This window comes from Microcaecilia unicolor, chromosome 10, assembly GCF_901765095.1.
Source record: "Microcaecilia unicolor chromosome 10, aMicUni1.1, whole genome shotgun sequence".
In the NCBI taxonomy this organism is placed as follows: Eukaryota; Metazoa; Chordata; class Amphibia; order Gymnophiona; family Siphonopidae; genus Microcaecilia; species Microcaecilia unicolor.
Genome location: NC_044040.1, coordinates 181439108 through 181727465, shown reverse-complemented (window position 1 = coordinate 181727465; position 288358 = coordinate 181439108). Strand labels below are relative to the sequence as shown.

General features: G+C 42.2%; 4 protein-coding genes across 7 annotated transcripts; 2 read left to right on the top strand and 2 right to left on the bottom strand.

The window, feature by feature from the left end:
• The first annotated feature begins 72516 nt into the window (after window positions 1-72516).
• On the top strand, window positions 72517-104473 carry IGSF10 (immunoglobulin superfamily member 10). Its single transcript, XM_030216365.1, has 7 exons — window positions 72517-73159; window positions 75031-75283; window positions 80402-80531; window positions 85219-85609; window positions 88125-92534; window positions 94710-95610; window positions 102158-104473. The coding sequence occupies exons 2-7, from the start codon at window positions 75045-75047 to the stop codon at window positions 104064-104066; spliced, it is 7980 nt and encodes a 2659-aa protein (XP_030072225.1). The 5' UTR covers window positions 72517-73159; window positions 75031-75044; the 3' UTR covers window positions 104067-104473.
• A 12508-nt stretch (window positions 104474-116981) lies between these two features.
• Window positions 116982-191232, bottom strand: LOC115479010 (mediator of RNA polymerase II transcription subunit 12-like protein). 2 transcript variants are annotated; one of them, XM_030216714.1, is made up of 9 exons: window positions 190882-191232; window positions 182395-182551; window positions 181086-181309; window positions 176121-176210; window positions 173361-173581; window positions 166769-166925; window positions 163291-163362; window positions 141748-141829; window positions 116982-117831 (listed from the first exon to the last, which is right to left on the bottom strand). In XM_030216714.1, the coding sequence occupies exons 1-9, from the start codon at window positions 191140-191142 to the stop codon at window positions 117776-117778; spliced, it is 1320 nt and encodes a 439-aa protein (XP_030072574.1). In that variant the 5' UTR covers window positions 191143-191232; the 3' UTR covers window positions 116982-117775. The 2 variants fall into 2 exon arrangements, with proteins under 2 accessions (XP_030072574.1, XP_030072575.1); XM_030216715.1 differs by lacking the exons at window positions 182395-182551; window positions 190882-191232 and adding an exon at window positions 181774-181826.
• Window positions 191233-195436: 4204 nt separating this feature from the next.
• Window positions 195437-268031, bottom strand: LOC115478361 (mediator of RNA polymerase II transcription subunit 12-like protein). The gene is made up of 21 exons (XM_030215663.1): window positions 268014-268031; window positions 266928-267075; window positions 263337-263455; window positions 259103-259246; window positions 257838-258001; window positions 256960-257091; window positions 250775-251002; window positions 241114-241255; window positions 238625-238745; window positions 235280-235381; window positions 227614-227727; window positions 226379-226578; window positions 223172-223360; window positions 222167-222241; window positions 221876-222066; window positions 218478-218639; window positions 213950-214061; window positions 211854-211943; window positions 200085-200194; window positions 196568-196703; window positions 195437-195628 (listed from the first exon to the last, which is right to left on the bottom strand). The coding sequence occupies exons 1-21, from the start codon at window positions 268029-268031 to the stop codon at window positions 195437-195439; spliced, it is 2889 nt and encodes a 962-aa protein (XP_030071523.1).
• On the top strand, window positions 254833-281338 carry P2RY12 (purinergic receptor P2Y12). 3 transcript variants are annotated; one of them, XM_030216722.1, is made up of 4 exons: window positions 254833-255096; window positions 270821-271018; window positions 277500-277783; window positions 280215-281338. In XM_030216722.1, the coding sequence occupies exons 3-4, from the start codon at window positions 277771-277773 to the stop codon at window positions 281258-281260; spliced, it is 1059 nt and encodes a 352-aa protein (XP_030072582.1). In that variant the 5' UTR covers window positions 254833-255096; window positions 270821-271018; window positions 277500-277770; the 3' UTR covers window positions 281261-281338. The 3 variants fall into 3 exon arrangements, with proteins under 3 accessions (XP_030072582.1, XP_030072584.1, XP_030072585.1); XM_030216725.1 differs by lacking the exon at window positions 254833-255096 and adding an exon at window positions 261737-261775; XM_030216724.1 differs by lacking the exon at window positions 270821-271018.
• The last annotated feature ends 7020 nt before the right edge of the window (window positions 281339-288358 follow it).

Below are 288358 nucleotides of genomic sequence, written 5' to 3'. Positions count from 1 at the left end.
TCTGCTGGATTCTCGGACGGCTCGCGCCTATCTCCCAGAGACGAGAGCCAACAACTTGTTGTCCCTCGTCTCGCGGGTGCGAGCGTCCCAGCAGATCACAGCTCGGCAGATGTTGAGATTGCTAGGCCACATGGCCTCCACAGTCCATGTGACTCCCATGGCCCGCCTTCACATGAGATCTGCTCAATGGACCCTAGCTTCACAGTGGTTCCAGGCTGCTGGGGATCTAGAAGACGTAGTCCACCTGTCCACGAGTTTTCTCGAATCCCTGTATTGGTGGACGATTTGGTCCAATTTGACTCTGGGACGTCCTTTCCAAATTCCTCAGCCACAAAAAGTGCTGACCACGGATGCGTCTCTCCTGGGGTGGGGAGCTCATGTCGATGGGCTTCACACCCAAGGAAGCTGGTCCCTCCAGGAACGCGATCTGCAGATCAATCTTCTGGAGTTGCGAGCGATCTGGAACGCTCTGAAGGCTTTCAGAGATCGGCTGTCCCACCAAATTATCCAAATTCAGACAGACAACCAGGTTGCCATGTACTACGTCAACAAGCAGGGGGGCACCGGATCTCGCCCCCTGTGTCAGGAAGCCGTCAGCATGTGGCTATGGGCTCGCCGTCACGGCATGGTGCTCCAAGCCACATATCTGGCAGGCGTAAACAACAGTCTGGCCGACAGGTTGAGCAGGATTATGCAACCTCACGAGTGGTCGCTCAATTCCCGTGTAGTGCAACAGATCTTCCAGGTGTGGGGCACCCCCTTGGTAGACCTCTTCGCATCTCGAGCCAACCACAAAGTCCCTCAGTTCTGTTCCAGGCTTCAGGCCCACGGCAGACTGGCATCGGATGCCTTCCTCCTGGATTGGGGGGAGGGCCTGCTGTATGCTTATCCTCCCATACCTCTGGTGGGGAAGACTTTGTTGAAACTCAAGCAAGTCCGAGGCACCATGATTCTGATTGCTCCCTTTTGGCCGCGTCAGATCTGGTTCCCTCTTCTTCTGGAGTTGTCCTCAGAAGAACCGTGGAGATTGGAGTGTTTTCCGACCCTCATCACGCAGGACGAAGGGGCGCTTCTGCATCCCAGCCTCCGGTCCCTGGCTCTCTCGGCCTGGATGTTGAGAGCGTAGACTTTGCCTCTTTGGGTCTGTCAGAGGGTGTCTCCCGTATCTTGCTTGCTTCCAGGAAAGATTCCACTAAGAGGAGTTACTTCTTTCTATGGAGGAGGTTTGCCGTCTGGTGTGACAGCAAGGCCCTAGATCCTCGCTCTTGTCCTACACAGACCCTGCTTGAATACCTTCTGCACCTGTCTGAGTCTGGTCTCAAGACCAACTCTGTAAGGGTTCACCTTAGTGCAATCAGTGCATACCATTACCGTGTGGAAGGTAAGCCGATCTCAGGACAGCCTTTAGTTGTTCGCTTCATGAGAGGTTTGCTTTTGTCAAAGCCCCCTGTCAAGCCTCCTACAGTGTCATGGGATCTCAATGTCGTTCTCACCCAGCTGATGAAACCTCCTTTTGAGCCACTGAATTCCTGCCATCTGAAGTACTTGACCTGGAAGGTCATTTTCTTGGTGGCAGTTACTTCAGCTCGTAGAGTCAGTGAGCTTCAGGCCCTGGTAGCCCAGGCCCCTTACACCAAATTTCATCATAACAGAGTAGTCCTCCGCACTCACCCTAAGTTCTTGCCAAAGGTCGTGTCGGAGTTCCATCTGAACCAGTCAATTGTCTTGCCAACATTCTTTCCCCGTCCTCATTCCTGCCCTGCTGAACGTCAGCTGCACACATTGGACTGCAAGAGAGCATTGGCCTTCTACCTGGAGCGGACACAGCCCAACAGACAGTCCGCCCAATTGTTTGTTTCTTTTGATCCCAATAGGAGGGGAGTGGCTGTGGGGAAACGCACCATATCCAATTGGCTAGCAGATTGCATTTCCTTCACTTACGCCCAGGCTGGGCTGGCTCTTGAGGGTCATGTCACGGCTCATAATGTTAGAGCCATGGCAGCGTCGGTAGCCCACTTGAAGTCAGCCACCATTGAAGAGATCTGCAAAGCTGCGACGTGGTCATCTGTCCACACATTCACATCTCATTACTGCCTACAGCAGGATACCCGACGCGACAGTCGGTTCGGGCAAACAGTTCTTCAGAACCTGTTTGGGCTTTAGGATCCAACTCCACCCCCCGAGGGCCCCGTTTGTTCTGTTCCAGGCTGCACTCTCAGTTAGTTGGTAAATTTTTTAGGTCAATCTCAGTTATGTCCTCGCCGTTGCGAGGCCCAATTGACCATGGTTGTTGTTTTGAGTGAGCCTGGGGGCTAGGGATACCCCATCAGTGAGAACAAGCAGCCTGCTTGTCCTCGGAGAAAGCGAATGCTAAATACCTGTAGAAGGTATTCTCCGAGGACAGCAGGCTGATTGTTCTCACAAACCCGCCCGCCTCCCCTTTGGAGTTGTGTCTTCCCTTGTCTTTGTTTTGCTACATATAAGACTGGCCGGCACAAGCCGGTTTCGGGCGGGAAGACGGCCGCGCATGCGCGGTGTGCATTGGCGCGCGAGGACTAGCAAAGGCCTTTGCTAGTGAAGATTCCGATTGGAGGGGCTGCCGCGGACGTCACCCCATCAGTGAGAACAATCAGCCTGCTGTCCTCGGAGAATACCTTCTACAGGTATGTAGCATTCGCTCCCCGCCATGCCTTGTAATAAACACAGATATTAAATATAAGAAATGCATTTTAAAAATTAAACTCTTCTTCAATCCTGACCAATTAAGAACTTTTGTAGAATCCAAGAAATTGGTGACTTCTTGACATCAGGATTGAGCTTAATGAAATTAGCTCTGAATTATTCGTGCAAAGCTATATTTGCTAATGAAAATAATCTGGTAGATTATCTCCTGAACAATTGTTAACTCCTCCTCATTTCATTTTGTGGTCTAGAGAGGATTATTATTGTTTGTTTTCTTTCCTTTAAAGTTTTATTCCACTGTTTGTTGTTAAAAGAGATATGTCTGTTTTGCTTTAAGTATTAATCTTTGTATATTAATGATAAAATTCTGCAAAATAAAAAAAAAAATTAAACTCTTCCACATGCATTTTACTAGTTTGAATTATTTGATGATGAATGTGCTCTAAGTTTACCAAAAACAGCAACAAGGAAAAACAGTAGTTTCATTCATTAAGCAGTAATCTTTTCCCACTAGAATGTCCAACTTTCAAATACTACCGAGGGACATTCTTGGACAAGTGATGAAAGATATGTTTTTGGTTCTCCAGTGAACTGCATTGAAATGGATGGATCTTTTCCCCCCCAGAAATGAACAAATACAAATGACCACTTATTGAAAAAGAATCTGACACTATTTCTTCAAATGCAAGGTAGCTGGCCATCTTATATTTTTCTGGTAGTTGAGTTATGCATTGTGGGATTTGTGGAGCTAATGATCACTGTAGAACTCCAGACACTGGTCCTAAGCTGAATACTTGGCATAAACTCAGTTGTGTCTCTGGCCAAGGATGATCCAACAAAGAGCCAAACAAGTGAGGATATTGTGGTATTGCATTTTTTCAGTCACACTGACTCTATAAATCACCTCTCAGTATGCTTTATATTTTATTCACACGAATGTAATTATCTCCAATGGTTTGGCTCTAGCATCTCCTCTCAAAATCAGTCAAGCTAAAGCCCTGATGTACAGCAAGGTCCTCATTTAACTTTATCTCAAATGAGTTTAAAATTAGTTCCATTTAATCTCTAATCCTGATTTACTTTGCTGTCAGGAGTTTGAAAAAGATTTCCCCTTCCAATTCTAAGGCAGTTGAAGAACATTAGAATATGATGTATATTGACCTCATTTTTATTATATTCTGTTTTTGTGTATCACTTTGAACTTTGAGGTTAACAGATAAATTTAAGTTGTGTCATTAATTTAAAATGCATTGGAAATGTAGCTAAAAGAGCATGTTTTACTCATTTGGGAGAATGTTAAACGAATACTGTAGCCTTGGGTCTCGTACATGGTTCATGTTTATCAAGCCTGTTACAAAATAATTGATGCACGATTCTACATCCTGTGTATGTCTAAATCAGAAAAAAAACAGCAATAGAACATGTACAAAATGGAAGAATGGGGTCCTTTTACTAAACTGCAGTAAATACAAAGCCTGTGTGGTAAATGCAGGGGGAAGGGAGGTGCCTTGAAGCTGCCCTGCATTTTCTAAGGGGCCAGAAAATGGACGTGAGCTAAAATTGAAACCAGAGTGTGTCCATTTTCGACCTGAGATCTTACTGCCACCCACTGACCTAGAGGTAACGTCTAACGCGCTGCCTATGCGGTAAGCATGCAGTGCGCGCCAACTGCTGTTTACCGCCAGGTAAGCGGCCCGTGATAGAAAATAGAAAATTATTTTCTGCTGCGGGATTTAGCGCGCACCAAATTTGGAATTACTATGCAGCTCATGCGCTAGCCGGGGGGTAGTGCCATTTTGGCATGCGCTATACGCATGTAGGCCCTCCTGCGCCTTTGCAAAGGGGCCCTTATATGTGGTTTCGTCACTGATGTAGTGCATCTACAACTATCATCCTTTTACATGGACTTATGTGCTTCATGTTCAAGAACTGTATCTTGATGGACTGTGCCCGCAGCTATAAACAGCCAGCAGCCACCATGCCATGGACGTTAATGACCCTTGAAGTGGTGTGATAAGGACTACTTCCATCATTGTTGTTCATTACTCATTTACTATGTAGCTACAGTGCTTTTCCTCCATAAACTTACAAGTCATTGATACAGCAAGTATGTAACTTGCAGAGGCAAAGACATTTGACTTCCATGGACATTCACTTACGCTTTTTAGGTCACTTGGCCACATCTCCAGTAACATTGTTGCATGCAGTTCAATTTGCCTTGCTTCATTACATGATCATGTTTTGAAGTATTACACACTTGTAAGCTTATATACCTGCTGTTGTTTTAAGCTTATTTACACTGTTGTATGCTCAGTCACTTATCAAGCTCATTTGCATTAATGTAGTGTTATCATTACTGACTATATGCTTTGTCAATCCATGAGACATTATCAGTTACGTTTATTAGGCCTGATTATATTACAGAATGTTGTTGCATTGCTGTACATAGACACAATGCTAGCGAATGGTGTGTTAATTGGTTATGTTAGCATTATTATTTTGTATCTTAGTTCTGTGAGTAAACACACACCATTATCTTTTTAGCTAGTATTTCAAGCACTTGTTTGTCCATCATCTTGAAATAAAGGGGGGAAATGTAGGGGCAAAGCCCCTGCCTATGTAACTACAATGAGAGCTTGGTAACAACCTGAGCACCAGATACTGTGAATTGTAAGCCACTTTGAATCACAACCTGTTTTTGGATAACAGTGGGATACATAAATAAATAAATACTTCCAGCCATGCATCAATACAGTGCGAACTGTGCCCCAATTTTACCAAGGTCCTGCTTCATCACAAATGGGATTGCTTATGGACTGGTTGCCTAATGTAATCACCTGACAACAATCTTGCTCACTAACATGCAATCCTAGTCAGGCTGCCTCAGCCACTTTGGAGCCTGGGTATGAAGTCAAGACTACAGAACCCACATCACCAGACTGTTTGGAGCCTGAGACCCAGAAATTGCAATTTTGCTGACACACAGTGGACATTCCAGTAATTTCCCAAGTCAGAAGGTCCAGAACATCAGGAAGAGTTTGCTTATCTTCAAGGGAGTCGATATTCACCTGGCAGTGGGCAGCACAGTTAAAGCCCGCTGCCAGCACTGAACCCAGAAATTCAATGTCGTGCCATATCCGGAAATTTCTGGGTTCCTTTATGGCCACCAGAACTTAACCAGTTAAGCTGATATTCAGTTCTAACCAGTTAAGTTCCCAGTGGTTAAAGAAAGGACTGCTATATATGTCGTCCTATTTAACCATTAAACCACTCCGCAGTAACCAGTTATCTCCTGTTGCATTTGCAGTTATGCGGTTAAACACTATTTAAACGATCAGCAACCACTATTTAGCGATCAAGCTAAATACTGCTGAATATCAGGGAGTTGACCTTCACCTCCACCAAAACTAAAGAAGCGCTGGAAACCAAGTAGGAAAAGCTGTTTTTTCTATTCGGCCTGAATTACCATCATTCAGGTTTTTACCAGCCATCCTCTCTGCAGCATTGCTAGGATCTGCCAGGGATTTTCTGTATCCAGCTGTTCATCTGCTAGCCTGATCTGTAACCAGGTTGTATACCAGCTCTGTTATTATTAAGGGGTAATGATAAGAGGCCTGATTCCAGGCCTGACCAAGGGTTTAATGTGCGTTTACTCTGACCTATTCTCTAATAAGAACTTTTTGTCTTTCATTTTCCTGAGTTATCTTGCATTTGCATATAATTGCATATAATTTTGAGTCACTCATGTTTTCACTTTTGTCAGTTTCACTTGCTTGTAAATAAATAGCCTTTATTTTTTTTTATAATAATTGACTTATCTCCTTGCTTGTCAGTTTCCAAAGCAATAGATACTGTAGCTAGCTCCACCTACAGGTACTAACTGGCAAAGCTACAACACATTCCTTAATTTGGTGTATCAAACAGGGACTTGTTTTCTTATCAAACTGATGAATAAGGGAAATTGGACTTGATATCCACCTTTCTGAGGTTTGTGCTATAGGCGCCGACTCCATGGGTGCTGTGGGTGCTCGAGCACCCCCAATGTTTTCACCTGCCCAGGCAGGGGCGGGGGGCGCCGCTTACCCCTCCGACGTCGCAGCAGCTATGCAGCATCAGTGAAAGCACTGCCCCCTAGCCTTCCCTTCGCTTTGCTCATTCGTTCCCTGTCAGTGTCCCGCCCTCGCGGAAATGATTTCAGAAGAAGGCGGGACACTGAGAGGGAACGAATGAGCAAAGCGAAGGGAAGGCTAGGGGGCAGTGCTTTCACTGATGCTGCGCAGGCTCAGCTGCTGTGACGGAGGTAAATTTAAAATATTTAGAGAAGAGGGGCTGGTAGGGCAGGTGGACATGGGAGTGGGAGGGCAGGGGGGAGCGAAGCATTAATGGATGGATCTGGATGGGAGGGGAGGGCAGGGCCCAGGGAAAGCGGAGAAATTGCTGTACAGGGAGGGAAGGGAGGAGAATTGCTTGAGATGGATGGATGGAGGTGGGCAGGGGACAGAGGAGCATCGATAGACATGGATGGGAGGGCAGGGCCCAGGGAGAGAGGAGAAATTGCTTGATATGGATGGATGGAGGTGAGCAGGGGACAGAGGAGCACGGATGGACATGGATGGGAGGACAGAGCCCAGGGAGAGGAGAAATTGCTTGATATGGATGGATGGAGGTGGGCAGGGGACAGAGGAGCACGGATGGACATGGTTGGGAGGACAGGGCCCTGGGAGAGAGGAGAAATTGCTTGATATGGATGGATGGAGGTGGGCAGGGGACAGAGGAGCACAGATAGACATGGATGGGAGGTCAGAGCCCAGGGAGAGAGGAGAAATTGCTTGATATGGATGGATGGAGGTGGGCAGGGGACAGAGGAGCACGGATGGACATGGATGGGAGGGAGGGCCCAGGGAGAGAGGAGATACTGCTTGACATGGAGAGGAGGGCAGGGGAGAGAGGATAATTGCTAGATAAGGATGGATGGAGCATGGAGGGGAGCAGGAGAGAGAGGAGGACCCAGCTTTTACTTATGGATATAGAGCAAGAAATGAAGAAGAAAGGAGGAAAGTAAAGAAATAAATGGAAAGGAAGCCCTGGAAATTGAGTTAAGAGGACAGATAGCAGCAGAATCAGATACTGTGCCAGCATGATCAGAAAAACAAAGTCACCAGACAACAAAGGTGGAAAAAAATCATTTTATTTTCATTTTAGTGTTTGTAATATGTCCACTTTGAGAATTTACATCTGATACATCTGTTGTCTTATTTTGCAATGTATAGCAATGTGTTTCTTTCTGTTTGTCTGGTATTGTGCTGCATGCAGGGCCTAACTTCTTAGGATTTCTGATTAATTTTTGAAGAATTTGAAGAGGGGCTATCTCTGCTCTGCATGTGTGACTGCAAGGCCAAGTGTCTGAATAGGGATCTGTTTGTTAGATTCTGAGATTTTGCTAACACATTGTTTTTCAGAGTTGGCAAGACTGTCTGTTCTCATATGCTAATTTGGTTTGTGTCATTTAGAGTATAATGGAGCTGTAACAGCTTATAGAAATTATTTATAATGAAGACAAAAAAAACCCCACAAATTATTTTTCTTCTATGCTGGTGTAATATTTTCAATGACGCCATGGCTGGTAAAAGGGGTGTGACTACTGTAGGGGCGGAGCCATAGTGATCCCACCCCTGGATGGGTAGGGGCACCGACTAATAGGTTTACATATATTCAGGTACTTATTTTGTACCATGAGCAATGGAGGTTTAAGTGACTTGCCCAGAGTCACAAGGAGCTGCAGTGGGAAATGAACTCAGCTCCCCAGGATCAAAGTCCACTGCCCTAACCACTAGGCTACTCCTCTTCCACTCCAATTCAAAGTAAAAACAAAACACAGTAAAATATTTCCAGTAGTAAAAACAGTTTACAGGCAAATGATTCATAAACCTTTCCTCAGCTGTAAGCCTAAGCATTTGAACAAAATTAATATTATTTTGTAATTTATTAAGGGTCTTTTTACCAAACTGCAGTAAAAGAGGGCCTGTGTTGGCATCAGCAGTGCATGGGTTTGCCACGCTGTGGCCCCTTTTTTACTGCAGTGGGTAAAAGGGTTGTTTTTCAAAGGGGAAGTAAATGGCCACATGCTGCATCAGCACATTGGCGCATGGCCATTTACTCCTGGAGCCCATATGGAGGTGGTAAGGGCTCTTGAGCTAACCTGGTGGTAAACCGGGCAGCACGCGGTGCTGCCTGATTACCACCAAATAAGCCCCCAGCGTTAGAAAAAAAAATGTTCCTAGCATCAGAAATGGCATGCGGTGGAAGCTGGAGCTACCACTGGACTCCAGAGTGAGCCCGGCGGTAGGGACGATTTGTTGCACACCACCCCCATGGGAGCCCTACCATTGGCTTGATAAAAGGCCCCCTAAAGGATTTATTGCAGAAAGCAGGCAAATTTATTACATCAGAGCATTATATTAAGCACAAGCATTACCAAAATCACTCACAGCTTCCCTTAATATTCTATTTTGTAAAATCAGACAATGAAAAAAAATATTTTAACTGTTAGATCATTTAATAAACTGCCCTTAATTGAAAGATCACAGTAATTGCTTTTTGCTGTCTTTAGAGTATTATTCTTAATTAAGGCCATTGTGTAGTCATCCTCATATGGCTGTAATTTAGCAAAATGTATGTTAATAAAAGTATAGATATTTTTGAGTAAAGTGTGGGGTAGGCGACAATTCTCTTGCATGTGGTTTTTGGCACTGCAGGAGAATTGGTACATTTTTGGTCACAATTCTAAACTACCTCCGGGGACTTTTGAGTCAATCTATTTGTATGTCATTTGAGGGGGTCATTTTTAACAGTTCCACATTTTTTGGGAGTCCAGGGTAAGGGAGCTAGACTGTTTGTAGGCAAGGCATGCATTATTGCCAAGAAAAGCCGTCTTAATCATTGGCTCGATGACCATCCACCGACTTTTTGGTATTGGCGGAATAAGCTTCATACACTGATGCTTTGAAGTCCTATGCTGATCGTCCTCATTGTAAGAGACAAAAATGTTTTCTTTTGATTAGGAGCCTTAACGTTCAATCTGGAGATCTCTGGATCCTGCTTTGGGCTGCAGCCGAACATTTCCAGGCAGGTTGAGTCTTAGCAATAGTCAGATCTGGAGGAGACTTTCAGATCCACCTTTAATGTGAAGAAAAAAAAATGCCAAGAATCTTCAGCAGGATAAAGTAGGGCTCAGCAGGACCTCACCGAAGCAGCAGAGGATCCAGGGATGTGTCTGACTGGATAAAAGCCTGACCCTTTATTGAAGCCTGATTTAAGGTGACATAGACTGAATCTAATGGATCTGAGGTATCCAGATTTTATCTATATCCCCATATTCATGTTTCATTGGTGTTAGTGCTTAGGGAAGGGAGGGGGTAATATTGATCGGCACTATTTGTTATAAGGCAAAGTAGAAGGATATATGTCACTGCAGTAATTATTTTGCACGATATTGTAATGTGTGTTGAGAGGTTGACCAGACTCAAGTTTCCTATAATGGCAAAGTTTAAGTTATAAGATAATGCAACTTTATTTAAAAATGTCAGCATTTCTAAAGTTTCCATAAGTATGTATGTGGTTTATGTTGTAGTAGGACAGGCTGCTTACTTAGAACTCTGCTATCAAGTGCACTCTAAGGCACTATTTAGGAGCATAACAAGCACTACTCACACCTGTATGCCTAGTGCCCCCCCTCCATGTTAACTCCCCCCCCCCCCCCCCCAAAAAAAAAAAAAAAAAATCTGGTCTGATTATGCCCCTGAGATTGAGAGGGCAAGAAAGCACCTATTTTTGGCGTATTTTAAAAAGGACATTCAACTTCAAATATGGACGTCCAGGTCAAAATGTCACAAATGGATGTCTGTCTCACATATATGTCCCAACCAGGACCTATCAACAAAACAAGTATATTCAAGTAAGTGCCCTGTCTTGGGCTTATCTAAGCAGGAAGAGGTTACAGTTGAAAAAGATTGGGAAATCAGAAATATGTTACACATTTACAGGATCCTAGCATATTGCAGTTGATAATTATAGGCACTATTTAGGTATTTTAGTATTCATCACATGTTTTTGGTAAAACTAAAGGGATTTTGCACCTAAGTATGAAATTAAGACTACTGTCTTTATATTTTTTCTAGATCTGAAAATGTTAATTTGACTGAGTGCTACTAATAGAGACATGGGTTTTGGATAGAGACAACATTTTGTCTTGTGTTTTTTTTTTTTTTAATTTAAGATTAACATATTTCCTGATCTCTCCTCTGTCACTCATGCAATCAAGAAGGAACTTCTTGCCTTGAGACCCAGAGATAAGCCCACCTCTTTGCTACTGCTTTCGACTCCTAATCATGACTCTCTTACTCAACACCCTCACTTATCACCCCTACCACTGCAGTTTCCCCACCCCTAGCTGTCTGCTCGTCTGTCCAATTTAGATTGTAAGCTCTGCTGAGCAGGGACTGTCTTTTCATGTTAATTTGTACAGCGCTGCGTAAGTCTAGTAGCGCTATAGAAATGTTTAATAATAGTAGTAGTAGTAGAGTTTTGGCTCTGGGAATGGGTTTCCTTTTTAAAATATCCTAGGAAATATACTATTAAACATGAAGAGAGATATTAGGTCTTCTTTATAACATCTCAGCAGGAGTTTGTGGAAAACAAGTGATTCCTCCCTTGTATAGATTAAGGGCTATTTAGTCATTGCTCTCTGATTATCATAAATTTGATGGCTTGGTTTTTTTCCTATTGTTTTTGTTCTCTCTAAGATTGTCGCCTTTTGAAATATTTCCACGTTGAGATATGATATTGGTAAAGTTTCTTCATGAAGAGCTTTTTTTTCCCCATACATATTTTTTTGATACTGTTGTAACCTTGGAAACATCATAAAAATACAATTTTAAAAAAGTATAGTGCCTTTAGGGGCCTACTTGCTAAGTTGTGTCAGCCGTCTAACATGTGAATTAATGCACATTAAGAAAACAGCTAACACTAAGGGACCCTTTTACTAAGCTGCCATTTTTGCCGCACGCCTGGGACCCTTTTACTGCAGTGGGTGAAAATAACCAAAAATGAAATGGCCGTGCGGTAAGTTCGCACTTGCCGTGTGGCCATTTTAGGGGGGAGCATTTACTGCCACCCATTGAGGTGGGGGTAAGGGCTCTTGCGCTAACCCTGCAGTAATCCACTGCAGAAATATTTTTTCAATATTTCCACTAGCACCAGAAATGGTGCACACTGGGGGTGGAACTACCACTGGCACCCTCGTTGGGCCAACGGTAGTTCCGGGTTGTCACATGGCAACCCTTTAGATAAAATGGCCCCTTAATAAATACAGTTAACATGCATTAATTCCTTCTTTAATGGCTGAAACAGAATTTTACTGAAATGAGGAAAAGGGGTGGTAAAGGGGAAAAGAGGCAAGGAGGCAGTTCAGCAGTTAAGGAACATTATACATTAATAGTTAAGAACATAAGAATTGCAATACTGGGTCACAGGACCGGTACTACACATGATCGGGCCCAGGGCAGATGCTAGGGAGGGACCCCAAAGCTTTCTTGCAGATTGTCCCTCTTTCAAGTTTAGGCAGGTCTGGGACCCCCAGTAATATGGGGTCCCAGGGTAATCACCCTGTTTTCCTACCCCTAACACCGGCCTTGCTGGGTCAGACCAATGGTCCATCTAGCCCAGTATCCTACTTCCAACAGTGGCCAATCCAGGTCACAAGTACCTGGTAGAAACCCAATTAGTCGCAACATTCCATGCTACCAATCCCAGGGCACACAGTGGCTTCCCCATGTCTATCTCAATAACAGACTGTGGACTTTTCCTCCAGGAACTTGTCCAAACCTGCTAATCACTGTTATTACATCCTCCGGCAGTGAATTCCAGAGTTTAACTATTCTAAGAGTGAAAAAATATTCCTCTTATTTGTTTTAAAAGTATTTCCATGTAATTAAATTGAGTGTTCTCTGGTCCTTGTACCTTTTTAGAAGAGTGAAAAATCGATTCACCTTTACCCATTCTACACCACTCAGGATTTTATAGACCTCAATTAGATCCCTGTCTCTTTTCCAAGCTGAAAAGCCCTAACCTCTTTTACCTTTTTTTTTTTGTTACATTTGTACCCTGTGCTTTTCCACTTATGGCAGGCTCAATGTGGCTTACATGGGGCAATGGAGGGTTAAGTGACTTGCCCAGCGTCACAAGGAGCTGCCTGTGCCTGAAGTGGGAATTGAACTCAGTTCCTCAGGACCAAAGTCCACCACCCTAACCACTAGGCCACTCCTCCACTGTTGCTACTATTTAAGATTCTACATGGAATGTTGCTATTCCACTAGAAGTCGGCCCTTGCAGATCACCAATGTGGCTGCGCAGGCTTCTGCTTCTATGAGTCTGACGTCCTGCACATACGTGCAGGACGTCAGACTCACAGAAACAGAAGCCTGCGCAGCCTTCTACATGGAATGTTGCTAGTGGAATAGCAACATTCCATGTAGAATCTCCAATAGTAGCAACATTCCATGTAGAATCTCCAATAGTATCTATTTTATTTTTGTTACATTTGTACCCCGTGCTTTCCCACTCATGGCAGGCTCAATGCGGCTTACATGGGGCAATGGAGGGTTAAGTGACTTGCCCAGAGTCACAAGGAGCTGCCTGTGCCTGAAGTGGGAATCGAACTCAGTTCCCTAGGACCAAAGTCCACCACCCTAACCACTAGGCTACTCCTCCACAGCCTTTCTGCATATGGAAGGAGTTCCATCTTCTTTGAATCTTTTCTTATTCTGCTATATCTTTTTTGAGATACGGCAACCAGAATTCAGCGCAATACTCAAGGTGAGGTCAGACCATGGAGCGATACAGAGGTATTATAATATTCTTAGTCTTATTTTGTATCCCTTTCCTAATATTCCTAGCATACATCTTCCAGTGTTCAATAGTTACATTAGTTTTAAGCTGTTGGTCCATAAAACTAGACATTTAACATAAAGAAGGAAGCTCTTTCCATGAAGTTGGTGTTAGAGATCCTCAGTCAACACCATCTGTCAGGATGTGAGTTTATTCTGATAACAGACCACAAGACCTTGAAGTGGATCTAGGGGAACAAGGAGTTCAATATCCACATCATGAGACTGTTGGTCTCACTCTAACCGTTTTCCATTCAAACACCATATTCACAAGAAGCAGGTCATGTTTTCCCTCAAATCAGATGAAAGCCAACAACAATAACAACAAGAAAAAGCAGAATGACCAGAGAACTGGGACCTACAGCCCTACTGAAAGCATGTGACAGCATTTTCCCTAAAAGACTGAGTTCAGAGATGGTACTGAAGAGCTCTGGAACAAGATAATGATCTGCAGCAACAGTAAACTTCCACCACAGATTTGTTTTTTTCCTGAGCTGCTGTAAACTGATTACTTTATTTCTGTTGTGCTGCCTCACTCAGCCAAGCCATGCTGCCACATTAAACAAAAGAAGACTGTATCTGGTGTCGCTGTTTATTATATAAAGGTCAAAGATTATTTTTTTAAAGCCCCTCCATCTTCTCCCCAATGAGCTTATAGCCAGTACAGAGAGTAGACAAAGGAAAAAAAGAGAGAGAAGCCATGATACCCCAGATCTATATTCAGGTAGCAGAACTTATATGAGCAAAGAGATTAGCATTCAAAAAAATATTTTAAAAAACAAGCACAAGCAGAGCCAGGCAGCCTAAGGGAAGCAGAGAGGTAACTAGCAAAGCAGTGGTCCAAACAGTGGAGAAAATAAAATTGCCCAAATGATAAAAGATAAAATTAAGCAGGTAAAGGACAGTTCTATAATGCATGCAAATTCCAGCACCCAACTTTGGGTGACCTATACAGAATCTGAGGGACAGTGTATAGGTTCTAGGTCAGTTCTTTGCTTGAAGCCCACCTCTTCAATGCTGCGTTCGGCACCTAACCCTTACCGTTCGGTGAATCCAGACTGCCCCAATTTGACTGCCCCTATCGGACCGACCGTTCACTTGTCTATTAGATTGTAAGCTCTTTGAGCAGGGACTGTCTCTCTTTGTTAAATTGTACAGCGCTGCGTAACCCTAGTAGCGCTCTAGAAATGTTAAGTAGTAGTAGTAGTAGTAGTTCTCACCTGGTCAGTTCCCACTGGACAGTTCCCACCCACCAATTCAGATCTGGCAAATTACCATCTACAATTCCCACTGCTCCAAGGAGGATAATTTCAACTCTTTACAAGTACAATGGAATAAGGTCTGGCATCTATCTCTTTCGCTTTCCCCTTCCAGACATGCAGCTTGTTTGGGGGGGGGGGATGCCCCCCCACACCCTCCCAAGTACACCCATGTCACTTCCTCTCCCAGACATAACCTTCAGCATACCACACCACAGCAAACACAAAACCAAAATCCAAATAAAGCATTAAAAAATACCACATTTAGAAAAAAACAGACCAACTACCACCCACTCCTGCCCAATTACTCACCCACTAAATATGTTCCACTCACCAACCCTGCACGTTGATAGACAGCCTGAGATTTGCAGAGTTGCAACATGATCTTCAGTCCCAATATTCACACATTGCACTACTGGGGTCTAGAATACAATTCCCCCATCCCGGGCACTAGGCTTTCCCCCCCTCCAAAAAAAAAAAAAAAAACAATCCCAGAAAATTACCCTTGCCCATCCGATTCACCTACAAAACAAACTTCTCCTTTTTTTGCCCACTCCAGCCGGATTCCACAACTTTTTCAACTCCCCAGCACGCACCAATTCACACCCGAATTTACACAAACCTTCCAGTTTCACCACCACCCAATCTTGCCTGTCAGTGTCTGAAAGAGCTTTACTTCTGCCATGATGCCACATCACACACAACGCAACACCAGTACTTATGGGAATTCAGATGCAAAAAAAAAAATAGACCCAATACAACACGCAAAAAGGAAAAGAAGAAAACACAGTAAAAAAAAAAAGCTATGGAGCTTGAGCGCATCCCATGGTAGTGCCTTTTAACATTTGGTAAGTACGCATTTGTGATTACCACCACGCGGTGGGGCATAATCGAAAGGGATGCCCAAGTTTTGCTGAGGACGTCCTCACAGAATGTCCCGGTGGAGGCGCGGGGAAACCTGTATTATTGAAACAAGATGGACATCCATCTTTCGTTTTGATAATACGGTCAGGAACACCCAAATCTTGAAATTTAGGTCATTCTTATAGATGGTAGTTCCTAAACTTGGTCGTTTCTGATTTTCGCCGATAATGGAAACTAAGGACGCCCATCTCAGAAACGACCAAATGGAAGCCCTTTTGTCATGGGAGGAGCCAGCATTCATAGTGCACTGGTCCCCCTCACATGCCAGGACCCCAACTGGGCACCCTAGGGGGCACTGCAGCAGACTTCAGAAATTGCTCCCAGGAACATAGCTCCCTTACCTTGTGTGCTGAGCCCCTCAAAACCCACTACCCACAACTGCACACCACTACCATAGCCCTTACGGGTGAAGGGGCCACCTAGATGTGGGTATAGTGGGTTTCTGGTGGGTTTTGGAGGGCTCACATTTACCACCACAAGTGTAACAGGTAGGGGGGATGGGCCTGGGTCTGCCTGCCTGAAGTGCACTGCACCCACTAAAACTGCTCCAGGGACCTGTATACTGCTGTGATGGACCTGAGTATGACATTTGAGGCTGCTGGCACAAAATATTTTTAAAGATGTTTCTTTGAGGGTGGGAGGGGTTTAGTGACCACTGGGGGAGTAAGGAGAGGTGATCCCAGATTCTCTCCGGTGGTCATCTGGTCGGTTCGGGCACCTTTTTGTGGCTTGGCCGTAAGAAAAATAGGACCAGGTAAAGTCGTTCATGTGCTCGTCAGGGGCGCCATTTTTTTTTCCATTATGGGTCAAGGACGCCCATGTGTTAGGCATGCCCAAGTCCCGCCTTTGATACGCCTCTGACATGCCCCCATGAACTTTGGTTGTCCTCGCGACGGAAAGCAGTTGGGGACACCCAAAATCAGCTTTCAATTATGCCGATTTGGGTGACCCTGTGAGAAGGACGCCCATCTTCCGATTTGTGTCGAAAGATGGGCGTCCTTCTCTTTTGAAAATAAGCCTGATAGTGAAAGGGCCCCTTCGTTACCTTCAATCTATAATCAGTCATTCTCAATGGCCTTGTCATTCTTTTATTTTGGTTACAGTTTATTCATCTGCAAAAATGTAAAAAGAGAAAATAATATATTATAGCTATGGTTTATGAAAGTTTTGGTTCCTGGCATAAAACAGTAGACCACAAATGTATTCATTTTAAAGGCTTTAATAACCAACTTGCCAAGTCACATAGTTAACATGTGTGGTCCGTGATTTTGAAACCTCTGTTATGCTTATCCTTGTAAATTAGCCAGTCACCCTCTGTGTGAAGCACTCCAGATTTTTATTTTGTGCCTTACAAACCCAGCTTTGAATTACGGAGAAGATATTTGGACATTTGGGGATTTTATTACAAAGCCACGCTAGTGATTCCCCCGCGGCAAATGAGGGGAAGCCCATAGGAATTGAATGGGCTTCCTTTCATTTGCTGCACCGAGAATCGATAACGCGGCTTTGTAAAAGAAGCTCTTGTTGTATTAGCAGAGTCTGTGAAAAAAGCATAGGGAGCATCCTGGATATTCAGTGCATGAGTCCCCAGGATTTAATATTTATTTGTTACATTTGTACCCCACATTTTCCCACCTATTTGCAGGCTCAATGTGGCTTACATAGTACCGTAAAGGCGTTCGCCAGTCGGTTGATAACAAATACAAGGTTGTATTGTGGTCAAATGAGGTAGGTGTGTGTCAGGCACCATGAAGGTCGTATGGAATGAAGATTGTATATTGTCCAGTACGATCATTGGTTGAGCTGTGTTGTTGGATGTGGGGATTTACGTTGGATCGGTGAGGTAAGCCTTTTTGAAGAGGTTGGTTTTTAGTGATTTAGTGGGTTTTAGGTGGTTATGGATTGTTTTTACAGCTTTAGGGAGTCCATTCCATAATTGTGTGCTTACCTAGGAGAAGGTGGATGCGCAAGTTGTTTTGTATTTAAGTCCTTTGCAATTTGGGTAATGTAAGTTTAGGTATGATCGTGATGATCCGATTCTGTTTCTGGTTGGTAGATCTATGAGGCCTGTCATGTATCCTGGGACTACGCCGTAGATAATTTTGTGGACAAAGGTGCAGATTTTGAAGATGATACGTTCTTTGATTGGGAGCCAGTGCAGCTTTTCTCGAAGGGGTTTAGCACTCTCAAATCGTGATTTACCAAATATCAGCCTGGCAGCTGTGTTTTGGGCGGTATGGCGTTTTTTTGCGAGTTGTTCTTTACATCCCGCATAGATTGCGTTGCAGTAATCTGCATGGCTTAGGACCATATGTGCCCTTTACCCCACAAGATGTGTGCCTTCTGTTCCACACCACAAAAGCTATTTGAAGTGCAAATGCAGGTAAAACTGGAAGCTAAAGAAGTAAATTATTTAGGAGTCCTTTTATCAAGGTGTGGTAGAAAGGGCCCTGCGCTAGCGGGGAGGGACATTTTTGCCACATGCTGTGGCCCTTTTTACCACAGCGAGTAAAAAAGTCTGAAACTAGCCATGGCCATGGGGGGGGGGGGGAGCATTTACCACCACCCACTGAGGTGGCAGTAAGGGCCCCCCCCCCCACATTAACCATTGGTGGTAACCAGGTAGAGCGTGACACTGTCTGATTATAGCCATGCTAAAAAATACAGGGTGAATTTTCCTAGCACGGGAAATGACAAGTGCTGGGTTGGAACTACCACCAATACCTGCCTTGGGCCGGCGGTAGCTCCAGATTAGCGTTTGGTAAGCCTGCATTGGCTTAGCACCAATTTGTAAAAGGGCCCCTTAGATAAAGGGCCCCAAAACACAGCAGCGAGACTCATCTTTGGCAAATCATGCCTTGAAAGTGCAACTCCTCTCCGTGCAAAACTACACTGGCTCCCCATCAAAGAACGTATCAACTTTAAAGTCCACACAATAATCCACAAGATAATACATGGCGATTCTCCTGCCTATATGACAAATCTAGTTGACCTCCCAGGAAGAAACATGTCTGTATTCTCGCGAAACTTCCTCACCCTGCACTATCCCAACTGTAAAGGTCTCAAGTACAAAACTTATTATGGATCCAATTTCTCCTTCCTGGGCAACCAACTCTGGAACGCCCTCCCTAGACATATCCGATCAATCTATGACCATCTACCTTTCATGAAAGCATTAAAAACCCATTTATTCAAGCAAGCCTACCCTAAAGACCCTGATTAAACTTATGAACCGATCTACCTAACGAACACCGAAGAAGCAACGACAACGACATTGTCCCAGACTACATCTCCCACATCACCTATCCCTACCAACCCATCCATTCTTCCACTTCTCTATCCAATCACTACCACATATCGCCTATATTTAACGACCCATCCAAGCTATTCCTATGCTACATTTAATTTTCCTACCTATCTAACAAAATTCTGTATAACCTAATACTATGTAAGCCGCATTGAACCTGCTTTTAGTGGGAAAGCGCGAGTTACAAATGTATTAAATAAATAAAGAAAGAAGAAAGGATCTATCAGATTTCTGTGGTGAAGACAGAGTAGCCAGCTATGTGGAAAAAAGAAATAAAAATATTAAGTAAGAGTATGTGGAGAAATGCTGCAGTAACTTTAACACTTTGGAGTCATTTTACTAAAGCATACAAATGGATTTAGCGCACGCTAAGAAGCTCACAGGTATAAAATGGGTTTCCTAGCATTTAGCTTATGCTATTCATTAGCACATGCAAAATTCATTAGCGCAGCTTAGTAAAAGGACCCTTTACTAGACTTTGAGGAAAATGGTGTGGTAGCTGTTTTAGTTCACTTTTAAAGATAACGAATACAAATTTTAAAAAAAAGAAGATAAGATGATACTTTTTTTATTGTTAATTTAGTTTAGTTTACTTGGTATTTGATATACCACCTTTCAAAGTAGAAATAAAATCAAGAAAAAAGGAAAGGAACTACATAATTCCATAGAACAGAGAAAAGAGAGGACAAGAGAGAGAAGAGAAAGAAAGAAAAAGCTAACAATACATTTTAACTAGCTTTCAAAGGCAATACCTTCTTTAGACCAGAAATGAGCAAGTGATGACAAATATCAGAATATATAAGTGAAACATAAAACTATTCCGATGATGGTTTCATGGGGAAAAGTAGTGATGGGGGATGGTGAGATGCAGGGAGAGATAAAAGGATGGATGATCAGAGGGTGACAAAGCAGCATAATTTTCTTTTCTTTTATTAAAGCAGACATTTAGTTGAAGATATAAATAGATAAATGTCAGCACTAATAAACTATCTGTGACTATTTAATATATAATTTCAGAACATAAGAATAGCCATACTGGGTCAGACCAGTGGTCCATCCGGTCCAGTACATCTACCCCAGAACAGAAAGTAACGTTAGAGGGGGCAGGGGACCAGCAAAGCGAACAGCCATACACCTGCTCCATGCACTCCCTTGCTGCCTGCACCTGGGTTGGACAACCCCCACCACTCCACCCTTGGTAGACTACTGGGATGTGGTAACAGCGGTTAGCATATCTGGGTTTAAAAAAGGTTTGGACAAGTTCCTGGAGAAAAAGTCCATAGTCTGCTATTGAGACAGACATGGGAAGCAACTGCATACCCTGGGATTGGTAGCATGAAATGTTGGTACTATTTGGGATTCTGCTAGGTACTTGTGACCTGGATTCACCACTGTTGGAAACAGGATACTGGACTGGATAGAACACTGGTCTGACCCAGTATGGCTTTTCTTATGTTCTGAAAATATGTATTTTATTGAATAGTCACAGATAGTTTATTAGTGCTGACATTTATCTATTTATATCTTCCAATAAATGTCTGTTTTAATATTTACTGTTCCTTACTCATCACAAGTTCTCTTCCAATGGAGACTTGACAAGCTATTAAAATGCAAAGCTATGCTTTTCATTAATTACTGAAAGAATGAGCAACGTGCCTGGCAGAGTCCCTATGGAGTCCCATGTGTTCCTGGAAATCAAAACAGCAACATATCTCTAATAGTCCAAAACAGAAAGAGGCAGAGAAAAACACTCTTTTTTTTTTAAACACAATTGGCGTTTTGATTTGTAATCTTCTCGTATCACATTTCAAAGCACTGGTTGGATAACAAAAAAATTCTAAAAAAGAATTCTACATTTAAAGCAATATGTTCCTTTTATCAACAATTCAGTACTTTAAACCAGGCAGAAGCATAGCCAGGTTTTGACATCAGGGGGAGCAGACTTTTTATCAAATAGGTGCCAATGCGAGGCTGAAGGGCTTAGCCCCATAGGTGCTGTTTCATTCAAAATCTGCTTGGGAGAGCGACTGCTCCCCTTCCACCCCACCTAGATACACCTCTGAAACCAGACTATGAATATAGTGTGTTGGCCACCATTTAGGATAAAATATATCCTGTCAGCAAACTGGTAAAGTATATTTGCAAAGGCTGTTAGGCATTTGATGAATTCCTCTCTTAAATATGCATTAGAAATGTTAATGCATGCATACATCTTGATCACTCAATCAGTGCTGTTAGATTACTTGGTATGAAATATGCTTAAAATTCTTTTAAGTTGCTGGAAAGATAATTCAGTTCTTTCTGCTTTACTCCATGGTGGAACCAGGTTTGTATAATTCATAACTTTGGCATTTGCATTCGCATTCCCCTGCACAATGTAATATAAACACAAATCATTGGCATAAGGCAATAACCGGCCACAGCTTTACGGAACATTATGCACTTCCATATAAAATCATTCCCCAAAATTGAACAATTTCAAATCCCACTTTCATATATTATCATCATAACAAAGATATAACATTGTCGGTTAGACAGTATAGAACTAGTTACATCACAACAGCCCAATTAAGCCGCGTAGGCACGTATGAGTGTTCTACGTGCACCAATTTGGAGTTACTGCACGGCTACCACGTGGTCTGGGTGGTAATTTCATTTTTTACGCACATCCGCTACGCATCCCAGAAAATAATTTCTAGTTTCCTGCAGAAGCTGGGCGGTAATCATTCTCTGCATGAGGACAATTATTGCACGCTTACCGCGTGAGACCTTACTTCTAAGTAAGGAACATATAGAAACAAATAGGAGCAGACTTATCTGGAAATTTCATCATAATTCTGTTGCGCATACTCTGTAAGTTCCCAAACGTCCTGAATTCGAGTAAATGAAGCAATAGAATTTCCCTTCACTCAGTCATCAGGAGTTTGTTTTATTCCTTCTCTAGGTGAATTCTGGTGACACAAGACATTAGTAGAATTTATTATTTGCTTTATTTGGGAGTGTATTTATTCACTAATTTGAAAATTTGGGGCGCTGGTTGAGGAGTGTTTCATCATGTATAGAGCTTTTCAAGTGAGTCGCTCTTGGGGCGGTTTGACTCACTGAAGTCTTGCTCGACTGTACGTACAGCCTATACTGAACTCCCCACTGCACTCTAAAAATTTATTTTAAAAAATTTTACTTAACCCATTTTGTCAATTGGCTGGGTAGTGTTCTACTTCTGTCCTGTCGTTGTGCCGCCAGATCTTCACATAGTTGGGATTGACTTTTCGTTATTTTTTTTATAGTATGCAAGCATAAACCTGAATTGGTACGCCAAAAATTAGGTCTAACTATTTATGCCAGGTCAATGGCAGATGTAACTGGACACATCTAAGTGCACATGTGGAGTGGCATTTTCAATATGATGTCTAAATCGCCCATAAGCTACAGGTCCAGTAGGATTGAGCCAGCCGGGTTTTACTTCCATTGCTTTCAATGGAAGTATTTGAGCCAGCTGGGTTTTACTTCCATTGCTTTCCATTGAAAGCAATGGAAGTAAAACCCGGCTGGCTCAATCCGTCCTCCTTTTTCTGGAGCCATATGGTAACCCTACTCCTTCCAGCTCTACAAAAATAGGTAAAAGCTGAATCCAATGTACTCTATTCCCTTGCCCTGCTTTCTAATTTCTACCCCTTTACCTGGCATTCCTTTTTCTCTGCCCCCGTCCCTTCCCATTACAGGATGCAGACAGCAAAGTGCCAAGTGAAGGGGTGACAAAAACAAATCAGGATCAAGCTGGAGTGAGATTCAATTGCAACTCCAGTAATAGGGTAGTGGGACCGGTGCCAGGCAGACTTCTATAGTCTGTGCCCCAAAACTGGCAGGGAGAGACAGAGATTAAGGTGTTGTTTTTGGAGTGCATGGACTTACAGGGTTGCAGAATAACCTATGTGAAAATTGTGGGTCTGTGTGTTTTGAAGATGAGCCTCTTAGTATAATAGTGTTTAATCATGATGAAGTGGAAACTGTGCAGTGCGCCAGATTCAACTCTAAGCACATTATTGGGCATACTAAATGGGCCGTTTACAATGACCACATTTTTCATGACCAATTCGAGTATTAGTAATTTCTTGCAGAGCATGTAAAGGTAAACTTGATGGACTTAATACTTCAATTAAATTACGTGACCTGGAAAAAGCCACTCCTGCTTTATGATCAAAAAAATAGATCATAGGACCGCATTATAATCCAATTTTTTGTTACAACTAACACAATATTTTATGAATTGAAAATGCAATATTATACAGATAACTGAATTACAATGTTGAAAGATACTTGGAGAAGTCAGAGTGCACAATATACATGTATAAAATAAAAATTATTATTTGGAGGTTTTTTTAGACCGATGAGAAGATTTGAATCCAGGAATCGCTGGCACTAAGACATTCTACTTGCTGCCAAGCTGGGACATTTGAGGCCTTTTTCCTCCATTGTTGATTATATTTAGGGTAATTTGAGCATTATATTAAACATAGTTAATAAACAAGAGATATACGAACACAGTGACATTTTCAGCTTATAAGTTTGTTGGATACACTGATTTTTTGCTGAAATTGTGTCTACATATTGACTGAAAGTAGTCGTAGTTAAGTACATAAGATCCTAAGGAGCTTAGCCGAGATTGGGTGGCAGAGCCGGTGGCGGGAGGCGGGGATAGTGCTGGGCAGACTTATACGGTCTGTGCCAGAGCCGGTGGTTTGAGGAGGGGCTGGTGGTTGGGAGGCGGGGATAGTGCTGGGCAGACTTATATGGTCTGTGCCAGAGCCGGTGGTGGAAGGAGGGGCTGGTGGTTGGGAGGCGGGGATAGTGCTGGGCAGACTTACACGGTCTGTGCCCTGAAAAGGACAGGTACAAATCAAGGTAAGGTATGCACAAAAAGTAGCACATATGAGTTTATCTTGTTGGGCAGACTGGATGGACCATGCCGGTCTTTTTCTGCTGTCATCTACTATGTTACTATTGCCATACTGGGCCAGACCGAAGGTCCATCAAGCCCAGCATCTTGTTTCCAACAGTGGCCAATCCAAGTCACAAGTACCTGGCAGAACCCCAAATAGTAGCCACATTCCATGCTACCCATCCCAGGGCAAACAATGGCTTCCCAATGTCTCTCTCAATAGCAGACTATAGGCTTTTCCTCCAGGAACTTGCCCAAACCTTTTTTTAAACCCCGATGCACTAGCTGCCATTACCACAATGTCGTGGCTGCCAAATTAAAAGAGGTTGCCAACTATCTTTAGATGGAATTTCTATCAGGCATTTGCACTTTTTAAAAGTATTTTTATTTATCCATACTCTCTATATATACTGCCATGGTGTATTCAACGTTTTTGTTGCCATAACATCTCTTTTTTAAGGATCATATGTACATATTTGCTTTTGATAGCATAGTTCATCTTCCAGTGGGTTCTTGTTTTCTGATTGATTCTGGCATATGCAAATTGGTCTTAGCTTTTTTAGTTTCTCTTGATCTTTAGCAGCTCTTTTTTAAAAATATAAATTGACACCATTACACATATTCCACTTTTTAATGCAGTTTTTTTTCACCCTGTGACACTTTGGTTCCTCCTTTTTTTATATATATTTATACACGTAACCCACCCACCCCCCTTTGTTCAATGCAGTTTTCAGCCATCTTGTGCTGCTATTTCTTCAGTCACTGCATTCTTTCTTTTGTTCATCTTTCTGTACACTTGTTTACTTGTTTTTCTCTTTTGAGTTTAAAATACCCAGCTGATGGGTTTAAAGTTACCTGAATAAATCAAAGCATAAATCTTTCCAGAGCTACACTACTTCAGTCCTTTTAACTCAGTTACATTTGGCTGTACCAGTTCCTTCTCTTAAATAATTATATATCTGGTTTTAAGTTTGTGCCTTTTCCAATTTCTCTCTCTCTCTCTCTTTATTTTGCCCCCATTTTCTCTTTCTTGTCCTTTTTCCTCTGTCCTGTCAACTTTATGGAGTTCTTTTTCCCTTTTTAGGATTTTATTATAAACCGCTTTGATTGTTTCTAAAAGTTGGTATATCAAGCACCAAATAAACTAAACTAAAAATCTAATAATCTTTTTCCAGAGCTGTAACTCAAGTTTATCTACTGTCTCTATTTGCTAAATATCTTAGTCTCTCTATCCTTGGAAGCAAGATCAGAGGAGGAATGGAATTTTCTACTTTACTGTAGGCTATTTGACCTTGCCTTCTGTTTACTGAGCAGTGAGTGTCCCAGAGAGGTCTGCTATGAAAGGTTATATTGTTAAAACTCTTGCCAGCTCCATGGATTGATTGATAGAGCTTCACACAGTGGCATGTGTTCAATCATAGGATACTGTGAATTCCTGTAAAAGTACACATAAGTTCTATACCCAGCAGTTTTTTTTCTGCATTATAGTATTGAGCTTCCATACACGCCTACTATTACCAATAGTCATGCGGGTTAATTTATATACCTGTATTTTAATTTTTAAACAATCTTGAAATAGATATTTAATCATAGTAGAGGTAATTTTGTAAGCTCGCTTTCATGTGTTTATGGTTATTGAATTTTGCTATACCTCCCCTCGCTCTTGGCAGCAAAACAGTTTACAATACTATTAAAACAAGAAAGAGAATACAGAACTCCATTAAAACATCAAAGTAAGAAGAAGCATCAGGGATAAAGATCAAAGGAAAGAGAAACAGAAAATACTGTAGTCTGCATATGACCACTACCTATCTCACTTGCACATCAATAGCCTCTTAAAATACCAACCAGTATAAAAGTAGGTACAATGACATCATGGCTCGTACTTTTCCAGTTGGCATTTGCAAATATATGCATAGATTTTAAATGCACTAATTGGATGTCTTATGGTCAAGTGAGCTAATCCATTTTTCACATCTGAGCTGGTTGGCCTAGTTGTCTATGTGGCCAACAAGAATAGCCCATTCAATCATGTGCAAAAATCTGTGAAGTTCAGTGGCTTTCAGTTTATTCCACTTGTCCATAGATATATATTGATGTCTTGATGCACTAAATCCAAAACGCTGCACATCAACAAAATTGAAAGTTAGCTCTCTTGTCCGTAAGACCATCTAATTTATGAGTGCATTTGACTAATCTAGGCATGGACATTTACATCTGCAAGGGTCAATATCTGCCACTTACGATAGTATTTTGTAAAGACACATGGAGGAGCACTTGAAAAAAAAAGTCTATCTCATAGCTGTTTTCAAACAAGAAAAATGTCCAGATTTCCTGTTCAAAAATGGTTGTGAAATGGATGTTAAATGTTACATCAGGGAATGCCAGAGAGAGAAAATTTCTAGATGTAATAAACGACTGATTCTTTTGGTGGCTTTCAGGACATAACGTGAGAGGTGGCAGTGTTGGGTTCCCTGGGGAACAGTGATCATAACATGATCAAGTTTGAACTACTACCTGCAATGAACCCACAAAGGAAATCTACTGTAACTGCATTTAATTTTCAAAAGGGTGACTATGATAAAATGAGGAAAATGGTAAAAAGAAGCTAAAAGGATTGGCTGCTAAGATTAGGAAACTACATCAGGCATGTAATTTCCCAGTGGTTACCTTAACCCTCCCTCTACCTTAAAAGTGAAACTAGTAAGGATTATCAGGCTCTATGACAGCCTCAGGCATTACAGCCATTCTGACCTAAACAGGACAAAAGTGTGAGGAATAGCCTAGTGGTTAGTGCAGTGGACTTCAGACCAAGCGACACTGGTTCAATCTCACTTTAACGCTTTCTTTCTTTTTTTTATTGTAATTCTGAGCTCTCCAGAAACAGAAATATATCTACTGTATCTAAATATATAATCCACCTGCAAGCAGTGGTATGCTGGTAAATGTTTAGCAACAGGCTCTCTCCCCATCCCCCTCTGCGCCCCCCCCCCCCCCCCCAAATTGCAGAGCTGGCTATAGCCGGGGAGAGAGCCTAGGGGAGTGGCAATGTATTCCTCCAGGAAAAAAAAAAATAAATGTTCCCAGGTTCCAATCTAATTCATATTTAATGTGTGATAAAATGCCATAAATAAGTAAATAAATATAAACTTTTAATGTTGAGCACCTGATTCTCAAAGTGAACATATTCCAAACACTATAATGAAAATAAAATGATTTTTTCTACCTTTGTTGTCTGGTGACTGTTTTTCTGATCATGCTGTCCCAGTATCCGATTCTGCTGCTATCTGTCCTCTTAACTCCATTTCTAGGGCTTGCTTTCCATTTATTTTTTTCCTTTCCTCCTTTCTTCTTTATTTCTGGTCCTCAGCTTCTGCCTATTTTCTTCATCCATGTGCAGTTTTTCTCCTCTCTTCCTTGCCCCTCAACTCATCTCCTTCCTCACTCTTCCCTCCCCTCCATCCATGTCCAGCATTTCTTCTCTCTCCCCTCCTCTCCCCTGCCCTCCATCCACCCATGACCCGCAGTGACCCTCCTCTCCCTTGCCCTGCATGCACCCATACCCAGTGACCCTCCTCTCCCCTGCCCTCCATCCACCCATATCCAGCAGTGACCCTCCTCTCCCCTGCCCTGCATGCACCCATACCCAGCACGACCCTTAGTTCTCTCCCCTCCCTCCCTCCACCCATGCCCAGCGACTCCCTTCTCTCCCCTGCCACCCCTTCCCGAGTTGTCAGCGAATTCTCCTCCCTCCCTCCAGATCCGGTCCCTCACCAACTCCTTGTCCTTCTAATTCTTCGGGGCAGGCAATCTTGCCTGCCCGCTGCCAGCGCTGACTCTCCCCCACTGCCGATTCACGTTTCAAAATGGCCGCCGAGACTTCAGTAGAAGTCTCGCGAGGCCACCTCTGGAAGTCTCGGCGGCCATATGTAAAGCGCGAATCGGCAGCGGGGGAGAGTCAGCTGGCAGCGGGCAGGCAAGACTGCCTGCCCCAAAGAATTAAAAGAACAAGGAGTCGGTGAGGGACATGGACCGGATCTGGAGGGAGGGAGGGAGGAGGGAGGGAGGAGAGCCGGCTCGTGATATTTAACAACCGGCTGCAAGTCGGTAGAAAGTAAACAACTGGCTCTTGCGAGCCGGTGCGAGCCGGCTCCAGCACACCACTGCCTGCAAGCCTGAAGGCTACTGAAGTGGTACAGTATGTATTTCTCTGTTCCTGGGGGCTCACAAATACAAAATAAGAGTGCTGAAGAGGGATTTGAAGCAGGGTCCCAAGCGCACAGACATCCAGGCAGAATAGAGGGCTAGCTTAGTGGTTAGTACAGTGGATTTTAATCTTCTTCTTCTTCAGTGCCACCTTCTTCAGCCTTCTTCAGCCGGCAAAGGCTGCGGGTGGTGGAGAGAGAGCTGGCGCTGCTGCTGCTGGGTCCTGTGGTTCCACCCCATGGTCCTGTGTGCTTTCTTGTGCAGGCCCATTGGTTTGCTGCTCTGTGTGCTGGGGCTGGTGGCCACTAGGGCCAGCTTCTTCCTCCGACTGGCTGTCATCACCTGCATAGCAAAAGGGGAGGAAGTGTGTTGGTCAAAATAACCCACTTTTGTTTTTCAGCATTCATATACATAGCCCCACACGCAAAGACCCAGCAAAGAGATGGTGAGGAATGGGATTGGCAGGCAAGCCACAGATGTCATTGTAGATGGTACAGAGCTGGAGATGAGGAGCACAGTGTACTACAGAGACTAATGTGGAAGAGAGCCACACAGGCAGGTGGGTAGACATAGAACTGTGGAAGGAGTGCAGGGGACACAGTGGCTACAGCACAGAGGTGTGGGAAGGAGATTTGCAGAGTTTGGTGATGGGAAAAGAGGAGGGAGTGGAGAAGGCCCCCAAAGCTGTGAAACAGTGGTAACCTACACACACATTACTAGAAATCCTCCCTCTCCCCCCTGCTACTCCCTATGTCATGGTCTGTAATGAATAGTGATTTGTATTGCATGTGGTGTTCTCACCCCTTCCCCTACTGAGGAGCACCACACTGTCCCCTACTTGTGTAAAACAGAGTGTAGTGCAGCAGAACAGATACCCCAGCTTCCTAATGGTGAACCTACCTGAGTCCTCAGGCTGTGCTGATGTGTCAAGGGACCCAATGCCATGGATCCCCTTCTGGGGCAAGAGCCCATGAATGATGCGCTCGATGGGGGTCAAGTTAGCGGTGTCATCTGCTGGGGGGGTTGGCACCAGCCTTCCTCCTTACATCACGCCTCAGCCGGTGCCACTTCCGTTTGCAGTCTTCCACATTCCTGCCACAGTGGAAGCCCACGTTGAGCCGGGCCCTTACTGCCTCCCATTCTCTCTGTTTCATTGTAGCAGCCAGCCTCTGGCCCGTGGGAGCAAAGAGATATGTGTGCCTCCTCTGTATTTCCTGAACCAGTAGTTCAATTTCTGGGTCACTGAAATTACCCTGGGTGGTTGCTTTGGTGCCATTGTACCAATGTGATGCAAAGAATCGAAAATACAGAGAAGGGTGCTTAAATACTCTCTCAGGGATGCCCATGTAAGAACGTGATGGGCGTCTCTGAGATGGGCGTCCTAGTTTCCTTTATTGACAAAATCCCTAAATGTCTGCTCTGTCGATTTGGGCATCCTCATTTCGATTATAGGTAGGGAACTATGGACGTCCCCAGCTGCTTTGTGTTTTGGGCATCCTTATTTCGATTATGGGTGATAATGATAAACGTCCCCAGCTGCTCTTCCCATTTGGAAGTTTGCATTCCCTTTACTGGCGCCTTTTTAAAACGGCTTTCTCTGTGCTTGCACGAGAGGTTTTTCTTTAGATTATGGGGTGGTATTTCAAGGTGTTTTAGCTTCAGTTATAGTAAACCTTGTTTTTGCCACTGTATGCTTTTGTATACCTGTTTGGTTTTGGGGTTTAATTTTTTTTTTTTTTTTTTGGGGGGGGGGGACTTTTTGGCCAATTCTTGAAAGATAACTGGTGTGTGGGCTTTGTTTCAGACTGGGTGTTAGCTGGTAAAGAAGCATATACTCTGCATTTTCTACATCTGACCAGCTCTCCATTCTCTACCCTCCAGTAGCTCCTTGCTGTGTGTGATGTGCTCCCTCACTGCCCCCCCCCCCCCCCCCCCCATTCTTTCTCTCCTTTGTTGAAGAAGGCAACCTCTGGTCCCTTGCAGCCAACAGATTCTTGCACCTCAAGTTCAAGGTAAGCTCATACCTCTCAGCCACCTCTTCCCTTTCTGCTATGTAGGTGCTCAACAAGCACTTCTTGCATCTTGCAGGATAGATGGTCAAGAGGACTGCAAGAGACAGCAGTGGACTGTAATACACTGCACTCTGAGAGCCATGATTGTTTCTACCCAATTCATTGTACAGATGTCTTGTTCTCTATTGGACACACTCAGTTGTGGTTGCCTCTGGGGTGGGGGAGGGAAAGAGGCCCTGAAAATGGATATGTGCATCCCTCATGGTAAAGGGCTCCCCATTCTCTGTATGTTCTCTGCAATCAAATCTTACCTCTATTTTCACCAGGTTTACGGGTATCCACAGCTGGTAGGTTTTCTCCCGCTTTGCACCTCTTGTGTCTCCCCGTTAGGTTCCATCCTTCTTTATGTGGTGAATCCCAGCCCACCCATTCTCAAGGTTGATGGGGAGGGGGGGGGGGAAGCATATATGCACTGAATGTCTTTTCCACATTACTCAACACAGTCCTCCAATCCTACATAGTTATGGAACAACAACATTTCTAAATTCTATCCTGCAAACTATTTTCAAGGTGGCCACAGGTGCATGCCTATCACAGCCTTGAGCCCTTAAGTCATGGTGTGGAAGAGGGGTTCTCTATAACTCTGGTTACAGTTCCTCTTCTAAATTACCTGCAGGTGGCTACAGCCTGGTGCCTATATAATTCCCCTAGCCTGTGCCCTTCTGTACCTGATGTATTATTTTAGTGCAATTGTGAGGAAGTAAACATCCATCTAATGCTTTTACTGTTGTTTTTCCCTTTTCTCTTCAGCACTATATACCATTGCTGATACAGTCAATGTGACAAAGATGACCCAGCTGTTTGTAGCTCCTTCCTCGCCCTCACCAATATGGTTTGGTTGTGGGTAAGGGTGTCTGCTGATCAGAGAGCAAACATAATCTATGCGCTACCTATGGTTATCTGCAAGTTTCTACTTGGCAGATCACTAGTGCTAGACAACATACCTATTATTTACACAACTCTGTGCTGTGGGGCTCTATGGTAAGGGGGAAAGGCTGGAACAGAAATGCCCACCCAGCCTCCCCCCCACCCCCTTATCATACAGCCATGCAGTTTGGAAGAAACAGGTGGCCTTCTATATGGCCACACTTATGACACATATGTACCAAAGTTTCTTTGTCACAGTTGACCTGTCATGCCACCAAGATTGCTGCCTCCTCTCACATCAACCCCAGCATTTGATAATACCACATATATATTGCACAAAGTACAGACACAGACCCTGGTAGTTGACAAAACTGTAAAATTGTATTATCTATTAACAAAAACAACTGTATACAATTCAATGTGGCCTGTGTTGTCCCTCCATGACCCTTCTAATCAGTTCTATCAGCAACAGCAGAAGACGGCTGTGCGGATCTTGACGCAGCTCTACAGAGCGCGGCAGTGCTGCCACCTCCAGCAGCAACTGGTTTACTGCAGCAACCAATTGCTGCTGGAGTTGCAGTACTGTGGCACTGTTGTCCATTGGGGCTGCTGGTGGTGTTGCTGGGGCTGGTGGGTGCTGCTGCTCCTCCTCCTCCTCCTCCTCCTCCCCCTCCAGAGGAGACATATCAGCCCATTGGTTGGGCGCCACCTCCCATTCCCCACCTTCCCCAACCTCCTCCTCCTCCTGCTGCACAGCCTGCTCCTGCTCCTCCTCTGCCTCTGGTGCTGCGGCCGCCACCTCCTCCTCCTCCTGCTGCTGCCGCCCTGTGTATGTAAAAGGATTGTCCTTGAGATCAGCACATCCAACATGGCTTGCATAGTGCAGGAGTTGGCTGGCATGAGGTGGGGGATGGGGAAAAGTGTGGTCAGTGGTGAGCCCTGGGCTGCACGCCCAGGGTGTGAGATGCATGAGATGACATGACAGGGAACCCTGGAAGCTGGTCTGACACAGAATACACAGGATGTGTTGGCAGGGCACACTCATTCCTCAGCAGCATGCTTGCAATTTGAGTTGTAACTATGGTTGGATGACCAGTTTTGGTTTTTTACATTTTTTTTTGGGGGGGGGGGAGCACTATTTCTATTTCTTTACATGACTTTAATATCATTCTATGACATCCACTAAGAGTAGGACCTCAGACAGGAATACCATGAAACAGTATCCACCCCAGAAAGGGGGATACAGAAGTGAGGCATGTCATCTCATTCATCTCAGAGGAGCTTAGTTCGAAGTTGCAGCCACACTCATGGGAGGATAGCTGCAACCTCAGGGCTCAACTTAAGTATTATAAACAGGGCACCTGTACTCATTTGTAAATGTATTTATTTAATAATGCAAATGTTGTATACAATATCATTTTCCATGTGGCTAATAAGCAACTAGTAAGTCATAACACCTCTGGCCCAGATCAAGCCCTGAGGCGCCGTCTCACTGCTCTCCTGCTTTATTCTGCAGAACCTCCACCGGAGGGACTCGAGGTCCCTCTGAATGCCAAATCTTCTGCAAGATATAAGTTTGTACAGCAGGAGTCAGGGGATGGCCCTTCTTGCCTTCAGCACACAAATTCATTTGGAAATCAAATAGAAGAGACACACAAAACTGATTGGGGGGGGGTGGGGGACATTACATTGGTACAGGTGATGTCATTGAGGTGGACATGAGGACAGAGAGTACCGTTTGTGTGCAGTATTGTAGGGATGTGGGAATGGTTTTCCTTTGTAGTACATAGATTCTATTAATGAATGTGCATGTGCACATATCACTGGTTACCCTTGAATACAGACTACAGTTAGTGCTTACATTGCTGAGGGAACTCTTATATGTGTAGCTACAGGAGGGGGACCTGATAGCCTAGGGGGGGGGGGAGAAGCAAACACTTACTTTTCCAACCTGTCCCTTATTTGACACCAGGCTCAAGACAGTCCTGGGGGGCAGGTGGTGGTGCTACATAAAAAGAATTTGCTGGTGTTTCAGGCAGTTGTACACCAGGTACAAGCTTTCAGCATCGCTGAAATTGGGCTCTCTCCGTAAAGACATATTTCTCAGTGAATAATCGTTGTAAAGCATGCATCACCTTATATGGACGCCCATGCGTGATGGACGTCCTCACATGCATAGTTCTATATATGGATGAGTCAGCACGTGGATGACCATGACATGCATGGACCGTCTTCACGCGGGGCCTTATTTGGATGAGTACGTGTTCATACGTGCGGAACCTTCCTTATATAGATCATTATCGTGTGCGAACCTCTTCATATATACACAATAAAATATGTATGTTCCTTATATTTCCCATAGCAGCATGTTCCGCAAGTACAGTGCATGTAGTTGCGGACATCCAGGTACAGGAAATATAAGGAACATTCATAAGAGTACAGTAACAAGGACGTGTTTCTCACAGAACTGCCAAAGAATGTCCCTCTTATAGGCCCGCCATCCTTCGGTGGGCCTAGTAAGATGGACGTCCTTCGGCAGTTCTGTGAGAAACACATCCTTGTTACTGTACTTTACACTTATGAATGCTCTTTATATTTCCCGTACCTGGATGTCCGCAACTACATGCACTGTACTTGAGGAACAACCAGTTACATCAGAGAAGTCCAAAATATAGTAATAAGGACGTTTTTCTCATAGAACCGGTGAAAGATGTTGATATGACAAATTGGCAAGTACAGTGAATGTTTTAGGGACGTCCTTCCACGGTTCTGGAAGATGGGCGTCCTTTTTACTATACTTTGGGCGTCCCTGATTTGGGTGTTTTGCACTGCGATAATGGAATGTCTAAGGCAAACTTCGCAAGAATGCCCTAATTCATACTTGGACAACCTTTCGAAAATGCCCCTCCACGTTTCTTTATAAAATAGCATCTAACTGGTCGCTACTTACCCTCTTAATCAGACACCCTGTTATAAAATTATTCAAGAGGTAATTTTATAATTGTACACCTAGTTAAAGAGCCTTTTAAGGTGCCTATGTGAAGTCTACTTTCTAAAGACAGGTACTGCAGGTGCCTTTTTGTCTTTATATATTCCTGTTATAAGTGGCAAGTGTGGACATTTACAACAGCACTGGAGCTGCTGTAAATATCCACACCAACATTTGCTGCACATGATTGTAAATTATTGCATTTGTGACTGTCTCTGCGAAAAGGTGACTAAAATAGCAAATCCAAAATGTTGAGCATGGCCAATTTTTACATATAAATATCCATAAATTCTATATAAGAGTTGCTTGTAAAATCATCTTAGGCTAGCTTACTGAAAAAGAAAGAAAGAAAGAAAGAAAGATGCAGAACAATTACTATGAAGACTAACAGAATTCTGCTGTGGTGATGTATGTTACAGTTTAGTCTGTCAGAGAGTTCTTGCAAAATATGACAAAACAAAGAGATGACTGTAAGGAGGGAGTCAGGGAGGGCAATGGCCTTTCACACAGCTTTCAATTCTAGTACACAGCTGCTAGGTCTTCCCAAGCATCATTTGAAGAGAAGTGAGAGGTTATGAAAGAAGCCCTTCAAATTCCAGGATAGTAACATCTATTATAACCTTTAGATAAATGAAATGAGCACCTAAGTTCAATACCCTCAGACTAAAACCAGTGATACCATGAGCATACCTAATGCCCTAAGCTATTTAGGGAATCATATTAAGCAATCAGTGGGGGTTTTTTTAAATATCTTTATTAGAGCCACACAATACCAAGAAAGACACCAAAAGAAGAACTATAACAGTACATCATGTTAATTTTCAAGTTTCACCCCCCCCCCCCCCTCCACCACCTTCTACTCACCACCCAAAGAACAGACACAACAATAGACCAGACTGCACATGTTGTTTCTTTATGGCAGTCTTAAAGTCAGTACTTCAAGTTATAAGTTCAACAGGTAGCTATGAGCATTATGTGGCAAATGATCCCACACTGGGGACCAGATTTCTTGAAAAGACTTCCAGGCCCTAGGAGACCATCAACCAGCATCAAAATAAAAAGTTCATTCCTCCAGGCGGTGACTGATGGGGTAGCAGCCTGTCTCCAGCACATCAAAATACTCTTTCTGGCCAGAAATAACGCCTTATGCAGCAAGAGGTTGGGCCCGATTCTCAGGCCCAATGAAACAATTGAATATCCACCCGGAGAAGTAGGCCTCTGCCCAGTATTGCAGAGAAGTGCGTCAACACCCACATCCAGAACGGTTTTATTAAGGGGCATGTGCAGAACATGTGTACCATTGTAGCGGCTCGGCCTTACAATGTGGGCATTCTGCCATTCCCGCCACACAAAAGAACTTATATTGTTGCTCTTAAAAAGACAATGAATGTGAAAGGCCCTTCAGGTGTTTCATTAGCAACTGCAGCTGATCACCTGTAACTCATTCCTCCATCGATAGAGTCCGATTCCAAACCGCAAGCAGAGCATCATAATCAAAAGCAGGAGCCAGACTACATAAGCTGATCTGATAAAGGGATAAACTTCCTTTAGTAGTTTTGGATAAAAGCAAAGTTTCGGAAAGTAAGACCAACAGTGTCTCCAACAGTGGCCAATCCAGGTCACAAGTACCTGGCAAAATCCCAAAACAATACAATACATTTTATGCTGCTTAAAATAAGCAGTGGATTTTTTCCCAAGTCCATTTTAATAATGGATTTTTCCTTTAGGAAGCCATCTAAACCTTTATTAAACCCACTAAGCTAGCTGCTTTTACTACATTCTCTGGCAATGAATTCCAGCATTTAACTACATGTTGAGTGAAGAAATATTTTCTCCTAAATTTACTACTTTCTAGCTTCATTGCGTGCCCCCTAGTACTAGTATGTTTGGAAAGAGTAAACAAGCAATTCACGTCTACCCGTTCCACTCCACTCATTATTTTATAGACCTCTATTGTATCTCCCCTGAGCTGTCTTTTCTCCAAGCTGAAGAGCCCTAGCCGCTTTAGCCTTTCCTCATAGGGAAGTCATCCCATCCCCTTTATCATTTTCGTCATCCTTCTCTATTCCTTTTCTAGTTCCACTATATCTTTTTGGCTAAATCCAGAGGTCAATATTCCATCCTCATTCTTCTTGATCTTTCCGCTGCTTTTGACACTGTCGATCACAACATACTTCTCGATACCCTGTCCTCACTTGGATTCCAGGGCTCTGTCCTTTCCTGGTTCTCTTCCTACCTCTCCCTCCGCACCTTTAGTGTTCACTCTGGTGGATCCTCTTCTACTTCTATCCCTCTGCCAGTCGGCGTACCTCAGGGTTCTGTTCTTGGTCCCCTCCTCTTTTCTATCTACACTTCTTCCCTTGGTTCATTAATCTCATCCCATGGCTTTTCCTACCATCTCTATGCTGATGACTCCCAAATCTACCTTTCTACCCCTGATATCTCACCTTGCATCCAAACCAAAGTTTCAGCGTGCTTGTCTGACATTGCTGCCTGGATGTCTCAACGCCACCTGAAATTAAATATGACCAAAACCGAGCTTCTCATTTTCCCCCCCAAACCCACCTCCCCGCTCCCCCCATTTTCTATTTCTGTTGATGGCTCTTTCATTCTCCCTGTCTCCTCAGCTCGAAACCTTGGGGTCATCTTTGACTCTTCTCTCTCCTTCTCTGCTCATATCCAGCAGACCGCCAAGACCTGTCGTTTCTTTCTTTACAACATCCGTAAAATCCGCCCCTTTCTTTCCGAGCACTCTACCAAAACCCTCATCCACACCCTTGTCACCTCTCGTTTAGACTACTGCAATCTGCTTCTTGCTGGCCTCCCACTTAGTCACCTCTCCCCTCTCCAGTCGGTTCAAAACTCTGCTGCCCGTCTCATCTTCCGCCAGGGTCGCTTTACTCATACTACCCCTCTCCTCAAGACCCTTCACTGGCTCCCTATCCATTTTCGCATCCTGTTCAAACTTCTTCTACTAACCTATAAATGTATTCACTCTGCTGCTCCCCAGTATCTCTCCACACTCGTCCTTCCCTACACCCCTTCCCGTGCACTCCGCTCCATGGATAAATCCTTCTTATCTGTTCCCTTCTCCACTACTGCCAACTCCAGACTTCGCGCCTTCTGTCTCGCTGCACCCTACGCCTGGAATAAACTTCCTGAGCCCCTACGTCTTGCCCCATCCTTGGCCACCTTTAAATCTAGACTGAAAACCCACCTCTTTAACATTGCTTTTGACTCGTAACCACTTGTAACCACTCGCCTCCACCTACCCTCCTCTCTTCCTTCCCGTTCACATTAATTGATTTGATTTGCTTACTTTATTTATTTTTGGGTCTATTAGATTGTAAGCTCTTTGAGCAGGGACTGTCTTTCTTCTATGTTTGTACAGCGCTGCGTATGCCTTGTAGCGCTATAGAAATGCTAAATAGTAGTAATAGTAGTAGTAGATGCGGTGGCCAGAACTGAACACAATATTCGAGATGCAGTTGCACCATGGAGCGATACAGAGGCATTATAATGTACTAATTTTTGTTTTCCATTCCTTTCCTTTTATGGTTTCTTCGTTTAAATACTAATGCAAATAGAGGGGGTCTTTTACTAAGCCACGGTAGCATTCTTAGCTCGCAGTAGAAATCAGCTGGCGGTAAATGCCGAGACATCCATTATATTCCTACGGGCATCTCGGCATTTACCGTCACCTTTCTACTGCAAACTAAAAATACTACCACGCTCAGTAAATGACCCCCTGAGCGACTAATTGTGTTTTCATTTAGATTTATTGAATACTAGCTCCGTGTTTTGATCACTGCACTTTTCCCTTCACTATCAACTCAACAGCATCTTTATTTTAAAAGAAAAGTTCTTTCTGTAGGTCATGGTTATGGAATGTGGTATTTGTGTCTTCTTAAACAGTTTTGGTACAGCATTTGTTTTATATACTGTATGTATATAGAAAGAGTTAATGTTCTGCTACAATAGATGCACTATATTATACTTTTTTAAAGATAATTCTGTTTCCATATGTTTTTTATAAAGACCACATGTAATTACGTCACAATTTTTCTCTCAAACAATAAGTCCTTTTGAATGGACTTGTAAATTTTAGTACAGTCTCAGCACAGTTTGTTTTGACTGAACGTGTGAAAAATGGGGCTTATTTTCATATGTCTCCAATATAATACAGACCTTCTGCGTCAGAATGGCAAAAAATTGAGTGCAAATTAATCAAAAAGTAAAAGTAACAGACACCGGGATTTTCATGATCAGAAAACAGTAGGGAATGTGGCACTCAAAAGCCTTTATTCAAACTGCAATGAGCTATAGGGGAATTCATTAAACTTCAGACCTCCCCCCCCCCCCCCCCCTCCAATAGTCAGCCTATCAGGATTAGCTGTCCATGCACCAGTACTGAACATCTGTGGTGCTTGGATAACCCTGATTCCACCCATGGATCGCCCTAGCTTTAAATGGAAACAGCTGCAGCAGTCAGTTCTAATCCCCCACTTTCTATATACAGTGCCTAAAGTGTCCATTTTGTGCACAGAACTTAATTGGGTAACAAACCAATCAGCGCTGATAATTGGATGTTAAGCAATTAGCAGTAGTAATTGGCACTAATTCGGGTTTACACGCATAGCTCGCTAAGCATATTCCATAAAATGATGCACATACATCGGACTGCATGGATCTCAAACAGGGACGTGGCCATGGGAGGGGTACGGACGAGTCATGGGCATTCCTGAAATTTACACACAGTGTTATAGAATATGCCCGATCTGTGCCTAAATTAGTCATGTGATTTTACCCCAGGTTTTAGTTGGCGTAAATGGCCGCGACTAAATTTAGTCACAGGAATGGGTGCTATGCGCATTCTATGAACTGCGCTTAACTTCAGGCAAGGTTTATAGAATAGTGCTAAGCACGGTTTTTTCAGCGATGATTTTGTAGGTGCTTGTGATACCCCGAGCAGGGGTTGAGGGTTGGCCTGCAAAATAACACAGCAGGACAAAGGTATATAAATGAAAACAAGTGTTTTATTAACTGAATCCTGAGGCCTGTTAGGTCACAGAGTTAGGAACACAAGGTGAAATGCCTCTATAGTTCAGTACATACAGTCTCAAGCAGGCCTCTGGCTGGCAAGGCCAAAACACCGTCTGTGACTGGTGGGGCTACCACACCCCAAACAGAACCTGTAAGTTCTTTTCTGTTCTTCTCCAGGTCTGGCTCCAGCCAGACCCCAGAGCAAGACTTGCAAGTCTCAAATCAGGAAAAGGGAGGCTTACCTCAGCCAGGTCACGGTCATTAAACATAAGTTGTAGGGACATATGCTGGGGCTTCAGTTCTTCCTTCCCTGGGCATAGACACCGAGAGGGGGGGGCAGGAGGGACAAAATTTCATGGGCCTGGGCCTCCAAGGAGGGCCTGGCGTTGCAGTCCCACCCGCCCTCCGTTGTCGACTGTCTGCCTCCTGCATTGAAATCGCAGTCGCACCTCCGTGAAAGCAGTGCTGCAGGCAGCAGAGTGCCTCCCTTCGGGTGTCCTTCCCTCCCTGTGTCCCGCCCCCGTCTGATGTAACTTCCGCGAGGGCAGGACACAAGGAGGGAAGGAGGGCTGAAGGGAAGCGTTCTGCTGCCTGCAGCGCTGCTTTCACGGAGGTGAGACTGCGATTTCAATGCAGGGGGCCTGGCTCAGTGGCGGACGGAGGGGGGAAGCTGCGGTGGCGACCTTGGGGGGGGTGGAGGGAGGGAGCAGTGGCTGCGGCAACCTCGGGAGTGGAGGGAGGGAGCGGCGGCGACGACCTCTGGGGGCGGGGCAGGGCCCAAGGGGCGGCCTTGCACCTGGGCCTCCTTAACCTCAGTCTGCACTTGTCTTTTATACTTCGGGTTCTGATTCCACCCCCTCCTGGCTCACTTCCTCCCAGGATGGGATTAGCAACCTTAAGATGGCTCAGGTGAGGGGCAGTGTTCTGTATACTCCCTCACAGTAAAAATCAAAAAATAACCCCACCAATTCAGTGTGCAAGGTTCTATTAAATCCGCTTCTGCCTTATAAATGATTAATATATTACATAGTAACATAGTAACATAGTAGATGACGGCAGAAAAAAACCTGCACGGTCCATCCAGTCTGCCCAACAAGATAAACTCACATGTGCTACTTTTTGTGTATACCTTACCTTGATTTGTACCTGTCCTTTTCCGGGCACAGACCGTATAAGTCTGCCCAGCACTATCCCCGCCTCCCAACCACCAGTCCCGCCTCCCACCACCGGCTCTGGCACATTTTGAAAAAGGAGGGAAAATGCTTCAGAATTAGACAAGTGCTATTTATATGCCTTCTTCTATTTTTCAATCACTGGCTTTAAAAAAAACCTCCAAAAACTTTAATTCAAATGTTGAAAGTTTTAACTTTTATAGTTTTTGTGAAATGTCACAACTTTTGTGTGACAAAGGTCAGTCGCACAGAAATTAAGTGACACTGCCCGGTTGCCCGTATGGTTAGTCCATTCCTGGGTACCCCCCTGCCCCATCCATATCTCTCTCACAGATATGTGCTACAGAATTTAGGCACTAACATTATAGAATAGCGACTAAATGCAATTGTGTATTGTGATAAATAAGAGGCTGTCCTAGCCGGGGCAGGCCACTAGATGGCGCTGGTCCCCTAAAAATGTCCAGGATGTCCGGGGTAGGCCACTAGAGGGCGCTAGGAGAATAGGTGGAGGACACTAGGACTGGGGAGAGCCCTGGGAGGTCCACAGGTGTAGGAGGTTGTGGGCTGGGTCCTGTGCAGCTAATTAACCACTTTATACCCCACCTGAGATGTGAAAGGAGAGCTGGTAGCTGAAGAAAGAGAATCCCCCTTGAAAGAACTGGCTAAACCCTATGGACTTGTGGTGGACTGTGTGTTCAAGGAAGAAAAACAGGCTGGGGTAAGAAGTCCCTAAAGCATTAGTGTTGGACTGTGTAGCCTCAGTACTTAGAGGAACTGTGTGTTCAAAGGAAGGACTAGGTGTCCAAGGAAGGAAGGACTGGGTGTCCAAAGAAGAAGTAGGGCTGTGTGTCCCAGTACTGAGAAACAGGCTGCAAAGCCTGGGGTTAGAAGTCCCCAAAGTATTGAGGTTAGTGCTGAGCCCAGGAATCTGTGTGGGGAGGCTCAGTGTGAAGATATGTAAATGTATAAAGTATTTAAGCTATAAGAACTGTGCCCAGGGGCTGGAATAAAGAATTTGCCTGAATATGCTGGTGGTAAGACCTGTTTAATTTTGGCCTCTGGAGAACCAGGTCACCCTGAGCGTGAAAGGATAACATGCTAATCTGCATACAATTTGCATATTAAGAACCAGCTCACCCTGAGTGAAAAGGGGGCTCAGGAGCTTGAGGTTGGATTGCTCAGGATGCTGGTAAGAGACTGTTTGGCGTTCAAAGGCCACAGGCCAGTGAGGCCTGCTAGAGAGTGGGAACAGAAGCCTCATCTTCACAGTATGTAACTGCAAATCAGGGCCAATTATTGCCAATTAACTCCAATAATTAACATTTGGTTCCTAGTGTCAATTCACACCTAATTAGGCCATTAACTTTACACATGTAACTGGCTTTAACCTGTGCACACAATTTTCATTACATTATAGAATGATAGGAGGCACAAGTGTGCAGTGTGTCCACTTTGTATACATGGAGACCTGCATTTACTTCTAAGGACTGAACAACCCAATCATCTCTTAAAGTAAACTTTCTGCAGAAAAGCTGTCACATTTTTTTGGACTTGTGAAAAATATGCAGGGTCGTCAAGTCGCAGGAGGAATGTGAACGATTACAGGAGGACCTTGCGAGACTGGGAGAATGGGCGTGCAAGTGGCAGATGAAGTTCAATGTTGACAAGTGCAAAGTGATGCATGTGGGTAAGAGGAACCCGAATTATAGCTACGTCTTGCAAGGTTCCGCATTAGGAGTTACGGATCAAGAAAGGGATCTGGGTGTCGTCGTCGATGATACGCTGAAACCTTCTGCTCAGTGTGCTGCTGCGGCTAGGAAAGCGAATAGAATGTTGGGTGTTATTAGGAAGGGTATGGAGTCCAGGTGTGCGGATGTTATAATGCCGTTGTATCGCTCCATGGTGCGACCGCACCTGGAGTATTGTGTTCAGTACTGGTCTCCGTATCTCAAAAAAGATATAGTAGAATTGGAAAAGGTACAGCGAAGGGCGACGAAAATGATAGTGGGGATGGGACGACTTTCCTATGAAGAGAGGCTGAGAAGGCTAGGGCTTTTCAGCTTGGAGAAGAGACGGCTGAGGGGAGATATGATAGAAGTGTATAAAATAATGAGTGGAATGGATCGGGTGGATGTGAAGCGACTGTTCACGCTATCCAAAAATACTAGGACTAGAGGGCATGAGTTGAAGCTACAGTGTGGTAAATTTAAAACGAATCGGAGAAAATTTTTCTTCACCCAACGTGTAATTAGACTCTGGAATTCGTTGCCGGAGAACGTGGTACGGGCGGTTAGCTTGACGGAGTTTAAAAAGGGGTTAGATAGATTCCTAAAGGACAAGTCCATAGACCGCTATTAAATGGACTTGGAAAAATTCCGCATTTTTAGGTATAACTTGTCTGGAATGTTTTTACGTTTGGGGAGCGTGCCAGGTGCCCTTGACCTGGATTGGCCACTGTTGGTGACAGGATGCTGGGCTAGATGGACCTTTGGTCTTTCCCAGTATGGCACTACTTATGTACTTATGTACTTAACATGCAAATCGCCTGAAAAGCCATCCAGAAAGAAAATGCCAATTAAAAGAGCATACTGGGAGATACTGGAACCAAGCTCAGTAAGCAAGATCTGGACCTTATCACTTCTCTGGAGGAGTCAGAGCCACCAAATGTCTCAGTTCCTGCAAGAAGATTTTAGACCCCTCCCAGTTTGCAATATTCCCTTTGGAAGTATTTTGGCAACTAGTGCTTTCGTTGCAAAGAGAAATGGTCAGATTACAAATAATGCAGTGCAATACGACATAAGCAAAGAATGGCAAAAAGTCTCTCCTTCCACTCATCATTTCTGTAAATGTTCCTGTGCTGAAGATTTGGTGGGCAAAAGCTCAGATTTGGGTCACTGAAGAAACGATGCAGCTGTCTGAGAATTAATGGCAGTCCACTAACCAGAAATAACTGACGGGCTTCCAGCAATCAATGAAATACATCATCTATCTGCTATGAAAAAGATTAGCTGTACACCACAGTACTGGATAACTTTTCTCCACTGCATACAAAACATTTTTTTGCTTCTACATTATTCTCAAGGAAGTGGGTTGTTCTTTGTAGGCTTGGGCACATTTTTAGCGCTAAAATTGTAGGCGTGCTAAACGTTAGAGACACCAATGCATTCCTATGGGCCTCTCTAGCACTTAACGCGCCTACAGTTTTAGTGCACGCTAAAAACGTGAGTGCGCCTTAGTAAAAGAGGGCCTTAACCATTGCCTCAGGCACAAACTTAGATTGCTAGCCTTTCAGGGATGGGAAAATACTTACTGTACCTAAATGTAATTCACCTTGGAAAAAGGCGTGAGCTAAATAAATAATGTGTATTCAATACAATGGCATGATTTTCTGGCCTTTTCAAATGAATCAATGAATAAGAGGAATTTCTGAACTGTAAATCAGTTAATATACAACATGAGTTCTAAAGCCATCAGTGACACGTCTTGCCTACCACTGACGTCTAGTGGTGATTACTCACACATTCATGGGATTTTGCAATGCAGTTGTGCAGTTTAGAAACTATACCCAGATTCTATATTTTGCGCCAAGATTTCCATGTACCAATCAATGTTAATTGCCCATTAACAAGCAATTATTGATTCTGATTGGCATTAATTAGAATTTACATGCAGAACTGTCTAAACATATTCTTTAATGTGCTACGTGTAAATTCTAAGTTGCATAGTTTAAAAAGGGGTGTAGCCATGGGCATTGAATGGGTAGGTCATGGTAATTTCTAACATCTATGCATTTGTTATAGAATACACTCAGTCTGTGCCTAATTTAAGTGTCAACATTTACAGCAGGTTTTACTTGACGTAACTGCCCACAACTAAATTTAGTCACATGGACAGGCACTTGGCGTATTCTATAATCTACATGGAAATTTAGGCTTATTCTATAAAGTACACCTAAATCAAGGCATACTTTATAGAATGTGCTTAGGCAAATTTCATTTTGGCATAATATATAGAATACAGTCCCATGGGGGCAATTCTATAACTTGGTGCATCCATTTAGGAGCAGAAGAAACTGGGGATTGCTCCTTTCCATGCCGGTTCCAATCCCAAAATGGTGGCTGTGACCTCCTACAGCAGTCTCATGAGGCTGCTGTGGGAAGTTGCAGCTGCCATTTTGACTACATTGTAGGCGGGGGCAGGAAGAACTTGAGATTGCTCCTGCTCCAAGGAGGTCACTAGAAGGTAGGCCCGAGGGCCTATGGGTGAGGGCTTGAGGATGGGGGGATGGCAGAGTTGGTGGGTGGCCTGAGAGAATGAGTTTTCTGTCCAGGGGGTGAGGGGCTGGCCCAATCTTGTAGTGGCGGTGGCACCACCACCACTGGCACAGATTGGTCACAGGGGCAGGTAGTTTGGGTTTCATCTGAAAATGCACTGGCATTTTCGTCTGAAACCCAAGCCTGAATTTCAGGCTGGTTTTAGTGCCAAATCTAAAACTGAAACCAAAATTCGGTCAGACTCTAATTTAGGTGCCCCAAGTACAGGCGGTAGAAGCCTATTCTATAACAGAACCTAGGTGTCTACCATAGGCGTAGTTTGACTGTTTCATTTGGGGGGGCAAAGAATGGGCGGAGCATATTAGCATATCATTTGCATATATACATATGCAAATGAATATGCTAATGTGGAGGAAGGAATTGAATTTACAGGCAAAATATCACAGATGCACATTTCAAAAAGCTGACACATTTCAATTAATAAATTATGAATAAAATACTTTTATCTACCTTTGTTGTCTGATCATTTAGTTTTTCTATTCGCTTTGGTCCCAGTGTCTTCTGTTTTATTCAGTGTCTTCTTTCCAGTAGGCTTCCCTCTGCTCCCCACCCCTCGCAGTCCCATCCATCTCTTGCTCCTTCCCTCTGCTCCCCACCCCTCGCAGTCCCATCCATCTCTTGCTCCTTCCTTCTGCTCCCCACCCCTCCCAGTCCCATCCATCTGTTGCTCCTTCCCTCTGCTCCCCACCCCTCCCAGTCCCATCCATCTTCCCTCTGCTCCCCCCCCCCCCCGTGAGGTCCAAGATGGTGACTCCGTTTACCCCCTCTCTTCCTCCCTTCCTCCCTCCCTCCGCCGCAGGCAACAGTCTTCAGCTTTTTCAGCGTTCCTGGCAGCGGTAGCGATGTACACGCTGCCTTCGGTCTGCCCCGGAAGCCTTCTCTTCAAGTTCCTGTTCCCACCTATGCGGGAACAGGAACTTGAAGAGAAGGCTTCGGGGCAGAGCCAAAGGCAGCGTGTACAACGCTACCACTGCCAGGAACGCTGGAAAAGACTGCTGCCTGCGGCGGAGGGAGGAAGAGAGAGGGGTAGACGGACACGCTCCTCTCCGTCCGCTACTCCGCTTGGCTTCCCTGCCCTCTCTGTCTGCGTCCCGCCTTCCTCTGACATCAGAGGAAGGCGGGACGCAGACAGAGAGAGCAGGGAAGCCAAGCGGATGGAGAGGAGCGCGTGCGTGCATGTGTTTTTTTTTTTTAACTAATGGCGCGGCGGCGCCTCATCGTCGTTTGGGGGGGCATTGCCCCCCCTCGCCCCCCCAGTCTACGCCTATGGTATCTACGTCCAATTCATGCTATGCTCCATGTATACCCACTTGCAATTATGCATGGGTAAAGTGGGTATTTCCAGAATAGTGCCTATGCACTTTTGTGGGTATTTGTGATTTCCCTTGAAATTTAGCTGCAATATACATTAACAACAGCATACAAGCATGCTAGATAAATGGCTCACTTCATTTTTTTTTTTATTGTTGTTGCCAAGAAGTCTTATTAGGGCACCACAGAAAAACTGAATACTCTTTTCCACACTCTGGTTTTTAAAATGCTAGCATTATAACATGAAAGCTGAATGTATTATATACTTGTATAAAAGGCCTTGCAAAAAGTGAGCATATGAGAACACAAGTATGTAAATAGGTGGAAAATGTAGCCAAACACTTCCTTCTTTATCCAAACAGACATTTGTAAGTTATCCTACCATGTTATTACATGAATATGCTGCTGTAAGCAAATAACTTTACTTGTTGTTTTTGCGGGAGGGTTGGAGGGTGGTGGTTGGTGTTTTTCACATTCTCTGGCAGATCACTATGACTTTTCATCTATTCTATTATGCTTCAAGAACAAAGATAAAAGGCTCGCAATTAGCTTTATTAGACCTAAAATTGGTTATTTTTACTGATGCAGTGTATGTGGCAATCATCCTATATAATAATTCTCACCTCCAATGTTCTGACGCTGCCTGGGACCGTGGCTCACTCGGATGTGGTCTGTTACCTGCGGTAGATAACACTGACATTATACATCCCTTCCAGTCTGCTGCTTTCCCTTCTCTTCGCTCTGAACTCTGACTCTGGTCCCGCCCTTGCGGAAACAGGAAATGAGGGCGGGACCAGAGCGAAGAGAAGGAAAGGCAGTAGACTCACTGATCCTGCTCGCTCTTCAATGCTGCCAACGGGACCCCGGTAAGAGAGGGGGAGAGGGGGGTTGGCGATTTTAGAGGGGGGGGACTGACACTTGGAGGGAGGACAGAGCGAAGGAGAATGACAGAGGGAGGGAGGGGGGACTGCAACTTGGAGGGAGAACAGAGTGAAGGAGAGTGACAGAGAGAGGGAGGAAGCCATGGAAATCGGAGGGGTGGAAAGGGGGCCGTGGGACTTGGAGGGGACAGAGGGAGAGAACGAGGGAGAGGGGGGAGGAAAAACTTGCTAGCGCACGTTTCCTTTTGTACCGAAACAGGCCTTTTTTACTAGCCATGGATATTCGGAAGGGAGGAAAGGGGGCCATGGGACTTGGAGGGGACAGAGGGAGAGAGCGAGGGAGGGGGGGGGGAGGAAAAACTTGCTAGCGCACGTTTCCTTTCGTACCGAAACGGGCCTTTTTTACTAGTATCCCAGAGTCAGTGCAATTCATGTGCATAAATTCAGAATGCTAACACTAACCTTGATACAGAATTGGAAATTTGGGGCATTAGCAAGTGACTGCTCATGACTGAAGAATAAAAACAAGTAGCAAACATTTATTCTAATAGCAGCACTCAACCAGTGTTGAACATGCTGGGCTTAGAGCAGAAATTTGAAAAGGGGTCCCAAAACCCATCAATAGACTATCTCCTTGAGGGCCCCCTGTAGCATAGACGTCCAGGGCAACTGCTCTGTTTGCACCCTTCCCCCCCCCCCACCCCCCTCCAATGCCAGATAAAACACAGAAGGAACGTTTCGGCTTCTGTTTGCCATTTCACCTTCCCTGCATGTTGGAAATGAGTCCTGACCTCACTTGCTGGAGCCCTTTTACAAAGCCGTGCTAGTAATGGTTCTCAGCCCATCCTAGCTCAGGATTTCCAGCATAGTTATAAATTTGGTCTTTTTCAAGTTTTTCATTTTCTGGCCATAAGCTAATGTTAGCATTACTACTACTGCTACTACTAGCACACAGCCAGAAAATGCTATAATTAGCATTAGTGCATGGCCACTGGGGAAAAAATAATGTGGGAGCCCTTACTGCTTCCTATTTAGGGACTCCTGTCTTAAGTCAGCATTATTCAGTTAACACGCACTGTCAAGCACACTGTCCACGTCTATTCTACACCTCTGAAACACCCCTTCCAAAACAATGTTGAAAACTAAATACCGCAGTTAGCGTGTGCAAGTGACAAAACTAATACAAAATTCTTTATCACATCCTGTGTAAATGTCATTTTTCTGCATTAAGCAAACATTAGCACTTAATGAAATTTAGTAAAAGGGCATCTTTATGCACATATCAGCAGCCCCAGATGTGGCAAATATTTGGCATGAGTAGTGGTCCATCAGGAAGTCACTCTGAGGGTCTTTTACAAAGGCCCGGTAGTGTTTTTAGTGCGCGCTGATTAGCATGCGCTAAATAGGAATATAAGGGCGTCTCTAACGTTTAGCGCATACTTATTTGTAGCACACGCTAAGAACACTAGCGTGCCTTTGTCAAAGGACCCCTCTGTTACCGATTGTCAGCAAAATTCATCCATGGAGAAGGTCACTGCAACATGCATTGTGATGGATAGATAGATACATCCTTGACAATGGGTACTCTTCTTCTAGTGAAATGCATGAAAAAAAAAAACAGCCTTATTATTCGATTCATCAATGCCTCTCAACCCAGCAAGTAAGGCTTTCAGGTTATCCACAATGAATATGCATGAGATAGATTTGCATGTACTGCCTCCTTGGTATGCAAATCTTTCTCATGCATATTTATTGTGGATAACCTGAAAACCCAACAGGCAGGGTGTGCCCCAAGTGCTAGGTTGAGAACTACTGCAGTACATCACTCATAAGAACATCAGAGTAGCCATACTGGGTCAGACCAATAGTTCATCTAGCCCAGTATCCTGCTTCCAACAGTGGTCAAGCCAGGTCACAAGTACCTGGCAGAAACCCAAATCATGGCAACATTCCATGCTACAAATCCCGGGGGAAGCAGTTGCTTCCCCATGTCTGTCTCAATAGCAGACTATGAACTTTTCCTCCAGGAACTTGTCCAAACCTTTTTTAAACCCAGATGTGCTAACCACTGTTACCACATCCTCCGGCAAAGAGTTCCAGAGCTTAATTATGTGTTGAGTGAAAAAATATTTCCTCCTATTTGTTTTAAAAGTATTTCAATGTAACTTCCTTGAGTGTCCACCATCCTTTCCTAATAATTCCTAGCATCTTGTTTGCTTTTCTTGGCCGCCACCGCACACTGAGCAGAAAATTTCAGCATATTATATACAACACCTAGATCTTTTTCTTGAGTGCTGACCCCCAAGGGGACCCTAGCATCAGGTAACTATGATTCGGATTATTCTTTCCAATGTGCATCACCTTGCACTTGTCCACATTAAATTTCATCTGCTATTTGGATGCCTAGTCTTCCAATTTCTTAAGGTCTTCTTGTAATATTTCACAGTCCACACAGTCCACAACCTTGAATAGCTTTGAGGGGAATAATCGAACGTCGCCGGCGAAATAGGTCGCCGGCGATCTATTTTGGCGGCGGCGCAACAGCTGGCTGGAACCGTATTTTCAAAAAAGATGGCCGGCCATCTTTTTTTTCGATAATACGGTGTGGGCCGGCGAAATGCCTTGGATTTCGCTGGGTTTGAGATCGCCAGTTTTGTTTTTCCGCGATAATGGAAAAAACTGCCGGCGATCTCAAACCCGGCGAAATTCAAGGCATTTGGCCATGGGAGGAGCCAACATTTGTAGTGCAATAGTCCCCCTCACATGCCAGGACACCAACCGGGCACCCTAGGGAGCACTTCAAACATCTTTAATAAACAACCAAATTAGCTTCCAGGTGCATAGCACCCTTCCCTTGTGTGCTGAGTCCCCCAAATCCCCCCCAAAACCCACTGCCCACAAGTGTGCACCATTACCCTAGCCCTAAGGGCTGAAGGGGGGCACCTACATGTGGGTACAGTGGGTTTTGGGGAGTTTGGGAGGGCTCAACATTACCCACCACAAGTGGAACAGGTAGGGGGGATGGGCCTGGCTCTGCCTTTCTGCAGTCCACTACAACCAACAACAACTGTTCCAGGGACCTGCATACTGCTGTCAGGGTGCTGGGTATGACATTTGAGGCTGGCATACAGGCTGGCAAAAAAAGGTTTGTATTTTAATAATTTTAGTGTGGGAGGGGGTTGGCGACCACTGGGGGAGTAAGGGGAGGTCATCCCCCATTCCCTCCGGTGGTCATCTGGTCAGTTGGGTCACCTTTTTGAGGCTTGGTCGTGAAAATAAAAGGACCAAGTAAACCCGGCGAAATACTGCTTATCGCCGGGTTTTATTTTTCCATTATCCGGCCATCTGGTAGCCACGCCCAAGCCTGCCCATGTCCCGCCTTCGCTTCGCCGCCAACACGCCCCTTTGAACTTTCACCGGCGAGGCAAAGGGAAAGCGGCGAAGCTATCACAAATGTAGCTTTCGATTATATGCTTTTCGCCGCTTTTGCGAAATCGCCGGCCATATCCCGATTTCTGTCGGGAAATAGCCAGCGATTACTTTCGATTATAAGCTGGTTTGTGTCATCTGCAAAATTTAATCACCTCACTCATCATTCCAAATTCCATATCATTTATAAATATGTTAAATAGCACCAGTCCCAGCACTGATCCCTGCGGCACTCCACTGTTCACCCTCCTCCAATGAGAGAAATGACCTTTTAACCCTACCCTCTGTTTTCTGTCCAATAACCAATTCCTACTCCACACCAGAACACTGCCTCCTATCCCATGACTCTTTAATTTTCTCAGGAGTTTCTCATGAGGAACTTTATCAAAAGCTTTCTGAAAATCTAGATACACTACATCAACCGACACACCTTTATCCACATGTTTATTCACGTCTTCAAAGAAATGAAGCAAATTGGTGAGGCAAGACTTTCCTTGGCTATACCCATGCTGACCCTGTCCCACTAAACCATATTTGTCTATGTTCCGTAATTTTATTCTTTATAATAGTTTCCATATCTTGCCCTGAAAAACATTATAACAGCATGTGACAAAGATTTGGAAATACAGAACTCGGAACCACTCTGACCGGACATTGATTAAGAGAAGACCACTGTTCCATCTAAGCTGAGCAGGAGTCTTCCAACTGCATTGCTGCTGGGGGGGAGGGGTAATGATTCAATATTGTGTTTTCAATTGCTAGGGACAGGCAGGTCCTTGGAGTCTTGCAAAGCTTGCCTGTCCCTTACTATTAAAAATGTGACAGTGAAACAGCATCCCCCTCTGGCAGGACTGCAGGTGGAGAACTCCCACTCAGCTTAGATAGCTTAGAGAGAACAGTGGATAAGACAATGGGCCCTGTTTACTAAGCAGCGTTATAAGCACATTAACATTTTTAATGTGCGTTCACCATGTACATGCCTACAATATCCCTATAGGCGCCTACATGCTTAGTGCACACGCTAAGTGTAGGCACGCTAAAAACACTAATGCACCTTAGTAAACAGGGCTCATTGTGAAGAATACATTATGCTAGAAAAGAACATTCTATGTGTTTTAGGGTGTAGATTATTCATATTTGCTGGTATCCATTTCCGCATTCAATTCAAACTTCTCTTATTGACCTATAAGTGCATTCTCTCTGCCGCTCCCCAGTACCTCTCCACTCTTGTCTCTCCCTACGCCCCCCCCCCCTCGGGTACTCGGGTAAATCTCTCTCATCTGTCCCCTTCTCCTCTACTGCTAATTCCAGACTCCGTTCCTTTTATCTTGCTGCACCTCACGCCTGGAATAAACTTCCCGAGCCTGTACGTCTAGCCCCCCTCTTTGGCCGTTTTCAAGTCCAAACTTAAAGCCCACCTCCTAACCACTGCTCACTTGCCCTATCCTTTATCCTCACCTCTTTATTCCCCTACCCTTAATTGTTCTGTCTGCATCCTGTCTTATCTAAATTGTAAGCTCTTTGAGCAGGGACTATCTTTTTGTGTAAGGTGTACAGCGCTGCATATGCCTTGTAGCACTATAGAAATGATAAGTAGTAGTAGTATCACATATTAGAACATTTCAAAAGTGAGATAAAGTATTCATATAGAAATATAGTAGTTTTCTGTATTTGTTCAAAAGTGCTAATAAACTCTAAAGTATATATATATACTTTCAAAAAAAAAATCATTTCTCTTCTACTATTTGCACATTGAGCAGCATGCAAATCTCTTTTATATAAGTCACTTACTAGGCTAAATGTTTGAACTGAGCCTATAACACGTACCATATTAAATTAGAAAATGCTTAGATTTTCCCCAGCAGTATGCCAGAAACCGGTGGTGTACTGCACACTAAAATGTGCTTGTGATTTATGATGACTTTTTAAGCAGCATAAATTTGATCGATCGTTCTATACCTTTATTAAGAAAGCTTCAATAGTTTTCAGCTTGTGCTCAAGCGGGATTTAAATCTTCCTGTATTATTTTTAAGATATTATATGGTCTTGTTCCAGACCATTTGACTCATCTAAATCTAGTACCCTCAACCCCTTGTAGAAATTGTATGTTGGATTGCCGCTTAAGGGAGTTTGGTTTAAGAAAGCTTAAACCCACCCATCGGCATTGATCTGGAATAATCTCCCTTCTGCCGTAATACAACACTAGTCTTACTTATCTTTTTGTAGGAGTTAAAAAACATACTTACTTCATATGTATCTGTGTGATAGTAGTTCTTAATGTCATAGCTGTGTTATATTCTGTACTTTTGAATCATTGATGTATTTTTATTTAGGTCTCCTTTTACAAAGTGGCGCTACCAATTAGCGTGCCCTGAATGCGAAGAAGTCCATGGGAATTGTTCCATGCAGAGTGGTCTTTACAGAATACTAGCTTAGCACATATCATCCCAGTGCCTAACTTTGGGTGATCTATACAGAAATATGCACTTAAATATCGACATTCTGCCTAAGTGCTATTATGCAAATACCTGCTTACTTTCCATAGCATTTATTTGAAAGGAGCAGGGCATAGGTGGCAAGTGTAATGCATAGCTGACACTTTCATGCCTACTCTCTGCCTATGCTCAAAAAACAATAGATCCCAAAATAACTCCCTGGTAAAAACGTTACTATTAACAAAATATTAACCAGAGGTTCCTAAAGTGGATACACACACGAGGTAGGAGGGTGATTACCCATACAAGAAAAGCTAAGACGTTTGCTTTTATTATTTATTTATGGAGAGTTCTCAGAGTATTAACTCGCCCAAACGAGACTCAATCATAGAACCTCTCCATGGTATTTTTATATTTTATAAACCACACTGTAGTGCTCTAATAACTATTCAAAATTCAAAAATAACTTTAAATGTGAAAAACACTCTCTTCTACCTCTTGTTCCACTTATCCTCTATCACTTTAATATCAAAAAATGACCCAATAAGGGTCTAAGCATCAAAAAGAGGCACTTATCAAATTCTGTCATTTAGCGTCGATTGGCTCTCTGCCTATGCCATGCCCCAGAGGGAAAAAATCTGAAAAATTCAGTAACATGTGGTTTCATGTGTGGTAACAGGCAAACTACTGTTAAACCCATGGTAGCCTGTTTCTAGGCATTTATCGTGAGTTAAATCAACTTAAATGCTTAACGCATTTTAGAAAAAGGACCCCTAAATAAAGTATGGTTTTCTTTCATTTTTTGGGTGTAACAACTGGAAGCCCTGTTTCTTACAAAGTGGTAATGGTTAACTTCCAGACTGTGCACACAAAGCCATTTTAAAATGTAATATAACTGGGAAAACATTTTACAGTGCCCATGAATTGAGTTAAGACCAAAGCATGCAGAAAATCCTCTCCTCACTATCACTTGACTTCTTGTCTTGTTAAAATAAAATTTCATAAAGAAAAAAAATACTGTTCCTTTACATCCTTCAAACAAAGGTTTTCATCTAACTCAATGTTTTCCTATACTCGAACATGACAGAATTTGTAAGCAAAACTGAAGAACAGTCCAGGATGTCTGAAGAGTATATATTCTCATAGGCAGCATTTTCAGACTTTTCCTATATTTCCATTGTTTGGATTCAGGTAAGATTAACTATAAACACACTGAAGCATGGTCTGTGATTCAGCTGGATCCATGTCAAAGTATGCAGTGTGTTACAGAAAATGTGCTATAAATTTAGGTTCCATAAAAATCATCAATCTAGAAGAGCGTCCAGTATGCAGTCATCAACGTTTTTCCCTTTCTCTTCTAATGTGCTTTATGAAGTGCTAAGATAGACTGACAGAGAACTACGTTGAATGCTCCAGCAATATAACATATTGTCTGATCCTTCACTTTAGGGCATACATAGGGTGGTGAATTCATGGGATGACCTCCTAGAAGAGTCAGACTAAAGAAAATAACAGAATTGAAGAAAGCTTGGGCTAAGTAGAAAGGCCAAAGCTGAGAAGTGAAGCAGCACTGTCCTCACAACTAGGGAAATGTGGTTCAAATCCCACTGCTGCTCTGTGTGATTTTGGGCAGATCACTTATCCTTCCATTGCCTCTGGTTACAACTTAGACTGTTCACCCTTGGGGAGCAGGGAATTACCAACTATAGCTGAAAGCAACTCACCTTGAGCTACTACTGAAAACAAATAGAAATAACCAGAGATCAACCGCCATGATGGGAAAGCCAGTGATGCACCATCTCAGTTTGAATTCAAGCAGGAACGTTCTGAAGCATTATAGTCTATGAAGAAGATAATCTGGAGATCAACAACGAAGTAACTGCAAATCCAAAGTTTCCTAGGCTTCGTATGAGTATGGCCAGCAGAGATGAATAAAGATTGAAAAGAACTGTCACAAGAATGGTACCCTGTGGTATTCCACAAGAGAGGGGAATAGAACTTGGAAGTAGTATATTGTCATTAACAATATAGCTGTAGTTACAAATGCCCTATCCTAAATGCCCAGTTTGAACGTATGTGCCAGAAACAGGATATGGTCAATGAGACTGAAGGCTTCACTGAGCTCTAGTGATATTATGAGTGCTGACTGATTAGCCTTAAGTTTACACTTTAATTTATTTATTGCATCTGTAATCCCACATTTTCCCACCTTTTTGCGGGCTCAAAGTGGCTTACAATACATTATGAATAATGGAAATTACATTTTGTTCCAATTCGGTTATGGATTGCATTGTGAAGAGTTATACAAAACAAATCAAATCAAAGTATCGTTAAGGAATATATCCATGGAAAAGAACATAGAAACATTGAATGGAAAACAACGAGAAACTAGAGATTCTGAGGACAATATATAGCATATAAAACGAATAGCCTATGGTATACATTTTCTTTGGTTAAAGGTAAGAGTGTGGTGTGATTTCACGATTGAGAATTCTTAGATGGATGTGTTGATGTATAACGGAGCAGTGAGTGTGGATTTTATATGTTTTGGTTCTTTCTGTAGATTTTATCAAAAAGATGTGTTTTCAGTAATTTGCGGAAGTTGGTTTGTTCGTGAATTGTTTTCAGGTTGCGCGGAAGTGTGTTCCAGTACTGCGTGCTCATGTAGGAAAAGGTTGACGCGTGTAGCGTCTTGTATTTCAGGCCCTTGCAGTTAGGGAAGTGTAGGTTGAGGAAGGTTCATGATGATCTTTTGGCGTTTCTGGGTGGTAAGTCAATTAACTCAGTCATGTATGCTGGGGCTTCGCCGTGGATAATTTTGTGGACTAATGTGCATACTTTAAAAGTAATGCGTTCCTTAAGTGGGAGCCAGTGTAACTTCTCTCGTAAGGGTTTTGCACTTTCATATTTTGGTTTTCCAAAGATGAGTCTGGCTGCTGTATTCTGGGCTGTCTGAAGTTTCCTCAGGATTTGCACTTTGCAGCCTGCGTACAGCGAGTTGCAGTAATCCAGATGACTGAGTACGAGGGATTGCACTAGGCTGCGAAAAATGGATCTTGGGAAGAATGATCTTAATCTTTTCAGTTTCCACATGCAGTAGAACATCTTTTTGGTTGTGTTGTTTGCATGGGTTTTAAGCGTTAGGTGGCGATCGATGGTAACTCCAAGGATTTTTAACGTTTCTGAGATTGGGAGGTTTAGTTTTGGTGTATTTATAGCGGTAAATTCCTTCGTGTTGTATTGGGAAGTGAGTATCAGGCATTGAGTCTTTTCTGCATTCAGTTTCAGACGAAATGCGTCTGCCCAGGTGTTCATGATGTATAGGCTTTGGTTAATTTCGTTGAAGATTTCCTTGATGTCTTGTTTGAAAGGGATGTATATTGTTACATCATCAGCGTATATATGTGGGTTGAGGTTATGGTTTGATAGGATTTTTGCCAAGGGGATCATCATTAGGTTGAAGATGGTTGGTGAGAGAGGTGATCCTTGCAGTACTCCACATTCAGGTGTCCATGCGGCCGACGTGATTGAATTTGATGTGACTTGGTATGAACGCTTGGTTAGGAACCCTTTGAACCAGTTTAGGACATTTCTTCCAATGCCAAAGTATTCAAGTATGTGTAATAGGACTCCGTGGTCAACCATGTCGAAGGCACTCGACATGTCAAATTGTAGGAGGAGTATATTGTTACCGGTTGCAATCAGTTGTTTAAATTTAGTCATGAGGGTAATTAATACTGTTTCTGTGCTGTGGTTTGATCGGAATCCTGATTGGGCATCGTGCAATATTGAGTGTTTGTTTAGATAGTTGGTAAGTTGTTTAGTTACCATTCCTTCCGTTATTTTGGTTGTTAGTGGTATGGATGCTACTGGTCTGTAGTTGGTTATTTCTCTTGCGCTTTTCTTTGTGTCTTTGGGTATAGGCGTGAGTAAACTTTTCCTTTTTCTTTTGGGAACAGTCCATTTTGTAGCATGAAGTTTGTGTGGTTCGTTAGGTCTGTTATGAATTGTTGAGGAGCTGATTTCATGAGGTTGTTTGGGCATATGACTAATTTGCAGTGGGATTTGGCAAATCTTTTAAGTGTTTCAGAGATGAGGTCTTCAGATAGTGGTTCAAATTCAGTCCAGGTTCTGTCTGCTGGGTATATTCCGTCTTTGGGGTCTAGGCATTCTAGGAGTGTGACATATTCGCTATGGCTGGCAGGTATTCTGTGTCGTAATTGTATAATTTTCTCCTTGAAATATTTCGCAAGGTTGTCTACGTCTGGCATATCTTTGCTATTGTTAGTCACTGGTGTAGTGTCTAGCAGTTTGTGCACAAGTTGGAAGAGTTTATGTGTGTCTTTGTAGTTTGGTCCTATTATTGTTTTGTAGTGTAGTCTTTTAGTCTGTTTAATGGTGTATTTGTATTTCCTCCGTAGTAGTTTCCAGGCATTTAGTGTATGTTCATCTCTTTTTATTATCCATGCACGCTCTAGTTTCCTGACTTGTGTTTTAAGCTTTTTCAGCTCTTCGGTGAACCATGGGTTTGATTTTTTTCTGTGTGATGTTCTGGTTTGGATTGGGGCGATTTTGTCTAATGTTGTTGTGCATAGATCGTCCCATTCTTGGAGGAATTGGATGGTATCAGCATTGGTTGACCATTCTTTCTGGTAGATCTGTTGCCAAAATGTTGTGGGGTTGATTTTTCCTCTCGCGGTGTATGTTATTCGCTCATGTTTATTTATTGTGTGCATGTGTGTTTTTTGCCAGTAGAGAGAGACATTTGCTTTATGGTGGTCCAACCATAATGTAGGTGTCCATCTTGTTTCAGTGAGTGTGATAGTTGAATCCTGGTCAAATTTGTATGTTATGATGTCCAGTGTGTGTCCTTTTTTGTGTGTTGGTTGCGTGCTGGGTGCGTGCAGGTCCCAGAGTTTTAGGAATTCTTTGCATTCTCGTGTTCCTGTTGAGGTGTCATCTTCGAGGTGTAGGTTGATGTCTCCTATTATAAGGATGTTTGTGGCAGATACACATGTATTCGAGATGAGGTCCATGAGTTGTGTTTGGGAGTCTTGCCATTTACCTGGTGGTCTGTAGAATAGGATTGCATTAAGGTGTCCTATGAGGTTTGGGTGGTTAATTCTTGTCGATGCGATTTCAAGTTGTGGTGAGGTAGATTCACCCGTGGTTGTGATGGTGAATTCGGGTTTGTAGAGGCCCACCTGAAATCCTGCTTCCCTTGGATGGAGTGCATCTGTATGAGAAAGGAAGGTAGAAAATTGAAAATGTAGTACTATTTTTAGGATTTTGATGCAAAGGAAAGGCTGAAAATTGGCCAAAATCTAGTTGCCATTGATAGTTCAGGAAAGGCTGTTTAAGAAGAGGATGGTGTGTTTCCATGAGGAGGGGAAAAATAGCTACTATTTATTTTATTTATTTTTATTACATTTGTACCCCGCGCTTTCCCACTCATGGCTGGCTCAATGCGGCAGGCAATGGAGGGTTAAGTGACTTGCCCAGAGACACAAGGAGCTGCCTATTGGTGTGTATTTTAAAAAGGGGGGGGGGGAGGAGGAAAAGGCCTGAGAGGTCGTTTTGATGAGAGCTGCTAGAGTGTAAGAACTCTTCAATGAAGTGAGAACTTTAGTCAAGGTGAGCTCATTTACATTGTTAAAAACTAAGAACATATGGGAAAATGTTTGGCTATTAAGCCAATCCATAGCAGAAATGGATACGATAACTTTGTTGTGTGGGGACAGTGAGTTCCTTAGGTTGGTCATTTTCTTACTAAAAAAACTGATGCTAGGGAGTCTGGAGAAAGACTGGAACCCCTGGAGAGTTCCAAGGGAGTAGGATTATTTGCAATTTTTGAAAAAAAAATACTAAAATCTTTTTTGGGCTAGGAGCAATAGGTCAATATCAATTTTGAGCGGTGTTCTACATTAGCCTTGGTTATCACCTTACAATACTGTCACTGTTTATAATATAGGAGGTTCTCCTCATTTCTTGACTTTTGCCATAGTCTCTCTGCATTTCTAATTTATGCCTTTGTGAAGCAGAGCCCTGAGTGGTACCAGCCATTATTATGACAGGGAATAGTGAAGATGTCCTAATAGGAACTAAGGGTAAGTCCATGTTGGGCGTGCGTAGGTGCCTACGCGACTTAGTAAAAGGAGCCCTTAGTTATCTATTTATTTTATTTTGGATTTTGCTCACAGCTTTTCAGTAACAGCTCAAGGTGAGTTATATTCAGGTACACTGGGTATTTCCCTGTCCCTGGAGGGCTTACAATCTAAGGGCCCTGTTTACTAAACTGCATTGTAGGCACGCTGGTGTTTTTAGCTAAAAATTACGCTAAAGACACCCATAGATTCCTATAGGTGTCTCTAGCATTAGCGCATGCTAAAAACACTAGCATACAGTACCTTAGTAAACAGGGCCCTAAGTTTGTAGCTAAGGCAACGGAGGGTTAAGTGACTTACCCAAGGTCATAAGGAGCAGCAGTAGGATTTGAACCTACTACCTCTAGATGTCAAGACCGGTGCTCTAACCACTAGTCCACTCCTCTACTCCAATAGTTGAGTGAAGACCAGTATCCCAGGAAGAGACTTAGGGGCCCTTTTACTAAGCCAAGAAAGTGTCTACGCGCACCCAACACACGCCAAAATGGAGTTACCACCCGGCTACCGCATGGCTCTTACGGTAATTTCATTTTTGGCATGCCTCCGATAAGCACGTCTCAGAAATCATTTTTATTTTCAGACACGCATATTGGGCGCACACGAAGTAGCATTTGACATGCGTAGGTCATTACCACCAGGTTACCGCACGAGACTTTACCGCTAGGTCAATGGCTGGTGGTAAGGTCTCAGATCCAAAATGGACACGTAGCAATTTTCATTTTGCCGCACGTCCATTTTCGGCAAATATTTTATAAAAGGCATTTTTTGCAGGTGCGCTGAAAAATGATTCTGTGCATGCCCAAAACATGCAGGCCATTTTTCAGCGCACCTTAGTAAAAGGACCCCTTATGGATAGAATAATAAAAAATAAACTGTGCTTGTTTGGCAGATATATTGCTTGACATTTTAAGGCTTCTCTGGGTTTCATCTTTCAGGATCCAAGTGATAAAGTGCAGCCTAATAAAATAAGATGGTCCGACCAAACCTGTGGATTTACAGACATTAGCTCTGATACGCATAAGGACCAAGAGAAGCACCTAATCCCAGTTTCCCAGTCAGATTCAGCATGGGGCTGATATGGGCTTTGATCGTCTGATTCATTCTTTCTACCTGCCCTGCCACCTGTGGATGGTAAGAAATGTGCAATTGCTGTTCTATGCCTAGAAAAGGAAACAATTCCTTGATCAGCTGGGAAATAAATGCAGGATCATTATCAGAATCAAGTTCCAATGTGTAAAAAATTGCATAGCTAGAACTTCAGCTGTGGTCCTGGCAGTTTGATCTGGTACTAGAAAAGCTTCTACTCAATGAGAAAAGGAACCCACAACAGTGAGCAAAAATCTATTTTAATTTACTACATTGTGGCATGCAATGAAGCTACAAAGTAGTAAATTTAAAGTGAATCAGAGAAAATATTTCTTCACTCAATGTGTAATTAAACTCTGGAATTTATAGCCAGAGAATGTAGTAAAAGCAGTTAGCTTAGTGGGGTTTAAAAAAGGTTTGGATAGCCTCCTAAAATAAATGTCCATAAGCTATTATTAAAATGGACTTGGGGAAAATCCACTGCTTAATTCTAGGATAAGCAGCTTAAAATTTATTGCACTGTTTTGGGATCTTGACAGGTACTTGTAACCTGGATTGGCCGTTGTTGGAAACAGGATGCTGGGCTTGGTGGACCTTTGGTCTGTTCCAGCATGGCAATGCTTATGTTCTTATGTTCTAGAGCCTACATGATCTATCTGTAATCTCTTAAATGGGCCATGTGAATGACCAGGGAGTTAAAATGCTAGAACAGTCCGGTGCAAGGACTGAGAGTTAATGAGCATGAAGATAAGATCAACAAAGTACTGGACAGCATGGGTGGGAAAGCTGATGAAGTTCTTTATCCTCAAGCTTCAGGGGATCATCTGCATATGTAATGAAATCTCCTAGAATTATTATGGAAGGGGAGCAGTATGTCAGGTCTCGGAGAAGAGATGATAGCTCTTCATTGTGAGAGAATGGGGAACAATATAAAGTAAGTAGAATATCGGGGGACACTGTATGCATAAGAAGGATAAAAGTCTTAATTGTATGCAAGCTAACTTCATGTAGCACAAAACCCCTATCTATTTTCTAGGCATATTTGGCTAACAAGGGCTCAGTGTCATTACTTAATGAGCAAATTTTGTTTGAAAGTCTGCACACAGAAACATTTTTAAAATTAAAAACAGTGTATAACACATGGCCTAGAAAGCAAGTGTTTCTAATTATTTTTCTTAATAAAACAAACCAGAGGTTTCTTATGACAGGCATAGTTTGAAACATTTTAAGCTAACAAAAATAATCAGATGTCGTATTTCTTTTTCTGAAATAACTTCTTAAGTTTTCATCTTAAAATAGTGATAGAGAATGTTCATTTGGAATAACCAGTCCCTTATTGCATGGGCAATGACTTTAGGAGATGCATCTTGGATTTATTTTAGGACATGGAAAAAAAATCATTGTTCCCAGTTGTCTATGATATAAGGTCCACCAAACAACTTTCTCTATTTTCTGACAATCTTCCTACAGAATCTTCATTGTATTCTAGATTTTTCAGTGAGTACATGAAGCCTCTGAGATCTATGTCCTGGTACATACTTAGAAGGACCTTTCTACTAAGCTGAGAGTTGCTTAACAAGGGAATTGCTGCATATTAACAGGGCACATTCATAGGGTTACCATATGTCCGGATTTACCCAGACATGTCCTCTTTTTCAGGACATGTCCTCTTTTTGAGGACATGTCCGGGCAACCGGGCGGGTTTTGCCAATCTGCCCGTTTGTCCAGAAATCCGGACAAATGGGCAGATTGCTAGCCTCCCCTCCCCTTACTTACTAGTGCCCTGGTGGTCTAATGACCTCTTTGGGGCAGGAAAGAGCCCCCTATTTCCTGCCCGGAGCACTGCCCTGCATGCATCCTCCCTGTTCGTGATCTTGGCGCTGATTCAAAATGGCCACCGAGAGTTGAAGTGACCTCGCGAGACTTCAACTCTCAGCGGCCCTTTTGAATCGGCGCTGAGATCATGAACAGTATGCATGCAGAGCAGCGCTCTGGGCAGGAAAGAGGGGGATCTTTCCTGCCCCGAAGAGGTCACTAGACCACCAGGGCAGTAGTAAGGTAAGGGGAGGGGGAGTGATGGGGTGTGTGACAGGGGGGAGGAGAAAATGTGACAGGGGGCGGAGAGAGGGTGTGAAAGGGGGTGGGGCATGTGTCCTCCTTTTTGGGGGACAAAATATGGTAACCCTACACATTCAGTCCTGCATTAAATAGCTAACACAAAAAACACATAGAAAGAGGACTGCATCTTACAGTTAATACAGAGGTAATTACCACACATTAACTCTTAATGCAGCATATAGGGGGAGATTCTATATATGGTGCCTAAAAGAAAATCGGTGCTGAAATCAGTGCCGACTAAGTGTATTCTATAATCGGCACCTAGATTTAGGTGCCGATTATAGAATATGCTTAGTTGATATCTCAGCACCTAAAACTACATGTATCCATTTCCACGAAAATATGGCATAAATCCATATGTGTGTACATTTTAGAACACCCACGAAATGCCCATTTCCCCGCCCATAACCACACCCCTTTTTACCTGCACACATTAGATGTTCAGTGCACTTCATTACAGAATATGCTTAGCGAATTGTGCGCATATATTCTAATCAGTGCCAATTAGTGCTCATTATTGCTTGTTAAATGCTGTTATCAGCGCTCATTAGCTTGTTAAGTTACACACATTGTTTTAGAATCCACTTGGATTTCAGCACGGACCTCTAGGCATGCTATATAGAAACTGGGGGATAATGTAATCAGTTAACACCATCTGAAGAGGTATAGCTAACTGCAATGTGCATTATTCTACTGTGCAGTTAACACAACATTTTTCCTGATGGGCATGCCCCAATAATTAACGCAAAGATTTTGCAATTACCACTTGTTATTTTGGCAAGGGGTAACTGCAAAACTACCAATCATTGAGCAGAAAGGAATTTTCAGCTTATTCCGCAGTTAGCATGCACTACAACTGAAATATCGAATGTGACTGGAGGTCTGTAACAAATTGTAGTGCACAAAACAAGGCAACTACATTTTGGGATTCATAATAATGGAAGCATATAGCAGGCAAGGATCGTGCTGTCACACATTGTTTGCACATAACTGAGGCTGGCAGAGATCATGCTGATATGCTATGAAGAGGAAAGATGCAGTACCGGAGCAAAAAGCTGGGTAGTTCAGACCTGGGTCTCCTTGCTGTTCCCTCATTTCGGGTCATCGGTTTAGAGCAGGGCTACTCATTTCCAGTCCTCAAGGTCCAGGAGCAGGCCAGGTTTTCAGGAAATCCACAATGAATATGCATGAGAGAGATTTGCATACCAAAGAGGCAGTGCATGCAAATCTCTTGCATGCATATTCATTGTGGATATCCTGAAAACCTGGCCTGCCTGTGGACCTCAAGGATTGGAATTGAGTAGCCCTGGCTTAGAGGCAGTGGCGTTCCTAGGGTGGCTGACACCAGGGGCGGATCGCCGATGCGCCCCCCCCCCCCCCGGGCGCCGCGCGACCCCCCCCCCCCCCCCCCCCCCCCCCGGGTGCATTTTTACCTGCTGGGGGGTTGCCGCGTGCCTGTCGGCTTCACTCGTTCCCTGCTCCCTCTGCCCCAGAACAGGAAGTAACCCGTTCCGGAGCAGGGAATGAGCGTTGCCGACAGACGCGCAGCACCCCCCCCCCCCCCAGCGGCGTGCACCCTTGGTACGCCACTGCTTAGAGGAATATGGATCTTCCTTTTTATGGTAACTGGCTCAACTCTATGGAATACTCTACCAGATTATTTGCGAGCAAGTACGCACCTGCTTACATTCAGGAAGCAACTGAAAGCGTATTTTTTTGCAGCAATTCTTCACATGAGCTGGAGTAAAGTGCCTGCAAATGTGATGTGTAGTAAAGATTTATTTTATTGTATGCTTGTATTGATTTTTTTTTTTTTCTTTAATTTATGCATATTTTCAATTGATTATGTATAATCACCATCTAAATGTATAAATATGCAGGATGTAAGAATTTTATATATGAATAAAAATAAACAAATATGGTAATCATTTAACGCTCATTTTGAACACAAATCAGAGCAGATTAGAATAACAATAAAATCTGAAAATGCCATGATATCATTTTTGATCGTTAACTCAACAATGAACTACTTTCAGTATTTTGTTCATGTTAATCTTACTGGTTCCATACTTTGGAATAGAATGTTTAGATTTAGCAGGTGTTAGTCACAGGATATAAGGAAATGGTAGAATAATACTAGAGAGCCATTTTACACAGAACGTATTTGCTAGCACTTCTTGCCACACTGTCCTCATTTGGGTTCCAGGGCTCTGTCCTCTCCTGGTTCTCCTCCTATCTCTCCCACCGCACCTTCAAAGTTCACTCTCATAGATCTTCCTCCACCCCCATCCCGCTATCTGTTGGTGTTCCCCAGAGATCTGTCCTTGGACCCCTTCTCTTCTCAATCTACACCTCTTCCCTGGGCTCCCTGATCTCATCTCATGGTTTCCAGTATCATCTTTATGCTGATGACACCCAGCTGTATCTCTCCACACCAGATATCACCGTGGAGACCCAGGCAAATCGGCCTGCTTATCCGACATTGCTGCCTGGATGTCCAACCGCCACCTGAAACTGAACATGTCCAAGACCGAGCTTATCGTCTTTCCACCAAAACCCACTTCTCCTCTTCCTCCACTTTCTATCTCAGTTGATAACATCCTCATCCTCCCCGTCTCATCTGCCCGCAACCTTGGAGTCATCTTTGCGCATATCCAGCAGATAGCCAAGACCTGTCGCTTCTTCCTCTTTAACATCAGCAAAATTCGTCCTTTCCTCTCTGAGCACACCACCCGAACTCTTGTCCACGCTCTCATTATCTCTCACCTTGACTACTGCAACTTACTCCTCACCGGCCTCCCACTTAGCCATCTATCCCCCCTTCAATCCGTTCAGAACTCTGCTGCACGTCTTATATTCCGCCAGAACCGATATACTCATATCACCCCTCTCCTCAAATCACTTCACTGGCTTCTGATCAGATACCGCATTCAGTTCAAGCTTCTCCTTCTTACCTACAAATGCACTCAGTCTGCTGCCCCTCACTACCTCTCTACCCTCATCTCCCCTTACGTTCCCGCCCGAAACCTCCGTTCACAGGACAAATCCCTCCTCTCAGTACCCTTCTCCACCACCGCCAACTCCAGGCTCCGCTCATTCTGCCTCGCCTCACCCTATGCTTGGAACAAACTTCTTGAGCCCTTACGCCAAGCCCCCTCCCTGCCCATCTTCAAGTCTTTGCTTAAAGCCCACCTCTTCAATGCTGCTTTCGGCACCTAACTCTTACCTTTCAGGTAATCTAGACTGCCCCAATTTGACTGCCCCTATCGGACTGACTGTTCACTTGTCCTTTAGATTGTAAGCTCTTTGAGCAGGGACTGTCCTTCTATGTTAAATTGTACAGCGCTGCGTAACCCTAGTAATGCTTTAGAAATGTTAAGTAGTAGTAGTAGCATGAGCAGTCATTTTACAAATCCACATATAGAAAAAAAAATCAATGGAGGAAACTCAGGGGCCCTTTTACTAAGCGACAGTAAGCCCTATGTGGGCTTACCGCTCACTAAAAGAGAAGTACTGCTTGGCTACCACAGCAGACTGCTGGTAGCTCCCACCCCCAGTGCGCCCCAGTTCCATTGCATTTAAATTTTTGTAGTGCTGGTGTGTACCCAACAGTAATCAGGCAGTGCTGTGCGCTGCCCGGTTACCGCCAGGTTAGCGCGGGAACCCTTACCGCTACCTCAATGGGTGGCGGTAAGGGGTCCCCCCTGAAATGGCCACACGGCAAGTGCTTCAATTGCCACATGGCCATTTCTTGGAAAAAAAAACGAAGTCCTTTTACCCGCTGTGGTAAAAGGGGGCCTCGGTGCACCAAAAACACGTGCCAATGCCAGAGCAGACCCTCTTTTGCCACAGCTTCATAAGAGGACCCCTCAGCAACTTAACCCCATTAGTGCCCACTGCTCCCATATAGGAACAAATCAATTTGTTCCCATATGGCTTATTATGGGAACATTGGACACTAATGGGTTAAATATGTAAGTGCTGACAATTATGTAAGTTTGTATTTCACAACTTAACATGTATATGTGTCAGAACTTACACATATATGTCAGACATTTTGCAAACCTTTAAGTGTGAATTTGGTTAGTTAAACACAGAGGCCACAATCTTTATTTTCAGTTTGGATGGGGAAATAAATAGTGGAAGATTAAGAAAAATACCTCCTTTTGTCCCTCATGTACAAAACGGCCCAAATGAGCACATTTTGAAAACCTATATACATCAGGAAGCAGATTTTTGACCTGCCTAGATCATGCCAACACCACATCTCAATATGCCCCCTTTGCAATTTCTCCATATTACAGACAGCCAAGTGTAAATTGAGCCATTTCTAAAATCCCTATTTAGATGTGAATTTTATTTCCATGTGTAAATGCTGGAATTTCCACACAAAAATTATGAATGAGGTTTCTAAAATACCTCTGTAGTATATTCTGATTTTCATACACACCAGCCTAATATATTCTGAGAATTTCAGTCCTTTGTTTCTGTTGTAAAGACAGTGAAAGGACCAAATTGTATGACAGTGTGAATAGAATTCAGCCCAATGGATCTCTGCATGAAAATATATGCAAAACTGACATAATGGAGGCAATTTCAGAAAACTTTCTACATGCAAAATCCAGGTTTTTCATGTGGAAAGAGCTGTTTCTAAAATAAGGTGCCAGATGCATATGTATAAAAGTAACCTACATATACTTAAAAAATAATTTTAAGAGCACATTCCCAGGTGCACAGTGGAGACGGTTCAAGTCGATTCACAGGGGTTAAAACTATTCCAAGATAGAAATAAACTCATACCACTACCATAATCCATAAAACAAAACGTGGAGTTTATATAACCAACAGCAGAGCCATCTAAACAAGTTTATTACAACAGCATGAATCCTGTTATGTTTGCATTTAAGCGAGGTAAGAATCTTATTTATTTATTTATTTATTTATTTGGTTCACTTGTATCCCACATTTTCCCAGCTTGTGCAGGCTCAATGTGGCTAACAAAGTTACAAAAAAATTACATAGTAAAGCAGGATATAATAGTTTTAAAAAGTAACAAATGCAATAACAAAGCAGCTAAATAAGAGATATGTGTCAGTCTCTTTTCAGAAGTTTATGAATACCTCAAAGGACACTGGGTAACCAGATAGTTATGTTACATGTGGGCATTGCAGCATGTGTCCTGTGGTACCCAATTGGTTCTTTGTGGGAAATCTATCACGCTATATGTCAAACCCAAAATGTGTCCTTTCCTTGGTCTATCTAAGTAAGACCCTAAGACCTTTGAAGACATAACTTATTGAACACTAGTAAAAGAAGCCCGTTTCAGAGCAAATGAAATGGGCCCTAGCAAGGTTTTCGTCTGCAACACCCCCCCCCCCCCTCCCTGGCCAGCCCCTTCGTTGTTCTGGCATTGCTCCGCCCCCAACATCATGACGTTTGACGCAAGGGCGGGGCCCAGAGCGATTTCCCCCCCCCCCCGCCTCCCTGCCTCCCTCCCTGCCAACCCCTTCGTTGTTCTGCCATTGCTCCGCCCCCAACATCATGACGTTTGACGCGAGGGCGGGGCCCGGAGCGATTTCCCACCCCCGCCTCCCTGCCAACCCCTTCGTTGTTGTGCCATTGCTCCGCCCTCGAGGGCAGGGCCCGGAGCGATTTTCCACCCCCGCCTCCCTGCCTCCCTCCCTGCCAACCCCTTCATTGTTCTGCCATTGCTCCGCCCTCGAGGGCGGGGCCCGGAGCGATTTTGGTGGCTTCACCACCACGAACCTTCGAACCTTTTTGAAGGAAGTCAGAGCTTGGCTTCACTGACGTCAGTGTCCTCAGAACGTTGAGGGTGAGTTTTATTATAGTAGATAAAACTTGATTACATCACCAAGATATTATAGTACTGCTGGTGACACATTGCACTGAGCAGGGACAGTGGTTTAAACGTCATTTGGGGGGAGGGGGATTCTGTAAATGACACCAAAAAAATCAGCGCTGAAAAAGAGCAGATAGCGGTATTCTATAAACTACCATATTTTTTGGACTATAAGACGCACTTTTTCCCCCCAAATTTGGGAGGAAAATGGGGGGTGCGTCTTATAGTCTGAAGGTAGAGATTTGGCTGGCTGGCTGGCTGGCTGGTCGCCCGCCCGCCCTCCCTCCCTCCGAGTTCGGGATCGCCCTCCCCCCGGCCCTGTCACCACTTCTCGCTACTCACGCGATCTTCCCTGGTGGTCTAGTGACGTCGGGGCAGGAAAGAGCCCCCTCTTTCCTGCCCAGCGCGCTGCTCTCCATCCTCCTGTATGCAGCCTGATGGTCTTGGCGAGATTCAAAATGGCCGCCGAGACTTCAATTTTCGGCGGCCATTTTGAATCTCGCCGAGACCGTCAGGCAGCAATGCATACAGGAGGATGGAGAGCAGCGCGCTGGGCAGGAAAGAGGGGGCTCTTTCCTGCCCCGACGTCACTAGACCACCAGGGAAGATCGCGTGAGTAAGGGGAGAGGTGGTGACAGGGCCAGGGAGGGGGGAGGAAGTAACCCTGAGGGCGATCCCGAACTTGGAGGGAGGGATTCGGACAAGACGCACCGGAGCACCTAGGTTTTAGAGGAGGGGAAAAAGCACATTTTTTTTTCCTATTTCCCTCCTCTAAAACCTAGGTGCGTCTTATGGTCCGGTGCGTCTTATAGTCCAAAAAATAATGCCTAAAGTTAGGTTCAATTTATAGCATAGCATTTAAGGCCAGGGATTCTGTCTACATTTAGAAGCAAAAACAAAGAGAAAAATAACTGTGGCTCTAAAAATCGAGTTAGACAAAAATATTGAAGAGTCCTTAGTTTAAAACATATATTTATTTTTTGATTATTTGTTTCATTTTCTTACTGCAAATAATTTTCATTTATTATTTATTTCCAAAAATACTTATGCTAATCTTATTTCTAGGAGAAAAAAAAGTCGAGCACTTAGCTAACACCCGACGGTGGCCAGCTCCGTTTCACTTCTATGGCTTCCTCAGGGGCTGTGCTTCGACATTTACTGATTCCCAGGGATTGTGTCATTCATTTCAATGTACACCTATAAATAAGATTAACATAATAATAAAAACGGATTTAAAAATTTGAAAAAATATACTTCGAGTTTTTAAGACCGATGATGACCACCACAACCCCAGTGAAAGATGCTAGAATTTAAGTCAGTGTTTGGGTGTATTGAGGTCTTTTCCTTGTGTTAGCAAGATTAGTAATATAGATCTTGCATCAATACTGGACTCTCCAATATTTTTGTCTACATTTAGAAGCACCCATTAGTATCAGCGGAAATGTGGTTCAAATGTCCATTCCTATGTTTAGGTGCAGAGCCCCCTTATTCTACAATTATTAATTTAAATAAAAGTTATGCCCCCAATCCACCCCAATCTGCCCATGGCTCTCCCACTTCCATGCCCTCGTTTCTAACTTGTGCCTAAATTTACATGCATACATGTTAACTGAATCTAATTAGTGCCAATAATTGCTTGTTAAAAAGCCAAGTATTGGTGCTAATCAGCTCATTATTCAATTAAAATACACATTCAAATTAGCAGCTAATTTAACAATTAAGTTACATGCATAACTGGATCTAGTCTAGAATGTTCAAGCACTAATTTGCACACTAAGAAAGGAATTCAATAAATGGCGCCGCAAATTCAGCTCAGAAAAACTTGAGTGCTAGGCACTATTCTATAAAGGGAGTGTGCCCTTTATTAAATACCATTTGGCACAGATCCAGCACCTAACGTTTGGGTGCCGTACTTATGCCTGCTAAAAGCAGGTGTAAATGCCAGCACCCAACTTAGGCGTGCTGCAAGCAAATTCTGTAAATCTGCATGCAATTTTGCAGAACGCCCTGACAAACTCCTGGCCATGCCTCCTTTTCAGATATTCACAATTGAAATTAGGCGCCATGCTTTATAGAATACTGCGCAGAGATATGCATATGCAAATACGTAAGACTACCAACAATTGTGTTGCTAGCACCTAATTATGGATGTTCCTGAGCTCATTAGTCAATTTAATTTCGTGCGGAAATTTGTGTAGGATACATAGAATCCAGGGGCAAGCATCAAATTGGTTATAGAATTAGGAGGAAGTACATATGTAAACCCTGACAAAGACATACAAGTAATTTTACACCTATTGCTTCTAGATTCACATGTAAGTGACAATTATAGAAGGGAAAGAAAAAGTTATGCCGTGCCAGTGCCCACATGGGTAGCCGGCCAATTAGGACCATAAAAATGGCAGTCATGCTTTTACTCAGATAGCTACACACTTCTTTAGATCTCTAGTCAGCTAATATGAAAAGAAAAAACTGTTTTAATAATTGTATTCTTGCATTAATATTAATTGTCTTGCAATGTTTCTTCATTTGTTATGTAAGCCACATTGAACTTGAGCTTTCGTGGGACTATGAGGGGTAGAAATGTCATAATAAATATCTGACTCGAAAACTCAGTGCCGGTGCCCAGATATGACACAGTCCTGAATATCTGAGTCTAATTCAGCCCGCAGTGGTCAGTGTTTAAAGAAATGCTAACTGCCCACCGTCCACTTAGTTTTATATCATTAAATACTATTTATTTATTTTTTTATTAGGATTTATTTACCACCTTTTTGACGGTGTTTTTTTAAGGCAGTGTACAGCAAGAATAAGTCAAACATAAACAAGACAATTACAGCAGTAAAAATATTCAAACAATAATACATACAGGCTTATTTTCGAAAGAAGGATGCCCATCTTCCAACACAAATTGGGAAATGGGCGTCCTTCGCTCAGGGTCGCCCAAATCAGCATAATTGAAAGCCAGTTTTGGGTGTCCTCAACTGCTTCCCATCACGGGGACAACCAAAGTTCCCTGGAGCATGTCAGCACCGTAGCGAAGGCAGGACTGGGGCGTGATTAAGAGATGAGCATCCTCGGCCGATATTGGAAAAAAGAACGGCGTCCCTGACGAACACTTGGCCGACTTTACTTGGTCGATTTTTTTCTTGCGACCAAGCCGTGAAAAGGTGCCTGAACTGACCAGATGACCACCAGAGGGTATCGGGGATGACCTCCCCTTACTCCCCCAGTGGTCCCCAACCCCCTCCCACCCTAAATGTTATTTTGCCAGCCTCTATGCCAGCCTCAAATGTCATACCCAGCTCCATGACAGCAGTATGCAGGTCCATGGAGTAGTTTTAGTGGATGCAGTGCACTTCAGGCAGGTGGGCCCAGGCTCATCCCCCCCTACCTTTTACACTTGTGGTGGTAAATATGAGCCCTCCAAAACCCACTGTACCCACATGTAGGTGCCCCCTTCACCCCTTAAGGCTATGGTAGTGGTGTACAGTTGTGGGGAGTGGGTTTTGGGGGCTCAGCACCCAAGGTAAGGGAGCTATGCACCTGGGAGCAATTTGTGAAGTCCACTGCAGTGCCCCTTAGGGTGCCCAGTTGATGTCCTGGCATGTCAGGGGGGACCAGTGCACTACGAATTCTGGCTCCTCCCACGACCAAAGGGCTTGGATTTGGTCATTTTTGAGATGGGCGTCCTCGGTTTCCATTATGGCTGAAAACTGGGGATGGCCATCTCTAAGGCCAACCATCTCACCATTTAGGTCGACCATCTCTAAGATCGACCTAAATGTTGAGATTTGGGCATCCCCGACCGTATTATCGAAACGAAAGATGGACGCCCATCTTGTTTCGATAATACGGGTTTCCCCGCCCCTTCGCTGGGCCGCCCTCATGAAAACTTGGGCGCCTCATTCGATTATGCCCCTCATAGTGTGCTACATTACAGTGTCAACACAATACACAATAAAACATTTTAATAGACAGCATAGGGTGTAAGCAAAGATGGAACAGGTAGATAGATAAGATAGAGTAACATGAGTAAGAAAATAAGGGACTAATTTAAAGAAAGTTACCATAGATAGAATTCTGCTGGGAAAGTACATGCAAAGGTTTGAAAAGGCCGTCTCCACATATATGGCTTCAAGTCTGCATATTGTGGAATTACATATACAAACAAGCTAACCAATATATTAATGCTGGGGGTTCAGCACTGAAAATTCAATCGTAGGCCAGTTTTGCTTACCATTCACATTATGGTTAATGTTGAAAAAGAAACCCAGAGAATATGTTTCCTGATCTGCAGAACTACTGCTACAAAAACCTGAGACAAACAGGCATGGAAAAAAGCGCAGTGAGATGCAAAATGAAATTGTCCTATCGGGACAGAGCCTCAAACAACCAATCAGGATTTTAATAAATAGCAACCAATCAGTAAATGCTTAGCATCTCTCGTTTTGACATGGAAAAAAGTCCTTCAAGGAACTCCTAATACCTTTCTGTTTGCTGTAGGCTGGATATTAACCATTAAGCCAAAGGGGGAAAGGCTGAATGCAGGAGGTAGGGGAGAATCACGAAGCAACACTGAAGAACGGTTCTCTTGAGAGTGGAACTCCAAAAAAGGAAAGACAAAATGGGAAAGAACTTCTGATCTCCTGAAGGGAAAAAAAAAAAAAAAGCCACAGAGAAGGAATCCTGAGGGGGAACAGCAAGCTTTTGACCCGCACGTTTGAGAGAAAGCCTCAGAACAAACAGAAGAATGTCCTTGAAAAAAATGTGCCTAGTTTGCTATAAAATGAAAAAGCCCTCTCGCTCCAGTTCTGTAGGAGGTAAGAATCATTTTTAGTCTCCAGAAAGAGAGCAGCCTATGTTTATAGACTGTTTTGTCTGAAGCAAAATGGAATAAAAAAAAAAAAAAGTCTAATCAGCTTTGAAGCGTTACATATGTCTTACTAAAACATCTGCACATCTTTAAGATTCAGTGGAGTTCAATGCAGCCATCAGAAAATTGTTGCATTTCCTGTGGCAGCAAGAGGTGGATTTTCTCAAGATTTTTTTATTTGGAGGATTTGTGACCTCTAGTAAAGCACAAAAGAATCTCTTATCGGGAGAAAGGAAATTCCCAGGAACACCCCAGATCTCAGGTACAGTAGCTGCTTTTCTGTGAATGCTGTTATTTTTCCTGTGTGTTCATTGGTCTCTGTTTCTTACCCGAGATCAAGATTCTCAAGTTTCACTTAAAATGTGTTATGTTTGTATCGTGTACTGTAGACATTTGCCACCTGTACCTGAAATACTGCCTGACCTTAAGCTCAGATTTAGAAAAGCAACTAATTCTGTCCAATTATTTTAAAAAAATCTGATTTAAACATGAAAATATTTTAAAATGCATGATTATAATTTTTTTATGAAAACAGAAACAATTCTATGTTTGTGCTTCTAGTGACCTTGCATTAACGTAAGAGGAAATGTTTAGATGGGGAACTTTGTCTCAAACTTTTAACTTTACAATTTTGATAAGGATCTCACCGCCCTGACAGTTGTATTAACATATACTAAAGCCTGCATGTGAAGGCATGCTTAGATTCTGCCCATTACAAGATGAATGTGGGCAGCCTGTAGTATGTGGCACTGTGCCACCCTTGCCATCTATTCAGCTGCAGCAGCTAGGGGCATTGGTACAAATTGCTCAGGGCTTGCACCACATCCAGAGAGAGGGAAAAGAAATATAATCAAGTGATATCAGTCATGCTTCTGCATGGAAAACAAAACCTGCCAAGGATTTCACATCCTCTCCAATCAGTTCATTTTATTTGGAGTAATTATCTGGCAGAGAAGCTGCTTGCGTGTTCTCTGGCACAGAAAATAATGTGAAGATTTATAACTGCAGTAAATGGCTGAAGCCTATTTTAGGTTTCTTTTTCGGATCTCAAGTTTTCTTTTGCACCTCAGCTTTGGTACTGGGTATACTGTACCTGAGAACAATAACTATCCTGCATGGGTTTTCTTCAGTGCATTTTTTTCTAGTGAAAAAGGTGCCGGTACTCAAATGCCGGGCCACCCTTCAGGGGTGGGGTGATCACTGAGGGACCCACCCCACAATAGCCAGCCCCCACTGCAACCAGTCACAGAATCTATGACAAGGCAGAATTGGTGTGTAGAGCCCGAGCTCTTTCATTAACACTTGGGGACCACGGGTCAATTTTAGCAGACAATGGAAAAGGTACCGGTACTCAGTACCCCCAAGTACTCCTTCAGAAAAAGCCCTGGTTTTCTTCCACATTCAGAAGTCCTGAAAAATGTGAAACTCTGCTACAATGCTCTCCACTACAGCCCTGTTTCTTTCCAATGCATTTCAACAGAACAAGTCTGCAATCTTTACGTGTTTATACTAAAATGATCAGTTATGCTCAGAGACATGGAAACTGAACTTTGAGTTTAAATGTTTTCAGTTATCCAGTATAATTATGTTTGCAAAACAAAAGCATGGAAATCAACATGCACATGTGTTATTGAAACTTTCTTTAATTAAGCAACACAAACGAACAAAATATCACAAGCAACAAACCATCAAAAAACAGTGTGAGGGTTCCACTAGTCACTCAAGGAAAAAGTGGAAAGAAAATGGCAGGAGACAGGAGAGGGGTCATTTGGAATTCATGGTTGGGAAATTATGAAAATAAGCCACCTTGGTAATTGGTAAGCAGAGCTGCAAGTGTTATTTCAGGGGAAGCTGGAGGATTGCTGCTATCAGGCAATGATGCTGTGTAATATGTTTCTGTTTTACTTCACTCCTGAGATTCTGTAGTAAATGTAAGTCTAAATTGAGACGTTGAAACTAAGGAGTTCAATGCAAGAATTTCACTAGGTCACACCATGCCCTGCACTCTAGTAAATCTTGATAACCTGACCTACCTTTTATGCAGTGAATCATTTTGCTATGGTTCTCAGCAGAGGAAAAGAGATGATTTTGGTTGAAATATCCAAATGATCCATTCACGGTTATATTTTTCAGAGCTGTGTCGGTTTATGGTTCCTTGGAGAGATGCGTTTTTAGAACTGTCACACAGAATGGAAGCAGTGAGCAGAAGAAGACCATGTTTGTTTTGGGTTTTTTTACAGTTTTGTCTTGCAGCTCTTCCTAGTTTTTGTAGAGCTTGTCCCAAGCCATGTGCCTGCTATTTTCCCACTGAAGTCCATTGTACATTCAGGTACCTCAAAGCCATCCCAGGGCAAATCCCATCAGATGTGGAACGCATCAATTTAGGGTATGTCTTCACATAACTATGTTGCAAATATCTTTGTATCTTCTAGTTTTATAAAAGTACAACTCAAGTTATAATGCAGGATCTGGAGAGAATTTGAGAATTTTTTAATTTCACAATACCGTTGGGGGCAATTCTATATCTAGGCGCCACAATTTGTGTGTGCCAATGCTGTGCGCTGCACTCTAATTCTACAATGGCGTCTATGAGCGCAGATTGCATTGAATATTAGCATAAATCGGTATTGGTGTGCCTACTGTAGGCATGAACAGTTATGCCATGTCTATGGCAGGCATAACTGTTGGCACATAACTACTACTACTCAGTGGCGTAGCAAGGGGGGTGGGAGGGGCGGTCCGCCCCGGGTGTCAGCTCAGGGGGGGTGCTCCCTGCCAGCTCCCCCCCCCCCGGCACATCGACACCCCCCGACCAGCTCCCGCACCCTACCTTTAAAAAGAATATCGGAATCCAAGGCGAGGCGCAGCGCCTCGTGCCTGCCCTGCATGTAAAAGAAATGTGGACCATCGGGCCTTCCCTCGCTCTGTCTGTCCCACCCTCCGCTGACGCAACTTCCTATGTCCGCAAGGGCAGGACAGACAGAGCGAGAGAAGGCCCGACGGTCCACATTTCTTTTACGTGCAGGGCAGGCGCAAGGGGCTGCGCCTCGCCTCGGATTCTGACATTTTTTTTAAAGGTATGGTGCGGGAGCTGGTCGGAGGGGAGGGGGTGTCGATGCGCTGAGGGGGGATGTCATTGTGCTGCACCCGGGGGGGTGCAACGGTGAACCGCCCCGCCCTGGGTGGCAGCCCCCCCTGCTACGCCACTGCTACTACTACTTATCATTTCTATAGCGCTACTAGACATACGCAGCGCTGTACACTTGAACATGAAGAGACAGTCCCTGCTCGACAGAGCTTACAATCTAATTAGGACCGACAAACAGGACAAATGCCCCCTCACAATTATGTGTGTAAGTTATAGAATAGCGCTTACCATTTACACACATAAGTGCCAGCATTCTATAATGTGCATGTACAATCAGTGCGTACACACCATTCTATACTTGACATGCATTTCTTAAAATCTTTAAATCTAAAGATCTAAGGAACATTTATGAATTAGCAGTGGCCAGAGTGCTCCCAACCCAAAAGCCCCTGTAGCTTCCTCCCAAATCAAGGCCCCTCCCCTCATAGTGCCCCCCCCCAAAAAGGCTTCCCCTAACCAGAAGGGTCCATGTAGTGGTAAACCCCCCGTCCAGAAGAAGCCTTAAGGCTCCCTCCGCCCTCACTATGGGGTCCTTTTACTAAGCTGCATTAGGGCAACCTTGCAGGTAGCAACACAGCTCCACTGCGGGGTGCACCCAGGTGCCCTGCAATAGTTTTGTTTTTGCCTCGTGGCATTTCCCATGCCAGAAAATATTTTTCTATTTTCTAGCGTGGGGGCGTGGTGTAGACAAGCCCAGCAGTAATTGGCCATCACTGCGAGCTGTCCGATTGCCGCTGGGTTCGCACATGAGCCCTTACTGTCTCCTAAATAGGTGGCAGTAAGGGTTCAGGCAGTAAATTGCTTCTCACCCATACTTTTATTAGCGCATGGTCATTTATGACTTCCATTTAAAATAATGGAAATTCCATGTACAGTAACAAATGGCCTTGACATGCAGCAATTTCATGGGCTCACACTATCGCAGGCCGCTTTTTACCGCAGCTTTGTAAAAGGATCCCTCAAGACTACTGCTAAGGGTTGCCAACACCATTTTGGATGACGGTGCTGTCAAGGGCAGGAGCAACTGGGGATCAGTCCTGCCCGGACTACTAGACATCAATGATTTGTCAAAGGTAGGGCAGGGGAGGGGAAGGTCTTCAGGAAGGTGGGGGTGGTCTTGGTGGAGGAGGGGACTCTTCTGGATGGGGATTTATCACTACAAGGGCCCTTCATGTTGGGTGGTCTGGTTAGGTGTACTACATGGGGGGGCCATGATTTGGGGGGTGCAATAGAGGGTTTTGGCTTGAGGTGCTCTTTGACCACTACTATTTCTTAAGGGTGCTAGCCCCTTAAGTGGAGTGGAGGAGTAGCCTAGTGGTTAGTGCAGTGGACTTTGATCCTGGGGAACTGAGTTTGATTCCCACTGCAGCTCCTTAAGTGACTCTGGGCAAGTCACTTAACCCTCCATTGCCCCTGGTACAAAATAAGTACCTGAATATATGTGAACTGCTATGAATGTAGTTGCAAAAACCTCAGAAAGGCGGTATATCAAGTCCCCTTTCCCCTTTTTCCTTTAATATGCAACCCAGAAGCATCAGGCCACAGCTTGGCAGCTCAATGCTCCCAGGACAATGGAATAACACTGTTTGCATGTGGCGTACTCTGCAGTGGCGTACCGAGGGTGAGGTGGTGGGTGTGGTCTGCCCCGGGTGCACGCAGCAGGAGGGGTGCAGGGAGCATTCCCTGCTCCCTCTGCTATTACTTCCTGTTCTGGGGCAGAGAGAGCAGGGAAACAGCGAAATTGACAGTCGCGTGTCTGCTTCCAGCAAGTAGGAAGAATGCATTGGGGGGGGGGGGGCTTGGAGGTGATGTGCCGGGGGGATGCTACCCCCCCCTGGGTGCAGCATGACACCCCTCTGGCAGCTGACCAAGGAACGTCACTGGGGCTCTGCAGTAAACGCAGGCAGCTTAGAGACGCTTATTATGCTATCTGCCAATGCATTCACCATGCAGTAAAGATCTTCCATGTACAATAACTTCTGCTTTGCAGAGAGCCAAACATGGATTTCATGCAGTTCCACAGTAATTTGATAGACTCTGCTGTATGATACATCTATAAGACATGACTTACCAACATCAAATTGGTTAGATAACAACCTGTTGCATACTGTGGATTTTTAATGGGTTGCTAGTGCTACCACTAGATGTAGTGTATTCACAAATTGCAAAATTGTGAAATTACACTCAATTGTAGTACCATTTACTATAGGTATAGCATAAACTTTCTTCAAAGCTAGTGAAAGGAAGAAAACTGAGGTGCCAATGATCAAAAGTAAACACAGGTACTAGAGGCCATTAGCACCATACTAGCACCTGCATTTAACAGTGCAGAATGATCAGAGTGGTCTAGTCAGCAATGACTGTGCCACGTCTTAGCACAGATAACATGCAAATGTAGTCAAGTGCATTTAAATGAGGTCATTTTGTATTCCTCCCCAATGATCAGAGAAGAGTGCCTGAAACACACTTTTACTGCTGTAAAAAATAATGGCAGGTCAGAGCAGCGTTACAGTGTTAGAAGAGAGGATTGTCCATGATTCTCATGCTTCTCTCGCGAGTCTTTCTGCAAAATCTACCAGTTTTGATTGCTTTTGGAAGCAGAAGGAAGCCCGTGCAAACTCTTGAGCACTGGTTGTGAGAAACAGCAGGCTCGAACATGAAGTACACATTGGCGTTTTTGTCCTGCGTCTAAATTTAAAGCAGCCATGCTTTTTTAAAAAATCCAAAACACACATTGGTGTCTGTTACTTGCATCTAAATATAAGAAACCAGAAAAATAAATTGTGCTTCACCGGGTTTTACCAGTCGATACGCACAGGAGCTGAGCTTACCACTAAACTCTTCTGCACATCCGCCAAGCTCAATCCTCCCACCGAACTCCCTAATGCTCAAAGCTATCTATGAGTGCGCCTATATTTGCATCTCATTAGCTTTGAGCATTAGGGCATTGTTTTTTTCTGTGCTGTTCCGGTGGTATTTTTATGGCACTATTCAGAATAGCGCCAGAGTTTTGATCATCAGCCTGTAAGTGAAAGTAAATCTAGCCTGAAACATAATGAACCAATGTGCACCACTGCATTAACACGTGCTAATTCCAATAACACAGATTATCAATAAACTAGTAAAAAAGGCCCGTTTCTGACACAAATGAAACGGGCGCCAGCAAGGTTTTCCTCGGAGTGTGTATGTTTGAGAGAGTGTATGTGAGAGTGACTGTGTGTGAGACTACTACTACTACTACTTAACATTTCTAGAGTGCTACTAGGGTTACGGAGCGCTGTACAAAATAAACCAAGAAGGACGGTCCCTGCTCAAAGGAGCTTACAATCTAAAGAGAGAGTGAATGTGCGAGTGTGTGTGTGTGTGTGAGAGAGAGAGAGAGAGTGAGTCTGGGTGCGAGTGTGTCTGTGAGAGAGAGAGTGTGTATGTGAGAATGAGAGTGTGTGGAAGTGCGTATGTGAGACACAGTGTGAGAGAGAGAGAGTGTGTTTCACAAAGATACAGTGTGTGAGAGAGTGTGTGTGAGACACAGACTCTCTGTGAGACTGAGTGTATGAGAACAAGAGAGTGTGTGAGTGACTGTGTGTCACATAGAGAGTGAATGTGATATAGTGTGAGACAGAGTGTGTGAGAGACAGTGTGTGAGAGTGAGAGAGAAAGACATTGACTGTGAGAAAGAGAGAGTGTGTGTGTGACAGAGATACCCCCCCCCCCCTCCCTCTCTCTCTGGTGTCTGAGCGTTACTGGGCAGAATGCTGAGCTCTGGCTGTGCTTCAAGGAACTGACCAATCCTATTTAATAGAATGCACCTCCAACATTCTGAAGCCAAGAAACCTCGTGTGGTTGGTCACTTCTGCTTGTGACGAACCCGGAAGTACGTGATGTCAATTCAGGAGATGGATACAGAGAGCAGGAATGCCTCAGCCATGCAGTCAGCTTCAGAATGTTGGAGGTGCGTTTTATTATATAGGATAAGTCCCAATGCATAAGATGGAACCTGGAGTAAATAACACACATTAATGCAAGGTAGCCCACATGGTAGCCCATATTAGTGAATCTACAGGGGCACAACTAATTATTTTGAGATGGATCCATCTACAAATGTTTGAATCTCCCTTCTTTGAAACGGAAGTTCGTAAATCTGTTAGTTACTTGAATTTGATACCCAACGTGACTCCTGCAGTTCAGCCTGGCAAGGATTTATTTTACTTTGCAAACCAATAATTTTACATTGCTAAAAAAAAAAAACACAACTGTGATTATTATCCAAAAAAGCTTGTCCCAATGAAGCACCCTGTTAAATCTATTTCTGGGATGGTATTGCTTAATTTTGTTCTTATTATTATTGTTTGGCAGTTACAACAGTTTGGTTAAGCTTACTGAATCTGATTTTTCTGGCCTAACGAAGCTAGAACTGCTGATGCTGCATAGTAATGAGATTCGTACAATCCACGAAAAATCATTCAATGATTTACATTCATTACAGGTAAGACTTAGTTATGCATTTAAATATTTCTCAGGGGCCAGTGGATGGCAATATGGAATGCATCATGGATAAGGAAAGCTATGAAAAGCAGCAAAAGTGACTTGAGTGCACATTATGTAATTTTTATATGCTATGACCAAAAAACACCCCACATATTCCACAATTTGGCACTGTTCTGCACATTTATTGGCAGTCTCAATCAGAAGGCCAAAAATCTGAATTATTCTCTTGGCAGAGCCAGGTTGGAGACACATTGGCAAGACAGTATTGGGAATGTTGACCTTCCAAAGCCCCCATGTCTGTTTTATTGATATGTGGATCACTTCGGGTTTTGTGATCTCAGTTCCTCATGTTTCTTGAGTATTCATTTTATTAACAAACAAAAAATAAAGGATCTTTTTACTAAGGTGCTCTAAGGTTTTGCACCTAACACATGTTAACAGCCAAAGTTAACGTACATTAAGTACAAACCAACTGCTGGGAGGATTCCCAGCATTTCTTGGAAGGCTGCCGGGCAATTAAAGCAAAGCTCCATAGTGAGTTTTAACACCACAGCAGATAACACAGTACAGTCAGCTACACCACATGAGGTATAGTTAATAGACGATGCAGAGCAATGAACAGTTAACGTACAGTAACAACTTCTGCATTGACTTTAAAGCACAGTCCACACCCATTACACACCCCAAAATGACAGACATTGTTAATGTGATACTGCCCTGTTAAACATGAGGGTTACTGTGCACTATTAACTAACATAGGGGCTCAGTTTCTCTCATATCACCCCTCTCCTCAAGTCGCTTCACTGGCTCCCGATTCGCTATCGTATACAGTTCAAGCTTCTCCTATTGACCTTCAAGTGCACTCAGTCTGCAGCCCCCCATTACCTCTCTACCCTCCTCTCCCCGTATGTTCCCACCCGTAACCTCCGCTCTCAGAACAAATCACTCCTATCTGTACCCTTCTCCACCACCGCTAACTCCAGACTCCGCCCCCTCTGCCTCGCATCACCTTATGCCTGGAACAGACTTCCCGAGCCCATATGCCATGCGCCCTCCCTGACCATTTTCAAGTCCTTACTCAAAGCCCATCTCTTCTCCCTTGCTTTTGGCGCATAACCACCTTCTCCATTCATGATACCTACACTTACTACATAGTTTGTTACCTTTAGATTGTAAGCTCTCTTGAGCAGGGACTGTCCTTCCCCATCTTTAAACTTGTAAAGCGCTGCGTAACCCTGGCAGCGCTATAGAAATGCTAAGTAGTAGTAGTAGTAGTAGTTTCAAAACAGAAAACTATCCAAAAAGCGGCACAAAGTGGCAGATAGACTTTTTTTGCCAAAATGTCCAAAATCACTATTTTTGAAACCATTTTTAAGATGGTATTCTATGTAGTTCGTATGCAGTGATTCCAAATCACAAGGAGGCGTGTTGGGGGTGGGATGTGGGCATTCCCAGAACTTGGACGTTTTTCTGCTATAATGGAACAAAGCAAAAACGTCAGGGGCTAAAATTTAGATGTTTTGGTCTAGACTTGTTTCAATCATGACTAAGTCACAAAAAGTTGCCCTAAATGATCACTGGAGGGATTAAGGCATGACCCCTCCCCCTTAGTCATCCAATGGTCACTGACCCCCCTCTCCCAGAAACAGTACATATCAGCCTCTATGACAGCTTCAGATGTTATGGTCAGACCTGTTGGCGCAGCAAGCAGGTCCCTGGAGTAGCCTAATGATCGGTGCAGTGCACTATAGAGAAAGGGACCCAGGCCCATATACCACTCTATCTGGTACACTTGTGGTGGAAAGTGTTAGCTCTCCAAGAAACCTACTGTACCCACATATAGGTGACGCCTGCAGAAATAAGTGCTATTGTAGTGGTGTACAGTTGGGTACAGTAGGTTTTTGGTGGGTTTTAGAGGGCTCAGCATACAATATAAGGGGGTAATGGTGAGATGTGTTCCTGGGACCTTTTATGTGAAGTCCATTGCAATGCCTCTAGGGAGGTCCACTGTTCTGCTAGGATGTCTATGTGGCCAGTCTATTAAGAATGCTGGTCCTCCCATATACCCTAATGGTTAGTTTTTGTGCATATTTTCCCCTTGGATGTTTTTTTTTCCCAAAAATGGTCCAAAAAGATAGATGTATTGAAAAGGCTCTTATAAACCTCTGTGGCTCCATACGCATGTAAATAGAGGTAGACAGGAAGAGTGTGATCTGCATGTAGGCATTCCTGGGGACGCAGTATGGGAGAAGCTGTGATGGACATGTTTATTTTATAAAATGCATGGACATAATGCATGCAAATGTTTATACCCTTTTGGAGCCAGTGTAAATGATGGGCATTTGTGCACTACACTCCGGATTCTATAATGGTGACTAAAGTTGTGAGCATAAATCAGCGCACATAGCCAGTTTACACATGGAACTTAATTGCTTAACAAGCTAGTGCCGATAGCTAGCCACTAACAAGCAATTATCAGCACTAATGGGCACTAATTAGTATTTATGCATGCAACTTTCTAAACATATTCTGTAAAGTGGTGCATGTAAATTCTAATGCGTAGATCGCAAGAGGGGGTGTGACCATGGGAGGAGCATGGGCATTCCTAACAATTATGTGCACTGTTATAGAATATGCCTGACCTGCGCCCAAGTTAGGCGTGGGCATTTCCACCAGGTTTTAGTTACTACTACTACTACTACTACTACTACTACTAAGCATTTCTATAGCGCTACAAGGTGTACGCAGCGCTGCACAAACATAGAAGAAAGACAGTCCCTGCTCAAAGAGCTTACAATCTAATAGACAAAAAATAAAGTAAGCAAATCAAATCAATTATTGTGTACAGGAAGGAGGAGAGGAGGGTAGGTGGAGGTGAGTGGTTACAAGTGGTTACGAGTCAAAAGCAATGTTAAAGAGGTGGGCTTTCAGTCTAGATTTAAAGGTGGCCAAGGATGGGGCAAGACATAGGGGCTCAGGAAGTTTATTCCAGGCGTAGGGTGCAGTGAGACAGAAGGTGCGAAGTCTGGAGTTGGCAGTAGTGGAGAAGGGAACAGATAAGAAGGATTTATCCATGGAGCAGAGTGCACGGGAAGGGGTGTAGGGAAGGACGAGTGTGGAGAGATACTGGGGAGCAGCAGAGTGAGTACATTTATAGGTTAGTAGAAGAAGTTTGAACAGGATGCAAAAACGGATAGGGAGCCAGTGAAGTTGGTGTAAATGGTCATGCCTAAATCTTAGTCATGGGACAGGGACTACATGTATTCAATAAACCGCGCCTAACTTTAGGTGAGGTTTATAGAATAGTGTTAAGTGTGGTTTTTTCAGTGCAGATTTATTTTAGGCACCATTTATAGAATCCAATCCTATTTGGGCTGGTGCTGGGAACACGTGGAGGAGCATAATCAAAAGGAACGTCCAAGTTTTGCTGACGACGTTCTCGCAAAACGTCCCAGCAAAGGGGCAGGGAAACCCATATTATCGAAACAAGATGGACGTCCATCTTTCGTTTCGATAATATGGTCGGGGATGCCCAAATCTCAACATTTAGGTCGTCCTTAGAGATGGTCGTCCCCGTTTTTCGGCGATAATGGAAACCGAGGACGCCCATCTCAGAAATGACCAAATGCAAGCACTTAGGTCATGGGAGGAGCCAGCATTCATAGTGCACTGGTCCCCCTCACATGCCAGGACACCAACCGGGCACCCTAGGAGGCACTACAGTGGACTTTAGAAATTGCTCCAAGGTACATAGCTCCCTTACCTTGTGTGCTGAGCCCCCCAACCCCCCCAAAACCCACTCCCCACAACTGTACACCACTACCATAGCCCTAAGGGGTAAAGGGGGGCACCTACATGTGGGTACAGTGGGTTTCTGGTGGGTTTTGAAGGGCTCACATTTACCAGCACAAGTGTAACAGGTAGGGGGGCTGGGCCTGGGTCCGCCTGTTGAACTGTACTGCACCCACTAAAACAGCTCCAGGGACCTGCATACTGCTGTCATGGAGCTGTGTATGACATTTGAGGCTGGCAAAAAAAAAAATGTTTTAATTTTTTTTAGGGTGGGAGGGGGCTGGTGACCACTGGGGGAGTAAGGGGAGGTCATCCCCAATTTCCTACGGTGGTTATCTGGTCAGTTTGGGCATCATTTTGAGGCTTGGTTGTGAAAAAAAATGGACCAAGTAAAGTTGACCAAATGTTCATCAGGGACGCCCTTCTGTTTTCCATTATCGGCCGAGGACGCGCATCTCTTAATCACGCCCCAGTCCCGTCTTTGCTATGCCTCCGACACGCCCCCTTGAACTTTGGTCGTCCCTGCAACGGACTGCAGATGAGGATGCCCAAAATTGGCTTTCGATTTATGCCGATTTGGGCGACCCTGAAAGAAGGGTGCCCATCTCCCGATTTGTGTTGAAAGATGGGCGCCCTTCTCTTTTGAAAATAAGCCTGATAGGCACCTATATTCACTTTCAAATAGCTGCCTTTCTGGACTTCTCACTTAGGTGCCCTGTTATAGAATTACTCCCCAGTCCCCAATAAACATAACAATTACCTCTACTTTATGCAATTTCTTTGTTTAACAAAAGTGAAATTAGAACAATGATTCAGTAGTTAGCTTGATGACAAAGTACTTATTTGATAGTTGAACAGAGTTTCTGCTTGAATTTTCTTTTTAACCTCTACAGGTTTTAAAAATGAGTTACAACAAAGTGAAAACCCTTCATAAGAACACCTTTCATGGTCTGAAGAACTTGATTAGATTGCACATGGATCACAATGAAATTGAATTTTTAAACCCCGACGTATTATACGGACTCTCCTCCCTGAAACTGGTTCACCTAGAGGGAAATATGCTTAGCCAGCTTCATCCAGACACTTTTGTCACCCTGAGATATATGCAGATATTTAAAATGTCTTCTATTAAGCACATATATCTGTCAGACAACTTCCTAACTTCGCTCCCAAAAGAAATGTTTTCCTACCTGCCAGATCTAGAGAGCGTTTACCTGCATGGGAACCCCTGGTCCTGTGACTGCAATCTCAACTGGTTTGCAGAATGGGCAGAGCAGATGCCAGGTACTTTTTTTATATATATATAATCTGTTCTCTGTACATTTCTGCTTTGTAGTTATCTAATTCAATGTTGAAATCACCATAATTTTATCCCAAAAAGAAATCGGGGTAGATGTTTGACCTGCTGCAGACTGAATTATTTTATTTTATTTTTTATTTATTTATTTGTTTTTGATATACTGCTTATCACCAATGGCATTTGGGCGGTTTACAATAAAAAGCTCAGTGGAGCATTGGAGCAAAGACAGAAAGAAAAAGCAGAATGAAAAGCAAGGAGACAGAGAAATAAGAAAAAGTAAAAGAAACAAAAAAAGAGAAAGATCAAGGAGTGAAAGCTTGACTGAAGAGCCAAGACATTAGTAGTTTCTTAAAAGTAAGAAAGGAAGATTCAGTTTTGAGGTGTGAAGGTAGGGCATTCCAGAGCTGTGGACCAATGTAGGAGAAAGCAGTGGTTCAGGTGATGTCAAGACTTATAAAAGAGTGGGGGGGGGGGGGGGGAGGAAAGATGAAAGAGTGGAGGAGTGTCCTAATGATTAATGTAGCAAGTTTCAAGCCTGGGTAACTGGGTTCAATTCCTGCTGCTGTCTGATGGTCAGATGTGGGCTGAGATCCTGAGGAACCAGGTTCAACTCTCTCTGCAGCTCCTTGTGACCCTAGGCAAGTCAATTAACCCTCCGTTGCCCCAAATACAACAGTAGTACAATGTACTACTTAGATTATGAGCCCACTAGGGACAAACCTACTACCTGTAAAATGAAACTGTAAACCACTTAGGTCTAAGTGGTATATAAATACTGAAATGAGATGTTGCTGGGAGGAATGTAACTGGCAGGAGGAAGAATATGGTATAAATAGCCATGAAATGTAATGTGGGGTGACTGGGAGGAGACTGAGGAGTAGTTTGACTGTGATATGATAGACCCTGATATTCCATGATAGACCATAGCCAGGCTCTGGCATTGAATATCCAGATCTTGGGAGGCCTCTGGAGTTATCAGGGTGCTGGTCAATATTGAGTGGCAGCACCTACAGGATAGCTACTTGTGTTCTCCTACGTGGCTGAATCATCATCCAGGTACCAGCACTGAGTATGGACGGCAACTGGATAATTTCAGGGTCCATCCAAACTCCACTTCTGGACTGCCCCAGCACTAAGTGCAGAGTATGGTGGTGGTGGTGGTCAATTCGGATATTTACAGGCACTATCTGGTTACATGACACTGAATATCCTTTGGGAGGCAAGTTGAAAACCAGGAGTGACCAAACGTCTCCCTCCTTGAACTGGGTAACTTGGCTGCTCTGGTATATATAGCAATAGTGGACACTGTTAATTCCCCCCCCCCCCCCCCCCTGAGATTTTAGGATTTTTTTTTTTCCTGTTGTTTTACAGGAATGAAATTCAAAAAAAGATGAGCTCCTAAATTTATGCTCCTGAATTTGTGCTTTGTTTTCTTATGAGCACAACTTTTCATCTTGATATCCCCATCATGATCCCCCACCCTGCTTAGTTCCCCATTGTTAGCTACTGCTCCCCTTATCTATTCTTTGTCAACATTATAATATTTTCTTAAATTGTAAATTTTCTTAATTTTTCTGTAAGTCACATTGTTCCTGCATGTGTGGGAAAATGTGGGATACAAATGAACCATAAATAAATCTTAATTTAAAGAGTTTAAAAGTTATGGGACCCTTTTACTAAAGCTTATTGTTAAATGCTAAGAAGCCCATTTTATACCTAGGGCATCTTAGTGTTTAGCACGTGCTAATTCTGTTAGTGTACACTAAGCTTTAGTTAAAGGGTCCCTATGCTCATGAATTTAGGCCTACCATTTGTTTGCCTAGATTTATGAGCCTAGTGTTGAAAATCAGTGCTAAGCTCCTAACTGCTTTTCTCCACCCTAAATCTACCCTTGTTGCCACCCATTTTTTATACTTCTAAATTAAAGAGTTTAGTGACACTGAGTATAAATTTGGGCACTCAGCCCTAGTAAATTTTCAAAGAGGCCAATTTATGTGCATAACTCTTAAAGGGGCCCTTTCACTAAAGCTTAGCATGCGCTAATGGAATCAATGCACATTAAATGCTAAGAAGCCCATAGGTATAAAATGAACTTCTTAGCACATGTTGAGCTTCAGTAAAAGTGCCTCAAGGTTAGGAATATAAATCCTTGGAATATCAGGCCCTATCTTCCTATCATTCCATCCAACGTCGGACACGTTTTGGATATTTCTTATGTTGTTTCAAACAACTGCAAACCACAAACCCCTCTTCCCTCTAATCTGTGAGCTGGTCAAGGATATTCAGATTATGACTCAAATCAGTTTAAGGCCCAACCTTAAAATTAGATGGTGGACAAAATAGGATTGAAGTCAGTGGACATTCCCATATCGAGACCAGTTTTATTATTTGTCTCAAATTTTCTATAGCAGTGTTTACACTTTTCTGTAGCATTTATATGCTGACTATCTCCTGAACTTTCAGAATAAAATGAACTTACAATCTGTTTCTTTCCCCCAGAGGTGATAAAATGCAAGAGAGACAGAGGTCACTCCAGTATTCAGCAGTGCCCAGCCTGCGCCAATCCCAGGAAATACAAAGGCAAAAATTTGTCTGAGGTCCCATCAGCAGACATGATCTGCATGAAACCAACCATAGATTTTTCTCTTAAACTGAAAAATATCACCATTCCAGAAGGAGATGATTTTATTTCAGTATCTTCCAAGGATTTTATTGCACCTTTAGGATCACTCATTTTAAATATGACAGATCAAATGGGGAATGAAGCAAATCTGTTTTGTAATGTTCAGAAATCCACAAACATTTCTCAGATCTCACTGGAAAATGAAGGTGACCACACAGTGTTAAAAGCATCTGTTTTTACATATCTCTTATGCAATATTGATTACGATCAAATACAACCATTGTGGAGCATTCTGGCAATGTATAGTGATTCCCCAATGAAACTGAGAAGAGAACTGTTACTTACAAAATCCCCTTATATTAGTTACCAATACAAGCAGACTAACTCTGAAGGGGATGATGTTTTTACCAATATTGAAGCTGAATTCAGAGCAGAACCCATCTGGCTAATGCAAGACCAGGTCACACTGCAGTTAGACAGGACAACAACCACCCTGAACACATTGAATATTAAATATTTGACTGATGCTCGCATCTCATTATCGGACACTGATGAAAACCCTTCAAGATACTGGACCATGATTTTAAAAGATAACAGAACACAAACAGAACATTCTGTTGTAGCTGGCGGGACAGTAGAGCTAGATTGCAAGGCCACTGGAGAACCCAGTCCTATGATTGAGTGGATCCTAGCAGACGGAAGCAAATTACGAGCTCCTTATGCAAGTGAAGGAGGAAAAATCACAATCAGTAAAAGTGGAAAACTCACATTATGGGCTACTGATATTTTTGACACTGGACTTTATCACTGTATAGGCACTAATTATAAGGATGCCGATATCTTAACTTTTCGGATTACTGTGCTTGATGCTGATGTGGAACACAATCATATAAATGGTGCTCATCTTTCACCATTTATTGGTGATAAACTTAACCTTCCATGCCTGTCTATTGGTAGCCCAGGTGCATCAATAAATTGGGTTTTACCAGATCACACTGTGCTTCACCAGTCCTCAAAAGGTAAACAAGTTTTCCCAAATGGTACGTTAAAAATACAAGAACTTACAAACCAAGATAGAGGATATTTTAGATGTGTAGCAGCCAATCAATATGGTCATGATATTTTGGTCTATGAAGTATTAACGGAAGCGAATGAAAATAATCCAAAAAATAAGGAAACAGGTTTAGTAGAAGATGAAGAAAATGGTGGTTCTGGTAATGAAGAACTAGAGGATGTAACAAAACATAAAAATGCACTGGCTGCTGAAAAACATGTAAGTCAACCATCTACAGTTTCAATTCCTAGAAACAGACAGCCAAGTCAGACCGAAATTATGAGAAGCAACAATAGAGAAATCATGTACAAAACAAGAATACATAAAGGAAGTCGACGGCTCTGGGGGCAGAAAAGACAATTTAATCACTCAAGACGAATTGACCCACAGCAATGGGCAGCATTTTTAGAAAAAAGCAAACAGAACACAGTAGCACCAGACATAAAAGAAAATTCCACATCAGTCACACAAGTGGGACTTACAAACCGCTTGACAAAAATAACCAGAGAAGATGAACAACCATCTGGGGATGATCTCCTATCAACAGAAGAGGAGTTTATGATATTAACAACAAAAATGCCAACTATTAGTACAGTGACTCCAGAATCTGAATCAACAGGTACTCTGGAGACCAAAACAACTGTGGGCATTACTAGCGAGAAACCATCACCAATAATTAGCCCACATATCATCACATCTAAAAAGCCTGAAGAAAAAACTACAAGTAGAGATGCAACAGGCATAGCACTAACAACTATGCTACCAAGAATCTCTCCCATAAGTCCAACTCTGGCAACTAAGACATACAAAATACTTAACCAAAGGACACCAACACCTTCTAGTATATTGTTTAGTACATCAAAATACATTAGCTCGACAAAGAGGCTTAAGCATGCTGGGGGAAGAAATGAACCTTTCAAAATCATTCCTGCAAAACCAACAAAGCATGTGACAAAAGATCCACCCACAGAAAGCAAGCACAGTGTAATTACTCATTCTCATAATGAAACATCAGCTAGCCACAAAATATCTGTAATGACAATCACAGAACCAAAAAATAACTTGGGTCACATTTATCTTCACAGTACACAAAAAATAATAACTCCTGGGTTGCCCCCAGGATCAACCATTATCACACATCAGCAAATTCAAATAATTAGAGATGTTACCCCAAATACACCAACTGCAAGGCAACGTTATGGGAGAAGACGAATTTCTGGCAGAAGACGAATTGTTAAACCCGATCGTATCCCAAATATGAAAGAACACAGGTATAAATTTCCTAGACCCGAGATAAAGGAATTCACGAAGGCAAGTACCATTGTGTCTTTGGCTACAGAGCTCAGCACAAAAGATTCTGCCAGTAATTCTCCTCTCTCTGTGTCCATTCCAAGCTCTACACATGGCATATCTCTAAAAGCAGTCAATCAAAACATACCATCTGTGCAGCCAGCAGCAACAGCTCACATGTTCAGGAGGAAATTGACAGACAGTACAGCTGCAACAGCAACACATGCTTATGTCAAGACGCCACAGCCTACCACTGAGATAGCTCAAACAGCAGAGTCGACCATATCCTTATCCCCATCATACTCTGACATAACTCAATCATTTGCTAGAAGATCACCAACAACTGTTAAATATCAGGCAGCCACTACTGATAATGTTCTGACAACAATATTGGCTAGTGAGGACAAGACATACTTGGATTTGAAACCCGCGGTGACTCCAAAAACCAGAACATCCTCCAAAACTGTAAAAGGGAAAATTCCCTGGAACCGACTCTTTGGAGGAAATGATATTCAAAAGGAAATCTTAAAGTCTTTAAGAAAACTAAAGGCACAAACAACTGCAATAGCATCAACATCGTCTACGGCAAGCTTATCATCTAAAAGTCAACTACTGGAAACTGGAGATTTTACCTCATATTTGCCAACTCAAACAAGGATTACAAATCAAACTAGTACATCTATCCCTCTAACCAACTCTCCGATTCAAGACCACATTATTACCACAACACCCAGTCCTCTTACACCTCTACGTATTACACATTCCTTCCCTCTAACTCAATCATTCAGGAATGCATCCATTGCAAGTCAAACAATTGAAGAAACACCAATACCTGCTTCTACAGATACTATAACTTCTGCTAAAATCTCTACCACAGCTTTTACAAACAGCACCTTCAAGTTGCCAAGCCCAGCAAAAAGAAAGGGGTTGAAGAGAAAGAGACCAAGGAAGAAGACTAAAATCCTGCAAAGAATTACCACAATTCTGAGAACTCCCAGCACCTCATCAATGTACAGATCTCCTCCCATTCCAGTATCAGATCAAAATTTAAATGAGTTCACCACACTAGGACCTGCCACATATCCTCCTGGTAACTCCAGCACAATTTCAAGTACATCTATCCCACAGCTTTTGACCATAATGGAAAACATATACAGGACTACTCCGACATTACCAGGTGCTACATCTAAAACAGCTTCGCCCTATACATCACATCATATTCTTACTAAAGAAAAAGAAATCACAACCATGCAAGCAATGTCACCACTCTCTAAGAGTAATACAAACACTCTATCCTTGCCCACTGCAGTGACTGAACCATCTGTGTGGTTGTCTACTGAAAAAATTCAAGCTACCATTGGAAAGTCTACAAATAGGGACAATCACACAAAAGATAAACATAAAACATTGCAGCATACACCAAAATCTCTGTCTACCCTTGCACCTGATTTAATGACAAGAATAATATCTCCTTCTGCAACAACACATATGCACTACCCTAAAATACAGCACCCTACCCCCTTAGCGTCCATAAGGACAGTAACACCACAACTATCTCTTAGAAAAAGCAATTCCTCCCTGCAACGGGAGAATAAGTTCTGGCACAAGGTGGCACCAGAAACCACAGAGAGAGGGAAAACTCTAACTATAAATACGCTCACAACACTTAAGTCACCCCAGAGTTATACTAGCTATACCCCTCAGCTTAGCAAAGGCAAGGAAAATGCACTCGTACCTCGGACCAAGACAACAGCAAATCAGGAAATGACAACCACGAACTTCCTTACCTTAGAGTCCTTCTCTAGGAACAGAGCAGCAAAACCCAGGATTATAGGTGGAAATACAGCAAGTTTTACAGTAATGACTAATTCAGATGCTTTCCTACCATGTGAAGCCACTGGCAATCCCCTACCGACAATACACTGGACTAAAATCTCTTCAGGTAAACTTCCTTTTATGTCTATTTACTATGTTTTCTCAACTAGCTTTTTTGATGCATCTATGGTAAAAGTGTATCCAGCAGTCATTTTTAGTCACAGGGTTGAGGTCATAAGCTAGGCAATAGGCTTTGGCTGGAATTTATGACTGTTACAATGCTTGAAAGAACACAATAAAACTTTCTGTTTATGTCTTTTACCCTTACCATACATAAATAAATAAATAAATAAAACATCAGCAAAGGCCACTGAGAAACCTAAAGGGAGCTAAGTGCTTAAAAGATGCTGATCACTAGGCAGACTTTGCATTCACCTAGGGTGGCACAATTTGTGGGGCAAATAGCAATTCACCACCTCTTTGACACTCAACATTTTCATGCACTGGTCCTTTCTTTCTTCACTTCCCGCCTGGACTATTGTAATGTAGTTTGTGCAGGCTTACCCAGTACTAAAATAACGAGTGGAGTGGAACAGGTGGATGTGAAGCATCTGTTCACGCTTTCCAAAAATACTAAGACTAGCGGGCATGCGATGAAACTACAATGTAGTAAATTTAAAACAAATTGGAGAAAGTTTTTCTTCACCCAACGCATAATTAAACTCTGGAATACGTTGCCGGAGAAAGTGGTGAAGGCGGTTAGCTTGGCAGAATTTAAAAAGGGGTTAGACGGTTTCCTAAAGGACAAGTCCATAAACCGCTACTAAATGGACTTGGGAAAAATCCACAATTTCAGGAATAACATGTATAGCATGTTTGTACGTTTGGGAAGCTCGCCAGGTGCCCTTGGCCTGGATTGGCCGTTGTCGTGGACAGGATGCTGGACTCGATGGACCCTTGGTCTTTTCCCAGTGTGGCATTGCTTAGGTAATTATGTACACTAAAGAAACTCCAAAAACTTCAAAATACAGCCATTAGATTATTGTGCTGTGCCCATCGTTTCAACTACACTACACGTTTACTGATACAATATCACTGGCTCCCTGTCAAACAGCAAATCACATTTAAAATTGCTATTCTCACTTTTAAAGCCTGAAGATTGGGCACATCACTTACTATCCCCTACTGTCCCACTAGGTCTTTATGTTCTCTGAACAACCATCATCTAGTTCTGCCCAGCCCGAGACTTGCCTACTTGGAACAAATACGTCGTAGTGCCTTTTTCTTAGCACTCCATACTAGGAATAGTCTTCCTCTAATTCTCCATAGTAATCTGTCTTTCAGAAATTTTAGGACAGAACTTAAAACCTGGCTTTTTCAAATAGCTTATGAACGAACAGTGTGATTGAATTACCAGCTGTATAAGTTTAGGTTTGCCCACCTCCATCTCCCTTCTCCCCCCTCTCTAATTGCCCCTTCTCTTATTACATCCCTGGTGTGACTGATCGCTTTTCTATATTTTAATGGAGTTCCTTTCCTGTTTCCTTTTGCATTCTGTACATCACTCTGCTCTGCCCGTCAGCAAGAGTGGTATAGGAAAGTCCTGTAAAGGAAGAAAGAAAGAAGCCCCATTGTGGGCAGTGCTGGGTCTTGAGCACCCATATATACCCGACTGTACGGATATTCATAGGCTGGATAATCTTGCTGAGTCAGTCTGTAGGGATTTTCGCAGGCGCTATCCGGATAGTCTGCTGAGTCGGCCTGTTGGATTATTCAGGTGCACTATCCGGAGAGCTTGCTGAGTTGGCCTGTAGGGATATTCACAGGCACTATCCAGATAGTCTGCTGGATCGGACTATAGGGATATTCATAGGCAGTATACGGAGAGTTTATTGAGTTGGGAGGTAAAGATATGCAGAGGCACTATCCGGATGGTCTTGCTGAATATCCTGGTCAGCAGCACTTATCTGCAAGTGCAAGTGCTGTTATCTGGATAAGTGCTTTTCAATCTCCTGTTATTACCGACTGAAGTGGATGGATAGCTAAGTTGGCCAGAGGCGAGCTACCAGACAGAAATTCCAATGTCAGATTCAAACTCAGGCTGTGTCATGGGCACATCAGACAAGTGACCTACTTACTGATTGCACCATGAGATTGCACCACAAGTGTTGTTATCTGGAGAAGTGCTTTTGAATGCTGGCCTGATTATTTTTAGGCATCCTGTGCAGATATTGTTTGTTTGTTTTTTTAATTGAAAATGCACATAGTGAAATAAAAACTATAAATTTCATTATTTTACTAGAAACTACTACTTCGAAAAGCAGGCGTGGCAGCAACCTGGAAGTATTTGCTAACGGGACCCTGTCTATCCAGAGCATCAGCATGCAGGATCGTGGACAGTACCTGTGTGTGGCAACCAACCGGCATGGCTCCGACCATCTCCTGGTCACTCTTTCTGTGGTGGCTTACCCCCCGAGGATTCTGGAAGGTAGAATGAAGGAGATTACAGTTCACTCAGGTAATCAAGTTGAGATGAAGTGCACAGCTGAAGGAAGACCAAGCCCTACCATTTCTTGGATTCTTGCCAACAAAACCCTGGTCTCTGAATTTTCTTCCGGAAACCATCATGCAATCGTGAAACCAGGTGGCACTTTAATAATCAAACAAGTGACAGTTTATGATCGAGGGCTTTACAAATGTGTGGCCATCAACCCTGCTGGCTCAGACATTCTAACTGTAAAAATGCAAGTAATTGCTGCACCTCCTATTATTGTGGAAGACAAAAGACAGCAGGTTACAGGTAACTTGGGGGAGAGTTTGAAAATCCCTTGCACTGCTCAAGGAAATCCTCAGCCCACTGTTCGTTGGGTACTCTTTGATGGAACAGAAGTAAAGCCTTTGCAATTCATAAATGCAAAGTTATTTCTGTTTGCTAATGGAACACTTTACATCAGAAACCTGGCTGCCTCCGACAGTGGAAAATACGAATGCATTGCTACTAGCTCAACGGGGTCTGAGAGGAGGGTGGTACATATAATGGTGGAAGTGCAGGATAAAGCTCCCCGAATTTTAACAGCATCTCCAAAAACTACTGAATTGAATTATGGTGACAAGTTACTTCTGAAATGTTCTGCTTCCGGAGAACCCAAGCCCAGGATAATGTGGAGGTTACCTTCCAAAGCAGTGGTAGACCAGTGGCACAGGTAAGATCAGTTCTTTGTAACAGAGGTGTTTGTTTTCAAAATAAATGTTGTCATGTTTAAGTTTATTTTGAAATGTCCTTGATCAACAATCTTAGTTGCAACCAAATCTAGGCAATTTACAATTAAAACTAAAATATGAAAAATAGAAAAGAATTCCAGAAAAAAAACACATTCATTCCAGAGAACATTCAACCAGATGGTGATCAACAGCCAGGACTCCTAGACAGGAAGTTGAGGAGAATTTTGGCAGCAGGGTGCATTATCAGGCATTATCAGGCCAAGCCACATAGATGCATTTATTTTGCATATTTTCTAAAGGTCTCAAAAATGAGCCAATCCCAAATTCCACACCAGGTGAAAAAAACTTGTTTAAAATTATGGGGTCAATATTCAAAGCCGTTAAACCTTCCAGAAACGGTTCCTGGCCAGTTAAATTGCATATTCAGGGCTAACCACTAATTTTCAGCAGCATTTAACTGGTTAATGCTGTTGAAAATAACCTGTTAGCACTGAACTGGCTATTTTGTTTTGTACCCCGCGCTTTCCCACTCATGGCAGGCTCAATGCGGCTTACATATTATATACAGGTACTTATTTGTACCTGGGGCAATGGAGGGTTAAGTGACTTGCCCAGAGTCAGAAGGAGCTGCCTGTGCCTGCAGTGGGAATCGAACCCAGTTCGCCAGGACCAAAGTCCACCACTCTAACCACTAGGCCACTCCTATTTTAGGGGTGTTCTGGGGGCAGAGTCAACACTTGGCCGGTTAAGTGCCAATATTCAGCCCTTAACCAGGCAGGGAACCCACATAAATAGGACCACATAAATCTTTATGCTGTAGCCCCAGTTAAGTGCTGAATATCACACTTAAACTATGCATTAACTGGCTATGGAAACCCTGAAGTTCAATGCTGGAGCCCGGACAAGGCCCAGCATTGAATGTCTGGGCATAACACCAGTGGAAGTCAACAAAATGCTTATACCGCTGGTTGAATATCAGGCCCTAAAATTTTATATGGCCATCATAACAGAGAGCAAATGGGCCATTCCTTAAGCCATGGTAGCATTTTTAGCTCGTGGTAGAAATCAAGTCCAAACTCAAAACCCACCTCTTTACCACTGCTTTCGACTCTTAACTCACTTACCCTGTCCTTTGTCCTCACCTCTTTATTCCCTTACCCTTAATTGTTCTGTTTACCTGTCTTATCTAGATTATAAGCTCTTTGAGCAGGGACTGTCTTCTGTGTATGGTGTACAGCACTGCGTATGCCTTGTAGTGCTATAGAAATGATTAGTAGATAGATAGATAGATAGATAGTTGGTGGTAAACGCCGAGTCGCCCATTGGGCATCTCAGCGTTTAATTTCTACCGCGAGCTAAAAATGCTCCCATGGCATAGTAAAAGACCACCTTAATTTCCAAGGTACGTACTCCGTGTTATGATGGGTCATAAAAAATCATAAAATCATCATTTTTTTAAAGTAGTAGTTTGAAATGGTGAGGGTGATTTGATCATAGTTTATAAACCTAACAGAGGTGCTTTTGTGCCATCCCGGAAGCTCCTGTACCTGTGTCCTGGTAACTTTGCATGAATATGCCAATACGAATCACACTTACTTTATGCATCTCATAAATTAAGTGCTTATCCTGCTCTCCACTGTGCCTATCCTCCACAAATGGAAATGTCTACCCCTTTATCATGTTGTCCTAGAGCCTACATTGATACATGCATGTGCAAGGCGATTTAATAAGCGCCTACTTGAGCAAGTAAAACACTGTTCTAGGAAGCATTATACCTCACGCTAAGCTCAGATTTAGTGCAGCACCTTTTGGAGGTGTGCCTTCTATTTTTAGCTCATACTACTTGACAAGAACTAATGCGCAAAATACTCCCCTGTTTATTCTGTGTTAGCCGGTTAGCATGCTTTAATTTTAATGCGCTAGATGGCTAATTCTTCTACACCCATTTTCTGCCCATGCACACCCCCTCACAGGAAAATTCATAAAAAGTCCATAAAACAGAGAAGAGACTGCGAATTGCTTTAGCACGATTGTGTACAAGCCTGTTAAGTGCTTAATGTGCTTTAGCAAAAGGGCACTTTATAAAATTACTCCATGAGGACAATTCTATAAAGAGGTTCCTATAATTAGGTGCTTACTTGAGGCCTATTCGAGAAAGGGAACTAGGAACTTACTTTCCTTAATAGACTACAAGGGTAGCAATGACAATGCGTACCTATATTTTAGACACAGACAAAACTTAACCCAGATACCAAACGACAGTAAATATCTATTTATGTATACGTTGGATCATCAGAAAGTGTTCTTCATTAACACTCTGTGCCAAAGTTAGCACCATAATTCTTTATGGACCCTTTTTAACTTTTTGATTTTTTTCTTTTATGAATTCTTTATTTAAAATTCTTTACCAATTCTTAAGGTAAGTTATCTTTACAAGTGTGAATCTCAGATAAAGCTTGTTTATATGCTTTATATTTTAGGCACGAGCACTTTCATCAGTCATGCAGCTGGTGTAAAAACTTGTACTGAAATGACTGAAAATATACATAAATTATAGTATTTTATAAAACTTACCATGTGTAACTGTGCACTTCATTCACCCTCCACCCATGTGTGCATCCATCTTCAATTCACATGCCATCACATTTAGGTTTCTGGTTCTGGATTATACTTGGAAAACTAAGAGGCAATCGGTCTACAGAAAAATGTATTAACTAAGCAGTAACATAGGAGAGGTAAAACACTTAAGTTGACTAACAACAAAATTCACTATCGAGGGAGAAAGACATTTAATCAGACTTGGTGTTAATTGCAATCCTACAGCAGTTTGGTGTTATTGGCCCCTGATGCAGCCCAGGAAGGTTGAAACTTGGTCCCTGTAGTGTTGCTTCTTATTTAATAATTTGTTTTCTTTGGACTACATTGTTTTGTCTCAGTCTACTCATCTTCCTTCCAGGTTCTGGAGCAGTGCATAGCCAGAATATTGTTATTGACATAGGAATAGAGGATGAGACTTGATATACTGCCTTTCTGCTCAATGTGCTGCTGCGGCTAGGAAAGCAAATAGAATGTTGGGTATCATTAGGAAAGGGATGGAAAACAAAAATATGGATATTATTCTGCCGTTGTATCGCTCCATTGTGCGACCGCACCTCGAGTATTGTGTTCAATTCTGGTCGCCGCACCTCAAAAAAGACATAGTGGAACTGGAAAAGGTGCACAGAAGGGCGACAAAGATGATACAGGGGATGGGATGGCTTCCCTATCAGGATAGGCTGAAGAGGCTGGGGCTCTTCAGCTTGGAGAAAAGGCAGCTGAGGGGAGATATGATAGAGGTCTGTAAGATAATGAGTGGAATGGAACGGGTCGATGTGGAGCGTCTGTTTACGCTTTCCAAAAATACTAGGACAAGGGGGCATGTGATGAAGCTGTAGTGTGGTAAATTTAAAACGAATCAGAGGAAATATTTCTTCACTCAACGCGTAGTTAAACTCTGGAATTCACTGCCGGAAAAGGTGGTTAAGGCGGTTAACTTAGCGGACTTCAAAAAAGGGTTGGACGGCTTCCTGGAGGAAAAAGCCATAGAATGTTATTGAATGGATGAGGGAATACAGTATTTCTAGGATGGGCGAGACAATTAGCTTGTTCTTTTGGCCGCTGTCGGTGACAGGATGCTGGGCTCGATGGACCCTTGGTCTGTCCCAGCATGGCGATACTTAGTACTTATGGTTTACATATTATCTACAGGTATTTATTTTGTACCTGGAGCAATGGAGGGTTAAGGGGCCCTTTTACTAAACTGTGATAAAAGGAGCCGTCCACTAGTTTTTGCCATGTGTGAGGGCCCCTTTCACCGCAGCGGGTAAAAATAGCCAAAAATGAAATGGTCGTACAGTAAATTCACACTTGCCATGCACCCATTTTTTTGGGGTGGGGAGCACTTACCGCCACCCATTGAGATGGCGGTAAGGGCTCCTATGCTAACCCGACTGTAACTGGGCAGCGCACGACACTGCTGGGTAAACCCCTGTGGAAAAATGTTTTCAATATTCTGCTAGTGCTGAAAATGGCACACATTGGGGGTGGAACTACTGCCAGCATCCATGTTGGACCAGCAGTAGTTCTGAGTTGCCACACGGCAACCCTTTAGTAAAAGGGCCCCCTAAGTAACTTTCCCTGAGCCACAAGGAGCTGCAGTGGGAATTGAACCTAGTTCCCTAGGGTCTCCGGCTGCTGCACTAACCATTAGGCTACTCCTCCGCTCCACTGCATTTCTGGTGCCTATGGGGCTCATGTTATAAAGATGTTACAAACATTTACACATTAAATATGCACCTAAATGATTAGAATGCCAGTATATATTCACATGTGTGGACAGGTGCATGTGAATGCCAAGAACCTGACTATGTACTCTTTTATAAACAGGTACCTAACATTAGTTGGAAGGGTGGGCGTACACATGGACAGTGATTGGGTGGATCATGGGTGGGCTATACAGTTATGCACATAAATTATAGAATATTATCATTTATGTGTATCTTTCAACAGTTTTATTGCAAGCACTTACACCAGCACTATGGCTGACATAAATTATACATGTATATCTAACCTGTTGCCTTGGTCAAGTCACTTAACTCTCAATGCCTCAGGAGACGGCAATGGCCAATCACTCCTGTATCATGCCAAGAAAATCATGAGAGGGGTCTCTCATTGTGTGGTCATCAGGAGTCAACTCTTACTTGAGGGCACATCTGGATCTGGATGTAACCTGTTATGCTAGTATTCTATAAAGGAAAGTAGGCATCTCCTTTCCTTTATAAAATGGGTACCACATAGGTGCCCTCTAGATGCCTAAATTTAAATGTACTCTTTCATGGTAAAGAGTTTGTAGCTTGTTGTTGGCTGCTAGGGAGGAGAAGAGAACTAAAGGAAAAATAATACTTCAGTTCTACATCAGTGCAAGAGAGACTGAGGGAAAATTGAGAACTTCTGACAGCTAGAATTATGGGTAATTAGCCAAAAATATCATTTTCCTTGTGTTTGCAAGGCTCATTTCAGTCTGTGCTCTCTAGGTCCTGACTTGGTCATAGTAGCATACAGATCACAGAGTGGGCAGGGCCCTTTTTCCTGCAGCTTGGTAAAAGGACCCCTCTGTTAGCCTACAGTTTGTTTAGAAAAGCTAGTCAAATGAACTACAGAACCCTTCAAGACTAAGGAGCCCTTTTATTAAGCTGCATTAGAAAATGGCCTGCGCTCATGGGTTTCTCGCATGCTGAGGTCACTTTTAGCACAACTATAAAATGCCCACATTTTCCATTTCTGCAATAATAGCCACACGCTAATTTTCCCATTAGTGCGTGAGCCCTTAAACACACCTATTTTCTAGGCGGTAAGGCCTCACGCTCTAACCATGTGCTAATAAGTTAGTGTGTGGCAATGGAGCTGCACTGATTAGTGCTGGGCACACCTACTCTCTTCCTCCAACCATGCCCCCAGCACATGGGAAGCGTGCACAGATGCCAAATCTACTGCAGAATGCCTGAATGTGCCCCGCGGTAGTGGTTTTTAACCTTAGAACAAGGTCCTTTATATATCTCAAACTGTAAATGAAAAAAATGAAATGGTGAATAAGGAAGGGATGACTGAAGAAAGGAGGAGAAAAACATAGAACAGAAAATCAATCACAGGGCCCGATATTCGCAACGATTTAACCAGTCGACAATAGCCGCTGACCTGTTAAATTTCACATAACCAGTTATCCGTGAATATTCAGCGGGAGAGAATCAGTTTTCTCTGCGGAATGTTCATAGTTAGTGCATAACCAGGAGCCGGCTATCTCAGGGGTGTTCCAGGGGTGGGTCACACTTAGGACCAAATGTTCAGTGCTAACCAAGTAAGGTTAGCACATAAATAGGACCGTATAAATAGCTGTCCTATCTTTATACACTAGTCAATGGCTAGCGCTGAATATTGGCTTAACCGGTTATTGGCTGGTGGCCAACAATAAAACTGGATAGTCAATGCCAGTTTCCAGAAATGGCCCGGCATTGAATATCTGGGTTCAATTTAACCACTAGATCAAGGTGGGACTGGGGAGGGTGCACCAAGGCTCAGGGGCTGGCGGTGGTGAAGGGGGAGAGCCCCTGGGCCCTCGAGCACTTCCTGGTTGCCCAAATAGTCAGTCTGCCCCCTTGTTAGCACCCAATTATTGATGGTTCAGAGCTCATTATTCAATTAATTTGCATGTGCATCTCAGGCACACAAATCTGGGCGCCATATGTAGAATTCAGGAGTACGTCTCAATCATATTTCGCCATACTCTTCTTTTGTAGAAGCTAACTATCAGTTCTTATACAGATTATCTTGCTTTGGTCTTCCAAATTATTAATTTACAAGTTTGTGTTAGTTATATGAATTATAATAGAAAAACTCTTAAGGACACTTTTTTTTAGTTTTTGCCACTTACATGCTTTTCATGTTTATCATTCAACAAAATAATGCATTGAATTTCTCCATTTCTTTTCTCAGAATGGGAAGTCGAATCCATGTTTATTCAAATGGCTCACTGCTCATTGAGTCTGTTACAGAAAAAGATGCAGGTGACTATATATGTGTGGCAAGAAACCACATTGGAGATGACCTAATACTGATGAAAGTCAGCGTTTGGATGAGACCTGCAAAAATAGACCAAAAGCAATATTTCAGAAAACAGGTACCATATGGGAAAGACTTTAAAGTGGACTGCAAAGCTTCTGGGTCACCATCACCAGAAATATCCTGGAGTTTACCTGATGGGACAATGATAAACAATGTTCTTCAAGCTGATGATAACGGACGTAGATTTCGAAGATATGTTCTCTTTGAAAATGGAACACTCTACCTTAACAAGGTAGGGAAAAATGAGGAGGGTGACTATACCTGCTATGCCAAAAATACATTAGGAAAAGACGAAATGAAGGTGCACATAAGTGTGGTTGCAACAGCACCACAAATAGGAGAGAATTACAGGACACTTTCTAAAGTAAAAGCTGGAAATACTGCACTGTTCGATTGTGAAGCAGTTGGAGAGCCAAAACCAAAGATATTCTGGCTGCTCCCTTCTAGTGATGTGATTACAGCTTCTAATGATAGATACCTTTTCCATGTCAATGGCTCCTTGTCAATCACTAAAGTGAAACTTTTGGATGCTGGTGAATACATGTGTGTAGCTCGCAATTCTGCTGGGGATGACACAAAACTTTATAAATTAGAAGTGATCTCCAAACCACCCTTAATCAATGGTTTGTACACAAACAAAACTATAATCAAAGACACGGCTGTGAAGCACGCAAAGAAGCTGATTGACTGCAGAGCAGAAGGGACACCTCCACCTGAAATTATGTGGATTATGCCAGATAACATTTTCTTAACAGCTCCTTACTATGGAAGCAGAATCGTGGTGCATAAAAATGGGACATTAGAAATCCGCAATGTAAGAGCTTCAGACACTGCAGAATTTATCTGTGTGGCTCGTAGTGACGGAGGGGAAAGTGTGTTGGTGGTTCAGTTGGAAGCTGTAGACATGCTACGACGACCAATGTTCAAAAACCCATTCAATGAAAAAATAATAGCAAGACCTGGAAAAGTCAGCATATTAAACTGCTCTGCTAATGGAAATCCTACTCCAGAAATAAGCTGGCTCTTACCTAATGGTACACATTTTTCCAATGGACAAAATTTTCCACGATATCAAACAAGAAGCAATGGAACATTTTACATTTACAATCCCACAAGGGATGATGCTGGAAAATATCGTTGTGCAGCAAGAAATAAGGTTGGTTATATTGAAAAACTGATTATTTTGGAAATTGGCCAGGAACCTTCCATTTTTACCCATCCACGAGGACAAGTTGTAAGTGTCACAGGAGATTCATTGTCTCTTCATTGTCTTTCTGATGGAGTCCCTAAACCAAACATCATTTGGATAGTCCCAAGTGGCTACATTATAGATAGACCTCAAATTACAGGTAAATACATGATGTTTGAAAATGGTACTTTAGTTATTCGAGAAGCAAATATTCATGATAAAGGCAACTATATCTGTAAGGCTCAGAACAATGCTGGTGAGACATCAATAGTTGTCAATGTCATGATTATAGCTTACCCTCCAAGGATTACAAACAGACCACCTCAAAGCATGTACACAACAGCTGGAGTAGCTGTTCAGCTTAACTGTATTGCAATAGGGATACCTAAGCCGGAGATTACATGGGAACTTCCTGATGGGTCAGTCCTTTCCACCGCTAGTAAAGGTAGACCAGCAGGAAGTGAACTTCTTCACCCACAAGGGACGTTGGTCATTCAGAACCCAGCCCGTTCTGATTCCGGCACATACAAATGCACAGCAAAGAACCAGCTTGGGAGTGACTTCAGTGTGACATACGTCAATGTAACTTGAAATTAGGATAAACCAAATGAGCACAATATGAAAAAAAGTATCTCTAGATGAAGTTTATTTTGAAAGATATTTAACTAAAGGCAATCATATGCATTTAAAATGATTCTGCATACCATCACATTATATGTACAATGGGTTGGCGTACAATGAAGCTAGCCCCTCTCCTCCAGCTTGCATTATGACGTGTACTGAACAACATTGTTTCCTAAACCACCAAATGGATTTCAAAGTTTTATTTCCCCATGCTTGCTTTCTCTCCCCAAATCATAAACAGTGAACATTTACATAAAATTACTTTCTATTAAAGAAGAATATTTTTATACTCGAATTATATGGTGGACAATTCTTGTATCAGTTTCCTATCATTTTCTTTACAATGTGCATGGCATATCTTCATAAGAAGAAAAAAGCATAAGTATCCTCCTAACGACAGTCCACAAGACAAAAATAATAAGAAGAAAGGAGTAGACCAGTGTGGTTCCCAAGCAAGTGGTTTATTATGGATAATGACTAAAATTGACTCAACACCACATGTGCCTGCCTCAGGAGTCTATTGTTTCAGCCTCAGTTCATGAATAAAGGATGGTAAAGCAAAAATGTCCCCTAATACACGCTTGCTCACTTGTGCTTTATTCACCAGCAATGCTGTATTAGCAGACATTTTATTCATCAACGATGGCTGAAACTATATATTTGACTCCTGAGGCAGGTGCATGTGATGCCGAAACGCAGGACTGTGTCGCATCAATTTTAGCCCTTGTCCATAATAAACCACTCACTTAGGAACCACCCCCTTCTTCTTTTTGTGTTGTGGAATATCTTCATAAGCCCATGTTATGATCAGCCTGACATCAACAATGTAAAGCAATACATTTACATGAATAGAATGCCAAAAGGGCCATTGTTCTAATTTTAAATTATCTAACTGAAATGTGCTAATATTCAAAAGCAAGGCAGCAGAATGGGGTATAATCTGTACATAAGGGCTGATATTCAGCCATCAGAAGTGTAGGTAATACAATTGGTTAAGTTGCCCAAAAAGCAGGTAGAAGTAGCGGCACAGCTACCCATATAGGGCCAGATTCTACATATGGCATCTAAAAAAACCCAATGTGGTAAACATTTCCACCTAAGCATATTCTATAAACAATGCCTAGATTTAGGCACAGTATATAGAACACACTTAGTTGATATCCAAGCACTTAAAACTACGTGCATCCATGTATACCAATGACAATGTGGCATAAATCCCTGTTCATAGATTTATGTGCAGTGGGCCATATTCTATAAATACCTACATGCATAAATTTTGGAATGCCATGAAATGTCCATGTCCCTGCCCATAGCCACACCCCTTTTGAACTGCACACATTAGAATTTAGGTGCAGTACATTATAGAGTACGCTTAAGCGAGTTATGTATGTAAATTCTAATTATTGCCAATTAGTGCTCATTATTTCTTAAGTGCTGTTATCAATGCTGATTTGCTTGTTAAGCCAATTAAGTTATGAGCATTGTTATAGAATATGCCTGGATTTCGGCACAGATCTCTAGGCGCGCTATATATAATCCAGCAGATAACATGCCATTTTAAGATATTGTAGAAGTAGGAACTGAGATATACAGGTCAGAGCATCTTAAGTTTCACCAGTATTTTAGAACAGCTTCTGCCGATGTAGAGCCTGTTCTAAACTATGGAAAAATGGGCATTTATGTGCTGGATGCAAGTAGCATAAACATCCATTTTGGAAAAATTAGGGACCCTTTTACTAAGACGCGGGAGGGCTAGTACGCATGCATCCAGTGGTAATTCACTGCTTATTTCTGGGATAAGCAGCATAAAATGTTTTGTACTGTCTTGGGATCTTCCCAGGTACTTGTGACCTGGATTGGCCACTGTTGGAAACAGTATACTGGACTTGCTGGACCTTCGGTCTGTCCCAGTATGGGGTCTGTCCCAGTATGGCATCACTTACATACTTAAGTAATTCTGAGTTTGGCACACGCCAAATCCCACGGTAGAAAATAATTTTCTATTTTCTACTGCAGAGGGCGTTCCCAGCGGTGATCAGCAGTTGGCGTGCACTATATGGTTACTGTGCAGGTAGCGTGTCAGCCCTTACCACTGTCAATGGATGGCAGTAAGGGTTCAGGCCTTAAGTAGGAGCACACTAGTTTTAATTTTAGCACACGCCCATTTCCCAGCCCATTAAAAAAAAAGCCCTTTTCCCAGCTGTGGTAAAAAATGGCCCAGTACATGCCTAAAATGTGTGCCCACACTACCACAGGCCGCTTTTTACCGCAACTTAGTAAAAGGACCCCTAAATGTATAAAATATCAATGTTGTTCAAGCTGACATATAACTGGCTATCTTTGTGTTCTTAGAAACATAACCATGTATTATCGCAATGCTGTTACAGTGACCGGTTTCCCATGCCAGTTTATCAATAGAAATCAAACAAAATAAAACATGGGAAAGAAAATAAGATGATACCTTTTTTATTGGACATAACTTAATACATTTCTTGATTAGCTTTCAAAGGTTGCCCTTCTTCGTCAGATCGGAAATAAGCAAATGTGGTAGCAGATAGTATATATAAGAGAAACATCAAAGCATTACTTTGACAGTCTGACAGAGTGGGAGGGTAGGGGTATGCATGGGATCATTTCATTGATATTCTAACAGAATGGGTGTTGGTAGGTGAGAGGATGGTAATAAACAGAGAAATAAACAGAGAAATACAGCTTTATGTTTTATAATGAGTTAGAAAACCCAGATCCTTATTAAGTCCTGTTTGTTGGGTGTCAAAATATTCAATCATTCTTATTTCAAAGGTCTTACGTTCCTGTATTGTTTTAAAATTACCTTTCAGTACCATGCCAGTTTGGATTTGAGGGGGAGCAAAGGGGACAACCTCTCCTAATCCCTCCAGTGAAGTGCTGCTCAATAACAGCTTGTTTCGCAAATCCTAAACATACTTGGTAGCAACTGCAATTCCCAAAGTCAATCTTTAAGGGTACAGATGTTTAACCCTCTTCTGAAATGGGGACTAAACCTCCATGAACTTGCCAAACTGCACTCGGTCCGCTCCCCCATTGCCATTTGCAATCACTTGTGTTTCAGACGTACATATCCCAGCTTTATAAAATGGGGACTTGGACATTTATGCAAGACAAATGTCTAAATGCGGGTTCATGCACATCTCAAATACGAATACTGTGATACTTTTATTGAAACACCACCATAAGCAGAACCAAAAGATAGTCATCTATTATATGAAAATATAATTTACTGAGCTAAAAAAGGAATTCAACATTCATTATGTGAGCCATTACACTTTTTGCTCCCAGTCCTGGTGAAATGTTATTTTAACACTTGATCTTAATAGGGTCGGTAATCAAAAGGATTTAAGCTGTTAGCTTTGGACTTAATTGCATAAATATCTCTTTTTGAAAATTTGGAGGTAGCCAATGGATACATTTTGGACAGACATCTAGATTTCCAGCCAAAAGTTAGACATTTAAGAGGTAGCAGGCCAGGAAGTGTTCCAAGAAGTCAGGGCCAAAAGTTACATGGCTAGTATCTTCAGCATTAGCAGGATAACTTTACCCCTTTTAGTAGGTCTAACAAATAGATAACTTACACAGAGCCGATGATTATCTGATACAAAAATAAACACGTCATCCCCCCATATTCTATATATTGCACCGAGATTTCCCACAGAAATCAAGCGTGTTCGACACAATGCGCATAACCTAATTGGTTAAAAAGCCATTCAGTACTGATAATTGCCAATTAACAAGCAATTATCAGCACTAATTGGCATTAGTTAGAATTTTCGCAAAGAACAGTCTAAGCATATTCTATAACATGTATTGCGTAAAGAGGATGTGGCCATGGGCGCGGAATGGGCAGGTCGTGAGCATTTCTAAAATCTATGCGCATGGTTATAGAATACACATGGTCTGCACATAATTTAGGCATTGGCAGATTGGCGCTTGGTGTGTTCTATAAACCATGTGGAAATTTAGACATTCTACAAAGTACGCCTACATGAAGGCGTACTTTATAGAATGGGCTTAGGTGAAATTCATTTTGGCACTGAATCTTTAGGCGTGATGCACAGAATCTAGTCCCATGCGCTTATCTTTATGCAGCACCAGGGCAAATATTTCTATAGCACTACTAGATGTACATAGCAATGTACACATTATATATATGTACTTTCTCTGCCCCTAATGGGCTCACAATCTAAATTTTGTACTTGGAGCAATGGAGAGTTAAGTGACTTACCCAGGGTCACAAGGAACTGCAGTGGGAATAAACCCAGTTCCCCTGGAGCAATGGAGAGTTAAGTGACTTACCCAGTGTCACAAGGAACTGTAGTGGGAATAAACCCAGCTCCCCAGGTTTCTCAACCCACTGCACTAACCAATAGGCCACACCTCTACTCCAAGATTTTGCTGAGATATTAACCCCAGATTCTGCAATGTATTGGAGACTCTCTATGTAACCAAAAGTCTTTCTTTAACTTAGAAAGGCAATCCAGTTTTGACTAATTAGTGTTCACCCGTCAGTCTCTTGCCAACTTTGCTTCCCCAGAAAATAAATATTTAATCTGTAGTTAGGATTATAGATTCAGGAATTGTAGCACTAATAGTGGGAGGATATTCTCTACACTCAGATACAGCAGCAGCCCACTGCCAAAATTAATTGTGATTTTAACTTAACTTTTGTGGACCCAGGAATAAAAGCTATTGTTATTTATATTCTTTTTGACAATGTATATGTGTTCAACAGGACATCTATACTGTTATTCTCGTTGTGATGAATTTCATGCTCTATATGCAATGAGTTAGTTAACAAGGAAACACAAAGTGCAACTTAATTCCTACCATATATTTTGGAAAATGTATGTTTTAGTTCTTTTGTGCCATGACAAGAAGATAGAACACCTGCAATCCTCAGCTTCTTTTGGGCTAAGATTAAACAGAAGGTTGAGGTCATTCAATGAGGATGGTCCCTTTCTTGACTGAAACTGAAAACATGTATAATACAGGTGAGGCATCTGGTGAGTTGCCATCGAGACAGTATCCCCCTCCCCCCAGATACTTTCCACCCACCAATTCCCCTCAGGACATCCTCTGAATATTTTATTTTTAAGTATTTTGTTCTTTTTCTTTTGTTGGTGTTGTATCAGGTCTCTTTTTTTTATGTGTCTGAATTCCCGTAAGTAGAGGCGTTGGATGGCATGACATTGGGCAAAAGTAAAGCTCATTCAGTCACTGACAGGCAGGATCAGGCAGTGGTGAAGCTTTGACAGGGTAGAAGGTTTGTGTAAAAAAAAGAAGTTTGTTTTGTAGTGGAATCTGGTAGTTGAGGGTGGGATTTAAATGTGATGGTCTGTTCTGGTTTTGGGTGGGAATTGGTGTGTATTGGGGAATAGAAAAAGTTAGTTACTAGGTGTGGAATCGAGGAGTAGGTAAAAAAAGGTTGTTTTGTAGGTAAATCATGTGGGCAAGGGTGGGATTGAATTGTGATGGTTTGTTTTAGAGGTAACTTTCTGGGATTGATTTTGGGTGGGAAGTGGTGTGTGTTCGGGAACAGAAAAAGTTAATGGGTGCTTAATCAGGCAGGAGTGGGTTATTGTTGGGTTTTTTTTTTATTTCTAGATGTGGTATGTTTGTAAGTCTGTGTTGTGACATGTTAAAGGTAATGTTTTGGGGGTGTTTGGGGAGGAATTCTCCCCCCCCCCCCCAAGTGATCTGGAAGGGGAAAGCAAAGGAGGTAAATTTCAGTCTGTGATGCTTCATGACTGTTAAGGGTGGGAATTGTCCTCCCTGGAGCACTGGGAATTGGTTAGGTGGTGATTGTCCTAACTCAACATTTTGAGATGGGAATTGGTGTCATAATTGACACTGTGCATGTAGCAAGAACTGATCAGATAGCATAGATGGAATTTGACAAGTTTGGGAACATGACTGTGAATAACAAATTCAAAGAAATATCAAGCAACTAAAAGCAGCTCAGCGACAACATAAAAATAATACTTGGTTATTTGATATACCTTCCATTGGTAGCAGCATTAAGTCAGTCCAAACACACAAGAATCAAAAGCAAATCTAATTTTAGCAGAAGCTGAGGTATTCAGCAAAGATTAGCCCAGACAGGGTTATGTTCTATTTAATTTTGTCTAGACAGGATTTAGGACCAAATAAACCTATACAGTGTTTAATCAGGTTTATGTGCCAGAAATCATTTTGTTTGGATAAAATGTCTAATAGTGTTCTCAATGACATCTAGTTAAGATTGATGTCACAGCACAGCAGTATAACAAATGTTTTCACAAAACTAATGCGTTTCATTTTCTGATACAGAACTGCACCTATTTCTTTCACATCTTAGACTTGTAATTTGTGATAAAAAATCAATTAAGACAACTGAAAAAAAAGTTTCAAATGTCTTGATTAAATCAACACTACAAGTCTAACATACGAAAAAGCCCACAATTAACTTGTGTTTTCTGCATCAGTAAATAAAATGCATTAGTCTATGGCAGTGGTCTAAATTAATTTTTAAGCTAGGGCCCACTTTGGATTCTAATGAGCTGAAAGAGAGCTGCCAAATATCTCCCCATTCGGGGCTACGGCACTGCTGATCAGCATATGCCAATGATATCCATCCCCACCAGCGCACCTTCAAACTTCATTGGGGGGTATCCTCAAGGTAGTGAGCATTTTCAAATGCATTCTCATTTGTCTATTGAGAAATGCCTTGTCCTTCAAGCATGTCTCTCTTCCCCCATTCCACTTTCCCCTTCTGTCCTGAGCCTGGGTAGAGAGATAGGGTAGCAGGGGAAAACAAAACAGAAAAACAATGGGGGTTGCCCCAGAGGTCTCTGGGCCCCACCATTGGCCACTGGGCCTTGCATTGAAGAATACTGGTCTAGGGGAAATGGAGGCAAAAGGTCTCAGCAGTAAAAGTGGAGGAGTGGCCTTGTGGTTAGGGAGGTGGACTTTGGTCCTGGGGAACTGAGGAACTGAGTTCGATTCCCACTTCAGGCACAGGCAGCTCCTTGTGACTCTGGGCAAGTCACTTAACCCTCCATTGCCCCAGGTACAAATAAGTACCTGTATACAATATGTAAGCCGCATTGAGCCTGCCATGAGTGGGAAAGCGCGGGGTACAAATGTAACAAAAATAAACAAAATAAAAGGTTTCTTGCTGCTGCAATGATCGGAACTATGGCCGCCTACCAAAGTCTCTATTCAATATGAACCCAGCAGCAGCTTTTAACTTAGACCAGCCATCAACCAAAAAACCTCCTTCACTTTCTATTTATTTGCTTCTACAAAAATAATCTGTATTAGTCAATGCAGGCACGGACACTGCCCAATATGAAATATTGACTTTAAGAATACTCGTGCAGCAAACGGAGGAATTCTGTAATTGAAACTGCAACTCAGCTTAGTGAGAAATCCCATTAATACAATTAAACAATGTTATCAGTCCAGAAACCCAACAATGGAAAACTGTCAGTGAATGGGCACCCTGGGTATTTCCTTGTGTTGGTTCTTCTCGCCTTTGCTTCTGCCCTCCCCTTTTGGACACAGACACACCTGCAAGGTAGAGAATCACTGCCTGCAACTGGCACATGGCAAACCAGTCCAGAACAATACTCCTGTGGGGAATGCTGCTTTTGAAGGAGAGGTGAATACTGACTAGGTACGGTTGAAGATAGGTAGGCCCAAGGTGATGAGCAAATTGCAATGGCAGTTTTGGAGGGCAGGAACAATCCTGGGATCCCTGCTTTCAATTCCACACCAAAAAAAAAAGTTTTACAGAAAATGTAAAGATAATGAGAAACTGATATGAAAATTTAACAGAAAACTTTTTAGAAAAATTATTGAGAGGGAAAAAGCCTCAGAACCCAGTCAGAGATAAATAGTTTAAATCTCAAGTCTAGAAAGGGTAATCACTTCACAGACTAAAAACAAAACAAAACCAAAAACCTCTTAATAGCACAGTGATCCAAATTGCAAAACTTAGCTTAATACTGTGACTTACTCCAGTGACAACTGTATTGGTCGAACCAACGGTAGCCAGTGCTTTTCACTAGATAGATTCATCGTGCTGAGCTTTACCATTGGTCCATTTGCCCTGAAGCTATCTAGCGAAACGCAATGGCTTCCGTAGTTCGACCAATACAATTGTAATTGGAATACGTCACAGTATTAAGCTAAGTTTTGCAATTTTGATCACTGTGCTATTAAGAGGTTTGTTTGGTTTACTAAGCCTATGAAATGATTACCTTTACTATTTATCTATGATTGGGTTCTGAGGCTTTTTCCCTCTCAATACATTTTCAAAACATTTTTCTATTGTTAAATTTTCATTATCGATTTTTCATTATCTTTGCATTTTCTGTGAAACTTTTTTTGGTGTGGACTCGACTGTTTCACAGCTCCCCCTTGTTTTGTGTGTATTGAATCACTGCTTTCAACTCCCACCTGCTCCCTTACCCCTGGCATGCTTACGTTTTTCCACCGCTCTCAAATGATGGCTCAGCCATTGGATGCTAAGAAATCCAGTGCATGTTGGGGGGGGGGGGGGTGGAACCTGAAACATCAGCTGTGTGGCACTGAAAGGCAGACATATTGCCCCACTCCGAAACCCAAGATACAGTACAGGTCAGCTGGTAAGTCCTGTGAGATGACTGAGAGCATGGCCTGCCATACTGCATGCAGTGTTTATGCAACAGGCACAGTCACCACACTATTTCCATTCTAATAGCATACTGTACCTTAAAGAAATAAAACACCAACCATAAATAAACTGATGTACCATATATAAAAATCAGAAGAAACTAATTTACAGGTGAATTTTCTTTAATGAACATAAATATACATGTCTGGTCATACAAAATGTTGGAAATAGTAATCAGGTTATCACAGCTTTTGGCAATGTTTATCTGGCCTCTGGAAAAGAGAAAAACAAACAAACAAAAAAAAACCCAGAACTAGTTTTTCTTACCAAGAACAAATTATAGGAATGCTATTTATTACTGTAAAGGAAGTTGTGCCACTTCCCATTAAGGAGAGCTTAATAGTTTATAAAGCCAATACTATTCAAAGACAAATTAAGGACCTTTTTTTTTTTTTTTTAACTAAACCTTGTTAGCAATTCCCACACGGTAAATGCAACGCTGCCCATTCAGTTTGAATGGGCTGTGGCGCATTTGCAGCACCGGGAATCGCTAGCATGGTTTAGTAATAGAGGCCCTAAATACCTGAACGTTTAAAAAAAAACCCAAAGGGGCCCTTTTACTAAGCCATGTAGGCTCGTACATGCGTCCTACGTGCATCAAGTTGGAATTACCGCCCAGCTACCATATGGCCTGGGCAGTAATTTCATTTTTTATGCGCGTCCACTACACGCACTGGAAAATAATTTTTATTTTCCTGCACGTGGCGGAAACCGGGCGGTAATCGTCATTCTACACACGTAAACCATTACCGCATGGTTATCACGCGAGAGCTTACTGCTAAGTCAATTGATGGTGGTTAAGGTCTCAGACCCAAAATGGACACGCGCCAATTTTTATTTTGCTGCACATCCATTTTCAGCAAAAAATTTTAAAATGCCTTTACAGGCGCGCTGAAAAATGGATCTGCTTGCGCCCAAAACATTTACCTACACTAGCACAGCCCATTTTTCAGCATACCTTAGTAAAAGGACCCTAAAATGTTTAATGGTAAAACATAGAACTGAACTCAGGCATGACTTTTTACAAATTATATTTTGAGTGAATGCACAGAATAAAAATTAGCAAGCAACAATCTGATCACAGTTGATATTGTAGCCACCAGATAATCAGGGATCAATCTAAGAAATTCTACATGACAAATACAGTTGGCTTGATCTGAATTTTTTAAACCAGAACTCGTATTCATTAAGTTCTTTTGTTACTATTTTTATGCCTTTATTACTACATTAAGCATTTATATTAGCTAAGTGATTGCATCATTCTACTCCCTCTGTTGCTTTTTTAAGCACTTTTAAAAATATCCTGGTATATTATGATCTGCATTTTACACAGCATGTAGAGACTAGAAATTAAAATGTCCAGGATGGGATATGATCAATTCCAGAGGTACTTTAGAAAACTATCTGCTCACATAGAGCCTTCTGTAAAATACCTGTAGGAATGCACATTAGATGAACGTGCTGTGGATGCAGCCATTTCACAAAAATGCATATCAAAAAAATGAACAGCCTGAACCCAGCAGCTTCCATATGGAGGTGTCAGCACACACTCATAGCCATTTTGAACTCAGGCCTGCCCAACAGCGGCACAGTTGTTGGTGGGGATCCTCAAGCCCTGCCAGCTTAAGATTCCTGGCATCTCTCCCTCCCCTCCTTCAGGTAATCGTGGGTCTCTTAACTCCACTCCCCCAACCCTCCAGTACCTTGTAAATCCTTCAGTTCATCTCAACTTCCTGTCCATGGAACCAGGAAGTTGCATCAGAAGGAAGGATTGCTGCTTCGCTGCTGGCAAAGAACTAAAAGACTTAAAAGCTACCAGGGAGTTGGGGGAGTGGAGTTAAGAGGGCCCTATTACCTGGGAGAGGGAGAGAGAGAGATGCTCGGTGGGGAGTGGTGTTCTCATGCCTACAAACTTTGGGCTCAGGCCCACCCAAAATTGAGTGTCTGGCTATGCCTCTGGTTGTTGTCTCATTTTGCAAACCTACAGGTATAAATGCCACCAATGACGCAGCAATGCTGCAATCTGAGGGGCCCTTTTACAGAGTGGCGGTAAGCCCAACACGAGCTTACCGCTCGCTCTTCCAGGACTACCGCCGGCAGCCATGTTCCTCTGTAAAAGAGCCCCTCAGATTGCAGGGCCCCTCAGAAATGGTTGCGTGGCGATAACTCGGCGTTAATTGGGCATCACCTTGGCTGCCCGGTTACCGCCAGGTTAGCGTGGGAGCCCTTATCGCTACCTCAATGGGTGGCAGTAAGGGCTCCCTGACGCATGGCCATGCGGTAGGAGTTCTCTTACTGCATGGCCATATGTGCTGCAGGCTTTTTTACCTACTGCGGTAAAAAGGGCCCTGGTGTACAGGAAAAATTGCCCCCGCTACTAGCACAGGGCCCTGTTTCCTGCAGTTGGTAAAAGGTCCCCTTAATGTGGTTTTGTTATGGAGGTGGCCATAAACAAGATGGGATTAAGGGGAGTAACCCCCTTAACATATTTAATGCCACGGCCGAAACAAGTATCTTTTTAAAAAAAAACTATATGTGCCTTTGAGCTGGTGTAAATCCTAATGTGGAAATTTTCCCTCACATGTATTCCCTTTGTAGAATTGGGAATGTATGTGTAGATTTCAGTCCCATCCAAGCTATGCCACCTTGAAATTTCTATGTGGTGGATATCCACATGAAAATAGCAGCTTTCAGAAACTGGTAGTTACACATACACGTGATATACGCATATACGCATGTGGATATGTTTCTAAAATAATGTTCTGTATTACTTATGTCTATAAGCTATTTGGATGTAAACATATGTTCCCTTATATGATGGCACTGCTGGGTTTCTTTTTCTATTTTTAGCGTTTTTAGCGCACACACGAAAAATTAGTGTGTGCTAAATGCTACGATGGGTGTTTTGGCGTTTAGGACACACAAATGTTTGGGCACGTGCTAAAACCACTAGCGCGCCTTTCCAAAAGACCCCCTGAGAGGAATCAAAAAAATGACATCAGATTCAAAACAGTCTGCAATCTGCCTGGTTCAACTCAAATTTTCCACACATCTCTAAGTGGTACCCGATCTGTCTTATAAATGGAGGGGTGAAGCTTTCAAGGAGAAAAAAAGTGTGAAACGGATGACGGCTCTTCAAGAACAAACCCAGGACCACAAGAGAGTTACACAAACACTCTTTATTGATGGTAGCTAAGGACTAGTTAACTCTTGCCTTGTCTGGCACATTGTATTTCCAGCACTAAACATTTTCACATAACTCCATCACAAGACTCGTGAGACGGGCATGTTTAGCTGAAAAATGTTGCCATGTTGAGTCCTTAGCTATCATCAATAAAGAGTGTTTGTGTAACTCTCTTGTGGTCCGGGTTTGCTCTTGAAGAGCCGTCATCCATTCCCCACTCCTTTTCTGCTCCATTGTGGGATTCTGGTGTTCATCCACTTCTGTGGACTTTTTGTTTGGGGTGAAGCTTTCAAAATACTTAAATACAAAAAACATCTTTAGAATAAAGTATGAATTTGAACCAAAAAAAGAAAGAATCTTCCTGATTTTCACTTCTATCTGAATTACCTTAAATGTGACTATTTTTGCATAAATTATTTGCCTCGTGTGCTACATTCTTCAAGCAGAGTTCCCAAGGGACAGAAGTGGATTTGTGGAATGGATGAGAGGCTCTTTAAAACTATTTGTGTTTGGTCAAATATTAAATTGCATGGGAAAATAGTGCCCATTTCTAAAGTCATTTTTATCCGGTTCTACCTATCGACATTAACATTTACATAGTACTTTTATTTTATATAATCCATTGAGGATTATCAACTGTACTGTGCACATTTCCATTTGCAGTATATTACTTCTGTATAAAAGTTACAAGGCAAAGACAAATTCAGATACAGTAACAGGAAACAGAAACAGCCAATCATTTTGAAATGTCACATTCAGAATTCATTCAACTAAATCACTGCCAAACCGCCCCTCCCCCCAAAAATCTGCATATTTTGAATTTACATAAACTACTTATAATTTATGATTAACTGTTCACTTGTAAATTTATCACATACCTGACGTTGTTAAAATAATTACTATTTCTTTGTAATAAATTATAGGTTTGTATATGCCTTTTGCACAAATTTCTAAATATGCATAACAAACTATCACTGCTAATTTTAATAATAAAGTCTAAATTATATATACTTACCATATAAAATATACAATAAAATACATCTAGAGGTTCGGCAGAGAAAAATATGTTGTTATTTAGTTCCTTTCAAACAAACATTAATGGAACTTACACCAATGGACATTCAGTGGGAAAAGGTTCTCAGCACAGCCAACTCCACCAGCTTTATTTACATTATACCATCGGACACCCCTTTTGTTCATTCCATACAAGCAGCACATATCTCAGCACTTGCATTTCACAGCAACAGTAAGAGTAAAAAAAAAATGTATACTTTAACAAACACACAAAAAAAGCTTTATAAAGTGCTTATGAAAATTATACATAGCAGGAATTCATGTTTACTGTTGAAGAATTAAAAGGCAAAAAAAGGAATAATGCAGCAATCGACCAGGATTCCGAAAGCAAAAGTGCCTTTCAAGTCAGTATTTTGGTCCAGTGCATGTCTAGAAAGTTGATTTCACAAAATAAATCAATCCAGTACTCCTTATCTTTTGTAAACTAACAGTACTCCAAAAAAGCACCAGAGTCAAAACAAAAAAAAGGTGCCTAGAAAGAGGCTCATAGTTCCATATGCTGACATGTAGTTAAATGTTAACAAATGCAATAAAATAAAATAAAATCCATTGGATCACAAAAAAAAGTATAAAGGAACCATAGGGTAATGCTTGGACTGTGCTCCAGCAATAAACATTGCCTGAGCTTCCAAACTGTGTTCTTCAGTGCAAACAGAAACTGTGTCTTGTTCCCCTTTCTTGGAGTCAGAAGTGCGAAGAAGGATGTCCATATGGATTTACTGCTTGCTGAGGCTGGTTACCTACATAAACACAGAAAAACGAGTAGAACAGTAAATGGTGACAGATAAATTGTACTGTAATCCATCTGGGGTCATATATAATTAGGTAGTGGAGTATCAAATGTAATAAATACAGCAGCTTAATCCCTAGTGGCAGTACCATGAAACTACCACTAAGGGTTGCCGGCACCACACTTGCCCTGAACCCATTAAACACTAGGCAGCCCTTAAAGTAGACCCAATAATAATAATAATAATAAAAAGAGTAGTTCAATGTTAACTAATTCTGGTACAGTATTGGTGTCATTTTTAGGAAGGATCCTTTTGATAAGTCTCTTTGAACAGGTAAGTCTTTAATAGTTTCCGGAAGGCTGCCAAATCGTGTGTTGTTTTTATGGCATTCGGCAGAGTATTCCAACGTTGCGTGCAGATATAGAAGCTAGATGCATAAATTGATTTGTATTTAAGTTCTCTACAATTGGGATAATGGAGGTTCAAGAATGTACGTGATGAACTTTTTGTATTTCTTGCTGGTAGATCTATGAGGTCTAGCATATATATCGGGGCCTCTCCATGAATAGATTTATGAACAAGGGTGCAAATTTTGAATGTAATGCGATCATAATATTGATTATCAAACAATATACGGTACATAGGCACACTTGTGTTTGGAAATCAGCCGGATTTGTGTGGGTTGAAAAGTGCATGTGTGAACTGCTAGTTACATGCCCAACTGAAAATCTGCCTTGGATCATAATATTGAATAAATGACAGGACATGATAGTAGCACCAGTCTCAGAGGCACATTTCAAGAACCAAATTATCAGGAAAAAAAAAGCCCTTTATCCCCACAATTCTTGAGCCATGTAAAATCTAAAGTGATGTTTTATAACAAGAGGCCTATATGAGAAGCCCAAAGAGGTGCCTAGTATAAGCCTTTATTAAAAAAGCAACATAGGTGCTGCTTTTTTGGGGAGTCTATTTTCATAAGATAGACTCCAAGAACCAGCCCCCATAGTGTGCGCGTGTACAAATTTACACCTGCTCTGAAAAATGGTGTAGAAAAACAACCCGAAGGTAAATGTAAAGAACAAAATAGTAGGGGTAGAGCAAAAAAAACTCTTTGCAGCCAAATGTAATGTAAACAATATTTATTCAGCACCAATCGTACAGTTGACTCGACACGGGGGCCATGTTTCGACGGGACTTGCCCATCTGCTTCAGGGGTCATACGCTGAATGGTAGAACACAAGTGTAAATGAAAAACAAAAACACTGGTATGTGTAAAGACCGCTGAATCCCAGAGTCTTGAAACCAGACGCTGTAGAGTTCGCCAAAAATTATACTAATTATACTAATAATTTTGGGAGGACTCTACGATGCCTGGTTTCAAGACACTGTGATTCACTGGTCTTTACATATACCAGTGTTTTTGTTTTTCATTTATATTTGTGTTATACAATTCGGTGTATGATCCCTGAAGCAGACAGGCAAGCCCTGTCGAAATACGGCCCTGTGTCGGGACTTCTACACGATTGGTGCTGAATAAATATTGTTTGCATTACATTTGGCTGTGAAGAGCTGAAAAAGGTGGAAGCATGTGCTGTACTCAAGTACCTATATTTTATCAAATGCATGCAGAGATCACATCACTCTGCTCTGTCCAAATTATCCTCTGAATTCCCACATGCTGAAGGTGCGTGTTCTTTTCACATGCCTACTTCTGACATACGTATACAACAATGCAATGTTATAAAAGTCCTCTTCTGCATGTAACACAGGCTAAGTGAGAAAATAAATCTTTGTATAATGACCGCCCAGCACTGAAGCATGAAAAGACACTGTCAGTTGGCAACCCAAGTGATAACGGAAGCAGGCTGCAACTTTCACAAAGCTCTTAACGATACCTTGTTCAGTTTGTATAAGAAACCAAAAGAGAAGCCACTGGCTCTTTAATTAAATAAATATATATCTTATTTCTGCATATTTGCCCCAAACCTTTTTTTTTTTTACCAATGTTGCACATTGCTAGGTTTTCAATTCCTTCGCAATGCTAATGAACAAAAATGGAAGAGCACACTGAAAAATGATATTTAACTAAATTTTGATTGTGAATCATTTTCTTTCTTTCAAGTAATAGCAAAAGAGGCCATTTTATAAAATCAAGAAGAAGAAAATTCATTTTTACGTGCCTTTCACCCAAGCAACAGCAGCTATTGAGGTAAGCAAACATGTGGATAAAGGTGAGCCGGTTGATATTGACTATCTGGATTTTCAAAAGGCATTTGATAAAGTAATTAAATTTGCTGATGACACAAAGTTATTCAAAAATGTTAAATTGCAAGAGGATTGTGAAAAATTACAAGAGGACCTTATGAGACTGGGAGACAGACTGGGCATCAAACTGGCAGATGATGTTTAATGTGAGCAAGTGCAAAGTGATGCATGTGGAAAAGAGGAACCCAAACTATAGTTGTGATGCATACAAAGACACAGAGACACAATGACACATATACACACCTTGCAAAGCACCTGTCACCCTAACGAGACACACTTTACTGTCTTCACACTTCACCCAATCCCCAGACTCGCATGAGTTTCAAATGGAACAAGGGGACACACACCACTTCTGTTACACTTTAAGTGTGCACTCCAATTTGTTTTTAGTGCATGGGATTAACAGTCTGGAAGCTTATTTAAAAAATAAAAACCATTAGCATGTAGATCTCATTATATAAAATGGGACCTGTGCTAAAACAGCACGAGTTTGTGGTAAAATAACAAGTTTTAAGAGTAGCCCACATTGATTACAACCTGAAATCCAATAATCCAGTTTAGACTGTTCTTTGCATATGCAAGGCTATCTAAAGAAAGGCTAAAAATCAGGAGTGTTGTCTCATCGGGGTAGATTTACTGACGCGCACTAGTGCATTAATGTGCTCCAACGCAATATGCATTATTAGTAAACTAGTAAAAAAAGGCCCACTTCTGGAAGAAATGAAACGGGCGCTAGCAAGGTTTTCCTCGGAGGGTGTATGTTTGAGAGAGTGTGTGTGAGAGTGACTCTGCGAGTGTGTGTGACAGAGAGAGAGTGAATGTGCGAGTGTGTGTGTGTGACAGAGAGAGAGTGAGACTGGGTGCGAGTGTGTCTGTGCGAGAGAGTGTGTGTGTGTGAGATTGAGAGTGAGTGCCAGGGGTGCCCCCCCCCCTTCCTCCCAGTTCCAGGGTCGTCCCCTACCTCCCTCCGAGTTTCAGGGTCCCCCCTCTCTCCCTCCCTCCGAGTTTCAGGGTCCCCCCTCCGTCCAAGTTCCAGGGTCCTCCCTCCGTCCCTCCCTCCCTCCCAGTTCCAGGTTCGTCGTCCCTCCGTCCCTCCCAGTTCCAGGTTCGTCGTCCCTCCCTCCCTTCCATTTCCAGGCCCCCTCCCTATGAATTTTAAAAATCATTTTTCACTTACCTCGTTGGGGTTACGTCGGCCGCCAGCAGCGGTAAAAGGCATGCAGGCTCGGCCCTTCTCTCTCTCTCAGCTGTGGTCCCGCCCTCATTTCCTGTTTCCGCAAGGGTGGGACCACAGCTGAGAGAGAGAGAAGGGCCGAGCCTGCACGACTTTTACCGCTGCTGCCGTCCGCCGTAACCCTGACTTGGTAAGTGAAGATGACTTTTAAAAATCTGAGGGAGGGGGCCTGAAACTGGAAGGGAGGGAGGGAGGGAGGGACGACGACACCCTCATGCATGTGATGTCACGTGTGACGAACAAGAAGTACGCTAACATCACAACAGGAGATGGATACAGCGTTACAGGCAGCATGAACCCTACAACCCTTCACTGCCACAGAGTCAGCTTCAGAACATTGGAGGTGCTTTTTTTTTTTAATTAAATTTAATCAAAATTTTTACACGTAAAACATGTAAATAGTAATGCATTGTATACCTTGGTCAATAATCCAAACAATTATACTATTATTAGTTTGCAAGTACACAGATTCATACCAGGTAAGAACAGGTTATACAATTAATTAGAACACAATTCTAACTTCCAAGGGAGGCGTGATTTAGATAATAGGAGATCTCAAACAAGAAAAAGAAAATGACCGTTTATGGCCTGGCCTTTTCCTACCCTTACTTCTATTGATAATCAGATAACATCAATTATTCTGCGGATGTAATGGCTAATTTTTTCATCTCTAAGAACGCTTTAAGATGTTCCGGTTCAAAAAATGTATATTTTACACCCATATATTTAACCAGACATTTACATGGGTAAGCAAGTAAATATGTTGCCCCCAAAGCTCGAGTCTCTTCTCTATATGAAAGAAATATCTTTCTCCTATCCTGAGTTGTCTTACAAACATCCGGGTATATCCACAGGAGGTGCTTTTTATTATAGTAGATAGGTCCCGTTGCATAAAATGAGACATAGAGGGGCATAATCGAATGTCGCCGGCCAAATAGATCGCCGGCGATCTATGTTGGCAGCGGCGCTACAGCTGGCCGAAACCGTATTATCGAAAAAGATGGCCGGCCATCTTTTTTTTCGATAATACGGTTTAGCCCGGCCAAATGCCATGGAGTTCGCCGGGTTTGAGATGGCCGGGTTTGTTTTTCAGCGATAATGGACAGTTATGTCGGCCATCTCAAACCCCGGCCAAATTCAAGGCAGCATCTTTAGTGCACTGGCCCCCCTGACATGCCAGGACACCAACTAGCCACCCTAGGGGTCACTGCGGTGGACTTCAGAAAAGCTCCCACGTGCATAGCTCCCTTACTTTGGGAGCTGAGCCCCCCATCCCCCCTCCCAAACCCACTACCCACAAATGTACTGCACCCACTAAAATTGCTCCAGGGACCTGCATACAGCCTCTAGGACTTATTGCTGCTGTATAACTTTGGCACACCAGTTCACACCTGAAGACTAATCTCTCTGAAAAAGTCCTTTCTTGAAATAACCACGTTTACTCACACTTAACTGCAGATCAGAGGTTGTGCCCCACTGGCAAAGAGTCCCCTGGTACTAAGATTAGCAGTAGGTCAGAGCTGGCACAATGGTGTACAATGCCCTCTTTCAGCACCATTCAAGGTAAGAACTACGTTCTCTAACGTGGGTAACACAGGAAAGGGAACTAAAACTGGCTTACAAAAATGGCCACTACATCATGGCCTACAACAGGAAACAAAACAGGGCACACTCTGACCCAGTTAGCAGGGGGGAAAAGCACCATGGGAGTAGAGCCCAGTACCCTACACCCACCACAATGCATTGCTAATGTGACTCTGCAGGGCACCTAACAGAAAAGGTGTCACACTCACCCGAGAGCCACATCACAACCAGAGAAAGGCTGTCAGAGGATACAACACATTCTGCTGTCATGGAGGTGGGTACGGCATTTGAGGCTGGCATACAGGCTGGCAAAAAAGGTTTTTAGTTTTATTTTTTTAGTCTGGAAGGGGATTGGTGACCACTGGGGGAGTATGGGGAGGTCATACCCCATTCCCTCCAGTGGTCATCTGGTCGTGAAAATAAAAGGACCAAGTAAAGCCGGCGAAATACTGCTTAACGCCGCTTTTTTTTTTTCCATTATCGGCGAAAGCCGGCCATCTGGTAGCCACGCCCATGCCCCGCCTTCACTAATCTACTGACACGCCCCCTTTAACTTTCACCGGCGAAGCGACGGGAAAGCGGCAATGCTGTCAAAAATGCCGCTTTCGATTATACCGATTTCGCCGCTTTTAAGAAATCGCCGGCCATCTCCCGATTTGTGTCGGAAGATGGCCGGCGATCACTTTCGATTATAAGCTGGATAGTAACATAGTAGATGATGGCAGAAAAAGACCTGCACGGTCCATCCAGTCTGCCCAACAAGATAAACTCATATGTGCTACTTTCTGTGTATACCCTACCTTGATTTGTACCTGTCCTCTTCAGGGCACAGACCGTATAAGTCTGCCCAGCACTATGGCAAATAATGGAATTTAGCATACTCTTAACACAGTAGTGCACTTTAGAAAATCTAGCCCTATTAGTAAATAGGTCTCATTGCATAAAATTAAACTTGTAATAAATAATTGCTGGTTGACACTCACTAATGCAGCCTCTTAGTAAATCTAGCCCCAAATGCAAGCAATTCAATGCTTAATTCCTAGAACCAGTAATCAAGCTGAAAATAAAGCAACTAATGAAAAGAGAAACCTCTGAAACAAATTCTTCAAAAGAGTTACATGTATACGAAAATGAAAAGAAGCACAACCCTTTCTAATGTTATTAGACTGTGATAACTTTTATGCGATGAGCGTATGAATAACCTAAATATGACGCAGTGTATTAAACTTCAGACCATAAAAAGGTCCCTTTTTTTAAGCCTTGACAGGACCAACGGAGCTCCAGGAATTCTGTATTACTCTCATTACTGTAAGGTATGAAGGTCAAACAGTTATCCCTGAAAAAAAAAACTTGTCTCCTTAGCAGAGCCTGCATCTAAATTAAATTGTTCTTCAAAGGCATTCCATCTGCATTCTGTTCATTGTAGAAGCTGCTCTTGGACAGTGTGCAGCACTGGATGCCTGCAAGGTCATCATCATGGGACAGAGGGAACTGTCACTTCAAGAGAATTTCTTATATACTGCAGAGTAGGAACAAAGCTGCTATTGAAGACACTTCTGACTGTGTTAAAGGGTTAGCCTGCTCCTTGATCTGAAGATGGTTTTGTAATAAAGGGCCCCTGTGCAGTATGGTTTTCTCTCATTTTGCCTCTATGGGAAAAATAATGTTTAGTGCATAGAGCAAATGACATGAGAAAAGAATATATAGTAGTGGAAAAAGCCGGCATAAAAAATCTTTAAGGGTGACTTTAGCCATAGGCGCAGCTCTGGTTTCCTGCAACAGAGTTTTCAAGATTCTATGCCAATTATGTGTCCCACTTGCACAGATTTCCACATTAAAAGAAATCTTTTACTAACGATTACAGCAAGTTATCTGCCACAGGACCCAAAATCTCTTTTTGGGAAGGACGAGCTCCCCCTCAAATCACAAGTCAGGAACCTTGGAATAAAGTTACATTCAACACTTACTCTGATTTCCCAAATCCAAGCAAGTTTCAAGAGCTGCTTCTACTATTTGCGACAGCTATGCTGCCTTTCTCCTTACATCGAAAAGGTAAATCTTTTTCCAGTTAAACATCAAGACTGGATTACTGTAATGCACTCTACAGAAGGCCTGCACCAGCTCCAATTGATTCAGAATGCTGAAGCAAGACTAAAAGGAGGTTGCAAGTGACGTGACCACATCACATCATTTTTGCAAAAACTTCACTGGCTACCAGTACAATACAGGGCTAAATTTAAAACTCTATGTCTGATCTTCAAGGTCTTTAAAGGAAGTGGCCCCGAGTACGTGAAGAATAGGATTATTATTAGCATTTGTATAGCGCTACCAGACACACGCAGCGCTGAACATCTGATACAAAGAGACAGTCCCTGCTCAAAAGAGCTTACAATCTAAGCAATACAGACAAGCAAGACAGTTACGGGTGAGGGAAGTAATGGGTGAGAAGGGAGGAAGGCAAACAAGACAGTTACAGGTGAGGGAAGTAATGGGTGAGAAGGGAGGAAGGGACAAGGGGAGGGCAATTGGGGCTAGGAGCTAAAAGCAGCAGTGAGAAGGTGGGTTTTCAGCATAGATTTGAAAACAGGTAGAGACGGAGCTAGACGTATAGGTCCAGGAAGTCTATTCCAGGCATAAGGTGCCGCAAGAGAAAAGGAGCGAAGCCTGGAGTTAGCAGTGGAGGAGAAGGAAGATGACAAGAGAGATTTGTCAAGCGAGCGGAGTTCACGGGGAGGAATGTAGGATGATCCTTTACACACCTCCAAGGACACTAAGGTCCTCTGAAGGACTATCACTAACCACACCCTTTCCAAAAGACTTTACACGATGTGATACCCGTAAGTGAGACTTCTCTGGAGTGGCCACCCACACTCTGGAATGCACTCCCTGAAAGGCAAGACTATCTCTACTTCAGGAAGCAAGTTAAAGCTTGGCTCTTCAACCAGGCCTTTAATGGAAGAACTCACTAACTTGTTAGTCTCCCTCACACACACGAGTGACACAGGCTGTACACACTGCAGAAGGACATGTTTATCCACTCCTACCCTGAGATAATAATTAACCATCTCTCTGACCTCATGTGCACCTTTAAATTACACACCTTATTTTCTAACTCCTCTTACTTTCTTACCTATCTATATGTTCCAACTTTGCTTATTCCCTGCATTGTCAATTAAAATGTTCTATTACATATTGTGTTGACATTGTAGGTAATATACTATGCCATACTTTGTATTATTATTTGAATATTTTTACTGCTGTAATTGTCTATTGCTCATGTTTGATTTATTCTTACTGTACACCACCTTAAGTGAATTCCTTCAAAAAGGCAGTAAATAAATCCAAATAAATAAATATTATTCCTATGGGCCCTGCTGCAGATAACTTGCACTAATCTTTAGTAAAAGACCCTCTAAATTTGTATTATACTTTCCATGGTCCCCTTGATAAACCCCACCCTTTTCCCTCCCTCACACCAAACACACCCTCATGATTTCCCCAAGCCGATGCAATACTTGCTGAGATATAGTAATCTGTTTGACTCCATACTGGTGATGGTCGCGCAGGGCACTTCGCTGAAATCAGACCACTTGGCATGGAATGGCCACACATCCCACCAATTACCAATCATTTTCACCCCACAATTCCTCTCACCAACTCAATTTTGCCATACTGAAGCTCTGCAATGAGGGCGCATAGGATGAAGGTAAAAAAGGCCAGACTCAGGAATAATCTACAGAAATATTTCTTTATGGAAAGGCTGGTGGATGCATGGAAAGGCCTCTTTGTGGAGGAGGCGAAGATGAAGGCTACATCTGAATTCAAGAAAGCATGGGATGAGCACAGAGGATCTCTAAGGGAGAGGAAGGGAAAGTAGGTGATATAGGTAAGCAGACTGAATAGGTCATATGGTCTATATCTGCCGTCATTTTCTATATTTCTCTTCTTCCCCCACCCCCTGATTTGAGCTTTCCTAGAGCTTAAAAGCAGAGTGACTTGGACTGCTTCCTTTTTCTGCACAGGCTGGGGCAAGAATGTCATGTTTTGAACTGCAGGAAGACCCTATATGCTGAATGGTTCAAAGCAAAATGTGTGGCACAAGAAATGATTTTTTTTAATTCAAGTTTCAAGAGAGAGGAAGATGAAACCCAGACAAAATAGAGAGAGAGAGAGAAAAAAAAGGTGAAAGACAGAGAAATAGGTGAGAGAGGGGATAAGTGGCACCTCAAATAAAACAGAGACTCAGTGGATGGAGTATAACATTTCCTACCCTCCAGAAAAAACATAAGGATCAGTTTTTTTGGTGCTTTTTCTGAGAAGTGGTAAACCATAACTTTTTGTCTTTATATTAATTTGAATTCTCAATTTCTTTCATTTTCATGTTTTTATATTTATCTTTTTGAATTAATTTGTATATTCCTTTAAATATTTTCATTGTTAATGTTTTTATATTTTTTCTATGTAAACCACTCTCAAGCTTTTTTACCAAAGGAAGTAAAGCAAATGCATGAATAAACTAATATTTCCTGATCCTTACAAAATAGTGGCTTGGTGGCCCCAACATAACATCTCCCTGCTCCTCCAAAGAACCACAACCACCAGCTTACTAGCCACCCCCTGATTCAGAGTTTTACTTTGCACAATGTGCTATGCAGCTCACCCCACCCTTAACTTCCCAACCCCACATCCTTTCTGCTGATCTGCCCAACATCATGGAGTTTTATTACATTGGCTGGAAAATCTAGGGTAGTGTAAATCCCTTAGATTGGTTTAGATCCTTTTTCAGTAAGTCCACTGCTAGTTCAGTGGAGTATGGTGTACCAAGTTTGTCCCCGGTTTATTTGCAACCCTAAGCAAATTTCATTATGGATTTGGGGTTTTCCTATTACATCTATGCAGATGATATCCACATCTTTTGTATGTGGTCAGGGGATAAGAAGGAAGTCATAAGAAGGGTTAATCAGGGGTTGAAGGAAGTTGAGAGTTAGCCTGATGTCAGTGCCAGGCAAAATGGTAGAAACTATTATAAAGAACAAAATTACAGAGCATATACATAAGCATGGATTAATGAGACAAAGCCAACATAGATTTAGTCAAGGGAAATCTTGCCTCACCATTCTACTACATTTCTTTGAAGGGGTGAATAAATATATGGATAAAGGAGAGCCAGTCAATATTGTGTACCTAGATCTTCAAAAGGCATTTGACAAAGTACCTCATGAAAGACTCCTGAGGAAATTAGAAAGTCATGGGATAGGAGGTAATGGCTATTGAGGATTAAGAACTGGTTAAAAGATAGAATACAGAGAGTAGGGTTAAATGGTCAGTATTCTCAGTGGAGAAGGGTAGATAGTGGGGATTTCCAGGGGTCTATGCTAGGACCGCTGCTTTTTAACATATTTATAAAAGATCTAGCGATGGGAATAACTAGTGAGGTAATTAAATTTGCTGATGACACAGTTATTCAAAGTTAAATCACAAGAGGAGTGTGAAAAATTGCAAGAGGACCTTATGAGACTGGACATCCCAATGGCATATGACTTTTATTGTGAGCAACTGCAAAATGATGCATGTGGGAAAGACGAACTCACATTATAGCTATTTGATGCAAGGTTCCACATTAGCAGTCACCACTCAGGGAAAGGATTTAGGTGTCATTGTTGATACTGCGTTGAAACCCTCTGCTCAGTGTGCAGCAGCAGCTAAGAAAGCAAATAGAATCCTAGGAATTATTAGGAAAGGAATGCAAAATAAAAATGACAATATTATAATACCTTTGTATTGCTCCATGGTGCAACCACACCTCAAATACTGTGTGCAATGCTGGTCACTACATCACAAAAAATATAGAGGAATTAGAAAAGGTACAGAAATGGGCAACAAAAATAATAAAGGGAATAGGAAGTCATCCCTATGAAGAAAGGCTAAATTGGCTACAGCTCTTTAATTTGGGGAAGAGATGGCTGAGGGGAGATATGATAGATGGGAGATATGATAGATGTCTTTAAAGTACTGAGTGGTGTGGAATGGGTAGACGTGAATTGCTTGTCTACTCTTTCCAAAAATACTGGGACTAAAGGGCACACAATAAAGCTACTAAGTAGTAAATTTAAAACAAACCAGAGAAAATATTTATTCACTCAACGTGTAATTAAACTCTGAAATTTGTTGCCAGAGAATGTGGTAAAAGCAGTTAGCATAGCAGGGTTTAAAAAAGGGTTGGATCATTTCCTAGAAGAAAAGTCCATAAGCTATTATTAAGATGGACTTGGGAAAATCCACTGCTTATTTATAGGATACACAATTTCAATCAGACCACATATGTTTATTGTGATATAAAATTAATGGGCTGATAGAGGCGTCTCATATGTAGGTGAAAGCTTATAAATATCTGCTTCCTGAAAGGCTAACAAGCCAATGAAAGATTATAATCATCGATCACCTCCAGCCAACCAATCAGTGCCAAGCATTACTAGTCTTTAGCAATCTGAGTATCGGAAAAACTTTTAACCGATTTATTTAATCCTTATAGCATCGATACTCAAATATATATAAATGTATAAAGGCACTGTTGGTTACAAAATAAACATTATCGTGAAATTGACGTATAATTCACTATGTTAACTTATCTTTGATGGTTCTAAACAATGAAGGCCATCAAACAGGGCCTGAACTCATCCAATTGTATCATCAAACTGAGACCTCCGGTAACGTTATTAGCCCGACAGGACCCTGTTTCGCGGTCTACTGCTTCTTCAAGGGCAAACAAATCTGCAACACGGAGAATCAACATTAATATCCACATACTAATAAAACAAGCATATATAACATCAAACTGTAGCAACTGACCTAACATTCACCGTCTACGGCATCAGTCCTCATACGCTCAAAATGGCGATGACGTTTGAAATATATACTAACTCAAAAAACTCCTCCCCACATACATCTACGTAATGAACAGCTGATCAATTGAATCATTAGAAAAAACAATTCCATTGCAGGTAAGCATTAAGGCCATTCGGTTCAATAGTATTCAAACAATAAATCCATTGTGTCTCTTTTTGTAGCAATAATCTATTAACATCACCACCCCGAGCATTGGGAATGATGTGATCTATCACCATATATGTCAATGTTTCACACAAATGTTGTTTGTTTATACAATGTTGTACTAAAGGAGCTCCGATGTTCTGGGCTGAAATTCTCGATCTGTGTTCAATCATCCTAGCATGGAGTGATCTATTGGATTTACCAATATAGACTTTACCGCAAGGGCATTTGATATAATAGATAATGTGAGTTGTGCGGCAGGTAGTATGATGTTTCAAATTGACAATTTGTCCATTATGGCAGAAACTCGACGTTTCAATGGTAAGAGGGCACGTCTTACATCCATTTTTGTAACATTTTCTATGACTCCCAGGACCCGGAGACATCAATGTTGTAGAAGTAGATATATCAGCCGGACTCTAAGACGGAAATTCTCAAAAATGGGGTGGGTCCGCATAATGTCCCAATGTTGTTTAATGATGTGTGCAGCTGCCTCACCCCCTTGCATATATCTCATAATAAAAGTCATAGTAGGGTCTTCCTGTGTATCGGAGGTATTATGCTTGAGCAGCAAATCACGATTGAGGTATTTAGCTCTTGTGTATGCTTTTCTTAGGACTGATTTTGGATAACTCCGATTCAACAGTTTGGAACCAAACTTGTTGGCTTGTTGGTAAAAATCTGTCTCGTTGGTGCAAATTCACTTAAAACGTACAAATTGTGAAAAAGGTAAACTTTTTCTAAGCGATTTGGGGTGGCAACTGCTATATTCCAAAATCGTGTTTGATAACAAAATTTACTTACAGACTTCCGGGGTAGCCATGGGAGCCACATTTGCTCCAACTTTAGCCAATCTGTACATGGCTGCTTTTGAAAACAAATGGTTGGTCACGTCTCCGTTCAATGCTAATGTGGTGATCTGGCGCCGCTATATTGACGACATTTTTGTGGTGTGGCAAGGTACAACAAACGAGTTAAAAGATTTTCAATTTTGGTTGAATAACTGTCATCCTCGAATACAGTTTACTGTTTCTTTTTCTACCTACAAAATTAGTTTTCTAGATGTGGAAATCATTTTGCATGAACAATTTTTTCAAACGAGTGTTCACATTAAACCCACAGATAGGAACACGATTTGGAATATAGCAGTGCCACCCCAAACGCTTAGAAAAAGTTTACCTTTTTCACAATTTGGTACGTTTTAAGCGAATTTGCACCAACGAGACAGATTTTTACCAACAAGCCAACAAGTTTGGTTCCAAACTGTTGAATCGGAGTTATCCAAATCAGTCTAAGAAAAGCATACACAAGAGCTAAATACCTCATCGTGATTTGCTGCTCAAGCATAATACCTCCGATACACAGGAGACCCTACTATGACTTTATTATGAGATATATGCAAGGAGTGAGGCAGCTGCACACATCATTAAACAACATTGGGACATTATGCGGACCCACCCCATTTTTGAGAATTTCCGTCTAGAATGGGCATTCTCCTCGAGTCGGAACTGTAAGGACATTTTGAGTCCGCTGATATATCTACTTCTACAACATTGATGTCTCCGGGCCTGGGGAGTCATAGTAAAATGTTACAAAAATGAATGTAAGACGTGCCCTCCTTACCATTGAAACGTTGAGTTTCTGCCATAATGACAAATTGTCAATTTGAAACATCATACTACCTGCCGCACAAACTCACATTATCTATTATATCAAATGCCCTTGCGGTAAAGTCTATATTGGTAAATCCAATAGATCACTCCATGCTAGGATGATTGAACACAGATCGAGAATTTCAGCCAGAACATCGGAGCTCCTTTAGTACAACATTGTATAAACAAACAACATTTGTGTGAACATGGACATGTATGGTGATAGATCACATCATTCCCAATGCTCGGGGTGGTGATGTTAATAGATTATTGCTACAAAAAGAGACACAATGGATTTATCGTTTGAAATACTATTGAACCGAATGGCCTTAATGCTTACCTGCAATGGAATTGTTTTTTCTAATGATTCAATTGATCAGCTGTTCATTACGTAGATGTATGTGGGAGGAGTTTTTTTGAGTTAGTATATATTTCAAACGTCATCGCCATTTGAGCGTATGAGGAATGATGCCGTAGACGGTGAATGTAGGTCAGTTGCTACAGTTTGATGTTATATATGCTTGTTTTATTAGTATGTGGATATTAATGTTGATTCTCCGTGTTGCAGATTTGTTTGCCCTTGAAGAAGCAGTAGAACCGCGAAACAGGGTCCTGTCGGGCTAATAACGTTACCGGAGGTCTCAGTTTGATGATACAATTGGATGAGTTCAGGCCCTGTTTGATGGCCTTCATTGTTTAGAACCATCAAAGATAAGTTAACATAGTGGCATTATACGTCAATTTCACGATAATGTTTATTTTGTAACCAACAGGTGCCTTTATACATTTATATATATTTGAGTATCGATGCTATAAGGATTAAATAAATCAGTTAAAAGTTTTTCCGATACTCAGATTGCTAAAGACTAGTAATGCTTGGCACTGATTGGTTGGCTGGAGGTGATCGATGATTATAATCTTTCATTGGCTTGTTAGCCTTTCAGGAAGCAGATTATTTATAAGCTTTCACCTACATATGAGACGCCTCTATCAGCCCATTAATTTTATATCACATAAACATATGTGGTCTGATTGAAATTGTGTATTTTTACAACTTATATTTTCAGACACGTTTAAAGCCTTTTTTGTCCTTTTGAGATTATTTATAGGATAAGCAGCATAAAAGCTGTTTAACCTCTTTTGGGATCTTGCCACGTACTTGTGACTTGGATTGGGCCACTGTTTGGAAACAGGATACTGGGGGGCTTGATGGACCTTTGGTCTGTCCCAGTATAGCAATGGTTATATTTATCACAGACAAGTGAAAAGTTTCCTGCAGGAAATGTTAATTCAGTCCTGTTTTACCACTTAATACAAGGTCTGTAGGAGTGAACCAGCGAATGTATCCTCCTGCATTTTGCAGAAGTGCGAGAACCATGCTTAAGAAACTCTGGCTAGCACAGAAATGCCTTTTGCCAGGACTGACGTAAATGGGATTGTAAACAGTTGCAGCAGATATCACGAAGCCAGCAAGAAGGAATGCATGCAATAATCCTATCAACTAGGAGACCTCCTTTGAAATCTACTCCCTTAAAAACACTCTTAGTTATCTAAATTTAGCTGCATTGGGAGTAATAGGTCACCTAAGTTGAGAGGGCAGTAGGCACTTATTTTCTAGCTTATTTTAAAGAGATACATAGATGCCTATGTGCGTTTATAAATTATTAGGGGTAAACCAGCAGCAATCACAGCTAAATTGATGCCACAGATATTTATGTGAATGTTAGTGCACATAATACCCACATATGTGCTTAATTTATCCAACTTCTCATAGGTCCAATAATTTTTTGTCAATTTTTTAGAAGCAATTTTTCCAACTTAGATCATTTCTCCTCTGAACAAATTCAAAGCAAAAAAAAACAGCTTTAAATCCATTGCAACCTCCCTCAAATTTATAAACTATGCATGCATAACATGCCTACACATGTATCACATGAAAGCATCTCCCCTTCTTGGCACTGCATTTATTTTTATCTGTATATCTCATGGGATAATTTTATAAAACAGTTTTATGCAAGTATAAAGTTTATAAAACTACTCTCATCATGCCTATTATTTCAAAATTACGCAGAAAGAAGTGCAGTGGGCCCACAGATTGACGTGAAGGCTGTGTTTGAGTGCTGAGTGAATTTTACAGAATCTTTCAGACGTTGTGCAATTCATGTTGCAATAGCTTGAGACCTTAACATACAGGAAGCCATTTGTTTTTGAGTTTTCATATGACCTCTGATGCAGGCACCCCACCGAAACATGGGCCATGTTGGGTTCTTCAATAAATACTGCTTCCTCCAACCTCGGGCTCTACCCTTCAGTTCCATCCGTGGTCTACTTCACTGTCTTTCTGATTGCTTGCCTTGTGTTGCTGATTTGCCTCTTGTCTGTTCTATTATTCAAGATTAGGCCAGTTATATAGATGGCGTCCAAGTACATTCCTAACATTTGGCTATTGTTTGTAACTGTTTCACCATGCCATAATCTTTTGTGATAGAATGGAAGAATAACATGGTCTTTGGTTATAAAGGGGGAACAGCAACTCCAGAACTGCATAAACGTCTTGTAACCATCATATTTATTTATATATTTGGATTTTGCTCACACCTTTTTCAGTAGTAGCTCAAGGTGAGTTACATCTCAGGTATACTGGGTATTTCCTACCACTGGAGGGCTCACAATCTTCTGTACCGAGGTAATGGAGGGGTTAAGTGACTTGCCCAAGATCACAAGGAGCAGAAGTGGGATTTGAATGAGAACCTCTGGATGTCAAGACTGGTGCTGTAAACCACTGCTCCACTCCAATCCTAATATGATACAAACAAATTTAGGGGCCCTTTTACTAAAGGTGTGCTAGATTTTGCACTTAACACACTTTAATGTAGGAAATTAATACACAAGTGCAAAACTAATGTAGCACCTAGTAGGGGCATTCCTCTGTAGTTCCCACTGTAGGTCACGTATTAGACCTTCTGTTCACAATGGATATTTTCGTAAGATTGTTCAATCAGTGGTCTGTTCTTTGCTGAACTACTGCAATGGCTGTTATAGAAATTGCAGGTGGTTCACTGAGGTCTTACAGGTTGCTCAAACTTCTATAGCAGAGTGAATTTGAGGGGGGTCACATTATGATGCATATTACTCCTATTTTGAAGTCCCTACAATTGGTTCCTAAACGTTTTGGATTAAAATGTTGTTTTTTAAAATACTGAATGGTTGTATTTCCCTGACCCTCAGTTCCACTCTGAGACGTTCTCAACTTTTAAGCTCTCTCAGATCTTCTCAAAAAAACAGTTACTTGAAGTTCCAGCTTTTCAGCAGGTTCACTTAGAATATTGAAGAGCTGCATCTTCTATGTGTAAAGGTCCTAAAATTCTGGGAACGCTTTGACACACTGAACTTCGCTCTGTGCAGATATTGCCAGCTTAAGAGAGATTTAAAAACCAAAATGTTATATTCCAGCATATGGTGTCATTAGATGAATGATACTGGTTTTGTATTATTGTTGTAGTTATGTGAAAGTTTGTATTAGCTATAGTAGGATGTATGATTTTGGACTGTATCATTGTTATATTTTTCCTTTATGTTGTATTGGTTTATTTTATTTTGTATGCATATTTGTTCCCTACTTAGATTGTTTCAGATGTAGCGGGTGTTACAATAAGTTTATTATTATGGTTTAACATTCAATTAACGCACGTTTCCTGCTCCACTTAACGAAAGCGACATTGAGAGGTGGGCTTGAGCAATGATTTGAAGATGGGTAGGGAGGGGCTGGCATATGGTGCTCAGGGAGTTTGTTCCAAGCATGGGGTGGAGCGATGCAGAAAGGGCGGAGCCTAGCGTTGGCGGTGGTGGAGAAGGGTACTGAAAGGAGGGATTTGTCTGAGAGCGGAGGTTACGGGTAGGACGTAAGGGGAGATGAAGGTAGAGAGGTAAGGAGGGGCTGCAGATCGAGTGCATTTGTAGGTTAGTAGGAGAAGCTTGAACTGTATGCGGTATCTGATCGGAAGCCAGTGAGGTGACTTGAGGAGAGGGGTGATATGAGTATATTGGTCAAGGCAGAAGATAAGACGTGCGGCAGAGTTCTGGTTGGACTGAAGGGGGGATAGGTGGCTAAGTGGGAGGCCGGTGAGAAGTAGGTTGCAGTAGTCAAGGCGAGAGGTAATCAGAGAGTGGATGAGGGTTCGGGTGGTGTGCTCAGAGAGGAAGGGGTGAATTTTGCTAATGTTGTAGAGGAAGAAGCGACAGGTCTTGGCTATCTGCTGGATATGCGCAGAGAAGGAGAGGGAGGAGTCGAAGATGACAACCGAGGTTGCGGGCAGATGAGACGGGGATGATGAGGGTGTTATCAACTGAGATAGAGAGTGAAGGGAGAGGAGAGAAGTGGGTTTGGGTGGGAAAACAATAAGTTCAGTCTTGGCCATGTTCAGTTTCAGGTGGCAGTTGGACATCCAGGCAGCAATTGTGGATAAGCAGGCCGATACTTTGGCCTGGTTTCCGCAGTGATGTCTGGTGTGGAGAGATACAGCTGGGTGTCGTCAGCATAAAGATGAAAGTGGAAACCATGAGATGAGATCAGGGAGCCTAAGGAAGAGGTGTAGATTGACAAAGAGGAGGGGTCCAGGACAGATCCCTGAGGAACTCCAACAGAGGCGGTATAGGGGAGGAGGACGAACCATGAGAGTGTACTCTGAAGTACGATGGGAAGAGATAAGAGGAGAACCAGGAGAGGCCAGAGCCCTGGAACCCAATGGAGGACAGTGTGTCAAGAAGTAGGTTGTGATTGACAGTGTCAAAGCGGCGGATAGGTCAAGGAGGATGAGGATGGAGTAGTGACCTTTGGATTTGGCGAGGAACAGGTCATTGCAGACTTTAGCTAGTGCCGTTTCTGTCCACCCGGTTGCACAGTTTAGTATTATCCACCAAGAGACAAACCTTACCAGACAGCCCTTCTGCAATATCGCTCACAAAGACGTTAAAAAGGAGCCGGCCCTGCGGTACTCCACTGATGACATCCTTTTCTTCAGAGCAAGCTCCATTACCACTACCCTCTGTCTCCTACCATTCAACCAATTTTTAACCCAATCAGTTACTCTAGGTCCCATAACAAGGGCACTCAATTTATTTATCAGTCACCTGTGCGGAACCATGTCAAAGGCTTTGCTGAAATCCAAGTATACCACATCAAGCGCCCCTCCCACATCCAACTGTTTGGTCACCCAGTTGAAGAAGACGGTCAGATTTGTCTGACACGACCTGCCTCGGGTCCGCATTCCATTTAGTTCAAGAAATTTCACAATCCTCCTCTAGTACCTGTATATATGTAAACCGCTTGAATGTAGTTGCAAAATACCACAGAAAGGCGGTATATCAAGTCCCATTTCCCTTTCCTTCCCTTTAGAAGCATTTCCATTAGCTTACTCACCACCGAGGTCAGACTGACAGGTCTGTAATTCCCAACCTCCTCCTTACTTCCCACTCTTGTGCAAAGGAACCACATTCGCCCTTCTCTAGTCCACCGGGACCACTCAAGTTCTAAGGAAGCAATGAAGAGGTCCGTCAGTGGAGCCGACAGAACTTCTCCGAGTTCCTTAAGCACCCTTGGGTGTATCCCATCGCTCTGTCTACTTTAGTTTGGCAAGCTCCTCACAAACACAGTCCTCCGTAAACGGGTCTTGGTCTACCATACATCCATCCCCTTTAGCCTTTGTTTTCTGCAGCCCTACCCCCGGTCTTTCATTCGTGAACACAGAGCTAAATAATTGTTAAGCAGCTCAGCTTTATCCTTATCATCTTCCACATATTCTCTCCCTCAGCTTTGAGCCTCACAATGCTATTATGGCACTTCCTCTTGTCACTTACATATGTGAAAAAGGTCTTGTCCCCCAATTTTACTATATTAGCTATCTTTTCCTCCATTTGCCGCTTCGCTTTCCTGATAGCTTTTCCAGCTTCTCTTCGCTTATTTAGGTATTCTCATGTCTTCATCTTTCTGAGTTGTCTTATAACGTGCAAAGGCTAGCCTCCTTACCTTATCTTTTCAGCTACTACATTCGAGTACCAGAGAGGCCTCTTTTCCTCTTACTTTTATGTAATTTTCTAACATAAAAGTTAGTTGCCTTATATAGCTCCTTTCAGTCTTGTCCATTGCTGGTCTACATCCTTCAGCTGTTCCCATCCCGCTAACTGTTCCTTGAGGAATTCCCCCATCTTGGCAAAGTTAGTTCCTTTGAAATCCTCAATCTAGAATGAGCCCTCTTTTCTGTTTTAATATTGAACCATACCATACGATGATCACTAGATGCCAAATGGTCTGCCACCTTGACGTCAGAAACGTACTCTCCATTCGTAAGCACCAGGTCCAGAACAGCTCCATTCCGCGTCAGTTCCGTTACCCACTGCTGGAACAATTCTTCCTGTAGGGAATCTAAGATCTCTTTGCTCCTAGACAACCCCGCAGCCAGGACACCCCAATCAACATCCGGTATATTGAAGTCACCTATCAGTAGTACTTCCCCTTTCCTAGCTATCTTGCGGATGTCTTCAATTAAGTCCCTGTCCATTTCCTCCGACTGTGAGGGTGGTCTGTATATCACTCCGATATAGATACAGTTTCCTTTCCCTCTTTCCATTTAACCCACAGCGCTTCTTCCATACCCCACATGGCCTGCAGTTCTGTCACTTGTATATCATTCTTAGGCATATAATGCCACACCTCCACCCTTTTGTCCTACTCTGTCCTTCCTGAATAGATTATAGCCAGGTATAGCACATCCCAGTCATGTTATCTGTTAACCACGTCCTCCGTGACCGCCACTAAATCCAAGTCTGCTCCAATCATTGTAGCCTCAAGATCTAGAAGTTGTTTCCCAATACTATGGCATTGGTATACAGGCTCTCCAGATTTTACTCTTGTTATTCTCTTCTATAGAGGCATCAGATGTCCTACACCTTCCTTGGGGTTAATTATGGTTTCGTGGTCTTTTATACCCATCCCCATCATTTTAGTTTAAAGCCCTCTTTAGTACTTTAGCCAGCCTGTTGCTGAAGACACTCCTTCCCTTCCTTGACAGATGGACACCATCACCGCTCAGTACCTCTTGGAAAATCATCCCATGGTCTACGAAAAGCACTCTCGTCGGCACCAACCACGCAGCTACACATTTATCTCCAAGATGCGAGCTTCTCTCATTCGACCTTACCTTCGACAGGGAGGATCGATGAGAACACCGCCTGTGCACCAAGATGCTTCAACCTCTGACCTAAAGCCACGAAGTCTCGTATAATATGTTCAGTAGGATATTTAGTTGTATCATTTGTGCCAACATGGATGAGAAGCATAGGAACGTGGTCCGTAGGCTTGATGAGTCTAGGCAATCTTTCCACAATATCACAAATCTTGGCACGAGGCAGACAGCACACCTCTCTGGACAACATATCTGGCTGGCAGATGAGTGCTTCGGTACCCCTGAGAAGTGAATCTCCAAGGACCACTACCTTTCGCTTTTTCTGGGCCAATTGTCCAGCTGTGATGGCATTTTTGGTCATTGTTTCCTCCTGTTTTTTTAGATGTTTCTAGCTCTTCTACCTCCAGGGCTGTGAACCAATTCTTTAGCTGAATAGAAGATGGAGTTAGAGGATTGATCTTGTGGGTCTTGGTGACCTGCTTCCAGCTGTGCTCTGTCTGCCCAAGGTCTTCTCTCCCTTTGCTGGAAGTCCTCAATGTTTTGACCTGCGTCTCAGGGAAAAATTTCTGGTTGTCCCAGATGTTTCTTAGTCTTGCACTTCTTCTCTTAGTTCTTGTACTTCTTTCATGAGGGACTCAATGTATGTACATTTATCACATGAAACCAGAATCTTGTCTTGGTCCAATCTTAGTTAACAAACCAATCAGTGCTGATAATTGCCAACAAGCAATTGACACTAATTGGCATTAATTAGAATTTACGCACACAACTGTCTAAGCATATTCTTAACGTGATGCACGTAAATTCTAAGTCGCATAGTTCAAAAGGGAGCATGGCCATGGGCGGGTCATGTGTGCTTCTAAAATTGATGCGCATTGTTATAGAATAAACCCGGTCCACGTCTAATTTAGGTAGGTGTCTGGATTTTTTACTTGGCATAACTGTCCGCAACTAAATTTAGTTGCACGGACAGGTGCTCAGCGTATTCTATAAGCCGCATGGAAATTTAGGCTTATTCTATAAATTAAAGCATACTTTATAGAATACACTTAGGCACTGATTTTTTAGGCGTGATATATAGAATCTAGACCTTAACGTGCAATTTACCACATGTTAACTGCAAAAATACTGTAAAGCCCCTTAATGTGGCTCTGTGCTAGCAGTTACCATGCAGTAAACTGCATTTTAAGTGCTTAATGAACTTAGGGCCCCCTCCTTAGAGAGCTAAAGAGAAAGAAATCCCAATATTTAACTCATCTTAATAGTCTTTCTAGGAGGGATTCTTACAACACTCTTCTAACACTCTTGCACCATTTTCAGACCAAGAGAATTACCCATTTTAAAAAAAAGGCAAAGGGAATGCTTTTTAAAACCACACAGCCACATCTCTCCAAATAGTAAAATTCTTCCAGCTAGACCATTTGCTTTTAATGTTTGGGCCTTATCCAATGGAACTGCAGTTATGACATTATTCCACATTCTCAAGTACTAATGGTGTCATAGAAGTTAGGACTGTTTATAGCTAGTAAAAAATTACTTCTAGCAGTTACATATTTTTACCTATGTTAAGGTGTAGTCAGAGAAATCTTATCCGTATTAGGCAGCATACATCCAGAATGATACTCTGGATGGCCTGTTATCATCCATTTGCTGTTCTGGCACATCAGGCCTGCTGAGAGCCTGAACCCTGAGTCACATTGCACGCACCACAAAGTAAAAAACCCAAATTACTCTGTAACCAGGGAACCACATAAAAATTGTTCAGCTTTGCTACCAAGCAACGAAAACACTCGGAGATATACTGTATATCTATTAAGTCAGAGCAGCAGCTTTTGGCTCCCCCTGCAATAATATCAGTCATCAAAGGGGTATGATCAAGAGTGTCCGGTTATCATTCTGATCAGCAACATCTACAACCAGAAAAGGATAACGAAAATAAACAGTGAAAGGAGAAGAGAAAGAAAAAGGTGGCCACTACTGTACTCTGTGGTTGAGGGAAGGAGTCAGGATTACAGACTTCATCGATCCACTTGTAGTGTGTCTGCTGATGTATACAGCAGACTGTAATCCTATTTTGCAACTTAGAATGTTCATTTTATATTTGCTGCTCCAAATATCTCAAAGTATGGCCTTGCAATCTGACGTTGTTTAAAAAAACTACTAAAACAGCATTTGTTGTCACAGGCTAGTTTTGAATTGTGATTGTAATGACCCCATAGAATCACTGTTTGATGATTGTCTTTTGTTTTAATTGTATGCGGTCTGATTTTATGCGGAACATGTTTGATTATGTATGTTATTTTGTACTCCGCTTTGGACGAAAGTGGATTACAAATTGAAATAAATGAAATGTTCATGAATTGCCGTACACAAGTGATCATATACCCTGTGCAATACCGGAATGCCTAACTCTACTGGAAAGATTATCATAACCAAAATTTTAAAATGCTTTTTCCTCAATTCTTGGGAAAAGACTGTTCTCCAGGCTGGCTGAGGGTGAGAAGGCTGCAGAGGCAGCATTCACAGCCCCAAATGGGAAGGAAGTTGTAGTCATTGCTCCTTCTTGCTCTCTGACATAGGGTTCACATAGCTGGGTCTGGATGGAGTTATGTCGGTGGCCCCTTGGCTGAATACCATCACTGTAGTGCCTGGGCAGAGCTGGGATGGGAACATAAAATAGCAGGCTAGAAGCCCAAAAGCAGGAGGAAACTGCTAGACAATACAGGGCAATTTTCTTAGAGAAAGCAGATAAGCAAGAAAAAGAAGAGATGACATTGTCGTGTTCTCACTAAGCATTTTCAAGCTGAGTAGGAGGCCAACACTGGCATTCCCTCACAACTGAAAGCACTATATTGTCACACCACCCCCTGCTGGCAGGAATACTATTGGAGGACTCCAGTGTAGATCAAAGCAAGAACATTGGACATGGTGATCTCCTAGTATAAATTTTTATACTTACTAGACAGCTGTTTTTGAAGCTGCCTAACTAAAGCTGCTGTCTGTTGCTGCTGCTGTGTTTGCTGTAAGCCTTGTCTAGGGAACTGCAAAGAGAACACATACACAAACAAAATATTAAAATGATTATCTTCTCAAAAGAATACTTTTCTGAATTTGGAAGAAACAGATTTCAATTTGTTACTGTATACAGCTTTAAGAATGACATTAGCTGGAAAATAACAGAACTGCTAATTATCACAAGATTACTTGCATTTTCTATACTGTTATTTAATTTGTTCATAGGGGCCAATTCTATAAAGTGGGTGGTAAAATTTACATTCCTATAATGTGTGCGGTGTTATAGAATACCGGAGATGTGTGCCCAAATTGGGCGCCAAGAATTACACCAGGTTTCAGGAGGCATAAGCCCTGGTGCCCAAATTTGGGCATTCAAATCGTAACTCAGTGCCATTCTATAATAGGTGCCCATCTTTGAGTGCCCATTATAGGAATAGAGCACTGATTTTTGAGTGCCGTTTACTGAATCTAGCTCTATATGTGCTCGTTGTCCATGCCCCTTCCATGCATCCAGTTATGCACTAATGCATGTAACTATTTATAGAATAGTGCAGTGGTTCCCACAGCCAGTCAGGTTTTCAGGATATCCACAATGAATATTTATGAGAGAGATTTGCATGCACTGCTTCCACTGTATGCAAATCTCTTTCATGAATATTCATTGTGGATATCTCAAAAACCTGACTGGCTAGGGTGCCTCCAGGACCAGATTTGGGAACCACTGGAATAGCATGTAGTGCATATATTTGCAGACAAGTGCCAATTATCTTCAGCACTGACATGCAGACTTATGGAATTGCCCTTCAGGTGCCTAAATATAAGTACATAGTTATAGAACTGTCCTCTATGAAAACAGGAATTCAATTAGTATAGAAGAATACAGTTACAGCAAATATGAGAGAACCAAAACAAAGAGTGCCAAATTTGTATTAATCTGACATGCTTAATCTACAGCAGAGGCAACGTGAAACATCACCACTTGAACCACATTCAGCATGATAAATTACAGTAATATTTCCTAAGAAATGTTTGTGCAGTCGTCCCTCGTGTTCTGCGGGGGTGGAGAATTCTGGCACATTCTGTGCATTCTCCATAACCCCATGTAATCTCTTTCTACTTTTAAAATGAAACCAAGTTAAAATTAGAGCCTCGTTACTTAATTAGCAGTGCTTCCACTTGTAGGCTTGCAAAATGGGGCAGCTACATGCAGAAAGTGACACCACACACACGTGGAGGTTGCAAAACCACATCACATTTAAGTGCCGACACCTCCACATGGAAGCTACCAGGCTTGTGCTGTTCATTTTTTCAACATGCATATTTCTAAAATGCTGCTTGCTGCCAAATACACAGCCACTCTTACAGGTGTTTTAGAAAAAGGCTCTGTGTTTTCTAAACTGCACCGAAACTGAACAAGTTTCAATTCCCATCTCTAAGTCCTATGTAAATGGTGCTCTTACCTCATTAATGCATTTTAAGGTATGTTAATACACATTCATAAATGAGATTCATAATGGATAATTCTCAAGTTTGGCATTGCATCCATACTCTTCCAAAAGCAGACCAACAAATTAGCTCTTGGAGTCAACTGTTCATGCAGAGCACTGCTGCCACCGAAGATCAGATACTACATGGTGAGTTCTAAGCAAAGACTCACATCCTTATTTTTCATTTTACATACACCTACATTTCTGTTACTCCATCTGGTATATTTATCATCTTTCCCTGAAGAAACACTCCATGGAGAGCCAGAAATACTTCCAGAGTATCTGTTGTGGTCCTTCCTTCTCTCCCACACCTGCTAATACGTTAACAGATTTCTCCCTATTTATAAAATATTGAAACTTGCAGAAGGCACATATCTCATTTGTCAACAACATAAAGAACCATATTTTACTTGCAATATAAACAGCTGTCACAAATGAATATGTATGAGAAACATACAGGCAAGGAGAAATATATTTCTCTTGGCAAGTTTGCACTGAAACATTTGTTCAATATATGCTCTAATTTGATTGATGAAGTTAAAGTTAAAACAAGACTAGAAAGGTACAAGCCATGCAGTACACTAACAGGGGAAGATATCAAAGTGCAATACAAGACAGGCTTTTACCGCACCTTGATTTACCACAGTAGGTTGATGTGGTAAATTCACAGCATTGCTGTGAGCCACCGCACATGCAATGTTATGCCATGGATCTGGCAGCATTGGACTGCCAAGCCACAATCTGATGGTGCCAACAGGCCACATCTTAAAGAGGCTGCCACTCTAAATAAATGTGCGGGGCCAGAGTGCCTACCCAGTCAAGCCCCCTCAAATCCAGGACCCTCCATCAAGCCGCCTTTTGGCTGAGGCTATTTTACCATCATGTTAGGGACATCACATGATTTATGGTATGCATCTGGTATTCACTGCAAGCCATTCATTCATTACTTCATTTATTTATACTTGTATCCCACAATTATCCAAAAACGAGATTCAGTTCGATGTAGCTTACAATTAGCAGTTGTAAGAGATTACATCAATTCAATACATTTACAAGGGTTGTATGATGCTGTGTTTTACAGTGGTTGGAAAGATAACTATTAGTTCATATGGAATAGTCATTGGTTTCTTGAGAAGACATGTCTTAGTTCATTTCCTAAATGAAAAGATGTGTTACAGTTAGAGATTGTGTTGTGTAGTCTTGTTCCAGAATGATGAGTGCATATTTATTCATAGAATTTCCTGAAGAGGTAGGTCTTTAGGTCTTTTCTGAACTGGAGGTAGTTCATAATGCTTCTTATGACTATGAGAACCACCATTTTGAGCCCAGGTAGCTAAATCCCGCCATGTAGGTGGACTCATATAGTATGTTTTTGCAGTTGGGCAGGTGAAGTAGTAGGCAACTTCTGGTTCCTGGGTTTGCAATTCTTGGTGATAGTTTGATCATGTTTAGCATGTAGTCCGGTGACATGCCAAACAGTATTTTGAAGATGACTGTGCTGGTTTTGAAAAATAGTCAGGCCTTGATCGGGAGACAATGTAGCTTTTTGAATATCAATCTCACTGCTGTGTTTCAGACAGCCTACAACGATCGTAGTAGGTTTTCCTTGCAGCCTACATATGCTGCATTACAGTACTCTAGTTGGGACAATATCAGCGTCTGTACTATAAGACAGAATGACCATCTGTCTTGATAAGGAATTTACATAGTAATGATCTGCTTTACATGCATCAGCATATTTTGCATCTGCTTACTCTGTCCCATGGGGTAGCTTATGGGTTAGGGCAAGAAAGACCGTGTTGCTTTTTAAGTTACCTTAAGGGGCTAATAATATGGGTTACTCCCCAGTTTGATAACGTCTCCCCTAAATTACAAAGGTGTTCTTTATCTTCAGCAGTTGAAGGTATGTGCATGGACAGGTTAGATTATGGGGTGTCTGTCATGGGAAGGAGGGAGGAAAATGTATCTTTTGGGGGGGAGGGATAGTGTTTGAGGCTGCAGTATCTAAGTGTGAGAAATGTGCATGTATGGGGATAGAACAGGAGGAATGAATGTTTACAACACAGGGGAAGAATGTGTATGGGAGGGAAAGGGGTGCATATAAGTCAGTAGAATTTGCATAGTATGTGAGTGCTGGTTGGGGGGGGGGGGGGGGAGAGGAAATTGCCTGTATGCTTGGTGTTTGTTTGCTCCATAGAGCTCACCCTGCTGTTCCTTCTCTACGGGGCTGTTGCAGTAAGCTGCACTAGCCATTGGCACAGCAATTTATGCTCGATTCTCCTGTGCTAATCTTACTAATGATGAAGGATGAAAGATTAACCTAGGAAAGTCAACATAAAAGCACTGCACAGTGGGCCTACAAAACACATGCAGATCGTTGCATGTTATATTTCTCCTGAAGTGAAAAGAAAACTGTGCTAAAATCTTTAGTCATCCTTAGACCAATACTCTTTGCAATCTGTATCCTTGTGTAAAGAATCCATACAATCTAACAATAACAAATGTTGCTGTGACATCACAATGTCCAGTCTTGCTCCAGAACAGCTGCATATCTTTATGCTTCTTGACCCGTTGAGAACGCATTCAAAAAGCCACACATATGGAAGAAAATAATCATATATCTTCTTGCCTTTATGAGGAAATTCTGACCCTCACCACAAAGTCAACCATGAGACATCCATACCCTTCACATAATCATCATCTGAGATCAAGTCAAAGTTAAGTCCTAAGAGAGTTTCACAAAGCACAACATGGTAAACTGTATGAACTTTATGACCTTATTTCTATAAAGAATGTCCTGGTAAGTTGTGGTTCCAAATCTGTGCGTGGTAATTAGGGCGCTAATAATTTTTAAAATTTTTATGTTGTAGGGGCGTGTCAGGGGGCAGAGAGTGGACATTCCTGTGCTAATCAGTTAGTGCATCCACATTACCATGCATTAGTTGGTTAGTGAAGGATTACGCATGAGCTATTACCTCCTACAAAATAGATGTCGGTAAGTGATCCCACAGTAACTTTGATGGCCACATGCTAATGGCAACATTAGCACGTGATAAAGATCTACTGCTGCTATACTAAATCAAAAAATCATTCACATAAGAAGGTATCCTCAGACCATCAGAGGCAATACTCCGCTGCTCACATTGTGGTGCAATAGTAATTTCCAGCTTTTCTGATCATCGGTCCATTTTTTTTTTAAGGAAATATAGTTGAAAACACTTTATAAATTCTTGAAATTGCAAGACATACGTACTTATCTCAGTGATATCACAGGACTTAAAATCCAATCCTGCATTCAGATCTCGTGGGACAATACGTCGACACGTCTTTCGCTTCTGCTTTTTCAAGGCAAGCCCCCTTTTAGTCTCAAAACTGATTACTTCATTCTTCACCCCTTGGTGATGTTGAGACTAAAAGGGGCTTGCCTTGAACAAGCAGAAGCGAAGCAGTGTTGGTGTATTGCCCCAAGAGATTTGAGTATAGCATTGGATTTTAAGTCCCCTGAAACCACTGATTGCGATAAGTACATACATTTTGCAATTTCAAAGAATTTATGAAGTGTTTTCAAGTATATTACTATTGCTCCACTATATGAGCAGCGGAGTATCACCTCTGATGGTCCGAGGATACCTTCTTATCTGAATGATTTTTTGATTTAGTATAACAGCAGTAGATCTTTATCATGTGCTAATGTTGCCATTAGCACGTGGCCATCGAAGTTACTGTGGGATCACTTACCGACATCTATTTTGTAGGAGGTAATAGCTACTACTACTTATTACTTCTATAGCGCTACAAGGCATACGCAGCGCTGTACACATACACAAAAAAGAAAGTGCCTGCTCAAAGAGCTCACAATCTAAATAAGACAGGTAAACAGAGAGAACAACTAAGAGGTAAGGGAATTAAAGAGATAGGGTACAGGGTAAGTTACTAGAGGTTAGGAGTCAAAAGCAGTGTCAAAGAGGTGGGCTTTTAGCCTGGACTTCAAAACAGCCAAAGACGGGGCTAGACATACAGGCTCGGGAAGTCTATTCCAGGCGTGAGGTGCAGCGAGATAAAAGAAATGGAGTCTGGAATTTGCAGTAGAGGAGAAAGGGACAGACAAGAGAGATTTATCATGCGGTAATCCTTCACTAACCAGCTAATGCATGGTAATGTGGATGCGCTAACTGATTAGCACAGGAATGTCCACTCTCTGCCCCCTGACACACCCCTACAATATAAAAATTTTAAAAATTATTAGCGCCCTAATTACCACGCACAGATTTGGAGCCACAACATACCAGGACATTCTTTATAGAAATAAGGTCATAAAGTTCATACAGTTTACCATGTTGTGCTTTGTGAAACTCTCTTAGGACTTATCTTTGACTTGATTTCAGATGATGATTATGTGAAGGGTATGGATGTCTCATGGTTGACTTTGTGGTGAGGGTCAGAATTTCCGCATAAAGGCAAAAAGATATATGATTATTTTCTTCCATATTTGTGGCTTTTTGAATGAGTTCTCAACAGGTCAAGAAGCATAAAGATATGCAGCTGTTCTGGAGCAAGACTGGAAATTGTGATGTCACAGCAACATTTGTTATTGTTAGATTGAATGGATTCTTTACACAAGGATACAGATTGCAAAGAGTATTGGTCTAAGGATGACTAAAGATTTTAGCACAGTTTTCTTTTCACTTCAGGAGAAACATAATATGGTTGACGTGTGGTGAGGGTCAGAATTTCCTCATAAAGGCAAAAAGATATATGATTGTCAATTTTCTCGCTGTGGTAAAAATGGCCTTAGCACAGGGGAAAAACCCACGCAAGGGCAGAGTAAGGCCACTTTTTACCACAGCTTAGTAAAAGGACTCCTTTTATGAGACAATAAAAGGCTAAGGGCTCTGTTTACTAAGCCACGTTATAGGCACATTAGCATTTTTAACACGCAATAACCATGTACGCGCATTAACCGTGTACGTGCCTACAATATCCCTATAGGCACCTACACTGTTAGCATGTGCGCTACTTGTAGGCACGTTAAAAATGCTAACACGCCTTAGTAAACAGGGCCCTAAATCTAAGCTTGCCCCTAATTACTTTTAATGCAAAGTTTATGGTCCCTTCAAAATATGCTAGAAAACTAACTTTCTCTATCTATGGAGCATCTTAGAAATGTTTCCATAAATATTTGATGTACTGCACACTGTTTCAGCTTTTCCCCCTAAACAGTGACATAAAAGCAATGCAAGTCTTTGGGTCACTGTTAAACTCTACTGAAACTTTCTACTGCAAATTAAGAAATGTGTTTAAAACAATAACACAAACTATAAATCAGGAGTTTTGATGCCTTCTATATAAGATGCATGCAAATATTTCACAGTATTGAATGGCTAAAAAATGTGCAGAATTCAGAAGGTTAAAGCTATTCAGCAACTTGCATGTTTCCATCTGTCCCTGGAACCTTCTGAATTTCACATTGAGTTATTAGATATCGCATGTGCTTCCAGACAGACACAAGGGTAAGATTCATTTTCTTTCTGCAAATAAGACATTGGCCTGAGCCCCACAACACAACAAATTCCATCTGCTAAAAAGTCTTTTAAGTCCTTTAATTGCTATCCTCAGAGAGAGAGAGAGAGAGAGTTCCTTAAAAACTGGAATTTTTTGGTATCGTATTGTATTAGTAATATCTTTAAATAGTGCAGTACTAAAAAGCCTCATGTTGCATAGGGGCTATAATTGAGAAATTGGATATCCAGCTCAAGACATTCAATGATTTAAAAATAAACTATTCCCCAGATTCTAAATATGGCGTACAGAGTAGTGTGCATAAATGTGTGTGCACAGCCAATTTATGCATGCTAGTAAATTAAGTAGATCCCATTAGTCTTGATAATTAGCCGATATCGACCAATTATGAATACTAATTGGGCACAATTGGAATTTACACGTACTTCTTTTTCAGACATAGTCTAAAAAGCAGCGAGTGTAAATTCCGTGCGCAGACAAAAAGGGGGCGTGGTCATGGGAGGAGTGTGGGCATGTTGGGGCCATCAATCACATCTATGCTCGTAGTTATAGAATTTGGGGGAGCGCACCTAGATTTAGGAATAGGCATTTACAGCAGCTTTTCAATGACGTAAATAGATGCACCTAAATCTAGGCATGTCCACCTGGCCTATGCACTATTCTATAAATCGTGTTTGAATGTAGATGCAGCTTATAGAATACCGCTAGGCGTGTGAATCGGACATGCCTAGCTTTTAGTCGACATATATAGAATTCGACCCTATATGTAGAAAAGAAGAAAGGCACCACTCAGGAGCTTCCATGTATAACTGTTGGTACTTATTTGGGGAAGTGGCTATTTTCACAGCTTCCACATATAAATGCAGGCATCAAACATATAAATGGCAAGTGACCGACTCACCCGCAAATGCGCAGTAGAGACTTCCCTCTCTGTCCCGCCCCCACGTCAAGACGTGATGACGGAACAGAGAGGGAAACTCTGCGCTGAGGAGGAGTGCAGTCACTGCCACACGGACGTTGACGCTACCGCTGCCGCTAACGCTACCGCTCCCCCCCTGGAGGTCGCCGCTGCTGCTCCCCCCCTGCAGGTCGCCGCCGCCGCCCCCACCCCCCCCCCAAGGTTGCAGCCAACCCCCTCCACCAGGCCGGGCCCTCTCTTCTACATTTAACTTACAGTGCCGAAACCACAGGCAGATCAGCTCCCGTCGGCCTTCCTTCCCAGCCTGTGTGTCCAGCCTTCGCTGATGTTACGTCACACCGAGGGCGGGACACAGGCAGAGAAGGAAGGCCGACGGCAACTGATCTGCCTGCGGTTTCGGCGCTGTAAGTTAAATGTAGAACAGAAGGCCCGGGTGGAGAGGGGCCGGCGGCGACCTCGGGGGGGGGGGAGCGGTAGCGGCGACCTCGGGGGGGGGGAGGGGCCATAGCGGCGACCTCGGGGGGGGGGAGGAGAAGGCAGGAGAAATGCTCAGAAGGAGGACGGAGGGGAGGGACGGAGGGGAGCCTTGGAGCTGGCTTGGACAGGGCCCTTGGAGCTGGGAGGGGAGGGAATGGGGCCTTGGAGCTGGGAGGGAAGGAGGGAGGATGCTGGACATGGGAGGTCAGAAGTAGGGGGGCCTTGGAGCTGGGAGGAAAGGAGGGAGGATGCTGGACATGGGAGGTCAGAAGTAGGGGGGCCTTGGAGCTGGGAGGGATGCATAGAGGGGGGGCCTTCCAGCTGGCTGGGAGGGACGGAGAAGGGGCCCTTGGAGCTGGGAGGGAATCGGGCCTTGGAGCTGGGAGGTAGGGAAGGAGGGAGGGAAGGGGCCGAGGGGAGGGAGGGAAGGGAGTTATACATCAAAATAGAGCATACCAATACTTGCCCGTTTTAACGGGCTTAACGGCTAGTTTATATATACAATGGCCTGATTTCAAAAAACTATACATACATGTACAGGTGACTAGCCAATTAAGGGGTCTTTTACTAAGGCACGCTAGCGTTTTTAGCGCGCGCTAAAAATAGGCGAGTGCTAAACGCTAGAGATGCCAATGTATTCCTATAGGCGTCTCTAGCGCTTAGCATGCGCCTATTTTTAGCGCACGCTAAAAATGCTAGCGCACCTTAGTAAAAGATACCGGTTCAAATAACCATTAACAACAATGACTCAGAAAATATCTCCTACCAACCTTCTTACCCTCCATGCTCTTCCCATCATCTCCTTTATCGCTCCACCGCCTTACCTATCCCTATCCTTTTTCTCATACCTCTTCTATCCCATTTACTCCTTGTTCATTTGTCCTATCACATACCTCCTTTGTTGATTCTGTTACTATAGATTGTATTCTCTTGTTACTATGTAAGCCGCATTGAGCCTGCGATGAGCGGGAAAGCGCGGGGTACAAATGTAATAAATAAATAAATAAAAGACCCCCTAACTAGCTAAGCTGCCAAAGGTTTGTTTTTTTGTTTTTAATTTTGAAGGAAAACATACAAAAAAATAGTGGATTTAGGAAAATTACCCTCTTAATCCCTCATTTAAAGCTCTGGCCAAAACAAGAACTTTTATAAGTTGGTGCAAAAGCCAGAGAAATTTTTATTAAATATACATGTATTTCCAGTTGTTTGTATTGCAAAATGGGAAATACACATATACATTTTTAGCCCTCTCCCCCCCCCTCCCCACAACCACCCCCATTTTGAGGTTTTTGCATCCAGCCATCCAGCTTTCTGAAACTTGCATTTGCACTTTAATACTGGGGGAATTCTGTGTAAAATTTCTGAAAGTTCTGCAAGATATTTGTAGCAATTTTGCACAGAATTTCCACATCCTAAGGCCCAAAATTTCCTCCTATTTTCCTCTTCAAGCTCCAGCTTCCTTCACCCTCCTTAATGACACACTCGTCTTTGTCTGCCCCCACCTCCTACCTTCCTCCATGGCACCTTCACATTTATCTGCCAATTAAGGGACCCTTTTACTAAGCTGTGTTAAATGGTGTACTGCGGGACATGCTCATGTGTCCTGCAGTAAACGCATATTGTAAAATATTTAATTTTTTTTTTTTTTTTGTGGGGGCATGTCAGGGGGGCAAAGAGTGGGGGTGCTCTTGTGCCAATCAGTTAGTGCGGTTACATTACTAAATGCTAACTGGTTGGTACAGGAATACTGAGTGAGCCCATACTGCTTACATGGTAAAAATTCTTAATGGGCACAAAAAATACAAAATGGTCATTTTTATGGCTACAATAAAAATGGCCTTAGTGTGTGGGAAAACCTCACATGAGTGCGCTAAGGCCACTTTTTGTCACAGTTTATTTAAAGGACCCCATAGTTAATTAGCAGCAAAGATTGGACAAATGCAACAGTGACTATTCATAGTCCTCTAATCATGACAAATTCCAATATAACAGATTGCAAGATTCGTTTTTTTGTTTTGTTCTTTATTTTTTTCAAGATTGCAAGAGTTTTTCATGTGCTGTGTAAAAAGTCAGATCTTGGGTCCTATTTACTTAGCCACACTAGCATTTTTAGCACGTGCTAAACACTAGAGTCGCCCATATGTTCCTATCGGCGACTTAGCATTTAGCATGTGCTTATCATTAGCATGCACTAAAAACGCTAACGCACCCTTAGTGCAGCTTAGTGAACAGCGCACCGTGACTCAGTATATCTATTCAAGAACTTTTGAGACAATTTTACATAATCAGTTTGGTTTTGTAATCTAAAAACTTCAAAAGATTACATAATTTTTATACTCTATTGTTTAAGTTTCAATGGTAAGTGACATTGGAGCATTGTTTCTAGGCAATCAATAAAACCCTATCAATGTCCTGTATGCTCAAACCTCATGGCACGTTCATAACCAACAAAGCATATGTTTTTTATTCCAATGGTACAAACATCATGATTTCCAGGCATTTGCTGCTTTATAAAATCAAAACGGCTAGATGCCTGTTACCAACAGTGAGACATGAGGCTAAGCTAAAAAAAACCAAAACACCCTAATATTTTCTATAATTTTCCAGAAAATTATGCTGAGCACAGCTAAAATAATGCAATTGTTTTCAGATATTGTACTAATTATAGAATAAGCAGCACTATACAATTACACTGCCTTAAGTTTCCAAAGTGAATGGGCTCCCATAAGAATGGGCTTCCTCTCATTTGCCGCACAGTGAATTGGTAGCGCAGCTTTGTAAAAGAGGCCCATAGAGGCCCATAGTAAGGTTCAACATTAGTGAGGTTTAGATTCAACGCTGTGATTAACATCCTCTTGCCCGATAATGTTAGTTGTATACAACAGAAGAGCACAACCTCAATCCTCAAGGACCACAACCCAATCAAGTCTTCAGGACGTCGACAATGAGTACGCAAGAGATCTATTTCATACAGTGGAGGTAACTAGATCTCATACATATTCATTGTCAAAATCCTGAAAACCCAACTGGGCTGTTGTTGTCCTTTGAGGACTGATGTGCACCTCTGATCTACAAGAATGACCTCATCCAAATAACAGTATTATGCAGTACAGTATCTTTCTCAACTTCACCTTGCTCTTTTATTTATACCTCTTTTGCATTGTTCCTCCAGGAGTCAAAATAATATATGTATTAGTGCCTGATCACCATTTCTCTCAAGCGCTCCTTCACCAAATTCAGGGCTTCTATTAATAAAATGCGCTAGCGATTCATGTGCGGCAAATGAGAGCAAGCTCATAGGAATTGAATGGACTTCTTTTAATTTGCCATGCTGGGAATCGCTAGCACAGCTTAGTAAAATGAGGCCTTTAACGCTTTGCTTAAAGCTTACTATTTTTCTGCAGCATTCCAACGTGCCTTGTAGAACTGATTGTTTCATTCACTGATTTTCTTTTCTTCCTGGAATGACCTGCATTTCTCAACTGAATTAAAGATGTTTTACTTCCCCCCCTTGTTCCAGCCTTTCTCTATCATTCCTTCTTAGAATATGCTGTAATTTGTTTTCGTCCCCTATTCTCCCATTTTATAACCATTTTGTGTTGTTCACCCAATTCCCTTATAATTTTATTGTGATACTGTAAAACCACTTAAATTTTTATTATATGATATGATACGGTACTTATATTCCGCCAACTCCCATTATTTAGGTTCAAAGCAGATTACAATTACAAAGAAAGACATACAAGATTTTTTGAAAAGATGAATAAGTGTGATAGGCAAAGACCACCAAAATTGGACAGCCTGATAGAAAAAGGATAATTGTAAAGACATTTTGTATTTCACCCCAACAGATAATGGAAAGTAAAGAAGACAATGGTCTCCGGCTCTAGGAAGAGTAGGGGATAAAGGAAAAGAGAATAGCTTATCAAGTCATCTGGGAAGAAGCCATCAAATATTTTATAAATCCAACAGGCTAACAAAAGAAATTTGAGCTTCGACAGGGAGCTGATGTAACTTGATCAAGCATGGGGATAGCATGATAGGTAGTATATCAAATAAACTGAACCTTGAACCTGGACATACTTTCCTATACCTGTGTCATTCTAGTTAGAGCCAAGGAAACCCTATTGGGCTCTGAACTCAGATCAGAAAGGTAATGTTGCCTTATTGTGGTTTGATGAACTATTGAGTTGGCATCAAAGGATAAATGCTAGATGATTCATAAGATCTCCTTTATCAGCACATGGAAGATTTTAGCCCTATACTCACTGCTGTGCCTGGAGCTGGTAGCTAATTTGTCAGAGATGAGTGCTAAACTCACCTGTTGATTAAATGGGAACAAGGACATTAATGCTTATCAGAGGTTTCCACCTGCTGTTTTAGAAGCACAGTCTTGGTAAGTACAGCCAGTGGGATTGTTGTCTTAGTGCTGAACACTGTGTGAAAAGGTGGGCCCATGTCACCCTTTATTGTAGTGGTACTGACATACACATGCCACAGCCTTAACAGAGAAGCTGCCATTTTCCAATCTAGATGGGGTCCACCAAGAATGACTGTAGTTGCAACATCCTTCCATGGCCTTGTTGCAGGAAGAAGCATGTATTCAAAAGCTTACTGCCAGGTAAGGTGAAGGGATTCTTCTTAGAAAGCCTGAAGCAAGTGCCAACACCGGCTTGTGCGTCAAAGCAGAAGGGTTGTCAGAATCATTTTACTCCTAGGTTTACTAGTGGGTAGGAAGAATGCAGGTGACAACTAAGGTGCATTGGGAAGACCAAACAGCCAGTATTGCGTTTGTTACAGTCATATGATGAACAGTGTCATCAGAAGTAGTGATAATACTTGCTCTCTTTGCCCAGGGAGGGGTGCATTGTGCTATTTGGTAAACCTGTCTATCTGCATGCATCCTATGGAATAGCAATTTAGATAAATCTGGATTTGTATGTAGGAATGCCATAGCTGCTAACACTGGAGGAAACAGAGCAAGTTGGGGTTGCAGGATGCCATCTTCCCTTCTGTTTCATGGCTTTATTCTGGGCCTACACATGCCAGTGTCAACCCCTTCACTGGTGCTCCTACCATCCTTCTCTGCCTGCAGGTTAGCAGTCATGAGTATTGTTGGCACTCATATTCTCTGCTTGGAATGCACTGTCTCCCTGTAGGGCCACTGCTATCGTCACCATCATTTACTATGTTACTATGCATTGGTGATAGGGCAGCCATGGCATATATCACTTGGTTAAGCATGGCTGATTGAATTAAGAGCAGAGCTGTTTTATGCCAATCAACTAAAATTACTGGTGGCATCTTTGTTAGGGAAAGCTGTGCTTCAGTGATACTAGATGCTTTGTTGAGTTGCTTACTGCTTGGCTCTACAAAAAGAAGCTCCAGCAAGAGACTGCATTAACATTTATGATGCTTTTCCAACCCCAGGCATCCACTCTTCCAACACTCCAATGAGGCCCCATAATTCCAAGAAAATCTTCCCACAGGCAAGAATTCTCCAGCAAGGGCCTGGCTGGATAAAGAACTGGGGAAGAGGCAGTCACTGGGGAATGGAATCGTGTTACAGTCTGGCTATGAGCATCAGAAACTGGGCTGGCCAAATTACTCACTCAGCCATCCACAAAAATTAAGAGAATGTTTGCACAGCACAGACTTACAAAAATGAAGGCAATGCTTAAAGTCTGTAAAATCTTTTTACATTATTTTGTAGGATAGCACTTTACTGTGAGAACTTACAATAGCCTACGCTATAATAAACTTACAGGCAATACTAACAAGTTTAATATAATTCCAAAGCTACTGCATGTTCTGGAATATAGAGATGGCTGAAGAAACGTCACAGCAAGCATGTTGGTAAACTATGCCACTGTGACCCTCCCCCAACCAAAGAACCTGGAGAACTGGATATTTAGATGTCTCCTCTGAGTAATGTGATATGACCCTTTTCCACCTCAACAGCTAAGGCTTAACTTGACCAAAAAAAAATGTCATTTCAAACTGCTCAGTTCAATAACTTAGGTCAGCCTAAAAATAAAGAGAGATCAATTGATTAATTCTGATAAACCAGAAACTTGTCTCACCCCTTTAACTAAAGTGCCATTCAACAGAAAACACAAAGAAAAGGCTGAGTAGGGACCGTTCTAGGACCCAGATGAGGCTGGTTTTATCCTTCCTAATGCTGACGTTCTACAAACTGGGCAGGTGGCACTTTGGCATGTTCCTGCAACTCACACTTGACATGTCAAAAATCAATCATATATGACAACCCATCCGAGAAGAAGAGTGGATTTATTATGGCCGCAGCAATGGCACTACATACATTAGTTAAATGCATTTTACAATCTCATATTGATACACACATGCATGCAATTGACACTATACAGCAAATACAACACATGAATCCTAGTTTCTGTCAATATTTTATCTCACTTAATATAGCCTCTTGAAACTCTTAATAGTGTAAGCATAAAAATACGCAGGAGGAAAAAGCCTGAAGAAGCTCCTCTTCCACTTACAATAGCAATAAGAGGGCTAGGACTTCTTCATCACGGGCAAAAAAACCTCCTGATTAAATTTGCTTGCCTTATTCTCGCCAAAATTTTAAAGCAACTATTTCAAAAGGTACTTATTTATTTGTTACATTTGTATCCCACATTTTCCCACCTATTTGCAGGCTCGTTGCCGACGGATGCAGGAAGGGCATACTGAACGGAATTTTGAGGAGTCGACCTGTGGTTCTGAAGCAGCAGTGGCGAAACAGGGGCCAATGTTGACCACGGTCAATATAACATGAAGAGACAGGAGAGTGGCTTGCTTCTTTCATCTAAGTACCTTTTGAAATAGTTGCTGTTAAAATTTTGACGAGAATAAGGCAAGTGAATTTAACCAGGAGGTTTTTTGCCCGTGATGAAGAAGTCCTAGCCCTCTTATTGCTATCGTAACCAGCTTCTCATTTTCCAAAACCGAGCTTCTCATTTCCCCCCCCCCCCCAAACCCACCTCCCCGCTCCCCCTGTTTTCTATTTCTGTTGATGGCTCTCTCATTCTCCCTGTCTCCTCAGCTCGAAACCTTGGGGTCATCTTTGACTCTTCTCTCTCCTTCTCTGCTCATATCCAGCAGATTGCCAAGACCTGTCGTTTCTTTCTTTACAACATCCGTAAAATCCGCCCCTTTCTTTCCGAGCACTCTACCAAAACCCTCATCCACACCCTTGTCACCTCTCATTTAGACTACTGCAATCTGCTTTTTGCTGGCCTCCCACTTAATCACCTCTCCCCTCTCCAGTCGGTTCAAAACTCTGCTGCCCGTCTCATCTTCCGCCAGGGTCGCTTTACTCATACTACCCCTCTCCTCAAGACCCTTCACTGGCTCCCTATCCGTTTTCGCATCCTGTTCAAACTTCTTCTACTAACCTATAAATGTACTCACTCTGCTGCTCCCCAGTATCTCTCCACACTCGTCCTTCCCTACACCCCTTCCCGTGCACTCCGCTCCATGGATAAATCCTTCTTATCTGTTCCCTTCTCCACTACTGCCAACTCCAGACTTCGCGCCTTCTGTCTCGCTGCACCCTACGCCTGGAATAAACTTCCTGAGCCCCTACGTCTTGCCCCATCCTTGGCCACCTTTAAATCTAGACTGAAAGCCCACCTCTTTAACATTGCTTTTGACTCGTAACCACTTGTAACCACTCGCCTCCACCTACCCTCCTCTCTTCCTTCCCGTTCACATTAATTGATTTGATTTGCTTACTTTATTTATTTTTTGTCTATTAGATTGTAAGCTCTTTGAGCAGGGATTGTCTTTCTTCTATGTTTGTGCAGCGCTGCGTATGCCTTGTAGCGCTATAGAAATGCTAAATAGTAGTAGTAGTAGAAGAAGAGGAGCTTCTTCAGGCTTTTTCCTCCTGCATATTTTTATGCTTACACTATTAAGAGTTTCCAGAGGTTATATTAAGTGGATTTTGCTGGGGAGGAGACTCGTTCCCTTACAGAAGTTTAGTTCATCTCAATATTTTATCTCAACCATTCCCGGGCAGGGGACCTAGCCTATCGAGTCACACAGCTCCAACACATTGCCACCTTATTCAAAAAGCACATTTTCTGCACTATCTGGGAAGAAACCTTAGAAGTACTCATGCTCTACCATAATTTCTTTCATCAGGGGTTGCCGTAGAAGCATCTCTCCTCCATTCCCGTTGACTATTTTCTTGATGCTTTCAGCCCCCCCATTCCGTCCAAGTCTGGGAGTAAGCCACGCCGTGGCACTGACCCCCCTCCGTAGAAGAGGAGGACTGCTCTGGGTCTTTACATCATCATGCTACAGCTATCATATGTCAATTCCAATTCATGATGTACCATTAGTTCAGCTTCATTTGGTCTCAAAACATGCTGCTGTGTGCTATATCAGGCTAGGATCCACCGCCAATGCTGCGACATGTCCCCTATCTACCCTAAACTTGAACGGGAGGGTGGGTAATCTGTTGTAGCAGCCGGACAACATGGTGCCTGTTCTCTGCCTAGTCCCTTCTTCCTGCTCCTGGTCTCCACCCTTTTCCCCACCTCTTGCCCTTACATCTCCTTTGTTACTTGTATCTACCCCTCCCTATGCTCCTCCTTTAATCACTTTGCTTTTCCTTAAACCTGTTCAAACTTGTTTAGCCTTATCTTTTATCCTACCTGTCCTCCCACCCCCTCCCCTGATCCGGTCCCAAATGTGCCTGGCCGCCGCCCGTTTGTGTGCCTGCCCTCCCTGTGTGGATAGGTCATTATCTTTTTCCCCATTCTGTCCCATCCATAGCTACAAAATATCTCAACCAGTGTCCTACTTTTTTGATGGTGTTACCAATAATACCACAGTCTAAAGACATTATGAAGACTCATACAGAAACCCAAGACCTGAAGATTTGCACAAACTGAATGAAGATAAATACAGACATGCGGACAGAATGCAACCAAGATTCACAAAGACCAGTGCAAAAGCTCCACATTCAGAGAGAATCACAGAGAGGCCACAGAAAAACAGAACATGATGGCACATATGACGTATCCAGTCTTCCCATATATACCATCTACTAATCCCAACTAACCCTTCATCTCCCTTAGAGATCCCTCTGTGCTTGCCGCAAGCTTTCTTGAATTGAGATACAATCTTTATCTCCAACACCTCCAGCGGCAGGCCACTCCACTCACCACCCTTTCCATAAAGGCATATTTCCTTAGATTAATCCTGAGTCTGTCGCCTTTCACCATCATCCTACGCCCCCTCGTTCCAGAGCTTCCTTTCAATTGAAAGAGGTTCACCTCCTGCGCATTTATGCTGCAGATATTTAAATGTCTCTGTCATATCTCACACATGTGCACCAGAGAAAAGAAAAATTAAGGAGGCAGCATTCTGAAAACTGACGGCAAAGAATACCACCCGGGCATCTGCTGAAATGTAAGTCATATTTCCAGAAACAATAAAGCATACATTGCTCTCTGAAGCATATGTTCCCTGAAGATCCTGAGAGAAAATCTGCACATAAATAAATAGTAATAAGTGTTCCATTTATAGAACAAACTCACATAAAAATAGTGATGCTGTTATTGTTACAGTAGCTCCTGATGAAATTATAAAACCTTATAGTTTAAACCTTGGTTTAAAAAAAAAAAAGCCTGCTCCTTTTAATGTTTACTATCTGCTGCCATTTAGTGGTCACTGAGGTACATTACATCTGATTTCTAATTCTGTTCACTATACCAAAGTTAACTAATAACTCCTTTTATCTTATTGTACACCACCATGAGTGAATTCCTTCAAAAAAGAGGTAAATAAATCCTAATAAATAAATACCTCTTCTAAATATTTTGTGGGGAATATTAAATCGCTAACTTTTTACAGAGGGAAGAGCAAGAAGAGTCCAGGATCTGGGGGGGGAGGTGGGGGGGAATAAAAGGAGGTTCTTTAACATGTGCATGGACAAGGAATGTTCTGGAATCAGAGAGGATGGGAAGGTGGGAAGAGAATCCATATAAAAAGATTGGGGGGAGGGGAGTATCCTTCCCCTAGTTTTCATCCTAAACTAGTCTTCTTTCTCTCCTATCCTTTGTGCCCTCTCACATCCCAAAAGAAATCCCCGACCCTGATATCTTCTCTCATCTCCTCAGCCTCCCAGCCCAACTCTCCCACCCCAATCAATCCCCTCACATTAAACTCCTCTCCCTCCCTTTCAAACAATCCCTAAGCTTCCTTTACCCCCAGTGAATCCTCTCATTTTACTCCATTCTGATTACACTTGCCAATCCCCACTTAAAAGGGGAGGACAGCAGTAGTCCTTCGGCCTAGCTCTTTTTTTTTTGCTTCTCAATGAGTTTGTCACATTTACAAGGTAATAAACAGAAAAAAAAAATATATATAGAAAAGAAAATAAGGTGATATCTTTTTTACTGAACTAACTTAATATATCTTTTGATTAGCTTTCAAAAGTAACCCCCTTCTTCAGATCGGAAACCCTTCCTCACTGGTCCCAATTTAATTTTTTTTTATATAAACACTAGTAAAAAAAGGCCCGTTTCTGACACAAATGAAACGGGCGCTAGCAAGGTTTTCCTTGGCTCCCCTGCAGCGACCCTCCTCTTCCCCTGCAGCCACCCATGTCCAGCGACCCTCCTCTCTCCCCTGCTCCCCTCCAGTCACCCATGTCTGGACAAGGATCAGCTGTGAGGCATGTTTTTTCCCCCCCGGGTTCTGAAGTTAACATCATAATGGCTACGGTGATGTCAGCCTGATCTACGGAGCCTAGCAGACCAACTCGGAATGAGCCACGGTCCCAGGCAAGTCAGAACGTTGGAGGTGAGAATTATTATATAGGATATCTTCTTATAACAAATTTGAAGTAAAATATATTTTCCAAAATGTTCCCACTTGACTGTTCAGTTTTTTAGGGCTCCTTTTATTAAGCGACGGTAAGCCCAACGCGGGCTTACCACTTGCTATAACGGAAGTACCACCAGGCTACCACAGCAGCCCAGCAGTACTACCCACCCCTGCCACACCATAATTTCCGGCGCTACAAAAATTTATAGCGCCGGACTGTACTTAGTACTACCTTAATAATGAAAAGTAAAACTGTTTATGCTTTCCAACATACAGAATTTTGTAAATAATTATTTAAAAGGGATTGATGTTCATCTGTCAGCAGAATGACTCATTGTAATCAACCACATGTGATAAGCAGGAAGAAAATATGAATGTTTCAGATGATTTTGAAAACCAGAAATATCAGTTAAACTACACTGAGTCAAACCAAAGTCCTTTGAGCCCAGCACCCTAATCTGTCCATGGCAGTCCCGGTCACAAGTGCACAGTGGATTCTAAAAAAAGCAGATCAGTTTCCTATTACTCATTTCCAGGGATAAGGGATGCCTTTCCCAAGTCTACCTGGCTAATACATTTTCTTTTCCTCCAGGAACTTCTCCAAGCTTCTTTTCAAACCCTGTTATGCTAATAGTTTCTTTTCCTCCAAGAACTTCTCCAAGCTTCTTTTCAAACCCTGCTATGTTACTACATTTTCTTTTCCTCCAGAACCTTCTCCAAGCTTCTTTTGAACCCTGCTATGCTAGCTGTCTTGATCTGTCTTCTGGCATTAAGAATCCACAACTGAATTTTTTGCTCCTTGAAAAAAAATTGTAAGATTTGTTTTCAATCTAATGGTTGTTAGTTTCATGGCGTGTTCTCTTGGTTTACTTTATAAAAGATTAATCAATCATCCTCTATCTGACCGTTTCACTACACTCAAGATTTTACAAACTTTTAGCATATATAACATATAACATAGCAAATGACAGCAGGTAAAGACCTGTACAGTCCATCCAGTATTACATGGTATGTGATACTTTATAAGTATACCCAAGTTTGATTTCTCCTTGCCATTCTCAGGGCACAGACCATAGAAGTCTGCCCATCACTGTTCTTGTACTAAAAGTTCTGAAGCTAACGTCGAAGCCCCTTAAAATTTACATTCCAGCCCATCCATATCTGTTCAGTCACGATCAGGGCACAGACTGTAGAAGCCTGCCCAGCACTGATTTTGCTTCCCAGTTTCCATTAAGATTCCGTAGCTCCATTCCTTCTAAACAGGATTCCTTTGTGTTTATCCCATGCATATTTGAAGTCCATGTTTGAATATAACCTCAAAGTCGCCTCTTTTCCAAGTTGAAAGGCCATAACCTGTTTAGCCTTTCTTCATAACTGAGCCATCCAAAAAAAATAATGATCATCGCTTTCTATGGGAAATAGTTAGAAACTCTCAGAACAGCACTTTTACACAGGGTAACACAGGCAGACAGAGAAAACTAACAGAAGAAACGTAAGTTTTCTATCCCTTTTACTTTTAATGGCATTCCTTTTTTTCTGTATAATAAATTTTAAAATTTTACTGTAAACTGCATAGATGTCTCACGATATGCGATATATCAAGTGTGAATAAACTTGGAATCTTGCTGACAGATGGCACTAAAAGGAGGATTCTGAGACACCTTTCCCACATTTTCAAAGTCACATCCATTCCACACCATAAACCGTGGAATGTGCGGAATGGAAATATTTTAAATAAAATAAAACGTATGCCCCCACATTCCCTACCAGGCTACCCACACATCACTTACCTGTCATCCACACATATATCCACCATACACAAAATACTCACCAGTACACTCCTACAACCCCAGACCTTACAAATACATTCACATCCCCCGATGCCCACCCAACTCCTTCACCCTCCCACCACATATCTATACATATCCCGTACATAACACATGCACACTCTTATTACACCTCTACATACCTCTCCCCCTACTCCTCAAATCCAGATATACCACCTCACATACACACACACATTCTCTCTCACTACCCCTATACTTCTCCAAATGGACATTTTCACATACGTCTCCAAACAGATATTTTCACATACATCTCTCAGACACAACCATAATACTGCCCCCCCCCCCCCATCACAATTTTCCACACATCTCTTCTCCAAATCTATTTTGGAAAGCATTCACAAAGCCATGCACTTATTTTGTTATGGACTGTCACCTACCAATGGTTGTTGTGGTTGCATTGCTTGAAGACTAAGTGCTTGCTGATTCTGCTGCTGCTGCTGTTGCTGCAACTGAAAGATGATGATGTTTGTAATAAATTCACCAACAGTCTTTTAGGAAATGAAATATACTGTATCCTAGGTCACAAATGAAAATAAAGTAAGACCATAAAATCTATATTTAAAACTGAAAGCAAAAATAAATAAATAATAATAATAACAACAACAACAACAGTAGAAGTAATAATAATAATAACAACAACAACAGAACTTATTATCCACACTAACCTTCCAGTTCTGAGTGGTTTGTATAGTAAAATACTGGACAAAATCCCAGGAATTACGATAAGAACAGTAAAAATACCAATAAAAATAGAAATCGTCCCTATCTCACTATCCACTTAATAACCTAATCTTCAGCTTTCTCATGAACATTATACTGTGATCAATATATACTTTCCGAATAAAAATGTTTTGGTATTACAGTGAAATGCTAAATAAGAACCAGATAATCTAACTATAGATGAAATTTATTTTCCAGTCCTAGCTTATTACAATCTCAAAAGGGAATGTATTATTTTTTGAAGTCTTATTTTCAAAATCCTCATGTTAGAGGATTTCCAGCATCTTTTAGAAACAAAAGGGATAATTTTATACCAGGGCACCTATGTGATAAAGTTTTTAAAAAGCACCTATTTATAAAGGTAACACAGGTGGACACCTATGTTCCTTTGTAAAACAGACTCCTACAATCATCCCTAGTACTATACAATACTGTCACACAAATTTACACCTGCTCCAAAAAAAAGTTGTATGTGTGCATGTACTCTGAAGGTAATTTTATAACAGGTGCCCAGATTGGAAGTCCAAGTAGGTATCTACTTTAAAGCTATTTTAGAAACCAACATCTGTGACTATCACAGGTTAATGTACCTTTTCTGATTTTATGTGAAATTTTAGCATTGTACAACGCTGTGATCTGCAAGTTAGTTATCGGCCGAATAGCAAATCTCAGTACATAAATATATACGCATACACCTACTCAGGAGTTGGTGTAAATTTTCAAGCATGTAGCATGTGTACACTTTGCAACATTGCCTGTGCTTCATCCAAAATCTGTCACACACCCCTACACCTTGGCCTACTTTATACATGCATAACCTCTGGGGTAATTTCATAAAAGCCATTTTCCACAGATAAAATAGAGATAAACATTGAAAACATAAAGTTCATAAAATTACATCCTATGTGTGTGGTCACATATCTAATATAATAATTTGCTCCTTCAACATTCCGTGTCTCACTGGGTTCGTAACCATCTCCGGACGTCACTCTCCAGCAGTAGAAGCCTGCTTGCCTGATGTCAGGAGATGTTACTGTGGTCGCCTCTGTCTCGCTGTCTTCGGACTCTGCATCGCTGCCGCTCTCCTCTGCAACCCCACATCCCTCTCACGTCCCACTCAGGTATCGGTACCGGTCGTTCCATCTTCACTTACCAAGTCAGGGTTACGGCGGCCGCCAGCAATGGTAAAAGGCATGCAGCCTATGCCCTTTTCTCTCTCTCAGCTGTGGTCCCACCCTTGCAGAAACAGGAAATGAGGACAGGACCACAGCTGAGAGAGAGAAAAGGGCTGAGCCTGCACGCCTTTTACCGCTGCTGGCGGGCGCTGTAACCCCAACGATGTAAGTCAAGATGAGTTTCAAACTTCATAGGGAGGGGGCCTGGAACTGGAAGGGAGGGAGGGAGGAAGGGAGGGACGACAACCCTGGAACTGGCAGGGAGGGAGGGAGCCTGAAACTTGGATGGAGGGAGGGAGGTGGGGGGAACCTTGAACTTGGAGGGAGGGGACGACCCTGGAACCCGGAGGGAGGGGGGGCACACACTCTCAATCTCACACACACACACTCTCTCTCTCACAGACACACTCGCACCCAGTCTCACTCTCTGTCACACACACACTCGCACATTCACTCTCTCGCGCTCTCTCACACAGTCACTCTCACACACACTCTCGCCAACATACACACTCCGAGGAAAACCTTGCTAGCGCCCGTTTCATTTCTTTCAGAAACGGGCCTTTTTTACTAGTTTTATATAATATGCTTTACAGTTGGGAAATGCTTAACAACCCTTAAAGAGGTTGATATTCAAAAGTACGTATGGAGCTGGCAGTGGCCCTGGCCAAGTAAGTAGCTTCTTAAAAAAAAAAAAATCTCCAGCAGTTCTATGTATAACTTTTTCCCTTTAATTTGCTAAACTGTCAAAAGTTATACATTTATTCAGATTTTGCTCACACCTTTTTCAGCAGTAGCTCAAGGTGAGTTACATTCAGGTACTCTGGATATTTCTCTATCACAGGAGGGCTCACAATCTAAGTTTACAGTAAGTGTAAAAAAAACAAACAAACAGTATGGAGACCTAAAATTAAATCCTGGAATTCACCAGAATAATTTCACTAATGGTCTGGAAGAACAAAATGTCTCATCCCATGCAAGCTTCAAGTTGCCAGTGATATGTAAGGCATGCGTAATCTTTTGTCAAAATGTGTTGTGTTGAACAGAAGAGCTATATTAAGCCAAAGGCCTTGTTTTCAAGCAGATCCTGGGACACAGGGTCGTATAGAATAACCTTAAGCAAGTCATTTAAAATTATCGACAGAGAAGAGTCTTGAACTCATGTCCCAGAACTTCTCCAGTATCAGAATCCACCACTGTTCCATTCCAATTCCTCCCTCTAAAAGATACCCCAACTTAGGAAGTACAGATGAGAATCCAACTGAAATATGGAGTGGAGGAGTGGCCTAGTGGTTAGGGTGGTGGACTTTGGTCCTGGGGAACTGAGGAACTGAGTTTGATTCCCACTTCAGGCACAGGCAGCTCCTTGTGACTCTGGGCAAGTCACTTAACCCTCCATTGCCCCATGTAAGCCGCATTGAGCCTGCCATGAGTGGGAAAGCGCAGGGTACAAATGTAACAAAAATAAAATAGATACTATTGGAGATTCTACATGGAATGTTGCTACTACTATTGGAGATTCTACATGGAATGTTGCTATTCCACTAGCGACATTCCATATAGAATCTCAAATAGTAGCAACAGTGGAGGAGTGGCCTAGTGGTTAGGGTGGTGGACTTTGGTCCTGGGGAACTGAGGAACTGAGTTCAATTCCCACTTCAGGCACAGGCAGCTCCTTGTGACTCTGGGCAAGTCACTTAACCCTCCATTGCCCCATGTAAGCCGCATTGAGCCTGCCATGAGTGGGAAAGCGTGGGATACAAATGTAACAAAAAAAAAATAAATAAAGACTAGCAACAGTCTAAAATAAAAACTGGCAGTACGGTCTGCGTAACACCTTTTGGACGTTAAGTGATACCACAAACCGCCTGAATATTTTTTCCCAGAACATGTCAGAAACTTCCTGATTTTCTTTACTGTATAAATCAACACAGAACAGCCCATATAACAACCGGTTTCCTACCTGAAGCAGTCTCTGCTGCCGAATTTGCTGCTGTCTCTGCCTCATCTGTTCTTGAGGCAGCTGTGCTGAGTTGAGGTTGGGATGTGGAGCTGAGGCTTGCACTGGATCAAGTGTTCCTCCAATTAAAGGACTCTGCTGTAAAGGCTGATGAGTCAGCCTAAAGAATAAAAATCAGTTTTCTAAATTATCACTTTGTATTTAACAGTTAGGACTAGATTCTATATATGACACCTATAAAATCGGCAACAAAATGAAATATGCCTAAATTTCCGCATGGTTTATAGAATACACCAAGCGTCCATTAAAGCCACTAGATTTAGTCGTGAGCAGTTTCACCAAGTAAAACTTGGTGTAAATGTCGATGCCTAAATTATGCACAGACTGGGTGTATTCTATAACAACACGCATAGATTTTAGAAATGCCCACAACCCGCCCATTCCATTCCCATGGTCACACTCCCTTTCAACTAATAGGCTTATTTTTGAAAGAGAAGGGCACTCATCTTTCAACACAAATCGGGAGATGGGCATCCTTCTCCCAGGGTCGCCCAAATCGGCATAATCGAAAGCCGATTTTTTGCATCCCCAACTGCTTTCCGTCGCGGAGATGACCAAAGTTCACGGGGGCGTGTCAGAAGCATAGCGAAGGCGGGACTGGGGCATGCTTAACACATGGGCGTCCTCAGCCGATAATGGAAACAAGAAGGGCGTCCATGACGAGCACTTGGCCGACTTTACTTAGTCCATTTTTTCTTGCGACCAAGCTTCAAAAAGGTGCCTGAACTAACCAGATGACCACTGGAGGGAATCGAGGATGACCTCCCCTTACTCCCCCAGTGGTCACTAACGCCCTACCACCCTCAAAAAAAAACTTTAAAAATATTTCTTGCCAGCTTCTATGCCAGCCTCAAATGTCATACCCAGCTCCATCACAGCAGTATGCAGGTCCCTGGAGCAGTTTTAGTGGGTGCAGTGCACTTTAGGCAGGCAGACCCAGGCCTATCCCCCCCCTACCTGTTACACTTGTTGTGGTAAATGTGAGCCTTTCAAAACCCACCACAAACCCACTGTACCCACATGTAGGTGCCCCCTTCACCCCTTAGGGTTATGGTACTGATGTACAGTTGTAGGGCATTGGTTTGGGGGGGGGGGGTTGGGGGGCTCAGCACCCAAAGTAAGGGAGCTATGTACCTGGGAGCAATTTCTGAAGTCCACTGCAGTGCTCCACAGGGTGCCCGGTTGGTGTCCTGGCTACTAGGGTTACGCAGAGCTGTACAATTTAACATGGAAGGACAGTCCCTGCTCAAGGAGCTTACAATCTTAAAGGCAGGTGTACAATCTAGAGACAAATGTACAATCTAAAAGACAGGTGTACAATCTAGAGACAAGTGTACAATCTAAAAGACAAGTATAGAGTCAATCTGATAGGGCATACTATATTTCTCGAAAGGTTAGGTGCCAAAAGCAGCATTGAAGAGGTGAGTTTTAAGCAGAGATTTGAAGGGGGGCTTGGCGTAGGGGTTGAGGAAGATTGTTCCAGGCCTAGGGTGTGATCTCTGAAAGCAAAGAGAGCCTTGCGTGCAATGCAACACAAATACAGAAAGGACACTGCAGTGACAGATGCTCCTTTTTACTCATGTGAAAGTTTCCATTCCCACATCACTTTGATTAATATAATTTATGTTAATCTCAGAAATGAGTTTGTTGCATGCAAGGCTCAGTAAGATTATTTTGCTTTTCTACATGTAGCTGTAAAGCCAAATTATTTTATTTATTACATTTGTAGCGCTCTAGAAATGTTTAGTAGTAGTAGTAGTTGTACCCCGCGCTTTCCCACACAAGGCAGGCTCAATTATAACTTTGCTCTGTTTGAAAGCTACTAAATAGTATCTCACAGAGCTCAGATAAAGGAATACTAGAAGGGAATGACGACATCCTAAATGTACATTTGCCATATATGCATGCACAGAACATAAAATATTCAGGCAAATATACCTTTACTATGACTCTGCCACTGTACTGAACCTAAGCCTTGGCAGAAAACCATAAAGCCTGTTTGTGGCAGGTATATATGAATCATCAAAGCTACTCGCATTCTATAAAAGCAAAGGTGCTTGCCTGTAAAAGAGTTTCTCCATAGTCAGCTGGATAAATCACACACACACATGGGTGATGTCACCTATCAGTATGCTATGGATGTCTTCATATAGCCCTGACATCCTAAACCATGCCGGTCTTCTTGATGCAATAGCTTAAGTGAAAGTGTGAGTTGAAGTATCTAATGCTTCATATGCAGACCTTATCAGATGTTTCTCCTATGCCTTCATACTGGCTGCATGCTCAGGAATTTATCCTTTTGTTCTTGAGGGACAGAGTCAGAAATGGCTTTAGGTTTCTAGAGACTTTTGTGCATATATACGAAGCTGGTGCATTGCTCCCTGGAATGCCTCATTACCAATATCATCTCAGGTTTTCAAATATTTTTCTGGTGGAATGTTACAATGTTCCATAGAACAGTATATCTTACAAACACCAACTAATGTTCTAATTGTACTATGTCAGATCCTGGGCTTGCTTGCACGTTTTGTTGGTGGTTTAGTTTCCATGCTAGTGGTACACAGTACAGTGTATTTTGCCACATTCTTGCTTGAGTGTTTTTTTTAAATAAACTATGAACAGGCACTGCCATCATGTCCTTGGGTTTATAATTATATACCCAGAGACCTAAAATATTCATTCCAGGCTCCTTTTCCTTTTGAAACACTGACGGGTCCTTTTACTAAGGTACACTGAAAAATGTTTGCGGTAGTGTAGGCACGGGTTTTGGGCATGCGCCGATCCATTTTTTTGCACGCCTGTGAAAAAGGCCTTTTTTAAAAAGTTTGACGAAAATGTACATGCAGCAAAATGAAAACTGTCACGCATCCATTTTGGGTCTGCCACTTTACTGCCAGCCATTGACCTAGCAGTAAAGTCTCACATGGTAACCAGGCAGTAATGACACATGCATCTGATATGCGACAAAAATGAAATTACAGCAAGAGCCACGCGGTAACTCCATTTTGGCGTGCGTTGGGCACGCGTAGCCCCCAAGTAAAGTTCTTTAATGATTTTCTGAATAAACGTTGAATATGTGGTAGTGAAGTACTTCTGGGTAAAACTGGAGAAAGGTCCAAGGGAAGACCTATGAACTCCTCCTTATTTGACCATCCTGAGAAGTACCCTTATGAATATTCTGAGAACTCCGAGCTTTAAAGAATGAATATTCTCCCCTTCTAGATCTAGTGGGATAGACTATCCTGAATGTTCTGCAAATTCTATTGTGATGGTGCACCTTGTGGTCTAATGGCAAAAGGGATACTTCCCTCAAACAAGTTAAATTTGGGTTGGTTATGCTACCTCCCAAAGTCAGCCTTGTAGAATCTCCAGCACTGGGTTCACTGGTCCCTGTATTCTAGAAGACTCTGGCACATCAACAAAACGCATTCTGGAAAATTCTTCAAAGCATTCTCTCATGTCCTCTTCAGAGAGTAGGCTAGGGTCTTGTTTTTCCTGAGAAAGGCCCAAGAGGGGCAATCAAACCTTCTGTGCATAGTTCTGCTGCATACATTACTTCTGAGCCAAGCTTCTCGGTGCCAACAAGGGCTTATGCTCTGTGCACAGGTCTTGCGCACCAACCTTTTTCACTGATCATTTATATGTCAGTCTTGTTCTTTGTGACCAGTATCTTTCTGTGCAGGGCAGAGGTAAAGAACCTTTATACTGTACACAAAGGGACACATGAATGTCAGTACTATCGCTGGAAGGCTACAACATTACGTGGAGGGGCATAATCAAATGGGGCGCCCAAGTTTTCATGAGGGCATCCTCGCAGGATGGCCCCATAATGGGCGGGGCAACCCGTATTATCGAAAGAAGATGGGCGTCCATCTTTCATTTCGATAATACGGTTGGGGACATCCAAATCATGAAATTTAGGTCGACCTTAGAGATGGTCGTCCTTAGGTCGTTTTTGGGATGGTCGTCCCCGGTTTTCGGCGATAATGGAAACAGAGGACGCCCATCTCAAAAGCGACCAAATCCAAGCTATTTGGTCGTGGGAGGAGCCAGCATTCGTAGTGCACTGGTCCCCCTCACATGCCAGGACACCAACCGGGCACCCTAGAGGGCACTGCAGTGGACTTCAGAAAAAGCTCCCAGGTGTATAGCTCCCTTACCTTGAGTGCTGAGCCCCCCAAGCCCCCCCCCCCAAAACCTACAACTGTACACCACTACCATGGCCCTTAGGGATGAAGGGGGGTATCAACATGTGGGTACAGTGGGTTTCTGGTGGGTTTTGAAGGTCTCACATTTATCAGCAAAAGTGTAAGAGGTGGGGGGGGGCCTGGGTCTGCCTGCCTGAAGTACACTGCACCCACTACAACTGCTCCAGGTACTGCTGCGATAGACCTGAGTATGGCATTTGAGGCTGACAAAAAAGTATTTTTAAACTTTTTTTTATGGTGGGAGGGGGTTAGTGACCACTGGGGGAGTAAGGGAAGGTCATCCCTGATGCCCTCCGGTGATCATCTGGTCAGTTCGGGCCCATTTTTGATGCTTAGTCATGAAAACAAATGGACCAAGTAAAGTCACCCAAGTGTTCATCAGGGACGCCCTTCTTTTTTCCATTATTGGCCGAGGACACCCATCTCCTAAGAACGCCCCCAGTCCCGCCTTCGCTACACTGCCGACACCCCCCCCCCCCCCCCTGTGAACTTTGGTCATCCCCACGATGGAAAGCAGTTGAGGGCACCCAAAATCGGTTTTCGATTATGCAGATTTGGGCGACCTTGCGAGAAGGACGTCCATCTCCCGATTTGTGTTGGAAGATGGGCGCCCTTCTCTTTCGAAAATTCACCTGATCATGTCAGAACTGGAAATGCACAGAGCTCTATAAACCCTCTGAGATAGATAACTAGATAAATAAATAGAAATTTAACTGGAAACAAACTGGTAGAGTGGCTAGTCTGAAAATAGTTGTAAAATACAGCATTTAAAATTGCAAACTCTGGTTAAGGATGTTTTCTGTGTATATCTCCCATGGTCTTGTAGAACACATAAAAGTCAATGGTGGGCCACGAGTTACCACCCCTGGTGTAGAGTTACATTAATGCACTGGTCATTCTCTGTGCAGAATCCTCCAGAATTGATTTCTTCTAGTTTCTGGTTAGTAAGAAACTGAGCTTTCTATGCTGCAAGCTTTTTGTACCATTGATCCCTGCACCAAGACCTGTAGCATTTTGCCTTTTTTTTTCTTTTAAAGATGAGTGATTACCCTTTGAAAGGTGTCTGATAAGTAAAGGCTCCTTTCTGAAAGAAGGTTTACCTTGGGCCAACCCCTTCCATCTGTAGTGGTTGTTAAAAAGTGCCACTTTTGTCATCTTTTTAATGTAACTTAGATTGAACAAAGATCCCATGATGAGGCCTGAAGATACTTCATCTTGTAGCTCCTAAAGCGTCTCACCCTTAGGCCATTTTAGAATAGTAGCAACAATTAGGGACATTGTAGTCCAGTCCCAAACACATCCAGTGGGTGCCTGTCATGGACTTCCGCTCACAGGGGCATCTTCTGAAGACAACAAGAATGTCGAAGAAGCAGTTTTCTAGGTCAACCACAATTCTGAGGGCAAAACAACTGTAGACCCCACTTGTTTAATCAAGGGGAAGGAGCAAAGGGGTACAGAAGAAAGAAAGTGGAATAAATATACAATTTGTTCAGTGGCTTGGAAAAATAAAGCCCCGGCAAGCAAAAACAAAAACTGTCTATGTGAAAGATTAAGAAAATAAAACAAGTGGATTTGTGAGGTAGCAGATGCACAGAAGTCCCACACATGACTAGAAATGCTTTCTAGATTTTTCCGAGCTCTAATAGAGCTACTGTATTCTGTGGCACTACTCAATGACTTCACCCACTTTTGTGGCTGAGGCATCCTGCTTGTGGATGGAAAAGTTAAACTGATCATGTCTCATTCAGCAAGATGTGTTACATTAAAAAAAAAACCCTCATAATACCCAAGGAATCTACATGCCCTTTTTCTCACCTATCGTTTCTCCTGCTGCAACTGGATGCAGAGTTTGCACCTGCGTTGTAAGGCCCCTGTGGTAGAAAATAGAAAATTATTTTTTACCACAGGATTCAGCGTGCGCCAAACTCAGAATTACCGCTGGGCGCACGTGCTAGCCCAGTGGTAGTGCCGATTCGGTGCACTCTACCCGTATGTTATCCCTCCACTCCTTAGTAAAATGGCCCCAAAGTTAGAGATGTGCATTCATTAGGGCATATTCAGTTTATAAGTGCATCTTTAAAAATGTGTGTGTGTGCTAAATTGATTTAACATGCACCAACCTATGAATTAGTCCATGCTACGTTGATTAATGTGCATTAAAATGAATGTTTAAAATGAACCAAAAACACCTCACCCAAAAATTGGAAAAGATAACAAAAATGAACTGCCTTTTTTTTTTGCCTGTGCACATTCCTAGTTACAGTTCTGTGATCCCAAAAAAACATAAATATACAAGTAGGATCCTCAATACAATGAAAAGTTCTCACCGCTGAGTGCTGGTTAATGGTTGTAGGTAGGCAGCAGCCTGCTGCTGAATATAACCACTTGATTGTTGTTGCATCTGTCTTAGTCTTTCCATAACAGCTGGGCTTGCCTGAGCTCCTGCATAGGCTCTAGGGTTGTAAGTAGGGGAAAGCACTACACTACCAGATGGCTGTTGCTGCAAAGGCATTGGAGAACTGTACATTGTGTAGCCATGGGGTAATGTCTGCAAACAAAAAAGATCATGATGACGACAGAGCTTAAACCACTCAAAAACACGTACCGAGTAGATAATATGGATACATAAGCCACCAAGGGGGAGATTCTATATATGGCGCCTAAAAAACCCAAGCGGAAAACATATTCGCCTAAGCATATTCTATAACAGGCACCTAGATTTAGGTGTGGTGTATATAGAATACGCTTAGTTGTTATCCAAGAGCCTAAAACTACGAGCATCCATTTACACCAACAAAAGCATGGTGTAAATCCCGGAACATAGATTTAGGCACACTGGACTATATTGTATAACTATGTGTAAATTTGGAACGCCCATGAAATGCCCATTTCCTTATCATACTCATGCCCCTTTTTGGGTGCATGTGTTAGAAGTTAGGCGCACTGAATTACAGAATACGCCTAACGAGTTGTGTGTATAAATTCTAATTATTGCCAATTAGTGCTCATTATTGCAGGTTAAGTGCTGTCATCAATGCTGATTGGTTTGTTAAGCCAATTAAATTATGTGCATTGTTACAGAATATGCTTGAATTTCGGCACGAATCTCTAGGCACACTATATCCATTCCTACCCTAGCTGAGATAATATTTAACCATCTCTCTGACCTCATGTGCACCTTTCTTTAAATTAGTCACCTTATTTTCCAACTCCTCTTACTCTCTTGCCTATCTATATGTTCCATCTTTGCTTATACCCTGCACTTTCAATTAAAATGTTCTATTACATATTGTGCTCACATTGTAAATAGTATACTATGCCATACTTTGTATTGTTATTTGAATACGTTTACTGCTGAAATTGTCTGTTGTTCATGTTTGATTTATTCTTACTGTACACCACCTTGAGTGAATTCTTTCAAAAAGGTGGTAAATAAATCCTAATAATAAATAACATAAAAATATAGAATCTGGGAGCAAATGGATATTTCAGCTGGATAGTGTACTGCAAACTAAAAATGTAGTAATGGAGCTTATTCACATGTAATAAGCCAAGCAAAACATTACTTTAAATTTTTTTTAGTCTCACTGGTTTCTTTAGCAATTGACCATTTTCACAAAACTGATGCAAAATACTTGTGGAAAAGGATATTTTGGTTTCCTGTTTCTGCTCGAGTTCAAGCTTCCAAATAACTATTTTATCAGCCAAGGAACACATTTATTTTTGGATGCAAAACTACAAGCCATGTTAAAGTTGTAGGAAAATAGGCTTTGTCAGCCTGCAGCCTAGTTGGAGGAATGGGCTGAGAACCAAGAAAGCTATCCTATTGATGCTCCTTATAAACTTGGACAAGTCCTGTAACCTGCCATTGCCTAAGGTACAAACGTAGTGCTAGATTTTCTAAGTGATACTATTTTAATACGAGTTAATAAGCATTAATGTGCATTATTTATTATAGGTCCTTTTTCTAATGGGAACTATTTACTAATTACATCAGTGGCATAGCTATGGGGGGCCTTGGGGACCTGGGTCCCTGGTTTGGCTGGCGGGGGGTCCCCAACCCCCACCAGCTAAGCCTTTTTCCTGCGCTGTTCTCTGTATGACCAGCACGGGAGCCATTTTGACTGCTGGTCATACACTTCAAGTAATGTGAGTAAAGAAAAAATCAGTGTGGTGAGGTCTCTTGAAAAAGCACACAGTGAAACAGGTCCCAGTCAGGACCAACACTGACTTGTTCCAATGCCTGTATTTGTGTGACGCTGTGCAAAAGAATAGAAGAGCTGTGCTATGGAGTTTTGAATTCATGTGAAGATAAATAATTTTTTCAATGCCTTTCAAGTGACACACTGTGTAAATGATTAGCGGAACTGTATTATAGCATTCTAAATTAACATGAAGATTCTTAGCTTTTAGTGTCTTTGAAGCGATTGAACACGTTATGGACAATAAATACGAGCATATCATGTTTTGGGGAGGTTTTTCAGACCAGTGATTACTTTTTCAACTTAGGGTTGCAAGAATCACAATTTAGTAAAGTTGCAGCCTCAGTTTGATGAGGTCTTTTCCTCACGTTTTTGTATTTGTTTTTTGGACATTGCCATAACTACATTAAAAATTCTAAAATGTAACTGTGAGGTCTACATATACACACAAAACCTTTTATAGTATTGATTATGAATTCACTTTGTGATGTCAGGTTGTTCACCTGTTGGGTTTAAGTGAAGGAGATCCTCTTATTTTGTATTACTGTTACACGCTAATCTCGCCATTTGCATGCGTCCACTACCAAAACTTACTGCGTGAGCCCTTACCGCCATCTAGCTTGTAGGTGGTAAGGGTTCATGCGCTAATCACATGCTAATCAGCATGCAACAACGTGGAAGTGCTAACTGATTAGCACAGACATGCCCACTCTCCACCTCTAGACATGCCTCCATGGCCAAAAAATAAAATTTGCTTTTTAGTGTGTGGGTGGCGTGCACACATGTGCCCCTTACCACAGGACGCCTCTGCACACCCCACAGTATGCTCACTGCAGCTTGGTAAAAGACCCCCTTCATGAGTATTTCCCAGAATTATTACAGTACCTGTGCTTGCTGTATCCCTGGGTATTGCTGAAGCTGAGAGGAAGGTCGCGTTTGTTGAGCAAACAGAGCAGCCTGGTCTACGGAATGGCCCTAAAAGATGGACAAAAACACACCATTAACATTTATTTGTAATATAATTCTACTTCAGACCACAGAATCCTAAGGATCAAACCCAAAATTTATTCATTTTGAACTCAGAGCAGAAGAATTAAATCACATATAAACCCGCTTAGCTTTAACCAAAATTATTTACCTATCGCATACTGTAAATGTATATTGACAACCCTGTCTTGTTAAATTCAATGCAAAGCAATGCAACTAAACAAATGTACAGTCATTTATCAGTAGAAAAGCTGAGGTACTTAAAAATTCAATCTGTAGCATAACTGACCCATAAACCAAGAGTAGCAGACCCCTTAAGATCAATGTAGAAAAATATACAGGAAAAAATCCCTTCTGTGAGATCTAGTACAAAATTACAATTGAGATGTAAGAAGGAATGTATACTAGAGAGTGCAGCCATGAAATGCTGACAAAAATCTGAGAGATTTTTGGACTATTTTCTTTTGCTGATCAATCAGTGTATGTGTTGCTATAATCTCTCTATATAAAACGCACCGCCAACGTTCTACTGAAGCCTCAACAAGTCCCAACGTTCTAACTGCATGATGATGAAACCACAATTTGCCCATCAGCGTTTGCCCCGCCCTCACGTCAAACGTGATGACGTCGAGGGCGGAGCAAATACACTCAACAAGAGTATACCCAATCTAAATTCAATTTAAGACCCGCCTCCTGCTCACAGTGCCTCTCCTTTCACCTGCCTTTCAAAGCCCTCACCGAGTCACCTTCCCTCCCACTTTTGGCATGAGTCAAATTCGCAAGTCAACCAAAAGCCAAAGGGTAGAGCTTCGGGCAACGCGACGCTCTCTTTCGCGGAAAAAGTTGCCAATCACTTCTGACCCTACCTCTCTCTTTGCTCTTTAATGATCTCCACCAGCCGGCTCACATTACTCACACACACGATGTCCATATCATTTAAAACCCCTGTACCTCCCCCCCACACACACACACACACACTATCCCCAACCACCAACAAAAAAACATAAGCCAAGGTCGCCTACATTATTAGATTGAAAGCAGCAAAAATCGGCTGGGACTTTAAAAAATAAATATGAGACGGAGGCACAGTCTTACCAGCAACAGCACACAATACAGATCGCCAGGTTCCACAACTTTCTCCTCCACCCCCCCCCCCCCCCAACAAATAGCACAACTTTAATAGAAATAAAGAGAACTGCTAGCGAGTTGCAACATTAATGCCCTCTGACAAGAGTAAAAAATTTTCAAGAAGCTGTCCAGACCAGTGCTTCAAGGAAAAAGGCACAGCTCAGGTTTCGTTTTGTGGCGGGAAGAGGTGAATGCAGGGAGGACTGGAGGTGCTATGTTCTGTATGTTAGCTGAGGCAGGCACTAAGACCTAGAGGGCAGTGTTTGGGGGCCGCGCTCGAGACCAGAAGATTGCATATGGAGGGAGGGAGGGAGGGGGAGGGGAGGAAAGAGGAGAGGGGGACGGGAAGGAAGGAGGGGAGGGAAGACAGGGGGGAGGTGGAAGGAGGGCGGGAGATGGAGGGGGGGGGCCCCTGCCATACACTCTCACACAGACAGCCTCACTCTATGTCACACACACACTTGCACATTCACTCTGTCTATCTCTCTCACACAGTCACTCTCACACACACTCTCTCAAGCATACATACTACGATGAAAACCTTGCTAGCACCCATTTCATTGGTCTCAGAAACGGGCCTTCTTTACTAGTAGTTCATAAAATGACAGGTATTGTCTGAGAAACTCCCATAGAGCCAAAGGCTACACATCTGTCATAAACTTGTGCCATTTGAACTCTGCAAGAGCTAGCTGAATTCCAAGCATGACAAGAAGCTCAAAGCAAGGGGGGAAGTGAGCAAGGAGATTTAGGGTCCCTTTTACTAAGGTGCGCTGAAAAATGGCTTGCAGTAGTGTAGGCGTAGGCTTTGGGTGCGTGCCAATCCATTTTTCAGCGTGTCTGTGAAAAAGGGCTTTTTTATTTTTTGCTGAAAATAGATGTGCAGCAAAATCAAAACTGACGCATGTCCATTTTGAGTCTAAGACCTTACCGCAAGCCATTGACCTAGTGGTAAAGAATCCGGGCAGTAATGACCTGCATGCGTAAGAAAATAAAAATTATTTTTCAGACACGCGTATCGGACGCGCGCCAAAAATGAAATTGCTGCAAGAGCCATGCGGTAGTCAAGCGGTAACTCCATTTTGGCATGTGTTGGGTGCACGTAAACGCTTACAAGGCTTAGTAAAAGGGCCTCTTAGGAAAAATGAAGAAAGGGAATGTGCTTGCAAAAACTTGTTTGGGTTTTATTGATTTCTCCTCATAGATGGCCTCTTTGTCATTTGCATTCTTTATTTTCAATTCTGAAATGTTATCTATTTTGAGTTTTGTTTCTCTCTCTCATATGTTTACAGTTTGCATTTCTATCACCACTGATGTTTGACATCCAGGCTCTTTTAGCCCTCAGACTCCTTGAAAACTGGCACAAAGGGGGAGATTCTATAGATGGCGCCTAAAAAATAAAAAAATCGGTGCTAAGAGTATTCTATAATTGGCGCCTACATTTAGAATACATTTAGTTGATATCTCAATGACTAAAACTACACGCATCCATTCACACCAATGAAAACGTGGTGTAAATCCTGGTGCATAGATTTAGGTGCAGTGGGCCTTATTCTATAACTACGTGCATAAATTTTAGAACACCCACGAAACACCCCATTCCCTGCCCATAACCTTGCCCCTTTTTGCCTGCGCGCATTAGAAATTTGCTGCACTTCATTACAGAATATGCTTAGTGAGTTGTGCTCATAAATTCTAATCGGTGCCAATTAGTGCTTATTGCTTGTAAAATGCTGTTATCAATGCTCATTATCTTGTTAAGCTTGTTAAGTTACGTGCATTGTTGTAGAATCCGCTTGTATTTCGACACGGCTCTCTAGGTGCACTATATAGAATCTGGGGGAAAATACACTGAAACCTTCTGCTCAGTGTGCTGCTGCAGCTAGGAAAGCGAATAGAATGTTGGGTATTATTAGGAAAGGTATGGAAAACAGGTGTGAGGATGTTATAATGCCGTTGTATCGCTCCATGGTGCGACCGCACCTTGAGTATTGTGTTCAATTCTGGTCGCCGTATTTCAAGAAAGATATAGTAGAATTGGAAAAGGTGCAGCGAAGGGTGACTAAAATGATAGCGGGGATGGGATGACTTCCCTATGAAGAAAGACTAAGGAGGCTAGGGCTTTTCAGCTTGGAGAAGAGGCGGCTGAGGGGAGACATGATAGAGGTATATAAAATAATGAGTGGAATGGAACAGGTGGATGTGAAGCGTCTGTTCACGCTTTCCAAAAATACTAGGACTAGGGGGCATGCAATGAAACTACAGGGTAGTAAATTTAAAACAAATCGGAGAAACTATTTCTTCACCCAACGCATAATTAAACTCTGGAATTCGTTGCCGAAGACCGTGGTGAAGGCGGTTAGCTTAGCAGAGTTTAAAAAGGGATTAGAAGTTTTCCTAAAGGACAAGTCCATAAACCACTACTAAATGGACTTGGGAAAAATCCACAATTCCAGGAATAACATGTATAGAATGTTTGTACGTTTGGGAAGCTTGCCAGGTGCCCTTGGCCTGGATTGGCCGCTGTCGTGGACAGAATGCTGGGCTCGATGGACCCTTGGTCTTTTCCCAGTGTGGCATTACTTATGTACTTATGTGTAGATAGACAGTAACTGTGGTCTCTGCAGTAATCAGGGCAGTATGATTTCATTTATTAGGCTTGATAGTCTGCCTCCCGCAATAACATTCAATGCAGATTACATGAGGCCAATAACCCCAATTGTCAAGGATGCAAAATACCAAGATGGATCGTAATGCTTCATGTAATTAGAAGGTATCTTGGCAACCCTCTAAGAAAACAATTATAAACTATGCATGGAAATTTAAATTCAATTCTACTTGTTAGCGGAGGCTTTTTTGGCTAGGTTTGCTGTCACATACCAACAACTGCCTTGCTGTGTTTTGAAAAAGTTGTAGCCCTTTCTGGTTGTATTTGGAAAATCCAGTTATAATATTCCAACTTGCAAATAACCACCTTTGTCAAATTTTTCAACTCTTAAAAAAAAGAACATAGAGACCAATATTCAGCAGCAGTTAACCATGAAGGAGCGGCTACTACCTACTCACCAGAGCCTGTCATTGATTTCCAGCAAAATTATCCGGATAATGCTGCTGAAAATCTTCAATAAATGATCCAACACTATTTGGATAATTCCAGGGCCCTCTGGGAGTAGAGCCAGAAGTTATCTGGGTGCCATCAATATTCAGCACCGGTACCCAAATAACTATCCAGATAAATTTCAACAGCAAAATTTATCCAAGTAATTACTTGTATCGGGGAGGTCGAAGGGACTGGAGCTTCACCGGACCTCCAGTCCCTGTGTCGCTGGGGGGGGGGAGGGTTCCTGCCACTGTGGGGAGGGCTGCATTGGGGGCAATGGGGGGCCTGCTGGACAGGGCTCACCATTCCTCCCCAATGGTCTGCAAATCCTAATGCCATTTCTGAGCTGGTGTAGGGTTTGCTGCGGACAGCTGCAGGGTTTGGCATGCTGCTCGCTGACCATTGGGGAGGAATAGGTTTAGAATGGATGTGAATGCTACTTGCGCTAACAGCCTTGCTTAGCATGCATTTACATGCTAGTTGATTCAGAGCCCGCGAGCACATCGATTCACATGCTCCAGGGCTCTGATCATGGGGCGGTAGCAAACACAGGTGCTAGTATGGCGCTATTAGCCTCTAGTGCCTGCGTTTGCTTCTGATCATCTGCCCATAAGTTTGCATGCCAGCTTTGTGCACACCTGCTGGAAAGGTCTGGTGTGGGCCTGCTGCCGTAGGAGCCGTTGCTGCTGCTGCTGCTGTTGTTGTTGCAGGAGCTTCATCTGTAGCAGCTGCTGTTGAGATGTAATGGCATGCAGAGAGGGTGGCTGCATCATGGTACCAGAGCGTCTTTGTAACATGTTGGAAAGGGCTTGCTTTGTGTTTGTTGGAGCAAATGGACCAGTAGGGTCCAGTCTGGAACCACCTACAATAAGGAATAATATTCATATATTTATTTTTGTCTGGTTAGTAAGAGCACTAAGACATCTCTAACATTTCATAAAAAAGAATGCAGGCATTTTCTGTCACGGATGTTTCACTTCAGAGCTTTGTTACACCCTTATGATAAATATATATAAACTATGCAATTAAGAATATCTTTTCTACAGTACACTTTACACACAAAGATGAGATTTTAGGCACATTTCCTTCAGTGAGAAATAATGTCTCTTGTTATCAACTTATCCGTCCATACGCATCCATCAGAAGTGCTTTACTGTGAATGCACTGGAATGCTAGAAGACATGCTGTCCCTTCAAATTCCATGGAAAATCTGCTCAGAGAGAGTACTCCTGAAAGTAAAGCTAGTAAGATAGGTGGACAGTGGGGTCTCTTTCTTTTCTCATTCCACCCACTAACTTCTGGCTTCCAATCCAGTCCTTTTCTTACCTTCACAGTAGCCCAGCAGAGGCAGGTCTATGGTACTGCACATGAGAGCATGTTGGCTCAGCCCCTAACCTGAATGATTGCTTCTGTTACCAGTGTTAACACAGCCATAAAGTTCATCACAGGGAAAAGGAAAGGATCAGAAGAGATGTAGCCACTGAGTCATATAGCAATAGACACTTTCCTAGTTTTGATCGGTTTAGTCAAGAGTGAAACACATACCCTTACAGTTCTGTGTTAGACTGACCGCATCAGAACAGTACCTTCACCTTCAAAGATTATACAAATACACAAACAGGATATGATTACAAAGGGGGTAATAATTAACCAATCAGAAAACTCAAGAAAGGAAAACAGCAAACTTTGAAATCAAATCCAGAAAGTCAAATGACAGTGGTTTTAACTTTCTGGTAATATTGAACAGTTCAATATTTGAACTGGATATGTATGGGGGGATGGGTTACAAGATAAGTGGGGAAACAGCCCCAGCAGTTAAGAATAAAAGGTTCATGGCACCAGATCCCAGATGTTTGTTCCAACGAAGAGGAAAATATGCAGTTGAAACAAAAACAAAACAAAATTTTCTCTCTCTGCACAACTTTTATGAAACTCCGTGCATGTTACCTGGAAGAAGGGGCTGGTTCTGTAGGAAGAAGCCTGGCTGTTGTGGTTGTCCCATAAGGTTGTATCCCCATGAAGTTGGCTGGGACAAGTGCATCACTTGGGAGTTCATAGGTGAATAATTAGGAGGTGCTTTATATACATTATTCTGTGGGTAGTCCTTTAACAACAAAAGAAATGTCACTGGCATTCATACTTTGTTCACTCATAAATAAAAGCTGCAACATTCACCTGTCATAGGCTCACAAGCTTAAGAGCAGATGTACTGCAAATGGGGGTCACAAAGAGGGGCATAACTGAACAAAAACGTCTATCTCCATGGGCGTTTATCTCCGAGAACGGGTCCATGAAGGGGCGGACCGAACCGTATTTTCGAAAAAAAAATAGACGTCCATGTTTTATTCGACAATGTGTGAGCTGGGCGTTTTTGTTTTTCAGCGATAATGGGAAATGAAAGCGCCCAGCTCAAAAACGAATAAATCCAAGGCATTTGTTCGTGGGAGGGGCCAGGAGTCGTAGTGCACTGGTCCCCCTCACATGCCAGGACACCAACCGGGCACCCTAGGGGGCACTTTTACAAAAACAAAAAAAAAAGGTAAAAGAGCTCCCAGGTGCATAGCACCCTTCCCTTGGGTATTGAGCCCCCCAAATCCCCCTCAAAACCCACCGCCCACAAGTCTACACCATTACTATAGCCCTAAGGGGTGAAGGGGGGCACCTACATGTGGGTACAGTGGGTTTGGGGGCGGTTTGGAGGGCTCCCATTTACCAGCACAAGTGTAACAGGTGGGGGGGATGGACCTGGGTCCACCTGCCTGAAGTCCACTGCACCCCCTAATAACTGCTCCAGTGACCTGCATACTGCTGCCAGGGAGGTGGGTATGACATTTGAGGGTGAAAATAAAAAGTTGTGAAACGGCATATTTTGTGGTGGGATGGGGGTTTGTGACCACTGGGAGAGTCAGGGGAGGTCATCCCCGATTCCCTCCAGTGGTCATCTGGTCATTTAGGGCACTTTTTGGGGCCTTATTCGTGGAAAAACAGGGTCCAGGAAAAGTGCCCTAAATTCTCGCTAAAAACGCATATTTTTCTTCCATTATCGGCGAAGGGCGCCCATCTCTGATCGCCCGATAACCACGCCCCAGTTCCGCCTTCACCACGCCTTCGACACGCCCCCATCAACTTTGTCCGCATCCGCGACGGAGTGCAGTTGAAAACGTCCAAATTCGGCTTTCGATTATACCGCTTTATTCGTTTTTGTGAGATAAACGTCTATCTCCCGATTTGGGTCGCAATATAGGCGTTTTTCTTTTTCAATTATAAGCTGGAAAGTTATCTAAAAATAACTGAATATATGCACTATATATCCTAACTTGGTTCCAAAACACTGTAACAGAAGGAAAGCTTTTTCTGTATTAAGTCACACTGGAAAAGCCATTACATAAGCCGAAATGCTCCAAGTAGCAACAGACCTGGCCTCAAATCAGACAGAAATATCTTTAACAAAAAGTAAACTTTTATACTTTCACTGTTTACCTCTGAATATTAATCATCCCTGAGCCACTTCTACTACTAAAAATTTAAGAACCTTCTCTTCCAACTCACACTCCCATCATTATTAACTTAAGGAATTTGGACTGATGTAGTCAGAACCCCAGGAACGCATCACAAATGCATGGAAATTGTGAATCTAATATAAACAACTAAAGAGGGGAACAAGCTGTTAAGAATACAAATGGTGATGAAAAGAGATGAGTCTAAGAATCTAAGCTATATTAGGTAAAGGGAAAGGCCTAAGAAGCTAATGAAAAGGTAAATGATTTGCTTAGCAAGCTGGTTAGTACTACATACTATGACAACAGTGAAATTTTCCATCTGCATAAATGGGTGGCGTACTTTCAAAGCACTTAGACTTACAAAGTTTCATAGTAACCTATGGAACTTTGTAAGTCTCAGTGCTTTGAAAATGAGCCCCATATAGAGGCTCATTTTCGAAACAGAAAAACATTCCAAAAATGGCACAAAGTGGTAGATGGACGCTTTTTTCACAAAAATGTCCAAATCCCTATGTTTTAAACTCATTTTAAAGATGGTTTTCCATGCAGTTCATCTAAATCTCAAGGGGTTGTGTTGGAGGCAGGATTTGGGTGGGACTAGGGTAAGCTTACAATTTGGAAGTTTTTCTGCAATAATGGAACATTGTAAAAACATCCAGGGAAAGAAATAGGACATTTTTGGCTAGGCCGGTTCAATAACTAAGTGTCAAAAAGGTGCCCAAACTGACCAGATGACAACTGGAAGGATAAAGACATGACCCCCCACTAATCCATGGTTCACCGAAGAGCTGAAAAAACTTAAAACACAAGTCAGAAAACTAGAACGAGAATGGAACAAAAAAAAAAAACGAACAAACACTGAACGCATGGAAACTACTTCGGAGAAAATACAAATACACCATAAAACAGACCAAAAGACTACATTACAAAACAATAATAGGACCAAACTACAAAGACACACATAAACTCTTCAACCTTGTGAACAAACTGTTAGACACCACACCAGTTACAAACAACGGCAAAGATGTACCAGATGCGGACAACCTTGCGAAATACTTCAAGGAGAAAATTATACAACTACGACTCAAAATACCTGCCAGCCCTATTGAGTACGCCACAATTTTAGACTGTCTAGACCCAGAAGAAGGAACATACCCTGCAGACAGAACTTGGACCGAATTCGAAATACTATCTGAAGACCTCATATCTGAAACTCTCAAAAGATATGCAAAATCCAACTGCAAACTAGACACGTGCCCGAACAACCTCATGAAATCTGCTCCTCAACAATTCATAACAGACCTAACGAGCCACATAAACTTCATGCTACAAAATGGACTTTTCCCAAAAGAAAAAGGAAAAATCTTACTCACCCCAATCCCTAAAGACACAAAGAAAAGCACAAGTGAAATAACCAACTACCGGCCAGTAGCATCCATACCTTTAATAACCAAAATAACAGAAGGAATGGTAACCAAACAACTCACAAACTATCTAAACAAACACTCAATACTACATGACGCCCAATCAGGATTCCGGTCGAATCATAGCACAGAAACAGTATTAGTCACCCTTATGACCAAATTCAAACAGACAATTGCAACTGGCAACAATATACTCCTCCTTCAATTTGACATGTCAAGTGCCTTTGACATGGTTGACCACGGAATCCTATTACACATACTCGAATACTTTGGCATTGGAGGTAATGTCCTGAATTGGTTCGAAGGGTTCCTAACCCAACGTTCATATCAAGTCACATCAAATTCGACCACATCTAAGGCATGGATACCTGAATGTGGAGTACCACAAGGATCACCTCTCTCACCAACCATTTTTAACTTAATGATGATCCCTTTGGCAAAACTCCTATCAAACCATAACCTTAACCCATATATCTACGCTGATGATGTGACAATATACATCCCCTTCAAACAGGACATAAACGAAATCCTCAACGAAATTGATCAAAGCCTACACATCATGAACACATGGGCGGATGCATTTCGACTAAAATTAAATTCAGAAAAAACTCAATGCCTGATTCTCACATCTCAATACAACACAAAAGAATTCACAACCATAAACACTCCAAACCTGAACCTTCAAGTCTAAGAAACGCTAAAAATCCTTGGAATCACCATCGACCGCCACCTAACGCTTGAAACTCATGCTAACAACACAACAAAAAAGATGTTTTACAGCATGTGGAAACTAAAAAGGATAAGACCGTACTTCCCAAGATCCGTCTTTCGCAGCCTAGTGCAATCCCTTGTGCTCAGCCATTTGGATTATTGCAACTCACTATATGCAGGCTGCAAAGAACAAACACTGAGGAAACTTCAAACAGCCCAGAATACGGCAGCCAGACTCATCTTTGGAAAGCCAAAATATGAAAGTGCACTCAAGGAACGCGTCACTTTTAAAGTATGCACATTAGTCCACAAAATCATTCACGGTGAAGCCCCATCCTACATTTCTGAGTTAATAGACTTACCACCCAGAAATGCCAAAAGATCATCCCGAACCTTCCTTAACCTCCACTTCCCCAATAGCAAAGGCGTGAAATACAAAACATTACACGCGTCAACCTTTTCTCACATGAGCACGCAGTATTGGAATACACTGCCGCGCAATCTAAGAACAACCAACGAGCAAGCTTCCTTCCGCAGATTATTGAAGGCTCATCTTTTCGAACAAGTCTATGGATAGAAACAAAACACAAAGTCCACACTTACTGTTCACTAATGCATCGTACATTCACCTCGGAACTCCAATCCCCGTATTATCACATCACTCATACCTTTTCTCACAGAAAGTTATATACCATATGACTTCATGCCTTTCTATCGCCTCTAAGCTCCCATTGTTTCCTTCCAAAGTTGCAATGCCTATGTTCCATTATTACATCCCTTAATGACACCCCAATTGTTTCGCATAACCCTGCATAATATTATCTACAACTATCTGTAACAATTGTATTTCCAATATTCAACTCATATTGTAAGCCACACTGAACCCGCAAAAAGGTGGGAAAATGTGGGATACAAATGCAATAAATAAATGAATAAATCCCCTCCCACCCTCCTAAGAGGTGAAAGTGACAATAGATACCAGGCTCTATAACAACTGCAGATATAATCGCCATTCCTATTACAGCAGCAAGCAGGTCCCTGAAGTAGCCTAGTGGTCAATGCAGTGGATTGTAGAGAAGTGGACCAAGGCCCATATCCCACTCCAACTAGTATACTTGTGGTGGAAAGTGTGAGCACCCACAAAAACCACAAAATACCTACTGAAACCACATATAGGTGACACCTGCAGGCATATGGGCTATTTACAGTTGGGTACAGTACATTTTTTGCTAATCCTGGAGGACTCACCATACAAATATAAGGGAGTTATGATGTGATGTGTACCTGAAACCCTTTATATGAAGTTCACTACAGAGCCCCCTAGACTGTCCCACAGCTCTGCTGAGATGTCTGTAATACTGTTGGCCCCTAGACAAGCCAATGGCCTATTTTCTGCATTTTTCTCTTGGATGTTTTTTGTTTGAAAATGGCCCTAAAAGAAAGGTGCACTGAGCACAAAATCCATCTAAAATAGGGCAATTTTCAAACCAGAAAGATAGACATTTTTCTGGTTCGAAAACGACCATGTTTGGCACTGGATGTTTGGACATTTTTTGCAAAACATCCCAAATCAGATTTGGATGTCATATCTAAAATGCCCCTCCATCTCCAAAAAGTGTACACACTGAAAACATCCAAGGACAATCATAAGTACCAAACCCTTATTATAGTTAACACTTGGGGGATAATTTTCTAAAGCTTTTTCCGTAAGCAAAACCTGTGTTATATATGGAAAAGATCTTTTATAAAGTTCTACGTCTGCATTTGTGCGTAAAAAGTATGCACATGGAAAGTGCTCACCTGCTTTTATGTGATCTGCATGAAGGCATTCCTAAGGGTGTGGTTTGGGTGATGCAGAGGCAGATTTACAACTACATGCATGCACACATCTACCCCATCCCCAGAGCAGGTGTAAATGTGTAGCTCGATACCTGTACACTATTGGAGCTGGTTCTGGGAGCCCATTTACAAAGGCGCATAGCTGCCTATGGAGCAGTTTTACTAAGCTGCGGTAAGCTACTGCGCACTTACCACAGCTTAAAAGGGCTTACCATGGGACATGCTCAAGCATCCTGTAATAAGTTTGAGATTTACATGCTCAAACCCCGCACTTTAAAAAATGTTTTTTTCCACAGAAGGGTGCGTGTCAGGGAGCAAAGAGTGGCCGTGTCTGCATTACCGCATGCTAACTGACTACTGCATGATTAGTGCATGAACCCTTACCACTTACAAAATAGGTGTCGGTAAACTACTACTACTTAACATTTCTACAGCGCTACCAGGGTTACGCAGTGCTGTACAATTTGACAAAGAAGGACGGTCCCTGCTGAAAGGAGCTAATTGTTTTCAATGGCTGTGTGCATGGCCATCGAAAAAATGGAAAATTGGCCATTTTATTGCTGTGGTAGAAATGTCCTTAGTGCCTGGGAAAGACCCATGTAAGGGCACGCTAAGGCCACTTTTTACCGCAGCTTAGTAAAAGGACTTCTGTGTTGTTTAACTAGGTGCCCCTATAGACTCAAACCATAGGCTTCCTGTATAAAATATAGCCTTTATTGTAACTTTAAGTACATAACAGAATAAAATCATTTAACGCCCTTATTGATCAGAAAAGGAAGAACAGAAATAAGATTCCTGATGTTTCACCTGTTAGAAACTTCTCCATTAAAAGTACATTACAAAATAAGGGTTTGCTAACTTTATGCTTTTAGGGGCCTTTTTACTACAACTTAGTGTACATTAATGGGCATTAGTACGCACTACATGCTACCTATGGGCTTCTTGGCATTTAGGGACCCTTTTACAGAGCGGCAGTAAGCCCAAAACAGGTTTACTGCTCACTTTTCTGGGTCTACCACTGGCCCAAGATGGCTGCCGGCGGTAGTTCCAGGTCGAGCATACACCATTTCCGGGTGAAAAAAAATTCGTAGATGGTTAGTGTGGTGGTAACCCGGTAGTTATCGGGCATCACTGCACACTGCCCGGTTACCGCAGGGTTACCATGGGAGCCCTTACAGCCACCTCAATGGGTGGCGGTAAGGGTTCGTCGTTGCATGGAAGGATGTTGCAGTTTGTAAATTGGCTGGTCATAACGGATGTCTCCAGCACATGGACGTTCATCTCATATACTTTCGAACAAGAAATCTTAACATATTTCCTGTTCAAAAACACATTTGAGATGGTCATCCATTTGGGATGTTCTGACATGGATGCGCCTATTCTGACTTGAACATCCTTTCAAAAATGCCCCTCCACACTGTGTGCTGCCTTACACATAATTCTTTATTCCAAAAATGTTTATTTGAAAATCATTTGCAAAATTTTACTTTACATAAGGTTAGTCAAAAATCATTCTCTTTTATACATGATGGACTAGACGATACATCAAGTAAAACTATTAGGACTAAATTCAGTAAATGGTGCTCAAAAAACTGTGTTGTTGAGTGCTGTTCTATAAACTGCACTCCGAGTTGGACACTATTTATAGAATAGTGTTTAGAGCCAATTTCCATGACAAACTTTGGGTGCGAGGATTTACACCAACTGAAACCTGGTGTAAATCTTGGTACATAATTCAGACATGGATCCCCGGTATTCAGTATTACTATGTGCTTCTTTAGTAAATGCCCCTGACCTAACCCATGCCTCTCCCGTGGCCACACTCCCTTTTCAGTTATGCCTTATAAGATTTGCGCATGGATCTTTACAGAATAACACTTAGAAAGATGCACATGCAAATTCAAACTGTTACTACTAACACCAATAATTGACTGTCAGGACCCAATTATTGATGCTAATTGACTCGTTAGCCAATTTAGTTGTGTGCACATCTCAGGATAACGTGCAATTTTGTGCCTAGAAATTTCTGCACCATTTATATAATCCAGGGGTTAATGTGTATTACTGATACAATTTTATACAGCTTTTTTTCTAAACATTTCAACTTTGCATCTCCCCTCTCTCCTGCAAAGTGAGCAATTCCAATTAATCTCATTTCCCTCTATCTTCCTGTCATTTACAAAAGTGCCCATGTTCTCTCATCCTTCATACTATTTGTCCCTCCAACCCCATCCTCATCAAGTTCCTCAATGTTATCCCTGAAACCATCATCCCCATCTTACTGCAAACCTTCCTACTACCATCAAGTATACTGTGATCTCAATCCCTTCTCAAAAACCCTTCACCAAAGTTTTTGTGCCCTGCCATTCTATTCCTCTCCTACCCTCAGTGACCAAAGTACTGATTGTTTACTCAACTACTGTGACTTTCTTGCATTGCAAGAAATCCTCAACCTGCTCCAACCTGGATTTTGCCTTATATTGTTCTCATAAGAGCATCTATTGACCCTCTAATGGCCAAGGCCAAGAGTGTTCACTCTACTGTTGATCACAATCTGCTTCTTAGCACACTGTCCTTATGTGGCCTCAGAGACTCATTTCTATCTTACTTCTCCTACCTTTTCCAACACACTCTCAGCATGTCTTCTGGCAGATCCTCTTCCATCACTATGCTGTTGGAGTACTGCAGGGCTCCAACTTGAGTTCTCGTCTCCCTTACATCCTTCTCCCTTGGTAATCTGATATCTTCACATGGCTTACAATACCAGGTTTATGTGGATGCCTCCAAGACCAATCTCTCTGTACCAGGACCTTTTACCAATTGCAAATCTCAGCCCGCTTCTCCAATTTTTCTGCCTGGACGTTCCATCATAGTCTAAAACCCAATAAGGCCAAAATGGAACTTCTTACTTTCTCCCCATTTCCCCTGTGACCCTTTTCTCAACACATTAGATAACTTACATCAGTCTTTGCATTTGATTTTGTCTTCCGCTTCCTAGATTTCGTTTTCTTTTCATCATCTGTAGTGGCTTTTCCCTGATCAGACAGGTCTGCCGATTTCCCTTCCATTTCCTGAGATACAGGGCTACTGGGTTCTTCCTCTTCCTCCTCCAAAGGTAAAGGCAGTGGTTCGAGGTAGTAGCTTCGTGGTTTCGGTTTGGGATGTGTGTGGAAAAGGAGAAGATGGTGCTGTTCCTCATATTTTATCACTTTTCTTTCCATACGAACAGTTCCAAACCAAGCCCAAGACAATGGGGCTGGATTTTTCTGCCCCTCAAACAAATCCCATGGAGACACCTTTTGTTTTGTTGATACCTGAAGACCCTGTTTTAAAGTTAAAAGTTTTGTAATTAAATGGTCTGTATTTAGAAAGTACAAAGTCTCTTTGGGCCTTACTCAATAAGGATTTTTTCCACTGGCTCACTATGGGTCCTGTAGACATGAATCAAAATGACTCTTTCCTATTCAGTGCCAATAGAAATATGCATTTACTGAATCCTCTATCAAAGCCCAGCACTAAAGATATAAAAATTTTATTTTCGAAGTCATTCAGATGTATATATAGCATACAGTGGGGGAAATAAGTATTTGATCCCTTGCTGATTTTGTAAGTTTGCCCACTGACAAAGACATGAGCAGCCCATAATTGAAGGGTAGGTTATTGGTAACAGTGAGAGATAGCACATCACAAATTAAATCCGGAAAATCACATTGTGGAAAGTATATGAATTTATTTGCATTCTGCAGAGGGAAATAAGTATTTAATCCCTCTGGCAAACAAGACCTAATACTTGGTGGCAAAACCCTTGTTGGCAAGCACAGCGGTCAGACGTCTTCTGTAGTTGATGATGAGGTTTGCACACATGTCAGGAGGAATTTTGGTCCACTCCTCTTTGCAGATCATCTCTAAATCATTAAGAGTTCTGGGCTGTCGCTTGGCAACTCGCAGCTTCAGCTCCCTCCATAAGTTTTCAATGGGATTAAGGTCTGGTGACTGGCTAGGCCACTCCATGACCCTAATGTGCTTCTTCCTGAGCCACTCCTTTGTTGCCTTGGCTGTATGTTTTGGGTCATTGTCGTGCTGGAAGACCCAGCCACGACCCATTTTTAAGGCCCTGGCGGAGGGAAGGAGGTTGTCACTCAGAATTGTACGGTACATGGCCCCATCCATTCTCCCATTGATGCGGTGAAGTAGTCCTGTGCCCTTAGCAGAGAAACACCCCCAAAACATAACATTTCCACCTCCATGCTTGACAGTGGGGACGGTGTTCTTTGGGTCATAGGCAGCATTTCTCTTCCTCCAAACACGGCGAGTTGAGTTCATGCCAAAGAGCTCAATTTTTGTCTCATCTGACCACAGCACCTTCTCCCAATCACTCTCGGCATCATCCAGGTGTTCACTGGCAAACTTCAGACGGGCCGTCACATGTGCCTTCCGGAGCAGGGGGACCTTGCGGGCACTGCAGGATTGCAATCCGTTATGTCGTAATGTGTTACCAATGGTTTTCATGGTGACAGTGGTCCCAGCTGCCTTGAGATCATTGACAAGTTCCCCCCTTGTAGTTGTAGGCTAATTTCTAACCTTCCTCATGATCAAGGATACCCCACGAGGTGAGATTTTGCGTGGAGCCCCAGATCTTTGTCGATTGACAGTCATTTTGTACTTCTTCCATTTTCTTACTATGGCACCAACAGTTGTCTCCTTCTCGCCCAGCGTCTTACTGATGGTTTTGTAGCCCATTCCAGCCTTGTGCAGGTGTATGATCTTGTCCCTGACATCCTTAGACAGCTCCTTGCTCTTGGCCATTTTGTAGAGGTTAGAGTCTGACTGATTCACTGAGTCTGTGGACAGGTGTCTTTCATACAGGTGACCATTGCCGACAGCTGTCTGTCATGCAGGTAACGAGTTGATTTGGAGCATCTACCTGGTCTGTAGGGGCCAGATCTCTTACTGGTTGGTGGGGGATCAAATACTTATTTCCCTCTGCAGAATGCAAATAAATTCATATACTTTCCACAATGTGATTTTCCGGATTTAATTTGTGATGTGCTATCTCTCACTGTTACCAATAACCTACCCTTCAATTATGGGCTGCTCATGTCTTTGTCAGTGGGCAAACTTACAAAATCAGCAAGGGATCAAATACTTATTTCCCCCACTGTATATTTGTGAAACCCCATTTCAGAAAGCCAATTTTTACATGTGCAAATCCATAGCACATAGATTATTTAAGGGAGCATGGTTTGGATGCAATTTCAGTGGGGCTTGCTTGGGTAAGAATAAAATCTGTGCATGCATTCCCTATTTCAGAACAGGAATACACATATGTGTGGGAAAACCTGCACACTGGGTGTGTCCTTTAGGATGGGTGGAGAGGGTATGGAGTGGTTCAAGGTTGAAGGGTTGTCTAGTCCCAGGATATATTTGCACAAGCAGTCCTGGATCACAACCTCCCTGGCTCGGTCCTAGGAAAGAGTCATCTGGGGCTTGGGGTCCTTAAGTCAAGGAGCCCTATATCTAGAGCAGTGCTAACCAATCTTTCGGTAGTTACAACCCTAATTTTCATGGTCTACGAAAGCACACAACCTCCATGTAGGTGAAGCACAATGATATCCTATGTAATGCCCACCCAGGCTGCGACCCCAAACACGAGTTTCATCATCCCATTTGGGGTCGTGACCACAATTTGGGAAGCCCTGATCTTGAATTCCTGAACTTGGGGATCTCCAAGAAGCCTTTTTTATTTTAAAACTTCCTATCAACTTCTACTGAAGTCAGTTGCATGAGAAACTGCTTCCTCCCTTAGAAGTGAAATAAAGATTCAATCTACCAAGGATAATAAAATTTCAAGCTAACCTTGGGTTAGATATTCACAGGGCTTTTTTTGAAGGGGTACTTGGGGATACTGAGTACCAGTACCTTTTCCATTGCCTGCTAAAATTGACCCATGGACCCCAAGTTTTAATGAAAGTGCTCAGGGTCTACACACCAATTCTGCCTTGTGAAAGATCCTCTGACTGGTTGCAGGGCGCCTGGCTATTGTGGGGTGGGTCCCTCAGTGATCTCTCCACCCCTGAAGGGTGGCCTGGCCTTTGAGTATCAGCACCTTTTTAGCTAGAAAAAACACACTGGATATTCAAAGCAATTTAAACAGCCAGGAGAGGCCCCTGGCCATTTAAATTGCTTGTTTGGAGTTAACCAGGGATATTCATTAGCACTTAACTGCTTACTACCACTGAATATCCCCACTAACCAGCCATCCCCTAACTGACTAAGATAGAGGGTGGGCCATAGGCAGAGCATGGGGGAGTGGCAAGTTAGCCAGTTAGCAGCAATATCCAGGGGTCATTTTACTAAGGTGCACTGAAAAATGGGCTGGGCTAGGGTAGTCACATGTTTTGGCCATGCGCAGATCCATTTTTCAGCGCGCCTGTAAAAAAAAGGCCTATTTTTAATTTTTGCCGAAAATGGACGTGCAGCAAAATAAAAATTGGTGCGCATCCATTTTGGGTCTGAGACCTTATCGCCACCCATTCACTTAGCGGTAAGGTCTCACGCAGTAACCTTGTGGTAATCTTCTACACTCATAGAATGACAATTACCTCCTGGTTTTTGCCGCGCAAAAAGAAAATAAAAATTATTTTCCGGCACACGTAGCGGATGCGCATAGAAAACCTATATTACCGCCCAGGCCACGCAGTAGCTGGGTGGTAACTCCAAATTGACGTGCGTACGCACCTACGCAGCTTAGTAAAAGGGCCCCTCATTTCTCTAACCGGCTCAATAACTGCATAAAGTTAGAAACAGTAAAAGAGCTATCCTAACTTTATGTAGTGAGTTAACCAGGCACTGCCTGAATATTGGCTGGTGCATGGTTAACTTCAGGGTCGGCAGCCATACTTGGATAAGTCGCACATAACCCAGCATTGAATATCTGTGCTTAGTTCAGCCCGTGGATCAGGGGCGTAGCCAGACTTCGGCGGGAGGGGGGTCCAGAGCCCGAGATGAGGGGGCATGTTTTAGCTTCCCCCCCCCCCCCCCCCCCGCCACCACCGACTTTGACCCCCCCCCCCCCGACGACGACCCTCTCGATCCCCCTCCACCATCGTCACCATCCTTTACTGGGGGGGGACGTGCAGGAAATCAGACTCACAAAAACAGAACGAAGCCTTGCGCGCTGGAAGAAGAGGACCTCGGCTGGCGGGGGTTGAGGTCCCCCGCCAGCAAAGGTAGCCGACGGCGGCAGGGGAGGGTTGGCGTCGGGAGGGGGGATCGAGAGGGTCGTCGGCAGGGGGGTCCAGGGCCAAATCTACAGGGGCCAAGGCCCCCGTGGCCCCACATAGCTACGCCACTGCCGTGGATGGAAGCAGCTTCCTAGTCACCAAGGGCGGAATATCACTCCGTAATATTTATACACATAAATATACACACTTTATTTATTTTATTTCTTCTCTTTTTATTTTGATAGCTGAAGCTATCACTTAACTTTCTAGGCCAGAGAAATCTAGTACATCTCTAGCTTGAAAAGCAAACATTTGCTCTTGCCTGTTTCTTATCTATGGAGTCAAATCCTGCAATTTTGTTTCCTTTTGTATCAATCAGAGATCCCATTGGTTCACAAGTGATCACATCACACGTCTGTTTTGGCAAAGGCAGCAGCTGGCGGACCTTGTCAATACTTTCTGAACGTTTGTCACCTAGTTCTTTCTAGCCACAAGAGAAAAGAGAAGTGAGAAAAGAAAATGGCAAACACAATACTGTCAGAATTTTAAAATAACATTTACTCACTTACCTTTAAAAAAAACAATGGGGTCCTTTTACTAAGATGTGCCGAAAAATGGCCTGCGCTGGTGTAGATACGTGTATTGGATCCACGCAGGTTCAATTTTTCAGCGCACTTGCAAAGAAGGCCTTTTTGGGGGGCCAAAAATGGACATGCAGCAAAATGAAAATTGGCGCACGTCCATTTTGGGCCTGACACTACCTCCACCACTGACTTAGCAGTAAGGTCTCATGCATTAACTGGGTGGCAATTGTCAGCATGCGTACAATGTTAATTATTGTCCGGTTAGCGCAATGCGCTGGAAAATTTTCCGGCACACTAGCAGATGCGTGTAAAAAATGAAATTACCACCTGGACCCGCGGTAGCCGGGCGGTAGTTCAAAACTGGAACACGTAGGATGCATGTATGCGCATACATGGCTTAGTAAAAGGGGCCCCAATGACATTTTAAGGGCCCTGTTTACAAAGCCGCACTATAGGTACGCTAGTATTTTAGCACACATTAACACTAGAGACGCCCATAGGAATATATGGGTGTCTCTAACGTTTAGTGTGCGCTAAAAACACTAGCGCACCTTAGTAAATAGGACCCTAAATATTTTAATGAGTATAACTGCATTGTGTCTAATTCTTACCAGATGTGCAAACTATTTTTATTATAAACAAGATGTTCTGATTAAATGTACATAACAGAACAAACATGGCAAAGAAAAGTTTTAATGCAGAACTGGAAAACGTACTTTGTAATTAATAGGATGTTTCTATGGTTCTTCCAAATAATGCGAGATGTGTATGCCTAATCACTGACACAATTATGATAATGTTCTTGCACCAGTAATGTGCACAATTGGAACCACACTTACTTTTAGTTTCTTCACTAGGTTCATGTAAGCTCTTTTATTCTCTTCAGAACTCCCCTGGGACCCATTCGATAGGTCAGAGGCTAGTGTTCCATTGATCAAAACACCCAGCATGTCAAGCACTGTTGTAAAAAGCTCACTGTAAGGAAAAAGACAAGAATGAAACTTGTCTAATGTTTAGGAAATAGCTAACATATGATTACTTAATTTAGGGCTGTTTACTAAGTGGCGCTATGGGTGCATTGGCATTTTTAATGCGTGTAAATGGTGTACGCACGTTAAACACTAACACGCCCATAGAAATGTATAGGTGCGTTAGCGTTTAACGTGTCTTAAATTTACAGGCACGGTAAAAACGCTAATGCACCTTAGTAAACATACCCCTAAAGTGCAGGACGCTTGGTTTAAAAGTTGCTACTGTAAACACAGAGGATCAGGTTTAAGTTATAGGGCAAAATATGGGTCTATTTCCTGCAAATCCGTCTGCTTCCAGTTTTGACATGGTGTATTTTTAGATAAGCATTTACTGTAATTACCTGCACTTTTCACCAATAACAACAACAATAAAAAAATTAAAAAAAAAGACCAAGGGAAGCGCAAGCTTAAAACAAGTGCTATGAATTTTAATCAATTTTTAAATTTAAAACTTTCAAGCAAAAGTCCTATAGTACTTTCTGTAGGTTTTCCCCTACATATATAAATATTTTATATTAGTATGGTTATTTACTCACATTTTGGATAATATTTTAAAGAATTTTTTTTACTATACCCATTTTAATGTTAATATTATTTTGAATTTTATTTTATGTTTATATTATGTATTATATTACTTTTGTAATTTATCTTTTATTATATGATTATATTGCTACAGCGCTTTATTTTTCTGCACCAAGTAGTATATAAAATGAATCTAAGAATTTTGTGATTTAAATCAAGTTATAGGAGGTGCCTTTTTACTGGATTAACTTAATGCATCTTTGACAAGTTATCCTCTCTTCTTTAGGGGGCCCTTTTACTAAAGGGTTGCTGCGCAGTAACAGGCTTGATGCACGGCAACCTAGAACTATGGCCAGCCCAACGCACACCATTTCCAGCACAACGAAAAATATTTTTTGTAATTTTTACCATGGGAGCCCTCCTAGTTGAGCAAAGAAATAATGTAGCTAGACTGTATTTAAATAATACAAGCTCATCAAGGTTTTAGGTTGTTTGCATTGTTAGTCTTCTTATTTTCTATCTAGCTCCTGTTATATATGTTCCACCTCCACTTACACCCTATGCTGGCTATTAAGATTTTTCTTGTGCATACTATGCCACACTATGTACAGCTATTTGAATATTTTTACTGCTGTAATTGCTACTGCCTATGCTTGAATTACTCTTGCTGTACGTCACCTTGGGAGAATTTCTTCAAAAAGGTGGTAAATAAATCCTAATAAATAAGCAAACATGTTAGTACAGCTCAGTAAAGGGAGAGAGGGGCGGAATAGCTCAGAGGCCCTACATCTGACAGTGGGCAAGAAAGCCAATGTCTCTACTGAGCACTTTTTTGTTAGCCCCAAAGGGCTTCTTTTAAAAAGCTGCGTTACCGATTCTCTGTGCGGCAAATGAGAGGAAGTCCATTCAATTCTTATGGGCTTCCTCTCATTTGCCGCGTGGCAATCGGTAGCGAGGCTTTGTAAAAGAAGCCCAAAGTGGTTGATCATCTCATTTCTAACATTCTCTTTTCCTGTGTGCTTCTGAAGTTTCTTTTAAACATTTTTACTGTAAGATTGCTAAAGGAGTGGCCTTCCTTTGATAAATGTTCATCAAATCTGTTTTCCTTTAGTTGTCAATTTGCTTTCCAAAACGCAAAGCTCCTTTTCGGTCAACAGCTATTGCATTTATTCTAACTTTAAATTACCAGGTTCAAGGTCGGTCCATTTGTGACATACACAGACAAGCTGCATTGAACTGCCTGTACAAGATCGAGAAGGTTAAATTCTCAACATTAAAGCATTAACCGAAGAAAAATAAACCATAGGGTCCTGTTTTCAAAATGGATCCCTTATTGTGCACCTATGAAAAAAATCTGTCAAAGCTATAGGAGGAAAACTGCTTAGTGCATTCAATAAATATGCCAGCATTTATCTTCGTTTTTGCCTATTCTGATGAAAAGGGTTTAATGCAAAATGCTTACAAGCTTTGTGTCATAATTTATCCTAATACATTATGGAGTCTATTTACTACAGCTTACTGTGAATGTTAAGGTCATTTAGTGCATGCTAAACCAGTCTGAAAAGATGGTGGAAATCACATGCATTTCAATTACCATGCTGACAGGGCTAGCAAGTTGAGATTTGGATGTAAAAGGAAGTCCTTGTTCTGCATTATTAACAGTGGAAATATCTAAAGCTTGAATAGAGAAAGAACTACAAAACCTTTGGTAAGAGAGAACCAGTACTGATGAATACAGAGCAATGAGAATCATTACGCTGGACCTCTTTTGAGAATTATATGGAGTTTTTTGCAATGACAGAGATGGAAGGAAAAACGTAGACTGGCTGCCAAGTCCAGCTTTTGGTAGCACATCCCTTACCAGCCAATCTGGGGATGGACATATTGAAGAACAGAGGAATAGTTTTGCATTCTCTTTGCTAGCACCTAGGCTATTTCAGCAGTTCCCTATGCCTGAAAAATGCCCTATAGGATTTGATGATCAAGAAACTAAACATGACCATGTTTTTGAGTACAGAGTTGGAAGACGATCACCTAGGATGTTACCTGAGTCTTCTTGAAGAAGCCCAATACATCGGCGAAAAACCAATGGCCAGGGTCATTGTTTGAGTGGACATCCCATTGCATTGTTTAAATATTTACTGTGAGCTAAAGCTAGTTGCATGTTTTGGGGATTTTTTTCTTAATGGATTGTACATTTCTGGAAAATGGAATTTCACTGTGATGGCTTTTCAGCTATTCTGCTGAGTGAGGACAGTTTTTGAAGGTTGACACAATTTCAATAACTTTTTTCTTTGCTGTGTGAAGACAGTTCTTGAATGTCAAAGCAATTTGGACTACAAAGTTATATAGATAAATACTTGTTTTTGATAGTAGTATAAGCTAGAAGTTGAACAATGGAAAACAGCCCAGACTATCACTATATACACATAGCTTTTGGATACTAAATGATAAGAGGCTTTTTTTTTTAATGAGCACAAGTTTTTTTTTCTTTCTAGCATATATGCACTATAATGGACTTTTAAAATTCCTTTTTGTGTTTCCAGGATTTGATGGGCTAATGTGCTGTAACTACCTCTACATTAATTATAAGGAATAGCTCCTCGTGTCCCCCAGACTAAGCCCATTCTCCACCCCATTCCCTGCTAGCTGTCAACACAGAAATCACCACCAGTTCAACTGCAAAGATGCCATGTTAACAGCTAACAAAGCTTAGTATGCATGGCCCATAATAAATTAACCATTCAACAGCCAAATGATACTTATGATGTACAAAAATGTATTACCAATTACACAAACATACTCATTGGTTTGCATGTCAACAGTTCCTGAAGTAATTATCTGAAGAAGCAAAAGAGCCCAGTCTGTTGTCCACTGTGTGCTTCTCTGCACAGTGTCAAACATTCCACCAACCTAGAATGAGAAGAATACCAAGAATAGCATCAGAACACATCTGCTCTGGCTGTATTGCCAACTGAACAATGATTTTTTTTTTACTCTCCTCATGACCTCAACAATTAAAATCGCAGTCCTTCTGAGTCTCTTTACTTACCACTTTTCCTTTAACATAAAAAAAATTACAACTATAGCATCCTCTTCCCGTACCACAATGTTTTCAGCATAAAACAAAAATTCACTTTCATTAAGGTCATCATAATATTGTAGTCATATAGAGGGGAAATTTTCACACTTCCTATTTTAAAATTAGGTACAAGGTTCATGGGTATAAAGCACCTATTAGATTTTGCATCTAAAGGGAAAGTATGTGCATACTGTCATTTTGGAAATTACCATGAATACAAAGCAGCAGAGGACTATTGAACCGGCTTTGTTATTTGGGTAATATTTCAAGGAATTATAATGTGTATAGACTCCAATACTTAAGGTCATTTTAATAGGTTTGTGAAGCTTTTTACATGTGTAAAATGATCAGTACATGTAAATATCTAATTAAGGGCCTCTTATCGAGCCAAGCCGGTGCAGGGATGCTGACAAAGCCCATTCACTCTGAATGAGCTCCATTGGCATTGACACATGGGTACTACTATCGCAGCTTGATAAAAAGAGGACTTAAGTGTGTAGATTTGCTGCATGCACAGCTTTCAAGAGAGAGTGTTGCAACACAATGTACGCATACTTAATAACAAAACAAAAAAAAAAACATTGGTATTCACACCTGCTCTAAAGCAGGCACAAGTGTCCAGGGACGGCTGAAGGGATAGTGGCACCCTGAGCCAACTAACATTGGTGGCGCCCCCTTCATGCTCCCCCACCTCAGTCTTTTTTCCTTCTCCCCACTAGGTTCTGCACTGCTCCCTCATCTCTCTCACTCCCCTGCAGTTCTGTAAAGTTTATGTCAGTCACCAGTGGCAGCAGCATGACGGGCTGCCTTCGGCCAGCCTATGGGTCTTCCCTCTGCTGCATCCTGCCCACAGGAAATTGCATCAAAGGAGGCTGTGGATGGGGAGAAAAAAAGCTTAAACCTGTACACCAGATGAGTTCAGAGGCTGGGTATTTTGGTGCCCTTAATCAATGGCACCCTGGGCCACAGCCTCACCTGGTCCAATGGTTAAGCCGGCCCTGCAAGTGTCTTATAATTGTTCACTTGGGGTTTGCACAAGTGACCAAGGAGGCAATTATGCTTTCTTTTGTGGTGTTTAAAACCACTTTAAAAATGTTTTTCCACTTGGCTTCTTAATTAGCTCATCATGGCTGTCCAGTTTGGTAAAATTCTGCACTTATATATGTAAGTGCCAACACTTACACATGTAGCTTATGAAATTGGCATTTACAAGGCTATTACTACTATTTTTTAAACATATTCATGTCCCTGCTGTACTTGCTGCAATCTATGGGCTCATTTTCGAAAGAGAAAAACATCTAAAAAGTGCCATAAAGCACCATTTGGATGGATTTCTCCTCAAAACGTCCAAATCAGTATTTTCGAAATCTATTTTACAGATGTTTACCTATGCATATCATCTGTAATACATCCAAATCACAAGGGGCGTTGGAGACATTTTGAAGGTGGGATTGTTGGAATGTAATTGTATTTTTACATGCATTGCCTGTCACCTATTATTTCTCTGTGATTACTCTGTGACCTCTGATGTGAATTACTTAGAGAGGTCACACAGCTATGTAACTTCCTGTGGGGGATAGATGCAGCACATGCAGCACATGGAGCACATGGAGCTCATGATCTCTCCTAACCTGAGAGGATCTATGGTGGTGTGAGCATCCATTACCATCTAAGCACATGGAAGGAGCTGATAATACAAATGTATAGTAATATGTATATATAAGCCTGTCTGATTATAATCTAACTACAAACTGTGAGTAAACAGATGTTTTGTTACTTCAACTTTAAAGTGACTCAGCAGTGAATTATTCAGGGGTGAATGAGAGAGAGATGAAGAAAGAAATTAACATTTCTAAAGCTGAAGCTGTGTGTACTAAAATCTGCTAATTATTTACTACAAATAATCCAACAAAAGGGTTATGGGCCCAGGGTCCAGGAATTGAAAAAGAAGAGAAATATTACCAGGCAGAAAAAAAGGCCACATTTTTCTCTTAAGTTTTAAAGGAAAGATTCAGTCTGTCTCTCTCTCCCCCCACACAGCAGACAGAAGGCTAAGAAAATGGCTGAGGGAAGAAATTCACCATTGTTCTATTCTCTCAAGGTGCCTAAATTAACTGAGTTTAATTATCAGCAGTGGGAACTAAGATTCATATGTCTCCTTCGAGCAAAAGGATTATATATATGCTTAGATCAAGACAGAACAGCTGAAAATATGGCTGAATGGGACAATGCAAACTATTATGTGAAGTGCATGCTTTTGGAAGCTCTCTCAGAGAAACAAGCCATATTAGTGGAGGGAAAAGATACACCAAAGGACATTTTATATAAACTGAGAACTATGTATGCAACTACATATGCAAAGCAGCAACCAATTTGGTTGGCAGAGTTGAATGAAACCAAATTAAGGGATAAAAGTAAATGTAATGATCACATTATGTATCTTATGTCTTCATTTCAAAAGCTAGAACTTTCTGGAATTCCCATGTGTGATGCATTGAAAAGAGCATTTCTTTTTACCTCACTATCAAAGAAGTTTGATGTTTTTAGGTCTGTAAATGAGGCCATTGAAGGGCAATCTTTTGAACAGGCAACATCAAAACTAAGGCAGGAATGCATAATAAATGATTCTGAGGAGATGTGTTCTCAAAGCAAGTCAGAGAGAAATGAAACAAATTTCTTGGCAAAGAACAGAGGAAGGCGGAGCTATGGGAAAACTCCACCCAAGGGCAAGCTGATTTGCTACTCATGTGGAAAGGAGGGACATGTATCTAAATGGTGTAAGGAAACACAAAACACTCCCTCTAGCTCACCTAAGCCAATGGAACTAAAGAATTTTCAAACCAGGAAATGTATGAAGGACAAAGATAAACACAAGGGCTTTCTAATGGCAGAAAAATCTTTGACTATGGTAAATAATAATTCAAATGAAAGTACTTGGATTTTGGATTCAGGGAGCACATGCCATTTAACCAATTGTAAGGATTTCTTTCAGGAAATGTGTCCAGAGGAAGGTATTCTTAAAACTGCAAACGCAGGGACTGCTAAGATCCAAGCAAAAGGTATTGGATTCTTAAAATGCAAAGTGTCTAATGAAGTTAAAGAAATTCCTGTAAGTGATGTTTTGTATATTCCCCAAGCAGTTTGCAATATGCTTAGTGTATCTACATTAGATAAGAAGGGATTTGTGATTCATTTTGAAAACAGTAAGTGCACAATCTCTAAAAATGATGAAGTGTATGCTGAAGCTTTTATGCATAATGATGTTTATAAGCTGAACATTTCAGGTGAAGCCTCACATATGGCGCAAGTAAGGAAGAATGATGGTAAATGTAGTCTGGAAATCTGGCACAGCCGCCTGGGACATCGTGATTCTAAGGTGATCCAGGATCTTTACAGTAAGCAACTGGCCACCGGCATTCAGATAAGTGCAAATGCTGGTAAAATGGAGAAATGCATAGACTGTGTTACTCAAAAAGGTGTAAGACCCTCATTTCCTGCATACACAGGAAATAGGAGTAATAAAGTGCTGGACTTAATACACAGTGACTTATGTGGACCGTTTAATATCCCATCATTGGGAAATAACAGATTTGTGCTAATATTCTTGGATGATTTCTCTAGATATTGTGTGGCCTATTTGCTGAAAGAAAAAAGTCAAGTCACAGACATGCTGAAGAAATACGTAGCCATGGTGAGCAATAAATTTGAAAGAAAACCAAAGGTTCTTCAGACCGACAATGGTGGTGAGTTCACTTCACAAAGCATGCGCACATTTCTAGAACAAGAAGGCATTCAACATATCACAACAGTAGCTTATACACCAGAACAAAATTCTGTTGCAGAGAGAAAATTTAGGTCACTTGTGGAAATGACCAGATGTATGCTGTCAGATAGCAATCTCCCTAAAAGACTATGGGGGGAAGCCATTCTCACAGCAGTGTACCTACAAAACAGAATGCCAACTAAAGGCGCTGAGCGCACACCACATGAGACATGGCATGGTAGGAAGCCAAACCTGTCACACATAAGAACATTTGGAAGTACAGCATATGCTCATGTACCAAAGCAAAGAAGGCATAAGCTGGATTCCACAACAGAAAGGGGCATTTTAGTTGGCTATGCTCCAGGACACAAAGGATATAGAATTTTGAATCTGAAAACTGGCATTGTTGGCATAAGACATGTTACATATTTTGATGAAAACAAAAGGGTTGATAAAGGCTGGATTATCCCAGATGAGCCTTATCATCCAGAATATGAAACTAGAACCATAATAGACATGCCAGTGTATATAAATGCCATACCAAGGCAGATGTCTGAAAGCAACTCATCTGTATCTAACGAGGAACAGGCAGAGGAAACAGACACAGAAAGGATCATTGAAGAAGACAGTACAGTTGGAGAAGGGGAATCAATTGGAGAAGAACTCTCAGATTTAGAGGATGCGGAAAGGTCAGACCAACCTGTTGTCAGACGCTCATCCAGGGAAAACAAAGGTGTTCCACCCCCAAGACTGTCTTACCTAACAAAGTCAGCAGAAGCTCAAGAGCCCTTAACATGGGATGAGATTGAGAAAATGCCAGCAGAAGAAGCTGCTGAATGGCATAAAGCTGCACAAGAAGAAATTGATGCATTGGATAAAAATAATACTTGGATTCTTACAAAATTACCTCCTGGCAAGAAAGCTATAGGATGCAAATGGGTATTCAAGTTAAAAAGGAATGCACAAGGAAAAGTGGAAAGGTATAAAGCCAGATTAGTGGCAAAGGGATATCTTCAAAAATATGGAGAAGATTTTGATGAAGTGTTTGCACCTGTAGTGAAACACACCACAATTAGAACACTTCTGAGCATTGCAGTCTCAAAAGGCATGCAAGTCAAACACGTTGATGTGAAAACAGCGTTTCTTCACGGAGATATAACTGAAGACTTGTACATGGAACAGCCAACAGGTTTCATAAATACAAAACAAAGACAGCTAGTGTGTAAATTAAACAAAGGTCTTTATGGATTAAAGCAAAGTGCAAAATGTTGGAATGAAAAATTGCATGAAATATTGACAAATTTAGGATTTAAGCAAGGTGAAGCAGATAAATGCTTGTACACTAGGTGCACAAATGGACAATATGCATACATTTTAGCTTTTGTTGATGATCTGCTCATTGCAAGCAAAAGTGAGCAAGAGTACAAGGACATTGTAAAATATTTAAACCTCAATGTTGAGATAAAAGAACTGGGTAATGTGTCATACTATCTTGGTATAGAAATTGAGAAACAAAATGATGGTTCTTATCTTCTAAGCCAGAAGCAGAAAATAAATGAGCTTATTGAAAGTTTAGGTATGCAAGATGCCCAAGTTGTAAGCACTCCCATGATCACTGATTTTCTGAAGGATGAAACAGTAAGAGAACCTTTACCAGATAACATCCAATATAGATCAGCCATAGGTAAGCTTTTATATCTAGCTACCACATACAGGGCTGATATAGCAAATGCAGTAGGAATTTTGAGCAGAAGGGTCAGCTCACCTACCAAATCAGATTGGACTGCAGTTAAAAGGATGGTAAGGTATTTAAAGGGTACCATTGATTGTAAATTAAAGATTTCAGCCAATAGTAATCCAAAACTAATATGTTACTGTGATTCAGATTGGGCAGGGGATCATTCTGATTATAAATCCACAAGTGGATATGTGTTTATGTATGGAAATGTACACATTTCATGGGCCAGTCATAAACAAAGTATTGTGAGTCTGTCTTCTACAGAAGCTGAATATGTGGCCGTATCGGAAGCGTGCAGAGAACTGATATGGATTGAAAAACTTTTGCTGGATTTCGGAATAGCTGAAAAGAGACCAATCCAGATAATGGAAGATAATCAGAGCTGCATCCGACTGTCACAGAATGACAAGGTTCAGTCACGCACCAAGCACATCGCAACGAAATACTACAACGTGCGAGAGTTGGCGAAAGAAGGGGTCATCAGTCTACACTATTGTCACACCAGTGAGATGACAGCTGACATCATGACCAAACCGTTACCCAGAGAACATTTTGTGAATCTGCGTATAAAGCTTGGACTTTGTATGAATAAATAATTGCATGACAGTTATGCATGAGAAGGGGTTTGTTGGAATGTAATTGTATTTTTACATGCATTGCCTGTCACCTATTATTTCTCTGTGATTACTCTGTGACCTCTGATGTGAATTACTTAGAGAGGTCACACAGCTATGTAACTTCCTGTGGGGGATAGATGCAGCACATGCAGCACATGGAGCACATGGAGCTCATGATCTCTCCTAACCTGAGAGGATCTATGGTGGTGTGAGCATCCATTACCATCTAAGCACATGGAAGGAGCTGATAATACAAATGTATAGTAATATGTATATATAAGCCTGTCTGATTATAATCTAACTACAAACTGTGAGTAAACAGATGTTTTGTTACTTCAACTTTAAAGTGACTCAGCAGTGAATTATTCAGGGGTGAATGAGAGAGAGATGAAGAAAGAAATTAACATTTCTAAAGCTGAAGCTGTGTGTACTAAAATCTGCTAATTATTTACTACAAATAATCCAACAGGGATTAGAGCAGGCTTTGGGTGTGCCTAATACTTGGGTGTTTTACAGCCATAATGGAACAAAGCAAAAACGTCTAGGGCAAAAACTTCAATGTTTTAGTCTCGACCTGTTTTTAGAATGAATAAGGCAAAAGGTGCCCTAAATGAGCAGATGACCACTGGAGGGAATCAGGGATGACCCCCTTACTTCCCCAGTAGTCACTGACCCCCCCTCCCACCCCCCAAAAAATGTGAATAAAAACAGTAGTCACCAGCCTCTCTGACAGCCTCACTGTACTGTAGACAAGGGACCCCAGACTCATACCTTTCCCTACCTGTTACACTTGTGGTGGAAACTGTGAGCCCTCCAAAACTCACCAGAAACCCACTGTACCCACATATAGGTTCCCCCTTACCCATATGGGCTATTGTAGTGGTGTACAGTTTCGGATGGTGGGTTTTGGAGGGCTCAGAAGACAAGATAAGGGAGCAACGGTGAGATGTGTACCTGGAGCATTTATATGAAGTCCACAGTAGTGCTTCTAAGGGTGCCCCATTGCTCTCCTGGGATGTCTGGGAGACCAGTCTGCTAAAAATGCTGGCCCCTCCTACATCCCAATGGCTTGATTTTCAACATTTTCCACATGTACATGTTTTTTTTTAAATGGCCCGAAAAATAAACACACAGAACACAAAACCTTGTTACAAAAGGTATTTTCAAAAAAAATAGAGGTTTTGTGGTTTTGAACATAGCCATATTTCCTATTTGGATTTTGGAGGATAAGCGCAAAACATCCAAAGTCCAACTTAGATGTCATATCAAAAATTCTCCTCCACATGTGTTTTTCATCTTATTCATACTTTATAAAAAGCTCCACGTTCATTCACCTTTTATAAAGTGCATGAGGAACTGTACATGTCTCTGTTCATATACTCTATGTAATATAATCTACATTTGTTCTTTTCTGATCCTCTATAACCTGCCTCCACTATCCCTGATTTTATAAAAGTTGCCAAAAATTATGTGTGCAAATTTGCTCATGCAATTTAATTGCATAATGAGCTAATTAGCACCAAAATTGGCTTTTTAACAAGCAATTATTGGCAATAACTAGATTTAATTTGAATTTACACATTGTGAGGTTGCTAGGACCGGGGAGAGTCCTGGGGGTGGCAACAGGTGCAGGAGGTTATGGGCTGGGTCCTGTTTAGCTATTAACCACTTTATACCCCACCTGAGGGTGAAAGGAAGAGAAGTGAGCTGGCAGCAGAAGAAGAGGGATCCCCCTGGAAGATACTGGCTAACCTTATGGACTTGTGGTGGACTGTGTGTCCAAAGGAGACAAGCAGGCTGAAAATCCTGGGGTAAGAAGTCCCTAAAGCATTAGTGTTGGACTGTGTGTCCTCAGTACTTATAGAACTGTGTGTTCAAAGGAGGAAGGACTGTGTGTCCCCAGTACTTGTAAAGAACTGTGTGTTCAAAGGAAGGACTGTGTGTCCCAAGTACTGGTAAAGAACTGTGTGTTCAAAGGGAGGACTGTGTGTCCCAACGTACTGAGCATAGGCGCCCAGTATAAGAGGCTTGGGGAGGCTAAGCCTCCCCAGCCAGAACTTAACATTAACAGCAGGATCAGCAGTTTCTAAATTCAGCGTCTTTCTCTTCCTCCAGACCAGTAGTCTCTCTCTTCTTTGCAGTGCCCCGCCGTTTCTTCGCTTTCCCTCCCCAGTGCGACACTCACTTCGCTACCATTAGTGGTACTAGAGATCGGCGCCATCAACTCTGCGCACACGGGGGGTGGAACCTAGGGGCAGTGGCGTACTGACTCTGAGGGCGGGGCGGTGGGGGCGGGTTCAACTCCTTTGGGGGTGCGTGCTGCCATACATTGACGCTGCCATCCATTGACGTCTTCCCTCTCCCCCAACCGGTGCGGTCCTGCATGGCATGTCCCAGCTTCTCCTCCCCCCCCCCCCCCCCGACTAGTGCGGTATCACTTTCCTCGCTCGCCCCCATTCTGCTAGTGTTTAAATTTCGAAGCCTCCGGCAGCATCAGCAATGTGAGTGCTGCCTTCAGCCAGTCCCGGAAGCATTCTCTGTTCAGCGTCCCGCCTACGCGGGAAGTTGAATAGAGGAGGCTTCCAGGGCAGGCAGAAGGCAGCACATTCATTGCTGCTGGCAAGCCTAGAATCTTAGAGGCGTGCAGGAGCGGCTGTGGAGTGAGGAGGGGGAGTGCAATACTGCAGTAATCGGGGGGGGAGAAGGACGGAGGGAGAGTGATTCCAGCCAGGCCAAAGGGAAAGGGGGGTGGGGGGGTGGAGAGAAGAGGATGGAGAGATACTGGCCCTGGGGTGGGAGTACAGGAGAGAGGGAGAAAGAAGGGTGAGGAACATCAAGGGAAGGGGATGCAGGGCAGATGCTGAACTTGGGGGTAACAGGGATGGGAACACAGAGAGCAAATAGGGATGGGAACACAGAGAACAAATGCTGAATATGGGTGGAATAGGGACAGAGACAGAGGGGACAGGGGAGGTTATGGATAGGAATAGTGAGTCAGAGGGAATGACAGTGGACATGGAGAGAAAAAAGTCAAATAGGAGGTAAGTAGAAGATGGATATGGATGGGGAATAGAGGAGAAATAAAGATGGAGGGGGGAGATACTGGAATGCATATGTACAAAGAAAAGAGGAAGAGACAGGCAGAAGGGAAAGAAAAGGCAGGCAGTGGATGGAAGGGGCAGAGAAAGCTGCCAGACACCATATGAAGAGGGGAAAAGGGCAGACAGTGGATGGAAGGGGCAGAGAAAGCAGGCAGACGCTGGATGAAAGGGAGAGAGAAAGAGAGCAGATGCTGGATGGAAGGCAGAGAGTGAAGAGAAGAGGAGGAAAGCAGAAACCAGAGACAACAAAGGTAGAAAAAAAAAATTATTTGCTTTAGAATAAAGTAGTATTGTAGCTGTGGTGATGAATAGAAATGAAAATAAGGTGATTTTTTGTTGGACTAATTTTAATACAGTTTTGACCAACTTTCAGAGACCAAAACCTCCATCCTTAGGTCAGGACAGGACCGTAACAGCAGTACTGACCTGAGGAAGGAGGTTTTGGCCTCTGAATGCTAATTGAAAAAGTATTAGTCCAATAAAATGGTATTATCTTATTTTCTCTGTTTTGTTTTATTTCTGTTTTTTAATTTGTAAAGTGGTGATTGGTATTTGTCAGTTTTTTTCAAATTTACGTCTGCTATCTTTATATTTTGCACAGTACTAGGGATATGCATCACTGTTTCTGTGGTGTTGCATTGAATGTGGAATCTGGCCTCTTGGGGGTTCAGTTTAATTTTTGTCTATATATTTCTATTTTAGTTTGTGGTTACTTATTCTATACTTGGTGAGGATGTATCTGTGTTCTATGTGTTTTTGATGACTTATACTGTGCCAAAATTGAAATTTGAAAACTCTTATCTCTATCTGGTCGTTAATAAAAGGAGCTCATTGTGAATACCATCCACCCTAAAATGATGTTTTGTGGCTGTACATGAGAATTGTGATATGATCTCTTGTTTCATATTGTTGACGGTCTGTGATGTTGTTCGTATGGGTGGTATATTGGTGTATTAGGTTCTGCCCAGTGTAATATTTATGGTACAGTAAGGTTCTGAGTGTGTTTTTGCACAAGTTACTGCATAGTGTTTTGCAGTTGAGCGATTGTGGTTAGGATTGAGCAACCACTTTATTCTTTGACATATGATACAATTTAATAAAAGGTATTAATTGTGACTATTTTATTTTTACTTATTTTTTTTTTGTATGTTGTCAGACAATTATGGATGGAAGCTCCACCCCTGGCCCCACCCCTAACCCCGCCCCCTTTAGCCTCCCCAAACAGTTGGGCCACCGACCGCCTATGGTACTGAGAGAAGCAGACTGCAAAGCCTGGGGTTGGGAGTTCCCAAAGTATTGAAGCTAGTACTGAGCCCATGTATCTGTGTGGGGAGGCTCAGTGTGAAGACCTAAGAAAGCATAAAGTATTAAGCTAGAAGAAGTGTGCCCAGGGGCTGGAATAAAGAGTTGCCTGAGAAATATGCAGTTGGTGAAACCTGTTTAATTTGCTTAGTGGGAACCAGGTCACCCTGAGCGTGAAGGGGTAGCACAGTAATTTGCATATGATCTGCATATTGAGAACCAGGTCACCCTGAGTGAAGAGGGGGATATCACAACATATAAATTTAGGAATTCCCAGCATTTATGTGCAATGTTATAGAATAAGGGAGATACATGCCTAATTTAGGTGCGTACATTTGCACCACATTTCAGCTGGTGAAAATGGCCTAGGCGCGATTCCTGGGCATAAGAAAAAATCTATAAACCACGCCTAACTTTAAGGGCCCTGTTTACTAAGCCACGTTATCATTTTTAACACGCGTTAACCATGTACAATATCCCTATAGGTGCCTACACAGCGCACATGCTAATTGTAGGCATGTTAAAAAAGCTAACACACCTTAGGAAACAGGGCCCTAAGTATGGCTTATAGAATAGCAATTTCTTTTGACACCATATATAGAATTCACCCCCCCCCCCATATGTGGCTGAAACTGTGTGAATTTGAAAGCAGTATCCATGTAGCTACTTAGAAGAGGAAATTTATCCAATTTACTTGGACAATCACTAATATTTAGGTAAAAATACAGTACTTCAAATTCAGCTTCTGTGCAGAAGTGTGTGGATCAATTTTGCCAGCTACTGTTCAGATTTATTTTTTTAATAATACATCATGTCTTGTTGCCTTCCCAACACTGCAATAGACAATTTTTAAATAAGAAAAACTCTAAATATACACATCAGTTATAAGTGGTGATCAATCAACTGTAACCAGTGTATCCTGCAATTTTCCTAACATACAATTCAAAATTATAGAAGAATACAGCTTACCAAATTAAGACGCAGCTGCAAAGCTTCGTGCATCATCTGCCTAGCTTTGACATCATCCTGGTATCGTTCTTCCCTCCAGTTACTCAAAATCTATGAAGTTTCATTCGAAGAACACTTATTTATTTTGCTGTTTTTCACAACACAATTTAAATAATTTACCAAAGAACAGAAATATATTGGACATATTTTTTACTTGCAGGCATTAAAAGCATCAATAGAAGATCTCCAAGCACATAAAAACTTTAGATGTTAATATCACCCAACCCAATTATTCTTTTTTCCTTTCCCTGTACAGACAAATCAAAAATTTAAGCTGAGCCTATTCTGAAACAGATAGTTACGTGCCAATCAGACAGCACACAATCCTGCTTATTTTCGAACGAGAAGGCTGGCCATCTTCTGATACAAATCAGGAGATGGCAGGCCATCTCCTAAACCCAGCCAAATTGGTATAATCGGCCCTGAAAAGGAATGGCCCCGAGTACCTGAAGAATAGGATGATCCTCCACACACCGCCAAGGACACTAAGGGCCTCCCAAGGACTATAACTAACCACACCCTCTCCAAAAGACATTACACAATATGATACCTGCAAGCAAGCCTTCTCCAGAGTAGCCCCCACACACTGGAATGCACTGCCTGAAAGGCTCCTCTTAACACAAGACTATCTCTAGTTCAGGAAGCTTGGCTCTTCAACTAGGCCTTTAATGGAAGACGTAACTAACTTGTTAGTCTCACTCACACACACAAGGAGTAACTTGAGCTGCATATACTGCAGTAGGACATGTTTATCCACTCCTACCCTAGCTGAGATAATATTTAACCATCTCTCTGACCTCGTGTGCAACTTTCTTTAAATTAGTCACCTTACTTTCTAACGCTTCTTACTCTCTTACCTATCTATATGTTACATCTTTGATGTACCCTTCACTATCAATTAAAATGTTCTATTACGTATTGTGCTGACATATTTAAGTAGTATACCATGCCATACTTTGTATTGTTATTTGAATATTTTTACTGCTGTAATTGCCTATTGCTCATGTTTGTTCTATTCTTACTGTACACCACCTTGAGTGAATTCCTTCAAAAAGGCAGTAAATAAATCCTAATAAATAATAAACTAAAGAAAACTAATCAACCAGAAAAATCCCTTTGGAGACAGGAGAGGTTCCGTTCTAAATCTGTTTGGCATAGCTGAAAAAAAAACCAGGGGAGACCAAGGAGACCACTGCGCATGGGAATGGCTATGCATGCTCAGAAATTTACGCTTAGCTCTGAGACAGATGTTCCATCCCAGCACACTGAATAACTTCAACCACTTGTGTGCCTGATTCAATGCTGCTTGTCAACAGAAAAACTCAAGACCAGTCAAAGGCAACCTTCACAGAAATATTTATATACACATATATAGTCAAGCATGAGCAAGACTGAACACCAAGGAACTTGCCTTCAACATAATACCGTTAAACTCTGGGGAAGCCTTCATGCCTCCCATCCAGACAACATGGGACATACTGCAGAGCAGCAAGGATAGGGGGGAACCCAATGCAAAGGTTTCATAACAAGTGAAAAGAAATGCTTGAGAAACCCAGCCACCTTAGCACATATTCCAGTGTTCCATAACTTGCATGCTGACTGCCTAAAATCAATGATTTAAAAAAAAAAAAGAAAGAGACCAGGTTGGGGCAAGCAGCAGCCTCCACCTTCCACTGTTAGGAAAATGAATGAAACCAATGTATCACTATTCAAAAAAGTTCCAGATCGGTGACTTGTTAGAAAAACAGGAATGTTTACAATGGTCCTTATGAAAGGGTCAACTCACACAGTTAAGACAGCAGGCAACTCTTTGTGGGGAAACAGGGCAGAAACAGGGACAGCAACAAATATATTTTGGAAGTAAGATGGAAAATAAGCAACTTCAACTATGGGACAGAACTGAACTGTCTTCTCTCATTGCAGAAGCTAAATATAAAATATGCTAATTTTAAGCCTAAGTCTCATTGTTTTATTTCACTGTTTTGTGCTACTTGATATGTTTGCAAAGCTGAGACTATTGTAATTCATTACAAGGATTTGTACTGTGTTCATTTTACCTGGTTAACTTGATTTTGCAGTGAAGTTAGAAGCCCCTCCCGTTGCTCATCCTGTCCCTTAAGGCAGGTAAGTACCAAAGAAAGGAAAGGTTGCTGACTCAAGAGAGACATGCTTTAAAGGAGGCAAACGCACAATATTTCAGTTACCAGAGTTATACTTCATTTTACTGTCCTGTCCTTCCCCAAAACAAACTACTCCACATCATCCCAGCAAAGCTGAAATTACTCACATAAAATGAAAAGCTTAAGATTCAAGTCATGCACGGCACTCAGGGGTCCTTTTAAAAAGCATCGGTAAGCCCAACATGGACTTACTGCCCATTAACCTGGAACTACTGCCAGCCCAGCATGGCCGCTGATGGTAGTTCTGTCTCAAGTGTGTGTCATTTCTGGCGCGCCAGCAAAATTTTAAAATTTTATAGCATGGCACTTATCTGGCAGTAATTGGGCATCGTTGCTCGCTGCCCGGTATACGCTGGGTTACCATGGGAGCCCTTACCGCCCCTCAATGGGTGGCGCTATGTGCTCCCCCCACATGGTAGGAATAATCTTACCGCATGACCATTTTTTTAGGGGCTTTTTAACCGCTGCAGTAAAAAGGGCCTTGGTTAGCGGGGAAAAACAGCCCCCGCCGCTATCGCAGGGCCCATTTTCACCGCAACTTAGTAAAAGGACCCCTCAGAAACCAATACAGAAAGTCAAGATTCCAGTTCAAATGACTAGGCTAGGCTACAGGAGGGGAAACAGAATGAGGTTCATTCATATCAAATAAACAGTAACAAAATAAATTGCCTTCCCCTTGCACACACATGTTAGCTATCAATATTAATGTTAATGTCAATGGACTTTTTGACTGTGTAATAGTTTTTAAAACAAACGCCACATTTCTAAACTATATCAAAAACAAATTTAAGCGTATATGGGTTGGATAATATTCACCTTCACATTTTTTTATACTTTATGAAACAGCAATTGCCTGCAACTTTAATATTTTTTTTTAACTGTCATTGTTTTTAAGTTACAAGAAAACCATTTAAAACTGGTTAAAACTTACATTATTTATTACATTACAAATGAAAAGAAGCTTACAATAACTTACACTGGGCAATAACCAAAGGTCTTTCCACTCGGTCTTATTATTGCCCTCCCCTCTACTGTACAGATGCCCCCTAATTTCTATATATAAGGGTAAATTCTACATATGGTGCTGAAAAAAGTGCTATTCTATAAGCCATACTTAAAGTTAGGTGTGCTCTATAGACTAGCGCTTACACCCAGGACTCGCACCCAGTTGCGTACCTAGGGTGCCAGACTCTGAATACAATGCAACACCACAGAAACTGTCCCCTAGTACTGTGCAAAATATAAAGACAGCAGATGTAAATTTGAAAAAAACTAACAAGTACCAATCACCACTTTACAAATTAACAAATAGAAATAAAACAAATATAGAAAATAAAATAATACCATTTTATTGGACTAATACATTTTGCTTTCAGAGGCCAAAACCTCCTTCCTCAGGTCAATACAGTATAGTGCTGTTACAGTATCCTATCCTGGTTTTGTTCTCCGAAAGTTAGTCAAAATGTATTTAAAGTAGTCCAATAAAAAGATTACCTTATTTACATGTTCTATTTATAAACATTTATTAAAACATCTACAATACTACTTTATCCTAAAGCAAAAAAATAAAAATATATATTTTATTTACACAGTTTGTTGTCTCTGGTTTCTGCTTTCCTCATCTTCTTTTCACTGTCTTCCTTCCATCCAGCATATCTCTCTCTCTCTCTCTCTGCCATCCAGTGTCTGCCCTCTCTGCCATTCCCTCCATCCAATGTCTGCCCTCTCTCCCTGCGCCTTCCATCCACTGTCTGCCCTCTCTCTCCCTTCCATCCAAGTCTGCCCTCTATCTCTGGCCCTAAATCTGTTAGCGCACCTTAGTAAAAGGACTTCTTGGAAACAAAGGGCCCAATATGTTTAGTGGCTGTCACTAAATGTGTAAGACCCTTATCTGCGGGCTTTTAGCAGCAATATTCTGATAGTGCTGGAGGCAAAGATAGGGCAAATGAACCAATTACATTTCTGATATTTAGCTGCTATCTATGGGGGTCCTTTTACAAAGGTGCACTAACGGATTTAGAACACGCTAATGATTAGCATGTACTAAATGCTTAGAAGCCCATAGGTATAAAATGGGCTTCTTAGCATTTAGCGTGCACCAAATCCATTAGTGCACCTTAGTAAAAGGGCAGTTTTTAATCAAATCATGTAACAACTGAATATTGTGCTATACATAGGGCTGGCGGTACTGATGGCTTTATATGTATATTACTGCTGCCAAAGTAATATATTTCAAGAAAATTGAATGTATGTTATTTTTTTTTAAATACTGCAGCTGGTATTTAAAAACTATAGGCTCAATGCCACCACTGAAAAATGAGCAATGTAGAAACTTTTATCCCAGAGTTCACCCGCTGGGCAAAAAGGCACCAAAAGTGAGGTATGTGACTAATTTATACCACAAGATAGAGGGATATCAATTACACAATCCTACAAAATTTCAGTCTCAGGTTTACAAAATGAGAAACATTTATCATTAAAAAAAATACATTTTTTTAAAAATATCTCTCTATATAAAAGGCAACACCAACGTTCTATGAAGCCTCCAGCCGGAAGTGTGAAGGGGGCGAGATATCCGGTTTCCCTATGAGTGTCTGCCCCGCCCTCTCTGTAATACAGTCAGTGAAGGAAAACAGCAGAGCACGAAATCAAATCGCTGGCTCTGTAACAGTGAAGGACTCAGAGGGGGGAGGGGAGAGAGGCCAGAGGGCAGGGACACACACACTCCCACATGCACACAGAAGAAAACATTGCTAGCCCCTGTTTCATTTGCATCAGAAACGGGGCTTTTTTACTAGTATTTTAAAAATAGCAAACTTTAAAAGATCTATATCTCTGAAATCCATAGGAAGTTACGGATATAATTTAACCAATTTTGACCCTACAGTATACAAAGGAGGTCTTTTACTAAGGTGCACTAGCATTTTTAGCTCACGCTAAAAATCAGCTGATGCTAAACACTGTGGGAGTTTCGGCGTTTAACACAAGGTAAAAACGTTAGCGCACCTTAGTATATGACCACCAAAACGTTCAAAAATGAAAGGTGCCCAAATTTATCCCACCAAATTTGTATAGCCTTTATCTGTTATTTTATTTGTAACCTAGTCTTGGTACCTTTACACTCAGTGGATCACATACGTTGGCCTTTGCTCCTATATTCATAGTTCTAAGCTGCTGGCTTCTGAACAGATTCCTTTTTGGTTCTTTTTTTTGGTACCATTTCACTAACAATTTCCTTGCAACAATAAGCTTTTATGGGTACAACCCAGTAGAAAGACAGTCACTGCTTATTGTTGGAGAGAGGGGTTTATTCTAACACATAAGGGGGCAGATGATCAAAGGCAAATGCGGCGCTAGAGGCCATTAGCATGGACTAGCACCTGCTTTTGCCTGAGTCCTATGATCAAAGCCAGTGAGCACATGTTTCGAGCTCGCCAGCTCTGACCTGCTAGTAGAATGCAAATGCATGTTAAACAGGGCATTAGGTATTCTTCCCCAATGCTCAGCGGACAGCGCCAAATATTGGCACTGCTCCCGCAGCAAACCCTATGCCAGCTTGGAGCTGTTTTTAGGGTTACAGAGAATTGGGGAGGAATGGAGAGCCCTGTCCAGCATGCATCTGCACGCTTACAGACTACCCTCCCATGCAAAAAGGTATCCCTGGTGGCCCAGTGAGCACCGCCCAGCTGCCCTGGTGGCCTAGTGCTCCCTAAGCTCCCCAACCCCCCCCCCCTCATACCTTGAAGCAGGAGGAGGGAGCTGCACTCCCTTTTCCTGCAAGCTCTGCATTCAAAATGGTGACGCCCTGCCTGGTGCATCCTGTAATGCACTGGGCGGGGCTTCAGTACCATATAACCATGGTACAGTTTCAAGTTCACAATAGAAGCTGTGGGTGGCTCTGCTGCATGGCTTTCTGCATCGACCTCAAATGGTGATTTTCAGTGCTGGGCAGTTAAGTTTAGGTACCTCAATTTGAAGGCAACTCAATTTAATGTGAAGCTCCGATAGCAGCTAAATATTATATGCTTAATTCAGTTGACCAAAGGTGCCTAAATTTAGCATCCAACTCAGGTCCCTGAATTTAGAATGCTCAGAAATTCTTTGAAAATCAGGCTGACAGCTTTCAATGTTTCATTACCCTATTATGTACCAGTTGCCTGCATTCTTCTGTCAAAAAAAATAAATAAATAAACAGTAAGTGAAAACCAGGTCTGTTATTAAAAAGCAAACTGCTCCACAGCTGGGAGCTGTTCTTTAAAGACACAACATTTCAAGCAATAAGGAATAAGTAATGATCTATGCTGAAAGATGCATTTGTGAGGAAGACAAATATGAGTTATCTAAACTTCTCTCTCAAAGAAAATCTCATTTTCACTAATGGAATTAATTTTCTCATGCTGATTACCTTTTCTGCTTTTGCCTATCTCTTTCCTTTTTTGAGGATGACCCCAGGTGTTGACCCTTTTCTAGCTCTTCTCCAGCTGCTTTCAGCACTCTGCCTTGTACTGAGGTAGGAAGTTTTGCTATCAGAGGGGCCACCAGCCAAACGCCTCTCCGTTCAGAGGAACTAAAGACAAAATAAACATCATTAGAACATGGTATTTGTACAAACACCCATTTAGTTAATATTCAAAACACTGCCAAGAAGCTACTATTGGATCTCATCAGTCTGAGTCATATAGGAAAGGCATGGATGGCCAAAGAAATCCAAATGCATTATATCAGTGACTACATCCAGTCCACTGTTAACCATACTAGCCTGAGGTGCACGGCAGAAACAGCTCAGGAAAAGCAGAGAGTGAGTACAGGAAGACAAAACAGGACATGAAAAGAAACTCAGAAAACAGGAAAGACAGAGGAGGCTCAGGAACAGTCAAATACTTCTGATGGTTGTTCGCCTTGTTATTCATTCTGTGTTCTTCTGGAAAAGCTTTAATCAATAAAAACTATTTAACAAAAAAAAAACCCATACTTCTGTTCAGTGTTCCTTGAAGAAAATCCTGAAGAACCACAGATGACTAATAAAGATACATAGGGGAATGAAGCAGACACCATACTGTTCACGGAAGAAATTATTTATGAACAAACTACAAAACAAAGTGGATAAAATTATTATTATTTGTCTGGATTTGGCTTGTGCCCTTTTCGTTGTAGTTTAAGGTGAGTTATATATTCATGCATAGTAGATATACATTTGAGAATACCAAAGGTGCTCAGAGAGGTCCTCTAAAGCAATGGTTCTCAACCCAATCCTCAAGACACACCAGCCACTCAGGTTCTCAAGATATACACAATGAATATGCAAGAAGAAGTGCATGCAAATCTCTCTTTATTTATACAAATATAGTTCATGCATATTCATTATGGATATTCTAAAAACACAACCGGCTAGGTATGACCCAAGGGCTGGGTTGAAAACCACACCTCTAAGAGATGTGTTTAACAGATCCTTGGAGACAGGAGAGATACTGTGGGATTGGAGAAGGGCCTTACCTCAGCGATGGGAGAATTAATGAGGACCCTACTGAATGAGAAGATAGTGAAGGTTCTACAATCCAATGGGTTGCAAGATCTGAGGCAATATGGTTTTACCAATCACAGACTGTGCCAAATCAATATAATTGATTTCTTCAACTGAGTGACCAAAGCAAGACATATGCTGGATGTAGTCTGTTTGGATCTCAGCAAAGTCTTAGTTGCTGTCCCTCATTGGAGGCTTATGAATAAACTGAGCAGTCTGAGTTGGGACCCGAGGAAGTGAACTGGATTAAGAAAGTGGTTGAGTGAAAGTGGACAAAGGGTGGTGTTAATGGAACTCATTCAGATGAGAGAAAAGTGAGTAGGTGACTGCCTCAGGGACTAGTCCTGAGACCTGATTCTTTTAAATCCTTGTGAGTGATACTGCACAGAATTAGAAGACAAAGCTTGCCTTTTGTAAGATATGAATATTGGCAACACAGGACACTCAGACAAAATGAAGAGTGATCTACAAAAATTAGAAGAATGATCTATTGCTTGGTGATTAAGTTTTAATGTGGAAAAAGTGCAAGGTGATGGATAAAAGATCCAAAAATCCAAAGAAGCTGTATGCATTAGAGAGTGAGAGGTTGATGTACATAAACCAGGAAAGAGACCTTGGGTTAACAGTGTCTGAGAATTTCATGGTTGCAAAACAATATAAGTTTAGACTGCCTAGAGTTTGACATAACCAGCAGAAAGGACCAGATCACTGGTGAGGCCTCAGGAGTACTGTGTTCAGTTTTGGAGGCAATATCCCACTAAGGACAGGGTCGGTCTTATGAAGGGGTGACATGGGCAGCTGTACAGGGCCTTGCATGCCCAGCATGTTTCACTAGAGGGACAGGCCCACCTGCACCTGGGCACATGCTCTATACTAGCCAACCAACCACACCACACACTAGGCTCCACTTGCCACTAGATGGGTCTCCCACTCACAAATTATTCCCCGGTGATTTCCAGGACACTGGGGCCACACTCCCAGGGGTCCCACAGTTCCTAGAAAGTACTCACAGACTCAAAGCACAAACCACCAGGATTCTTAGTCAGCCCAGAACAGCAGAGTCAATAAACTAATAGGTATATTGTTACAGTAAAACAGTGAATGCTTGAAAAACCAGGTGAAAAGGTACAGCAAGCAATAACAGATAACAAAAACAAGGATCAACCTTAAAACTATCTAACTTGTTACTACCTGGGTAGCACCTGGGGAGTTTCAGGAAATCACTGCTCACAAGTCTTGAGTAGGGTCTCAGGACAGAAATGTTTCTCCTCTGTACCCCCAAGCTTGAGACAAAAGAAAATCCAGTACCTCCTGGCTAGATTTGAACGCCAGAGCCAATCAGAGCCCAGGGCACCAACTTTGAAAGTATCTGGCCAATGGTATTGCATTAAGGTTTGAAAGGGCATTGGGGAGAAATTGGAGGACCCTGTCCAACATGTATTTGCATGCTTCCAGGGCCCCCCCACCCCCACATGGGCATGGAGGTCTGGTGGACCTCCAGACCCCCCCCAACACAAGAGGGGCTAGAGGTACAGTGGACCCCCAGACACCCCTACCCCTTACACAAAGCTCTCCAACAATTTAAAAAACCCTTGGTGGTCCAGTGGGACCCCGCCCACCCACCCAAGGGTAGCCTGGTGGTCTAGTGCCCCACCCCAGACCCCAAAACCCCTCATACCTTGAAAAGAGAGGGAGGGAGTAGCACTCCTTCCCCTCCTCCCATTAGCACCGCCTCAAAATGGGAGCACCCTGCCTACCCAGTGCATCCTGGGATGCACTGGGTGAGGTTTCACTACCATATAGCGCTCTCCATGAATATTCAGCTCATTGCCGTCTAAGTTTGGCTGCCAAATTAGGCCGTCAAAATAGCAGGCCTATCTCTGGCTGCTTTCAACTTAACCGGTCATCACTGAATATCAGCTTGGCCAGCTAAGTTGAAATTGGCCCAAAAAAACACCTGGATATTCAATGCCAGTCACCAGAAACAGCCCAGTTTTGGATATCCGGGTTCAGTGCTGACTGCAGGAGTCAGCTCAGATAACTTCCATGGTCTGAATATCAGGCCCATTTTGTCTCACAGTGCAGCAATGCTCATGGGAGTGGTTCACTAATTCTAAATGATCTCTAACCCCACCCTAATTTTCTTAATTATACATCCAAAATAGATGCTTGCAAATTGATAGAATGCACCATGAAATTATTTTTCATCTGCAAAACAATCTGTATTCAAGGCAAAAATAAGAATTCTATTATTTATTGTAATTATCACACATGCTGAATACCTTAGAAATGCTTTCTTTACAGTCTGTCTTGTGTTACTTGAGTCTATGTTTCCAGCAGAGATTGCGTTGAAGAGGCTAACTCCAATGGTGGCTGAGGTACTGTTTAGTTCAGCAGATTGCTGAAAAACTTCAATAGTAGCTTTTGCAATATTATCCAGCAACACATTCATTTCTGCCACAGATCCAGAGCCCTACAGTAAAACACAAATAAACCAAGCTGAGGTCTGCCATCCTCACTCCTGAGCTCTTCCATTGATTTTGCACTAAATAGATTTAAGAGAAAATACTTACGGGCTCCTTCATGCACTGTTTGATCATCAACTGGAGCTCCAACCATGACTGTCTCAGAGTCCATTGATCAAGATTCTGAGAGAGGAAGGAAATAAATTTGGGATCATGTGACTTCATGGAATGGCTACTTTATATTTTGTTCCATTTAACAGTATATTAAGGTCTGCTATGAATTCAAGTTAGTAGTAGAATTAGATTTCATAGTACCTGGTACTTCAGAAATTTTATGTGTTATTACCACAGTGGCCACATTTCTCTACCCTATACAAATGAAAATTATTAGGTTTTGAACATGAAAAGAACAAGCTCATTTTCAAACTGAAAACATATGGCCTGTAGTTGAACGTACACACTAGAGAATGACATGGGGACGGGGACCCGAAGTAACCGCGGGGATGGGGATGGGGAGAGAGCTTGCGGGGATGGGGCGGGGACAGGTCCCACAGGGATGGGGCAGGGATGGGGACAAATCCCATGGGGACAGGGACAGAGCTCACGAGGACAAACTCTGTTAATGAACTGGGGTAGTAGAAATCAGCTACTGTTGGGGTTGGAAGGGCAGAGGGTGAGGAGGGTTATTATAGCTGCTCGCTGTTATTATTGTTTTCTATTTGTAATTTATACACAATAGTTGAACAGAATATTCTTCCTTTTTATACTTTAATAAAAAGATTTAAATATAAAATCATAATTGTTTATCTGAATTAAGTTAACATAGGAATGGGGTGTGGATTGGATAAGTGGGACGGCATTTTGCTCTCTCTCTCTCTTAGTAGGGCAGGTGTGTCTTTATTTCATTTCATGTTGTCAGATACCTCACAAACACCTCCTGTAACAACAAAGTAATTGGGGGATAGAAGAAGGTTCCCAATATTCACTATACAGAGTCCAAAAATACTGTGGGTGGATTAAACTGGAGGTTGATGTGAAAATATGGAAAACAAACTACTCAAGGCAATGTTCTGAGTTTCTGAAACTGTGTTCCCTCCCACCACATCTCCTTACCTGGAGAATGCGCTTAATGTGCTGTCTTTGTGGACTGTCTCCTTCTGTGCATTCTTTCATGCCGTGAGGGTAACAGATAAGTTGTAACAACTTCTGTGCTTGCTTGTTTGAAAGAACTGGATCCAAAATGAGATCTTTGTCTGTGCATAATCTCTCGGGTTCTTTCAGACAGTGCTCACCTACCCACTCCTGTTAAGTAATGAAGAAATGGTAGCACGGTTATGGATCAAGGGATGTTAGTTTGGTCCAGTGGCGTAGCTACGTGGGGCCTGGGGGGCCTGGGCCCCCTCAGATTTGGCCCTGGACCCCCTCCCCCGGCATCGCCAACCCTCCCCCGTCGCCATCGCCGTCGAGTACCTGTGCTGGCGGGGGTCCCCAATCCCCGCCAGCCAAAGTTCTGTGTCTTCAGCCCTCTCTGGGCCAGCGCATTGCTGCAGCCTGCAGCAGCTGATCTGATTCTGCAAGCGGGAAGCCGATTCTCTTTGCGTGGTATGAATTGTCCTGACGTCCTGCAATTCATACCATGCGAAGAGAATCGGCTTCCTGCTTGCAGAATCAGATCAGCTGCTGCAGCAGTCTGCAGCAACGCGCCGACACAGAGACGGGCTGAAAAGTCTTCAGTGAAGACACAGAACCTCGGCTGGCGGGGATTGGGCACCCCCGCCAGCACAGGTACTCGACGGCGATGGCGACGGGGGAGGGTTGGCAATGCTGGGGGAGGGGTCAAAGATGGCGTTGGCGGGGGGGGGGGATGTGCCCCCTCACCTTGGGCTCTGGCCCCCCCTCCTGCCGAAGTCTGGCTACGCCCCTGGTTTGGTCGGCCTTCACCTTTAAATGACATCACTGTAGCTAGAATATGTGAATAGGAGTTCAGGGAACAGAACATGAGATAACAGAAATGTAGCAGGGAGTTTTTGGCTGTACAACCTAAGAGAGAAAGATGATGAGTGAAAGAATGAAGCAATGTCTTTTATGAAAAGGCTTTGTGTAGAACCAGTATATAAGTAGCAGCATGATTAGTAAACTGTTTGAGACAGTCTCAGCCAATACGTTTGTATAAGCAGAACTGTACTCCTATAAGAAAAATTATTTTAATTCTGTATGTTCTATTGGTAAGTTAATAAATTCCTTTTCTCATACACGTGGCCTGGTCTTTTATCATTCCAATCTTTTATATGTATGGTTATTGGGATGGTGGTAAAAAGACCTAAATCTCTTAATTACAGTAACCAAAATGTTGCACAGGTAATTTTTGTCAATAGCTACCCCTCTTTGAAAAACTAAAAAGCACAGGGGTCAATATTCAAAAGCTTCTATTGGGATAAGTTCAAAAACACCTGCTCTTTGGATAAGTACTGCTGTCTGGGACAATCAGAGGTGTTATCTGGAATATTCCTACAGACCATCTCTACACTATCCTCTGGATTCTATATATTGTGCTCAAAATTGCGCACGTCCAACTTGTTCACGCAATTCCATTGAGTAATGAGCCAATTAGCATCAATAACTGGGCACTAACAATTACTGGTGCTAATTTACGTGCGCATCTTGCTAAGTGTTAGTCTATAAAGATGCACGTGTAAATCTCTTAGGGCCCATTTTACAATGGTGCACTAGCATTTTTAGCATGCGCACTAAACGTTAGGGATGCCCATATATTCCTATGTGCGTCTCTAGCATTTAGCGTACACTAAAAATTCTAGCACACCTTTGTAAAAGACCCCCTTAGCGTACAACTGAAAAGGGGGAGCGGCTATGGAAGGAAGATGGGCAAGTGAGGGGCATTCAATAAAGATGCACACAGTATTATTGAATTTAGGGGATCCATGCCCAATGCCAGGTTTCAGTTTGCATATATCCTTGCACCCAAAGTTGGGTGCAGATACTGGCATTATGCACTACTCTATAAACAGCACCCTACTCGGAGCATTATTTATAGAATAGCGCTTGGTGCTCATTTTATTCGGCACCCAAATTTGGACACCATTTATAGGCTCGGGTCCTATGCAGATAAAGCCAGGACAGAGCGTATGTAGGCCCAGAAGTTATCAGGATAGTGGCAACATTCAGTCTGTTATCCAGATAATTTAGGACAAATATATTGCTGTCCTAAGGGGTCCATTTACAAAGGCGTGCTGAAAAATGGCTTGCGGTAGCGTAGGTGCAAGTTTTGGGCATGCGCCAATCCATTTTTCAGCACACCTGTAAAAAAGGCCTTTTTTAAATTTTTGCCAAAAATGGACGTGTGGCAAAATCTAAATCGCCACGCATCCATTTTGGGTCCGAGACCTTACTGCCAGCCATTGACCTAGCGGTACAGACTCACGTGGCAATGACCTACACGTGTCAAATGCTACTTGGCGCGTGTCCAAAATTAAAAATTATTTTTCAGATGCACGTTTCAGACACGTGTCAAAAATTAAATTAGCGCAAGAGCCACACGGTAGCAGTGCAGTAACTCCATTTTGGCACGCTTAGACGCTTACATGGCTTAGTAAAAGGCTGCTAAGTTATCTGAATAGCAGACTAAATATTGCCGCTATGATGATAAGTTCCGCTGCTGACCATCTTATTCGGATATTCCGCACTGGGCACTATCTAGATAGTAGCACTGAATATGCAAACTTTTAGACTGATGTAGCTGGTGTTAAAAAAAAAAACAACAACAACATTGACTTTAGGTGCTAAATATTGAACTAGCAATGATATATGATGCCACTAACTTTACCATACCTTTACCCTCTCCCCACATCTCTCCCTCTTGTCCTAGTAAACACAACCACTCCTTAGATCTGTTATCTCTGTGATACTTTGTAACCCATACTTTGTAAGCCGCACTGAACCTGCTATCGAGCGGGAAAGAGCGGGGTATAAATGCTACAAATAAATAAATATGTAGGATGCAGAATGCATGTACAAGTTAGGACACAAAATAATTGGAAATGAAGAGGTGGTGGAAAACCAAAAGTAGAAAGCAAACTGCATATAAAAAAAAAGGTTCAGAGTTATCTATTTTAAATAAAAAAAACATTTCTAATCTTTTTAAATGCTGTATGGTCACCTATACAAATGTACATGTAACATATATTTTGACTTCCTTTCTTGAATTACACTACGCTAAAACATGTGAAAAGTCTTTGGCCAAACCCCCCACAGGCAAAATGTATGGAAAAAAACCCACATAGGAAGTGCCATTTATCTCATTACCTGTTGGCATATAGTTCTTAGTACATATCTAGCGTATTCACTTAGACTAGCAGTTTCTATGGATACAGCTTTTCCACCAGACTTCACAGTCTTTGAGGCACCCAAAATGTCATCATCATTTATATCATCCAAAATACAGTTGATACTGAAGTCATCATTGTAGGAGGAGTTGATATTGCTGTTGCCAATCTCAGCATCTCCTAGACAGCAGGAAGCACAAAAATTTTATTTAAAGATTGATTAATGCAGGTGGTATTATTTAACGAGAAAACAGCACATGCTAGTATTCATAATGCTCCATCTCACTCATCCGCAATCCTTCTCAGGAGTAGCCCCCATATTCCGGAACCCTCTCCCAGAGGGGCTATACCAAACTTAAGACTATTTTTACTTCTTGGACTAGAGGAGTAGTTTAATGGTTACTGGGCTTTGATCCTGGAGACCTGGGTCCAAATTCTCACTGCAGCTCCTTATGACCTTTGGCAAGTCACTTAACTCTCCATTGCCCCAATTACAAAAACTTAGATTGTGAGCCCTCCTTTCTTGGCCATACTTTTTTCTCTCTTTAACTTCTCTTAATTATTCCTTTTGTGAAGTGGTCTCTCTACCCCCATCTGTGGTCTAACACAAATTACAATGTATTGTGGAGGCGTGGCCTAATGGTTAGCGCAGCAGGCTTTGAACCTGGCAACCTGGGTTCAATTCCCACTGCAGCTTTGTGTGACCTCGGGCAAATCAACTAACCCTTCATTGCCCCAGGTACAAAAACTTTTGTGAGCCCTCTAGGGACAAAGAAAGTACCTGCATGTAATGTGTACAGTGCTGCGTATATCTTGTAGCACTATAGAAATGATTAGTAGCAGTGGAAGCAGATGAAAGCTTGGTTCTTCTCCCGTCTTTAATACACGTGGGTAACTGACTATCCACTCCTTCTGTACCTGGACTCGCTTGTTGCACACTACACATACAAGGCTAGATTCAATATACGGTGCCAAAAAAGTATTATTCTATAAGAATAAGTGCAATTCTTTATAGAATACCACTTAAGTTCTGGGGATCATACATAAATTTAGGCGTGTCCATTTGCACCAACGAAAACGTGGTGCAAATGCCCCACCTAAATTTACATGCGGAACATCCTCATTCTATAATTGCATGTGTAACCAAAAACCACACCCAAAAGCCACCCAGAACTGTCCATGATCCTCCCATTTACACCACCCCTTCAGTCTTACCAAGCATTAGAATGGCTTTCAAGACAGCAAACACAGCTCCAACTTCTATGCTGTTGTGAGCAGCAGTTAAAAGGTGACGGTCACATGAAGAACGGATTCCTGCAGAAGATTTTCCTAAAATAAGACAAAACAAAAATCATAATAAAAGACTCTTGTAGAACAAGTGAACACATTTCCCAGTTCACAAACAATACTTAAAAAACAGACCTGACCCGCATAGGAATGTATCAGTTATGAATGCATGTTGAAAACAAAAAAAAATGGGTTAGAATGGCCAGTAAGGGGTTAATTTTATAACAGGATGCCTGCGTTAAAGGGAACAGGAAGGAATCTATTTTAATGCTATATTATGAAGACACACAGGGGGCAATTTCCCAGCTGTTCTTCCCACATACTCTTCCCTCAATACAGATACCCCCCTAGTACTATCTCAGGAAGTCTCAGCCCTACTTGTCCCTCTCACAAGCTAGCTTCCACATATCCCCATCACCTCCAAGCCAGCCTTCTTCCCAGTCTTTTAATCATCACTGCTTCTAGAACAGTTCTGGTTTTTTTTTTTCTGGCACGTCTTGGTTCCCCAGCGAGTCTGAACCACGCAATGCCCAAACTCCTTCACTGTTCTCAAATCTCACAAGAATAGCAAGGGAGCTCAGTCACAGCATGGCTCAAACTCACTGAGGACCATGCAGTGCAAGCAGAAACGAGAACAGCAGTTCTGGAAGCAGAAACAGCGGTGGGGGACAGAGGCAGAAGGAAGCCATGCTTACAATCAATTTGGGCTTCCACTTGCCCCCCATACATTGCAATGAGGAATTCTGCCTTAAGCATTATTCCTCCCCTATGGATGAATCTGATAGCCACTGTTAAACTGGCACAGAAGACTAGCAGGAACATTTTTTTTTTTGTTTTAGGCCAATATACTAAAGTATGCTAACATCAGGCATTAATGCATGCAAATGTAGTATTTATTGTGTATACTAATTGCTGATGTTAACAAGATGCCAATGAGGCATGCATTCAACAAATGCCAAAAGTACACATATAGCAGCATGTATTGCAAAAACAACCTCTTCAATTTTTGAAGATAATGTGCCTACAAAGTATTTTGCCAGTGTACATTTTCATTGGGGTAAATAGATAATATACTATCCAGCTTATAATTGAAAAAGAAAAACGCCTATATTGCGACCCAAATCGGGAGATAGACGTTTATCTCACAAAAACGAATAAAGCGGTATAATCGAAAGCCGAATTTGGACGTTTTCAACTGCACTCCGTCGCGGATGCGGACAAAGTTGATGGGGGCGTGTCAAAGGCGTGGTGAAGGCGGAACTGGGGCATGGTTATCGGCCGATCAGAGATAGGCGCCTTTCGCCGATAATGGAAAAAAAATATGCGTTTTTAGCAAAAATTTAGGGCACTTTTCCTGGACCCTGTTTTTCCACAAATAGGGCCCCAAAAAGTGCCCTAAATGACCAGATGACCACTGGAGGGAGTCGGGGATGACCTCCCCTGACTCCCCCAGTGGTCACAAACCCCCTCCCACCACAAAAATATGCCGTTTCACAACTTTTTATGTTCACCCTCAAATGTCATACCCACCTCCCTGGCAGCAGTATGCAGGTCACTGGAGCAGTTATTAGGGGGTGCAGTGGACGTCAGGTAGGTAGACCCAGGCCCATCCCCCCCACCTGTTACACTTGTGCTGGTAAATGGGAGTCCTCCACACCGCCCCCCAAACCCACTGTACCCACATGTAGGTGCCCCCCTTCACCCCTTAGGGCTATAGTAAGGGTGTAGACTTGTGGGCGGTGGGTTTTGAGGGGGATTTGGGGGGCTCAACACCCAAGGGAAGGGTGCTATGCACCTGGGAGCTCTTTTACCTTTTTTTTTTTTTTTTTTGTAATAGTGCCCCCTAGGGTGCCCGGTTGGTGTCCTGGCATGTGAGGGGGACCAGTGCACTACGACTCCTGGCCCCTCCCACGAACAAATGCCTTGGATTTATTCATTTTTGAGCTGGGCGCTTTCATTTTCCATTATCACTGAAAAACAAAAACGCCCAGCTCACAAATTGTCGAATAAAACATGGACGTCTATTTTTTTCGAAAATACGGTTCGGTCCGCCCCTTCACGGACCCGTTTTCGGAGATAAACGCCCATGGAGATAGATGTTTTCGTTCGATTATGCCCCTCTATGTTATATATTGTACTCTCACAATATCATTACCTCATTAGCATAAATTTTGTGTTAACACTGTTATAAGCTAGTTTAAGCTAGGCAACGTGGACGGTGAGGAGATTTCTGGTCAGTCCACGTTGCCTAATGGTTAATGTATGAGAATTCCATGTTGGTGAGTTTGTTCCATCAATGCTTTTCTTTCTATTTTAGAGGTGTTATAATAATCTCCATTTTTTATTTTCTCTGCCTCCCCCCCCCCCACCACCACCACCACCACCAAAAAAAAATTATATTGTGGTCTAATAAGGGAACGTGGTTAAATTAAGACAATTTTTCCTAGTAATTAGAATTTTTGCCACATAAGTATCTATTTTTCTGTAACAAGTGGATGCTTGTGATTATGTTATGAAATATTAAAAATAAAACATAAGTTAGCCACGCTAACACTTGTGATGGCATTATACATTTAGTACATTGGCCCTTAAGTTACGTGAATAGAAACTGCTTCTTGAAAAATCTAAAAAAGCAAAGTCCCTGACTGTTTCAACAAACCAAAGACCACTCAAATGTCTTATTCCTCCTGAGAATATTCCACCTATTACTAGGATTCAGTATATATCGGGTACAAGAAATGAAGGAAATTTACCACCAGTAAACTTAAATTTAACGCAATTCCTCGAGACATCACTGGAAACTGTCACTGAAAGGACCACTATGATAGTGACGTTTGCACTTGAGCTGGACCGAAATAATATACTTAAATTGTTTTTCAGCCATATCAAGGATAACTTCCTAGGAGCAAGAATCCAAATGTTCCCCGACCTCTCTAAAGATACACAAAAGAGAAGGAAGGAATTTTTACAACTGAAATTAAGACTTTTAAATATAGGTGGATCCTTTCTTCTCATGTATCCTTGTAGATGTGTCGTTTCTTTAAATTCTTCTAATTATATGTTTTTTGAACCTAGCAAGCTATTAGAATTTATTCAGTCCAAGGAGTAAAATAATAATTTCTGTATTAAGTACTATGTATCGGCTGCACTTTTTGAGGAAACCCTTCCGTTTTCCCCTTTTTTTTTTTTTTTTTTTTTTTTTTTTTCTTTCCTCTCAAATATATTTTAATTTAATTTACTTAATGCTTGGATCTATTTGTGGACAAAAATAACGAAATTTCCTCTATGTAAAGTATTAATGATTTTTCGAATTCCAATATGTTTATGTTATCACATGAATGTAATTTAAAAAATTCATAAATAAAAAAAAAAAACAAAGACCACTCAAATGTTCCTTTGAATTAATCTACAAATACACAAAATAATTGTTGATCATTAATCCATTATCTTTTATATCTTTCAAACCCACAGATATATTTTTTGTTACATAAGCTTTCAGCTTTCTATTATAAGGCCCTCAATGCCCAACAGATCCATTGTAAATGAAAGTAACTTATAAAAGGAAACTAGACACTGGTCCAACAAACAATATCAAATTACCCTTAGGAGTTCTTTTACCGAAGTACAGTAAGCAGCTGGCGGTAATTCGGGTTCTAACATGTACATGCCACTTACATGCATAAATGTTAATGGCATTTAAGGATATATGTATGTGCATACATCCATAACTTCCAAATACAAGCTTAACTTATACAACATGCACTTCCAAGGGGGTGTACATATGGCTGAAGCTTGGGCAGGACTCAAATTTACACAAGTAACTTATAGAATACATTACAATTAGGACTAGATTCTATATATGGTGCCTAAAATATCCACAAGGTTTCTGCCTAAGCATATTCTATAAGCGGCACCTAGATTTAGGCGTGGTATATTGAATATGCTTAGTTGAAATCCCAGTGCCTAGAACTACGCGCATCCATTTACACCAAGGAAAACATGACGTAAATACCGATATGTAGATTTAGGCGCAAAGGGGCATATTCTATAACAGTATGTGTAAATTTTTGGAACGCTCGTTGTGGCTTCATTCAGTGCTGTTCTCCTTCCTGGGGCAGCCTAATGCCAGCTCAGAGCTGGCATAGGGTTTTCAGCAGCAGGAGAGCCCTTGTTTGGCATGCTTGCCGCTAAGCATTAAGGAGGAATAGGGAATTAGCTCTTCAGCATGCATTTGCATGCTAGTTGTGCTATCCATCAGTGAACTCGTTAATCCCTGCAGTGGGGGCCTTTGAGCAGGTGCGCTAGTCTGGCACTAATAGCCTCTAGTATCCACATTAGCTTCTGAGCATTGGGGCCTGAGTTAGCTCCAGGAACCTAGGGAAGCCAGGTGTGGCTTGCCCAGCCCTTCTTCCACTGGACATGGAAAGTAGGATGAGCAAGACTGACAGAAGCCTGAGGGGGAGAGAGGTCTGTGCTTTACTTTTCCTTAAACGCTGCTCTGAGCCTAAGGAGTTGATATAGGCTGTGGAACAGGATAGCCAAGAGTGGGGAAAAGGACAGTCTAATGTTATCTGCAGTGACCTTGGGAAAGGGCAATGAATGTTTGGAAGCAGCCATGCTCAATGAAGAAGTTCGGCTGTGTGCTCTAAGCTTCCCCTTAGAGAAGGTGGGAGAGGGAAGTGAAAACTCTGTTGCCTAGAGCCTAACAAGCAGATGATCAAAACCCCGCACTGTTCCAAACAGCACTCCAAAAATAGCACTGGAACAGCGCGGGGCGTTATTAGACCTATGATCAGAGATAATTGCATGCAAATTTAAGCACACAATTATCTCAGATCATGGGGTAGAAGTGCGGAAGAATTGTGCCTGAGCATGAGCTCAGCACAATCCTCCCGTACTTGTTTGACAGGTCTGGGCTGTCAAAAGCCCAAACCTGTCAAACACAGGGGCAGGAGGTCCATGGGACCACCAGGACCCAACTACCCCTGCCCCGAGCAACGGGGGCTGGAGGTCCAGCGGACCTCCGTTCCGTCTCCAGCCCCCCTAACCCCCCCCCCAAGAAAAGGGTCTATGGTGGTCCAGTGATCAATCCACCCCCCTACCTAGTGGGTTGGAGGAAGGAGGTAGCCTGCCTCCCTCCTCTTCCTTCGACGCCGCAAAATGGTGGCGCCCAGCCCTGCCCAGTGTATCCTGGGATGCGCTGGGTGTGTAGCCCCCACCCAGTGCATCCCAGGATACACTGGGCTGGGCGCCGCCATTTTGTGGATCTCCAGCCCTCCCTGAACGTGGGGGGGGAACGTCAGGGGGACCGGAGGTCCAGCGGACCTCCGGTCCCCCTGTTGCTTGGGGGGAAGGGTTGGTCCCCACTGGGCCACCAGGGACTGTTCTGGAAATGTTGAGGGGAGTTAAGAGGGGCTGGAGACCCACCGGATCTCCAGCCCTCCCTGAACCTTGGGGGGGGGGAATCATCGGGGGAACCGGAGGTCCGCTGGACCTCCAGCCCCGTCGCTGCGGGGGGGTCTTCAGATTTGCTTTGTTGGGGGGAATGGGGGCCTGCTAGTATGCAAATGCATGTTGGACAGGGCTCACCATTCCTCCCCAATGATCTGCAAACCCTAATACCAGCTCGGAGCTGGTGTAGGGTTTGCCGCGGCCAGCGACCCAATCTTTGGCGTGCTGGTCGCTGATCATTGGGGATGAATATGTTTAGCCCTGTTTTGCATGCATTTGCATACTAGTTGCGTTCAGAGCCCTCGAGCGCGTTGTTTCACGCACTCAGGGACTCTGATCATTGGGCGGTAGCAAACGCCGGCGTTTGCTTTTGATCATCCCCATGTTAGTGAAAAGGAGCAGAGTCTCTGAACTGTGCCTGCTGTTATAAAAAGGGAATAACAACCCTAAGCAGTTAGAGTCACAGTGTCTGTAAGCATTGAAGTTTTAAGCAACTTTTGTTCCCTGTTTGAAGAGGTGAAGTCACTGACTCCAGAGTTCCCTAAGGGGGGTGGGGGAGAATCACATGTTAATGTGATATTGAGAAATAATTTGTGTGCTGTTACTCAAATATAGAGGAAGTTTGCCATTGAATCTGTGCGTGTAAATAAACTAGTTCTTCTAGGGAATGGACTTAGGAGTGGCCTAGTGGTTAGAGCACCGGTCTTGCAATCTAGAGATGGCCGGTTCAAATCCCACTGCTTCTCCTTGTGATCTTAGGCAAGTCACTTAACCCTCCATTGCCTCAGGTACAAACTTAGATTGTGAGCCCTCCTGGGACAGAGAAATATCCAGTGTACCTGAATGTAACTCACCTTGAGCTACTACTAAAAAAGGTGTGAGCAATATCTAAATAAATAAAGGAACTGACAGCTTAAGAGAGGCTTTCCTATGAGAGAGATGAACACTTGTTTTTCTTTTTCCTGTTAAGAAGAGAAGATCCTGTTAAGGATGGGATATAATGGAACTGTGTTGCTTTCCAAATTAAGTTGAATCCTTTGCTTTCTTTGGTGAATAAACAGATTTTGTTCAACGATTATAACTTGTCTGGTAAAGAGTCTTTCAGGCAGATGGGGAGGGGACGATCCTCCTTGAACAGAAGGCAAATGGAAACTGCTTTGCAGCCAGCAGCCAGCACCCAGCAGAGGGCAGTGCAATTAGCTAACCAGCGAACCCAAGATAGCAACAGCCTATCACAGTGCACTATTATAGAATTTGGAGGATCTGTGCCTAACTTATGCACAAGGATTTGCTCCAGGTTTCATTTGGTTGTTATGATTAAAAATACACCCTTGGTTTTGCAAACATGACTGTTCACTGACCTTCTGCCTCCAGGGCCGCCGAGAGGCAAAATTCCCTGGGCCTCCAATGGGGGCCCGGCGCCGGTGTCAGGCCGACAGTGCTGCAGTCCCCAGTCTCACCTGTCTGCCTCCTCGGCTCCGGGCCCCCTGCATTCGAAGCGGCAGTCACAGATCGCCTCCCTTTGGGCCTTCCCTCCCCGTGTCCCGCCCTCGCGGAAACTGGAATTTACATCGGACGAGAGCGGGGCACAGGGAGGGAAGGCCTGAAGGGAGGCAATCTGTGACTGCCGCATTGAATGCAGGGGGCCCGGAGCCGTGGAGGCAGGCAGGTGAGACCGCGGACTACAGCAGCAGGGGGAGCGACGGGGGCGGCAGCGGCGGGGGGAGCGACGGGGGGAGCGACGGGAGCGCAGCAGTGGCAGGGGGCAGAGGCGGGGCGGCCTTGCCCCAGGCCCGGCCTAGTCTCTCGGCGGCCCTGTCTGCCTCTACTTTTCTAAAACCTCTTCAAAGACAAATGGATAAAGAAAACCAATGATTCCCTCGGTTCACTGTTCAAGAATCATATAGCCCTAGATGTGTAGAACAAATATGAATATCAATATTTACATATCATATATCATTGGACACAAAAATATTTTTTAATATGTATTAATCTTAAAATTTCATTGCCTTTGAAGTCATATCTCATTTGTCACTGAAATCTTTAGTCCCAGTGTGTAAACCTAAAAATAAAGAAGCACAGTGGGAAGTCTTCCCAAGAAACATAATTCATTTTCTGTTTCAACATTCAACAGTTGACCTACCAGTAGCTTGGGGTAAAGGGCAGACCTGGGGTTTTCTGAAGAGATGAAGCAGGAGTCGGCACGTCATTCTGGCCCCAGATTCAGCATCTGGGTCACCACATGCTGTGGAAGATAGATATGGCATGAGTTTCCAATTTCATTTTTTAACATCCCAGCCAAAATTAAAGTGAAAAGGCTGTATTAGACTTTTTGTCAAAAGCTTTTTTTATTATTATTTCACTAAGGAAATAATTTACTAATAGTTAGCATTCACTATCACCATTAACACACGTTTATTATTTATTTATTTATTTATTTAATTTATATCCCACATTATCCCAATAGATCAGGTTCAAAGTGGCTAACAACATATTGTGACTAAAAGTACAAAAAGTGATACGTTATAGTATACTTTAAATAGTAATAACAAAATAAATGAGGATTGAATAATTACAATATGGAATATGGAAACGAATGCTAGACGCAAAAAGGCAACAATTTATAGTCATCCATGTATAATAACAATTAGAATGGAACTGAGCAATTGAAGAATTGTACAATTAGGGGTCTAAATTAATTTTGATCATCTATGAGAAATTGCTTAAACAGAGAGGCTTTAAGGTATTTCCAGAATATCAAATAATTAGGTTCTCATCTGATGAATTTCGGGAAGGAATTCCACCATTTGGTACAGAGGTAAGAGAATCCTGACATGTAGATTGACTTGTAGATCACATTTTTGCAATTGGGATAGTAAAGGGTTTGATAATCTCTTGAACCAGGGAGATCAAATTCTAATAAATGTCAATTAGTGCCAATAATTGCTTGCTATTGGTCAATTATTGGCATCAACTGGCTTATTAATCAATTAAGTTGTGCGTGCAATTTGGCCACATTGCCAAATTTGCACGAGCTACTTAGTCACTATGGGCCAGATTCTATATATGGTAACGCACAATAGGCACCAAACCCCTCCGAGAAAAACTACATTGGCTACCAATCAAAGAACGTATTGCTTTCAAAATCTGCACCCTGGTCCATAAAATTATCTACGGCAAAGCCCCGGAATACGAGAGACCTCATAGACCTACCAACAAGAAACACAATCGGATCATCACGGACATACCTAAATCTTCACTACCCAAGCTGCAAAGGACTCAAATACAAATCAACCTATGCCGCCAGTTTCTCCTACATAAGTACACAACTGTGGAACGCATTACCAAAAGCCGTGAAAACAATGTACGACCACCTAAACTTCCGGAAATCACTCAAAACCAATCTGTTCAAAAAGGTGTACCCCATCGACTCAACTTAAGTGCCTAAACCCTGCAACACAATGATACCAAAGCTTATAATAGACTATTCATAACTCAACAATACCAAAGCTTGCAATAAACTATTCATAACTCTTCCTCTCTGTGATTCCCAATGCGTGTATAACACATGAACCATATCCGACCACATTAACTCCTTGTATTTGTTTCACTACCGGAGATGGCGAACGTCTCTACGGGACAATGTAAGCCACACTGAGCCTGCAAATAGGTGGGAAAATGTGGGATACAAATGTAACAAATAATAATCATGCCTAAGTGTATTCTAAATACAACGCATAGAATATGCTTAGGTTTAGTTCATGCAACTGAATCTACACACATCCATTTATGCCAATAAAAAGCTGGTGTAAATCCCTGCATGTAGATTTAAGTGCGCTAGCCCATATTTTATAACAATGTGTATAGATTTTGGAACACCCATGAAACGCCCATTTCCACGCCCTTAAGCATGCCCCTTTTTGCCTGTGAGCATTAGAATTTAGGCGCAGTACATTATAGAATACGCTTACGTGCGTAAATTCTAATTTTTGCCGATTAGTGCTCATTTTTACTTGTTAAGAACTGTTAACAATGCTTAACACTTTGCTAAAACAATTAATCTACGCACGTAGTTAGAAATACACCTGGATTTATGCACAGAATCGCACGTAAATCTAGGAACGCTGTATAGAAACCGGGGGTATATATAGAATCCAGGCCACAATGTACTTATTCTGCATATTTTGAGCTACACTGAAAGGACACAGACTTCCCTCAATTATTTTACACCTTTCCTCCAACAGATGCCTCAGTTACCACAGACATCAATTGCATTAGAGTTGTTAAACAGATCCGTTTTTTCACTTATCCAAGACTAAGTGCTGCCATCTTGGATCTTGCACCCTCACCTGTCAGCAGTCAATTAAACTGAAGCACATTCTTAGTGTGGAAGTCGGTTATAGACTGAATATACCAAGAGTGCCTCACCACATCTCGTAGCAGCCTACAGCAATGGAAAAACTGCAACTTTTGACTGTGAATAGAACATTGCCAAAAAAAAAAAACAATTTACTCCATGCATACTAATTATACAACCCCTTTCCTTCCTTATCTCCCTTCTGTCTTGTGACTCTTCTGCAACTAGTTCTTGGGAAGAAAGACAATGATTTTCAAAATAAACCTTACCATCTTTTTGAACTGTGGCTGAAAGTCAATTATGAATTAAAGTACTTCTGAGAAACATGAAGAACACATTATGGCATACCAATGTCTACTATAAACAACAGAGTTCTCAAACTTAGCATGACCCAGTGGTAAATGAAGTCAATATACAGGAAAATTACTTCAGACTTCTTGCAATTCAGAATTGTAAAAGGCCAACTAACCTATATATAGAGGGCGACCGAAACCAGGATTTCTGGATTTGGCTGAAACTGAATCTGTGGCCAAAATTCACCGTTCAGTTTCAGTAGAACTGAAGCCAAAACCATTACTCTGCCCAACCCGGTAGATAGTGGGGCCTCCCGGGCCACCCACCTCCCCCCCTCCAACCACAAATTTCATACTCCCACCATCCAAAGGCCCTACCTTTAGAAGTTCCTAGTAGTCTAGTGGTCTCTTTGGAGCAGGAATGATTCTGAGTCACTCCTGCTCATGCCGTCCCTGTACTCAAAATGGCTGCTGTGACTTCCCATGGCAGCCTTGCATGATTGCCTCGGGAGGTCATGGCAGCCATTTTGAGATTGGAACTGGCATAAGCAGGAGTGACCTTAAGAGGCCACTAGACCATCAGGGCTTCTAAAGGTAGGCCTGGGGAGGGCCTTTAGGTGGTGGAAGGGCAATGGGCAGAGATTGGTTATGTTGTGGTCATGGGCGGTGGGGGGAGGTGTTCAGTTTCAGCTGAAAATGCACTGGTATTTTTTGGATAAAACTGAAGCATGGGCAAACCAAAAAGCCAACTTGGTCGGCCGCTACCTATATGTACCACCAAGATTTACACAAAAGGTGCACACACATGGATGCAAGTCCAAAAATGTTAGTTCAGTACCTGCTGCAAGCAAAGATGGAAGTGTTACATGCTGCACAACGTCTTCCAGGGAAAAGCACTGCCTTGCTATAAGGATAGCGATAAAGGTGGCCAATGAGTCATGAAAAGAAAGGTCGCTCACCTTCAGAGAAAACAACATTTACAAATCTTATACTGTGTAAGAATATTATTTCACTGAATGGCTGCAAAATTGCTTAGCGTAATAAAATATCAAACAGCAAGAAAATGAAATGAAATAAACACATATGTCTTCAGTCTTTCAAACAGTATCTTACTACCAAAAAGATCATTTGGGGGTGAGCAGTATGATACCATATTTACGCTAAAACTTAGCTAGTTTAGTTTTAATCCTTTAAGCATAAATGATTGCTGAACTACATTTTTTTCAGTCCTTATTACTGTGGATAGAATATTGCCAGAAAAACGGTATCTACACAGCACTATTACGGAACAAAAAGAGGATTTGTTTTAAGGGATGATGGTAAAAATATTGAAGAGTTTATAATTACTTTCATTTGTGGCAGTACCCTGTTTCATACCATGGGAGGATTTCCTTTTCACTGTGATCCAACTGTAAAGCACTATAGGCTCCATTAAAAAGTTCCTCCTTTCTTAGCCTATAGCAAAAATGATCAATGAAAGAGTCCCTAAGACAGCTGAGTGCTTCCATTAGGCAAACTGGATGCTCTCCCTCCCCCCCCCCCCCCAAGCTACTTTTCTGGGGCCTTGGCACCCATGATTGGCAGAGGGAAAGGCAGTTAATACTGTGCCTGTTTCCTCTGTGACGTGGTGTCATTCTTGCAGTACAAGTAATGAGATTAAGAGATTTCTGGCTCATATCATGAAACTGGCCCTGCAATGCAAACCGATGCACTATTAAGTGCTCTTCTTCCTGCTGGCCACAGGGCAGAGCTGTGCTGACAAAGACTGCAGGGAGATCAGGATGTGAACAAGAAAAAGGAAACGGGGGAGGGGGAGGGGCTGTCAGGGAGAGGGAGACCATCATAGGGTACAATGGGACATTAGCAGTGATATCCTCATGTGTTAGCAGTACAGAGAGAGAAGACATAAATGGATGGGCACACAGAACAGACCTACATGGGATGGAATTGCAAGGGACCTTCATGGGACACAGAAGAAGAGGTAGAAGGAGCCCTACATGACAAGATGTAGAAGTGGTAGGGAGTTGGATATTTACCTCACATGGGGTGCGGACCTAGCTAGACACATTACATGGAGTTGTGAGAGACCATGGAGAGGAAGACCTATGTGGGACCATAGTGGAAGGGAGGGCAGAATGATGGAGGATTGTACAGGAGGTCATGCGGTAGAGTTACCAGATGGCTCCAGGTCACTTTGGAGAGGTTGAACCAGTTCTGGTTTTACTTCCAGGATTGTCTCAGCCTGCCCCAGATAACCTGGAGACATCTGCAACTCTAGGGTGGTATAATTGTGCATGCCACAGCTGCCATTGATAGGCAGGTAGTAAGGACGAGGGAAAGATGCGAGACTGAAGGTTCGCCAAGGGAACCTATTATACTTCACTGGCCCTGCACTGCAGAAGAATTATATAATTTTATGACAAGTTAAAATTGCTAGATTCAGAACATAAGAGAATGCATTGTGCTTAATACAGAATCTCATTGATTGAAGTTTAAATCCACAGATGCAGGGCCGTGCCAACACAGTAAGTGCGGTAAGCGCCGCAGGGGGACGCCGCGCCGTCGAGCTGTATTTTTTTTAAAAAAACGTACTCCTCCGCTCCATCCCCAATTCCCCAGCGCTTTAAATTTACCTCGCTCCGCCTCCGACGTCTGCGCAGCGTCAGTGAAAGCGCTGCCTGTCTGACGTCTCTCCACCAGCCTTCCCTTTGCTCGTTTGTTCCCTCTGTGTCCCGCCCTCAAGGAAATGACGCCAGAAGAAGGCGGGACATAGAGGGAACGAACGAGCGAAGGGAAGGCTGGTGGAGAGACGTGAGACAGGCAGCGCAGACGTCGGAGCCGGAGGTGGAGAGAGGTAAATTTAAAGTGCCAGGGAATCAGGGATGGAGCGGAGAAGGCTCAGGCCAAACCCAGCCATTTCCTCCATCGCGCCCCAGAGGTGCCTTGGAGCCAGGCAGGTCCGGAGGGGGGCGCGCGCCAACTGATAGTCTGCAGGGGGGCGCCAGAGACCCTAGGCACGGCCCTGCACAGATGCTATTTTTTTCCAGAGTGGTTCAAGCCTCAGCTGCAGCTCTTGCTTCTTGCTCGTTGCCTCAGCACCAGAAACATTCATCACCTTTGAATGAGGGAAAATTTGAATATGTCCTCCAACAAACTTCTTGCATTATCTCAAACTACTCTGTATTCAACTTTAATGGATATTGTTTAGTCACGATATTTTAGGTTGCATTGGTGCTTTGATTTTTTTTTATATTCACCTGCTAACTGATTAATGCACTTTAGTAAATAAATAAAAATAAATAATAAACGGAATCATATTTAACTTACATCCACACTGCACAACAAGTCGTTAAAACCCCAGACATGATTGGAAGAACAGCAGAGAGCTTTCAGAACACCTAACCATTCTGAACTGAGCACAGTACAACATGCAGTCAGCTCTGCACAGAGGTTTGCTATATCGTTAATCCTGAAACAAAGACAGAGATAAAAAACATATTTTTATTATATACAAAAAAGTACAATAATTCCCTATCATTTACCTCTACAAATATGTTTCAGCTGTGTAATTTTTATTAGTTTTTACAATAAAGATGAAAGGTCCAAACAATGCTGAACAAAGGAATAATAAACAATGTCAAATGTAGCACAGATATATAATTAGTCATAAAGAAATGCATTTAGGTCCATAAGAAGTTAAGAAGGTAATGATGCAATAAATTCTTCAAACAATGCCCAACTCTTTTTATTGAAACTTACACTATAAGTATGGTTTTCTAAAAATTCTTTAAACCAATTATTACACGGAGCCTCCAATACTTATGCCAGCCAACTTCATAAGTAATACCTTCAAATGCTGCAGAGATATCAAACTGTAGTAGAATAATCTGCCTTCCAACAATAAGCTGTTCTTTCACATAGGTAGTTAATATGAAAAGAAGAGTTTCAGTGCTATGAGCAGCTCTAAACCCAAACTGAGAAAAATGCAAACAAGAAAATGTATCAATATATTCCTTAAACAATTGAGTCATATGTGTTTCTAATAACTTAGCGAAAATGGGTATACTGGCAATGGATCGATAATTAGAAGGTATAGACATATCAATGTTATTGCCTTTGGGTACTGGTGTAAGTATAAGTTTACCCATATCAGATGGCAATGAACCCCTGGCCAATTCTATTGTTAACCACTGTAAGATTAAAGGAGGTATAGTTGAGAATAAAGAAGTAGGATAATCAAACATATAAATGGCAAGAGGCGTACTCACTTGCAAATGCGCAGTAGAGACCCTCTCTGTCCCGCCCCCGCGTCAATACGTGATGACGGGGGTGTGACAGAGAGGGAACCTGCGCACCTGCGAGTGAGGAAACCGCCGTCGCCACTGCTCCCCCCCCAGGGTTGCCGCTACCCCCACCCACCCGGAGTCGCCACCGCCGCCGCCGCCACCCACCCTCCACCCGGCTTGGGTACCTGGCTTCACTATTCAAACCGCCGGAACGCAGCACACAGCTCATCTGAGCTGCCGTTGGCCTTCCTTACCTGCCTGTGTCCCGCCCTCGCCGACGTTACGTCACACGAGGGCGGAACACACGCAGAGAAGCGGAACACACGCAGAGCAGAAGGAAGGCCGACAGCAGCTCAGATGAGCTGTGTGCTGCGTTCCGGCGGTTTGAATAGTGAAGCCAGGTACACGGCCCGGGTGGAGGGGTGGCGGAGGGGACTCCGGGGGGGGGGGGGCGGCGGCAACCTATCCGGGGGGGGCCTTTCAACCCCCCCCCTTCCTTTACCAGCCCGTTTTTACGGGCTCAACGGCTAGTAATCTATAATACACTGAGAGTGTTATCATTTCTTCAACAAAGTAGCAGTGATAGTAGTGGTCACTGGTGTGAAAGATTCCCAAATTTGATTAGTTTTCACTCCATCGAAAGATATTGATGAGGAATCAAATGAGTAATCTATTCTATTTGAAGCGGTGATCATGACCTCAGAGCAGATATGTGATACCTTATTAAGAAAAAAAATCTACTAGATCTTGAGCAGATGGCACAGATGCACAAGAACCCGAAGAAGAGTCGGATATAGTCGTTAAGGATTGCACTAAGGTAAGCAATTTGTTACTATTAATATTACCCTTGTTAACCAATTGGCTGTAATAATTTTCCCTGGTTTCCACCATCTTTTTTTATATTGTTTGAAAACAGATTTCCAAAAAATTTATCTTTTAAATTATTAATTTTACGCCATCGGCTTTCATATTTTCGACAATTCTTTTACAATTTTTAGGTCTAAATTGAAAAAAAACCCAAAATATGGAGGCTGAAATTAAAAGGAAAATTAACACTTTGTTAATTTCCTTTTGCTTCAAATGGCAGCACATTCACAGAAGAAGGCGTGTAGCCTAGGAACTCATTTGATAAGTTGTTGATAGAACACTTCTTGGCTTTGGCATAGAGTTCGTGTTCTCAGAAGTACTGTAGTCCCAGTGTCATGTATTGCTCATGGAGTATGGGGAATTTTTGAATAGATGAGAATATATATATATATCAAGATACATGACCATGATTGGGCCTAAGATGTCTCTGACAATTTTGTTGGCCAGCATTAGGAATGTACTGGGTGCATTTTAAAGCCAAAGGGCATAACAAGGCACTAAATTGGTCCAAGATTTCTGTGATAAAGGGAAGTAGATACCACATCCTTACTGTGATTCAATCAATTTGCCCAAGGGTATCAGATGCTTCAGCTGTGGCCCACCCATGAGCAGCTCAAGGCTTTACTACCTCCCCCCCCCCCCCCCCCACCATAGTTCAGCATCTCCCCTTCTCAATTCCCTCTACACAGCGGCGAGCATCTCCTCTTTCCCTCACTATTCCCTCCTCCAAATGGCCAGTATCTCATCTCCCCTTTCCTACCCCCACTCTATGTCCAGCTTCTCCCCACCTCTTCCTACTTCCAAGCTATTACTGGTGTTCTCTTACTTCCTCCCAAGCCAACCCTGAGCTCACTGAAGATTGAACGCTGTGGGCCCAATAAGTACAGTCCTGCACTGAAGCGCTGCAATTTCTTGCCTCTTCCCCCACCCAGTAGGAAATCTATCTTGGGAGTGGGAGGGGGGACATTGGCAACACTTGAGCATGGATTATTGCTTACTGGGTCTGAATTGCACTCAGTGTTTAAGCTTGGGGACAGTGTGTAAAAAGTGAAGGTGTGAAGGGAAGGCTGGCAGCAGTAGACCCTGCAGGAGGAAGGCTGTAGCGTGTGTCAGAAACACTACACCCCTCTCCAAGTTCTGCCGGCCCTGGATCCTATTCACACCTTGATAGTCCACACACACACATTATATGATCCCTTTTTTCCTTTGTTATGATAGGAAGAGCTCCTGTCAGAAAGCTGTACTAGCTGAGATAAACTTTTTGTAAATTCCTCTGGGGACATTCTAGTACAGCTGTGAACTCTAGCTCTGTCATTGTGGCAATCCACCCACATAGCAGCTCAACCCATACCATCACAGTCCAGATGAGGGGTAGACAATCAACATTTCATTTTTCAAAAACATTCAGACAATTCTGTAGTATTAGGGACCAGAGCTATAAATGTAGTTAGAGCCTATCATGACTCAGGGACCAATGAACTAAAGTTCACGGAATGAACCGACCGCTATTTCCACCCCGGAAAAATTACCGAGATAGAAATAGCGGATGATTCACTAAAGAAATCGCATACAAATGAGCTGCACAGACATTTATCATGCAGCTCGGTAGGGAATGCGCAGAACAGTCAATTGCTAAGCATGGCCGCTCTGCGCATGCCCTCAAAACGCCTCCACAGCGTTTCAACACACAAGCAGGCAGATCACTAGCAGCTGAGGTGAAAAGCATGAAACCTGCCGCTTTGTCCCTCTTGTCTTCTTCAACTACATAATTACTCTCTACTCTGCTCTGTAATTTTACAGGCTAGTGTTAGAAGGTTGTGGGGTAATCCACTCCTTGATGCTTTCTCTGTGCCTGCCTCTCTCTCTCTTTCTTTCTCTCTCCCCCCTGGCTCCCCCCTCTCCCGAATGGAGCAGGCGCCATGAAAAACTCTTGATCTTACCCCATGAAGCAGAATGTGAGACCCAGAAATGTGCCATTTCTACTGCCAGCCAGATGAGAAAGGAGCCAAAATTTTATAATTTATGCATGTTATTTCCCCAGTCTGGGTATGAGCATTTATACCAGTTTTGGCTGAAATACGTGCTCATGTTCAAAAACATATACACATATATACCCAGTTATGCTAGTATTCTATAAAGAAAAGTAGATGCCTACTTTTATCCACAAAATAGATTCCAAAAAAGCATGCCATAGGCATCTAAACATAGCACCCATTTATAGAATTATCCTCTAGATATCTCTATTGCTTATCTTTCTGTAGACAAAAGTTCTTCATACAGGGAAGTTACCACAGTGCAGCCATAACTGAAGTCTTACTTCTCTAAATGCTCCAAACTTATGTACTTAATGTACTTTCTTCTAAGATCATGCCTGAATCACAGCTTACAGGCAACAACTTCCTCTTCAGTAGGAGGATTGTTTTTAGCTTGCTTGAAAGGTCTGAGTGTGACAAAATACAGCTGACAGTACAACTTCCACTTCCTTAATCAAATCTAGAAAAGCTATAAAATGAATTATTAGGTTGTCTTGCAGCACAAATGTATGAAATACACCAGAAAACACGCATTGTCAGTAGAGCACCCTGCAGATTATGAGGACAATATTCAGCAGCATGGACACCACAAAGCTTGCATTTATTGGCATTTTTTTTTTTTTTTACTGGATAATAAAGATAAATGGAATTGAAACTTCAATTTGATCTGCCTTTGTCTAGTTTACACATATGTATATACAGTGGGGGAAATAAGTATTTGATCCCTTGCTGATTTTGTAAGTTTGCCCACTGACAAAGACATGAGCAGCCCATAATTGAAGGGTAGGTTATTGGTAACAGTGAGAGATAGCACATCACAAATTAAATCCGGAAAATCACATTGTGGAAAATATATGAATTTATTTGCATTCTGCAGAGGGAAATAAGTATTTAATCCCTCTGGCAAACAAGACCTAATACTTGGTGGCAAAACCCTTGTTGGCAAGCACAGCGGTCAGACGTCTTCTGTAGTTGATGATGAGGTTTGCACACATGTCAGGAGGAATTTTGGTCCACTCCTCTTTGCAGATCATCTCTAAATCATTAAGAGTTCTGGGCTGTCGCTTGGCAACTCGCAGCTTCAGCTCCCTCCATAAGTTTTCAATGGGATTAAGGTCTGGTGACTGGCTAGGCCACTCCATGACCCTAATGTGCTTCTTCCTGAGCCACTCCTTTGTTGCCTTGGCTGTATGTTTTGGGTCATTGTCGTGCTGGAAGACCCAGCCACGACCCATTTTTAAGGCCCTGGCGGAGGGAAGGAGGTTGTCACTCAGAATTGTACGGTACATGGCCCCATCCATTCTCCCATTGATGCGGTGAAGTAGTCCTGTGCCCTTAGCAGAGAAACACCCCCAAAACATAACATTTCCACCTCCATGCTTGACAGTGGGGACGGTGTTCTTTGGGTCATAGGCAGCATTTCTCTTCCTCCAAACACGGCGAGTTGAGTTCATGCCAAAGAGCTCAATTTTTGTCTCATCTGACCACAGCACCTTCTCCCAATCACTCTCGGCATCATCCAGGTGTTCACTGGCAAACTTCAGACGGGCCGTCACATGTGCCTTCCGGAGCAGGGGGACCTTGCGGGCACTGCAGGATTGCAATCCGTTATGTCGTAATGTGTTACCAATGGTTTTCGTGGTGACAGTGGTCCCAGCTGCCTTGAGATCATTGACAAGTTCCCCCCTTGTAGTTGTAGGCTGATTTCTAACCTTCCTCATGATCAAGGATACCCACGAGGTGAGATTTTGCGTGGAGCCCCAGATCTTTGTCGATTGACAGTCATTTTGTACTTCTTCCATTTTCTTACTATGGCACCAACAGTTGTCTCCTTCTCGCCCAGCGTCTTACTGATGGTTTTGTAGCCCATTCCAGCCTTGTGCAGGTGTATGATCTTGTCCCTGACATCCTTAGACAGCTCCTTGCTCTTGGCCATTTTGTAGAGGTTAGAGTCTGACTGATTCACTGAGTCTGTGGACAGGTGTCTTTCATACAGGTGACCATTGCCGACAGCTGTCTGTCATGCAGGTAACGAGTTGATTTGGAGCATCTACCTGGTCTGTAGGGGCCAGATCTCTTACTGGTTGGTGGGGGATCAAATACTTATTTCCCTCTGCAGAATGCAAATAAATTCATATACTTTCCACAATGTGATTTTCCGGATTTAATTTGTGATGTGCTATTTCTCACTGTTACCAATAACCTACCGTTCAATTATGGGCTGCTCATGTCTTTGTCAGTGGGCAAACTTACAAAATCAGCAAGGGATCAAATACTTATTTCCCCCACTGTAGTTAGACAAATAGAAGCACTTAGGCAGCTGGTGGCTGTGCTGACCGCAAAAGTGTTTTTATCTTGTTTTTTTATAATTCATGTTGATTATTTATATAGAATTTTGGCAGTTTAAACCACTAAAGGGTCTTTTTACTAAAGCACTCTAAATTCTAAGAAGACCATAGGTATATAATGGGTTTCTTAGCATACACGGATGTCCATTAGCGCACACTAAAGCTTGCGCTAAGCTTTAATAAAAGGGCACCAAAATGGCCAAACCTGTATGTTTTAAAAATTGGTTACGGATGTAAGAAGGGGGTGGGGATGCAATGATAAGTCTTATTTTGTATCACTGACAATGAGAAAAATCTAACTTTTGCGCATAAATGCTCGGTCTGAATGTATAGAAACACGAAGTCATGTACAACTCTTGTTTTTGTTTGCAATTAAAAATTCAATAAAAACATTAAAATACAAAAAAACCCAGAGTGTTGTTTTAAGTATAGTGAGGTTAAGAAAAAGCAATACACATTCAATGGCAAAATTCAGCCACTAAGGAGGAGATTCTATATTTGGCACCTAAAAAATCGATGAAGCATCTAATATAATAATTTGCACCTCCAACGTTCTGAAGCTGACTCCGTGGCAGACTGCAGTGAAGGGTTCGTAAGGGTTCGTAACTCTGTAACCATCTCTCTCTGTCCCGCCCTCGCGTCAAAACATGATGGCGTCGAGGGCGGAACAGTGAGAGGGAAAGGAAAGCTGCAGAGTTGCTAGGCAAAGGAACACGACGTCACCAGCATAAGGGATGTATCAGAGGCTGTTGCACGCATGCGTCACTTCACAGGTCTCTCCTGAGCCACCCAGCAATTCTCCTCTCTCCCCTGCCCCCCTCCAGCCACCCAGCGATTCTCCTCGCTCCCGATTACCTCCATCGAAGCGGCCACGTCATTGAAAACCCAGCCCGTCTCTAGCCTTCCGAGTTCGTTCCCTCAAAGTCCCGCCTTCTGACGTCATTTCCTCTTTCTGCAAGGGCAGGACTCTGAGGGAACGAACTCGAAGGGAAGGCTAGAGACGGGCAGGACTTTCAATAGCGCGGCCGCTTCAACGGAGCTAATCAGGGGAGCGAGGAGAATCGCTGGGTGGCTGGAGGGGGGGCAGGGGAGAGAGGAGAATCGCTGGGTGGCTGAAGGGGGGACAGGGGAGAAAGGAATATCGCTAGGTGGCTGGAGGGGGGGCAGGGGAGAGAGAAGAATCGCTGGGTGGCTGGAGGGGGGGCAGGGGAGAGAGGAGAATCACACACAGACTCTCTCTCACAGACACACTCGCACCCAGTCTCACTCTCTCTCTCTGTCACATACACACACATTCACTCTCTCTCTCACACAGTCACTCTCTCATACATACACACTCCGAGGAAAACCTTGCTAGCGCCCATTTCATTTGTGTCCGAAACGGGCCTTTTCTACTAGTATTCTATAAATGGTACCTAGATTTAGGTGCCGATTATAGAATATGCATAGTTGATATTTCAGCGTCGTTATCTGTGTACATCCATTTATGCCAACGAAAACCTGGTGTATATCTCAGCGCGTAGATTTAGGCGCACTGGACCATATTCTATAAGTAGAAGCCTAAATTTTGGAACGCACATGAAGCGTTCATTTCCCCGCCCACAACCATGCCCTTTTTGCCTCCGCGCTTTAGAAGTTCAGAGCACATCGTTACAGAATACGCTTAGCGAGTTATGTGCCTAAATTCTTAGCAGTCCCAATTAGTGCTCATTATTACTTAAGTGCTGTTATCAGTGCTCATTAGCTTATTAAGCCAATTAAGTTACGGTGTTATAGAATCTACAATAATTTTGGCGCCTAAATCTAAGGGGTAAATCTAAGGAGTAAATTCATAACCTACATGTTTAAGCAGGTATAACTTTCAAATAGATTAATACTGTATTTTCAAATCAACACTTATGTATATCAACAGAGGAAAAAAGTATAAATGCCATTTTGAATATACAGTAAAACCTCGGTTTTCGTCGGTAATCCGTCCAAAAACAATCGGCGGAATCCGAAACCAACGAAAACCGAGGCAATATGGAAGTACAGTACAGCTCTGGGCCCTCCCCGACACTCCCTTTCAGTCCCTCCCGATTACCGAGCGGAGGCGATCTCCCCCTGCTCACCTTGCCGAGCTCAATGGGTGTGCAGCAGCGCTAAAGCAGCTAGTGTTGCCGGCTTCTCTGTCCTGCGGCGCACGCGTGTCATCAGGACCGGCAACATGCCAGCGATTTTGAAGTTGCAGCGGCAGCAGTTACGTCACTTGTGTTACTGGCGCTGTCAAGTACTGAAGACGAAATCCGAGGCGGCAGATGAGAACCGAGACAAATATTTTGATGAAAAAAAACGACAAAAACCGAAAACGACGATAACCGAAGTCAACGAAAACCGAGGTTTTACTGTACAAAAATAACAAAAATAGTCAGAAAAACTATGTCATCACCCAAACAGCAGTTTAAAGGAAGCATGGCTAGAGGGAAAGAGCAACAGGAAAGACACCCCATTTTACTTGATCCTCCTGATTCACCATCTCAAACCCTATGCTCAATTATGGGATCTTTTACTAAGGTGTCCTAACATTTTTAAATCGTGCTAAAAATTAGTGTGCGCTAAATGCTAAGATACACATAGGAATATAATGGGCATCTTTAGCATTTAGAACATGCCAATTCTTACCACAAGCTAAAAACACTAGCGCACCTTTAGTAAAAGACCCCCGTTGTGAAAACCACTTCTCCATTCCCACATCGCAAGCAGCTTGCTACCAAACTACTACGACTCAGGCCTTTTTCTGTTTTGCGCCCTCATTTTGGAATTCCCTTCCCCATGCATTGAGTCTTGAACTGTCCTATGAACGATTTAGAACTCTTCTTAAAACTGATCTGTTTGAGAAAACTTTCAACCTACAGCTTGGTGGTTCTGCTGACTTAGGGATCTAGTAATGTCTACAAATGGCTCTTTATTTCTTTTGTTTTCTTGTTTCTCCAACTATACCATCTACTAGAGGCTGACCAAAACTGGTGGTTTTGGGTCTGGCTAAAACTGAATCCATGGCCAAAATCCACGGCTCAGTTTAAGCCAGAACAGAACTGGCTGAAACTGAAAAACCCATGCCTGCACACTACCCCTGCCCTCCCCAGCGGAATACATGTCCCCTCCCCACCAGAAGATGCCCCCCCCACTGCCCCCTGGGCATTAGTGGGCCCTAACTTAACAAGTCCTAGTGGTCTAGTGGCCTCTTCCAGGGCAGGAAAGAACCCTACTTTTCTAACTGGTGCCGCAGATGCTTTAAAATCGCTGCAGAGACTGCAACGGGAGGTCCCAGCAGCCATATTGGGATTGGCACCTACATAAGCAAGAGCAACTATCAATGCTCCAGACCCAACTTTATCCCAGTTAATGACCTTGAAACATCTATTTATGTAACATTTAATACTCAAAAGGGCCTATTTTCAAGCAATCATCTCACCTTCCTGCATCTTGATGCCCCATGCACACATTCATGAGCACATTGCAGACAAAGCTGTAGCGATTGGCTGCATTGTCACATAGGATCTTGCCCAGCACAGAATAGTTGATATTATGAGCAGAAGGGTTCTCGATAAAATCCATCATGAACTCTGGATCCCACAACAAGTTGGAGTTGGAGGGTTGAACGTTGCTGTATATGGTCTGCTTTACTTTGGAGCACGCACTACTGAAAGTGAAAAATAAAGCAGAAAAGTAATACAAGCTGTAATTCCATTCAAGTAAGAATGAATATTTAGATCATCCCCCCTTTGCAAATAAGGAAAAGCTCAAATTTTAATTTTGCTGTTACACCTCTGGAAACTAGTGGTCTTCTGCTGATTTTGCTTAATGTTAGGCATGTGGGTAGGTTCCTGAAAAGAAACTAACAAATCTAAAACACTCTAAAATTATCACTGAAGTGTAAGGTACTTTCTTCTCTCCCTGATAGCTTTCCAATACCAGCATCATTCTATGGCCTTTGAGGTGACTGTGATGTTATATGAATATGAAGCAGGGTGGTCATTAAAAAAATAATTGTCATTAAAGATAACAAGACTAAGGTAGAAAGGAATTCTCTGGGAATTATTTTTCCTTAAAATACAAAATGGATCCAGGCTACATAAAGAAGAAGATCATAAAATACTTCACAGACAAAACTATACCAAGAAACTACTTAAGTCACAGCCATTCAGGGAGCAATCTATGCAGTAACATCTAGGTGAATCCTTATTTTATTTATTTATTTATTTATTTATTTATTTATTGGGATTTATTAACTGCTTTTATGAAAAGAATCACCCAAGGCAGTGTACATAAGGTACAGTTTAACAAAAAACTTAAACAAATTTTTAACAGCATAACAATAGCAAAATAACCAAGTATAAACATAAATAATAAATGAGGTAAACTTGAAAACAGCAAATTGAAATCTAATAAGAGAACTACAATGAATCAATATCAAAAATATACACATTTAACAGAATCTTTAACAAGACTGCTGCTAATCTACAGTTTAGAAAAAGACATTGAAAGCAAGTTTCTTCTATTTTTTTTATGAAAAGCAGTCAACATTCATAAAATTCATAAGAGGGTAATTTGATGACAGGATGCCTTGTTCTAGAGGGCAAGTAGGCACAAACTTAGGCACTGTTTTATAATGAAACACAGGTGCTTGCATTGCAGGCATTCATAAATGTCTGCGCCTAGATTAACCATGCACCTGTGTAAATTAGTGTATTTTATAATTTATGTGCCTTCCTGCAAACTCTACATGCATTCTACCCAAACTCATACACAACTACAGGCAAAATACACATCACCAAGTCATTGCACTTACATTTACGTCAGTTGTAATTTTATAACAGGTCACATACACCCAAAAATATCATAATAAAATCACCCCTTTAATGAGCAGCTTTGCATAAAACTGTATTACAACAGTTTAGTTATGAAGTTAAATAAAATCCTGCATGTGCAAAACTCTACTATGGCAAAGGGCATAATATGCAAAAAAACAGTTCCAACCAAGTATTACATGTTTTGCACATGAAGTCCCATTTTACAGTCAGGCTTGACTGAAACAGAGCTCAAAACAGCCGGTAAAATGACTCAGTTACCTAACCCTTTACCCCTGAATTCTATAAAAATTGTACAAACCGAATTTGTGTGCGCAATTTAATTACATAACGAGACAATTAGTGCCAATTGGCTTTTTAACAAGCAATTATTGGCACTAATTAGATTTAACTATATTCATTTAATTGGTTAATATTTCTTAACTACTCTCAATGCCAGTACATATACTGTTCTGAATCACTTCTTCAGCTATTAACAATATGTCCAATCTTTATTGTTCTACTTTCCTGTTTTTATAATAATTTTTGTTATCTGAAAATCCTAATAAAATTTCTGGGGAAAAAAAAGAACTTATGCGTGTAAATTTAGGTGCAGGATCTATGCCTAAAAAAAGGGGGGGCATGAAAATAGGAGGGTCATGAGTTTCCGCGCAGATTGGGGGCATGGTTTTGAGTTACATGCATAATTGCAGAATATGGAGGCTCCACACATAAACTGGGACATTTGCACCATGTTTTCATTGGTGCAAATGACAGCGCCTAAATTTACGCATGACCCCTGGGTGTAAACACTAATCTATAAACCGCACCTAAATTTAAGCACGCTTTATAGAATAGCGCATTTTTGGCACCATATATAGAATCTAGCCCTTCGTGGGATGCTGAAAACTGACACAACTAGTAGCAAATTTTAGTTTTTGAATAGAGAAAACTTTGTCATTCTGGTGCGGCTTTGTAAACAGAGGAGTTAGACTGTGAGCCCTCCAGGGACAGGGAAATACCCAGTGTACCTGAATATATCTTACCTTGAGCTACTACTGAAAAAGGTATAGCAAAACCCAAATAAATAACTGTATCAAGCAGGGACAATTGGTAGTGCCTTAAAATGACAGAATTTTGAATACCTTCCTTGGGTGATATGATACAGACGTTCAAATATTTGAAAGGTATTAATCTGCAAACGAACCTTTTCCGGAGATGGGAAGGCGGTAGAACGAGAGGGCATGAAATGAGATTGAAGGGGGGCAGACTCAAGAAGAATGTCAGGAAGTATTTTTTCACGGAGAGGGTGGTGGATGCTTGGAATGCCCTCCCGCGGGAGGTGGTGGAGATGAAAACGGTAACAGAATTCAAACATGCGTGGGATAAACAAAGAAATCCTGTGCAGAAGGAAGGGATCCTCAGGAGCTTAGCCTAGAATGGGTGGCAGAGCTGGTGGTTGGGAGGCGGGGCTAGTGCTGGGCAGACATATACGGTCTGTGCTGGGGCTGGTGGTTGGGAGGCGGGACTAGTGCTGGGCAGACTTATACGGTCTGTGCCGGGGCTGGTGGTTGGGCGGCGGGGATAGTGCTGGGCAGACTTATACGGTCTGTGCCAGAGCCGGTGGTGGGAGGCAGGGATAGTGCTGGGCAGACTTATACGGTCTATGCCAGAGCTGGTGGTTGGGAGGCGGGGATGTGGCTGGCCAGACTTGTACAGTCTGTGCACTGAAGAGGACAGTACAAATAAAAAAGTAGCACATATGAATTTATCTTCTTGGGCAGACTGGATGGACCGTGCAGGTCTTTTTCTGCCGTCATCTACTATGTTACTATGTTGTATAGTTTGTAGCATGTTGTCTTTCTTTAGAGAGGGGTGGATGGGTAGATGACCTAGAAGAAGGCTGTAGATAATTCAGCACAACTCAGTTTGTTACTCAGATAATGCTGGTAGCTGTACTGTATGCTTTGATGGTACTGTCTTGTTATGCTGCTTGCTTAATTAGGACCCCTTTTACCAAGCTGCGGCAAAAGGGGGCGGCGCTGGCGTGTTTTATACGTGCACCGAGGCCCCCTTTGACCGCAGCTGGTCCTGAAGGGAATGGCCAGGCAGCAAGTAAAGCACTTGCCGTACGGCCATTTCAGGAAGGGGAGAGCCCTTACCGCTACCATTGAGGTGGCAACAGAAATGACGGCACTGTAGGGGTGGGAAGTATCGCCGGGCCCGGGCTGCTGTGGTAGCTTGGCGGTACTTCCGTTATAGCGAGAAGAAAGCCCATGTTGGGCTTACCGCCGCTTCGTAAAAGGAGCCTTAAGTTAATTGTAAAACAAAAACCAGAAAGACGCCATTAACCACTTTCTTGTAGACACGTAAAATAATAGATCCATTAGTATGCCTTAATAAAGGCACAGTATATATCCTTTGTGACTCTTGAATGAACTATTGTTTTAATGGTTCAATTTACAAAACACTTTTGTTTCTATAAATATTTATGATTTAGCAAAGATAAACAAAACATGTTCTCACAACCAGATGAACATGAACTAAACTACTTGAGACACTGAAAGTTAAAGCAGAATGCTTTTTCAAGACCTGCTGAGCTGCAGCTAATTCTCAACCAAATTACATGAGACATCAAAAGATAAAGCAGCATACTCTTTCAAGACCAGCAGAAAAGCAGCTAGTTCCAAGAGGTCTGTCAGCATTATACAGAATGTGCAAAGATTGTTAACTTCTGTTACAAAAAAAAAAAAAAAAGCCTGCAGACCACAAATAAAAGGAACTAGGAAAAGAAGCATTGTTTTTAATGTGCTGAAAACACTTTGAATGCTGACCAGCGAATGGCGATCTCCCCTGCCATAGCAAATCTAATGTAAGGGGTCACTCATGGCAAGTTCTGAGAAAGTGAAAGCAGAAAAGGAAAGCGGAAAAAAGGAACACTGTGAAGGTAAGACCTTACTATTTATTTTTTACAAGACTTTATTTTAAAAACAGAAAAAAAAAATCGTTTTACCTACCCACTGCAGTAAAATATGCACAGATCTAGAAAAACTGCACACGAAAACCAACTGCAATTCATACAATAGGAAGATGTGTGTGAAATATATTGACCAAATCACAAATAATATGTATTTTTGTGTTATGACTGTTCCATGATTTTGCATAGAATCAAATTGCTGTAGGGAGATTTAACAACTTTGAATAACTTTGTGTCGTCTGCAAATTTAATTACCTCACTAGCTATTCCCATATCTAGATCATTTACAAATATGTTTAAAAGCAGTGGTCCCAACACAGACCCCTGGGGAACCCCACTATCTACCCTTCTCCATTGAGAATACTGACCATTTAACCCTACTCTCTGTTTTCTATCTTTTAACCAGTTTTTAATCCACAATAGGACACTACCTCCTATCCCATGACTTTTCAATTTCCTCTGGAGTTTTTCATGAGGTACTTTACAAATGCCTTTTGAAAATTCAGATACACAGTATTGACCAGCTCACCTTTATCCACGTTTGTTCACTCCTTCAAAGAAATGTAGTAGATTGGTGAGGCAAGATTTCCCTTCACTAAGTCCATGTTGGCTTTGTCTCATTAATCCATACTTTTGTTGATTTGAAAAAAAAAAATTCTGGCAATCTTAAACAGGGTGTTTTATATATACACACTGATTTTCTTGCAAATAATAATAAATTTGCAGCTATTTGTTTTCTAGTTTTTCCTCTTAACATTTACTAGAAGGGTGGACAAGGCCCCTGTTTTCAATAAACCCCCGAGAGAAGCACAATGTTTCTATTTGGCATAGTCAATAGAACAGGATGAGCTACAGGGTCATGGCCCCATCAGTATTTTGTCCAATACAGCATGGGTACATGGAAAACTTAAGGGTGGGGCCACAGATTGCTTCGTTTGGCCCTTCCAAACCAAAAAGTGTTCCGCTGCACCTGCCCCCTGTAATAAAACATGGACTGATTGGGACTGTAATACAAGGAAGAGTAAAATGATCTGGATTTCATTGTCAGTGTGAAATATGTTTTTGATTTTTTATTATTATTATCATCATGATATTCAACTACCAAACATCAATCCAAACAAAGTCTTTAGATGCCTACTGTTGAGAGACAGACTGTCTCTATCAACAGTACAAATCCATCCAAATAAGTGGAGAAGTGGCTAGCAAGTGGCCATAGTCCAGACCCCACCTGTGAATGGGTCAGGGAGATAAGATACAAAGGAAAGGAAACGAAGGAGAAGGGCAGGGTGGGCAGAGCTCCCAACCCTCCAGTACCCAAAGCCAACTTCTATAGTCTGAAATCAAAACTTTTCCTTCCACATTTACTCACATTTCTTGGCAACGTTCATTCACATTCTCCTGCATTCAGAAGCTCCCATCCATTTCATCACTCATTCAGTTTCACAACCACTCATGAACCCCCAATCTAATTACTCGCTCAGCCTCTACCACTGATTACTTCACCAATCATTCACTCAGCCCCATCATCCATTAACAATCTTTCCATCTACAATCCAGCCACTATCAATACTCACAGCATCTCCATCCACTCACTCCATCACTACCAGAGGTTAACTGACCGTCCATGCACTCTCATACACCACAAAACTATGTCACTGTCACTGAAACATGCATGTGTTCAAAATTTATAGAATACACTTTTCAACTTAATCTAAATTGAAAAATGCCAACTGAAGTTCACAATTCGAAAAAAAAAATTACAATCACATTCCTCTCAATCAGGTTAAACAAAATACAGCAGTTTTAAGAAAATAAAAATCATACAACACCAACCTGAAGAGGTCACCAAATTTACTTCTTAAATGGCTGCATGATACATAAAGATCATAGAGGTAGGCTAAAATGCATCTTTCTGGGGAGGAGCATTCTGACGGATTAACAACATGCTTTACTACACCACATAATCTGCAAAGTGTTTTAAAAAATAAGAGAAAAGGGAAAATTTTATATAATTGAAACAGTCATACAGATAACAGAATTGCACACAGCTTCCTGTCATGAGTTCAATGCATGTAACAGCATGGTACACACAAATTTCAGTTAGGGTACATAACAGATAATAAGGGTTTGGGTTGTGGGGGTTAATTTAAAAAAACATAAAACATTTGGTTGATTATCAAAAAATATCAAAGCTACATGTTAAAAAGCAACTGTTTTCTACCTCTTCATCTCCGTGCTGTTAACTCAACACTGCAGTAAGGGTTGCTGACTTTGGACCAGATATAATTAAGGATTTTTTCCATTTTGTTTCCGAGGTAACAAAAATTTAGGACATCTTTTACTAAGGCGCACTCATGTTTTTAGCGCGCGCTAAAATTGTGGGCGCGCCAAATGTTAGAGATGCCCAAAGGAATGCATCGGCGTCTCTAATGTTTAGCACACCTACAATTTGAGCGCGCCTTAGTAAAAGATCCTCTGAGTGAATCTGTCCCTTTGTCATATCATCATCTCATTGAAAATGGACTATTGATATCAAGAACACAGGGTTAATACTTTAATCCAATATGTGACAGGAAGAGAAATTAGATTTAGAGCTGCAGTTTATATTTACCTCATGTTACTATGCAATACATTTTACGCGGTTCTGAAAATTATTCTATGTTCAACAGACAAACACTGCAAACAATTTTGTGACTAGAGCATCTACAAACCCTTCAAAAACTTGTGCTGTCTGCTCAGGATTTATGATTAGGCAGGCATGATAATGTCGTAGCACTGCTACAATGCACAAGCACAGGCCTGTGGTGTAACTTCCTGCCAGGCTGGATGATTTCAACAGTAGTTCAGCTTCCACAACACTCAATTCATTCAGGAGCTAAAAAAAAAAAAAAAAACCATGACAAATAATCTGCTTGAAAAACTCTTTCAAATTATAATTGATCCCCCGATATTTTACTTCTAGAACAATGGGCATATCCTTGAATAGCAGTTTTCCAATGTGTTATTTACTGTTATCTAGTGTTGTTTCTTTTGAAACAAGTGAAAAAATGCTTCAGAACTTAATACAAGAACAGTGCTGGGCAGACTTCTACGGTCTGTGCCCTGAGAAAGGCAAGGACAAATCAAACTCAGGTATACATATAAAGTATCTTGTTGGCCAGACTGGATGGACCGTACAGGTCTTTATCTGCCATCATTTACTACGTTACTCTTTGGGGTTTCTTCATGGAATGTTGCTACTAATTGGGATTCCGGAACCTTGTAACTCTTTAGGATTCCAGAATCTTCAGAACTTTTAGTACAAGAACAGTGCTGGGCAGACTTCTACGGTCTGTGCCCTGAGAAAGGCAAGGACAAATCAAACTCGGGTATACATATAAAGTATCTTGTTGGGCAGACTGGATGGACCGTACAGGTCTTTATCTGCCGTCATTTACTATGATATGTTACATCCATGTTAATCCAGAAAAAAAAAAGTTAATAGCTATTTCTCAAGAAAAGAATGACACAGACAAAGCAAATTTACGACTACACTGGAAGGTTATTCAGCCATATACTGAAGCATCTGTCAGGACAAGACTGCCTATAACTGAACTTTTACTCGCAGTTTCCTGTTGTCCAATAAATTTGTGTTCTTGAATTACTGTGCTTTGCTGTAATTCCCGCTATTATTTGCAGAATAAACTAGCAATACTTATTATTCCTCAGCTTGAGCAGTCCAGTAACAAATGTTGGTGTCTAAAGCACTTTATTCTTGCTATTGTATTTATACATATACCTGTACTGCCCTCACTTTAGTACAGCTGAGATTTTAAAATTTAGCTATTTCTTATGACAGGTCTGTGCCACTAATTTTAAACTGCACAGTTTTCATTTGCTATTTGCAGAAAAGTCATGGAACAATTTTCACTTTGAGTTACCCAACAGCAAAAAATAAAGAAATAAATAAAACCCACAAGCAAGATTTCATTGTTACCTGGATAGCAAAGTCAATAAGCCCATTGATGTTCAGAGCAGGTTCCATGAGATCAAAGATCAGCTGGATGTGGTGACCCAAGGGAAGATGATAGGACGTTCCTGACGTAAAGCTGGTTATCTGTTCCAGCACATTACCCGCAATCTAGGAAAATAAATGTACATGCATTCTTTTACAATATTTCACAACTAAAGATCTCCTCAAAGGATGAATATTTCAAATATGTCTATGCGTGTGGTGGTGGTGTTTGGGGGGGGGGGGGATAGTACACACCGGGGGCAGCATTCAAACTGTGCACAGATGTGTAAAGTCTGCAAGTATTTTGTACCCACAAACTATGTACACAACAATTTTCAAGGTGAAACGTTTCCTTTGAAAACTGACTAAGGAAAAGTACGTAGACAAATCCGCACCGAGCATTTGTACCACAGGGCAATTTTTCCAGGTTAACTTAAGCACCTAAATGTCAGATCACACACACACAGATGCCAACCTTGCCCCAACTACACCTGTGTGTGTACAATTCCACATGTAATGGCATTACAGGGGTAATTCTATGAAATGGGTGCTAACATTCACATGCTGAATACGCATGTAACTATTTAAAATGTACTAACAATGAATGGCATGAAAATTCCAATCCCAGCAGAAATCTTCACTTCATACACCAATAATGCTAGAACCAATCAAACAAAACTAATGTGTGTTATCAAAAAGACCTCGACAAGCACAGGAGAACAAAAACACCTCCGCAAAGGTCAATGCAAGCAGGCAAACACAGCGAAGGTGACAGCAATGGACTCAAAAAGTTCACAACAGAGGTTTTATTCAAAAATATATGCAATGGACTCGACACGAATCGTGTTTCGGCCGCGACTGCTACATTCTGCTCTTTTTAAGTAGTGCACGCTCTGGCGTTTGGCATACCAGATACTAGTTATTTCTTACAGACGCCATAGAACACAGAGAAGTTCTACTAGTGTACTATACAGGGACTCCTGAGGCAGGCCCTCGCGGCCAAAACATGATTCGTCTTGAGTCCATTGAGCATATTTTTGAATAAAACCTCTGATGTGAACTCTGAGTCCGTTGGACATTTCTTCTACATCATCCTTGGTGTCACCTTTGCTGTGTTTGCCTGCTATCAAAAAGACCTCGACAATGCCACTCAGTGAGCATAGGTCAACCTCATCTTAACAGTCGGAGAGACTTGTAAGCAGAATGGATCTGGGTTGCTGAGTAGGGCTATATCCTTGAAAAAGCACATGGTGAAACATGAATCATGTTGGATGAACGTCCCCAAACCAACATAAGATAAGTTAATTATATATTTATAAAAATAATGTTAAATTACGTCATTGGCTGAATAAATACAATTGAAAAAAATAATACTTTCTTATTAAAAGACCAGTGATGAATATGGTGCTTAAACCTCGATGAGATTGACCTATGCTCACCGAGTGGCACTACTGCTGAGGTCTTTTTGATAACACACGTTCCAGCATTATTGGTGTATGAAGTGATTATTTAAAATGTTGGCAAGTATTTGTACACAAAAGTCCACCTAAGAATTCTGAAAATACATGCATATCATACATTGTACATTCTTTACAGAAGGCAGAACGTGGGCTGGACTCACACACTTGTAACTTATAGAATACTATGCTATGTTGGTATCTCCTGCATTTAAGCTAAACACTTATAACCAGCTCTATGACTGGTGGGTCTGTGCTACTGGCCCAGACATTAAACACAGTGGTTACACGTTAACTGTGTGCCTTGTGAGCTAAATGAAGAGTGGATTCAGGGCACACCACAAGGGCTTTGCATTTATTGAATGTTTAGAAGCAAAGCTTTAAGTTTCGCACTTACTGCATGTTTAAGTACATAAGTACAGAAGCATTGCCATACTGGGACAGACTGAAGGTCAATCGAGACCAGCATCATGTTTCCAACAGTGGCCAATCCAGGTCACAAGTACCTGACAGGATCCTAAAAAAGTACAATACATTTTATGCTGCTTATCCCAAAAATAAGCAGTGGATTTTCCCCAAGTTCATTTTAATAATGGCCTATGGACTTTTCCTTTAGGAAGCCATCCAACCCTTTTTTAAACCCCGCTAAGCTAACTGCTTTTACTACATTCTCTGGCAACAAATTCCAGAGCTTAATTACACGTTAAGTGAAGAAGAATTTTCTCCAATTCGTTTTAAATTTACTACTTTGTAGCTTCATTTCGTGCCCCCTAGTCCTAGTATTTTTGGAAAAAGTAAACAAGTGATTCAAATCTACCCGTTCCACTCCACTCATTATTTTATAGACCTCTATCATATCTCCCCGCAGCCATCTTTTCTCCAAGCTGAAGAGTCCTAGCCGCTTTAGCCTTTCCTCATAAGGAAGTTGTCCCATCCCCTTTATCATTTTTGTCGCCCTTCTCTGTACCTTTTCTAATTCCACTATATCTTTTTTGAGATGAGATGACCAGAATTTAACACAATATTTGAGGTGCAGTCACACCAATGAGCGATACAAAGGCATTATAATGTCCTCAATTTTGCTTTCCATTCTTTTCCTAAAAATACCTAACATTCTATTTGCTTTCTTAGCCACCACCGCACACTGAACAGAGGGTTTCAATGTATCATCAAGAATGATGCCTAGATCCCTTTCCTGGTAGGTGACTCTAATGTGAAAACCCTGTATTACGTAGCTGTAATTCGAGTTCCTCTTTCCCACATGCATCACTTTCCACTTGCTCACATTAAACATCATCTGCCATTTAGATGCCCAGTCTCCTAGTCTTGTACGTTTTCACTTACTGCACGTTACCACATTTTACTAAAATTACCCCTAAATATGTATACACATACACGTTGTGAAACAACATATATACTTTTGCCTGCGCACAAGCCACCAGATTCTATAAAAGATGCGAGTAATGCATGTTAAACTGTGTGTGTGCGGCCAATTTACGTGCGCTACTCAATTGAGCAATGAACCAATTAGTGATAATTGGCCGATAAAAAAACAACTTTCATCACTAAATGGACAATAATTGGAATTTACGCGCACTTCTTTCTAGGCATATTCTAAAAAGAGGCGCGCATAAATACAACGCTTCTAGCTGAAAAGGGAGTGAGGCCATGGGAGGAGTGTAGGCACGTTCAGGGCATCAATCAAATTTATGCATGTTGTTATAGAATTCAGGGGAGCACACGTACATTTAGGCGCAGGTATTTACACCAGGTTTTCATTGGCTTAAATGGCCACTCTTAAATGTGCTCGCGTTCCCCTAGCCTATCCACTATTCTATAAACCACGTCTTACTGTAGTTGTAGTTTATAGAATAGCGCTATGCACATTATTCCAAAGTGCCTACATTTTAGACTCCATTTACAGAATTTAAAATAGCCCGATCCTCTGAGACTAATACTGTTTCACCTGCTGAAATGGCTTTGAAAACTGCCTTCTCCATCTCCCAAAATATATTACAGAAACATGGTCTGGGGCAAGGCACAAATATACAGCATCAAGTGCTAGTTTATCCAATAAAGAAGGCAACTCAAATCAGTATGGTACCATGAAAGTTTTAAATCTTAATTAGTCAGGGATCCCAGCATTCTATGGACCAAATAACCAGAGGCTATGAGCGTAGCTTCTTCAACAGTTTGGATGGAGCATCTGCTCAGTTTGATCTTTCAGTGGCAAATGTGTGGGGTGGTAGCCTTCTGTAACCATCAGAAAAGCATTGCAGAGATCGACACCCGTCTTGGTAATCAAAGATTGAGAGGGTAACACCTTTAAGAACACTCATTATCTTCTGTATTTGCAGGGCCGAAACCAACATTCAGTGACTACTTTTTCACATGGCCCTGCTTTACATTTCTACTTTTCAGCTCCTACTGACTTATGCAAATAAGGCCCTACAATGAGTCCCTGAACGTGTCCATATTTTTCTGCGTATCTCATAAGCCATCCCTGTGTATTTACAACCAAGATAAGAGTTACATGATTTTCAAATATTTCTGTATCTCTTATGCAGCTGAATAGAGAAAAATGATCATGTTGGGTAATATTAGTATGTTTGCTGCTTGCATATGTTATCATCACTTTTTGGGTGTTATAAGCCCTTACCTCCTCTATTAATTGTCATTTTCTGAGTCTGCAGGTGAGACATACCATACCAGTCACTTTCACGTTACTTGGTTTTGCAAACAGTATGAAGAAAAAGTACCTGGGATGTCACCTGATGCTGATCAAAATAGGATAGTTGCTGAAGCTTAGTAAAGACAGTCTCTAGAGTTGGAAATACTTCAAGCTTGTTCTTCCTCACTCTTTGTCCTTCATCCCCAACTAAAGAGATACAATAATTTGAAATATTTTTATTAATTCACCAACACAGCATAGAAGAAAATGCAAACCAGTACAAGGCTATGAAAGACTATCAAAGTAAACAATGCAATAAACAAAATGATAATATAGAAGAGCCCCAACCCGCAAACCTAAGTCCCCACTCCCTATATGAAACTGCATATGTACAAGCCAAAAATACACAAACTAAACACCCCCACCTTCTTCCCACACACCCAGTCACCAATGATTCAAACATACACAAATGAGGTCTCCTTTGTGTTAGGTTTTCAAGGCAGAAACTAGGTTCGTGAGCCCTTGGACCACTGCCGAGGAGCAGCAGTGGCAGGCAAAACCACCCTACACCAGAGACAAGGCAGAACTCTGACAGAAACAACTAGACTTCACCTGCACTTGACCGCCCTTCCCCAGGAGTTGAGCCCCTGGGTGCAGGCGGCCAGCAGGACTTACCGGACAGGGCAGGAACTGGATACCAACTAGGCTGAACAGGGACTGAGGGTCAGAGGGGAAAGGAATATACATGGGCAGCAAGGCAAGAAACTGGGATAGGACTCACAGACAGACAAAACTACACAAGGCAGGCAATGGACAAGCTAAAGGACAGGAACTGAAAGCTGCCAAGCAACCACTGAAACAGGGTACAAACACTGACAGACAGGAGTCAGAACTGAAAGCTGCAGAGCAGCCACTAAGCAAGAACACAGACAGAAAAGAATCAGGACTGAAAGCTGCCATGCAGCCACTAAGAGAGAGAGACATAGACAAACAGAAACTAGGCCAGGAATACAGACCAGAAACAAGACTAGGAAATAAGCAAAAACCTAAGCTAAACTACACACAGACTAACTAGGACTGGACAAGAAACTCAAACAAGAAACCAGACTAGGCAGAAGTGCAACAAAGCACAAACAAACCAGGGACCTTAGATGATGCAAAGGCAAACACAGAAGTTTCCAGGTGATTAATAAAGCCCATCAGCTGCTGAAGTTCAAGCTGCAGAAATCACAAGGCAGCTACGGGTGCTGTTCAGGCAGCACGGAAGATCCGGACCGGACTAAGCTGAAGTCTGGAACGGGTGACAGTTCATAGCAGCCACCGGTTCTGGCCACCAGAGGGTGAGACGAGCACAGACAAGGAAACAGTCACCATCATGAATGAAATAACCCATCACAGCTCCAAGGAATTCAAAATGTGAGAGCGAACTCTCATCAATAATGTACTCAAGTCCACAACTTGAGAAATCGTTTCTTAGCCCTGACCCCTCTAGTTTCCACAGTATGTCTCTCCATAAGTAAAAGTTCATGCATCTGGTTCCTCCACTGTTTGATCATTGAAGATGTATTGGTACTGTTTTAAAATGGTTTAGTGAGTTTTTACAGAGGAGAATATATAGTGTAAGAAAGGATTCTACGGCACCCTTGCAGTGTAATGCAGATTGCGGAGTTCCTCAAGGACCCTTCATCTATTTAAGTACGATGGGAACAGTGCTGTCCACCTTGGGAGTACTGGTCTACTCATAAGCAGATGATATTTTTCTTCTGTGTGAAGCTCGAGAAAAGTGTGAAGATACAATGACTTTCTCAAGGGAGATTGTCATCAAAACTGATAATTGGGCTAAAGCGAATTTTCTGAAATTGAATAAAGATTAAGGTTGTTTGGTTTGGGGATTATGAGAAGCTGACAGCTAAGTGTTTGGAATTGGGTACAGGTGAGAAACTAATGACTGAGGACTACTCAAAAATGTTGGGAGTCATAATTGATTCAGTCTTAACTTTTGAATTACATGTGAAGGCTTTATCTTAAAAAAAAATTTTTTTTTGATTAGGCAGCTAAGAACAATTCGATCTAAATTACACCCGGATAATTTTAGAACAATGTCACAGGCAATCCTGATTCCATACTTAGATTATTATAACTCGCTATTTGGGGCTCTTATTAAAAAAAACTGTTAGAAAAACTTACAGCAGCAAGATTGATTTACAGCTTGGGAAAGTATAAAAGAGCATCCCCACTGTTGAAGGAGCTACATTCTTCAAGACTGAAGTTTAAGCAAGCATGTATGATGCACAAAAATGCTGTACAGTGATGGATCTGGTAGACTGATTAATTATTTGGATTTCCCATCATCTTCTTTCTCTTTTCTCACTGTTGGCTAAAGGGGTCTTTTACAAAGGCACAGTACAATTTTTAGTGTGTGCTAATGATTAGTGCTTGTTAAGTGCTGCTATCATCGCTCATTAGCTTATTAAGCCAATTGAGTTGCGCACAAGGTTATAGAATCCACGCTGATTTCGGCGTGGATCTCTAGGCACGCCATATAGAATTGGGGGGTTAGGAGCCCTTTTACTAAGCCTTGGTAGGGCTACCGCATGGATAGTGCACATTGAATCAACACTACTGCGGGACACCTCAGGGCATCCTGCAGTATTTATGAGATCAGAGCATGCCGATAGAAATTATTTTCTAGTGTGGGGTGCAGAGAGCGGGCGTGCCCTGAGGTAATCAGCTAGTGCATGGCCATTGCTGCGCACTACCCAATTACCACACAATTAGAGTGTGAGCCCTTACCGCCTACTAATACACCTCTCCCTCAGTATAACGCAGTACTTCAGAACCAGAACCGCCTAATAACAAAAGTCGTGTTATAATGAAAGGTTTCTGCATATGTGTACAAAAGTTCTGGGAACCATATTCTCTACTGCTTTGCAACTGAATTTATGTTATAACGAAAGTGCGGTGTAGGTGGTGCTAAGGGTTCACATGGTAATGGCTACGCGCTAAATTGGAAATTAGCACGTGGCTACTAATGGTACAAAGAGTGACTGGAGAGCGCGGGAAACTGATGTGCTATTTCGCAGCGCTGGCCACTTTTTAGCGCAGCTCAGTAAAAGAGCCCCTTAAAAAGGAGCTATAAGGAAAACACATATACAGACAAATACAAAAGAAAGCAAGGTTCAGTAACTGAAATCAGTGCATACCTAGCTAGTTTGACACCGGAATGGATTTATTTATTTTTAACTTCCCCTGATGCCAGCTCTGCCCTTTCAACCCCGCCCCTCCCCTCCCCACACACACATATTCTGGTTGCTCCCCCCTTTCAACCCTCCCCTCAGCTATGGTCTGGTACATCCCGCTCCTTGATCTACCTTTAAACATAGCTTTCTCCCCTCTACGGGCAGCAAGCAGTGTTAATGATTCACATAATGCTGCCTGCGAAATTCCCGGAGCCTTCCTTTTGCCAGGTTCAGCCCCTGCAGAAACAGGAAGTGACATTAATGGGGGGAGGTTCAGGGGGGGGTTGGTTGCACTCTCTTATTGCTTGCACTTAGGGCAGACTGGACTCACCACCCCATCCCTGGTACGACACTGATTCAAGGACAGTATAATACTAGTGTCTCCATTCAGCTGAGAAGGGTAAAGAAAAAGGTTGATAATATCATGTGGGATATTTTACCACCAGTTTCAGTTGTGCTTTTCTTATTCAGAATTTTCAGAATATCTTTGGTAATTTTCCTCAGCTGGTGCCTTGCCTCATCCCGCTCTTTGCCAACACCATAGAGAAGAATCATTCTCTGGTTGCATTCATGACTTGAAGCTTCACCCTAGAAAACAAAATTGAAACAGATTTTTTTTTCTGCAGTGAGAAATACCATGGGGCCCTTTTACAAAACTGCAATAAGCACTAACAAGTGGCATCTGACGCGTGTAGGTCATTACCACCCAAATTCTTTACCGCTAGGTCTATGACCGGCGGTAAAGTCTCAGACCCAAAATGGACGCGCGGCAATTTTGATTTTGCCGCACGTCCATTTTCGGCAAAAAAGAGGCATTTTTTGCAGGCACGCTGAAAAATGGATCTGCGTGTGTCCAAAACCCACACCTACACTACCGCAGGCCATTTTTCAGCGCGCCTTTGTAAAAGGATCCCTTAGAAATGAAAACTTCAGATATGCAAAAATCAGTTTTTCAAGATGCACAAAAAATGTACAATATGTCTACATATAATTAAAATTTTGTTCAATCATTAACTTACTAGGATAAAAGGCCCGTTTCTGAAACGGGCACTAGCAAGGTATTGCCTTTCGGCAATTAATGTTTTGAAAGGGATTGTTAGGCTAAATGTGTTCTCACCATCCCTCCCTCCCTCCCTCCCTCCGAGTTGCAGGGCTGTTCTCTGCCTCCCTCCCTCCCTCCGAGTTGCAGGGCCGTTTCCTCCCTCCGAGTTGCAGGGCCGTTCTCTCCCTCCGTCCCTCCGAGTTGGAGGGTCATGTCCCCCCTCCGTCCGAGTTCCAGGGTCATCCCCTCCCTCCCAGTTCCAGGGTCTCCCCTCCCTCCCTCCAAGTTCCAGGGTCCCCCCTTCCCTCCAAGTTCCAGGGGCCCCCCTTTCTCCCTCCAAGTTCCAGTGTCCACCTCCCTCCCTCCAAGTTCCAGGGTCCCCCCTCTTCCTTCCTCCCTCGCAGTTCGAGGGTCCCCCCTCCCTCCGATTTCCAGGGTCCTCCCCGCCTCCCTCTGAGTTCCAGCAGCTGCTGATACTCCTTACTTTTTTCATGGCCGTCATTCTCATAGGTCCGTGATGCATGTGACGTTACGTTTTGTTGCGTAGCGACGGGTGAGCGATGCGATTTGGTGAGTGTCAGTGCTCGGCCCTCGACGTCATCATGTTGTGACGCGAGGGCGGGACAGACACTCATGGGCAAAAAGCTATCTACACAACTACATCTTCCGGTTTCAGGCTTCTGGCGTCCGGCTTCATTAGAACGTTGGAGGTGCATTTTATATAGAGAGATTTGTACTTGGTACATATGGGATTACACACAAGCATTTACACTGGGCTACAAGTAGGCAAGGAATAAACAATTACTACAAAATATAACTTCAAATTTTGTAACTCGGACATTTCATAGAAACTTTAAGCGTGGCTTATAGAATAGTGCTTAAGCATTTTTTCTGTACCAAATTTTTAGGCTTGATCTATAGAATTCACCCTAACCCTTAATGCACAGTTAGAGCACACTACCAAGCTACCACAGGAATGCGTTAAAGCATTTTGCGGTGTTTTGCCTGTTGGTGCACAGTATCCCAGGCATTATTGAATTTTTAGAAGTATTTTTGGGAGGGGGAATGTCATGGGCACAGGGTGCACCAAAACACCACAGCAGGAAAGGATGTCTTCACTACGAAAAGTCACAAAAAAGCCAGAAGAATAGGGAAGGGACTTAGGCCAACCAAAAAAAAAGACAAAAATATCTAAAGGTTAATTGCCATAAATTTATTGAATACCAAAATACATGCAGACTCAACACGGAACCATATTTCGGCAATTAACTGCTTGCCTCAAGAGTCAAATTTATCTAAAAGTGTAAAAAAACACATACAATTTTAAAAAATCTAAAAGTTGTTGTGATCCATAACAATTGTGCAATACACATCAGGTTAGTTTGTACAATAGTAATTTTCTCAATTTATTAATTGTATATGGTTCTTGGGTCTTTTTTTTCCTTATTACTTTTGGATGGATTATATATACCCATTTTATCTCATATTAATTTTTGGTCTATCATCTGTCCTTTTGTTTAAGCATGTATTCATTTAGGGGGTCTTTTACAAAGGAGTGCTAGCATTTTTAAGTGAGTGCTAATAGTAAGCACTAAACACCAGAGACGCCCATACGAATATATGGGCATCTCTAGCATTTAACGAATGCTGATTTTTAGAACGCGCTAAAAATGCTAATGCGTCTTTGTAAAAGGACCCCTTAATTATTTATATTTTTGTGTACCTCTTGTAATTACTTATTATTATTTTATATATTTTTTAATGCTTTTTAGCATTTGAACACTTCCAGATATATTTATCAATATATAAGTGGAGGAGTGGCCTAGTGGTTAGGGTGGTGGACTTTGGTCCTGGGGAACTGAGTTCGAGTCCCACTTCAGACATAGGCAGCTCCTTGTGACTCTGGGCAAGTCACTTAACCCTCCATTGCCCCATGTAAGCCGCACTGAGCCTGCCATGAGTGGGAAAGCGCTGGGTACAAATGTAACAAAACAAAAAAAATACTTTATACGCTTTTATGTTTTTTAATTGTTGTATGTGTTTTGTACACTTTTAGATATATTTGACTCCTGAGACAGGCAATTAATTGCCAAAATGTTGTTCCGGGTCGAGTCTGCATGTAATTTTGATATTCCATAAATTTACGGCAATCAACCTCCGGACATTATTGTCTTTTTTTTTTTTTTTGGTTGGCCTATGTCCCTTCACTATTCTTTTGGCTTTTTTATGGGCAGAGAGTGGGTATTTCTGCATTATCCAGTTAGTACATTAGGATTAACATGTGCTAACTGGATAACCATGGGTTCTGGAAGGAGCAATTACGGCCTCCTTTTTTTTGCAGGTTCCACATGTGAATGGGAACACATCTTTCAAAAAACTAAAAAGAAATGCCATATAAAGTGCCACATTAAATCTGGACTTAGAATACGGGCAAATCCCACATTAGACCCCATACAGCCCAGATTTTACCACGCGTTAGTAAAAGGGCCTCTTATTTAATAAAGTAGAACAATCCTATAAAATGCAAAACTTTAAGAGAGCCATCTGCTTTTAGAGCCCTAGGGTGGGAGGCTGGGGAGGATGCTATAAATTCATCTAAACCACAGCAACCTCAATATTTGAGAATGCAACCATTGGGATTTAAAAGCTGTAAAGTGTCTCCCCATTATTTAACATATCTTTAAGTTGAGAATTGTATATACCCTTTGAGCTGTTTTCGAGAAAGTTATTTAGTTGTTTTTAATAGAGTAATTTCTAACGAAAGTGACTCATGAGGTTCACACCATGTTCCTCCATTCAGTAAAATCACCAGACAATAAGCAGTTTACTAGATGATGCCAGAAGGGGGGGGGGAAAAAAGCTTTATTAGAACTTTCAGCCTGAATGAAGAAAACGGGGTAAAAAAAAATAACTATGTTTAACTAGGAAACAAAGTAAACAATCTGGAAATCACAGAGCAGAGACATGAAAGCAATAGAGTCTAATTTCCTTTAAAAAAAGGGGGGGGGGAAAGACATCACCAGGTGGACTTTATAAAGCAACATCTGTGAACTGTATAAAATATTGCTTGCCAATGAACTGTCTTCATGCAGATCTGCAGCCATGCAATTAGCTTTCTGACCCTTAAAGTGCGTGAAGACAAGGATATGAGGGAGAAAAAAACTGCTCTTGGAGTCGGCATGTATTCTCCAATCATTTCACAGCACTGATTTAAAAAAAAAGCCTAGTCAAGAAGAAAAAATAAAAGATTACCTGCCAAACCAGATAATTTTTTTTTCATTATGAAAACAGGCAGCTGTTCATTTTAAAGCACACTGCAGTGAAGAACAGCATACCTGCCTGAGTGGAGCACGGTATTTACTTTCACTGGATATGACTATCTCCAGGCACAGTCAGGCACCGACCTAAGCTGATAGAGGAGTCTGTCTCACATTCAATCTACTAATCAGCAGTGTTCTCCCCTGAAACCCCATCGTGGCCAGTTTGCAGGTAAGAGTTGGTATCTTTGAGAAATTTATTTTTTTACAGCACTGTCTGCAATAGGAAATAAATGCATTCTTTGGTCCAGCATTGTCCAGTATACATTACTGAATTATGGAGTCTGTGATGGGAGTAGTTTAAGAATTAAAAACAGGATTGGTCCAGTTTAGTCAAAACAAGTCGGATCAGAACATTTCAGTTATTTGGGGATCACAGGATAGCATGTATTCTAGCACGTTTTCTAACAGAAACAGGTTTAGTGATGCCAGTTAAAAATTGTATTAACGATGGTTAAAAAAAAAAATCAAATACATTCTGCATGTTATAAGCACAAATAAAGATAACAGTTTTAGATTGCGTATGCCACATGGGATACTATTTACATCTGTTTGCTTTCCATAACTGGTTTGCCTCATTTAGTGTAAACAGAACCTTCCTGAAAAAGTGTTGACAGACTTAATGGTTGCTATATTTGCACATGAAGTGATCTGATTTCTTCTACTAAAACAAATTTTATTTGTAGTCCTGTTGGCTTTTCACCTCTCATAAAACATGTGAAAACTTAATCCTTTATTATCTGCAATCTGATGCTTTTCTGTTTTGACTAAGACATAAGCATTGCCACACTGGGACAGACCAAAGGTCCATCTAGCCCAGCACCCTGTCTCCGACAGTGGCCAATCCAGGTCACAATCACCCAACAAGATCCACGGAGCAAAGCATTTCGTACTGCTTGTCCCAGGAATAGTGGATTTTTTTCCCTACGTCCATTTAGTAACATTCTATGGCCTTTTCCTTCAGGAAACCGTCCAAACCTTTCTTAAACTCTGCTAAGCTAACCGCCTTAACCACATTCTCTGGCAACGAATTCAACATTTTCAGGCAACGAATTCCAGAGTCGAATTACGCGCTGAGTAAAGAAACATTTTCTCTTATTTGTTTTAAACTTACTGCACTCCAGCTTCATCACATGCCCCCTTGTCCTAATATTTTTGGAAAGTGTAAACAGACGCTCCATATCTATCTTTTCCACGCCACTCATTATTTTATATACCTCTCTCATATCACCCCTCAGCCACCTTTTCTCCATAGTATGGCATGTAAACATGAGGAATTAATGTTTGAGGGATCCTTTTACCAAGATGTGGGGAAAAGGGCCCTGCGCTGGCGGCAGGTTATTGCCATGCAAGCCATTTCCAGGGGGTTTCTTTTTCCCTCGGAAATGGTGCATGCTTAGGGCAGGACTACCGCCGGTGGCTGCGTTGGGCCGGTGGTAGTCCAGTCTCGAAAGAGTGAGCGGTAAGCTTAACGCCGCTCTGTAAAAGAACCCCTGAGTGTCTTTTTTGTCCATGATAAATTCACATCAGCTTGTCTTCATTACATAACCAGGAACATACTTTTTTGCATATCCTACTATATAAATGAAGAGTGACCGACGTGCCGCGCATGTGCAGAACAGCACAGCTGTTTTGCGCATGCACAGTACGTCACAGATCTCTTCCGAGCCGACGTTGTTAGGAGGCAGGAACAGAGCTGCGAGCAACCGGCGAGCAAAGGGTGGGGATCGGTCGACAGCAGCTCCGAGGCGCACTCCGACACGTCCATTGAGCTGCTGCCGCTCCTGCTGTGACCCGGGCGCTTTCCTCTGCCACCATCCCCCGAGGCAGCTTTTTCTGGGTGGTGCCTCGGCGGGGCTCCGACCACTTTCTTGCCCGTTTTAATGGGCTCAACGGCTTGTTATATATATTTGAATAATGCTCACACCTTTTTCAGTAGTAGCACAAGGTGAGTTACATTTAGGTACACTGTGTATTTCCCTGTCCCTGGAGGGCTCACAATCTTAATTTTGTACCTGAGGGAATGGAGGGTTAAGTGACTTGCCCAAGATCTAAAGGAGCAGCTTCAAAGCTCCAGAAGTAAACCAACCATGTAATGTTTAAAACAAACAATGGTTTATATGAACAAACATCTCTTTAAAAGACATAAGAATCAACACAGTGGTAATTTCTGCTTCTTAAGATTTTAATGAACATGTACAAAGTGTAAAAACATGAACAACTAGAGTTATTAAAAGATGCTACCACATGCTAAAGCAGATTATTTACTGGTGGTCCCCATTTATGATATGGGACGAATTTACTAATAACCTGGATTTAAATTTCAAATTTATTTTACTAATTGGGAACGTCATAATTCCAAATTAAAACAAAGAGGCAAGGTTTTGAACAGAAAATTGTGGTATAGTTTACATTAGCATATGGTGAGTATAAAGAAATAATTACATGGTTGCAGATTCAAATGCAGTTCTCACTACATTCTCTCGAGTCCACCGTTCTAGTTAGTGGCTAGTGATCTTTCAAAAAATATGTCTTCAGATTGCATTTAAACTTCTTAAGCAGTGCTCCAAACATCGACAGTATTTGCACGAGCTAATGCAGTAATATGCATTGGAAAATCTGGCCCAGAGAATGGAGAGTTAGTGACTTGCCCAGAGTCCCAAGGAGCTGCAGTGGGAATCAAACTCAATTCCGCTGTTTCTCAGTCCACTGCACTAACCATTAGGCTACTTCTCCACTCCAGTTATGGTAATTCTATAACCATGTACCCTAAAATAGACACTCCAAGCTTGGGCAGCTTGTAGGAGCCTATTCAATAAAGGAACGTAAGCACCTACTTTCCTTTACTAATGAACCAATGAAAATACATGCCTAAGTTCTAATGATAAGCAAGTAACTTATAGTATTCTATAAGTTACGCATGTATGTGTGGGTTTCGCCTATATGTACACCTACCTGTCAAATAGACACTATAATGTAAGATATGCGCATATTTACAGGATAGCGATTAGGTGGAATTTTGGTATAGACACGTGTATGTGAATACATATGCAGATATATTTATTTATTTTATTTATTTATTTGTTACATTTGTATCCCACATTTTCCCACCTATTTGCAGGCTCTATGTGGCTTACATAGTACCGTAAAGGCATTCACCAATTCTGGTATAAACAGTTACACAGTGATGTTGTGGTAGAATGAGGTTCATGTGGAACAGACATATTAGGGAATCGTATAGAGGAAGAGTTACGTTATGTCCATTACGTACTTTGGTTTCGTAGTGTTGCATGGTTCAGGCATTTAAGTTGGGTCAGATTTTTAGTGGCACTATGTCATAAGCCAAATACTAAGAGGCATATTTTCAAAGCACTTAGCCTTCCAAAGTTGCATAGGTTTCTATGGAACTTTGGAAGGCTAAGTGCTTTGAAAATATGCCTCTAAGTGGCCTTTTTACTAAAATCTGCAGAAAATGGGCTTAACATGCTTTAACATGGGACTTTCCTGTGCACTAAGCCCATTTTTAACACTGCTGTAAAATAGGGCATCTCTTTCTTTATCTTTATTTTTGCAGGTCCTGCAAAACTTTTTCCATTACTGTGCAAGACCTGCAAAAAAAAATAACATGAGAGCACTTACCGCCTCCCGATTTGTGTTGAACGATGGGCGCCCTTCTTTTTCGAAAATAAGCCTGATAGTATATAAAGGTACTTGTTTGTACCTGGGGCAATGGAGGGTTAAGTGACTTGCCCAGTGTCACAAGGAGCTGTAGTAGCAATCAAACCCAGTTCCCCACTTCGATCCTTTATATACTATCAGGCTTATTTTTGAAAGAGAAGGGCACCCATCATTCAACACAAATTGGGAGATAGACACCCTTCTCCCAGGGTCGCACAAATTTATTACTCGTTCCATCATTTAGGAAAATTTATTTTGATACCATTCGACCAAAACTCTTCAGTATTAATGGTCCCAAACTTTGGAATTTTCTACCACTTTATCTTTGATTGGAATGTATCCTTGATAGGTTTAAATCAGGTTTAAATACATTCCTCTTTAGGCTCTGAGGTTGCATAATTTACTTCTCCTTACGCTCTGGCTACTTTGGTGCATATTCAGAGTTGCTTCAGGACAGTAACTCTCTCTCCATCCCCCCCTTCTCTAATTCTTATGCTAATTTTCTTCTCTTTGTTTCTCCATCCTATCCATATTGTAGTTCCTCTCCTTTTCAATTTTGTTATATTGTAAATCACTCAGACGATATAAGCCTATGGTGCGATATATTAAATGGAAATAAATTTGAAACTTTAATATTTTGAGAAATTCATTTACACTTTGCATATGGAAGATGCAAAATTACCATAAAATGCTTTCAACGTGTTTTGCGGTAAGCATTTTCCTTTGTGCTAACCAAATGCTTAGGTTTAACGACCTTTCATAAAGGGGCCCCTAAACTAGAAGCACCAACAAAAATATCAAAGAAGTGGTGCAATGCAGATCAAGCTTTTAACACATGCATGCCCTTATTAGGACAAAATGAAACTATGTTTTTTTTTAACTTTATTTATTAATTTTAAAACAATACAATGCTTATAGAAACTGTCACGGTCGTGCCCTGGTTTCAGGCTCTCAGTCATCTCGCCCCCTGGTGGCCAGGCCTGGTGGATGCATTGGATTGTCTGTGTGCTGTTTCCCGTTCCAGACTTCAGCCCAGTCCAGTCCGGATCTTCCGGCCTGCCAGACTTGCTTGTCTTGTTTGAGCCTGCACAGCACCCATAGCTACCTGGTGATTGCTGCAGTAAATCTCAGCTGCTGCTGGGCTTATTAGCCATTTGGAAACTCTCTGCTTTGCTTTGCATTGCCTTAGGCCCTGGTTTGTTGGTGCTTGTTGAACTGCTTTGTGTGGGTTCTTGCCTGAAATTCTTGTCTTTTTTCAGTTAGTCTGTGGTTTGTTTTCTACTCTTGTCTCTGGGTTAGTTTTGTGTTTAGTCCTTGTCTGCTTGTGTCTTAGTGGCTGCTCTGCAGCTTTCAGTTCTGTGTCTTGTTAATCAGTGTTTTGTTCCATGTTTTAGTGGCTGCTTGCAGCTTTCAGTCCTAATCCTTATCTGTTTGTGTTTCTTGTTTTGTGGCTGCGTTGGCAGCTTCTAGTCCTACTCTGTTGTGTGCTGCCTGTTGGTATCCAGCCCCTGCCCTGCCAAGCCCTGCTGGCCGCCTGCACCCAGGGGCTCAACTCCTGGGGAAAAGCGGCTAAGCGCAGGTGAAGACTAGGGTTCTTGCTCTGCCTGTTCCAGCTTGTTTGCCTCTGCTGCAACCCCAGTCCGGGGTTCCAGTCCTGTTCTGCCCTGTCCCTGGTTTGAGGGTGGTTTTGCCTGCCGCTGCCGCTCCTCGGCAGTGGTCCAAGGGCTCACAATCCCAGTTCGTGCTTTGGAAAATGTGACAGAAACATACAACAGCGCATATTATTGGAATGAAGGAAAGAAAAATAAATAAATAATTTTTTTTTTTAAATGTGACAGTTTGTATGTTTATATGTGAACATAAATGACTGGGATACAGTGTCTGAGATAAGGAGATCATAGAAAATGCTGGAAGGTTGTGTGCAGGCTGAGAATCTGTTTCCTTTATTCATGGTTAAGGTTAATCGGTTTAGTGGCACTACAAGTGATGTAGGAATCAGGGAGGAGAAGAGGATGAAACTAATGACGACCACAGTAAGCCCGCAACGGTTTCTTTGTGTTCCTACCTTATATGTACCGGACAGCTGGCTGATGATGTCGGTATACTGTGCTGCACTTGTGCACCAGGAATAATTACTAAATCTGACTACCAGAGTTTTGGTTGTGACACCTGATGCAGGCGGCTGTACCCATCGAAAACATGGACTATGTCGGGTCCACTGTTCTGCTGCTTTCATTAAAGAACTTATAAAATTCAACTTCCTGGTTGGTCGCCATTAGCATCATCCTCTACTCCTCTTTGATTCCTGCTGGATTTGCGTAGAGGATTTTCTCGGGGGGGGGGGGGGGTTACGCTACAAGTGATGTAGTGGAGATGGCAGCCAGACACATTTTAGAAGGCTCTTGTTAAGTTATTTATCAGAACAAATCTATCTTATTGAGTGGAGTAAAGCTGGTAAGAGCCCCTCGAAATGAAACTGGTACCAGATCACCGGGCAGCTGAAGAGAGAGGCAGGGATAAAAATAAAGAACATGTATTCTATAATAAATGATCAGTCTATTACTTTTGCCTTTCATAAATGGCAGGTGCTACAGTAACTCTTTATGCAATATAATCTTCAAAAGCTGGTCTTTCTGCAGCAGATTAATTATATTAGTGGCCTATCGCAGATAATTAAAAATAAACCCAGAAAGCATCTACACATTCTATAATATGATTACCTGTCAAGTTGGTAATAAACAGATTACAAAGTGACTCTCTAGTGCCCATAAAATGCTATTCTGGGAAATGATAATCTCAAACAGTTTACCAGAAAAGCTTCTAATCAACACATCTGAAGAACAGTATCTTCACTACTGCACTTCCAAGAAGTGACGTCAATATAAAGCATGCACCATACAATATGTTTTAATAAAATAAAATTAAAGTTAAAAATAAGTATTTACAAATGTTTTTACTCCTCTCCTCTTTGAAAGGACATACAAATAGAAGTGCTGCTGCCATCGCCTGGAACTGACACTGCAAGAAAGTTTCTACTTGAAGACTATCCTTATGAGGTGTTGCATTTTGAACATGCTGTTGTCATTCTCAGTCTTCCTATTCAGACATCAAAATCCAAACTCTACTGCAGGAACCTACCAACTCAAAAGGCCTTTCTGAAGCACAATCCTAACACACCACAGCAAGATCTACAAGCAGCATTCCGCTCCTGTTGTAACCAAACGTTGAGCACCTTAGCTTTGACCAATGGCGTATTCAGGTGATGTTTCATTCTGCATTCCAAAACAAGAACTAGGTAGTGGGAACTGGAAAGAAGAGGTGGCGAGCTCCATGGGGGTAACTTTATAAAGACTTTTTTGTGTATATATACCAGTGTACGTCTGTAAAATACCTCTTACCAGAAAACATGTACTTGTATACAACTTTGGTAAAGGTATCTTTGGGAGCGGTGTTGGGAGGAGTATGGGTAGAGTTCCGATTTATATGAATTTTGTTTTTTTTAAATATGTGCAGTCACACATATTAATACACAAGGACATTTACACCAGCTCCTAAGCTAGTGCAAATGAATGCAGGTTCATTTTATCTGATATGTATAATTTTATAAAACACATAGGTGTCTATTGGGCTCATTTTCGAAAGAGAAAAGCATTCAAAAATGTCATAAAGCAGCATTTGGATGAATTTCTTCTCAAAACGTCCAGATCGATATTTTCGAAACCTATTTTGCAGACATTTATCTAATATATACAACTTCCTTGGCTTTGCTTACTCAGTTATAAACTGTTAGAGACATTTATCTAAGCAATTTGTCTGCAGTGCTCCAAAATCACAAGGGTGGGGTGTCGGTGGCATTTCAAAGACAGGATTAGGACATGCCTATCACTTGGATGTTTTACGTCCATAATGGAACAAAACCAAAATGTCTAGTGTGAAAACTTCAATATTTTGGTCAAAACCTGTTTTTCTAACGAATAAGACACAAAAAGGTGCCTTAAATAACCAGATAACCACTGGAGAGATTCAGGGATGACCCCCCCCCCCCCTTTACTTCCCCACTGGTCACTGAACCCCTCTCACTCCCTAATTTGTGAATAAAAATAGTACTCACCAGCCTCTGCAGCCTCAGATGTTATAGCCAGGTCCATTACAGCAGCATGCAGGTCCCTGGAGTAGTTTAGTGGTGGGTGCAGTGCACTGTAGACAGGTGGACCCAGGCCCATACCTCCTCCTACCTGGAAACTATGAGCCCTCCAAAACTCACTAAAAATCCACTGCACTCATATATAGGTACTCCCCTTCACCCATAAAGTCTATTGTAGTAGTGTATAGTTAAGGGTAGCGGGTTTGGGGTGGGTTTTGGAGGGCTCAGGAGACAAGATAAGGGAGCAACGGAGAGATGTATACCTGGAAGCATTTATATGAAGTCCACAGCAGTGCCCCCCCGTAGGGTACCCCACTGCTCTCATGGGATGTCTGGGGGACCAGTCTGCTAAAAGTTCTGGCCCCTACTACAGCCCAATGGCTTGATTTTGTGCTTTTTAACATGTGCATTTTGTTTCAGATAATGGCCTAAAAAGATAAATCCACAAAGTACAAAACTTGTTCAAAATAGTATTTTCTATACAAAAAGATTTCTTTTCAAAAATGGTTATATTTGGTATTCAGATTTGGGATGTTTAGCCCAAATCGTCCAAAGTGATTTCTATACCACATTGAAAATGCCCCTCCACGTATCTTTACAAAATAGGCCCAAAATAGACATCCATATAGCCTCTGCATTTTGGTGGTCTGTTATAAAATTACTTGGTGTTTGTAGATAAGATCCACACATATATCTATATATGGAAACAAGCATTTTCCCTAATATTTCATATAATTGGTTTTGGCACAATCCAGAAATTAAGATACTTTTAGATTACAACACTGAGGGAATCTCTTGAATTTTTTGGTGGTGGGCTACGATTTATTTTTGATAGCCTTACTGACTTGGTAGTAACACAAGGTCAACTATAGAAGCTTTTTCAGTTACATTGGTTTCTTCTGAAATGTCAAATTCTAGATAGAGTGTTCACTCTTCAAATGACAGAGACAAAGGGGTCCTTTCACTACGTTGCGCTGAGAAATGGGCTCAGCACATGGGAAGGACCAACTTAAGGGTGCACTAAGTCCATTTCTTGCGTGGCCATAAAAAAGCCTTTCTTTGAATTTGTTTTATTTATGGCAGTGTGTTAATGTTACCAGTAGCGCATGACCATTTATAAAAGAAAAAATGTGGGAGCCCTTACCACCTCTGATTTAGGAGTCTCCTGCCCCTACTGGTTCTAATCAGAAAATGGCTGCCGAGACTGCCGTGAAAAGTCCGGGCAGCAATTTGATTGAGAGCAGCAGCATGGGACAGAAATGAGTGGGGTTAGTTCCTGCCCCCGAAGAGGCCACTAGACCACCAGGCCTTCCTAAGGTAGGCCCAGGGAAGGCCTATAGGTGGTCAATTGGGTAGGAGGGGGGGGAAGGGTAATCATTTTTGGCTGATACCCAAACCTGGATTTTGGTCCTGTGCCAAATCCAAAAACAAAATTCGGTCAGCCTCTAATGTAAATGCATGAGGGGACAGGATGTTTTGAGTAAAAATGTATCATAACAAAAACAGATAACCAGATTTCACTACTAAAACTGAGATTTCATTTCAGGTTTCGAAGACATTTCAGAGGAAATACAACTAGCACCTAACTTCACAAACTTAACAAGCAATGGCAATGAGCGCATCACAGGCAGTCGAGTAAATCAAGTTCTCTTCCCATTACTGTATATGGTTATATTTCTGGTTGGATCAGTCATGAATGGCCTGGCAATTCGAATTTTTTTCCAAATCTCAAGCAAATCCAATTTCATCATTTTTCTCAAGAATTCAGTCATTTCTGACTCTCTCATGATCGTGACATTTCCATTCAAGATTCTCAGTGACTCAAGACTTGCACCCTGGTCACTGCGGGCATTTGTATGTCAGGTTACATCAGTAATATTTTATTTCACCATGTATATTAGCATAATATTTCTAGGACTAATCACTATTGATCGCTACCAAAAGACTGTCCGACCTTTCAAACCATCAAAACCCAGGAACCTTCTATATGCCAAAATTCTGTCAGCAGCAATATGGATCATCATGTTTTTTCTTTCACTGCCCAACATGATCTTCACAAATAAGAAACCAACTTCTAAAAATGTGAAGAAGTGCGCATTGCTGAAATCAGAGTTTGGGCTGGTCTGGCATGAAATAATTAGCTTTATCTGTCAGTTCATTTTCTGGATTAATTTGGCAATAATAATTGTGTGTTACGTACTCATAACAAAGGAGCTCTATAAGTCAATTAAGAGAACTAAAAGTGTCAGGAAGAAGTCTCAGAAAACTGTAAATATGAAAGTATTTATCATCATTGCCGTGTTTTTCACTTGTTTTGTCCCATTCCATTTTGCCCGAGTCCCTTACACCCTCAGCCAAACAAGAGATGTTTTTCAGAACTCTACTCGGAAAACTCTTTTTTACGTAAAGGAAAGCACTTTGTGGCTTGCATCACTGAATGCATGTCTGGACCCTTTAATATACTTTTTCTTATGCAATTCCTTTAAAAATTCCTTATTAGGTATGTTGAACAGATATCCAGCAGTATGTTCAAAAGAAAGAGCAAAAAATAAAAAGTACAGTGAAGACAATATCGAACAGATGCCAATGTAGACCCAAAAGATGCCTAGTGCAGTAAAGTTTTTTTTTCTGCATTCACAGACTTTGCATACAGTGGTGGAAATAAGTATTTGATCCCTTGCTGATTTTGTAAGTTTGCCCACTGACAAAGACATGAGCAGCCCATAATTGAAGGGTAGGTTATTGGTAACAGTGAGAGATAGCACATCACAAATTAAATCCGGAAAATCACATTGTGGAAAGTATATGAATTTATTTGCATTCTGCAGAGGGAAATAAGTATTTAATCCCTCTGGCAAACAAGACCTAATACTTGGTGGCAAAACCCTCGTTGGCAAGCACAGCGGTCAGACGTCTTCTGTAGTTGATGATGAGGTTTGCACACATGTCAGGAGGAATTTTGGTCCACTCCTCTTTGCAGATCATCTCTAAATCATTAAGAGTTCTGGGCTGTCGCTTGGCAACTCGCAGCTTCAGCTCCCTCCATAAGTTTTCAATGGGATTAAGGTCTGGTGACTGGCTAGGCCACTCCATGACCCTAATGTGCTTCTTCCTGAGCCACTCCTTTGTTGCCTTGGCTGTATGTTTTGGGTCATTGTCGTGCTGGAAGACCCAGCCACGACCCATTTTTAAGGCCCTGGCGGAGGGAAGGAGGTTGTCACTCAGAATTGTACGGTACATGGCCCCATCCATTCTCCCATTGATGCGGTGAAGTAGTCCTGTGCCCTTAGCAGAGAAACACCCCCAAAACATAACATTTCCACCTCCATGCTTGACAGTGGGGACGGTGTTCTTTGGGTCATAGGCAGCATTTCTCTTCCTCCAAACACGGCGAGTTGAGTTCATGCCAAAGAGCTCAATTTTTGTCTCATCTGACCACAGCACCTTCTCCCAATCACTCTCGGCATCATCCAGGTGTTCACTGGCAAACTTCAGACGGGCCGTCACATGTGCCTTCCGGAGCAGGGGGACCTTGTGGGCACTGCAGGATTGCAATCCGTTATGTCGTAATGTGTTACCAATGGTTTTCGTGGTGACAGTGGTCCCAGCTGCCTTGAGATCATTGACAAGTTCCCCCCTTGTAGTTGTAGGCTGATTTCTAACCTTCCTCATGATCAAGGATACCCCACGAGGTGAGATTTTGCGTGGAGCCCCAGATCTTTGTCGATTGACAGTCATTTTGTACTTCTTCCATTTTCTTACTATGGCACCAACAGTTGTCTCCTTCTCGCCCAGCGTCTTACTGATGGTTTTGTAGCCCATTCCAGCCTTGTGCAGGTGTATGATCTTGTCCCTGACATCCTTAGACAGCTCCTTGCTCTTGGCCATTTTGTAGAGGTTAGAGTCTGACTGATTCACTGAGTCTGTGGACAGGTGTCTTTCATACAGGTGACCATTGCCGACAGCTGTCTGTCATGCAGGTAACGAGTTGATTTGGAGCATCTACCTGGTCTGTAGGGGCCAGATCTCTTACTGGTTGGTGGGGGATCAAATACTTATTTCCCTCTGCAGAATGCAAATAAATTCATATACTTTCCACAATGTGATTTTCCGGATTTAATTTGTGATGTGCTATCTCTCACTGTTACCAATAACCTACCCTTCAATTATGGGCTGCTCATGTCTTTGTCAGTGGGCAAACTTACAAAATCAGCAAGGGATCAAATACTTATTTCCACCACTGTATCTATTCAACAATCTAATTTTTATATACAGACATATTTTGCTTGACAGCACACCATTTTAATGTCCTATTATGTTATCTATGTCTTATTTCAGTTTCACATTATACCCACTCATATCCAGAAAATAAGACGACACTTAAGAATACCTCCTCTTCTTCACTTTCAGCATCTATTCAAAGACTAATCTAACGCCTTGAACTGGTCAAAAACACCAAGATAATTTGCAGATCACTTCCTTACCATGAGTGCTGTAAATTCTAGTTGACAATATGCGCACTATATTTTCTACTTGCTTAATGTAAAGTCTTAAAACATTTGTATATTTTTCACATTTTGCTATTTAAAAAAAAAGTTCAAAATGCACTGAAGTTAAGAACTTATTTCTTTGATCTATTTAACATACTCTACACTTTTGAGGAAAAATATCAATATTCAAAAATATAAAAGAGTCTTCATTTCTTAAGTCTTCACATCCCTTGATTCAATACTTGGTGGAAGCTCTTTCTGCAGCAATTACAGCTGAAAGTCACAGTGGGATGGACAGTTTTTGCCCATTCTTACAACAGGAATAACTTAAAATAGTTCCAGCTGACTGAGGATCATCTGAAAACCACAGTTTTTAAAATGTTGCCACAGACTTTTCATTGGAGTCAGGTTTGGTCTTTGACTTGACCTCTTAAGGACATTCACTTCTTGCAGACCCACTCCACCATTACTTGGGATCACTGTCCTTCTGAAAAGTGAATTATCTCCCTAGTACGAGGTCTATGACAGACAGGAACAGGTTTTCCTCTAGAAGCTGCCTGTACTTTGCACCATAAATTTTTCCCTCAATTTTCTCAAGCTTCTCTATCCCCGCCACTGCAAAGAATTCTTATAATCTAATAATGCTACCACTGTGCTTTACTGTAGGGATGGTGTCAGCAAAATGACTGGTGTGAAAAACACAGCACCACTTAACACTTAGCATCGGATACCAAAAGGTCTGCACTTTGGTGCAGTGTTCATAAATGTTTCTTTGGCCTTAGCTTCCTTCCTGCCACCCTCCCATAGAGGTCATATTTGTGGAGTATCCTTGCAATTGTTGAACAATAAACAGTTTCCCCAGTTTCTGACCTCCTTTAAATTAGCTTTGGGCTAAGAGTGACCTTCTTTACCAACACCTTCAACTCACAGTTACCAACTCTAGGGGATGGCCTAACCAAGGTAGTGTCTTGGTGGTATCAAACTGTTTCCACTTTAGAAGAATAGGCCTGATAGAGGGGCATAATCGAAAGGGACGCCCAAGTTTTCCTGGGGACTTCCTTGCAGGACGGCCCTGTAAAGGGGCGGGGAAACCTGTATTATCGAAACAAGATGGGCATCCATCTTTCGTTTCGATAATACGGTCGGGGATGCCCAAATCTTGAAATTTAGGTCGACCTTAGAGATGGTCATTTCTGATTTTCGGCAATAATGGAAACCGAGGACGCCCATCTCAGAAATGACCAAATCCAAGCCATTTGGTCATGGGAGGCGTCAGCATTCGTAGTGCACTTGTCCCCCTTACATGCCAGGACACCAACCAAGCACCCTAGGGGCATGCAGTGGACTTCACAAATTGCTCCCAAGTGCATAGCTTCCTTACCTTGTGTGCTGAGCCCCCCAAAACCCACTCCCCACAACTGTACACCACTACCATAGCCCTTATGGGTGAAGGGGGGCACCTAGATGTGGGTACAGTGGGTTTCTGGTGGGTTTTGGAAGGCTCACATTTACCACCACAAGTGTAACAGGTGGGGGGGGGTGGGCCTGGGTCCGCCTGCCTGAAGTGCACTGCACCCACTAAAACTGCTCCAGGGACCTGCATACTGCTGTGATGGAGCTGAGTATGACATTTGAGGCTGGCACAAAATATTTTTAAAGTTGTTTTTTGAGGGTGGCAGGGGGTTAGTGACCATTGAGGGAGTAAGGGGAAGTCCCTCCAGTGGTCATCTGGTCAGTTCGGGCACCTTTTTGAGGCTTGGTCATAAGAAAAAATGGACCAAGTAAAGTCGGCCAAGTGCTCGTCAGGGACGCCCTTCTTTTTTCCATTATGGGTCGAGGACGCCCATGTGTTAGGCACACCCAAGTCCTGCCTTCGCTACGCCTCTGACACGCCTCCGGGAACTTTGGTCATCCCCGCGACAGAAAGCAGTTGTGGACACCCAAAATCGGCTTTGGTTATGCTGATTTGGGCGACCCTAGGAGAAGGACGCCCATCTTCCGATTTGTGTCAAAAGATGGGCGCCCTTCTCTTTTGAAAATAAGCCTGATAATGTCCCAAGGCATATACAAACAAAAATTTTCATATAGTCTCCCCCTCCCCGTCTGTACTTCTGAATAACTATTCTAGAGTTTCTTTTGGCAGTTCCATGTTAGGTATGTTTAGACTTTTGCTTCAAATTCACTTCATAACATTATTTAAAACAAAAATTAAAGCATTTTAAAATGTATTTTTTTAAAGAGCAAAATTTGAAAAATGTGTAGAAAATCAAGAAAATATGTCTTTAAATGCAAATTCAGAGCTTTTTTTTAAGCCACATGATGCTATCTGAGTTCAAGGAGAACTGTTTGCATCCAACCTCTATGCATCACTGCATGTGGCAAGACCAAGCATCCACAAAACTAGCTCAGAACTCATTTTAACAATTTTGTCCGATACTAGGTTTTGCCTTGGTGGGGTCACATAACCTGTGTCCAGCTAAAATTTACCAAGATAAATGTGGAAAGGAAGCGATCCAAGAGTGGGACTTACAGTTAACTAGATACTGGCAATATTGAACTGCTATCCAGTTAACTTTGCCACGTTTTCTTGGCCATGCAGGTACACCAGGCCTAGAATAATCATATGAATCTTTAACCCAACCCCTCCCTCCGTATTTTATATAGGTCGCCCAAAGATGTGCGCACAAATAAATGAGTTAACAAGGTGTCAACAATTAATAATTGAAGGGCTCATTTCCAAAACCCACTACGAACACTTTTAGTTGCACTGAATTTAGTGGATTTTGGATACAAGTACTTCAATTGGCATGAATTGGCAACAATGTGGATTTGAACATGCATCTGCCCTAATCTCTATTCTATAACATCCGTGCCTAAATTTCATAGTGCACAACTTAAAGGGGTGTGGCTATGGGAGGATCATAGGTGGATCAGGGGTCATTCCTAGAAGGTAGAATACTATGACCTGCATGTCCAACTACTATAAATAGGGTGCTACCATTTCGACCAAGTTTTAGCAGGTGTAAATCAGTGCCCAAAGTTAGATGCGAGATCTGTGCTAAGGGCCCCTTTAACAAAGGCACACTAACCTTTTTACCGTGTGCTAAATGTTAGAGACATCCATATGGGTGTCTCTAGCATTTAGCATGCACTCATGATTATCACGCCCTAAAAATGCTAGCTTGTCTTTGTAAAAGACCCCCTAAGTTAGTATTCATAAGTGTGCACCATTTGCAGAATTCTAGTTTAGCGCAGATCTTTCCAGCGCCTAACTTTGGGTGCCATTTACTGAATCTGGCCCTAAGCTTCTACATTCAGTGATGCAGAGACAACAGGATGTTTTGCTGACTATCTGGTAAATAATAACCTGATAACTTAAGGCTTTTACTGGCTATTGTGTTGCTGAATAAAGCTCCACGTATAATTAATTCCACACTATTTTATACATTTATTTATTTATTACATTTGTATCCCGCACTTTCCCACTAAAAGCAGGCTTAATGCGGCTTACATAGTAATAGGTAACACAGAATTTTGTTTGTAAAGTAGGAAATTAAGTATAAACATAGTAATAGGATGGATGGGTATTAATAGGATGGATGGGTAGGTAGAGACAGGTGATAGAGAGGAAGGTAAGGTGGGAGATAGAGTTTAGGTCAATGTCGTTTTCTCTTCGGTATATGTAAGGTAGATGGGTTCATAAGATTAATCTGGGTCCTTTGGGTAGGCTTGCTTGAATAAATGGGTTTTAGTTATTTCCTGAATGGTAGGTGGTCATGGATTGCTCGGATAGGTCTAGGGAGAGCGTTCCAGAGTTGGCTGCCCAGGAAGGAGAAATTGGATCCATAATAAGTTTTGTACTTGAGACCTTTACAGTTGGGGTAGTGCAGGTTGAGGTACTTTCGCGAGGATACAAACATGTTTCTTGCAGGGAGGTCGATCAGATTTATCATATAGTCCATGCAAATATCAATCATCTTAAAGCACTGTGCATGTTTTTATCAACTTTTTATTTAATGAGTCTATATAAGTATTATGTATGCAATCTATAGATCACATGGTCCTAGTGTTTGCCCATTCCATTTACATAAATCCAACATTGATATTACATCACCAATCTGGGACATCTCTTGGAATATATTTGGGTAGCATATGAATCCCATCAATCAGCATCTAGCATTATTTGCCTCTGAGGCCAACCCACTGTTATGGTATTATTTTAATATTTTCCCTGAAGCAGCATTCTTAATCAAAACAGGGCCATATTTCAACTTCATTTTTACGCTCTGGCTGATTCTTTAATTTTGTCATTTTTATGACCACCATTGGTTTTGGAGCTTTTGGATTTATGCATTACATATGTTATTAAATTGATTTTCTAGCTTTTTATTCTATGCCATTTTGATTTCTACCACTCTTTTTTCATAGCAAAAGAGGTGAAGGGCAATTCTATTACTGTTGCTTATATCTATGCACCACTTTCACATGTAAATGTAGGGAATACCAGCATTTTCGCGTGTAAGTGTACACTTACACCATTCCCCTTAATTCTATAAAAAGCGCTAAAAAATGTGCACCCAAATTTTGTCAAGTGCCCATTTTGCATGTCTATTTTAATTGAATGAGCTAATTAGCATCAGAAATTGGCTTTTTTAACAAGCAACTGGCACTAATTAGATTCAATTAACATGTATGTGCGTAAATTTAGGCACAGGATCCATGCCTAAATTTTATGCACGAGTCAGAAAACGGGACATGGATCAGGGCAGATCAGGGGCAAGACTTTTAGTTACATGCATAATTCTAGAATAAGGGGGCTCTGTGCTTAAATATAGGTGCAGGCATTTGCAACACATTTTTGTTGGTGGAAATGGCCACACCTAGATGTAGGCGTGATCGCTGGGATTAAGCGCTATTCTATAAACCACATTTAACTTTTAGGTGGGTTTATAGAATATCACACGCACTTTTTTGTGCTGATTTTTTAGGCACCAATTTATAGAATTCCACCCATTAAGCCCCAGATTCTATATATGGCACTCAAAATTGCATACATAAATTTGGGCATGTGCCCAATTTGTATGTGCAAATTAACGAGCCAATCAGTGCCAATAATTGGGTGCTAATTTGCCATAGTGAAATATGACAAAGTATATCAGTAGCAAACACAGCAATTATAGCCAAGCCATCTACAATAAAA

Coding starts and splice junctions, on each gene's coding strand:
- LOC115479010 (XM_030216714.1), bottom strand. CDS start 191,142: ATGGAAAGAAAAGTGATAAAATATGAGGAACAGCACCATCTTCTCCTT. Junction 166,926..173,360: donor CCATTAACCAGCACTCAGCG/GTGAGAACTTTT, acceptor TTTATTCTTTAG/GCTGACTCATCAGCCTTTAC. Junction 163,363..166,768: donor GGCAGCAGAGACTGCTTCAG/GTAGGAAACCGG, acceptor ATCATCTTTCAG/TTGCAGCAACAGCAGCAGCA.
- LOC115478361 (XM_030215663.1), bottom strand. Junction 226,579..227,613: donor GAAAGCCATTCTAATGCTTG/GTAAGACTGAAG, acceptor CCTGCTGTCTAG/GAGATGCTGAGATTGGCAAC. Junction 214,062..218,477: donor GATAGGCAAAAGCAGAAAAG/GTAATCAGCATG, acceptor CCTCCTTTAAAG/CATGTCTCTCTTGAGTCAGC.
- IGSF10 (XM_030216365.1), top strand. CDS start 75,045: ATGGTTCCTTGGAGAGATGCGTTTTTAGAACTGTCACACAGAATGGAA. Junction 80,532..85,218: donor ATGATTTACATTCATTACAG/GTAAGACTTAGT, acceptor TAACCTCTACAG/GTTTTAAAAATGAGTTACAA. Junction 95,611..102,157: donor GTGGTAGACCAGTGGCACAG/GTAAGATCAGTT, acceptor TTCTTTTCTCAG/AATGGGAAGTCGAATCCATG.